Genomic DNA, 243,816 nt, shown 5'->3' with positions numbered 1-243,816 from the left:
TTTGTCCTTAATCCATGAATTTTGGGTGTAATCCGGTACAAGGGTCTCTTGTATTGACCCCTTGTGTTACAAAGCAGTTGATCTATTAACCTCTTTTCATTTGTTAGAGGAAAGGTGGCATATACATACGGATTTTGTGCATAACTCCTGCTTATTAATAGAGGGGAGACATAAGATATGTGCTGCTGGATTGCACCACTGTTTTCTCCAGTGCTCAACACTGTATTGCTTTTGCTTTATAAATCATATTTATTTTACTATTTTTGTAGAAGACTATTAATTTTATTGTATTTTTGAATTTTTAAAGCTTCTTTACTTTTGATATCCCAGATGTGCATATTGTTCAAATGTATGATGTGGAAGGAAAAATACTTTAAAAAGTCCATACTTTTTATTGAGAAGGAAACATTTAGCATTTATATATTTGTTTATGGAAAACACTTGATCCTTAATTCCCTGTTTGCATCTGGTTACTGAAGGCTTCTCCTCAAAGATGCTAGAAAACTTGAATATAACACATTTTGGAAGGCTGACTAACCTTGATTCTGTGTTGTGATGTGCAATATTATTTCTAATGTTTGTATAAAAAGAATAACTGTGTAAACCTTTTTAATGCAAATTTTATTTTTTACCTGCATCTTTTGCAAATTTTATCCACAGTGTCATTTTTTTACTGTTAGAAAAAGAAAATCCCTTTTGTCATTGCAACTATTTTTAAAAATTCAGAAATCTTTGTACTGATATAAATGGTTGTAGTTATTTTGGATAGTGTTTTGTTAACAAAATGAATTTTTTTCATGCATTTTGTTGTCATTTTGAGTTTTGTTTCTTTGCTTTGTTTAAACTGGAAAAAGTATTTGGAATGATTTTTCATATTCTTGTCATTAATATTATTTTGTATTTTTATGTGGAAATGTATAATTTTATGATGCTAATTGCTAAAAGTTAATTTTATGTTGAATTATTTTTGAAGCTGAAATCTTTGTAATATTAAAAGCAACTAGTTTCTAAATTCAAGTTTCTGTAAATAATCACACATGTGGTTTATGGAGTGTTTGAACTGTAATTATAAATTGTTCTTTAATATACAAATTAATATCTTCTGTTAAATTTATTTTGTATTTGTAATGGGATATTAAAATATTTTTATTTTCTGTAGAAAAAAATACATGCTTTTTATGGACATAGGGAAATAATGCACCAACCATCTCCACAGTGCCGTGCCCTTCAGATTGAATTAGGATGTTCAATTTCCAGAATTTCCATCCCCTGTAATTTTTGGTGATGTAAGGTTGGAATTATGGGAATTGATCCAGCAGATCTGAAGGGCACCAGTGGAAGATAGTTGCCCCCAGTGCTGCTGGGACACCTGGATTGAGGTCAGGATAGCATCAAAGCTCCCTTGCAGAGAAGCAAATTTCCCAAGAGTGTAGAGTTGGAGAGGATGCTCCCTTGGCTGCTCACCTTCAACTTAAGACCTTTCCATTCATTTTACTTTTATCTTCCAGGTGTCTAAATCTCCAGTCTGTCTGTCATTCTGGTAATATAACTCTGCAATGGAATAGTTTGCTGCCAACTATTTATATAATAAGTCATTTTAAAATATTTGTAATATTGTTGATTAACTAATAAATTTAAGTTATTAGCATATTTTTCCTCAGAATTCTATTACTTTGTACCTGCATCATTAACAAAAATTAAGAAGCCATTCACTGAAGCTGAATGTCTTCTACACGTTTCATTGCCTTCACATGTAAAAAAATCCTCTCTTATTCCCCTGTATTAGTTAAACATCTGGGAAACCTACTTTGTTTATTAAATGCTTTTTCAACTAATTGTTTCCAATTTTTTCAAGATTAAATCCCTTTTGAATTCATGTTCTGTCCCATGCTTTTGTACTGTTCTGCATATAATGTTGGTATGCAGCTGAGGGTAAATCTACATAATTCAGTTCTAATATTAGTCTAAAGCAGTATTTCTCAATATTAGCCACTTTAAGATATGTGGACTTCAACTCTTAGAATTTCTCAGCCAGTGCTCACCTACCCGCCCCTCCCCATCAGTAAAATGGAGGTCAGATTATCTTATAGGACAGGATCCCTTGAATTGTGTTTGTGTGGGAGATGTTGACTGTAAATGTAGATCTACTACCTTAGCAACTTGTTTAGCAATAGTTCAAAGGCACTGAAAAAAGTCACAACTGATCCTCACAGCATCCTCATATGATTAAAATTTAAGCATTTGGCAACTGGCACATATCTACAACCATTGCAGCATTCTGGGGTCAGTGATTGCTATTTGTGACCTTCTCAGCTGCTTCTGACAAGCAAACTCAATGGGGGACACTAGATTTGCTTAACAACTGCAATAATTTGCTTAACAATTGTGGCAGGTTGTTACAACCAAAGTTGTAAAATCAGGTGCAACTCACTTAACTGCCTTGCTTAGCAATAGAAATTCTGGTCCAAACTGTGGTTGTAAGTCAAGAAATATCCATATGGACATTTTGCATTTCTCTCTTTAAACATTTACCTTGATTCCAGAAAATTCTAATTCCCTTAATATTTACCATTCTTTACCATTCCCTTAATATTTACCATAATGTACTTCTTCTTCATCGTCATCATTAGAAAAAGTAATAGTATTTTCAGCAACTTGTTAGGCAGACATTAGAACAGCCAGTTTGGTCTAGTGGTGAAGGCACCAGGTTAGAAAGCAAGCGACCATGAGTTCTAGTCTTGCCTTAGCCATGAAAGCCAGCTGGGTAATCTTGGCCCAATCACTCTCTCTCTCTCAGCCCAACTCACAAAGTTGTTATTGTGGGGAAAATAAGAGGAGGAAGATGTGTTGGATATGTTTACCACCTTGTATTATTTGTAAAAATAATAAAGATGGAATATAAATAAATATCTGTTTTACATGGGTGACAATTCTGAGCTATGAAAACTAATAAAAAGAAAATAAATAAATCAGTATGTCCACTTATAACATGAAGCCCTCATATATGCAGAATTGCATATAAGCATACATTTACAGTCATTTTTTGAACCCTGCTCCATCTATCAGGATATAGATGGTGGGAAAGGCTATGTTTAAGAGAGGAAATGATTCGCATTCCTTAAATGTTGTAATTAGCAACTGAAAAAATGATCTTGTAATGTAAAGTATAAATAGTCCTCAACTTACAAGCACAATTGAGTCCAACATTTCCATTCCTAAGCAAGACTGCTGTCGAGTTTTGCCCCATTTTATGACCTTTCTTGCCATAGTTGTTAAATGAGTCACAGCAGTTTTTACGTTAGTAACACAGTTAAGTAAACCTGGCTTGCCCATTGACTTTGAGTGTCAGAAGGTCGCAAAAGGTGATCACATGACTCCAGATACACTGCATCTGTTATAAATACCTGCCAGTTGCCAAGTGTCCAAATTTTGATTACATGACCATGGGGATGCTGTAACAGTTGTGTGAAAAATGGTCAAAAGTAACTTATTTCAATCCCAGGGTAACTTTGAAAGGTCAATAAATGAATGGTTGTAAGTTGAGGACTACCTGTTTTCATTTTGCTGATTTATGTTTGTGTTTGATCAATTGTTGCTGAAGTGGGTCTGTTAAAGGTATTTCCTTTGTCTTTGGGGTTTCTTAGGATGGTAGATATTTTTCTGTTTGTGCAGAATGCTGTCTTGATGTTGTGTTTGTTGAGGATCTTGCTGATTCTGTGTGTGGTGCCTTTTATGTATGGGAGGAGGGCTTTGCCATTTTCTTGTTCTCTGTCTTGGATTTTAGTGGGGGTTTCTTTTTGGATTAGTTTGGTAATCTTATTTCTTTGGAATCCATTGGATGTTAGTACATTAGTGAGAGTGTGTAGTTCAGTTTTTAAATGTTGTTCATCAGCTAAGCGTTTGTTCTGGAGATGAGTGTCTTGGCTACGGAGTTGATCTGTGCTGGGTGGTGGTGTGAGAGAGCGTGCAGATAGTGGTTTGTGTGTGTTTTCTTCTGGTAGATGGTGTGTCCTAGGGAGCCATTGGATTTCTTGTAGACTAAGACATCCAGGAAGAGAAGTTGGTTATTAGCTTCTGTTTCCATGGTGAACTGTATTTTAGGGTGTAGGCTGTTGAGGTGTGTGAGGAAGTTGTCCAGTTTTTCTTTCCCATGTGGCCAGATTATGAAGGTGTCGTCTACATATCTGAGCCAGAGTTTGGGTTTGTGATCCGATTTTTCTAGAGCTTGGGTTTCAAAGTGTTCCATGTAGAGGTTTGCAATGACAGATTCCTGGGTATACTCATACTGCAAAAAAACGAACCAAACATGAACACCAGGAAAAATTTAAACTAGAAAAGTTTAATAAATAACCAAGCTTTCGTCGGAAAACTACTGACATCGTCAGAGCTTAATGCTAGTCAATGAGGGAAACTTTTATAGGATTGATTAGTGTTTGCATCTGGCTCCTGGACCTCGTCACTGGTCCTAGCTGATTGGGCTGTGTTTTAGACGTATCCTTAGCGCTAATATCTATACCTTTTCTACTCCCCTTAACTGTATATGTATATGTTCTACTCACCCCCTCGTCACAGGTCCTTGGGTCAGGAGACACTCTTCCCCCCCTTTTTGGTTGATCGTTACCTCCATGTTCTTTCTCCCTTTTTTCTTACTGTTCGTTTCATCCAAGCTCCCGTTGTTATTTCTCACCCCGCTAAACTGCGTGTTGGGTGTCTCCCCCTGCTCTATTTCTTCCGTTCTCCTTCCCCCACCTACGTGGGTGTAATCCATGTGTGTATCATCTCTCCTGGCTTCTACTCTCTTCACCCCTTTCTCGATATTCCCTGCACCCGTGTCATCTCGGGTGTCGCCTTGCAACTCTTGCTGGGATCCATAGTTCCTGCTCAACACTGGGCGTCCGTGCTTGCCTCCCATGGGGGCACCATTGCACCACGCGCATGGATCCACATGCTCTTCATCCGTGGTCCTGCGCCTACACACTGAACGGACTGGTGAAGTAACTTTCTTACTTCTTAGACGCAAGTGAGTTGCCACAGGACTGCCAGCTCCACATCCAAACAGCTCCCCCCCCCAACTCTGTCTCCGTCTCTGCCGCCTCCACGTCCCAGTAGTCCAATCAGCTAGGACTGGTGATGAGGTCCAGGAGCCGGATGCAAACACTAACCAATCCTATAAAAGTTTCCTCCGTTGACTAGCATTAAGCCCTGACGATGTCAGTAGTTTTCTGACAAAAGCTTGGTTATTTATTAAACTTTTCTAGTTTAAATTTTTCCTGGTGTTCATGTTTGGTTCATTTTTTTTGCAGTATGAGTATACCAGGAATCGTATTTTTAATGATATTATTGACAATTATGATAGAGCAGTATTGCTCATAGCTAGAAGATGGGAGAAACTGGCACATCGTATCTCGGCCAATTATCGCAAGCTGGCATTTTTGCACAACTGTATCCGGGAAGGTCTACCCCCCCAAGTCATTGAGAAGAAGACCCATTATTGACTCTGTAGAGTGCTAATAGGCAGTCCACCAGTTCCGTACGTGCACTAATCAAGGATTTGCACAGACGCATAGGCACCCTAAGAGCATGGGTTCAAGATCATCGTGAACAATGTAGCATGGAACTGACAGACCGGCATTTCCGGGCGTTAGACCACCACATTTGGCAAATTACTAAGAAAACAAGCCAACATATGGTGGCAGTATTCCAACGCAAAATGGACATTCTACGGAGGTTGGAAAACCACGACCCTACAGATAAACTGGTATGTAACCTGTCCTCAAAAATATTGACTTGTTCACAATTTACCCTACTACAGCAGGACACAGGATACAATCTTATGGACGCACACGTACTGGATTTTGTGGCAGTGTTAGAGCCCGCTATGTATCATATTGAGGCAGGTGAGGAAGTTAAGAACTCCATTAAACAGCAGGTCACCGGGTTGCTAATGAGCCATAGGCACTGCCAAATGCTGTCCAGGGATGAAATGGAGGCCTTGGAACAGCTTAGGAAGGATGACTCCATTGTTATACTGCTGGTGGAAAAGGGGAGAGTGATGGTGGTTATGGACAGAACGCTTTATGTAGATAAAGCGCTGGAATTACTTAAAGACGAAACAGCATATAGGGTTACAAACAAGGATCCCATGACCACACTCATGTGGATCCCATGACCACATATCAACAAATTACTCAATGGTTTTAAACGTAGTAGGAAGATAGGTGATGACATCCTGAGGAGGATACGCCCTAGTGACTCGGCGTTAGCCAGGTTCTATGGATTATCTAAGATCCATAAGGAAAGCATCCCATTGTCTCATTTAGGGATTCCCCAACCTCAGGCCTGGCTAAGTGGCTTAATAACTGCATTTGCCACCTCGTCAGTGATAGCACCACCACTGTAAAATCGGCAGAGGAGTTCCTAGGCAAGATCAGAACCCTAAGGGTGGAGGAAGATGAGATGATGGTGTCTTTTGACGTTACCTCACTCTTTACCTCCATCCCACAAGATCTGGCGGTTGCGGTTTTAAAAGACCGCCTGGAAAAAGGGGATAAGGGACAACACCAGGACTCTCTAAGCACTGAAGATTTGGTGAGGCTAATAGAGGCGTGCCTAAAGACCTACTTTACCTTCCAGGGTGTCATGTTTGATCAGATTAAAGGAACACCTATGGGGTCTCCTATCTCTAGTGTTATAGCGGAGGCAGTGCTTCAGCAATTAGAACTCGTACCAATGACCCAATATCAACCCAAGTTTTGGGCCCGTTATGTAGACGACACGTTCATAGTCATCAAAAGTTGCCAGAAAACTAACTTTATGGGTATACTAAATTCATAATAACCAGACATCAAATTTACAGTGGAGGAGGAGAATCAGGGTTCTGTTCTGTTCCAGACAGAACAGACTGCTTTCTGTCCAATCCAAACAGATAGATAACTCAGAAGAATAAACATAAAATATTACTTTTATTTCTGGGAATTCTAAACAATAACTCACTGTTATGTAGATACATCCAGAAGTATATTTGCAATATTGGTTTATTTCAAAGGTAAATTGATTTTGGATTTTCCCCTCTTCTCTTCCTGAGCATCACATGTTGGCAAAGGATCTCCAAGCTGTGTGGCTAGGAGACATGAGGCTGGTGAACAAAGGATTCCCATCTGGCTTGTGTCCAGGAAGTCTCCCAATGACCCTTTGAGACTCCTCCCACTGACCCATCAAAATACCTAGCATTTAACCCAATAACTGCCAGATATTCTAACATACTGATACCTGCTCTCTAGTTAGGGTTACATAGAGCTATACGGTCCAGAATACTCCCCGCTTGGAAATTTATATTTCCACTCCTAACTAACTGAAATAGCAAAAACATAGCATCAAGGCATGCAATACTCATTGTTAACTAACTTGTGACTAAATAGGTAAAAACTTGGTATCAAACATGCATAACTATAAGGTAAATATAAAACATGCACAATTATGCAAAAAAGCAAGTGTTACATCAAACCATGCATAAGACAATACATAATTTGAGGTTTGATCTTCTGGTTCAGTCTTCGTCAGCAATGGGACCAAATCGGTGATCAGCCTGGTACAAGAGTCTTTGAGTCATCACCTGACTCATGTGGCTTCACAATCTGGATCTCAGCTGGGCCAACTAGTTCATCAAGTGGGTGGGCCCAGTACGTAAGTCCCATGGGCCAATAGTTCTGGCATGCATGCTTGTCTCTCAGTGAGACAAGATCTTCTTCCTGTAAAGGAAACTGGAACCAAATCTGGAACAGAAAAACCGGAACTGAAAGTTTCTCAGGAACAAAGGGAACTGGATTCACAGGATACTCAGGAACTGAAGAACCTGGAAAAACATGAACAGCTGGATCTGGAACACAGGAATAGCTGGGGCTGAAGAATCAGGATCAGGAAAATCTGGAAACTCAGGAACAGCTGGAGCTGGAAACTCAGGAACAGCTGGGGCTGAAGAATCAGGAGCAACCGCTGGAACTGAAGAATCAAGAACAACAGCTGGAACTAAAGAATCAGGAACAACAGCTGCTACAGAAGACTCAGGATACTCAAGAACCGAAGGGTCTGGAACCACCGGTGGAGTATTGAAGAGGGCTGTTACTGCTGTCATCAGGGTAGTGAGGACTTCATGTGTGGGTGTGGGTGTCTTTAACGACATGGAGTCCATGAAAGTCAGTAAGTCCTTGCAGGCTCCTACAAGGCTAATTCTTGGGATGCTAAGACAAGTGATCAAGATGATCAAAACTATGCCTAATCTCAGGTGCTTCCGCTTAGATAGGGTTTTGAAGCGGATTGGTTGATGCTTACTGGGTGTCTGAGGTTGAAGGTTGGCACTTTGATCTGAAGCTGGAAGTGCATAACGTTTTGGTCTCTGTGGCATCTGTCTATTTGGACAGGCCAAGAACTCAAGACTTTCTAGCCAGATCAATTCTGTTAACTGTGTGACAAGGTTGGGCCACTTCACTTGGTTAACAAGTTCTTATTTGTTGGCACATGTTGCCATTGTTCAGGGCTTAAAGATGTTTCAATCCTTTTCTCTGTTGCTTACATAGACGTAGAGTCTTATCTGAGTCTGGGCTTCAAGCCAAGTTTCCCTTAAGCATAATAAATTGTAGTGCCATAATTCTCCACTGGATGTCATTGTCTTCCAGATTTCCAAATCCAAGCTTATTTTGCAAACTTTCAAATATTTTTTCTAAAAGAAAGTCTCAAAGGTACTTTTAGTCCCCAGATTTCAAAATTATAGTTATATATTAGTTCCAAATTAATCTTGTAGTTTCCTCTGTTTTTCCCCAAAGCAATTAATTCACCACTTTTCTTTTCCTGAGGGAGCAGGGCAATAACTTCCCTTCCCTCTCTCATCGGGGAGGATTCTTTGCTTTGGGCATTCTTTTTTTCCAGGAAAGTAGTGTTAGGACCATAAAAAAAGGATAAAGTCTCACCCAGTTCCATACACATTGCTCAGAAATTGCTAGTTAGTGCTTGTCAGCAGCTTCTGACTGGCCACACGAATGTAGCCAGTCTTTCCCCTGCCAGTTTGGAGGGCTTCCTCAGATCCAGCGGAAGGGCTGCCACCCCTCTATGATCTCCGTCATCTCTTTGGGGTGACTTCTGACCCTTTTTATAGTCCCCAGTGGGGCAAAATCGAACATGGAAGATGGAGCCCCGTCTTCCTGCGCTGTCAGGCCATGACATCAAACTGGAAGTCCCAATGTCTTTTTTTCTTGCCTGGCTGCCAGTATTGTCGTTTCATCAGACTGAGGGCTTTAACAAATCCAAAATGCCCCACAGTTTTTATGCCATGACTTTGATGGAAGATTAGGATCTGCTGGCTTGCAGGCACATACAGTCTGCTCCCCATCCATACCTGTCCATCCCAATATAACAGCTCTTCCCTATGTCACTGGAACCATTCATCCTGTGTTAAAGCAGTCTTTAGTGCCTGGGCCAAATTACCAGCTATTTTGTTCTTTGGGGGCCTTTTGTTGCCTGGTGACAGCTGGTGCCATCATTTGCTTGGCTGGAATGATGGAAGTGACCACCTCCTCCTTTGCACAGTTGTACTGAGGCATCCTAGATAGGGCATCCACCAGGAAGTTTTTTCTTCTGGGCAGATAGTGAAGTGTAAAGTTGAATCAGTTGAAATATTGAGCCCAATGGACTTGTTTAAGGGGCAGTCTCTGGGGTGTTTTCAGCACTTCCAGAGTCTTGTGGTTGGTCCATATTTTGAAAGGGACTTTGCCACCCTGAAGGAATTGTCTCCAGGTGAGCAGCACCCATCAGGCTGCGAATGCCTCCTTTTCTCAGAACACCCAGTACCTCTCTTCAGAGTGCTTTCATGATGTTTAAGCACATGGCTGTAAATCCCCTTTTGAATTCTTTTGAAGAAGGACTACCTCTACCACCACATCACTGGCATCAGCTTGAATTATAAAAGGCTTATCTGGATTGGGTTATTTTAGCATGGGTTCTGCCTCAAAAAGACACTTTAGCTTCTCAAACATGACTTGGCATTCCATGGTCCATTTTACAATTTGGCTTGGCTTGGGCTTGGTGCCCCCTTGGTCTTTAATAGGTTTGTGCAATTTGTGCAAAAGCTGATATGAATTGCCTGTAGAAGTTCGCAAACCTAAGGAAGCTTTATAATTGCTTCCTTGTGTTGGAGGCCTCCTACTCCAGAATGGCACATATATTCTCTGGGTCCATTTCCACACCTTCCTGGGAGAGCCAATACCCCAAATAGTCCAGCTTAGTTTTATGGAACTCATGCTTGGCAAGATTGGCATACAGCTGAGCCTTATGAAGTTTCTTGAGCACCACCTGCACCAACTTCACATGTTGGTGTCAGTATAGACAGTATAGCATCTAAGTACACCAGCATCCCTTTGTGTAGGTGCTCATGCAGAACCTTATTGATTAACAGTTAGGAATGTGGCTGGTCCTCCCTTGCTATGGTTCCATCCAATTGGGGGAAGGGTATGGGGGTCTTCAGTTCTCTCAATCGCATCCCCAGTTTCCCTTCCATGCCAGGGCTAATCAGGCACCTGGTGCACCCAGACTCTGGGAGGGTCTTCAGGAACTCCTTGCATCCCAAGGAAGCCACTGTTATTTCTACCCTGGCGATTATAGGTATGATGGTGTCACTCACCATTAGTTCATCTTCTCCCTCACTATGATTCTCAAGGGCGGCAGTAGCTTCCGAGTCGGAGTCCCCTCACCATTGCTGAAAGATGGGGAGAACTCTATGACTTCCACCTCTTTTTGGCCTCCCTCTTTCAGCTTTGGTGGGACTTTTTCCCTCTTTGGCAGGCCTCAGGGGTGGACAGTCCTGCCCGGTGCCCTTCTTTGCCACAGTGAAACACGTGATAGAACTTCAGCATTCCTTGGAGGGGTGCCCTCTTTCCCCCTTTTTGTAAGCACACCTCTCAGGGTTAAAGTAGCCTCAACGGTCCCTCCCCATGTGCTCCAGGAACTCAGGTAAATCTCTACTTTGCTGGCCAGCAGGTACCACTCTTGAAGGGTTTGGGGAGCCCCCTGGGATAAGCAAGTGTAATAAAGGTCCTTGTTTTAAACCCTCTCATAAGTGGGTTATCAGCAAGCATCGGGGCCATTTTCCTAAGTGTCTGGCAACGGAACTCTTGGATGTACTCTGCCACTCCCTTCCTTGATGCTTCAAATATGGGTTTTTGCTTGCCAGTTCATGAGGAGGTCCTCAAATTGTCTCTGCAAAGCTTGCATGATGAAGCTGCCAAGCTGGGGCACTTTGATGCATGTCAAAGTGCCCCAGCTTGGTAGCTTCATCATTGTGGAGAGCCACCAGCCATTCTGCCACACCTCCATCTAGGGTCAAAACTACACAGTCCAATGCGGATGACATCATCTGGGTACATGGTTCCATAGCACTCCATATAGTGCCAGATTTGGGCTAGAAAGTAGGCCAGCCGCTTTGAGATCCCATTGAACTTAATCATTAGGGGTGGTCGTTGGCGATTTCTCCAACCCAAGGATGGTGCTGGTGCTGGTGGAGCCACTTCCAGAACTACAGGGATAGTGACCACTGGAATGGCTGCTGGGGAGAGCCATTGCTGGGGCACTGGCACAGCAGGTGCTGTGGAGGGCATGGCTGCAAGCCCTAGTGGCACTGCTATGGTTCCTTGTGCTGGAGGGTTCAATACTTCCAGCACCTGAAATCTGTCCCAGCTGTTCCACTGCTGGGCTAGAAATGGCAACTGGGGTTCTCCAGGTGGCAGAATCTTCCCATCATGCCTTCCAGCAGTTTCCCCGCATGATGTTCACCCCTGGGAGAGGTTCTTCAGATCCACCCAAGCATCCAACTCCCCAGAACCATCACCCTTTTGGGCAGTGGTATGTTTACCCAGGCTGTTCCCCTGGTACAATCGTTGGCACCACAGGCCATTTCCCAGCAACCTTCAGGAGAGTGCTGATGGCCTGGCTGGCTTGGTTCCCTTGTGGAGTTCCCGGGGCCTCAAGCTCTACCTTCTCCCCAATCTCCTGCTTCTTTCTTTCCCAGGAACAGACATCATGCTCAACCTCCTTAGTAGAATTTATTCTCTGAGCAGGTCTTTAGTGCAGATTCTGCTTAATGTCATACATTCCACTTAGTTTAGTTAGCAAAGAAAGAGTCCTGGCCTATCGTTTTACTAAGAGTATACTTTACTGAAAGCTAAAATACTTATAGAAGTAGTGAAGCAGAATCTGCCAGTTTGCAGCATAAAAGATACAATTAACTTTCCCTTTCCCACTGGCCATCCCCCTTTTCTCAGTCAATGTCCAATAAGCAGTCTTCCTGTTGTTTTGGTAATGGACCCTCAAGAGGATGGAACACCTTGGACTATAACCTCTTACTTGATAAACAATTTCTATTATAAAGACCACCTATAAGAAGTGAAATAGATGCCCCATACCCAGCTACAAAAGACAAAAAAATATTTTTAACGTTTTGACTCTAAAGTCTTCAACTTAACATATTATCAAGAAAATATGGATGAAGATCAGGAAAAAATCCTTTCCATGTTGAAATCAATACACAAAATTATTCTTTCAGCTTGTGATAAAATAAGAAGCAACACAAAGCAACAATGTTCTAATTTAAATGTACAAACTCAGATCTTGATTACAAGCAAACAATTAACAATGCAGAAAACAAAAGGAAAATTGGAACAAATAAATGCTAAGATAGAGGACCCAACTGACCAACAGACCCAGCCAACTGAAAAATCAGAAAATGGAGTTACAACATTGAAAATGGAAATTTTCACAAATTAAGAAATCAAAATATATTTGAGGAAAAGGAAAAGAACAGATTGAATGGAAGATAAAGCTATTAGGACAATACCAATGGGCTTATTCTTCCCAAAAAACTTCAACTAAATGGTCTTTCTTATTCCAAATAATATATATAAAAATAGAGGGAGAACTATTTGATGAATCAAAGGCACTGACATGGAAGAGTCAGAGTAAGGATGGCAAAGGAAGAAAGCCAGAGTAAGGATGAAGAAAATAATTGCTTTGACTTATTAGAAGGGATATTATATTGCCAATTAGATGGTTGAATACGGTGGAAAATAGATAACTTTTAGAAAGTAGAATAACATTATAATTAAATAGATAAGATGTATAACTTGAATATTAGACTTTGTTATGAAAAGGGGAAAAGGGAGAAGTTGAGATAAGGGAAGCTTTTGGTTACCTGAATATAAAGTACTGGGAAATCATAAATAATAGTGTTATTTTGAATATTGATGGGAAATTAAAGCTTGGGAGAGAAATGAAATAACAGGACATTGTTTGCATACAAAGATACTAACTGCAAATGCAATTAAGATATGTATAGGCTAAAAACCACATCTGGAATATTGCAGCCAATTTTGGTTATAACAAAAAAGATGTTGAGAGTTTGGAAAAAATTCAGAGAAGAGCAACTAAGATGATCAAAGGCCTGGAGATTAAAACATATGAAGAACAGCTGCAGGACTTGGGTTTGGCTAGTCTAAAGAAAAGAAGAAACAGGGGCGACATGACAGCAGTATTCAAGTATTTGAGGTGCTGCCACAAAGACAAGGGGGCCAGGTTGTTCACCAAAGCACCATAGGGCAGGACAAGAAACAATGGTTGGAAACTGATCAAAGACAGAAGCAACCTAGAATTAAGGAGAAATTTCCTGACAGTGAGGACAATTAACCAGTGGAACAGCTTTCCTCCAGAAATCATGGGCACTCCATCACTGGAGGTTTTTAAGAAGAAGCTAGACAGTCACTTGTCTGAAATGGTATAGGTCAGTGATGGCGAACCTTTTAGAGACCAAGTGCCGAAACTGTAACCCAAAACCTACTTATGTATTGCCGGGTGCCAGTGGGCGTGACTGCGGTAGTCATGGTAGACTGGGTGGGCATGGCCCCCTCAATGATGCTCATGGGGAGGAACGCTTGTGGGGGTTGGGGGAGAGCCAGGGGGTTTCTGGCAGGTGGGGTGGTAGGCAGGAGGCTCATCCTGTGGGGTGAGGGGCAAGGCAAGGTGAGGCAGGTGCTGGGGTGGCTGCTGCCTAATACTGTCACCCCCCACGCACAGAGGTCAGTGAGTGCATGGGGGTCAATGGTGTCTGTCAGCAACCACAGCCTGCTAGCCCCTCGACTGGCACACTCTGGGGCTCCATAGCCCACTGCAAATACCAGGCCAGCCCTCCAGCAGCAGGTGGAGTAGGGGAGAAGGGAGGCGTGGGATGCAGACCTATTCCGTCCCATCTGTTTTTGCTTGTGGTTGGAGAGCAGGTTGCTGCTGGTGATCTCCTTGGCCCCCTTGCAGAACTTGCCCTTGGCCCGCAATGGAGCCTGTTCCCCTCGCACACCCAATGCATCTTAGCCCCGCCTCGGACCGCTGCCAGCAACTCGTGCAGGTCCATTAGGCTTCCACCACCTCTTGCCGGCTAGCAAGCTCAAGTAGAGGTGGTAGAGCATGCCCATGTGCAGCAAGGGAAAGCCGGATCTCCATCAGTGCCATAGCCCCCCAGTGTTCTATCCCAGCCTATGGTCGTCCTTGTTAAAGGCAAAGGACAAAACCCCTGTTGAGAAAATAGGCTGGAGACTCAAAAGAAAACAAACTCCTTTTAATATGGGTAACAAACCTGCCAAATAGTCCAGAAAGAAAAGCAACAAAACACAATCCAAATGGAGGAAATTGTCCACACGAAACACAGTGCAAAACAGAAAAGTAGTCACCGGCAATACTAACAGAACATGATCCCATGAATACTTTGCAACGGTTGCCTTCAGCAACCAGCACCGCTCACATCTTCCCTTTTTATAAAGCAGTCCCAAGGCGTGGCTTCTCAGAGCCTTCTCCTCCTCCCCTGGAGTTGTCATATTGACTGCTGCTGATCTGCTCTCACTAATTGCTACGAGCATCAATCTTGTCCATCAGGTGTGAATCCTCCAAGTCTGACTCATTGTCTCCATACAGCTGAGCTTCATCTGTAACACGACTGGAGGGGCCAGGCTCTTCATCAGACCGTGAGTCTTGTAATTCATCAGAGCCTCCCTCTGACCCTGATGGCCCTCCAAATGCCTCCTCCACCTCCTCCTCAGATTCCCGGACTCAGCTGTTGGAAACACAGGCTGGCACGGAATCACAACACTATCCCGCACCGCAGGGTCCTTCCCCCGGGTCTGCGGATCTGGATGCAGTTGGGATGGGAATTGTTCATGAAAGGTGGTCACCAAGGCAGGATCATGAACAGTGGTCGCATCCTCCCAGGTGAACTCCTCCGGTCCGTAGCCTTTCCATTCAATCAGGTACTGGAAGTGACCTTTCACCCAACGGGAGTCCCGAATGCTGGCAACCTTGTACTTGGGAGCACTGTCTCCATCACGTTGTTGCAGTGGGGGAGGTTCGGCTCAGCAAAGTGGACATGCTGGTTGCTCAGGGACCAACAGAGACTGGTGAAAGACCAGATGTACCCACATGGAACGTGGCAGAGTTAAGCGATAGGCAACTGGATTGATGACAGCCTTGATTGGGAATGGTCCTACATATCAGTGGTCTAATTTCTTGGCTGGCCGGGTTGATGGTAGGTTCCTGGTGGACAGCCATACCTGATCTCCCACCATTAGTGGAGGCATATCCTGCCTTGACCGATCAGCAAACCTTTTGTAGTCAGCCTTAGCCTTCTCTAACTGTCGCTGCACCAATCGATGGATTGCCTGTAACTCTGCCATGTAATCATTCGCTATTGGTACTGATGAATCTAGTGGGGAAAGAAGAAAAAAACGGAAGTGATATCCCACATTGGCCAAGAATGGTGTCATCTGCATGGAGGTGTGCTACGAGTTATTGAACGCAAACTCAGCCACCGCCAGATAGTCCACCCAATTGTTCTGCTGCTGATTGACATAGCAGTGCAGATATTGCTCAACGATCCCGATGATCTTCTCAGTCCCTCTGTCAGTTTGAGGACGATGTGCGGACAAGAGGCAGATCTTGAAATCCAATGCCTGCATCAACCCCTGCCAGAAACGGGCTGTGAACTGGGCCCCTCTGTCGAACACGACCCTATCAGGGAGGCCGTGCAGCCGGAACACCTGCTGGATGAACATACGACTGGTGGCGTGGGCAGATGGCAAGCCACGGCATAGGATGAAATGCGCCATCTTGGTCAGCATGTCCACCACCATGAACACCGTTGTGAATCCAGAAGATGGGGGTAAGTCCATCAGGAAGTCCATTGACACAGCCCCCGAGGGTCTTTTAGGTGTCGGCAAGGGCTGCAGTAGTCCGGGCAGGGTCCCCATTGCTGACTTGGCCTGCCTAAATGGGATACAGGACATGACATAGGCCTGGATGTCGTGTCTGACTCAGGGCCACCAGAAGGTACAGGAGACCAAGTTCAGGTTCTTGAACAGGCCAAAATGCCCTGCCGCTGGATCGTCGTGACACTGACTGAGGATGAGTCCCCTGAGCGGCCCTCCTGGAACATAGAGCCAATCACGATAGTGGAGGAGTCCATCCGTGACTGTCCATGGGGAATTGGCCCCACCTCCTCTTTTCACTGAGCCACCCACCCATCCTGCTGCTGGGCCTCCCAAATCCAAGCCCGTATATCTATCGGCTCCCGCACCGCAGCAAAAGACTCGATGGGGAGCACTGTCCCGGGCAGAAGCTTGTCTTCTGCTCGGGAATATTTGGGCTTCCTGGACAGAGCATCCGCTCTTTGGTTGTGACCGCTGGGTATGTACGTTACACAGAAATTGAACCTCGCAAAGAAGAGAGACCACTGGATCTGGCATTGGTTCAATTCCCGAGCGGTCTGCAGGCTTTCCAAATTCTTTTTTTTTTTTTGTAAAAAGTTTTTATTTTCAATTTTACAATACATTACATTCTTAAAAATACTTCAGATAAAAAATAAAACAAATTGATACACAGCACTTTCGATATTGCTCACCCATTTCCCCCCAAATCGCATCCACCCTCTAACCAACTTGCCTCTTTCCCTCTTCTTCCTCTTCCTCACTCACCCCCTCTCCTCCTTCTCCTTAACCTTCCTACTTACTTCTCGCCTTCTTCTATCTTCTTGCTCTGGATACGGTCCAGGGGAAATGCCCGAGCAATTCCTCTCTCCAAATTGAAACATCAATATTGTATACAATAAAACTATTTCTACTTATCTGAGTTACTTAAACTTCAACCCATCCTCCCCCCACCCCCCACCCCCACCCCCTCCCCCCCGGCTTCCCAGAGCAAAGTACAGGATTATACAAACATATTAAACATAATCTATTTAAGTTTACTAATTATACAATAACCAAAACCATACTAACCCTTAACTCTCTTCAAACTTTAACATTATAAGTTTATAAACAAATTCATTACTCATAAAATAAATGAAACTTTGTAGTTCCATACTTCTTCTGAACATATTCTATCCATCTTCTCCATACATTAAAATATCTCTCTTGTGAATGGTCCTTTAAATAAGCAGAAATGTTAGCCATTTCTGCTAAATTAGAAACCTTAAATACCCATTCTTCTAAAGAAGGCAGAGTATCCTTCTTCCAACATTGACCCACCAATAATCTTGCTGCTGTTATTAAATTCAACATTAAGATAGTTTCTTTAGCATCAAAATCCACCAAAATACCCAAAAGAAACAACTGGGGAGTAAACTTAATCTTCCTTTTAAAAACCTTTTGAATGTTCCACCAAATCATAATCTAGAAGGCTTTAATATTTTTACAAGTCCACTAAACATGAAAATAGGTTGCATCCAAGCAACCACATCTCCAACATTTAGGTTGCAGATTCGGGTACATACAAGACAACTTTTTAGGATCCAGATGCTATCTATAAAACATTTTATAAAAAATTTCCCTCAAATTTTGAGCCTGCGTAAATTGAACATTTCTAATCCAAATTACCTCCCATAAGTCCAATGAAATCGGTTCCTGAATATTCTGGGCCCATTTAATCATACAATCTTTTACTAACTCTGTTTCTGAATCCAATTTTATTAACTCATTGTAAATTCTTTTAATATGGGCATGTTTCTCATCCTTAATCTGAATTACCAAATTTTCATCTACTAAAGTAATTCCCACTTTCTTATCTAAAGTCCACCTCTGCACTATTTGCAAATACTGAAACCACGATTGTAAAATATTTTCTTGCCTTAACACATCTGAAGACTTTAATTGCCAATCAGTACTCGACCAAATAAGTAACTCTTTGAACGAAATGTTATCAAAATTCACCCCCTTAGAAACCCCCTGAATTGCTTGTCCAGGAATCCCCCAAATAAGTATTTTATAATTTAACTTATAATAATATTTCTTCCAAACTCGAAGTAGAGCATATCTTAAAATATGTGACTTAAAGACCCAATCTACTTTCTTATCAAAAATTAAATATGCATGCCAACCATATAATAAATCCCACCCTTCAAGAACAAGAATATCTTTATTTGTTAAATTAAGCCAGTCACTTACTAAAGTTAAAGAGGCTGCATCATAATATAATTTCAAATTAGGTGCTTTAAGTCCACCTCTTTCTCGAGCATCTTGTAAAATCTTAAACTTTACCCTTGGTTTCTTCCCACCCCAAATAAATTTATTGATACCCTTCTGCCACTCATCCAAATTAGCATCCTTCTTTAAAATAGGTATCATCTGAAACAAAAAAAGAAACTTTGGTAGGACATTCATCTTTACTACTGAAATTCTCCCCAGTAACGATAGTTGCAATTTTTGCCAATCATTTAAATCTTTTTGAACTTTAACCCGTAAGCGTTCATAATTGTTCTTATACAATTTTCCATTAGATGTTGTAATATATACTCCTAAATACTTAACCTTATTAACTACTTCATAACCTGTTGCTTCAGCTATAAAATCTTTTCCCTTCATACATATTTTTCAATAATATTTTAGTTTTATTCTTATTCACCTTAAAACCAGAGACCTGCCCATACTGTGCTAAAATTTCAACCAAATCTTTGACCAAATCTGTTGGATGGGATAACGTCACAACCAAATCATCAGCAAAAGCTCTCAGCTCTCAGTAATCAATCTTACTTATTTTTATTCCTTTTAATCTAGATGAATCTCGAATTTTAATAAGTAAAATCTCCATTGTTAATACAAATAACAAGGGGGATAAAGGACAACCCTGTCTTGTATCTTTTCCTATTTTAAATACGTCTGTTAATCCCCCATTAATTATAATTTGTGCTGATTGTTGCTGATATATGGCCTTGAGAGCACACAAAAATTTATCTCCAAAATTCATTTCCTCTATGACTTTCAATAGAAATTTCCAATCTAATTGATCAAAAGCTTTCTCAGCATCTATAAATATTAAAGCAGCAGGGATTTGGTTGTTCTTATCCAAATACTCTATTAAATTGACAATTTGTCTTACATTATTTTTCATATATCTTCCCATTATAAATCCAGATTGGTCAGTATGAATCAGTTGTTTCAAAACTTGCATTAATCTATTTGCCAATATCTTTGCAAAAATCTTATAATCTGTATTTAAAAGAGATATAGGCCTGTAATTTCTAGGTTGGGACAGATCCTGGTCTTCCTTTGGAATCAATGATATGAAGGCCATTCTCTAAGATGGAGGTAACTCTGCTCCGGACAAGATAGCATTAAAGTGTTCCTTTAATGGTTCTATCATTTCTTCAGATAGCATCTTATAATAAATTGCTCTTAACCCATCAGTACCTGGAGTCTTACCAACCTTCAATTGTTTAATAGAAGAAATAATCTCTTCAGAGGTAATTAAACCATTAATCCCATCACGTTGGTCACTCGTAAGTCTACGAAAATGTGCTTCCTGTAGATATTTTTCTATATCTAAAGTTTGTATAATTTCGCTAGCATATAACTTTGAATAAAAATCTAAAAAAGACTTTTTAATCAAATTTTGTTGATAGACTTCTTTACCTTTATAAATTATTTTATCTATAATCCTCAATTTCTGTTTCTTATGTAATTGATAAGCCAACCATCTACCAGGTTTATTTGCATTACAAAATGTATTATGTTTCACATACCTCAAATTAGTCGCCATCTGATCCACTAATAACATATTAAATTGCTCCTTCAGCAGAATAATAGAAACCTTTAAATTATTATCCATTGGCTTTGATATTAACATCTTTTCCTTACATTTAATCTCATCCTCAAGATCTTTATGTTTCTGAGTCTGTTTACGTCTATGAGCATTGTTCATAGAAATCAAAATCCCTCTCATATATGCTTTGCTAGAATCCCATACCATTGGCATTGAGGTACCCTTATTCATATTCCAAGCAAAAAATTCCTTTAAATAACCTCTACATCGCTGTATATTCTCTTCATATCTAAATAAGTTCTCGTTCAACCTCCAAGACCTTCTAGTCCTTCCTTCCAATGAAATTTCCAACCATACAGGACTGTGATCTGAAATTATTCTAGGAAATATCTTGATATTCTTCACCCTAGAAAGGAAATCATTAGTAACCAAAAAAAAAAAAATCAATTCTAGAATAAGATTGGTGCCTATCTGAAAAAAAGGTAAAATCTTTTTCCTCAATGTTCCGTTCTCTCCAAATGTCTCTAAGTTCCAAATCATCCTTTAAATCAAAAAAAACTTTAGGAAGTCTTGCATGATTAGAAATTTTAGAAGAACCCTTCTTATCTTTGCTTGAGTCTAAAACACCATTCCAATCTCCCATCATAATAACTGAGTAGTAATCCAAAGAAGTTAATTTCTGGTAAATCATCTTATAAAAATATTTTGTTGTTGATTGGGAGCATATACTCCGACAAGAAGAGTTCTCTTATCATTTATTAATAAATCAATAATAACATATCTTCCTTGTGGATCAGAATCAATTAGCTTTGGTGAAAGCTCCTTTCTCACATAGATAACTATACCTCCTTTTGTCTGCAAAGCAGGAGCTATGAAATGTATCCCCAGCAAATATAAACAAATATTTTTGATCTTTAGAATTAATATGAGTCTCTTGTAAACAAATAATATCATTTCTGTGTTGTTTCAAATAATGAAAGATTTTCTTTCTCTTCTGTGGTGAATTGAGACCATTAACATTCCAGATTAGAAGCTTTGCCATTCTTGGCAGGTTGAAGCCTTTGGAACAAAACCTCTAGATTTACAGTCGATGACCTCTTTGACCTTGCTCCTCCCACTGGCTCCGAAGTAGACTGTGATGAGACTCCATCATCTACCTTTTGTTGTTGTTGTTGCTGTTGTTGTTGTTGTTGTTGTCTTTCTCTGCGTTTATAAGCAGCACATGTAATTCTCTGTTCCCTTGGGTCTTCTGTTATTTGCAAATTCTGTTGCATAGATTCAACCAGTAATTCTTCTCCCAAAAATGGCGTTGAACCTACAGCCAACTGTGCTTCTGCCTTACTCTCATCTTTTTTTGATCTTGGAGATGGTGGTGGACTTCCTTTTAAAATAGTAACATAAAAATCTCTTGCTTTTGAAATTGTATTAAGACGATATTGTGTGCCAACGTAAGTCACCACTATCCCCACAGATATATCCCATCTAAATTGAATTTGTCATTTCTTAAATTCTTCAGCCAAAAAAGCAAAATATTTTCTTTTTCTGAGAATTTTGGAAGGTATTTCCTTTAAAAGTATCACATCCTGAGCTGCAATCTGAAATCTTTGTTTATAGAAGGCTTGTATAATTTCATTACAAAGTGATTTTCTCGCAGAATAGACCACCACATCTCTTGGTAATTTTCTCTGTTTTGCAACCCACGAATTAACTCTGAAAATCTTTTCTATATCTCTCAACATTACTTCAGGATCAAGTTCCAAAATAGAAGCCAGTTCTACTGCAATTTCTTCTTTCAAATTCTCGTGAACATTTTCCTTCAAGCCTCTTATTCTCAAAGCATACTCCATTTCTCTATATTGTGACACTGTAATTTCATTCTGTGCAACATCCACATTATCTTCTATTTTTTCAACTATATCTTGTAATATTTCAACATTTCCAGCCACTTCGTCCACCCGGTCATCAATCTTTTCCACAAGGCCAGCAAGCCCTTGGAGTGCCAACACAATATCTTCCCTGAGCTCATTATTTTTTTGAGCCAGGAGCTCTGCTGATTTTTCCAGTGTCTTATCTAAAACATCTTTTAAATCCTTAAGTGTTAGTGCCTGAGGTGGAGGCGAAGGTGGAGAAAGTTTAGGTTTAGGTTGTTGTACAGTCTGAGTTACTGGACAGGCAGTTGAAGTTTTAGGAAGAGAAGAAGGTCCAGGATGTTTTGAAGCCATTTTTAAAAGAAAAAAAAGAAAGGGTTTTTCTCCCCCCTTCCTTTTCTCAAAAAGTAGTAAAATAAGAATAAAGGAGAAGAAAAAGCAATTCCCCCTTTAAAAGAAAAAAAATTTCTTTAAGTAAACCAAGTCTGTTACGTTGTTAAAACTTTGTTGCCAGTTAGAGATAGTAAATGGAAAGTAAAAAGTGAAAGTTCTCAGACAAAGAAAGTAACAAAGAAGCAGGATTCCTCCGCCATATTTCTTCACTCCTATTGAAATAATAACAGGAGAAGATGTTAATTCACACTGAGTTAGGTTTAAAAAAAATCATCCAATTCTTATCTTCCTAACTGCTCTCTCTGCTTTTAAGTTAACTTACTGTTTTCATTTAAACAGCAGCAGTGGAGGCAGCATCTAGCTTCATTCTCCCGCCGGAGAACAAAGGCATCCAGGAAAACGGAGCAGCATCCAGACTCCGAGGGAGCTCTCACTATTCGTCTCCCAGGGAAAAACTGGGAGACTTGTGAGGCTCTACCTCTATCCAGGCAAGGGCTCACCTTCTCCCTTGCCTCTCCCTTCGCCTGGGAGGAAGGTTTCAAGCCGCAAAACAGCTGATCGGCGCTGTTTTGCCGGCTTTTATGCTTCCCTATTACGGACAGCTGTCAGATAGCCGCCATCGTCACCGGCACAGCCACCGGAAGTCGACCCAGGCTTTCCAAATTCTTATGGTCCGTCCGGACCTCGATTTGATGACACGCCCCTTCCAGATGATGCCTCCATGCCTCGAACACCACTTTAATGGCCAGTAGCTCCTTCTCCCAGATGGTATAGTTGCGCTCCGCCGGATTCAATTTCCGTGAATAGTACACGCAAGGGAAGAGGGCACTGTCAGGCATCATAGCCTGGAGTAACACCGCCCCAGTGGCAATGTCGGAGGCATCCGCCTCCACGACAAACGGCCATTGTGGGTCAGGATGCTTCAGGATGGGCTCCTTCATGAAGGTTTCCTTCAAAGCCTGGAAAACCTGTTGTTCTGGAATGTCCCACTGAAACCGAGTCTTTTTCTGCAGGAGCCGATTAAGGGGGGCTGTCATGGTAGCAAATCCAGGGATGAAAGTCTGATAATAGTTGGCGAACCCAAGAAGTCACTGGACATCCTTCACACGATGTGGGGGTTGCCAACTCTGCAAAGACCCAACCTTACCCGGCTCCATGGCAATAATCTCAGGAGAAATGCGGTGACCCAGGAACTCGATAGTCATCTGGTAGAACTGGCACTTCTCCAGTTTGGCATACAGCCAATGTTCTCAGAACTGCTGCAGGACCTGACGGAGATGCTGATGGTGCACCTCTCATGACAGGGAGTAGATCAGGTTGTCGTCCAATTAGATCACAACAAACTGATCTAACAAGTCCTGGAAAATGTCATTCATAAAATGCTGAAACATAGCGGGGGCATTGGTCAGGCCAAATGGCATCACCGTGTACTTGAAGTGCCCGTACCGAGTACCAAACGCCGTTTTCCGCTCATCACCTGACCGAACTCTGACAAGGTTGTAAGCTCCATGCAAATCCAGTTTCATGAAGATCTTTGCCTCCCAGAGCCGGTCCAAGTGTTCGGGGATGAGTGGCAGCGGGTATTGGTTGCGTACAGTGATGGCATTTAATTTCCTGTAATCACAGCAAAGCTGCAATTCGCCAGACTTCTTCTTGACAAAGACCATGGGTGCAGACATTGGCGAGGACAAAGGCCGAATAAAACCCTGAGCCAAATTCCTGTCCAAAAAGTCCCGCAACGCAGCCAACTCAGGGTCCGACATGGAATACAAATGCCCCACTGGGAGAGGCACGTCAGAGACTAAATCAATGGGGCAGTCATAGGGTCTGTGCAGGGGCAATTGATCTGCCTCAGTCTCGCTGAAGACATCAGCATAATCCGCCAATTCAGAGGGTAAGGAGACCCCCATTGGCCCCTCTACCTGGCCAGCACAGATTTGGCAGGTGTGGTCCATGCACTATAAGCTGGGGAATATGACCAAGTTCTGTGACCAATAAATCTGTGGGTCATGCGCCCGGAGCCACCCCAGTCCCAAGACCACGGGGAAATGCAGGTCTGATGTGATATAGAACTGGATGGCATCCTCATGTGAACTGATGGCCATACATAACGGTTGCGTGGTGGCCTTAATTGGTCCAGACAGGAGCACTCGACCATCAATGGTCTCCACTAACATCGGCGGTTCCACCGGGCATTGGGGAATAACCCATTTGGCCACAAATGCTGCATTCATAAAGTTTGTAGTGGCCCCAGAGTCAATCAACGCATGGACCGGAATCCCCTTGGGCAACCTGCGGAGAATCAGGCGCACCTCCAATATCAGATGCCTTGGGGGTCCGTGGGCAGCATCTGAAGGGTGTTGCTTAGTGTTGCGGGATGCCCGACCCAAAATGCCCTTCAGGTCGGGCGTGGGCCATTTCGCAAAAGAAGAGCAGGTGGCAGTCTCAGGGCAGGCTTGGTCACAGACGCCCTTCATCGCTTCTTGGGGCAGAAAGTGGCCAAATGGTGGTCCACCAGAGGCTCGGGGAGGGAGGGTGCTGAAGTGGGCAGTCAGGCCATTGGCAAGAACAACACGGTTGAGCGGAAAGCAACCTCAGTACAAGTGGGGCAGGTATGGAAAGAAATCCTCGCCCTCCCCAGAAATTGCCTTTCTTTCCTTTTTTTAATAAAGATTTTTATTATTTTTTTCATCAACATATGTTAATTTTTCCAATCAACAAGTTGTCTGGAGTTTGCTATGCTAATACATGTTCAATTCCTAATCCTTCATTCTCTTCTCTAACCAAGAATAAAATAAATTCCAAATTTGATAGTAGTCTGTATCTTCTTTATCTTTCAACCTCATAGTTAATCTGTCCATCTCTGCACATTCCAATATTTTCCTGATTATTTCTTCCTATGATTTATTTATTTATTTATTTATTTATTTATTTATTTGACTTATATACCGCTTTAAGTGCAAGCACTCTCTAAGCGGTGTACACCAGTAAGCAATGTATATATATATTTACATTGCCCCCAACAATCTGGGTTCTCATTTTACCTACCCCGGAAGGATGGAAGGCTGAGTCAACCTTGAGCCGGTGAGATTTGAACCGCTGACCTGCTGAACACAGTCAGCTAAAGTGGCCTGCAGTACTGCACCACCAGATGGATCTGTAGCTGGCTGACAAACTGTACTCAATGAGTGGTCCTCAATGGCACTACATCCACATGGAAAGAAGTAAGCAGTGGGGTACCACAAGGTTCTGTCTTAGGCCCAGTACTCTTCAATATCTTCATCAGTAATTTAGATGAGGGAACTGAAGGGGAACTCATCAAATTTATAGATGACACCAAATTGACAGGAGTAGCCAACACCCCAGAAGACAATTTCAGGAACCAAAAAGATCTTGACAAACTTGAACAACGGGCCCTATCCAACAAAATGAGTTTCAATGTGGAGAAAAGTAAAGTCTTACATTTAGGCAGAAAAAACCAAAGGTACAAGTACAGATTGGGTGAGACCTGGCTTAATAACAATAACTGTGAGAGGGACCTTGGAGTCCTAGTGGACAATCATTTGACTATGAGCCAGCAGTGTGCAGCTGCAACCAAAAAAGCTAATACAATCCTGGGTTGTATAAACAGAGGCACCGCTTTATAAAATCCTACTAAGACCACATCTGGAATATTGCAGCCAATTTTGGTCACCATATCACAAAAAAGATGTTGAGAGTTTGGAAAAAAAGCAGAGAAGAGCAACTAAGATGATCAAAGGCCTGGAGACTAAAATATGTGAAGAACAGCTGTGGGACTTAGGTTTGGCTAGTCTAAAGAAAAGAAGAAATAGAGGAGACATGATAGCAGTATTCCTGTATCTGAGGGGCTGCCACAAGGAAGAGAGGGTCAGGTTGTTCATCAGAGCACCAGAGGGAAGGACAAGAAACAACAGTTGGAAACTGATGAATGACAGAAGCAACCTGGAATTAAGAAGAAACTTCCTGACAGTGAGGACAATCAACCAGTGGAACAGCTTGCCTCCAGAAATTGTGGGCACTCCATGACTGGAGATTTTTAAGAAGAGACTGGACATCCACTTGTCTGAGATGGTATAAGTTCTCCTGCATGAGCAGGAGCTGGACTAGAAGACCTCCAAGGTTCTATTCTATTCTATTCTATTCTATTCTATTCTATTCTATTCTATTCTATTCTATTTGCTTGTTGCTCTGCAAGAAGAAAAGTATACCCAGGCAAGTTTATGCCAGAATATATTAAATGAATCCCCCCCCCCTAGTTTTCCATCCGTGGGAGCACTGTCCTTGGCCTCAAGAAGATATGGATTCTGCCCAGTGAGCTTAAAGGAATAAAGTTCGCCTTGGCTCCTGATATCCCCCTGCTGAAACATTTTACTGCATGTAAGTGTTGTTAAATGTTCCCAATCAATCCCATGCAGCATTCTTTTCAAAGTCAGCTCTCCGCTCAGCACATTAGAAGCAACATAAATAAGCACTGGCTGGTGCTCAGAGTTTGTAATTCAATACCCCTCTCTTTCCTATGGTAAACCTGCATTTGCCATTTCGCCGCTTCTTTCTATTCCCTCCATCCCCCTACGCCCCTCCCTCAAGTCAGCATTAAACTTCCGTTCCGTCTATGTGGACTGATGAAATGTAGGAAATCTGTTTCTGGTGAAAAAAAGAGCTTTCCCAAAGAGAGCACCAAGTATACAGAGATCAGAAGTATGAACAGTGGCAATAGCGCTGCTACAGTTGGGCTGCTCAGGCAAAGAGGACGGGCTATGAGAGGAGGAGAAGAACTTTGAGGCATTGCACGGGCAAAGTGAGTGAGCTTTTTTTTCTTTTGCAGAGCATACTGGCAGGGAGGCAGGTGTGCTAACTCTCCTCTAAAGAAGTAGCTACCGTGGGTGGGTGAGGAGAAGAGGACTCTGGTGGGCCGCTTGAGACAGAGAGAGAGAGAGAGAGAGAGAGAGGGAGGGAGGGAGGGAGGGAGGGAGGGGGGAAGAGGAAGGGAGAGGGGGGGGAGAGGGAGAGAGAGATTAGTGTGCTTGAAATGCAACAAAATATGTGAACCTGCGTGGAAAGAGTATGTTACGTCTGTGTAACATCGAGTCGATCTGTTTTTATCCCAAAACGGGGGGAGGGGAAAGAAGCGTGCAAGGAAAGAAAGAGGCAATTTTACTTCTTTCCATTCCCGTGGAAGTCGAACCTCTCCCCCCCTCCTCTGCTCTCCGTGTCGCATCCTTCTAGATTTGCCACAGTGAGGCGCAGGGCAACCACCAGCTGGGCCACTAGCTGGCCCAGCCCAAGGAAGGTAAGCCACCTGCCCATGCACGCCAGCAACCCTCCCTGCGCCCGTCGGCCTCCCACTTCTTATCCCTGGCCCTCTTTTACTTACATTTAGTAGTTGCTCAGCAGGGAAGGGTGGAAACATCCAGAAACCTCACCTTAGCTGTAGACAACTTGCAGCACCGTTTGCAGACTGGGGCTTTTGGCAGGCTCATCAGGGCAGAGACAGCCTGGACAATTCCTATTGGCTTTTGAAAGCCAATAGAATTAGACTCTGTTCAAGAAAGTCTATTCTATTGGCTTTCGAAAGCAATAGATTCTATTGGCTTTCAAACACCAATAGAATAGAGTCTCTTTTTTTTGTTTTCAGAACTTTATTTAAACTTTATTTAAAGTTAAAAGAAAAGGCTATCATGGTAGTCACTACCATTACAGTACATTCTTTTAAATATATATTTGTTCAAATTTATGCACTGACAGAAGAAAAAAAATCAGAAACAACATTATTCACAAAGAAGAGGTACAAAAATGATTTCAGCAGAACATTTTTTTTTACAATTTGATGTAAGCTAAAAACCGAAACATTGAGGGTCAGAGCTTGGCAAATCTTGACCAGAAGAGAATTTTTCAAGACAGTTGCCAAAACTAGGAACACCTCTGTGTTCATCCTACTCCCTTTCCTTTTTTTTTTGCTTTACAAAGATTCAGATTTAATATATCTTTTTTTTAAATAATTTTTTATTTTTCCAAACTCTCCCCCATACATATACCATAATACTTATCAGATATTAACATACATTCCCTCCACATTCACATACAGATACTTTTAACAAAATGAAATAAATACATACACATAACTTTGGTGTTGCTCGCCCATTTCCCCTTTCACCGTACCCACACTCCTTCTTCTTTACCTTCTTTCTCCCTTTCTTCTCTTCCCTACTTCCCTCTTCTTCCTCTCCTCTCCTTCACCACTCTCCTCCCCTTTCCTCTTCCTCCAACCTTCCTACTTCCTTCTCCCCTCCTTTACTCTTTTCTCTCTCCTCTCCTTTCTTCATCCCTCTTCAGATACAATTCAGGGGTAATGTCCAAGCAACTCCTCTCTCCAAATTTCCCTATCTGTATTATATACAATAAGATTAATACTTCTATTTATCTAACCTTCTTGGTATATACTTCTATAAACATTTATACAGCCTGCAGTTATTCAATATTGTGTCGCCTGGGTCTCCCTCCTTATCTGCTCCTTCTTCTTCCATCTAAATTGATGTTAACTATCTTTTAACTGTATTCTCTTTTCAGCCAATCATAAAAAGTTCCCCAAATTTCATAGTAGTCTGACTCTGTCTTATCTTTAATTGTCATTGTTAGTCTATTCATTTCTGCACATTTCAATATTTTCCCAATCACCTCTCCCTCTGGGGGGGGCTTTCAGTGCTTTCCAATTTTGTGCAAACACAATCCTGGCTGCCGTAATTACATGAATAATTAAATATGTTTTTTCTTTATTGTATTTCTCTGGTAGAATACCCAACAGGAATATTTCTGGTCTTAGTTCTATACGTTGTTGTATCATCTTTTCTATCCATGTTCTAATTATATTCCAATAAGTTTTAGCTTCTACACACGTCCACCACATATGGTAGAATGAACCTGGTATCTGATGACATTTCCAACATTTCATAGACCTGTCCTTAAACACTTTAGCTAATCTTTCAGGAGACATGTGCCATCTGTAAAACATTTTGTACATATTTTCTTTATACGCATTCGCCATTGTCAATTTATAATTTATTTCCCATAATTGCTGCCATCTATCTAATTCAATTGTGTATCCAAAATTCCTTGTCCATTTTATCATTGTCTCTTTCACTTGTTCCTTCTCTAACTCCATATGTAGTAGATAACTATACATTTTTAAATCCATTTTTCTTCTGTTCCTGTGAGTATTTCATCTAACTCTGTTGTCCCCAAATTAACACCATCTATTTTAACATCTTTTTCATATCTAGATTGTATTTGCGTTCTCATATACCAATCCATCTTTATTCCTTGTTCCTCTAACTGTTGTTTGGTTTTCAACTCCCCCATATCTGTTAATAAGTCTTTATATCTTATAATGTTTCCCATGTTAAACATATTGGGGTGTATTAATGCCTCCATAGTTGAGAGCCAATTTGGAATCTTCAAATAATAATTTCTCTTTACTTTCTCCCAGACAACAAATAAAGAATTCCTTATATAGTGTCTCTGGAAATAGTTATGCATTCTGTTTTTTCCATACCATATGAAAGCATGCCATCCTAACTGTAAATCATTTCCCTCTAATGTCAATAATCTTGTATTCCTCAGTAAGATCCATTCTCTCATCCATGATAATGCTGCAGCCTGATAGTACAATTCCCAATTAGGTAGACCAAACCCACCTCTCAATCTTGTATCTTGTAACATTTTTAGTTTAATTCTTGCCTTTTTTCCCTGCCAAATATATTTCAAGATTATTTTATTAAGCCCTTCAAAATATTTCTGGCGAAAAAAAAAAGCTTTCCCAAAGAGAGCACCAAGTATACAGAGATCAGAAGTATGAACAGTGGTAATAGCGCTGCAAAGAGGACGGGCTATGAGAGGAGAAGAACTTTGAGGCACTGCACGGGCAAAGTGAGTGAGCTTTTTTTTCTTTTGCAGAGCGTACTGGCAGGGAGGCAGGTGTGCTAACTCTCCTCTAAAGAAGTAGCTACCGTGGGTGGGTGAGGAGAAGAGGACTCTGGTGGGCCACGTGAGACAGAGAGAGAGAGGGAGGGGGGAGGGAGAGAGGGGGGGAGAGGGAGAGAGAGATTAGTGTGCTTGAAATGCAACAAAATATGTGAACCTGCGTGGAAAGAGTATGTTACGTCTGTGTAACATCGAGTCGATCTGTTTTTATCCCAAAACGGGGGGAGGGGAAAGAAGCGTGCAAGGAAAGAAAGAGGCAATTTTACTTCTTTCCATTCCCGTGGAAGTCGAACCTCTCCCCCCCCCTCCTCTGCTCTCCGTGTCGCATCCTTCTAGATTTGCCGCAGCGAGGCGCAGGGCAACCACCAGCTGGGCCACCAGCTGGCCCAGCCCAAGGAAGGTAAGCCACCTGCCAGGCCCCATGCGTGCCAGCAACCCGCCCTGTGCCCGTCGGCCTCCCACCTCTCACCCCTGGCCCTCTTTTACTTATATTTAGTAGTTGCTCAGCAGGGAAGGTTGGAAACGTCCAGAAACCTCGCCTTAGCTGTAGACAACTTGCAGCATCGTTTGCAGACTGGGGCTTTTAGTAGGCTCAGCAGGGCAGAGACAGCCTGGACAATTCCTATTGGCTTTTGAAAGCCAATAGAATTAGACTCTATTCAAGAGAGTCTATTCTATTGGCTTTCGAAAGCCAATAGATTCTATTGGCTTTTGAACACCAATAGAATAGAGTCTCTTGAATAGAGTCTATTCTATAGGCTATAGATAGAATAAGAGGGAGTAGCACAGCTAAGGAAAAAAATGGCGGACTGCGTTGTTTGGCGACCCCCATGAAATGGTCATTCGACCCCAAATGGGGTTGCGAGCCATAGGTTGAGAACCGCTGCACTAGATCATCAGCAAATGCTTGTAACGTATATGTTTCATCTTTTATTTTCAATCCTTTAATTTCTGTATCCTGTCTTATCCTTCTATTTAGTATTTCCAAAGTAAAGATAAATAATAATGGAGATAATGGACACCCTTGTCTCGTGCCTTTTCTTATCTCAAAGCTCTCAGTAGACTCTCCATTCACTATCACTTTTGCTGTCTGGTTACTATATATTGTTTTTATCATATTTATAAAGTTCTTTCCAAAATCCATTATTTGTAATTGTTGAACCATAAATTGCCAGGAAACATTATCAAATGCTTTTTGGGCATCTAAAAACACTAATGCTAATTGTTTCCCTGGGTGTAATTCATAATATTCTAATACGTCCATTATCACCCTTAAATTATTTTTAATTTGTCTCTTCGGTAAAAAGCTGTTTTGATCTGGATGTATAAACTCAATTAAGTATCTTTTCAGTCTCTCTGCCATTATTGAAGTAAAAATTTTGTAATCCACATTGAGTAATGAAATCAGTCTATAGTTCTTAATATACATCAAGTCTGAATCTTCTTTTGGTATCAAAGTAATATTTGCTTCTATCCATGTATTTGGAAGTTTGGCCTCTAACAATAATCCATTACAAACATCTTTCAGCGGTTTGCTTAATATATGTTGTAGATTTTTATAAAGTTCCACTGGTAGCCTGTCTGGGCCTGGTGTTTTCCCGTTCTTTTGTCGTTTTATAGCCTCTAATATCTCCATCATTGTTATTCTTTCTTCTAACATAGTTTTGAATGTCTCTGGAATCTTTGGCAATTTACTTTCTTCTAAATATTGAGCAATTCTCTCTTTTGCAGCCTCCTCTTTGCCATACAATTCCTTATAATATTTCTTGATTATCTTTTTTATTTCTTCCTTTTTAAATTGTAAACAACCTTTCCCATCTACTAAGTTATGTATTATTCATTCTTCTTTATTCTGTTTTTTGAGCTTATAGGCTAGCCATCTTCCTGACTTGTTGGCATTTTTGAAGAAATTTTGTTTTGCTCTCTTTATTTGTTCCGCCAATTTTTCTGAGTCCAACAAATTCAGCTTATGTTTTATTATTTCCATTTCTCTTTTCAAAGTCTTTTCCTGTGGGTTTTATTTATTTATTTATTTAATTTTATTTATATGCCGCCCAATCCCAAAGGACTCAGGGCGCCGTACAAAATTAAAACAATCATCAACAATAAAACAATAAAATAATACAATCATACAGCATGTCCGATCATATCCCCCCCCCCGGGGACATCAGCCCCAGGCCTGCCGGAATAGGAGAGTTTTAATGGCTTCTTAAAGGCCGGCAGGGTGGGAGTAGTTCGAACCTTGGGGGGGAGTTGATTCCACCAGGTCGGAGCCACCACAGAAAAGGCCCTTCCCCGAGGGCCCGCCAGCCAACGGGACCTGAAGGAGGCCCAATCTATGGGACCTCACCGGTCTCTGGGAGCTGTGCGGCAGTATGCGGTCCTGTAAGTAACCTGGCCCTATGCCATGAAGGGCTTTAAAGGTGATAACCAACACCTTGAATTGTGTCCAGAGACCCACAGAAAGCCAGTGCAGCTCGCAGAGGATAGGTGACATGTGGGCGTACCTTGGCGCGCCCACAATCGCTCTCGCGGCTGCATTCTGAACCAACTGCAGCCTCCGAACGCTCTTCAAGGGTAGCCCCATGTAGAGCGCGTTACAGTAATCCAGTCTTGAGGTGACAAGGGCATGAGTGACCGTGAGTAAAGCCTCCCAGTCCAAATAAGGCCGCAACTGGTGCACCAGGCGAACCTGTGCAAAGGTCCCCCTGGCCACAGCTGATAGATGTTGTTCCAAATTTAGCTGTGAGTCCAGGAGGACACCCAAGTTGCGTGCCTGCGCTGAGGGAGGTAAATTTGCCCCCCCCAGGACTAATGATGGACCATCCAGTTGACCTTTGGGAGGCAAGACCCAGAGCCACTCGATCTTGTCAGGGTTGAGTCTAAGCCTGTTCACCCCCATCCAGACCCTCTCATCTTCCAGGCACTGGTACATCACGTCGACTGCTTAACTGAAAGGACACAGGGTGGAGATATATAATTGGGTATCATCCGCGTACTGATGATACCTCACCCCGTGTCGCCGAATGATCTCACCCAGCGGTTTCATGTAGATGTTAAAAAGGAGGGGGGACAGGACTGAGCCCTGAGGCACCCCATGATTGAGGTGCCTAGGGGTCAATCTCTGTCCGCCTGCCAACAACAACTGCGACCTGTCAGAGAGGAAGGAGGAGAACCACCGCAACACGGTGCCACCCACCCCCACCTCTCTGAGACGACGCAGAAGGATACCATGGTCGATGGTATCGAAAGCCGCTGAGAGGTCAAGAAGCACCAGGATAGAGGAATGACCCCTATCCCGGGCTCGCCAGAGATCATCGGTCAGTGCAACCAAAGCAGTCTCAGTGCTGTAGCCGGGCCTGAAACCAAATTGAAAAGGGTCCAGATAATTAGTTTCATCCAAGGATCGCAAGAGTTGGGACGCCACCACCTTCTCTACAACCTTCCCACAAAGAGGAGGTTGGAGACAGGACGAAAGTTCTTCAAAACAGCTGGGTCCAGGGAAGGCTTCTTGAGGAGGGGCCTCACCACCGCTTCCTTTAAAGGTTGCGGGAAATACCCCTCCATCAAGGAGGCGTTGATTATCACCTGGAGCCAGCCTCGTGTCACCTCCCTACTAGCAGAAACCAGCCAGGAGGGGCACGGGTCCAATAAACAGGTGGCGGCATTCATTGCCCTCACGGCCTTGTCCACTTCATTAGAGGTCACAGGCTCAAACTCGCTCCAGATAACATGACTAAGACCAGCCCCCGGCAACTTGGCTGGCACTGCCCAGTCGGAGTCCAGGTCTCTCTGAATCTGAGCGATTTTGTCCGAAAGAAACTGAACAAACTCCTCAGCTCTCCCCTGCAAGGGTTCCTCTGCCTCCTCCACTTTAAGAAGGGAGTGGGTCACCCTAAACAAGGCGGCCGGGCGAGATTCTGCGGACGCAATAAGTGCGGAAAAGTGAACACGCTTTGCCGCCCTTATTGCCACTAAATAAGTCCTAAGATAGGCTCTTAATAGTGATCGGTCAGATTCAGAGTTACTGGCCCTCCAACGTTGCTCTACTCGTCTCTTGTGGTGCTTCATCTCCCGGAGCTCCTTAGTAAACCAAGGCGCCCTCCGGGGACTACCACCACAGAGAGATCGCAAAGGCGCAATTCAATCCAGGGTCCTAGATGCCACCTCATTCCAGGCTGCAACTAAGGACCCGGACGAATTGTGGACAAGGGAGTCAGGTATTTCCCCAAGCTCCTCCTGGAACCGACCTGGGTCCATTAGGCGCCTGAGGCGGAACCACCTAGTCGGCTCCCTCTCCCTGCGATGGGGGAGTGATGCTCTGAAGTCCAGCCTCAATAGGAAATGATCTGTCCATGACAAGGGCGAGATCTCTATTCCCCTTAATTCCAGATCATCTCTCCATTGCCCCGAAACACAAGGTCGAGTGTGTGACCACCCCCATGAGTCGGATCCTGAATAACCTGGGTCAGGTCCATGGTTGCCATGGAAGCCATGAACTCTTGCGTCGCCTCTGAGCAATCGCCCAGTGATGGTAGGTTAAAGTCCCCCAGTACCATAAGTCTGGGGAACTCCACCACCAACCCGGCTACTGACTCCAGCAATGCAGGCAGGGCTGTTGCAATGCAGCTGGGAGGTAGGTACGTCAGCAGCAAGCCCAACTGAACCCGTGAACCCAACTTCAATAGGAGGGACTCACACCCAACAACCTCCGGGGCAGGAATCCCACGAGGACTCAAGGACTTCTGAGCGATGACTGCCACTCCCCCACCCCTGCCCTGATGTCGAGGCTGATGAAGCACCACAAACCCGTCCAGGCACATCTCTGAGAGGGAAACACCCCCCTCAGGGCCCAGCCAGGTTTCGGTTATACATGCCAGGTCCGCCCCGCTGTCCAATATTAAATCACGGACAAGGGGGGCTTTGTTGACAACGGACCTGGCATTAAGCAACAGCAGCCTACAACTAGGGCCCTGTACTCCCCTGTCACCATTACTACAGGATGAGCCTTTTGAGGGGCCGGAACAAGGAATCGCTCTAATATAGCGAGTCCTCATTCCCCAAAGATGGCCTGCCCCTCGGCTCCCGCCATATCTGCCCATCCCAGTCATAACCGGGATGCTCCGACCTTCTCCCCTCCCTGGAGTACCCCCACCCTCACCAGCCTTCTCCCTTCCTGACCGGACTAGCTTTCCATACAGACCAAGCCCAAGGGTAAGTCCTGCCCCCCCTACTTTTGCTATTGCACTCAGCAGAGGGGGTACCGGGCTCCGCCCCCAACTCCACCATTCTCATACCCCAAACACTCAGTACACATTCACACTCAATTTATATACATAAAAATAAAAATATTCACATTCATACCCCTAAATTGTTGTAATTCTGTCTCTAACTTTCTAAATTCTTCTTTTAATAATAAATATTGCTGTCTTCTCTGTTTGTTTTTCTTTGCCATATACGTTATAGCTATGCCTCTAAAATACGCTTTAGCTGTATCCCATACATTTTGTAGTGATGTGTCTTCTTCTTTATTTTCTTTAAAGAAGAATTCCATTTCTCTTTTGGCCAAATCTATGAATTCTTTATCTTTTAGTATAGATTGATTTAAAATCCATCTTGGTTTTTTTTGTATTCCTTTCCATGTTGCTTTTAAAGGGTTATGATCTGCCCATGTGCCTATTTCTATCTCAATTTCCTGTATATCCATCTTTAATTCAGGAGTCATGCAAATCATGTCAATTCTTGACCAAGATTTATGACTATTTGAGTAAAAGGTATATTGTCAATTTTGAGGATTGGTTTCTCTCCATACATCTTGTATTCCAATTTCTTCTGCCATATCAAAGAATGTCTTGGGTAGTCTTCTTACAGGTTTTCCTGTTTTGCTACTTTTGTAATCCATTGTTCCATCTACTATCACATTAAAGTCTCCTATTAAACAAATATTTTGGTATTCCATTTCTATTAATTTCCTGTGTAATCTTTGATAAAATTGTTCTTGACTATCATTTGGAGCATAAATTGCCACTAACAATATTTGTTTTTGATGCAAATATATTTCAGCCATTACAATTCTTCCTTCTTCATCTGAATATATTAATTTAGAGTCTATTGTCTCTTTAACGTATATTGCCACCCCTCATTTCTTTTGTTGTGCTGATGTATAATAAAGCTTCCCCATTTTTGGGTATTCCAAAAATTTGTAATGTTTTTTTATATGTGTCTCTTGTAAACAGATTATATCTATATTTAATTTCTGAAGTTTCCTAAAAATTTTATTTCTTTTTATTGGGGAATTTAGTCCATTTACGTTTACTGAAAAAATCTCATTTTTTTTTCTCCATTTCCTCTTTCATTACTTGTATTTTGGCCTAGTTGATCTTGTAGTCCTTTGTTCTCTGGCAATTCCTTCTCCTTCACCTGTTTGTTCACTTTTCTCCTGCTGATGTTCTGCTCGTGCCATTGCTCCTTGGGCCGTGCCATTGCTCCTTGGGCCGTCTCTCCCAACAAGAGGATAACTCTTGTTGTTGCTGCAATCCTTCATCCAAAATTACTCTATTTCTGACTTCAAAGTCCTCTGCTTTCCAAATTGAGTCCAGTCGATATCTTGTATTGTTCCAGTTTATTAAAATGCCTTCTGGCATTAGCCATCTGAAATTTATGCCTTTGGCAATCAATTTTGTAGTTAGAAAATGGTAGGGTCTCCGGGTATCCGTCACTCTCCTGGGTATCTGTTTTAGGACCACAATTTCTTTATTTTTATATTGTAAGGGTTCCTCTCTTACTTTTCTCAGTACTTCATCTCTTGTTGATTTCTTCATGAAGCTCACATGTACTTCTCTTGGTAATCTGTTTCTTCTTGCATAGCTTGAACTCATACGGAAAATTTGATCGGTCTCATTCTGAATGTCTACTCGGTCTGTGTTTAAAAGTCCTGCCAACAGCTCAATAATCGCTATTTCTATATTTTCTTCACTGTCTTCAGGAATATTTTGAAACCTCAAGTAATGTTCCACTTCTCTCATTTCTACCATTGCCATAGCCCATTCTAGCTCTTGATTTGTTTGTTCCAGTCCTTCATTCTTTTGCAGTAACATTTCCATCTTTTTGTCAATGTCTTGAGTTTTATTTTCCACTTCCTGGATTTTCTGTTCATTTTTTATAATCTTTTGATTTTGAGCTTCAAATTGTGCCTTTATATCCGTAATTTCTTCGCTTACTTTCTCCAGTTTACTTTGCGTTTCCTCATGGGAAAAAGTTGCTGTAAGGTGTAAGGTTGCTGTGCCCGTCCCCGACTAGATGCCCTCGCCTCTCTCAAGTGTTTTTTTTACTAACCTGCCTTTCAGCTGCATTCCAAAGTTAAAAAGTTTAATGAAACATTTTTTTACCAATAGTCCCACAAACACATGGCGAAGGGTAAGAAGCAAATGGAGAAACAAAATGCAGCTGAAAGGCAGGTTAATAAAAAAAACACTTGGGGGAGACAAAGGCATCTGGGTGAGGGTGTGCCCAGCAACCTTATCCTGCACTGCTTCGGCACGTGTCTGGCAGGGAGAGGGAAGCAACTGGTCTACCACCATGCTAGCACCGCCGCCTTGCTTCTCCATCCCATGCACAGGCCTGCCCCACCCACCCCCACATGGAGTACCCTGCTCCCACTGCTCTGCTCCACCACCCCCCGCACAGAGTCCCCTGCTCCTGTTACCCCATCCCACTACATGGTGCACCCTGCTATCACTTCCCCAACCCCCACATGGAGTACCCTGCTCCCGCTGCTCGCCCCCACCCCACATGGCATCTTCTTTCCAGCTCCAATGTGTCACTTCCTCTGCCACTGTGTGGGACTAAAAATAAAGTTCAATCAATCAATTCCAACTTTACGACTTTTTTTTCCTGCAAGAAGTTGAAATTGATTCATTGATTGAATTTTTTTTTGCACATGGCAGCGGAGGCCGAAAGCAAAAAGGCAATAACATTTTAGTTATACATATCCAGGTCCTGTTTTTAGATTTTATTTAATTCCAGTTATCATATTCCAATTTAGCCTGTTATAACCACTATTTATAATTTGGATAGGTTTAGTTTCCCTCATTTCATTATAAACTAATTCTCATGACTAAAATACAAATATTATTCCAAAATTTAAATTCTTTCTTTATTCACCAATATATTCTATTTCTCATCCTAATAGCTCCTCATATACTAATAACATATCTTTCATTATCACAAATCCATTTCTCTATAATCACTAAAGTTATAATCTAACAAATTATTTTAATTTCCATTATAAATCTGAATCCTAAATATTAAATCAGTCAATATCTCTAAGATCAGTCAAAATCTCTAAAAGAAAAGCTGCTTAACCCTCAAATGAATTTTTAAATCCCATTTTTAAATCTAACTCTGGCTTTCTTTTTATGCCAAGCAGGCTTCCATATCAATGCCCTTAAATCCTCTAGTGTATCTCCCTTGATTCCCATACACAGGGCTTTTTTTCTCATAGAATGCCCAGAATGCACCTTTTTTGGATGGAAACTTGTAGGGTAGGCAAGGCTGGTTGTATGATGTGTGTGAGTTCTGGCACCTTTTTTTTTTTTTTAGAAAAAAAGCACTGCCCACACATATTGTTTGAATCAAGGGAGAACATCCAGTTATCAGTTTTTCAACGAAACTGGCCCCTTTGTAGTTATTAGGTTGTTGCCCTAATAGTTCAAATCTCCATATTTGGTTTAAAATGCTTGTCATCAATCCAGTCTGGTCTTCCTCTTCTTTCTGAGTAAAGCAAAGAGTCATATCCAGTGTTGTAATTGGTGTTTGGTCATCCAAGTTGCCTAAGTTCTCAATATGATATGTCTGTAGATCAGTTCCTATTGCTTTTGGAGTTACAGGTGTTTTAGTTGGTATCAGTATCTGTTTGTCAAGGTTCTTCATAAGTTGTACATACTGTTGGGTAGAATCCTCTTTGATGTTAAATTGTTCCTCTTCTATTATTTTTTGGCTTGTAAGTTGAACAGTTGGGGTCTGGGGTTCAATCTGTAGTTTGATGAAAACATCTTCAGCTTTCACTTGGGATTTTATTAGCTCGGTGGCTTCAAGGATTTTTTGAAGTATAAACTTATAATTAAGTTATGGGTAGATTTCCTCTGTTTCCATGGAGATTAGCGATAGTCTTTTAGTGAAGGCTATGTTTAGTAAAGATCAGCCAATGTCCACCCCACCCTTTCTAAAGCTGTTTTCACCACCCAGCTGTTTCCAAATCTTATCTTTTTTGATAGTATGAAGGGCAAATCAAGAGAGTCAACAGGCCTTACAACTGAAAAAAAAGAGAGAGAAGAAAAAAAATTCAATTGCTGTGCCAGTTTTCACCACAAGATGTCCCCCTTCAACCACAAAATCTTTTCCCAGACCCCAGTTAGTCTTTTATTTGATTAAAAAAGCTGAAAAAGAGGATATTTTCCAAAATAAATGGTTAGAGAAGTAATAAGTCTCAGTTATTAGATCTTTTAAAATTCCAAAGGTATCCGAAGATTAAAAATCCAGTTATTTAGCTATTAAAATTACTTATTCTTTTCTTTCCTTCAATGTTTAAATTCCCAAGTATAGAAAAGCTACTGCATTGAAAGCAGGGGAGAGGTTTGAAAAGGCTTTCACAGGAAGGTAATTAGGGTAACAAAGAGGAAAGGAATGGTCTCACTCAAATCCTCCACGATGTTTCATTGTGCTTAGATGTAAATTTGGCTTTCACCTGGTGCGACTTAATGAGCGGCCATGTTAATGGACGCTCTTTTCTTCTTCGGTCCTGAGGAGCTGCCTCAGATCAAACGGAGGGGCTGCCTCTGTGATCTAATGAGGGTCCTTCCCTCCTCCAGGGCAATTTTCAACCCTTTCCAGGGTCTCCCGAAGAAGGGAAACCAGATGGCGGGGAGAACAGTCTCTCCACCCATCTGCTGGCGCCGCGAACCGGAACCTGAAGCCCTTGCCTGGGGAGATTTTGATGCAGGTTTCTCATGGACGGGACTGAAGGCCTAGGACTGGGGCGACAGCACGCATGCCCACAGAGAGGGCTCTGCATGCCGCCTGTGGCACACGTGCCATAGGTTCGCCACCATGGCCCTATAGCAACACCTTGAAGGAAGAAGTTGAAACAGTTTATGTGAGATTATGAAAGATTATAAAAGTCAAGCACAATACTGTTGAGAAAGAAAAATAAAAGACTCCAGATGAAACTAGCATTGTCACATAAAGAGGTCCTTTTGATGAATTGAAAAAAAGGACAATTTATTAATGTTAGGATGATTGGTCTGTAATTTCCTGGGTCTATGTCCCCCCTCCCTTTTTTTTGAAGATGGGAACTACATTAGCTCTTTTCCAATCCTCTGATAGTTCCTCAGTGCTCCAGGATCTTTGAAAGATATGGTTCAGGTCATGATTTAGATGAAGGGATAAGTGAGAAATTTATCAAATTTAGAACTGGGGGGAATAATCAACACCTTAGAAGTTAGGCTCAAGATTCAGAAGAAGCTCAACAGAGCACTAGCCCTATGCAACAAAATGCAATTCAAGGTTTTATAGTTAGGCAAGAAAAACCAATGCATAGATATACAATAGGTAGTACCTGGCTCAACAACAATAATTGTCATAGTGATCTAGGTATCCTAGTGCACAACCATTTAAATATGAGCCAGCAGTGTGCTGCAGCTGTCACAAAAAGTGAATGCAGCCATAGGCTGCATCAACAGAGGGATAGTATTAATATCACTTGAGGCGCTTTGTTGTTGTTAGTTGTGAAGTCATGTCTGACCCATCGCGACCCCATGGACAACGTTCCTCCAGGTCTTCCTATACTCTACCATCTTCTGGAGTCCATTTAAGCTCACACCTACTACTTCAGTGACTCCATCCAGCCACCTCATTCTCTGTTGTCCCCTTCTTCTATTGCCCTCAATCTAGTACCACTTTATACTGCTCTAATAGATCACATTTGGAATACTGCATCCAGTTTTGGTCACTACATTACAAACAAGATGTTGAGATCTAGAAAGAGTGCAGAGAAGTGCAACAAAGTTGATTAAGAGTCTTGAGGCTAAAACATATGAACAGTTACAGGAACGGGTATATCTAGCCTAATGAAGAGAAGAACTAGAGGTTATATCATAGTAGTTTTTTGATACTTGAGAGACTGGCACAGAGAAGAAGGGTCGACCTACAATATTCTCCAAAGTACCTGCGGGCAGGACAAGTAGTAACAGATGGAAACTTATCAAAGAGAAATCCAACCTAGAATTAATTTGAAATTTCCTGACAGTGAAAACAGTTAATCAATGGAATGGCTTGTCTCTAGAAGTTGTAAGTGCTCCATCAGTGGAGGTTTTTAAGAAGAGACCCAACAGCTATTTGTTTGAATGGTATAGAGTCTCCTGCCTGAGCAGGGGGTTGGACTAGAAGACATCCAATGTCCCTTCCAACTCTGTTATTCTGTTATTCTGTAAATTTCCTTCCTAGGCTGATCCAGCTATCTAATACTCTATTAATCCAGCTGTCTAATAGTAATCTAGTTTTGAAAGCCTTATAGGTTAACAATACAGTTTGCAGTTATGCCTCTTGCCCTCTTTCTAATGAGATTCCTGACTTCTAGCTTGTTAATGGTCATAACCAGTGTGGATTGAGTAATTGTAAGTAAACTTACTAAAAATTGTAAATAAAATGGTAAGTAAATCATTTTTAAATCAATTTCATCCTCCCTAACTACCTGATGCTAGACCATAAGACAGTTTCTTAGTGCAAAATTTTGAAAAATTTAGTACAAAATATTTTCAAATGTCTGATGGGATGCAAATAGCAGATGGGGACGGGGCATTTCCCAGAGAGAAAGGATTAGATTCTTGCACTGTAGAATAGAATAGAATAGAATAGAATAGAATAGAAACTGGAAGGGATCTTGGAGGTCTTCTAGTCCAGCCCCCTGCTCAAGCAGGAGAACCTATACCATTTCAGACAAGTGACTGTCTAGTCTCTTCTTAAAAATCTCCAGTGATTCCAAATTCAGATCAAGGCCCAACCATAGCTGTTGTTTCTTCTAAAATATGAGAACAATTCCAAGCTCAGATTTAATTAAAATTCTTCCTGGTTATCTCACTATATCATCTGCCTTTCTGAGCATGATTGTCTACATATCAATTCATTTCACTCTTTGTAGTAATGTAATTCATTGTCTTCCTCCACACAACAAATCACTATATTGCACTGTACAAATATAGCTGTAAGGACCCACCCCATTTTGCATCTTAAGAAGACAGAACTCTTGGAATATTTCTTCCAACAGGCATCCTTTTTTAAGAGAAAATGATTGCAGGCGTTCTAGACAGGACTTGGGGGCCAAGCCCTATGGTTCAAGGTTTTAAGGGGTTCCCAGCAACCCCACCCCACCCTCCTTCCAGTGACAATCCCAGTGACAATCCCATTTCCACCCCCTTTTTCCTTACTGCCGGCAGAAGGGAGACTTCAGAGGGGAATAGATGAAAGCTGATGGCCCCATTGTTATGTGTAGTCCTTTTGGTGGTATCCATATTCAGTCCCTTTGAAGTTGTACCGAAGGAAGTGAGAGCCATAAAACCCCTTTGTTCACCCCCTTCATCGTATGACAGAATCTAGAGAGGGCAGAAATGGAGTTTTCCATAGTCAATAACTAGAGATTCTGAAAATAGCAATGACAATTGGAAACTCCTAAATTCAGGGGTGTGGGTGTGTGAGGAATGGGTCTATCTATCCCAGAGCATGCATTTGCTAGGAACAATTGCTAATAGCAACTATGTCTATTGCAATTCTATTACTTTACTTCAAAGACCACTTTTCTTGTTTATTGCAAAGCAGCTGCTAGAAAATGATATGTTACACAAAACCCATCATTATATAATGACATAACTATTTGTGTTGGAGGACATTACTTTGCATTATAGATCCCTGATATTTTTAATGTGCCCTATTGAAAAACATTGGAGTAATGGTGCTCAACTAAGGTACAATTAAAGTTACTTACCAAAGAGTCTGCAATCCCAAAAGCCAATTTTGAAGGAAGATCAGTGAAATCATCTCATCGGTCTCCTCCTTGCCTTGTCTCCTGGACAGAGATTTGAGAAGAAAGATTTGAACAAATTCTTCCAGTTGTTGCTCACAACTTGGCATCGAACTAACCATGCCATGGGAAATTTGTAACTGAAATTTCTAACAGTTTTTCCCCATTATAAAAAACATAGAACCAATATGGTTTGCATCCACTCACAATGGGCTCAGTCCAAATTGCCCTAAAAGCAACAATAACTGTAGAGCGTTTTAAAGGGGGCAATGAAGGGAGATAGACTTTGCCAAGCAGAATACTCAAGACATCCTGAGTTTGGCTTGCTGACAACTCTCTTATTCAGGATGGAGGAAAGCACACGGCATCAGTTATTCTTGATCAGATAATGACCAACAGGGAAGATTTAACTGAGAAGTAGAAATGAAAGAAGATGAGAAATATGATTCCACAATTTGCAGTTCTTGATTTTAAGGGAAACTGGAGTGTAGTCAAATACATATCTTGGACTTAAAAAAAATATAAATTATTTTTTTATTAAATTCAAAGCAGTATTAAGTAGGATTTTATGGTAGGAGATGCAATATGCAAATGTACCCCAAATAGGTGGAAAATTATTCTTAAGAAAATATTAAAAATACAGTCTCAGACAATTCTAGTTAATACTTGTTTAAGAATAGAATAGAATAGAATAGAACAGAACAGAGCTGGAAGGGACCTTGGAGGTCTTCTAGTCCAGCTCCCTGCTTAAGCAGGAGGTCCTATATCATCTCAGTCAGATAATTGTCCAGTCTCTTTTTAAAAACTTCCAGTGATGGAGCATCCACGATTTCTGGGAGTAAGCTGTTCCATTGGTTGATTGTCCTCACTGTCAGGAAGTTTCTCCTTAATTCCAGGTTGCTTCTCTCTTTGATCAGCTTCCCACCATTGTTTCTTGTCCTTCCCTTTGGTGCTCTGGTAAACAACCTGCCCCGCTCTGCCTTGTGGCAGCCCCTCAGATACTGGAACACTGCTATCATGTCTCCCTATTTCTTCTTTTCTTTAGATTGGCCAAATCCAAGTTCCGCAGCCATTCTTTGTACATTTTGGTCTCCAGGCCTTTGATCATTTTAGTTGCTCTTCTCTGGATTGTCTCTCAACATCTTTTTTGTGATATGGTGACCAAAATTGATCGCAGTATTCCAGGTGTGGTCTTACTAGGGCTTTGTAAAGTGGTACTAATACTTTGCATGATCTTGATTCTATGCCTCTGTTTATAAAGCCCAAGATTGTATTAGCTTTTTGGGTTGCTGCTGCACACTGCTGGCTCATGGTTAAGTGAACATCCACTAGGATTCCAAGGCCCCTCTCACAGTTACTGCCTCCAAGCAAGGTCTTGCCCAATCTGTATTTGTTCCTTTGGTTTTTCCTGCCTAAGTGTAGGACTTTGCTTTTCTATACATTGAAACTCATTTTGTAAATAGCAATGCACCACAGCTAGTGAGAGAGCCAGGCAGACAGCGAGCAAGCGGGTTGGCAGTGTGTGGGGTGTTGCTATAGGATGGACCATACCTCCAGCAGCAGTGAAAAACACAGAGTGCATCCCACCACACAGCAGCAGCTGCAGCCTCTCACCTGCCCAAGTTGACATGGACCATGGCAGGGCAGTGTCCAGAGTGCCCTTTGCCTGGCCCAGTGCCTCTGATGTGACCATGGTGATACTGACACAACTCATCCCTGCTGTGCAGCCTACACCCTCCCACTGCTGCTGCTACACCAGGTTCCTGGCAGAAGAGACCAGGGATGGCAGAGGCAGCTGGGGCAGGCAGTGGACATGCCGTATTCCAAGTGGAAGAATTTATAGTTTATCTCAGCACTAACAAAACAGTTTAAGGTCATCTTACTGACTTCTTGGATAAATATCACTTAAGTATACACCTTTAATGAAATTCTTCAGGATGCAATCATCAATTAGGTCCCCAACAGACTTGGTCCTGGAGTACCAGAAAAACACTCAGCAAAAAATAACAGATATATGATGCAGTTGAGCCACATTGATAGCTGAACTGCTGAACCAGAGGGTTAATTGTCTAAAGATATCTTGTGCATTTGATGGTCATTGTACAAAGTTTGATAGATTATGCCAAAAGGAGTACTGGTCCTGGGATAGGAAGCAATTGCTGCCCAACCCCCACAGAATGATTTAAGCCAGGAGTGTCAAACTGAATTTCATTGAGGGCTGCATCAGCATTGTGGTTGCCCTCGGAAGGCCGGTGGGTGTGGCCAGGGTGGGTGCGGCCTACTGGGTGGGTGTGGATGGAGTGGGTGTAGCCTACTGGATGGGTATGGCCAGCTCTACATCGTTCACATCAAGGGTGCCTGTGGGTGCCTGGGCAGGAGTGGGACAGATCTGAGGGTCTCTGGCAGAAGGGGGTGGGACCGGGGCAAGCGCCAAGGCATGGTCCATTTCTTCATTCCTCACAAAGGCTGACACCTCCCCAGTATGCACCCAGGGGGCGTGGCTGACACAGCGGGGCTGGTTCCTCGCTGTTTCCAGACAGCTTTGTGGAGCTAAGACTAAATGCATTTCAGCATAGATGGCCACCACAAAATTGTACATTAGCTCCCGGCCAGCAGAGGGTGTTCCCTCACTGTTTCCAGGATGGCTTCGCAGGCCGCATGAAACCACTTTGTGGGCCTCATCTGGCCCCCGGGCCTTGTGTTTGACATGTCTGGTTTAAGCAGTCAGTTTGTATTAGCTAAAACACACACACACACACACACACACACACACACACACACACACACACACACCAGTCTCCCAGACATTTGCATTTGCAGGGACTAGGTGAGGAGGAGCTTTGATCTAAGGCACGGGTGTCAAACTTGCCATGTCACATGACATGTCACGATGTATTACAACTCTTTTTGCATTGCCAGCAATGGGGTAGGCGCGGCTTTGGTATGATGAAACTGGCCCATGGGCCGGCAGTTTGATATCCCTGCTCTAAGATATCACCTGAGCAAATGTTGCCATTCTTTTTCTGGAAAGATAACAATATCAAAGTATGAAGCAAAAAATAATTAATTCAGGTTATCGGGCTCAGAAACAAAGCTACTTCTTCAAAAAAAAAAAAAAGAACCCTCTGATTCCTTAAGTAGATATTAAAGAACTGAGCCAAACAAGGTGTGAGTGGCAGAATATTACAAATCAATAAACCTGTAAAATAGGCTAGGCTGCAAGAGAGGGACTATACTAAAGAGAGTTTTTGTGGCTCAGGGCAGACTAGAATCTGAATCTCTTCAATACCAGTCCAACACCTTAATCACCAAACTGCACTGGGTCTCACTTTGAATCTGTTATGACATTATTTTTAATGCATAGCTGCAGGACAATCAGGGTTTCCCACTACATTTAATTTACAGGCAAAAAAGAGGATAGGCTGGGATTAACCATTAAAAAAAATAAGCATAGTCGCCTCCCAATTGCCCACCCCAACCACGATCACACCAGGTCCGGGCAGAAGAGTCCAGGGATGATGGGGCGACAGAGATCAGGGCAGATGATGGGGAGGCAGTGGCAGCCAAGGCCTGCCTGCCCAGCCGCCCCCACTGTCCTCAGCCTCTTCTGCCCAGAGCCCTATATGGTGGTGGTGCTGGAGTACTGTGTCAAAACTAATTTGCCCTTTCACTGACATTTTCTCCTTCACTCACAGCTTGACTCAAAAGGCAGGGCTGGTGGAATGGAGTGCAAAGGTGGGGGGGATGTTGTTATATCCGCGGGTTAAAAGCATTGCGAGGAAACAAATGGTGTAACAGCAAGTCTCTTTATTGATTACTCCAACACAACAGCAACAACAAAATGGCACGCAGGCCTTTTATAGTGTTCGTGCCAAAGCCAGCATCAGCCAATGAATGCAAGGCTGTTTTCTTCATGCCTTGCGCACATGCATGTCTGGTCCCAGGCAGCCTTGTGGTTTGCCGGGGACCCTTTGCAACATTTCTTTTTTTTTTTTAATTGAAAAGTTTTATACAAGTTTTTTAATACAATATCCCCCCATCCCATCCCACCCCTCCCCCCCAACCCTCCCTCCCTCACTTCCCAGAGCTGATTACAGGGTTAAAAAATAATAATAAAGAGACAAATTCTAACTAAACTTATCCAACTATACAAATAATAAAATCCCTAAAATACTTTAACTCTAATACAAAAAGAAAAAAATTCCAAGCAAAAACATAAATAACAATATAAATAATTTTAACTTTAAACTTTAAATTATTCAAAAACTAAATGATACTTTCTAATCCCATATTTGTTCTGTACAAAATTTATCCATCTTCTCCACACCAAGATGTATCTTTCTTGTGAATGATCCTTCAAATAAGCAGAAATTTTAGCCATTTCTGCTAAATTAGAAACTTTAAGCAACCAATCTTCTATAGTAGGCAAGGAGTCCCTTTGCAACATTTCTGAGCCTGCTGAATGATTCAGCAGGCTCAGGAAATCACCCCTCCCCCCTGGATAAAACAATAGTACCCTTATTGTTATAACAGCACAGGTACATGTGTTCAGTTGACTGTATGTTATTGTGAAGCACAAGATGCCTGCACACAGGCAGAAGCAATCTTACATTTGTAGTTATAAAAAAAACGCAACAAAATAATACACTGGATTGTAACACCCTTCACCTGAGTGTTTATTCTGCAATTGCTTAAGAACTAGCAAGATTCCCTTGGCTTGACAGAAACCTCACATAGTCCTTGAGAGGTTCGGGTGGACCCTTGGCCCGCTGTGATCTTCTTATGGCCGGTGTGTGTGCCTGGCCTGCCAGCTCGCCTGCCAGGCTAGGCAGACCAGGACTTTGGTGCCCCAAAGACCCAGCTGACCCAGCTGCTGACTGGCTGGATCCTCCAAATCCAAGCCAGGGTTCCTTGGGGGGGAGGTGGAATTCCCCAAGTCCAGTGGTGGACTGGAATTCTCGAAGTCCACAATGGACTCCTCTTGGGAGCACTTTCCCTCAAGTCCAAGACCAAGGCCTGAGTGGTGGATGTGCCCCGATAATCCATGGCTCCCGTGTATGTGCCGGAGGTGCCAGAGTCAGGAGCCGCCTCCATGGCAAACCCCCTTTCTGGAGACTCCCTGTCTGGAGCAATAACTGAAGCCTGGGATGACCCCTTTTCTGGAGCAATAGCTGAAACTGGTGGATGTCTGGTTGACCAGAGAGACTGTGGTCCACAATCGTAATTGTGGTCCCCCTCCCTCCCGAGAGCAGAGCCAGGAGCGGAAGTATTGCTGGGAAGCCTCCAGCACAGTTGGTCTATGTGATGTCAGAAGATGCACCCATCGTCCAAGGCCGCTTCGTATGACAGTGGCCCAGAGACCTTGCAGACTACTGCTGTGACCCAGAGATGTCCAGGTCCATAATTCTTTGCCCAGACCGGATTGCCCACCTGAAGTCTCCTAGGTGCCTGCGTCTGTGACACCTGTGAAGCCACCCAGTCTGGGTGCAACCTGTCCAGTTTCATGATGAGGCGGTGACCCCAGTGGAGTTCTGCTGGGCTCTTTTCTGTGGTTGTGCAAGGTGTGGTGCATTGTGAAAGGAGGAAATCAGCTAACCCGTGATGCCAGCTGCCATAAGTGATCCTCTTGAGAGCATCTTTTGTAGTGCGCACCATCCTCTTTGCCTGGCTGTTGGAAGATGGATGAAATGGTGCTGAAGTTGCATGCCGGATCAAGTTGGTCTATAAGAAAGCCTGAAATTCACACGAAGTGAATTGAGGGCCATTATCTGAGACCAGGACATCTGGAAGTCCATGGGAGGCGAAGATTCCTCTCAACACCTGGATGGTCCTAACAGTAGTAGTGGAGGAAACAGGTACAACCTCTAGCCACTTGGAATGGCTGTCAACGAGGACAAGGAAGAATTGTCCCTGAAAGGGCCCAGCGTAATCTGTATGCACCCTTGACCAAGGGGCTTGTGTCTCCTCCCACCTGTGTACAGGGGCCTGAGGCATTTCAGGCCTTGACTGTTGGCACACTTGACACCCATGAACCTGGACCTCCATGTCTTTATCGAGCCCAGGCCATCAGAGATGGCTGCGTGCAAGTACTTTCATCTGGACTATACCCGGATGTCCCTCATGCAGAGAGATCAAGACTCTAGTCCTCAATGAGGCTGGGATGACTACCCTGCTACCCAATAACAGGCACCCTTTGAATGTGGAAAGCTCGTGCTTCATTTGCCAGAAGCTTTGAAACTCAGTATCTGGACATGTGTCAGGCCATCCTGACAACACCCATGTCAGCACGCGTGTAAGCGTGTGATCAGTGGCAGTTTCTGCAGCCATGTCCCTAGCATTGAGGGGAGATTCAGGCAACTCCTGAATAGAGAGAATGTTAGTAGGAGTAGGGTCTGCCTCTATCTGTTTTAGAGATAATCTGCTGAGGCCATCTGCATGGCCCATTTCTTTCCCAGGTTTGTGAATCAGTGTGTAGTAATATGCTGATAAGAAAATTGACCGTCTCAGCATTCTAGGAGATATTATATGAGGGGTTTGCTTGTTTGTGGTAAACAAACCCAGCAGAGGCTTATGGTCCGTATAGACCGTGAAGTGGCAGCCATATAAGAAATCATGAAATTTCTTTATGCCAGCCACTATGGCCAAGGCTTCTCTGTCAATCTGAGCGTAATTGTGTTCTGCAGATGACAGAGTCCTTGAATAGTAAGCCACAAGGACTTGTGTCCCATCAGCCTTCAGGTGGCTAAGTACTGCTCTCACCCCATAAGGGGATGCATCACATGTGATGCACATTGGCAATTGCTCATTGAAATGCATTTGAAGAGAGCAAGGCCTTGACCTCACTGAAACTCCTTTCATGGACCTTAGTCCACTGCAATGGAACCTGTTTATCAAGAGCCAGTGTAACGGCTCAGCCACTGCAGCCTCGTGTGGAAGGAATGCATGATAAAAATTTAGGAGTCCCAGAAAAGCCTGAAGTTCGCTTTTGGACTTGGGACTTGGGGCCTGCTGAATTGCTTGGAGCTTGGATTCAGCAGGGTGAATGCCTTGAGCATCAATTCTGAAGCCTAAGAATTCAGTGGAAGTGACTCCAATTTTACATTTATCTTGTTTCACTTTCAGACCCGCTTGGTGGAAACGAAGCAAGACAGCCCTTAATCTTTCAGCTAAGTTTAGAGATGACTCTCCAACAATGAGGACATCATCGAAGTAGGGACAGACCCCAGGAATACCACGGAGCGTGCGCTCCATTACACTTTGGAAGATGCCAGGGGCTACATTAACCCCAAACTGCAGTCTTTTGACCTTAAAGTCTCCCCGGTGGGTGACAATTGTTTGAGCCACAGCTGTTGCCTCATCAACAGGTAACTGTTGGTAGATCTGTGCCAAATCAAGTTTTGCAAAAATTTGCCCCCGCCCCTTGAGGGAGGCCAGAAAGTGGCTAACCACAGGCACTGGATATGCATGCTATTGCAGTGCTTTATTCAGTGTACATTTATAGTCCGCACAAATTCGGACTTCTCCATTAGCCATTAGAGGCGTTACAATGGGGGTTTCCCATGGACTAGAGTCCACAGGTTCTAAGATGCCTGCTAGAGCAGCTTGCCCAGCTCTGCATCAATTTTGCCTTTGAGAGCAAAAGGCACCCCTCTAGGCTTAATCCTAATGGGTGTAATAGTTGGGTCTAAGCGTAAGGCAATGGGAGGCCCCTTGTATGAACCAAGCTCTGTGCTAAACACATCAGCAAACTCCTTGCAGACTTCTGCAAGGCCTAATGTTTGCAGGCTGTGAAGCCCAGTCACTTCGATCCCAAGGGCCTTGAACCAATCGAGTCCAATGAGACTTATGCAATCACCCCCAACTACCACCACATCTAGTAGGCCTTCAAAAGCCCTATGCTGAACCTTGAGTGTAGCCTCCCCCTTCATGGTAACTCTGGAATTCTGGAAGTCAGTGAGAATTAAGTTTGATAGCCTGAGTTTTACTCAAAGGCCACTACTGCTGCAAATCCTTTTGAAGGTGTCATGAGAAATAATCGATAGAGCGGACCCTGTGTCCAACTCCATTGACAAAGGAACCCCTGCAACTTCACTTCAATGTGAAGCTTTTTTTTATTGAAAAGTTTTATACAATTTTTTTAATACAATACAATATCCCCCCCTACCTCCCCCCCACCCGAATCCTCCCCCCCTCACTTCCCAGAGCTGATTACAGGGTTAAAAATAAACAAACAAATTCTAGCTAAGCTTATCCAACTATACAAATAATAAAATCCCTAGAATACTTTAACTCAAATACAAAAGAAAAATTTCAAACAAAAACATAAATAACAATATCGATAATTCCCACTTTAAGCTTTGTTGTTGTTGTTGTTGTTGTTAACTGCGAAGTCGTATCTGACCCACCGCGACCCCATGGACAATGTTCCTCCAGGTCTTCCTGTCCTCTACCATCTTCTGGAGTCCATTTAAGTTCACACCTACTGCTTCAGTGACTCCATCCAGCCATCTCATTCTCTGTTGTCCCCTTCTTCTATTGCCGTCAATCTTTCCCAGCATTAAGCCCTTCTCCAGTGAGTCCTTCCTTCTCATTAGGTGGCCAAAGTATTTGAGTTTCAACTTCAGGATCTGGCCTTCTAAAGAGCAGTTGGGGTTGATCTCTTCTAGGACTGACCGGTTTGAATGCCTTGCAGTCCAAGGGACTCGCAGGATTCTTCTCCAGCACCATAGTTCAAAGGCCTCAATTCTTTGGCGCTCAGCCTTTCTTATGGTCCAACTTTCACAGCCATACATTGCAACTGGGAAAACCATGGCCTGGACTATACGCACTTTTGTTGGCAGGGTGATGTCTCTGCTTTTTAGTATGCTGTCTAGATTTGCCATAGCTTTCCTCCCAAGGAGCAAGCGTCTTTTAATTTCTTGGCTGCAGTCCCCACCTGAGGTGATCTTGGAGCCCAGAAAAATAAAATCTGTCATTACCTCCATTTCTTCCCCATCTATTTTCCAGGAATTGAGAGGGCCGGATGCCATGATTTTGGTTTTCTTAATGTTGAGTTTCAAGCAACTTTTGCACTCTCCTTCTTCACCCGCATCAAGAGGCTCTTTAGTTCCTCTTCACTTTCTGCCATTAGAGTGGTATCATCTGCATATCTTAGGTTGTTGATATTTCTCACGGCAATCTTAATTCCAACTTTTGATTCATCTAGCCCTGCCTTTCTCATGATGTGCTCTGCATATAAGTTAAATAGGCAGGGCAACAGTATACAGCCTTGCCGGACTCCTTTCCCAATTTTGAACCAATCAGTGGTTCCATGTCCAGTTCTCACTGTTGCTTCTTGACCCGCATATAGATTTCTCAAGAGACAAATAAGATGCTCTGGTACTCCCATTTCTTTAAGAACTTGCCACAATTTGTTGTGATCCACACAATCAAAGGCTTTAGCATAGTCAATGAAGCAGAAGTAGATGTTTTTCTGGAACTCCCTAGCTTTCTCCATGATCCAGCTTATGTTGGCAATTTGATCTCTAGTTCCTCTGCCTCTTCGAAATCCTGCCTGTACTTCTGGTAGTTCTCGATCCACATACTGCTGGAGTCTAGCTTGTAGGATTTTAAGCATAACTTTACTAGCATGTGAAATGAGAGCAATGGTGCGATAGTTTGAACATTCTTTGGCATTGCCTTTCTTTGGAATTGGAATGTAAACTGACCTTTTCCAATCCTGTGGCCACTGTTTAGTTTTCCAAATTTGTTGGCAAATTGAGTGTAGCACTTTTACTGCATCATCTTTTAAGATTTTGAATAGCTCAGCTGGAATACTGTCACCTCCACTAGCTTTGTTGTTGCTCAGATTTTCTAAGGCCCATTTCACTTCACATTCTAGGATGTCTGGTTCGAGGTCAATGACCATCTCATTGTGGTTATCTGGGATGTTAAGCTCATTCTTGTATAGTTCGTCTGTGTAGTTTTGCCATCTCTTCTTAATCTCTTCTGCCTCTGTTAGGTCTCTGCCATTTTGGTCCTTTATCATGCCCATCTTTGCATGAAACGTTCCCTTCATATCTCCAATTTTCTTGAAGAGCTCTCTGGTCCTCCCTATTCTGTTGTTTTCTTCTATTTCTTTGCGCTGTTCATTTAAGAAGGCATTCTTATCTCTTCTAGCTATTCTCTGGAATTCTGCATTCAATTGGGTGTATCTTTCTCTTTCTCCTTTGCCTTTCGCTTCCCTTCTTTCCTCAGCTATTTGCAAAGCTTCCTAAGACAGCCATTTTGCTTTCTTGCATTTCTTTTTCTTTGGGATGGTTTTAGTTGCTACCTCTTGTACAATGTTGCGAACTTCCATCCATAGTTCTTCAGGCACTCTGTCTATCAGATCCAGTTCCTTAAATCTATTTGTCACCTCTACTGTATATTCATCAGGAATATGATTTAGTTCATACCTGAGTGGCCTAGTGCTTTTCCCTACTTTTTTCAATGTAAGCCTAAATTTTGCAACGAGAAGCTCATGATCTGAGCCACAGTCAGCTCCTGGTCTTGTTTTTACTGACTGTATAGAGCTTCTCCATCTTTGGCTGCAGAGTACAGAGTCAATCTGATTTCTATGTTGACCGTCTGGTGATGTCCATGTGTAGAGCCGTCTCTTGGGTTGTTGGAAAAGAGTGTTTGTTATGACCATCGTATTCTCTTGACAAAATTCTATTAGCCTGTGCCCTGCTTCATTTTGTAATCCAAGGCCAAACTTGCCTGTTATTCCGGTTATCTTTTGGCTTCCTACCTTAGCATTCCAATCCCCCATGATGATAAGGACATCATTTTTTGGTGTTAATTCTATAAGGTGCTGTAGGGCTTCATAGAAACGGTCAATTTCATCCTCTTCAGCACCAGTGGTTGGGGCATAGATTTGGACTACTGTGATATTGAATGGTTTGCCTTGGATTCGAATTGAGATCATTCTGTCATTTTAGGGATTGTATCCCAGTATTGCTTTTCCTATTCTTTTATTGACTATGAAGGCTACTCCATTTCTTCTGAGGGATTCTTGCCACAGTAGTATACCTGATGGTCATCTGAGTTAAATTCACCCATTCCTGTCCATTTTTGTTCGCTGATTCCTAAGATGTCGATGTTCAGTCTTGTCATCTCTTTTTTGACTACGTCTAGCTTGCCTTGATTCATGGATCTTACATTCCAGGTTCCTATGGAGAAAAATCTTTTACAGCATCGGACTTTCCTTTCACCACCAGATATATCCACAGCTGAGCGTCCTTTCGGCTTTGGCCCAGTCGCTTCATTCTTTCTGGCGCTACTAGTACTAGCCCTCTACTCTTCCCCAGTAGCATATTGGACACCTTCCAACCTGAGGGGCTCATCTTCCAGCGTCATATCTTTTTGCCTTTTAGTACTGTCCATGGGGTTTTCATGGCAAAGATACTGGAGTGGTTTGCCATTTCCTTCTCCAGTGGATCACATTTTGTCAGAACTCTCTGCTATGACCTGTCCGTCTTGGGTGGCCCTGCACGGCATAGCTTATAGCTTCATTGAGTTAAACAAGCCCCTTCGCCACGACAAGGCAGTAATCCATAAAGGGGACTTTAAGCTATTAAAAAACTAAATAATACTTTCTAATCCCATATTTATTCTGTACAAAATTTATCCATCTTCTCCACACCGAGATGTATCTTTCTTGAGAATGATCCTTCAAATAAGCAGAAATTTTAGCCATTTCTGCTAAATTAGAAACTTTAAGCAACCATTCTTCTATAGTAGGCAAAGAATCTTTCTTCCAATATTGTCCAAACAATAACCTTGCCGCTGTAATAAGATTCAACATTAAAATAGTTTCTTTAACATCACAATCTACAATAATATCTAACAAGAATAATTGTGGTGAAAACTTTATCTTTCTATTAAAAATCTTCTGAATGTTCCACCAAATCTTAATCCAAAAGGCTTTTATGTTTCTACACGTCCACCAAATATGATAATAAGTTGCATCCAAGCATCCATATCTCCAACACTTAGGCTGTAAATTAGGATACATGCGAGACAACTTTTGTGGATCCAAATGCCACCTATAAAACATTTTATAAAAATTTTCTTGTAAATTTTGAGCCTGAGTAAACTTCACATTCCCAACCCAAATTGCCTCCCATGTATCTAATGAAATCGGCTCTTGAAAACTTTGAGCCCATTTTATCATACAATCTTTAACTAATTCCATCTCTGAATCCAATTCCACTAAAACATTATAAACTCTCTTTATATGAGCTCAATTTTGATCTCTAATTTGTTTTATCAAATTCTCATCTTCTAAAGTGAAACCAATTCTTTTGGTCTAAACTCCATCTATCTAACAATTGCCTATATTGAAACCAAGAGTAAACAATATTTTCTTGCCTTAATTCATCTAGCGATTTTAATTGCCAATCCTTCCCTTCCAATTCAAGCAATTGATTATAAGAAATCTTATCCAACTTCACACCTCTCAATATCCCCTCTACTGTGTGTCCAGGAATCCCCCAAATTGGTGTTTTATAATTTAATCTATAATAATATTTCTTCCAGACATGCAATAGAGCAGTTCTTAAAATATGAGACTTAAAAGCCCTATCTACTTTCTTTTTTTATTGAAAGTTTTTTAAATTTTACAAAACAAATCCCCTCCCCAAACCCCCCCACCCTCCCATACCCTCCCCACCTCCCCAAACCTCCCAAACCCTCCCCCAACCTTCCCAGAGCTGAGTACAGGCTTAATTAAAATTTTTCAGAAAAAGAAAAGAAAAACTTAAAACACATATAAATCCTAAACAAATCTAAATACATTAAATTAAATAGGTTATCTTCTCTAAAAAATAATAATTGCAATCATTAAACACATTATAATATACTCTAAACATTTTCTAGTATCATACTTATATTATTATCCATCATTCTGTATAAACTCCCTCCAAAACACAAATTTAAACATTACTTTCTTTGAATATCTATACCTACAATATAAAATCTAATCTCTCCCTCTTTCTTTATCCTAGAACACAAAAATAAACATATAAACCTTCATTATACCATTAAAACTAAATACTCTTTGAATACTTAAACTAAAACTTAAACTTCTTATCTAAGATTTTCATTCAATCTCCATAATCTTCTCTCCTATCAAAAAAAACCTTAAAAGACATATAAATCCTAAACAAATCTAGGTACATTTAATTAAACAAGTTATCTTTTCTTAAAAATAATAATAATAATAATAATAATAAACCCAATCATTAGACACATTATAATATACTCTGAACCTTTTCATATCATACTTATGTTATTATCCATCATTCTTTATAAACTCCCTCCAAAACACAAATTTGAACATTACTTAAAACATTAGAATTCCCTTATACACATTTAAATCTTTACCAATAACAAATTCCATCCACAATAAACACATTCCTTATCAGTCTCTCTTGTCCATAAACCTCAAAAGAAGTGCTTTGAAAACTGCCCTTAAAGCTAACTCCAAAAAGTTTGTAAATCTTGCTTCTCCCACAGACTCAGTACTCTTTGAATACTTAAACTAAGTACTTAAACTTAAACTTCTTATCTAGAATTTTCATTCGATCTCCATCCTTGTCAGTCTCTCTTATCCATAAATCTCGAAAGAAGTGCTTTGAAATCTGCCCTTAAAGGTAGCTCCAAAAAGTTTATAAATCCTGCTTCTCCCACAGACTCAGGAGCCAATACTTGTGAGGCTTCCTTAAACTCCTTCTTCTGTTGCTCTTTTTCTTTACGATTATATGTTGCACGAGTTGTCCTCTGCTCCTTCATCTCGACTTGTTGAGGCCCCTCAAACTGAGATTTCCCATTTTTCATTAATATAGGCTCTTCAGACTGCAATTCTACCCTTAAAGGTTGCTCCAAAAAATTTATAAATCCTACTTCTCCCACAAATTCAGAAACCAATAGTTGTGAGGCTTCCTTAACCTTCTTCTGTTGCTCCTTTTCTTTACAGTTATATGTTGCACAGGTTATCCTCTGCTCCTCCATCTCAACTTGTTGAGGCCCCTCAAACTGAGGTTTCCCAATTTTCATAAGTATAGGCTCTTCAGACTGCAATTCTACCTTCTTTTCTTCCAAAGCTTTAAACTTAATAGATGGCGATGAACATACCCCCAGGACCGAAGTATAAAAGTCTTTTGCTTGAGAAACAGTATTAAGTCTATAACATATCCCCAGGTAATTCACCACCATTCCAATCGGAACATCCCATCTGAACAAGATTCGTCTCTTTTTAAGTTCATCTGCTAAAAAAGCAAACTCCTTTCTTCTTCTTAAAATTTTAGATGGGATCCCCTTTAGAATTATAACATCTTATGAAGCAATTTGAAATCTCTTCTTATAAAAAGCTTGTATAATTTCGTTGCGCAGAGATCTTTTCCCGAAGTAAATTACCACATCTCTTGGCAAATTCTTTTGCACTGCCACCACAGAGTTAACTCTAAATAATTTTTCAATTTCACTAAGTATTTCCTCTTTTTCTTTATTCAAAATCACAGCAAAGTCCTTTGCAACCATCTCTCTCAGATCTCCTTGCACAGACTCTCCCAAACCTCTGATTCTTAAGGCATATTCCATTTGTCTATATTGAAGCATAAGAATCTCATTTTCCATTTCTTTTTCCATGCTTTCAAATTTTCCCTCCATCAATTCCACTTTTTCTGTACCTCTTCTACACGAGAGTTCAGCTTTTCAAGAACAGAGGCAACTCCTTTTAGAGCCAAAACTATCTCTTGCCTCAAAATCTTATTATTTTCCTCTAAAATCTCTTTCATTTCTGCCCTAATTTGAGATATAACATTTCCCATCATATCTTGCAAATCCTTCACAATTATTGGCTGTACCAAGGAAGAGGGTGAAGCTATTGATTTAGGTTGTTGCACTGATGATAACACCGAAGAAGAAACCACCTTAGGAGCTGTAGGAATTACTGGACGCTTTGGAGCCATCTTAAAAAAAATCTTTACTCCTTAAAAATTACAAAAATTAAGCAAAAAAAAAGAGAGATTAAGTCCAAAAAAATTCAAAAAATCCTTCAAAAGGAGATCATTATAACAAAAAAAAATACTGAACGCTTTGGAGCCATCTTAGAAAAATCTTTACTCCTTCTTAAAAGTTACAAAAATTAAACAAAAGAAAAAGAGAGATTAACTCCAAAAAATCAAAAAATCCTTCAAAAGGAGATCATTATAATAAAAAGAAAGGAGTTAAAAAAAGAAAAGGGAAGAAGAAAAAAATAATTAAATAGAAAAAATCCATTCCATTTTTTTAAAAGTACAAAAAGCAAAACAAAGAAGTTAAAGAAAAATAATGCTTCTAAAATCCAAACCCAACATCAAAATCAAATCCACATTCCGTTCCAATCGTTAAAAAAAAGGAAAAGGATAAAAAAAACACCAAAAAGCCTGCCGATCGCCATTCTACCTTCCCCCCCCCCAAAAAACCCGAAAGGCTTGCCGATCGCCATTTTACTTTCCCTTTCAACAAAAGGAAAAAAAAATAAAAAGAGGGAATATAAAAGTAAAAGTAAATCTTTAAACTTAAAATCCAAATAAAATCAAAGAAAGCAAAAGCTAAATCCTCTACTCAGCTCTGTCTGCCTCTAAAAAAAACTCACCAGATCACTTTAATCGCGGAGGTGGTTGCAGCGGCTTGTTTTGTCCCTAGGGACAAAAGCAGCTGGGAAGCGGAGACAGTCTGAACTCCGTGGGAGCACTCCTCTCACCCCCCAAAAAAGCCTTGGGGGTGCATGAGAGTAGCTCTACCACTATTCAAACAACCCTCTTCCCCCCCTTTGCCCGGGAGGGGGATTTTGAACCGCTGAACAGCTGATGGCCGCTGTTCATAGCGATTCAAACACTTATCCAGGAGGACGGCTACAAAGTAGCCGCCATCGCGCGCGCAGATCCACCGGAAGTCCCTACTTTCTTATTATAAATTAAATAAGCATGCCATCCATATAGTAAATCCCATCCCTCCAAAGAAAGTATATTTTGATTTGTTAAATTAATCCAATTACTAATTAATGTTAAAGCCGCAGCATCATAATACAATTTCAAATTAGGCATCTTAAGTCCTCCTCTTTCACGTACATCCTGTATAATCTTAAGCTTAACTCTTGGTTTTTTCCCTGCCCAAATAAATTTATTAATACCCTTCTGCCATTCATCTAAATTAACATCTTTCTTCAAAATAGGTATCATTTGAAACAAAAAAAAAAAATTTGGTAGAACATTCATTTTAACAGCAGAAATTCTCCCTAACAAAGATAATTGTAATTTTTTCCAATCATTTAAATCCTTCTGCACTTTAATCCATAATGTTTCATAATTGTTTTTATACAATTTTGCATTAGAAGCAGTTATATACACCCCCAAATATTTAACCTTTTTTACAATTTCAAAATCTGTCAAACTAACTAACATTTCCTTATCCTTAATAGTCAAATTTTTAGATAATATTTTAGTCTTGTTATTATTAACCTTAAAACCAGAGACTTGCCCATACTGAGTTATAATTTGTAACAAATCTAAAACCGAATGAATCGGTTGAGATAAAGTAATAACCAAATCGTCAGCAAAAGCTCTTAACCTATAATCCTTTTTATTTATCATTATTCCCTTTATTGTAGTTGACTCACGAATTTTTATTAACAAGATTTCTAGTGTTAAAACAAACAATAAAGGAGATAACGGACATCTCTGTCTTGTACCTTTTCCAATTTGAAAAACCTCTGTTAATCCTCCATTAATTATAATTTGAGCCGATTGTTGTTGATAAATGCCCCTAAGGGCTTGCAAAAATTTATCCCCAAAATTCATCTCCTCTACTACTCTTAACAAAAATCGCCAATTTAACTGATCAAAAGCTTTTTCAGAATCTAAAAAAATCAAGGCAGCAGGAATCTGGTTATTTTTATCCAGATATTCAATTAAATTAACAATTTGTCTAACATTATTTTTCATATATCTTCTGGTAATAAAACCAGATTGATCAGTATGAATTACTTGTTTCAAAACAAACATCAATCTATTCGCCAATATTTTAGAAAAAAAATTATAATCTATATTCAAAAGAGATATTGGTCTATAATTTTTAGGTTGAATAAGATATTGATCTTCTTTTGGAATCAGCAATATAAATACCCTTTTCCAAGATGGAGTTATCTCTGCACCCAATAATATACTATTGAAAAGTTCCTTTAATGGTTCTATCATCTCCTCAGATAATGTTTTGTAATAAATTGCTGTCAATCCATCTGTACCAGGTGCTTTGCCAACTTTTAATTGTTTAATAACCATAATAATTTCCTCTGAAGTAATTAAACCATTAATCTCATCTCGTTGATCATTTGTAAGCTTAGGAAAATGAGCTTCTTGTAAATATTTATCTATATCCAAACTCTGTACCTTTTCACCAGTATATAATTTTGTATAAAAATCTAAAAAAGATTTTTTAATCAACTCTTGCTGAGAAACCACTTTACCTTTATAATTTATTCTATCTATAATCCCAAACCTCTGTTTCTTCTGTAATTGATAAGCCAACCACCTACCAGGCTTATTTGCATTATAGAAAGTATTATGTTTCATATAACGTAGGTTGGTTGCAACCTGATCGGCCATTAACATATTAAATTGTTCTTTAAGCATATTTATAGAGGCCTTTAAATTATTATCCAAAGGATTCAAAATTAATGCTCTCTCTTTCAATTTAATCTCCTCTTCCAACTCTTTACGTTTCTGCAATTGTTTATGCCTATAGGCGTTATTCATTTGAATCAAAACTCCTTGCATATAAGCTTTGCTAGCATCCCACACCATCGCCATTGAAATACCCTTATACATATTTAAAGTAAAAAATTCTTTCAAATATTCTCTACATTTCTGTGAATTCACCTCATATCTAAATAAATTCTCATTCAATCTCCAAGATCTTCTATTCCCCTTCTCCGCAAATAATTCCAACCATACAGGACTATGATCCGTCAGTGTCCTTGGAAAAAATTTAACATTCTTAACACTAAAATATAAATCAGTAGTAATTAAAAAAATCAATTCTTGAAAATGATTGATGCCTGTTAGAAAAAAAGGTAAAGTCCCTCTCTTCCACATTTCATTTCCGCCAAATGTCTCTCAATTCCAAGTCATCTTTCAAGTCAAAAAAAGTCTTCGGTAGTTTAGCTTGATTGGAGAGCATGGAAAATCCTTTCTTGTCCTTATTTGTTTCTAAAACACCATTCCAATCTCCCATCAAAATGACAGATTTATAATCCAATGAGATTAATTTTTGATGTAATGACTTATAAAACTGTTTTTGTTGTTGATTAGGAGCATACAAACCCCCTATAAGAAGTTTCTTACCATACAACTCCAATTCAATAAAGACATATCTTCCTTGAGAGGCGCACTGTCTGAAGATATTTCTCTAGTAATGTGGCCAGCATGACATCACAAAGTGCTATTACCTTTCCACCAAAGTGGGAAATTTTTATCTAATCATATTTTCATGCTTTCACACTGTTAGATTGGTAGGATCTGGGGTGAGGATGGGAGCTCGCCCTGTCACATGGTGCTTGGATCTTGAACCTGAGCTGCCGGCTTTCCAGCCAACAAGCCCAACATCTTAACTACAGAGCCACTGCACTGCCCTTTGAATGACTAACCCTCCCACAATAAACAAGAATAGGGGCTGAGAAACCAAACTTCTTCTCACTGGAATTCATAGTCTAAGTCTAGCAACAGAAGTGTTGGCTCTAGTGGCTGAACCTGCTGGTTAGTCAAAAAGAACCAGTGATGCAAGCAGATACTGTTAGTACTACTCTGTTGCATCAGCTCATGAGAAAGTGGCTGGAAATTTTGTATTTTTAGAAGGGGGATTTTGACCCAATTTGATTGATTGTATGCAACAAAATCTTAAGTAGTGATTGATTTGATGAAGACAGTGAGGATAATTAACCAATGGAACAGCTTACCTCCAGAAATCGTGGGCATCCATCACTAGAGTTTTTTAAGAAGAGACTAGACATCACTTGTCTGAGATGGTATAGTTCTCCTGCTTGAGCAGGGGGCTGGACTAGAAGACCTCTATTCTGACTCAAATCTAAAGTGCCTTCTTTTAAATCCAGTCAGATTGTTAACTCAAAAGAAACAATCTTATAATAAACAAAATATATTTTAATGAGAAAGATTACTTGCATTCACACTGTGATCGATACTCCTGGAAAATACATCTTTGTCCATCTTTTAGATCATCCCTTTAGGTAAGAGAATATTGCTCTTCATACCATCTTTATAACGACTCAGGGCCATTGTGTGATCTTCCATGGCCCATGCTTCTTACAGACAAAGAGATTCCCATGTGGCTTGTGTCCAGGAAGTCTCCCAATAGACTCCTCCCACTGACCCATCAACATACCTAGCATTTAACCCAATAACTGCCAGATATTCTAACATACTGATACTTGCTCTCTAAGCCACTCTCTAGATTGTATGCAACAAAATCTTAAGTAGTGATTGATTTGATGAAGACAGTGAGGATAATTAACTAATGGAACAGCTTACCTCCAGAAATCATGGGCATCAATCACTAGAGATTTTTAAGAAAAGACTAGACATCACTTGTCTGAGATGGTATAGTTCTCCTGCTTGAGCAGGGGGCTGGACTAGAAGACCTCCAAGGTCCCTTCCAGCTCTATTCTATTCTAAGGGTATTGAACAGGAACACCATGTCGTTTGCCTATTTTGGTTTTCATTCAAATGCATTCTTTTTCATAAGTGTTTCTCAACTTCAACAGCTTTAAGAAATGTAGATTTCTACTATGCTAGCTGGAGAACTCTAGGAACTGAAGTCCACACATCTTAAAGTTACTGCAAATGAAGGCAAATATATGTGTCCCAGGATCCAATCTGGGTCAGTCACCAGGGTCAGAAGTTACTGTGATTGAGAAACATTGCTTTACCTCAGTGTTTCTTTGCAATTTTTATTGTTACATCCTATTAATGAATTGAAAGCATGCAATGCAAATAAATTAATAATAGTTAATTAATAGATTAATTAACAGTTTGAAAGCATGCAAATGCAACTAGATTAATAGGTAACACTTCAGTGGGAAGGTAACAGCATTCCATGCATCTTTGGCATATAGCCATGCTGGCCACAGGACCACAAAAATTGTCTTAGGACAATGCTGGCTCCCTCGACCAAGAAACAGAAATGAGCACTGTATGAATGAATCGATAGAGAAACTTTTACCTTTTTATTAAATGAATCACATCTGTTGAATTCTGTGAATTACATAGAGCAGGGGCCCCTCTACTAGACCACGGCCTATTGGCCACCAGGCTGCATGAGTGGCTGGCTGGTGCATGAGTGTGTGTGTGCTCACATAGCCCCACTCGTGCAAGCATCACCACGTCACAGGTGTTTGCAGTCCCACTCACGTGAGCATTATGTGTGTTCACAACTCCACTTACGTGAACATCATGTGAGCATCATGCTCACTCATGTGAGCATCATGGCATTTGTGGCCCCACTCATGAAAGTGTTCACCGCCCTACTTGCATGAGCAATGGGTGTTCCTGTGCATGCATGCACATGCATATGTATTCACCCTCCCACAAAACCATCCCATCTTTCCCCTCTTCCCCCGCTCTAGGCTGCCAACCCCAAAAGATGTAGAGCATGCACTTTAATGTATAAATTATGCCAAATTTGAACCAGCAACAGAGTTATCCAGAATGAAAACAAAATGTGAGGATTTTTTGGAAGCTGTAATCTGAGATTCAAAAACTTGATAGGTTCAGTTTAGCTAGAATAGTGGGGGGAGAGGAAGGAATCACACATGCGAACATCCAAAACTGAACTATATCTAAATTCAAAAGTTGTTTTCAGTATATTGCATGCAAAGCTCAAATTTTTCAGTGCTATCACTGGTCCAGATCTAAGTTTGGCAGCCTTGATTAGAATCTGATGAATCTAAGCATCTTGAGAAAAGAAGCATGAGAAAGCTTAACAAAGAACAATCTAGGACAACCCACAGCTGTTCTCCACATGAGCATAAACTGCATTTCTAATTTTCAGCCACCGTTCCATCTGTACAGACTTATCCAAACAGTTCATGTGAGTAGAAAGAGGATGAGGCTGACAGCAGCAGGGAGCTGAATACAAAAAATTATGGGGGCTAATTTCCACTAGAGAATACAAGAAATTATGGGGGTTAATTGCAAACCCCTAGTAAATAAAAACTTTTCTGTTTGCTCTGACTTAAATGTCACAATGGCAGGAATTTTAAATGCCACCTTGATAAAACTTTTGGACACCCCTGGGGCATTTCCTGGTATTATTGATAACTTTGAGATTGTACATCACAGAAAAAGTCTTTATTATAAATTAGAGGTCTGGCTTTCCTAAATACTTGAAATTATGTAATAAAATATCCTAACATTTCGCTATTTTGGAAAAGGTGGGACTCCATTCCAGTCCTGCAAATATTGAATTGTTATAATTTTCAGACAATCCTGTTAATGTCTTCCCCTCCCTGATAACTTTTGGGCCTGTAGATTTGTAGGCTATTTTGAACTTTTTTAAAAATTTAAATTAATTTGGTTAAAAGTTTACTAAAGTTAAATACATTTTGTAAATTTACAGTCCAGTTTTATTTTCTTTGGTTGTTCAAGTTTTAAACATCTTTCCAAGAACACAATCCCCTAAATTATGTTCAATTAAATTTGAAAATAATATCATACTTTGTCTCAAAAGAAACATTAGACAAATTTCTCCTGGTGTAACTAAAGTTCCTCTGATCAATTTATTTTATTTATTAAATTTCTCTGAATCAATCATATTGACTATGGGATCAATAAGGCAGCTGACCTGATCTTCTCACAGGGAAGAAGTGGTCCCCTCCTTAATTCAGAACAATTATCTGATCCATCTTCAGGTGCTCTTTGCATTAAACCCAGTTCCTTCTCACTGGTCTTTAAGTAGATTTTCCTAATAAAATTCTTCTAATATTTGTAGCTGTAGGCATATATCTTCATAGCTTGTCTTCAGCAATTTCTCATTCTGATCCTACAAATTTTGTTGGGTTCTCTTGTAAAATTTTTCATTCATCTGCTTTCTTTAAAAAAGAGGGGAGGGGTATACTTGCTTTATTCTTCCCCCTCTCCTGTCTCCCAAAAATACTCTCATTCTGACCAGCTTAAAACCTTATTTGTTTACCAGTCTCACACTAGGTTCAAACATAACATTCTGAAATATTTTTCCACTGCTTTTATCCCTTCATCCTCCCCCCCCCCAACATCAATGCCAATCTGCATGCCAGAATACAGTAATAATGTGATGGTATCAACATGCAAACACTGTGTGGGAAGAAAAACCAGGTCTGGTTCCAAGCTGGGAGAAAGATGGTGAAAAATAAAATGGAGGCTAGCTGCTTAGGAAAAACAGTTTCTGTTTATTGATGAGCAGAATCAATAACAGCATGTGGTTCTGGGACAGCTGACAAAATGGAATTGAGAGTAGGTGGGTTTTTATACATTCTTTGGAGCTTTGTGTTTGAGATGCCTGTTCCTTGTGAAATGTACTTTGACCTGTGCTTGATTGTGTCTTTTTAGTATTCTAATTATTGTTACATGACTCCCATTGTGGCTGGGAGGTCATGCCCTGTCCTTGGAGCTGGCTGGGGAATGTAGATTTTAAGAATCTTTGTTTTTCTAATCCCATCAGCTCCAGCCTTCTGTGGGAGCTGTGGCTGAAGGTGTTTTTTTTTTTAAAAAAAATAATAGGGTGGCCCAATCTTTCTGAATGAATTATAAAATCTCCATTCCTAAAGATTAGCCTCTTCAGGTTTCTGCTTGAGGAAGGAAGATTGGGGCTGTTTTCTGCCTTTAAGAAGATGTCTCCCCTCTTCTCCTTTAGGGGAAATATAATATTCTGCCTCTTTTAATATCCCCCAAAATATTTCATTCTCTAGGAGTGGTGTGTGTGTGCTTCCCACAACTGTTATAATATAGCAGCCATCCAGGTGCAAATCATAGCATTTGCAGGATGTTTCACATGCATTTCATGATCTCCCTCTGCCCCTTCCCTTTTCCCCATTTTCTCCACAGTATTTCTGGCTGGCGTTGGTCTCCCTCTTCTTCCCTCTCTATCCATTCTAACCTCTGTTAGGAACAAGACTTAGCTATTCAAAATCTCTTGATGCTACTGAATAGTTATTTCTTTGGCACATGGAAGAACAAGGATTCTTATGATCTTTCAGAAAGTGAACTGTAAAAGATGGAGTACTGCTGAACAGTACACCCTACGTGATAATAACAGCTACTATTTTGCACCTCTTACTGTTGAACATCTCAATGAAGCTGCCAGCAGAAGAGGTCTTCTGAAAATTAAGACTTCAGTGCCCCCACCCCATGGTTATGGTCTTAAACTTCTCACGGGAACAAATTTGGATAGGCCATCTCCTGGCACACAGGTATTCTGTAAATTCTGGAGTGATACAGAATCCCTTTACAGTGTGACTATAAAAGCAAATGCCGAAGATGTGCCTTGTTAACATAAGGGATCCATTGATTGTGAAGCCATTTGTTGAAGGATATGGATGCTTTCTGGGCACAGGTTGAAAAAAGTAGTTCTGGTGAGGGTCAGTCTGTCCCATTTAGGATTTTTACCTCGGGCGTCTTCAAAGTTTCAAAACAAAGATGGCAAGTGTGCCAGTTAATTGATTGTTTGCCTCTATATCAATGGAAACTGAAATTAAAAAAACCAACTGTGCATATGTTAAAAGGCGTGACTGTAAGATAAACACAGTCTTACTGGTATTCAGACAATCTCCACATTGCTCTAAGAGATTTCCAGTTCTCTATCTACTGCTGCCTCAAGAGCATGAAGGTGACCATGCTTGATTCAAACCGGCTGAATAATGAAAGCAGAATTACTCTATTAGTATTAAATTTCCCAGCTCAATCAAATATTAGATTTGAGAAAGAGATGTTGAATCATATTCTCCTAGCAAAGAGAATCAGGAAAACCACTTGCTTTGCTGGAGGCCATAATGGGCAGTTTGCCATCCCAGGAATCCCGAGAGCACAGCTGCAGCATAAAGCAGAACTACAAATACTTGGCAGAGGTTCTCAAAAGCCAGCTGGAATTCTCAATTTGGACAGGGCAGATGTCTTCACTTACAATTAAGTCACAAAGGAAGGATGAACTACAGAAACAATATAATTGGATCCCCCAATGCCCCTTTAAAAGTTAAAAGAAAATGGTGGAAACCCACAAAATAGTTCCTTGAACTAAAGCTAGAGAAGTTAGGCAATCCATTCCCTCAGGTCTATAAAACCCGAATCTAGAATATACTCTCTCAGCTCAACCAAGTTTCTTTTACCGTATTCTGACAAAAGCCCAGAAACCAGTTGAGATCTCAAGTCAGAAGAAGTCCTTCCTAAATCTGATCCAAAGTCACATATATGATCCAGCAATTTCATAGGTAGAAGTTTTGATTTAATGGATGTCTCCAACCAGGACTTTCAGCCTGTGTGATGGAGCTTATCCAAAGAGTGGCATAAGCCTGTCCAAACTTTCACTCATTTCATTCCAAAGAATGAAATCCCACAGTTCCATCAAGGTATACTTTATTACTCTTCAATGTCTTAATCTTGTGAGGCTTATGTCTGAAATTTTCCTAGCACTTAACCCTATCAGAGAGCTGATTTCAATAAATGTGAGACATCTTGAGAAGGATTCCATGGATGAGAATCCTCAAGGGGAAAACAACCCAAGAAGCTTGGGAAACTTTATAAAACGAGATTATAAAAGTCCAGTCTAGCACAATTTCAATGAAAAATAAATTAAGAGACCTCAAAGGAAACCGGCATGGCTGAACAAAGAACTCTCTGAAACTGAAAGACAAAAAGGACAAGTATAAAAAGTGGAAAGAGGGGCACATAACTAAACAGAATATCACGAAATAGCCAAAATCTGCAAAGCTGAAGTCAGGAAAGCTACAAAAAGAAACAGTCCAACCTAACAAAAAAGACACTGAAAAATGCAGATTAGGAATGTAATTCAAAATAAGCAAGAAAATAGTAAGAGAACACCTATCCAATCAATCAATCAGAATAGAGCTGGAAGGGACCTTGAAGGTCTTCTAGTCTAACCCCTGCTTAAACAGGAGACCCTATCCCATTTCAGACAAGTGACAGTCCAGTCTCTTCTTAAAAACCTCCAGTGATGAAGTCCACAACATTTGAAGGCAAGCTATTCCACTGCTTAATTGTCCTCGCTGTTAAGAAGTTTCTCCTTAGTTCCAGATTGCTTCTCTCCTTGATTAGTTTCCATCCATTGTTTCTTGTCTTGTCTTCAGGTGCTTTGGTAAATAAGTTGACCCCTTCCTCTTTGTGGCAACCTCTCAAATACCGGAATATTGCTATCATGTCACCCCTAGTCCTTCTTTTCTCTAGACTAGCCATTCCCAAATCCTGCAACTGTTCTTCATACGTTTTAGTCTCCAGGCCTTTAATCATCTTAGTTGTTCTTCTTTGCACTTTTTCCAAAGTCTCAACATCTTTTTTGTAATGTGCTGACCAAAACTGGATGCAGTATTCCAGGTGTGGTCTTACTAAGGCTTTATAAATAAGTATAAAAATACTTCTTGTGATTATGATTCTGTGCCTTTGTTTATAGAACTAAGGATTAATACAAGCTTTTTTGGCTGCTGCTGCACACTGCTAGCTCATATTTAAGTGATTGTCCACTAGGAATCCAAGGTCCCTTTCACAGTTACTGTTTTTGAGCCAGGTTTTGCCTTTGGGTTTTTTCTGCCTTGTTTTTCTCCATATTAAATTTCATGTTGGATAGGGTCCATTGTTCAAATCTGTCAAGATCTTTTTGGATCCTGAGCTTGTTTTCTGGAGTACTGCCTATTCTTGCCAGCTTAGTGTCATCTGTAAATTTGATGAGTTCCTCTTCTATTCCCTCATCTAAGTCATTTATGAAGATATGAAAGAGTATTGGGCCTAGGACGGACTCTGTGGCACCCCATTGCTTACTTCCCCCCATGTAGAGATAGAACCATTAAGGATGACTTATTGAGTATGGTTTGTCAGCCAGTTTCAAATTCATCTGGTGATGATGCTGTCTATCCCACATTTTTCTAGTTTACTGAGAAGTTGGTTGTGGTCTACTTTGCTGAATGCCTTGCTGAAGTCCAAGTATACTATCTCCACAGCATTTTGCTGGTCTACTAATTTGGTCATTTTGTCAAAGAATGAATGGTTTGGCATGATCTGTTTTTAAGAAACCATGCTGGCTTTTAGTTAAAACTTTATTTGTTTCTAGATGTTTGCATATCTGTTTTTTGATTATCTTTTCCAGTATCTTCCCAGGTATTGATGTTAGTGTCAGAATCCAATTATATTTCATCTTTAGTTATCAAATATAGAAAACCCCAATTCTGCCTTCTCTGGATTCTGCCATAAGAGGGAGAGAAGGGGGAGAACGAAGGGGCTTTATGGCCCTCACTTCCTTCAGTATACTTCTAAGGAACTGAATGTGTTTATTGCAACCTCAAAGAGTTTGAATGTGTTTATCATAACAAAGGAGGCTATTTACCTTTCATGTAGTTTATCTGAAGTCTCCATCCAGACGGAAGAAAGGAAGAAAGGGGTGGGATTGTGATGCCTGAAACTATCACTGGAAGGGGGGGTGATTGGGTGGGACTACTGGGGAACCCCTTAAAACCTCGAATGGGAGAGCTTGAACCCCAAGTCCTGTCTAGCACGCCTGCAACCACTTCTTAATAAAGGATTCCTGTTGGAAGAATTATTCCAAGAGTTCTGTCTTCTTAAGATGCAAAGTGGGGTGGGTCCTTACATTAGACAGGACTTGCAAAATTAATCCACCTGGAAGGGAGACCCTTGCCGGGGGATTTTGCAAAAATTTACCATGTCAGACAATGGAGCAAGAGAGGGGGAAAACTCCCTGGAAAGAGAGCCGCTGACCCAGTTGGAACCTTGCCAGATGTTGGGATCCGAGAGGTCAGATTCCTCAGGAGAAGAAGTGGTGGAGAGATGGGACCACAAGCCTCGCTGGTCAATGGGCGTTGGAAAGAAAAGTGAGTGGAGAAAGGAATCAAGAAAGGTGACCCTGAGACGGGAGACCAAGCAACCAGAATGGAAGCAGGAGATGGAGAAATCCCTGCACGCAAGTGAAGAGGGAGGAAGCTGAGCACCGTACTCAGACTCGATCCTAGAGAAAGCTATTGACCTGATGAAGAGAACTCTCAGCTCCATAGGAGAGGAGAATCCTGAGCCCTACAGCCACCCCAGCTCCTGGAGCCGCAAAGGGAGAGACACCGAGGGGGACGTGGAACCTGCAACCCTGGGGACATCTGCTGATCCAGTAGTCCCCACCCCCTACCAGATCACAGATGGCAATCTGGACGGAAGACACTACACCAACAACGGAGGCACTGATCCATTCCAAGATGTCTGCCATCTTGGAAGGGGAGCCAACACGCTTGGGGTTTTTCCTAACCCAAGTCCTCAGCTACATGGAGGAATACGGGCAGGACATCCCCAGCAACAAAGCCCGCATCTGGATCGTGCAATCTGCCCTGGATGGACCGGCTGCAGATTGGGTGGTGAACTTGCATGACTCCAATGCCCCAGAACTCAGTAACTTCAACCGTTTCATGTCCTCTCTGAGAAGACGATTTGAAGACCCCCTGGCTGATCGCAAAGCCCGTGAAAGGATAAAGACGATGAAGCAAGGCAAACGCCCGGTGGCTGAATATACACAAGAATTCCGGGCCATTGCCAGCAAACTGAATTGGCCAGAAGACATCCTCCTTAGCCATTTCAAAGACAGACTAAATTATGATCTATATGACGCTTGCCTGCCCCGAGGGGACCCACACCAACTTGAGGAATGGTACATCTTGGCAGAGGAAGCAGAGATCGACATATTGAAGAGACACCGCCGAGGAAAACAATGGAGCCGCCCCCCACCTGAGCTGACACACGAACCGGTGAAATCATCGGCTACAGCCAACAAGCAAATGGGGTGTTTCAAGTGCGGAAGAGAAGGGCATCGAGCTGTAGAATGCCTCTCCAAAGCCCCCCAGCACAACCCAGACAGATCCCCAACCAACAAATCCAGAAAGTCTTCAGCTAAGCCAAAAGAAACTGCCATGAGAATGATGGAAATTACAGAACCCCCCACTTCTACTCACCAAGGGGAAAAAATTCCAGCCTACACCACAGGGCCGGTGGATGCCTCAGATGACAGCTCGGAGGGCGAACTGGACACATCACACCCATCCTCAAGACAGTGACTATATTAATTCCCCCCATGCCCGAAGCTGTGAAGGTGAAAGCCTTAATAGACTCTGGCTGCACCCGCTGCCTCATTAGCCCAACACTAGTGGGTAATCTGGGCATCCCATCAAGGAGACTGGAACAACCAATCTCATTTGGCCAGTTAGATGGATCCATAGCAGGGGGGGTGCCAGCTACCCTAGCCACTCTACCAATACACCTCTCCCTGGGCAAACATGAAGAGGACATAACGTTTGTGGTGACCCCAGGCATGGAATGCCCAATGATTCTAGGGATGGAATGGTTGAAAAAATGGAACCCCTGGGTAAATTGGAGGACGACAGAAATCAAATTCCCGAAGGGGGACCCTATGGACTTAAAACCCCAAGGGAGGCTACCAGAATCAAGAATAGAAAAAGCATCCATAGGAGAGGAAAAAAGATTAACAGAAATACCAGAGGAATATAGAGACCTTGCTGAAGTTTTCAGTGAGGAGAGGGTGAATGAGCTCCCCGCCCACCGACCCACAGACTGTACCATTGAATTCAAGCCTGGGGCAAAACTCCCGAAGCCCAGATTATACTCCATGAGCCCAAAGGAGAAGGAGGAAATGGAAAGATTCATTAAAAAAAACCTAGAGAGAGATTTCATTGAGCCAGCCAAGCCTAAAGTGGCTGCCCCGGTCCTTTTTAGAGAGAAGAAGGATGGCTCTTTACGTTTATGCGTGGATTATAGGGCCCTGAATACAATCAGTGAAAGCAACCTATACCCGCTGCCCCTCATGAAAGACATGCTGTCACACCTATCGAAAGGGAATTTTTTTTCTAAACTAGACCTAAGGGAAGCTTACTATCACGTGAGAATTAAGGAAGGGGACGAATGGAAGACTGCATTTAACTGCCCCATGGGGTGCTATCAATTCAAAGTCTTGCCATTTGGATTACAAGGGGGCCCTGCAGTCTTTATGCAATTAATCAATGACATTCTAAGGGAGCACCTGTTTAAGGGGGTCCTTGTTTACTTGGACGACATTCTTATCTTTACTGAAACAAAAGAGGAACACGTCAACCTTGTCAGAGCGGTTTTAAAGAAGCTGCGAGCCGCCCACCTATATGCCAAACTCTCAAAATGCGAATTCCACCAGGAAAGGATAGACTACCTAGGTTATCGCATATCCCCCCAGGGCATTGAAATGGACCCAGAGAAGGTCAAAGCAGTATTAGATTGGGCACCACCCCGCACAAGAAAGCAACTACAAAGTTTCCTGGGCTTTGCAAACTTTTACCGCCAATTCATCCCCTCATTTGCCTAGATAGCCTTGCCCCTCACTAACTTACTAAAAACAAAGGGAGCATCCTCAGTAAAACCTAGCCAGCCACTAACATGGACAATGGAGTGCCAAGCAGCATTTGAGAGACTAAAGAGACTTTTTTCTGCCGAACCAGTACTAAGGCACCCAGACATGGACAAGCCCTTCGTAATACAGGCAGATGCAAGTGATGTGGCAGTGGGGGCTGTTCTATTACAAGAAAACAATGAAGGGGTATTGCAACCCTGTGCATATACATCCAAGAAACTCACGGAAACAGAACAGCGCTGGCCCGTATGGGAGAAGGAGGCTTATGGGATACATTGGGCATTACTCACGTGGTGACAGTTCCTGGATGCATGCCTCAATATAACAGCGCACGAACCACAGACTCTAGACCAATAATGGCAGAGTCACAACTGGCAGCACCAGTAACCACATGAGCCGAGGTGGCGCAGCAGTTAGAGTGCAGTACTGCAGGCCACTTTAGCTGACTGTGTTCAGCAGATCAGCGGTTCAAATCTCACCGGCTCAAGGTTGACTCAGCCTTCCATCCTTCTGAGGTAGGTAAAATGAGGACCCAGATTGTTGGGGGCAATGTAAATATATATATACATTGCTTACTGGTGTACACCGCTTAGAGAGTGCTTGCACTTAAAGCGGTATATAAGTCTCATAAATAAATAAATAAATAAATAAATAAATAAATAAATAAACCCAAGCCAAATTAAAACCACAACTGGACAGCCAAACTGGAATTGAATTCAGAAAAAGTTTGGAAACAGATGAATGGTTCCAGAAAAACAAAAATGTATGCACAATGAGAGACGGGTTGCCTTGGGTAGGGGAAAAGTTATATATACCAACAACTCAAAGAGTCACTTTCATGCACCTTTGCCATGACACAAAATCAGCAGGGCATTTTGGATTTGTAAAAACTTTACATTTAATTAAACGGCAATTTTGGTGGCCATCCATGAAAAAGGACATAGAAAGTTATATTGCCAGCTGCCCAACATGTGCATCTGCAAAGAGGTTGCAAGGGAAATCGCCAGGGCTATTACAACCAGTGGCAAATCCCTCAGCCCCCTGGAGGGAAATAGCCATGGATTTTATAGTGGAATTGCCAGAAAGCAATGGGAATACTGTTATCTGGACAGTCACGGACTTGTTTTCCAAACAGGTGCACTTTATCCCTTGCCAAAAGATTCCCACTGCAAAGGCCTTAGCAAAACTTTTCATCCAGCACATTTACAGATTGCACAGGGCACCCCAACGCATCATCTCTGATAGGGGAGTGCAATTTATGTCTGCATTTTGGAAGGAATTTTTATTCTCTTAGGGACCACTCAGGGACTGACATCTAGCCATCACCCTCAGACAGATGGGCAAACGGAACGTTTTCATTCAGTACTTGAGCAATATTTGAGATGTTTTTTAAATTTCCAACAGAGTGATTGGACGGACTTACTTCCTTTTGCAGAAGTTGCCTACAATAATGCAGTCCACTCCAGCACAGGCTACACTCCTTTTCAAATAGCCAACAGTCAAAGTTTCAACCCTATGCCAGAGTTAACCCCAAACGAACCAACGATCCCTTCACTGAAAGAATGGATGGAAAAACTACAAAACACCTGGCCAATAGTTAGAAAAGCACTAGATGAAGCTAGGCAGGCATACAAAGCACAAGCCGATAAAAAAAGGGTTGAGCCTACACCATTCATTATAGGAGAAATGGTGTACTTATCTACAAAATACCTAAAATCCCTACAGCCCTGTAAAAACTGGGACCAAAATATATAGGACCTTTTCCAATTAAAAGAATCATAAATCCAGTAACAGTAGAATTAGAATTACCCAAAAATCTCAGGCAAATACATCCAATTTTTCATTGCAGCTTGCTGAAAAGAGAGCATCAGTCACCTCTACGGCCAAAAATCCCCCCCACCTCCAATCATGGTGGAGGGCGAACAACACTTTGAAATAAAGGAAATCCTTGACTCTAGGAGATATCATGGAGCAACTCAGTACCTAGTTGCCTGGAAACAGCTCCCTCCCTCACAAAACGAGTGGATCCATAAACGTCATGTCAGAGCCCCGGAGCTATTGAAGAAGTTTCACACAGAGTATCCTAACAAGCCTGACTAACTTTTATACCTGTTTTGTTTCTTCCAGGTGGATCTCTCTTATTTTGAGGGGGCCGGATGTCAGAATCCAATTATATTTCATCTTTAGTTATCAAATATAGAAAATCCCAATTCTGCATTCTCTGGATTCTGCCATAAGAGGGAGAGAAGGGGGAGAATGAAGGGGCTTTATGGCCCTCACTTCCTTCAGTATACTTCTAAGGAACTGAATGTGTTTATTGCAACCTCAAAGAGTTTGAATGTGTTTATCATAACAAAGGAGGCTATTTACCTTTCATGTAGTTTATCTGAAGTCTCCATCCAGACGGAAGAAAGGAAGAAAGGGGTGGGATTGTGATGCCTGAAACTATCACTGGAAGGGGGGAGTGATTGGGTGGGACTACTGGGGAACCCCTTAAAACCTCGAATGGGAGAGCTTGAACCCCAAGTCCTGTCTAGCACACCTGCAACCACTTCTTAATAAAGGATTCCTGTTGGAAGAATTATTCCAAGAGTTCTGTCTTCTTAAGATGCAAAGTGGGGTGGGTCCCTACAGTTAGGTTGATTGGTCTGTAGTTTCCTGGATCTGTTCCCCCCCCCGTTTTTTTTAAAGATGGGAACCACATCAGTTCTTTTCCAAATCTCAGGTAATTCCCCAGTTTTCCAGGATTTTGGAAAGATATTGTACAATGGTTCTGAGATAACATCTGCCAGCTCCTTCAGAGCTCTGGATATAAACCATCAGGTCTTGGTGATTTATATTCATCAAGATCAGATAGGTGTTCTTTTATCATTTTCTTGCTTATTTTAATTTTTAATTTCTAGTCTTTTACAATTAGGTTTTTGGTAGGTTGGGCTAAAGTTTCTTTTTGCATGAAGACTGATGTAAAGAATGAATCAAGCAGCTCTACTTTCTCTCTACTGCCTGTTACTTCCTTGCCGTTTTCTCTCTTTAGTGGACCTATTGTTTCCTTGACTTTTTCGTATTATTTATATGTTGAAAGAATTTTTTTTATTAACTTTAACTTTTGTTGCAAGTCTTTGTTCATTCTAAACTTTAGCTTTCCTGACTTCAACTTTACAGGTTTGGGCTATATGCTGGAATTCTGCCTTAGTTATGTATCCTCTTTCCACTTTTTGTACTTGTTCTCTTTAAACTGAAAGATTATTAGAGAGATCTTTGGGCAACCATGCTGGTTTCTTCTTGGATTTCTTGTGATTTTTTTTTAGTGTTATTGTGTTTGACTGGGCTTTTATGATTTTATTTTTCAGTGTTTCCCACACTTCTTGAGTTATTTTCTTCTTTAGGATTTTCATCTATGAAATTTTTCTTAGGCTCTCTCTCAGTTTGTAAAAATCAGCTCTTTTAAAATTTAAGACACTGGCTGTATTATATTCTATTGCTTGTGTTGAATTGAATTCCAATATGACATGGCCACTCTCATCCAAAATTCCGGCAATTTCAACTCCCTCTATCACTTCTCTATTAGTAAGAATTAAGTCCAGTATAGTTTTTCTCTAATTCCCTCCTCTATCATTTAGAATGACAAAGTTGTTAGCTAGGTTGGTTAGGAATTTGTTTGATCTTCAACTCACTGCTGTTAAAATATCCACTCTAGATGAGTTCAAATCACCAGGACTAAATGGATTATACCCCAAAGTTCTGAAGAAATTGGCAGACGTGATTTCAGAACCACTGAACCATATTTTCAAAGATCCTGGAGCAGCTGGGAACTACCAGATGGCTGAAAAAGGGCTAATCTTTCCATCTTCAAAAAAGAGAGAAAAAATGGATCCGGGAAACTATAGACCTATTAGCCTGACATCAATACCTGGGAAAATTCTTGAAAAGATAGTCAAACAATGAATCTGCAAATACTTACAGGCAAACAAAATCATAACCAAAAGCCAACATGAGTTTGTCAAAAGAGATCATGCCAGGCAAATCCGATTGCATTCTTTGACAAAGTAACAAAACTAGTGGAGAAATACTGTGGATATAATTTATTTGGACTTCAGTAAAGCATTTGATAAAATAGACAACAATCTACTATTTGATAAGATAGAAAAATGTGGGATAGACAACATCACCACCATAACTAGTTAACCAACCATATTCAATGCATATTCCTTAATGAAACTGAATCTACATGGAGGGAAGTATGCATTGATGAACCTCAAGGTTGTCTCTTAGGCCCAGTAGTCTTCAATATCTTCATCAATGATATAGATAAGTGGATAGAAGGAGAATTCTTCTTTGCAGCTGACACCAAGCTGGAGGAATAACCAACACTCCAGAAGATAGGCTCAAGGTACAAAAGGATATTGACAGACTTGAACATTGAGCCCCATTTAACAAAATGAAATTCAATGTATGCAAGAAAAATCAAATGCATGAATAGAATAGGTGGTACCTGGCTCAATAGTAGTAACTGCAAGAGGGATCCAGGACTCTTCATAGACAATCACTTAAATATGAATCAGCAGTGTGCTGTAGTTGCCAAAAAAGCCAACATAGTCCTAAGCTACATTAACAGAGGCATAGAATCAAGATCATGGGAAGTGTTAATACCACTTTATAATGCCTTGGTAAGACCACATTTGGAATACCACATCCAGTTTTGGTCTCCACAATATATAAAAGATGTTAAGACTCTAGAAAGAGTGTAGAGAAGAGTGACAAAAATGATTAGGGAACAGGAAGCTAAAAAATACTGCATAAAGAATAGTTGCTGGAATTGGTTATGTCTAAATTAATGAAAAGAAGGACTAGGAGTGACATGATAGCATTGTTCCAATATTTGAGGGGCTGCCAGAAAGAAGAGGGGGTCAATTTATTCTCCAAAGCACCTGAAGGCAGGACAAGAAGCAATGGATGGAAACTAATCAAGGAGAGAAGAAACCTAGAACTAAGGAAAACTTTCCTGAAAGTTAGAACAATTAATCCAAAATTATTATTTTTTATTTTTTTAATAATTTTTATAAAATTATTAATCCAGGATCCAAAAAGATCTTGACAAACTTGAACAATGGGCCCTATCCAACAAAATGAGTTTTAATGTGGAGAAAAGCAAAGTTTTACATTTAGGCAGGAAAAATCAAAGGTATAAGTACAGATTAGGTGAGACCTAGCTCAAAAACAATAACTGTGAGAGGGACCTTGGATTCCTAGTGGATGATCACTTGACTATGAGCCATCAGCAGCCAAAAAACCTAATACAATCCTGGGTTATATAAACAGAAGCATAGAATCAAGATCACATGAAGTATACTACCTCATACTTCATCTACACCAAAATAACAAGACACAAAAACAAGCACAAACAGGCAGAAAAAAGGACAGCAAAATAGGCATAATTACCCAGAACAGAGAAGCTAGAAACAAGACCAACAGCAAAGTACATCCACCAACCAAAAAGATGGACTATTGAACACCAAACTCATGGAACAGGTGACTGATAGTATTATGGTATGAAATACATGTTCCATGTATGCATTGATGCCCAAAGAACACCCAAACTATACATGCATTAGATGCAAATTATGTGAATTACTACAGGAAAAGATTAGGAACTTAGAGGCAACTCTAGCCAAACCCCAACATATGAAAGAAAGCTCCACCCAAACCGAACCAAATAATGAACAAATAATTCCCAGAGGACTTGACCCTACTGATAAACCCTTGGAGGAAGACAAATGGAGGTATGTCACACACAGAAGGAAACACAATACTCAAAGAAAGAAACAGCATACAACAAACAAATCCCTTCCGCCCAATCCTACCCAACCAGAAGCAGCCCCATTAAATTGATTTCTTCCCTTAGATGGAAACACTCAGACCCACAACACACCCCCTCAAAGAAGACATGCATACACCTAGCAAAGAAACAACTTCAAATATCCCTTAAAAAGTCACTTCAAATATCCCTTAAAAAGCCACATCAACAAAACACCTGAGATAAACAGGTGCATCCCCCTCCCCCAAAAAAGAAAGGAGAGTGTTGGTAATAGGAGACTATATCCTCAAAGGAACAGAACCATCCTTCTGCAGACCAGACATATAATCCAGGGAGGTATGCTGTCTCCCTGGAGCAAAAATCAAAGATGTGGCTGAGAATCTAACCAAAATAATTAGGCCCACAGATTACTACCCCCTCCTCCACCACCACATTGGGACAAACAAAACAACAAACAACCTGAGTACAATAGTGAGGGATTACAAAAAACGAGGCAATACAGTTAAGAAGCTAGGAGCACAAGTAGTGTTCTCATCAGTACTCCCAACCATAGGCCAACACCCATTGAGGGAAAAAAGAATTTTAGAAACAAACCATTGGCTAAAGGATTGGTGTCACCAAGAAAACTTTGGTTTCCTAGATCATGGACTGCATTTCTTACATGAAGGACTCTTGACAAGGGATGGGCTACCTCACAAAAACAGACAAAAATGTACTGGGAAAAAGACTGGCCCAACTCATCAGGAGAGCTTTAAACTAAGACTGAAGGGAGAGGGTGACCAATCTCTAAAATCTCTAGAACCCAAAACCAATCACAAATCCCAAGAAAACAAACCAAACAATGAGGTAGGCAGTGATGAAAAAAAAAGAAAAAATCAAACAACAATCAGGAGATACATTAAACACACCCATGGACAGGCTAAAAGCCTTAAATGCTTATACAGTATACCAACGCTCAAAGTTTGGGGAACAAGAAGCAATAGTACACGAGGGAGGGTATGATATAGTTGGCATAAAAGAAACCTGGTGGGACAAAACCCATGAATGGAATGTACTGATGGATGGATACAAATTGTTCAAAAGAAACAAAAAGAGGAGGAGGAGTTGCACTATATGTAAGAGAACACTACATATCTGCAGAAATGCACATGATCAAAGATAAAATCTCTCAAGAATGTATATGGGTTAATATAAAAGAGAAAAAAAGTGACATTACCATAGGTGTATATTACAGGCCACCCAAACAATGAGAAGAAATTGATGAACTCTTTGCCAACCAGTTAACAAATGCATGTACAAAGCATTTCACAGTAGTAATGGGAGACTTCAACTATCCAGATATCAACTGGGAGACAAACTCTGCAGTGAGTGGGAGAGCAAACAAATTCCTAACCAACCTAGCTGACAACTTTATCACCCAAAAAGTGGAGGAGGGAACTAGACGTAAAGCTATACTGGACTTAATCCTTATAGATAAAGAAGAAGTCATAAAGGGAATCAAAATTGCCGGAAACTTGGGTGAAAGTGACCACATCATACTGGAATTTAATATAATGCAAACACTAGCAATAGTAAACAATGCAACCAATGTCTTAAACTTCAAAAAAGCTGACTTTAACAAACTCAGAGAGAACCTAGGAATGATCTCATGGATGAAAATCCTAAAGGGAAAACAACCCAAGAAGCATGGGAAACCCTGAAAAATGCAAGCACAAAAGCCCAGACCAACAAAATTGCCAAACCAATCTCATCTCATTCTTTGATAAAGAGACTAAACTAGTAGACTAGCGATACTCAGTGAACATAGTATACTTGGAATTCAGTAAGGCATTTGACAAGGTAGACCACAACCTACTCCTTAGTAAACTAAGAAAAGGTGGGATAGACATCACTACCACATGGATCTTTAACTGGCTAACAAACCATACTCAATGAATAGTCCTCAATGGCACTACATCCAAATGGAGAGAAGTAACCAGTGGGCTACCACAAGGTTCCATCCTAGGCCCAGTACTCTTCAATATCTTCATCAATGACTTAGATGAGAGAATGAAGGGGAACTTATGAAATTCGCAGATGACACCAAACTAGCAGGAGTAACCAATACCCCAGAAGACAAACACAGAATCCAAAAAGACAGTGTCTGCGGGGTTATTGCTTTCCCTTCCTCTATTTGCTACAATGTAACCTTTTGCTTTGTTTATTGCTTCTGCTTCCTGCACTGTATCTCTCTCTGAACTTTCTTCTCCCTAATCTGTCAGCTAGGAAAAGGGGGGGGGGAGAGAAAAAAATACAACCTCCAGAGCCTGGCTTATTTCTCCATTCTCAAAAGGAAGTGTGAAGAGCTGCTTGAACAGCGCGCTATAACCGGAGCTGGACCGATGTTATCTCCCCTTTCCCACAATGGACTTAACACCTGGGATTGGCCGGCTTGAATCATCTGGATGAACTGTGGGGTGGGGTTTGCTTGGGGACACTTTAAAGTATCGATCTGCAAAGGAATCCCTCAGATGCTGTCTATTATGCCTGCTATCAACTATTTTTAATAAAAGTTCCTGTTGGAGGAAAACGTCTCCAAGAGTTCTGCTTTCTTAAGATGTAGGATTGAAGTGGGTCCTTACATTAGACAGAATCTGCAGTAATAGTCAACCTGAAGGAAGACCCTTACCAGGGGATTTTGCAAAAACTACAATGTCGGACAACGGGGCTGGGAAGGAAGAACCCACCATGAAAGGGGAGCCCTCCCTCCAGCAGGGACCCTGCCAGTTGTCGGGACCTGAGACATCATACTCCTCAGAAGAAGAAGTAGTTGGAAATGCACAACCACAAACCTCGGTGGTCGATGGGCATTGACAAGAAAGATGAGTGGGAAAAAGTGTCGAGGAAAGTGACCCTGCAGCGGGGCAGCCACCAACGTGGATGGAAGCAAAAGATGTAGAAATCCCTGCACCTTAGCGAAGAGGAAGGAGGTCGCATGCAGCACTCGAACTGGATCCTAGAGAAAGATATTGACCTGATGAAAAGAACCCTCGGCTCTCTCATGGAGGATAACCCTGAATCCTGGGGCCACACCAACACTTTGGGCTACAACCGGAGAGAAACTGAGGGGGATACAGAAACTGTAGCCCTGGGGACATCCACGGAGACAGCAGCTACAGTTTCGGCAGCCCCCACTCCCTGCCAACCCGCAGATGGCGATCAGGATGAGAGACAACAGTGTCAGCAGTGAAGGCATTAATCCACCCAAAGATTCCCACCACTGGATGCAAAATTCAGGGGGGAGTCACAAAGCTTGGGGTTCTTCCTAACCCAAGTCCTTAGCTACATGGAAGAATATGGGTGAGAGCTCTATGATTTCAATCACTTCATGTCCTCCTTGAGAAGGCAATTTGAAGACCCCCTGGCTGATTGAAAGGCCCGTGAGAGAATCAAACTGGTGAGGCAGGGCAGACGCCCAGTAGCTGAGTTTACACAAGAATTCTGGGCCATCGCCAACAAGCTAAACTGGCTGGAAGGTATCCTCCTTAGCCATTTCAAAGACGGCCTAAACTATGACCTGTATGATGCCTGCCTGCCTTGTGGGAAACCACACTGACTCAACGAATGGTACGTCCTGGTGGAGGAAGCAGAGATAGACCTACCGAAGAGGCATCGCTGAGAAAAACCATGGGGCCACTCGCTGAGCCAATGCGCGAGCCAGCAAAACCACCAGCTATGGCCAAGAAGTCAACGGGCTGTTTCAAATGTAGGAGAGAGGGGAATCACTCTATAGAATGCTGCTCGAAAGCCACTCAGCACAATCCAGATCGATTACTGGCCAGGAAATTAGGGAAGTCTCCAGGCAAGCCACGAAAACCTGCCATGAGGGCGACCAAGGCTTTTGAGTCCCCACCCCCTGCCAAGCGTGGGAGGGAACTCCAGCCTACACCGCAGGGGCAATGGACACCTCGGACAACAGCTTGGAGGGCAAATCCCTGATAAGTGGACCCATCGCATCCATCCTCAAGACAGTGACTATATTGGCCCCCTCCATGCCTGAAGCTGTCAAAGTGAAAGCCTTAATAGACTTTGGTTGCATCTCCTGCCTCATTAGCCCGATGTTAGTAGGGAACTTGGGCATCCCGGTGAGGAGGCTGAAACAACCAATCTCATTTAGCCAGTTAGATGGGTCCATAGCAGCGGGGATGCCAGCTCCCCTAGCCACTTTACCAGTCCACCTATCTCTGATGAACCACAAGGAAGATATAATGTTTGTAGTGACCCCAGGCATGGAATGCCCAGTGATCCTAGGGCTGGAGTGGCTAAAGAAATGGAACCCCTCGATAAATTGGAGGACGGCAGAACTCAATTTCCCAAAGGGGGATCATGTGAACTTAACCCCCCAAGGAGTCCTACCATACCCAGGAGCAGAGAAAGCATTGGTGGGAGAGGAAAAGGGGCTACCCGAAATACCGGAGGAATACCAAGACCTTGCTGAAGTTTTCAGTGAGGAGCAGGCAGATGAGCTTCCCCCTCACTGACCCACAGATTGTGCAGTAGAATTCAAGCCCAGGGCAAAACTCCTGAAGCCCAGACTATACTCTATGAGCCCTAAAGAGAAGGAGGAAATGGAAAGATTCATAAATAAAAACCTAGAAAGAGGGTTTATCGAACCTGCCAAGCCTAAGGTAGCCACCCCGGTCCTCTTTAGAGAGAAGAAGGATGGCACTTTGCGCTTGTACGTGGACTACTGCACCCTGAATGCAATAATAAAAGTAACCTATACCCCTACCCTTCATGAAGGACAGTTATCTCACCTATCAAAAGGAAGAATTTTCACTAACTAGACTTAAGGGAAGCGTATACGTAAGCATTTACTCATTAGGATTAAGGAAGGGGATGAATGGAAAACCGCATTTAATTGCCCAATGGGATGCTATCAATTCAAAGTTTTGCCATTTGGACTACAAGGCCCCCCCGCAGTATTTATGCAATTAATCAATAAGGTACTAAGGGAGCACCTATTTAAGGGGGTCCTGGTTTATCTAGACGACCTCCTTATCTTCACCAAATCCAAAGAGGAACATGTCAACCTAGTCAGAGCGGTTTTAAAGAAACTGTGAGCTGCCCACCTATATGCCAAATTATCAAAATGCGCATTCCACCAGGAAAGAATAGACTACCTGGGTTATCGCATATCCACACAGGGCATTGAAATGGATCCCAAGAAGGTCAGGCAGTACTAGAATGGGCACCACCTCACACAAGGAAGCAGTTGCAAAGTTTCCTGGGTTTCTCAAACTTTTACCACCAGTTCATCCCTTCATTCACCCAAATAGCCCTGCCTCTCACAAACTTACTAAAAATGAAGGGAGAATCCTCAGTTAAACCCAGCCAGCCACTAAAATGGCATTTGAGAGGTTTAATAGATTCTTTTCCACCAAACCCGTACTGAGGCACCCAGATACAGATAAACCTTTCATAATACAGGCGGACGCAAGCGATGTGGCAGTGGGGGCTGTACTATTACAAGAAAACGACGAAGGGGTATTGCAACCGTGCGCATACACATCCAGGAAACTCACCAAAATGGAACAGTGCTGGCCTGCGTGGGAAAAGGAGGCATATGCTGTGAGATGGTTGTTACTTACATGGCGCCATTTCCTTGAAGGGAATAAAATCCCTTCTCAGGTCTGGATGGACCACAAAAACTTGGAAGCCTTAAACACACACAGGAACCTCACTCCGAAGCAAGTTCACTGGTCCCAGCATTTTCACCAATTCCATTTTATGCACAAATACTTGCCGGGGGAAAGAACTTCCTGGCAGATGCACTGTCTTGCATGCCCCAATATAACAGCATGCGATCCACCAATTCTAAACCACTCATGCCTGAACCACAACTTGCAGTGCCAGTAATCACCAGAGCCCAAGCTAAAATAAAGCTGCAGCTGGATAGCCAAACCGGAATCGAATTCCGGAAAACTTTGGAAACAGATGAATAGTTCCAGAAAAATAGACACATGTGCACAATCAAGGACAGACTGCCATGGGTGGGGGAGAAGTTATATATACCAACCACCAGAGGGTCACTTTCATGCAGCTATGACATGATACAAAATCAGCAGGGCATTTTGGATTTGTAAAAACATTATATTTAATTAAAAGGCAATTTTGGTGGCCATCCATGAAAAAGGACATAGAAAATTATGTGGCCAGCTGCCCAACTTGCGCAGCTGCTAAGAGGTTGCAAGGGAAATCGCCCAGACTGTTACAACCAGTGGCAAATCCCTTAGTCCCCTGGAAAGAAATATCCATGGATTTTATAGTGGAACTACCAGAAAGCAATGGAAACACTGTCATCTGGGTGGTTATGGACCTGTTTTCCAAACAAGTGCACTTTATCCTTTGCCAAAAGATTCCCACCATAAAAACCTTAGCAAAACTATTTGTGCAGCACATCTACAGACTGCATGGAGCACCGCAACGTATCATATCTGATAGGGGAGTGAATTTACATCAGAACTTTGGAAGAAATTTTTATCCCTCTTAGGAACCACTCAGGGACTGTCATCTAGTCATCATTCTCAATGCAATGGACAGGCGGAACATTCGAACTCAGTACTTGAGCAATACTTAAGGTGCTTTATTAATTTCCAGCAAATGAATTGGATGGACCTACTCCCTTTTGCAGAAGTTGCTTACAATAACGCAGTCCACTCCAACACAGGCTACACTCCCTTTCAAGTAGCCACCGGTCAAAGTTTATCCCTATGCCAGAACTGACCCCAAATGACCCCAAATGAACCACTGACCCCAATGAATATCCATTGCTGAAAGAATGGATATCACAATTACAAAACACCTGGCCAATAGTTAGAAAAGCCTTAGACGAAACTAGGCAAGCATACAAAGCACAAGCGGATAAAAAAAGAGTCGAACCTATACCATTCACTGTAGGAGAAATGGTATATTTGTCTACAAAATACCTAAAATACTTACAACCCTGTAAAAAACTGGGGCCAAAATATATAGGACCTTTTTCAATTAAAAGAATCATAAATCCAGTAACAGGAGAACTAGAACTACCCAAAAATCTCAGGCAAATAGACTCAATTTTTCACTTGCTGAAACAGTTGCCCTTATGACCAAAAATCCCTGCCCCACCACCTCCAATCATGGTTGAAGGAGAATAACACTTTGAGATAAAAGAAATCCTAGATTCTAGGAAGTATCATGGGGCAACTCAATACCTAGCAGCATAGAAACACCTTCCCCCCTCACAAAACGAATGGGTCCATCAACGTCATGTCAGAGCACCTAAACTGCTAAAGACGTTTCATACAGAATATCCCAACAAACCAGACTAACCTCTATATCTGTTTTGTTTTCCCTACAGGTGGATCTCTCTTATTTTTAAGGGGGGCAGGATCTCAGAACCCATTCCTACTTCATTTCTACCTATCCCCTCTGACCTAAAAACAAATCTTACCTTCCCCTGGGTTCTGCCATACTTCCAAGGGGGAGGGGTGATGTGAGGTTATTGCTTTCCCTTCCTCTATTTGCTACAATGTAATCTTTTGCTTCGTTTATTGCTTCTATGTTCGTTGCCTGCTATAATGTAACAATTTGCTTCCTGCACTGTATCTCTCTCTGAACTTTCTTCTCCCTAACCCAGTGGTGGTGAACCCATGGCCCGGGTGCCAGAGGCGGCACTCAGAGCCCTCTGTGGGCACGCGCATTGTCGCCCCAGTCCTAGGCCTTCAGCTGGGTTTTATAAAACCTTTTCACTTTAGGCCTCCGCTACCGTGTGCAAAAAAAATGGTTCAATCAATCAGTCAATTTCAGCTTCTCGTGGAAAAAAAGAGCTCTTGCAAAGTTGGAATTGATTGATTGAACTTTTTAGTCCTACCCAGTCTGCTGTAACCACCACAGCCACGCCCACCCAATGGGCCATACCCACCCAATGGGCCACACCCACCCAGCACCTGATGATGCATAAGTGGGTTTTGGGTTGCAGTTTGGGCACTCGGTCTCTAAAAGGATCACCATCACTGCCCTAACCTGTCAGTTAGCAAAAGCGGGGGGGGGGGAATACAACCTCCAGAGCCTGGCTTATTTCTCCGTTCTCAAAAGGAGGTGCGGCTTGAACAGCACACTATGACCGGAGCCGGACCAATGTTATCTCCCCTTTCCCACGATGGACTTAACACCTGGGATTGGCCAGTTTGAACCGTCCGGATGAACTGTGGGGTGGGGTTTGCTTGAGGACACCTTAAAGTATCGATCTGCAAAGGAATCCCTCAGATCCTGTCTATTATGCCTGCCATCAACTACTTTTAATAAAAGTTCCTGTTGGAGGAAACAGTCTCCAAGAATTCTGCTTTCTTAAGATGTGGGATTGAAGTGGGTCCTTACAGAAGACCTCCAAGGTCCCTTCCAGCTCTATTCTATTCTATTCTATTCTATTCTATTCTATTCTATTCTATTCTATTCTATTCTATTCTATTCTATTCTATTCTAATCTAATCTAATCTAATTCTAAACTGATTTAGCCAGCAGTGCTGTGATCCAGAAGGAGTGAAGTTAACTCTCCCATCCAATCTGTTACTATGTTCTCTATTGATATGATCCAATAGAAGTGATTACTATTTCACTTTAAAATTTTAAAGCCACAAAATCTTGGACAGTCATGAATTATTTCCCTTGGCTCAGCTGCACTCACAGTTCCCTTCTACCATAAATGTCCCCCTTGGTCAGAAATATAAGAGTTTCTCTTCTTTTATGTTTTCTTTTCACACACGACAATTTAAACCAGCGGTCTCCAACCTTTCCAGCTTTGTGGACCAGCAGGGGAGGGAGAGGGGATGAGTCCGCGCAAATGGTGGGTGAGCAAGCACATGGACGCAACTCAATTTGCAGCAAGTGACAGGCACGCATGCCCTCTGCTCATACAAATGGAGCTGCCCACTGCTTCCTGGTTCTGAACTGGGCTGTAGCCTGGGGTTTGGGGGCCCCTGATTTAAATAATTAATATGCATAAATATTGTACTGCATTATTGCCCAGAAGATATTATCCTTTTAGATTTGCAATATAATTTAAGATATATCTGCTCAGGAAAAAAACTCTCATGGACTTCAGTGAGATTTATTGTACTTCCTGATATGCTGCAATTTCCTTAGTTTGGAAGCCAAGAGGATTTTCTGCCCCTTTTGCTATGTGTGTGGACCTCTTCTGAAAGCTTTATAACAAAGTTGACAGTTGCTTTAAATTAGAGTCTTTGGCTGCAGTCCAAGACAAAGAGTGGGAGTTCATTTAGCTAAAAAAGAGAATTGCACAACTTGGAAACTGAGCCTGGGGAAGGCTATTATTTGTAAGAACCTTTTTGTTTTTGGAAGGACTTGCATGAGTTTGGCACATCTTTATTTGCTAAAGCTTTTAAAAGTATTTTGCAAATCCAAAGGAAATATATGGTTTTGCTGGAAAATGTGAGTTCAGTGGCTCCAAAGCAAGGTAAGAGGCCGGCGATTTTCTTCTGAAGCTCTTTGAAAAGCGGCTAATGGGAAATGCTAAATGGAATGAACCTTGAAAAAAATACAGGTTTGTGCAAAAGAAGAGATGCTTTAGCAACCCAGTGGATCTCACAGAGATCTACATGCTAAATATCCAAAAATTTAATTCCAAGCAAAACTGAAGTTTGTTAATTATTCAGTTATATAAATGAAGATTTGTAAATGTCTGTTTATTTCAAATGTATGACTGTCATGTTCCATTTCACTAAATCTAGAATGCTTGCTTGTATATTAGCAAATATTTTGCTAGTTATGCAAATGATTGAGAAGAGAGAGGATAAATAGTTCTATTAATTTTCTTTTAAATTTCAAGTTGTTTTCTAGCTAGGATACAAAATAATGAAACTTTAGATAAAGACTAAATGAAATTTAAGGCAACTTATCTTACTTCATTAAAAAGTAGATATGCGATCCTGACTGGTGCAACCTTTATAGATTTAGAAGAAATTCATTGTTTCTCTTTTCTGGAAATAAACTGGTGCTGTGTTATTAATTAAATCCAGTATTTCCAAATTCACTTAAAAGGGTTGCAAAGCACAGATATTCTTTCTAGATTCTTCTCGGTCTAATTTGATGTTTTCTTGGGTGTGTCTGTAGACATTTTCATTATTGAGCCGAATCTGATACTACTGTATTGTTTTAAAAATTAGTTAAATGACTGCTGAAAAGTTCAAAAACTCCTTTGTCATGCTGCCTCAGTGCCGATTTAGGGAAGGGGCTAACACAACTGAGAGAGAGTTGGTAAATGTGCATGAGATTGGAATTAGGAGTGATAGGAAAGGAAAGAAGAGCTGGTAATAGGGTCTGATCAGTAACCCCCCAAATCCTATTTTCTATGATTACTTTATGTAAGGCTAGAAAAACAAATCAGACATTAGAGGAAGAAAAATGCCCAGTCCGGGTGCAATGGTACTAACAATGTATACATTTCACATTTAAAGTTTAACATTTCAACACAATAATTAAAAAATGTTGAGGCTCCAGCAGTGCTCAGTTGTAACTGTGGCTTTGAACAATGGCTTGGGAAATAGTTCTTGGTTTGCTCTCCAAGCCTTCTATCCAGTTTTCCCATGGATGGGAATCCAGTGAATTAGATTCTTGTTTAAGAATTGATTGTACTATCAATTAAATTCCAACCTGATTGCATTTTCCATCATGGACTGCAAGCATTTGGACAAATGCTAGAAGATAAGCAAGAAACATTGAAAGCTGTTGTTCTTGGCTGCCCCCTAGTACTCGTCCAGATTTTTGCATCCCAGCTTTGGAAGATTTGTATATAAATCCCCAGTATATCCTGAAACAGAATATCACAATATTGGATTACTCTGGACAGAATTGTCAGGAGTCTCATTAACAAGATGATGTAACAGCCATGTTCTACAGCAGGGGTGTCAAACTGGCAGCGCACAGGCCGGATGCGTCACCAGGAAACCACGCCCACCCCATTGCTGGCAATGGGAAAAAAGCTCTGATATGTCCCACGACATCACGTGACATCACAAGTTTGACTTGTCTGTTCTACAGGATAATAATAGTATAGATATAATATTGGTGGAGCCTACACACCAATGCAGGGTTTACAATCCTTACCCAAGCAGGAATTTCTCACTTTTAAATTATAAAGAGTGTTAACTTCTCCAGTATTTAGGAAAGGATACTTTATACCCAATTCTTTATATATATTTTATTAGTTTTTATAGGATTAGGGATAAGGTAGAGTCAGGACTGGGGTTGGGATTGAGGTTAGGGTTTTTTCAAATAACATTCTCAATATTTAGCAAACAGCATAATGTCTGGGTTCATGTGTTTTTAAAAAAACAATGAGTAATAGTTAATTATTATAAAAAATATGTTAATTAATTGCTCGATGGTCAAATTGAATGTTTCAATGAACCTGTTAATGAATGGCAGCTGGCATGGCCTCTAGGTGCTCCATAGTTATACGCATTATGAAGATGATGATGATGATGATGATGCAAAACTTGCTACTTAGGTGAGCAAAAAATTCCTTGCAGAATTCTTCTTGCTCAGAAATAATTTTACTGCTTCTTGCAGACACTGCAAGTTTGGTAACTCGCATAGAGTTTTATTAATCCCCAGGTCTGGGAATGCAAATGCCATTCCAAAATACTTAACTCCCACACCTGAAATACTGTATTTCATGGTCAATCCAGATATATATTTGGGCTCATTGTCTTGCTGAAATATCCTCCCTTTTTTCAGCTTCAATTTCTTCTTGTCTGTGGGAAAAGATTCCAAAATCAAGAACAAAATGACTCTTAGTAATGTGGAAGTTTAGACGCTGTTAATTCTGGCAAAGCTGTTACAAAGTGAAAGGTTGTCCAAACTTCTGTACCTGCCATATTAATTATTTTCTTATTTAAAATATGTAAACAACTGCACATGACTAGCAGTAAAGTTGCAAAGAGACATATTTAATGTTGGGCTATGTAGACATTATGTAGCTTCTCTTTACTTAGGGATTCATTAAAACATACCATTTTGACCAGGAATGCATAAACATTTCTATACAATAGTATCTACAAATGTGACTTTAATTCTTGTGAGTTCAATATTTAAAATTTGCTTAAGGTAGTAAGCTGACGATGGACAGAATATGGGTGTAAGGGCCCACTTCAATCCCACATCTTAAGAAAGCAGAACTCTTGGAAACAATTTCTTCCAACAGGAACTTTTATTAAGAGTAGTTGATAGCAGGCATAATAGACAGGATCTGAGGGATTCTTTACAGAGCGATATTTTAAAGGGTCCCTGAGCAAACCCCACCCCACAGTTCATCTGGACGATTCAGACCACCCAATCCCCAGGTATTAAGTCCTCATGGGAAAGGGAAGATAACATCAGTCTGGCTCCATTTGTAATACGATGTTCCACAGCTCTTCACACCTCCTTTTGAGACTGGAGAAATAAGCCAGGTTCTAGATATTTGTATTGCTCCCCCCCCCTTTTCCTAACTGCCAGGTTAGAGAGAAGAAAATTCAGAGAGATGCATAGTGCAGGAGGCAATTTATTACATTGTAATGGGCAGCAGACCCAGCAGGCAATAAACAAAAGGTTATATTGTAGCGAAAAGAGGAAGTGAAAGTCATATCCTGCAGGCATATCCCCCTTCCCTCTTGGGAGTATGGCAGAATCCAGGGGAAGGTGAGATTTGGTTTTAGATCAGAGAAATGAAATATAAATGGATTCTGACATTGGGTTTAACTCAGAGGTGCCCAACCCTTTGGCCATGCAAGCAGCAGGCGAATGTGCATGCATTGCTCACACAAATGGAGCTTCACAGGCTCATGCAAGTGCCTGCCACTTGTGCAAATGGAGCTGTTAGTGTGCACATATGCCACTCACACAAAACCATTTTCTCTCCCCCCCCCCCGCCAGTCTATAAAACCAGAAACATTGGGGACCACTGGTTTAACTGAAATATATATACAGGTATGGAATAGATGGTATCTGGCTCAACAGCAGTAACTGTCAGATGGATCTAGGAGTGCTAGTGGACAACCATTTAAATATAAGCCAACAGTGTGGTGCAGTTGCCAGAAAAACCAAGGCAGTCCTAGACTTCATCAAAGAGGTATAGCATCAAGATCACATGAAGTGTTAGTACTACTTTATACTGCATTAGTAAGATCACACTTGGACCACTGCATACAATTTTGGTCATCAGGATACAAAAAAGATGTTGAGATTCAAAAAAGAGTGCAGAAAAAAGCAACAAAGATGATTAGAGACTGGAGATTAAAACATATGATGAATGGTTGCAGGAACTGGGTATGTCTAGTCTAACAAAGAGAAGGAATAGGGGTGACATGATAGTAGTCTTCCAATATTTGAGAGGCTGTCACAGAGGAGAGGTTGATCTATTCTCCAAAGCACTGGAGGGCAAGGCAAGAAATAACAGATGGAAACTTACCAAAGAGAAAGCCAAACTAGAATTAAGAAGAAATTTTCTGACAGAGGGGGCAATTAATCAGTGGAATGACTTGCCTTTTATTATGTAATAATCTTGGAGCTTTGGGGCATTATTTGTATCAAGATTATTTCATTAAAGGTTAAATATGATTTTGGTTGGATTGTGCCCATTTATTTTATTTTATTTCCTGGAATCCAAGACTTGGAAAAGCTTTTTGAGCCCATCAACTCCAGGCCTCCTGCTCAGTGCAGGAATTTGAATCAGACTATTCAGACTCTGCTTGAATGTATCCAAGAAAGGAGAACCCACTACCTCACTGAGGAGGGGGTTTCACTGTTGGGCTGTCCTCCTGTTAAAAAGATTTTTCCCCTTAACAGTCACTCATAATCTCCTTTCTTGTATTTCAAATACATGATTTGTATCCTGCTCTCTGGAGTGACTTCATAACCCCTTCTTGTTGATTTGGGTTGGTGTTTCTCCACCAAAAGCTAAGGTTTGGCTTTTCTGTGAAAACAAGAATATCAATCCAAATATTTGGCTTCCATTGTTGCAATAGGCTGGCACTTGCCTGCCTAACTGTTCTATCAATACAAAATAAAGTTTTGGGGCCACATGCTTGGTAAGTGAAGATAATTCCAAAGTGGGTATTACTGTTCCCTTCGCAAAGCCCTAAGACTGTGCTGATGAACCTATGGCATGTGGGCCACAGGCGGAACACAGCCCTCTCTGTGGGCACATGTTCTGTTGCCCCAGTCCTAGGCCTTCAGTCCCATCCATGAGCAGCCTGCATCAAAATCTCCCTGGGCAAGTGGCTTTTTAAGCTGGGTTTTATAAAAACTTTTCACTTTCAGCCTCTGCCGCCATGTGCAAAAAAAAAAAGTTCAATCAATCAATTTCAAATTCTTGTGAGAAAAAAAAAGATGTCGCAAAGTTGGAATTGATTGATTGAACTTTATTTTTAATCCCACAGAGCGGCAGAGAAAGTGATGTGTTGGAGCTGGAAAGAAGGTGCCACGTGGGGGTGGGAGTGAGTGACGGGAGCAGGGTGCTCCATGAGGGGGATTAGGGCGGCAGTAGCAAGCTGGTCCGTGTGGGGATGGGGTGGCAGGAGCAGGGTGCTCCGTACCCGGGGGGTAGAGCAGAGCGGCAGAAGCAGGGTGCTCTGTGTGGGGGTGGGGCAGAACCTGTGCATGGGGTGAAGCATTGTGGTGGTGCTAGCATGGTGGTAGACCAGTTGCTTCCCTCCCCATGCCAGATACCTGCTGAAGCTGCGCAGGATAAGTTTGCCAGGCCCGCCCCTGCCCAGATGCCTCACCTCATCCAAGCGTTTTTTTTACTAACTTGCCTTTCAGCTGCATTCCATTTTTCCGTTCGCTTCTTAGCCTTTGCCATGTGTTTGTGGCACTATCGCTAAAAAAAGTTTCATCAGACTTTTTAACTTCTCACGAGATCTTAAGAAGTTAGACAGTCTGATGGAACTTTTTTTTTTAATCAATAGTCCCACAAACACGTGACAAAGGCTGAGAAGCAAATGGAGAAATGGAATGCAGCTGAAAGGCAGATTAGTTAAAAAATGCTTGGAGGAAGTGAGGGCATCTGGGCGGGGGCAGGGGTGGCAACCTTACCCTGCATGGTGGCTGGAGGGTGGGGCGCATGCCTTTCCTGTGCCAGGCCAGTCTCTGCAGCCCTGGAGTGGCCGTGCTGGGTGGCGGTGGGCAGGGTGTTGAGGTGGGGGGTGGCAGGCTGACCAAAGCAGCAGGTGGAGCGCTGGAGGCTCAGGGAGAAAGGGTGCTGAAGTGGGCAGTTGGGCCATTGGCAAGAGTAAAGCGGTTGAGCAGAAAGCGGCCTCAGAACAATTGGGCAAGTAAGGAAATAAATCCTTACTCCCCCCGGAAATTGCCCTTGTTTCCTTACCTGACTCCCAGCCCCGTGCGGTTTCTCCTTTGCGATCTGCCGCTGCCACGTGCAAGGAAACAAAGGAAGTTTTTTTGGGGGGGGGATGTCACTCAATCAATTCCAACTTCTTGTAAAAGGTCACGAAGTTGGAATTGATTGATTGACCTTTTTCCCCCAAAAAAAACTTCCTTTGTTTCCTTGCACATGGCGTGGTGGATCACAAAGGAGAAGCGGCATGGGGCTGGGAGTAAGGTAAGGAAAGAAAGGCAATTTTTGGGGGGAGCAAAGATTTCTTTCCATACCTGCCCCACTTGTTCTAAGGCCGCTTTCTGCTCAACCATGTTGCTCTTGCCAATGGCCCGACCACCCACTTCAGCACCCTCCCTCCCCAAGCCTCCACGCTCTACCTGCTGCTTTGGTGGCTCTGAAGGCAGAGCTGCAAAGTTCTCTTCTTTGTCAGAGAAGAGAACTTCGCAGCTCTGCCTACAGAGCCACCAAAGCTATAGCTGAATGGACAGGTGAGGGGGGAACCTGTCCCACTTGTTCCATGGCTGCTTTCGGCTGAGCCACATTGCAGGGGCATTGGGAGCAATACGCAAAGCGGCAAACAGCCACAATGCCAAGACCGGCCGTTTGCCACCTCCTGCCCAATGCCACAGGTTCCTTACCTGTCCCAGCTAGTTCCATGGCCTCATGGCAGCAGCATTGGGTGTGATGCACAGGGTGGCAAATGGCTGTGGCCAGTGGCAAACAGCCACATCGCACAGGTCCACTAGGCCACCGCCCAGAGCTTCAGGCCCACCCAGCACAAAGGAGGCAAAGCGGTCAGCTAGGAAGCCCCATGTAGATGTGGTAGAGCACACCCAGAGCCAGTAGGCAAAAGGCCACCCCAAGCGGGGAAAGCCAGATCCCCATTGGCATCATGGCTGCCTAGGCCCAGCAAAGATGGGGGGAGGCATCCAATCCTGGGACTGGTGGGTCATGGCTGATTGGGATCCGGCTTTCCACACTTGGGGTAACCTTTGGCTTGCTGGGTGTGGCGTGCTCTACCACCTCTACTTGAGCTTGCTAGCCAGTCATTTCACCTCCTTTGTGCTGGGTGGGCCAGGTGCTCCGGGTGGCGGCGGCAGCCTAATGGACTTACACAAGCTGCTGGCAGCAGCCCGAGGTGGGGCTAAGATGTGTTGGGTGTGCAAGGCTCCATGTGCGGGCCAAGAGCAAGATCTGCGAGGGGGCCAAGGAGATGACCAGCCGCGACCTGCTCTCCAACTGCAAGCAAAAACAGATGGGACAGAATAAGTCTGCATCACACGTTTCCCCTCTCCCTTATTCCACCTGCTGCTGGAGGGCTGGCCCGGTATTTGCAATGGGCTACAGAGCCCTAGAGTGTGCCAGTTGAGGGGCCGGCAGACTGTGGCTGCTGACAGACACCGTCGGCCCCCATGCTCTCGCTGACCTCTGTATGTGGGGGCTGACAGTGTTAAGCAGCAGCTGCCCCAGCGCCTGCCTCACCTTGCCTTGCCCCTCACCCCACAGCACAAGCCTCCTGCCCATCGCCCTACCTGCCAGAAACCCCTGGATCTCCCCCAACCCTGCCCAGTCCCCACAAGCATTCCTTCCCATGAGCAACATCGAGGTGACCATGCCCACCCAGTCTGCCATGACTACCACAGCCACGCCCACCCAATGGGCCATGTCTGCCCAATTGGCTATGCCCGCCCAGTGGGCCACACCCACCCAGCACCTGGGTTGGGTTGCAGTTTGGGCACTCAGTCTCTAAAAGGTTCACCATCACTGCCTTAAGACATCTATTTACTAGAACAAATTGGAGCTGCCAAACCTAATATTTGGGCTGAGAGAGGCAATAAACAAACAGCAGAACAAGAGAAAGTGCTATGCTCAACTCTCACACCCTCAAATGTCAATGCTGTGAAATATTTTATTTATTAACATGTTTCTGGCCACAGAAGAAGCAGCAGTAAATCAATTGTGGAGAGTGGGAGAGGAAATCATCACTGAAAATGAAAGGGCCAACCAAGGGTAAATCAATCAAGTAATCAAAATTCTTTTTTATGGCATGTTCATTTGTAAATTTAACCCAGCACCATTCCAGAGAAAAAGGAATGTTTGTGTGTGAACAGGAGTGCATTTGGAATATTTCAGATGCTTCATTTCTTTGGTTAGAGACCCATAGACACTACACTAAAAGCAGATGAAAGTCTTGGATGAACATAAGGAAAGACCTATCTAGTCCACAATTCTGTGGTGAGATTTTAGAGGATGCCCATGGCAGATACAGAGGATCCCACAGGCACTTCTACCCTATCTCTTGGTTGTAAAATTATAGAACAACCAATTATTAATTTACTATTGCTCATCAGAACTTCAAATCAGGAACAGATGGACTTTTTCTGGATTGCCAAATGGCAAGGGCTGCTGTTTGATTCTTCCACACAACCAGCCATTCCAGAAGGAGACCCTATTCCATTTCAGACAAGTGGCTGTCCAGTCTCTTCTTTAAAATCTCCAGTGATAAAGCACCCACAATCTCTAAAAAGCAAGCTGTTAATTTTCTCACTATTAGGAAGTTCATCCTTATTTCCAGGTTGCTTCTCTCCTTGATTGGTTTCCATCCATTATTTCTTGTCCTGCCCTCTCTGGTGCTTTGGAAAATAAGTTGACCCTCTCTTCTTTGTGGCAGCCCCTCAAATATTGGATTGATGCTATCATATCACCCCTAGTATTTCTTTCCTCTAGACTAGCCATACTCCAACCCTGCAAGCATTCTAAAACAATATGTTTTAGTCTCCAGACTTTTAATAATTTATTGCTCTTCTTTGCACTTTTTCCAAAGTTTCAACATCTTTTTTGTAATGTGGTGACCAAAACTGGATACAGTGTTCCAGGTGTGGTCTTACTAAGATTTTTTTTTTTTATTGAAAATTTTTAAATTTTACAAAACAATACGGTTCCCTTCCCCAACCCCCCCAACCCTCCCATGCCCTCCCCCCGACCTTCCCAGAGCTGAATACAGGCTTAATTAATATTTTTTCAAAAAGTCTTAAAACAAATATAAACCATAAACAAATCTAAATACATTAATTAAACAAATTGTAAACTAGTTAACAATAATATATGTATAAAAAAAACAAAAATACAAGGAAATACGAGAAAATAGGAAGAAAGAAAAAGGAAAAAAGTCTATAAAATATCTTAAATTTTAAGTATAAGTTATTGAAAAGCTAAATAATATTTTTTTATATCCAACTTATATTGTATAAAGTCTATCCATTTTTTCCATACCAAAAAATACTTCTCTTGCGATTGGTCTTTCAAGAAAGCCGAAATCTTTGCCATTTCCGCCAAATAAGAAACTTTAAAAAACCACTCTTGCAAGGTAGGCAAAGATTCCTTCTTCCAGTCTTACTAAGATTTTATAAAGCAGTACTAATATTTCATGTGATTTTGATTCTATGCCTCTCTTTATACACCAAGGATTGTATTAGCTTTTTTGGCTGCTATTATACACATGGCTGGCTCATATTTAAGTGATCATCCACTAGGACTCCAAGGTCCCTCTCACAGTTACTATTCTGACACAAACTTAAAATGATCTCTTTTAAATCCTGTCAGATAGTTAACTCAAAAGAAACGATCTTATAATAAACAAAATATATTTTAATGAGAAAGATTACTTGCGTTCACGTTGAGATTGGTGCTGCTGGAAATACATGTTTGTTCATCTTTTAGATCCTTCCTTTAGGTAAGAAGATATTGCTCTTTATACCATCTTTATAATGACTGAGGCTATTGTATGACCTCCATGGCCCATGCTTGTTACCGACAAAAGGATTCCCATGTGGCTTGTGTCCAGGAAGTCTCCCAAAGACCTTTGGAACTCCTCCCACTGACCCATCCACATACCTAGTATTTAACCCAGTAACTGCCAGACACTCCAACGTAGAGCTGGGCCATAGAGCTATATGGGCCATAGAGCTATATGGGCCAGAACACTCCCCGCTTGGAAATTTATATTTCCACTACTAAAATAGTAAAAACGTAGCATCAAGGCATGCAATACTCATTGTGGTTAACTTGTGACTAAATAGGTAAAAACTTGGTATCAAACATGCATAACTATAAGGTAAACATAAAACATGCACAATTATGAAAAAGGCAAGTGTTACATCAAACAATGCATAAGACAATACATAATTAGAGGTTTAATCTTGTGGTTCAGTCTTCATCAGCAATGGACCAAATCAGTGATCAGCCTGGTACAAGTGTCTTTGAGTCATGACCTGACTCACGTGGCTTCACGATCTGGATCTCAGCTGGGTAAACTAGTTCATCAAGTGGGTGGGCCCAGTGCGCAAGTGCCCTGGGCCAATAGTTCTGGTATGCAGTCTTGTCTCCCAGTGAGACAAGGTCTTCTTCTTCCTGTGAAGGAAGCTGGAACCAAATCTGGAAGAGAAAAAACTGGAACCCAAGCTTCTCAGGAATGAGGGGAACTGGATTCACAGGATACTCAGGAACTGAAAAACCTGGAAAAACATAAACAGCTGGATCTGGAAACTCAGGATTAGGAACATCTGGAAACTCAGGAACAGCCGGAGCTGGAAACTCAGGATCAGGAACATCTGGAAACTCAGGAACAGCCGGAACTGAAGAATCAGGAACAACAGCTGGAACTGAAGAGGTTCAATTGTCTAAACTGGTCTTCCTTAGCAACAGGACTCGGTCAGTGATTAGTCTGGTGTAGAGCTAGTTGCTTGTCGTGATTCCTTAGACAGCATCTTAGGTTCTAGGTGTAAGGCTGCTGGGTGCCTGTCGCTCTTGCACAGGTGGCATTTCACCTTAGCTGTGCAGTCCTTGGCCGTGTGATCCATAGAGTCACAGCATTTGAAACATATCGTATTCTCTTTGAGTAGGGTCTTTCGGTCATCTAGGGATTTCTTCCTAAAGTCTCTGCAATCATTTAGAGAGTGAGAGGACTTGTGTATCGGGCAAGTTAGGCCTTTGGTAGTTGGATGAGGGTTCGAAAGAGCGCTTCTCGGTATTTGTTCGTCTGGAGACTTCTTTGGGGAAGGCGTGATGTCTGTTTTATACACCAAAGGTGTGGTTCTGTCCGTAGCTTGGGAAGAACTTCGGTTGGGGCTGAAGTTGTCATTTGTTGGCTCGAAGTTGCTGGCATTATGATGTAGTTTTGCTTGGTCGGTCACAAATTCAGCGAGTGTACAGCGAAGGCGGGTGGTGCGTCAGGGTCTTGGTTCCTGTGGGTTTCTGATATTTTGGCCCATTGGTCCCTTAACTGCTTTGGTATTTTTCTAACTATGATCCTTTGCTTCTCAAACTGATCGAGGCAGGTAAGTTTCGGCATGTTGGGTTGCTCGCGAACTGAATGTAGCATCGAGAGCGTGTCTGCGAATTCCAACATCTGGGTGTGATCATTGATATTGATGTTAGGGAAGGTGTAAATGCAATCCAAGAGCGACTTTTCTGTCAGTTCATGTCCGCCATACCGCTCGTCGAGCCTTTCCCAGGCTTTGAGAAGGGCGGTAGCTGGGTTGCCTAGGTGGGCTAGTTGAATGTTCTCTACTAATTGTGTGGAAGCCGGTCCCAGCCATGTTTTCATGTGTCCGAGCTCTTCGCTCGATGTTATAGCTTCATCTTGGATGGCGGTTTGGAACGTGAGCTTCCACAATACGTAGTCCTTTCCCGGTTTATCGGGAAATTTGTGTACACCCTTGGATGCCAGATCTAGTTTGCTTCTGTAAAGTCTCATAGGGGTGTAACCGGGTGGCGATGGTACCTCGCTTCCAGGAGTAGGGGCGTGTGCCATGTTTGGCTGGTAATTTCCTTCAGCATATTGGTGGCTGGGTGTATTTTGCCATGTGATGTGCAAAGGACCTTGTTGGCTTGGTTTGAACTCTGCTGCACTGGCGCTGAGCTGAGGGAGCCCAGGCTCCTGCTTGCTTATGTGTTGGAAGGTCTGTGTTTCTGGTAGAGTGTAGCTAGCTCCCTGATAGGCTGTCAGAGCTGATGCTCGAGGCTGTCCTCTGTAGTCAGGATTGGTGGCAGTTCCTTGGGGCGCTGCCTCCTGTTGGTGCAGCAGGGACTCTAGTGACTCTAGTGTGGCTCTAACTCTTTCAACCTCGTCCCTGAGTGTCAGCTGGTTCTGCTGTAGGGCCGTTGGTGCTACAGGTGGATCCATCCGATTGCCATTAGTGGTATGGTTTGGCGGGTTCTGTGGGGTAATAATGGTGGAAAGATCTTGTGGCACTCCCCGCTGTGCAGTCATTGCCATTGCTGGTAATCCCATCAGGTTTCGATGTGGCAGCAACGGCGGGGGGATCTTGTGACCTAGGTGTCGTGACATCAACTCTGCGGTTGACCAGCGAATCAGGTCGGTGAGATTCCTCTGTTCGTCTACTCGGTCTTGGGGTGCTTGTGGCTGGCTGTGGTGCTCTCATCTGTGCATTCTGGAGTGCGCTTTGTTTGTCCACATAGGCCTGTACACGGCTGTGAGAACTTTCCCTTCCTAGACTTTCCAAATTGGGCGTTGACATGGCATCTTCTAACTCTCTCTGCAGGATCGCTTCTATTGCGGCTGCCTCTTTTGCTCTCTGTTGTCGCTGGAAAATCTCAAAGTTGGCCTGAGCTTTGGCCAAGTCTTCTCTATGTAGCTTGTCATCTACTGCTGCTTCTGCAGCAACGTTGGCCATTGCGGTGTTGATCCGTGCTTCCCTGAGACGGGTGGCAATACTCTCTGCTCCTGAGGCTCGAGATGCATGGCTCTGGCGAGAAGATACCTTTGAATGGCAGGAGGGTCCTGTGATATGCGAGTGTTGGGACACACTGGAGTGTGCCTTGGACATGTGGCGAAAAGATGAGGCCTTTCCAGACACATGGGATGGATCTGCATGTGACCATTGTGATGGTGCATGTGAATAGCGGGAAACTTTGGACTCAGCTCTGTTGACCCGTCTGCCTTTCTGGTGAGGTTCGGGCTGTGGGGAACCATGTGAGCTCACTAGATGCTTCTTACGTTCCTCGTTTATTAGCCTGAGGCTTTGCATCTCGCTGTCGACTCTTAGGTCTCTTAACTGTTCTTGAATGTCCTTGAGTTGATGTTCAGAGTCCATCCATTGCACGTAGGCGTCTTCCTTATTTCCTTCCACTGCGTGTGCCCGTTCTGGGGAGAGTTCCTCCTTCTGTTCATGGTAGAGTTTGTATAATCTCTCCCAGCTTCGCTCATGGCGCCTGTGGATGATGTGCCATTTCTCCATCAGATGTGAATGCATGGCGTCTGTGAGCTTTCTGCGTTGTCTAAGATCGTATTGACCCTGAGACATTATTGGCTTTGTTGAGGCTTGAGTTTCAACCTCTGCGTACTGGTCAAGGTTGGCTGTTTGCAGCATCTCTCCTTGATTGACTGGTTGGGGTGTCTCAACTAGGCTGGTTAATTGAACCCCTTTGTCCAAATCAATAAGACACTCCTCCATGGTTAGGGTAGGTTCCGTGTCCTTCTCAGCTATTTTGAAGAGAATTTGAATAACTTCTCTCTTTGACCACTAGGGGTCGCTACTTGTAGATCAGCTTCTGAGGTGCTGTCTGTGGGTGGAGATGCCACTGGGTGCGTTCTCCTGTGTTTGTGGGTACTTCAGTGCAGTTCACCCTTTCACCACTGGGGGTCCCTTGCTGTGGGTGAGCTACCAGGGTGCGCTGGCTTCGAGGTTCACCCTTTGTCCACTAGAGGGGCTTCTCTGGGTGCGGTTAAAGGCTTGCGTGTAGAGCTTCCTTTAACCACTAGGGGGCGTCTGGAGAAAGGCTAGCCAAATTCTTCCTATTGCCACGTTACAGCTACTGAGCCACTGAGAGAATGTAGAGGTACAAACTCCCACCTGGCGTGTTGCAGGCTGGAACTCCAGGTCATCAGCTGTGATAATAGGCGAAGGCAATTGGCTCTTGCTTCCTTTCTCTCAAGATGGGACAGCTTAGCCTTCAGCTTGAGTGAGTGAGTGAGTACTTTTGGTAAGTTCACTCTGTGCCCTCTAGAGGGTGTTAAAAAGACTAGCCAAATTCTTCCTATTACCATGTTACTGCTAGTGAGCCACTGAGAGAATGTAGAGGTACAAACTCCCACCTGGCGAGTTGCAGGCTGGAACTCCGGGTCATCAGCTGTGATAATAAACAAAGAGACTTGGCTTTGATTTCTTCTGCCTAAGTTCCCTCAAGCTGGAACAGCTGAGTGCTCAGCTTGGGTGAGTGAGTGAATGCTTCTGGTAAGATCACTCTGTGCCCTCTGGGGGGTGTTGGTAACTTGGGATAACTTTAAGTAGCTTGCACTTTAACTAACAGATTTGCTCTGTTGTGTGCTGAATTAATTGTGGCTGTTGTGACTCAGCTAGAAAAAAAAATTGCATGACCACCAGGGGGTGCTTCTGCGATGATTCCTCCTTATAACATTGGCTGAAATTCCGAGCATACCTAGGGCTGTCACTATGGCAACAGATGAGTTTATTGAAAGGCAATAAACCTTGCTTTTGTCTGAACTTTAGAGGCAGTCATTAAACAGTTCTTTGTTTCAGGCTGTGTGATTCACTGGCAAAGAGGGGAGGGGGAAAAGCCCAAGCTCCTTTTGGTGTTAAAATTCAAACTTTTCATGCAAGGAACAAAGGTGTAGATTTTTGTTTTTCTTTCTCCCCGCTATAAACATTAATTTGAGAACAGGTCCAAAGTAATTTTGAATCAGATACAAGGCACTTTTCACTTTGAAGGTTAGCTAGCAAGCGAATTGGCATAACAAAACTTCTGAATCACTCCTTGAAAGCTGTCTTTTACACAAACATGCTGGCTTTGCTTTGCAGGCTTTTAAAGGCATCAAGAGAATCTTTACTTCCTTGAAGGTTAATGTAGAGAAAGGGCTAACCAATTTGATTCTCTTTCTTCAAACTGTTGCAGCTTTGAGAGAAGAATTAATCTTTGCCAATTTACTATTTGCTTTCAAAAGATGGCACAAATTATGAGTATATCTTCTTACTATTCTGACACAAACTTAAAATGATCTCTTTTAAATCCTGTCAGATAGTTAACTCAAAAGAAACGATCTTATAATAAACAAAATATATTTTAATGAGAAAGATTACTTGCGTTCACGTTGAGATTGGTGCTGCTGGAAATACATGTTTGTTCATCTTTTAGATCCTTCCTTTAGGTAAGAAGATATTGCTCTTTATACCATCTTTATAATGACTGAGGCTATTGTATGACCTCCATGGCCCATGCTTGTTACCGACAAAAGGATTCCCATGTGGCTTGTACCAGGAAGTCTCCCAAAGACCTTTGGAACTCCTCCCACTGACCCATCCACATACCTAGCATTTAACCCAGTAACTGCCAGACACTCCAACGTAGAGCTGGGCCATAGAGCTATATGGGCCATAGAGCTATATGGGTCAGAACAGTTACTGTTTTTGAGCCAGGTTTTGCCTTATCTGTACTTGTACCTTTGGTTTTGCCTAAGTGTAACAGCTTGCTTTTCTGCATATTAAATTTCATGTTATTGGATAGGGCTCATTATTCAAGTGGTGTGATCCTTTTGGATCCTGAATGTAAGGATCTGCCTCCGTGTCAGAACCACTTTTCTCTGGGGGGGGGGGAAGATCCATCTCATCTCTTTCCTAATTCTTTTTTTTATAACTTTTTATTGATTTTCTAATGTTACAATTATATCTTTGAAAAGCAACGTGGCGACTGAGTTACAATAATTCAATTACATACAAATGTTATTAGTACAAGTTTCCAACTATTTTGGCCAATATTTCCTTTCTTATTCCCTTAATATGTACTGTCTCTTATTTGAATTTGTATACTTCTTATTCTATCAATCAGATACATAATAACTTTCTTACATTTATCAATAATTTTTAGTTTATATATGTCTTAATTGTTTTAACATTCCATTTTTTAGACCATCAATAACCTAGTAAATTTTCCCAGCTTTAATTTCCCATTAATATCTAAGTTTAACATTTAATATTTATCATTTCCAAGTTTTAAATGACCCCAATTCCCTTTGTCACAGTTCCCTCCGACATCTGGTGTTCAGGATATATATCTTATCTATCTCAATTCTATATCAACAAATTGATAATGCAATATAATATTCTTATTTTCTTATAATTTCCAAATATCTTAAATTCAGTAACCAAAATTTCTTCCCATTTCAGCATTTAATACATCATCTCTCTTCTTCTTTATATCAACTTTCTCATATGTAAGCTAATAGTTTTCATTCTTACCACTACATCAAAACATGTTTAATTACATTTCATCAATCTTAACATATATATGTCTTAATCACCTTTATCTAACCTTTATAAGCAACTCAATATTCAAATTTAACTGTTAACATTTATACTTCTAGGTTTTAAATAGCCAAAAGTTTTCTTTATCGTCACTTCATAACAATATCTTGTATTCAAAATACACATCTTATCTACTTGAATATATTCTATTTTAAATCTCATAAATAGGTCAACACCCCGTTCTTCTTCAGTCTTATTCTAGCTTTTTTTCTTTGCCAGATCATCTTCCATGTCCGTGCTTCTGAGTCATCGAACAGTTCTTCTTGTATTATTATATGTGTTGTGTGGTGTTGAGAAAACCATCCAGTCACCATTTTTTTGAGAAGGCTAGCAGGTCTGGCAAATCTAAGAGGTTGTCTCTTTATTTCCCCCTCTTGACGTTGTTGTCCTGAACTATTTATCTTTTCTTCCATCTGTTCCTCTTCTTGATCTTCAGGTTCCTTCTGATTTATATAGCAGGTTTTTTCCTCCATCCATATTGTCAGAGTTTTTCTGAGTTTTCCATTGTCTGTACTTGTTGGGCAGTTAAATCTTCTGTCATAATATTTAATGGTTCCACTTTTTTTGTTGTGTTCTGTATAGTTGGTTTTTTAGTTGTAATCAAAATTTGAGTTTGCATATCTGAACTGCTTTCTCGTTTTTTTCTGAAAGCTCTCATTTCATCACCAGCTGTAAGAAGAGTTTGATAAATTGCTTTCAATGTAGCAAAAATTTGTTCCTGGTTTTCCTCCATAAGAAAAGTCTGTTCCTGATCCTCTTCCATAGTGATGAGTTAAATTAGAAGCTTTTACAGGTTTTTTCCAGTAATTAAAAAGCACAGCTAAGTCTCTCACAGCTGGTATTCAAGGTTGCATGAATCTTATCATGTTTTCTGGATTGTCAGCCAAATCTCTTTTAGAAAATAACAAATTCCAATTTCAGGTTTAGCCAAAAGATGTCAAACCATTGTTTAAAGATTTCCTTTGAGTCTCAAAGTTATTTTAATCCTTTCAGTTTTCCTTCTAATTTTATGAGGAAAAACTCAGATCCTCAATAAAAATAGAAAGTAAAAAATAGATAATAGAAAATCTTTTAGTCCACAAACTTTAGGAAATAAAATTCCAATTGGGATCCAATTATTTTTTCAACATTTTAAAATTCCCCTGGATATTCCATCACTGCTGTTTCTGGAGGGAGGGCTAAAATCCCCCTTCCCTCTCCACAGGGGGGAAAGTACTTTAGCAGCTTACGTAGGTAGAAAAAGGTAATTGTAATTTAAGAGAGGTAGATCTCACCCAGTCTCTTCCACGCTGCTTTAATGTTGCCTGATGGTGAGTGTGACTTCGGCTGTCCACAGCCTAGTGACTGGCCATATTGCTATGGCCGGTCTTTTGTCCGCCAGATTGGAGGGAACTCCAGCTCTAATGGGAGAGCTACCGCTCTCCCACAATCCAGCAAAAGCCCCTCCTTGCTGGTTGCCTCTACAGGGTGACTATTTGACCCTTTTAGGGCCCCGCAGCAATGCAAAACTGGATGAGGGAGCCAGAGCTCATCTCCCAAGCGTCCATGGCAGCCACGTCGGCAAACCGGAAGTCTCTTTCCTAATTCTTTCTTTCTGAGGGTTCTGCCATTCTCCTGAAGAGGAGGGGGAGGCTCTGTGGTATGTTACTCTACTTTGCTACAAGGTATCCTTTCTGCTGTTCCTGTATGCTGACTCTTTGAACTATCTCTCCCTTGATGTTACCTTGGAGATAGAAAGGAATGTGCCTGTGGACATCTGGCTTATCTCTTGCTGCAGAAGGGAAGGTTCAAAGACCCAACAACATCTTCACAAGCATGAGAAAGGACCCTGTTATCAGCTCCTTTTCCACAGAGAACTTAACACCTGGGGATTGGCCCATTCAAACTGACCTGATAAACTATTGGGGTGGGGTTTTGCTTGGGACTCTTTTCACCTATTGAACTGAGCAGGAAACCCTCAGATCCTGCCTATCATGCCTGCTATCAGCTTCTCCTAATAAAAGTTCCTTTTGGAAAGAAACTGTTCCAAGACTCCTGCTTTCTTGGGATGAGGTTTTGAAGTGGGCCCTGACATTAGGCAGGATCTGCAGTAATAGCCCAGAAAGAAGACCCTTACCAGAGGACTAAGCAAATTATGTTGGATTTCAGAAAGGAAAAGGAAGAACCTGCCATGGGGGGGGGAGATCTCCCACCTACCAGACCCCGGCTGATACAATTCTCAATCCTCGAGCTCATCAAACAAGGTAGTGGTCGTGGAATGTTGCCACAAGCCCAGGTAGTTGATGGGTATTGGGAAGAAGGAGGATTGGGAGAAGAAATGCAGGAAAGTGACACTGAGATGTGGCAGTCACTAATTGGGTTGGAAAGTTGAGATGGAGAGGTCAGTTCGCCTTAGTGAAGATGAGGACAACTGGCCACCCCATTCCAGCCAGTTCTTGGAGCAAGCTATCAACATGCTGAGAGTCGCCTTTGACTCTATGAAGGAGGAGAAAGCCGACCCGTGCTAGGGCACCATCAACCCAGGCTCAGTTGAAGGAATGGATGAAAGGGGGGGTTGAACCAGCAGTCCCAGGCCCTTCTACCAGCACCACAGAAGCAGCAGCCATCACTACAGCCACCGCCACCACCAGACAAGTCGCGCCAGCCAACGGAGATGGACACAGACACAGATGGAAGATGTCTATCTGAAATTTCCCGCTGCTGGGAATAAATTATTGCAGGGAGCCATGCCATCTGTGATTTTTCCTGACCCAGGTATTGAACTACATGGAGGAATACAGTTGTTACAGACTGGGGCCAAATACGGATTGTGCAAGTCGCCTTAGATGGCACCGCAGTGGACTGGGTACAGGATCTCTACAACGCCGATGCCCCACAACTGCAGAATTTCAATCAGTTCAAGGTAGCCCTCAGACGCAGATTTGAAGACCCCTTGGCTGATTGGAAAATGTGAGAATGTATCAAAACCGTAGTGGAGGGAAGAATTGCAGTGATTAAAATGAATGTCCTGCCAAAATTTCTCTTTTTATTTCAAATGTTACCTATTTTAAAGAATGAGGTTAATTTAAATGAATGGCAGAAAGGTATTAACAAATTTATTTGGGCAGGGAAAAAACCAAGGGTAAAGCTTAAAATTATGCAAGACTTCCGTGAGAGAGGTGGACTCAAGGTACCGAATCTGAAATTATATTATGATGCTGTGGCTTTAACACTAATTAGTGATTGGGTTAATTTAACAAATGTAGAAATACTCCATTTGGAGGGTTGGGATTTACTTTTTGGATGGCATGCCTATCTAATTTTTAATAAAAAAGTGGACCGGGTTTTTAAATCTCATATTATAAGGATTTCTTTACTTCGGGTTTGGAGGAAATATTATAAAAGTGATTTTAAAATACCATTATGGGCTATACCTTGGCATGCGATAGAGGGGATAAGGAGAGGAGTTAAGATGGATAGGGTTTCTTATACACAACTACTTAGATGGGATGGTCAAAATTGGCAGTTAAAATCTTTGGAAGATTTAGTATATGAAAATATTACCTATTCATGGTTTCAGTATAGACAAATAGTGGATAGATGGAAGATGGATCGTAATACGGGCTTGCTTAGAGAAGATGAAAATCTTTTTAAACAAGTAAAAGATCAAAGGCGAACCCATATTAAGAGAATTTATGGGGTTCTAGTAGAACTGGATTCAGAATCAGAACTAATCAAAGATTGTATGATTAAATGGGCACAAAATTTTGGTGAACCAGTTCTACTGGATACCTGGGAAACTATCTGGGTGAGGAATGTTAAATTTACACAAGCCCAGAACTTAAGGGAGAATTTTTACAAAATGTTTTATAGATGGCACCTTGATCCACAAAAAATGTCTCTTATGTATCCTGACCTACAGCCTAAATGTTGGAGATGTGGTTGTTTGGATGCTACTTATTATCATATTTGGTGGTCGTGTAAAAATATAAAAGTCTTTTGGATTAAGATATGGTGGAATATTCAAAGAATTTTTAGAAAGAGGGTAAAATTTACCCCACAATTGTTTTTGTTAGGTATTGTTACTGATTGTGATGCTAAGGAAGTTATATTGATGTTAAATTTGATTACGGCCGCTAGGCTGTTAGTAGGGCAATATTGGAAGAATATTAGTAGGGCAATATTGGAATCTTTGCCTACCTTGCAAGAGTGGTTTTTTAAAGTTTCTTATTTGGCGGAAATGGCAAAGATTTCGGTTTTCTTAAAGGAGCAATCGCAAGAGAAATTCTTTGCGGTATGGGAAAAATGGATAAATTTTATACAATATAAATTGGATATAAAAATATCATTTAGCTTTTTAATAACTTGTATATAAACTTTAATATTTTATAGATTGTACTTTTTTATATATCTCTTTTCTTCTTTCTCTTTTTTTTATTATCTCTTTTTTTAAGTACTTTTTCTTTTTAATACTTATGCTTTTTTCTTACATATATTTTATTGTTAATTACTTTATAAGTTGTTTATGTAAGGTATTTAGATATATTTATGATTTATACTTTTTCAATTTTTTTAAGATTCTTAAAAATTTTAATTAAGCCTATATTCAGCTCTGGGAAGGTCGGGGGGGATGGAGAGGGAGGGTTGGGGTGGGTGGGTTAGGGTTGTTTTTTTGTTTTTTGCTTTTTGTAAAAATATTTAAAAATTTTCAAAAAAAAAAAAAACCGTAGTGAAATATACCCAAGTTCTGAGCCATGGCCAGGAAGTTGAACTGGCTGAAAGATATATTGATCGAACATTTCAAGGATGGCCTGAACTACGACCTGTACAATGCCTGCATCCATCAAGGGGACCTGGACTGACTCCAAGAATGGTATGTTCTAGCTGAGGAAGCAGAGACTGATGAGGCCAAAAGACAATGACGTGGAGGGAGATCTTGGGGGAACTCACCAGCAGAGCAACCCCATGAACCAACAAAGCAAGCACCAGCCACCCAGAGAATGATAGGATGCTTCAAATGCAGGAAGGAAGGACATTGCACCACTGAGTGCTGCTCATGCACTCCCATCCATAAACCTGACTGAGCCCCGGCCGGGAATCCCGGAAAGACCCTGATAAAGCTGAAGGAGATGGCAATGAAAAGTGTGGAGGTTGCTGAGTTCCCCACCCCATCCAAACAAGGGAAGGGAACTCCGACACCACCAAGAGAGACAACTCTGAGGATGAACCCCTCATAAGTAGACCATTGCGCCCCTCACCAGAACTGTAGAACTGTTTAGCCCCAGAATGCCAGAGAGGGTGGCACTCAGAGCATTAATAGACTCTGGCTGCACTCGTTGCTTCATAAGCCCAACGTTAGTGGGGAACTTAGGAATGCCGGTGAGTAGGCTGAAGAAATTGATCTCATTTTGTCAATTAGATGGGTCCATTGCAGGGGGGACATCAGCCACACTTGCCACACTGCCCATCCAGCTCACCATAGGGGATCACAAAGAGACTATAACTGTAAGGACCCACTTCAATCCCACATCTTCAGAAAGCAGAACTCTTGGAAACAATTTCTTCCAACAGGAACTTTTATTAAGAGTAGTTGATAGCAGGCATAATAGACAGGATCTGAGGGATTCCCTTACAGATCAATATTTTAAAGTGTCCCTAAGCAAACCCTGCCCCACAGTTCATCCGGCCAGTTTAGACCGGCAAATCCCCAGGTGTTAAATCCATCGATGGGAAAGGAAAGATAACATCAGTCCAGCTCCGTTTGTGCACGATCATTCCACAGCTCTTCACACCTCATTTTGAGGATGGAGAAATAAACCAGGTCCCGGAGGTTTGTATCTCTCCGCCCCTTTTTCCTAGCTGCCCAGTTAGGGAGGAGAAGTTCAGAGGGATGCATAGTATACGAGGCAATTTGTTACATTATAATGGGTAGCAGACATGAAGGCGAATAAACAAAAGGTTACATTGTAGTGAATAGAGGAAGTGAAAGCAATAAACATGCATGCATATCCCCCCTCCCCCTTGGAAGTATGGTAGAATCCAGGGAAAGGTGAAAATTGGTTTTAGATCAGAGGGGATAGATAGAAAGGAAATATAACTGGATTCTGACATCCTGCCCCCCTTAAAAATAAGAGAGATCCACCTGTAGAGAAAACAAAACAGGTATAAAAGTTAGTCTGGTTTGTTGGGATATTCTGTATGAAACTTCTTTAGCAGTTTCAGAGCTCTGACATGACATTTATGGACCAATAAATGGAGGGAAGGTGTTTCCATGCTACTAGGTATTGAGTTGCCCAATAATAGTTCCTAGAGTCTAGGATTTCCTTTATCTCGAAATGTTGTTCTCCTTCAACCGTGATTGGAGTTGGTGATTGGGGGGGAATTTTTGGCTGTAAGGGTGACTGTTGTTCTCTTTTCAGCAAGCTGCAGTGAAAAATTGGGTATATTTGCCTGAGATTTTTGGGTAGTTTTAATTCTACTGTTACTGGATTTATGATTCTTTTAATTGGAAAAGGTCCTATATATTTTGGCCCCAGTTTTTTACAGGGTTGTAAGTATTTTAGGTATTTTGTAGACAAATATACCATTTCTCCTACAGTATAGGTTCAACTCTTTTTTTACCCGCTTGTGCTTTGTATGCTTGCCTAGTTTCGTCTAAGGCTTTTCTAACTATTGGCCAGGTGTTTTGTAATTGTGCTATCCATTCTTTCAGTGATGGGATTGCTGGTTCATTTGGGATTAGTTCTGGCATAGGGTTGAAACTTTGACTGGTGGCTATTTGAAAAGGAGCGTAGCCCGTGCTGGAGTGGACTGCGTTATTGTAAGCAACTTCTGCAAAAGGGAGTAGGTCTGTCCAAGTCATTTCCTGGAAATTAATAAAGCATCTTAAGTATTGCTCAAGTACTGAGTTCAAGTGTTCTGATTGGTCGTTACACTGAGGATTATGACTAGATGACAGTCCCTGAGTGGTTCCTAAGAGGGATAAAAATTCCTTCCAAAATGCTGACGTAAATTGCACTCCCCTATCAGATATGGTGCATTGGGGTGCCCCATGCAGTCTGTAAATGTGCTGCACAAAATGTTTCGCTAAGTTTTTTGTGGTGGGAATCTTTTGACAAGGGATAAAGTGCACCTGTTTGGAAAACAAGCCCATAACCATCAGATGACAGTGTTTCCATTGCTTTCTGGTAATTCCACTATAAAATCCATGGCTATTTCCTTCTAGGGAGCTGAGGGATTCACCACTGGTTGTAACAGTCTGGGCGATTTCTCTTGCAACCTCTTAGCAGTTGCACACATTGGGCAGCTGGCTACATAACTTTCTATGTCCTTTTTCATGGGTGGCCACCAAAATTGCCTTTTAATTAAATGTAATGTTTTTACAAATCCAAAATGGCCTGCTGATTTTGTGTCATGGCCTAGCTGCATGAACATGACCCTCTGGGTGACTGGTATATATAACTTTTCCCTCACCCATGGAAACTCTGTTTCCAAAGTTTTCCGGAATTCGATTCCGGTTTGGCTATCCAGCTGCAGCTTTATTTTAGCTTGGGCTCTGGTGGTTCTGGCACTGCGAGTTGTGGGTCCGGCATAAGTGGTTTAGAATTGGTGGCTCGCATGCTGTTATATTGGGGCATGAGAGACAGTGCATCTGCAGGAAGTTTCCCCCCCCCCCAGCAAGTGCTTGAGTGTGAAATTGAATTGGTGAAAATGCTGGGACCAGCAAGCTTGCTTGGCAGTGAGGTTCCTGGGTGTTTTCAAGGCTTCCAGATTTTTGTGTTCTATTCATACCTGAAAAGGGATTTTATTTCCTTCAAGGAACTGGCGCCACGTAAATAATGACCAACACACCCCGTATACCTCTTTTTCCCACACGGGCCAGCGCTGTTCCATTTTGGTTAGTTTCTTGGATGTATATGCGCAGGGTTGCAATACCCCTTCATCATTTTCTTGTAATAATACAGCCCCCACTGCCACATCACTTGCATCTGCCTGTATTATGAAGGATTTATCTGTGACTGGATGCCTCAGTACACGTTCGGCAGAAAAAAGTCTCTTTAATCTCTTAAATGCCGGTTGGCATTGCATTGTCCATTTTAGTGGCTGGCTAGGTTTCACTGAGGATTCTCCCTTCATTTTTAGTAAGTTCGTGAGGGGCAGGGCTATTTGGGCAAATGAGGGGATGAATTGGCGGTAAAAGTTTGCGAAACCCAGGAAACTTTGCAACTGCTTCCTTGTGCGAGGTGGTGCCCATTCTAGTACTGCTCTGGCCTTCTTGGGGTCCATTTCAGTGCCCTGTGGGGATATGCGATAACCCAGGTAGTCTATTCTTTCCTGGTGGAATTCGCATTTCAATAATTTGGCATATAGTGGGCAACTCGCAGTTTCTTTAAAATTACTCTGACTAGGTTGATATGTTCCTCTTTGGATTTGGTGAAAATAAGGATGTCATCTAAATAAACCAGTACACCCTTAAATAGGTGCTCCCTTAGTACCTCGTTGATTAATTGCATAAATACTGCGGGGGGTCCTTGTAGTCCAAATGGCAAAACTTTGAATTGGTAGCATCCCATTGGGCAATTAAATGCGGTTTTCCATTCATCCTCTTCCTTACTTCTAATGCGGTAATACGTTTCCCTTAGATCTAGTTTAGTGAAAATTCTTCCTTTCGAGAGGTGGGATACATGTCCTTCATGAGCGGTAGGGGGTATAGGTTGCTTTCACTGATTGCATTCAATAGGCGGTAGTCTACACACAAGCGTAAAGAGCCGTCCTTCTCTCTAAAGAGGACCGGGGCAGCCGCTTTAGGCTTGGCAGGTTCAATGAATCCCCTTTCTAGGTTTTTATTTATGAATCTTTCCATTTCCTCCTTCTCCTTTGGGCTCATGGAGTATAATCTGGCCTTTGGGAGTTTTGCTCCAGGCTTGAATTCTATGGCACAGTCCATGGGTCAGTGGGGGAGAAGCTCATCTGCCCTCTCCTTGCTGAAAGCTTCAGCAAGATCTCTATATTCCTCTGATATTTCTGGTAGCCCCTTTTTCCGTTCTTAATTTTGGTAGGTCCCCTTGGGGTTTTAAGTCCATAGGGTTCCCTTTTGGGAAATTGATTTCTGCCATCCTCCAATTTACCCAGGGGTTCCATTTCTTTAACCATTCCAGCCCTAGGATCATTGGGCATTCCATGCCTGTGGTCATTACACATGTTATGTCTTCCTCATGGTTCCCCAGGGATAGGTGGACTGATAAAGTGTCTAGGGTGGCTGGCACCCCCTGCTATGGACCCATCTAACTAGCCAAATGAGATTGGTTGTTTCAGCCTCCGCACCGGAATGCCCAAGTTCCCCACTAGCATCAGGCTAATGAGGCAATGGGTGTAGCCAGAGTCTATTAAGGCTTTCACTTTGACAGCTTCGGGCATGGAGGGAGCTAATATAGTCACTGTCTTGAGGATGGGTCCACTTACCAGGGGTTCACTCTCTGAGCTGTCGTCCAAGGTGTCCGCTGGCCCTGCAGTGTAGGTCGGAGTTCCCTCCTCCCATTTGGCAGGGGTTGGCGACTCCACAGCAACTATCACCCTCATGGTGGGTTCATTTGGCTTGGCTGGGAACTTTCCTGATTTCTTGGACGTTGATCGGTCTGAGTTGCACTGAGGGGTTTTCGAGCAGCATTCTACGGTGCAATGCCCATTGATTTCTTGGCTGTAGCCGGTGGTTTTGCTGGATCGCGCGTCGGCTCAGGAGGCGAGCAGCCTCATGGTTTTCCTAGGCAGTGCCTCTTCAGTAGGTCGATCTCTGCTTCCTCTGCCAGGATGTACCATTCATCGAATTGATGTAGGTCCCCTCAAGGCCGGCAAGTATCATAGCAAGTAATTTAGGCTGTCTGTGAAATGGCTAAGGAGGATGTCTTCCGGCCAGTTCAGCTTGCTGGCACTGGTCCGGAATTCTTGTGTATATTTGGCTCCCGGGCGTCTGCCTTGCCTCACCATTTTGATTCTCTCACAAGCTTTGCAATCAACCAGGGGGTCATCGAATCACCTTCTCAGAGAGGACATGAAACAGTTGAAGTCGTTGAGCTTTGGGGGATTGGACTCATGCAGGTTCACCATCCAGTCTGTAGCTGGTCCACCCAGAGCGGATTGCACGATACAGATATGGGCTTTGTCGCTGGGGATGTCCCATCCATATTCTTCCATGTAGCTGAGGACTTGGGTTAGGAAGACCCCCAAGCATGATGGCTCCCCCCCCCCTGAATTTCGAATCCAGCAGCGGGAATCTCTGAATGGATTGGTGTCTTCGCCATCGGTGGTATTGTCTTCCATCTGCGGGTCGGCGGGGAGTGGGGGCTGCTGAGGTGGTAGCTGCTGGTTCAGCGGATGTTCCCAGGGCTACAGGTTCTGATTCTCCCTCAGTGTCTCTCCAGCTGCAGTTCCAGGTGCTAGTGTGGCCACAGGACTCAGATTTCTCCTCCCCTAGAGAGCTGAGGGTTCTTTTCATCAGGTCAATAGCTTTCTCTAGGATCCAGTTCTAGTGTTGTGCACAACTTCCTTCCTTTTCGCTAACATGCAGGGATTTCTCCATCTCCTGCTTCCATTTGGGTTGGTGGTTGCCCTGTCTCAGGGTCACCTTTCTTGATCTCTTTTCCCACTTGTCATTCTTTCCAATGCCCATTGACCACTGAGGTTTGTGGTTGTGCATCTCCACCACCTCTTCTTCTGAGGAGTATGACATTTCAGATCTTGACAACTGGCAGGATCCCAGTTGGAGGGAAGGCTCCCATTCCATGGGGTTTTCTTCCTTCCCTGTCTCGTCATCCGACATGGTAATTTTTGCAAAGTCCTCCAGTAAGGTTCTTCCTTCCAAGTTGACTATTACTGCAGATCCTGTCTAATGTAAGGACCCACTTCAATCCCACATCTTAAGAAAGCAGAACTCTTGGAAACAATTTCTTCCAACAGGAACTTTTATTAAGAGTAATTGATAGCAGGGCATAATAGACAGGATCTGAGGGATTCCCTTACAGATTGATATTTTAAAGTGTCCCTAAGCAAACCCCACCCCATAGTTTATTTGTCCGATTCAGACCAGCAAATCCCCAGGTGTTAAGTCCATCAATGGGAAAGGAAAGATAACATCAGTCCAGTTCTGTTTGTGCACGATCATTCCACAGCTCTTCACACCTCATTTTGAGGACAGAGAAATAAATCAGGTCCCAGATGTTTGCATCTCTCCCCCCCTTTTTCCTAGCTGCCCGGTTAGGGAGGAGAAGTTCAGAGGGATGCATAGTATATGAGGCAATTTGTTACATTGTAATGGGTAGCAGACATGAAGGTGAATGAACAAAAGGTTATGCTATAGTGAATAGAGGAAGTGAAAGCAATAAACCCGCATGAATATCCCCCCTCCCCCTTGGGAGTATGGGAGAATCCAGGGAAAGATGAGAATTGGTTTTAGATCAGAGGGGATAGATAGAAAGGAAATATAACTGGATTCTGACAATAACATTTGTAGTTACTCCTGTCATGGAGTGCCCCCTTATTCTGGGCATGGCATGGCTAGCCAAATGGAACCTGCAGGTGGACTGGGGGCTGGGAGAACTCAAATTCCTAGACGGAAATACCAAAAGAACCCCAAGCTCAGCCCTGAAACAGGGGAAGTCCCTTCAAAAGAACAGCGGCGGGGGGAGGAGTTACAAGACATCCCAGAGGACTACAGGGACTTACCTGAAGTGTTCAGCTTGGAGAAATCTGATGAATTGCCCTCCCCCGCTGGCCCATGGACTGCTCAATCGAGATCCTCCCAGGGGCGAAATTACCCAAGCCAAAACTATATTCCATTAGCCCACAGGAGCTTGAGGAAATGCAAAAGTTCATAGAAAAAAATCTGGAAAGGGGTTTCATCCAGCTGGCGAAACCCAAGACCGCAGCTCCAGTTTTATTCCAAGAAAAGAAAGATGTCACTCTTTGCCTCTGCGTGTACTATAGATCTCTGAACGCAGTGAGCGAGAGTAATCTATACCCTCTTCCTCTCATGAAGGACATGCTAGCACACCTATCGAAAGGAAAAATCTTTTCGAAACTGGACTTGAGAGAGGCGTATTACCAGATTAGAATTAAAGAAGGAGTTGAGTGGAAAACTGCGTTCAATTGCCCCTTAGGGTGTTACCAATTCAGGGTTTTATCCTTTGGCCTTCAAGGGCCACCCGCAGTATTCATGCATTTAATCAATGACATGCTCTGAGAGCACCTATATAAGGGGATGCTTGTTTACCTGGACGGTATCGTGATATTCACTGAAACAAAAGAGAAACATGTAAAGCTAGTCAGAACCATGCTTTAAAAACTCCAGGCAGGAAAAAATTGACTACCTGAGGTATTACATGTCGCCAAGTGGCATAGAAATGAACCCTGAAAAAGTCTGAGCTGTACTAGAATGGGCTCCACTCTGCACCAGGAAGCAATTGCAAAGTTTCCTTGGATTTGCTAACTTTTACCGGCAACTCAAACCCTCCTTTGCACAGATCACACTACCAATTACTAACTTGTTAAAGACAAAAGGGGAGGGAAACCCCAAACCGAGTCAGCCATTGAAATGGACAGGAGAATGTCAAACCACATTTGAAAGGTTAAAAAGACTATTTTCTTCAGAACCAATTCTAAGGCACCCTGACACCGAAAAACCTTTTGTAATTCAGGCTGATGCTAGTGATGTGGCTGTGGGGGCAGTAATATTACAAGAGAATGACGAAGGGAAATTGCAGCCTTGCACATACACATCAAGGAAACTCATAGAGATAGAACAAAGGTGGATAGTTTGGGAGAAGGAGGCTTATGTAGTTTGATGGGCACTTCTGACCTGGCAGCACTTCTTGGAAGGGAACAAAATTCCTTTTCAAGTATGGACCGACCACAAAAACCTGGAAGCACTAAAAACACCCAGGAAACTGATCTCTAAGCAAGTGAGATGGTTGCAATATTTCCACTGGTTTAATTTCACTCTAAAGCACTTGCCAGGGAAAAAAAATTCCTAGTGCATTATCCAGACTGCCCCAGTACAATAGCCATCAAACAGAAATAACAGACACACTTATGCCAACAAAGCAACTAGCAGCACAAGTCAGAAAGGAATGTTAGAAAGGAATGTGCCTCCAGATATCTGGCTTATCTCTCACTGCAGAAGGGAAGGTTCAATGACCCAACAACATCTTCACAATCATGGGAAAATATCCCGTTATCAGCTCCTTTCCCACAGCAAACTTAATACCTGGGGATTGGCCCATTCAAACTGACCGAATGAATTATTGGGGTGGGGTTTTGCTTGGGACTCTTTTCACCTATTGATATGAGCAGGAAACCCTCAGATCCTGCCTATCATGCCTGCTATCAGTTTCTCCTAATAAAAATTCCTTTTGGAATGAAACTGTTCCAAGAGTCCTGCTTTCTTGGGATGAGGTTTTGAAGTGGGCCCTGACACTCCGTTTCTCTACCAAGAAAGCAACACTCTTGAAACTGGCATCATTTTGAAAGGAACTTTTATTGGCAGGTACAGAAAGCAGGAAAGCTAAGCAGGATCTGAGGACATCTTGCCCAAATCAATAGGTTAAACCCACAAAACAATAACCTTACCCCAACTGTCCATCCAGTTGGTTCAAACAGGCCAATCCACAGGTGACATCAAGCCGTGGGAAAGCAACTGATAAGGTGCCCTCTCAAGGTTGTTAGGTCTTCTCTAGTTCCTCCATGCATGCTGAGATAAGGCAGATGGCCCCAAGGCATTCCTTTCACACCCCATCAAGGATACATGCACTACAAGCCCCCGGCTACTCCTCTCTCCCCATAGAAGAATGGCAGAACCCAAATCACCTAACCCCAGAGAATATGCATGATTAATAGTTGAGGATTCTGACACGCCGCCCCCCTAAAAAAATAAGAAGTACACCTGGAGATAGAGAAAATAACAAAGAGGGAAAGAGTTGAAACAACAATGTTAGTCAGGTTTATCCGGGTAACAGACATGGATTTATTTTAGCAGTATGGGAGCCCTGACATGCTTTTTATGCACCCACACATTTTGTGACAGTGGGAGGTCTTTCCATGCCACCAAGTATTGGGTTGACCCATGATGTTACCTGGAGTCTAATATCTTCCCTTCCACCATAATGGGTTGGAGGGGAGCTTCTGCTGGCCTTTGAGTCCTTTATGGGTCTTGGATATGTTTCTTATATCTCCTACCTTGTAACTGAGTTTTCCATCCTTCCCATCACTCTCTACCTCATTATGTTTTTCTTTTTTTCTTTCTTTTTTCTTTTTACTCCCTACCTCCTTATATGACTGGTTATCTAGCGGGTTTTGCTTGGAATTAGGTTCTAAAGATTGTGAAAATCCACCCCTCAATTTTAGTTTAAAGCCCTTCTGATAAGATGAGCCAATCATTTTCTGAATATTTTATTTATTTATTTTAATGGGTTATTGCTTCAAACATTTGTGAGCTGCCAATACAACCTCCATTTTAGCATATTCATGTAGAAAGTAAGATTTCTTATTTTCAGAAGACATTTTCTAATCAGAAAATATTTTCATTTATGCAGTTCAAATACTTATCACTTGCAGAATTATAATTCAGGAATTACTTACCCTTTGACTACATAAACTAGTCTCAAGTTGTCCAAATTAGAAAGAGTTAGAGAAAGATGTTGTTTCTTACCAAAAGAAGAAAAACAATTTTCAATGTGATATATTGGAATAAATAGCACAATATGAATTATTTTAAGAGGGACTCATCCTCTCTTTCAAGTTCAACATTTTTCAAAACAATATTGCACTTGTACAATATTATTAACATTAGTTGCTCTTTCCAGAAAGCAGCTGTAGACACAGGTTGACATTGGCCTGAGTAGCTGCTTCAAAGTAGACAAGTTCCACATAGGGTCTCCATGATTCTGCTGATTCCAATGTCTGGGTGAGCTCTTCAGGTTTTCCTTTAAGGTTTTTGGAGATGCCTTTGGGACCAAAAACAAATGAGCAATCTGATACAGTGATGAGAGTAAGGAGGTTTATTAAAAATAAAAATATGTAGTTTCCTACATGGTGGGATTATGCAATTTGAAGAAAACCAGACTATAGAGATTGTGAAACACATGCAAACAAAGATGCCATTTTAAAAAGACAAACAGTGACAGGATATTCCCCTTGGCAATCCTTCAGTGAGATTTTGCTTTTGATTGCTTTTATTTACCAAAATCTCCAAATGTTTTGCATCATCCAGTTACAGCTCAGTGTGATAATCTGTTTTGACCATAAAAGTCTTTAATATGGCTGGGACTGAAACCCAGGATTTGACCAAATAGCCAACTTTCACTGACCAAAAGCTATCTGATATTTGCTTACTTTCATCACCCAGTTCACTTCATTCTTCTAAATTAAATCAGATGGAGAGAAATTCTTTATTTATTTATATATATTAAATGTTTATGGCTGATTAACTCATAATGTCTCTGAATAGTGTACAGTATTTAAACAGTCAGAAACATTAATGGTATAATTAGGTAGAAATTTCCAAGAGTATCAAGCCAATCTCTAAAACAACTACCCCATTAAATGTGCTGGGTACTTAACCAGATTATAATTATTTGCTGTTTCTTGTGCTGCCTTTTTGGTACTTGGCAACATTTTCTAGATGACATATTCCCAGTTAATAGGGGGGAAAAGAGGGGGGCATTGCCTGAAGATTCATATATCATGGTTCTGACAGATGAAACTCTTCAAAGAACTCTGAGGCATTGTTTACCTTAAAGAATCTTTATTTGAGCAGCATAGCATTGGCACATGCATAAGCGAAGCCAAAATCTGGATTCCCCTCCCCTTAGCACATAGTATCAAAACACAATTCCCTCCTCTAATTAGCAGTCATAAATCACATTCTGGGCAGCAGAGGTCATACACCCAGCCTGGCCCTCAAGCACCCACAGCACCAAGCCCAGCCCCACTACCCAAGGGGGTGCCCAGCTGCACTTACCTCCTCCTCAAGGCTGCTGCTGCTGTGCTTGCTCTCCTTAGCCAGGTTGCTCATGGTGGGTATGAGGGCAAAGTCAGAGGGAGGCCCATTCCCTATCCATGGGAGGAGATCTGGCTTTGTATCCAAAGCTTCCTTAGCAATATGATGGGAGACCCCAGGATAGGCCAGGAGGAGGGGACAAGGGGATGGTGAAAGGGTAGCAGGGCAGGATTAAGGCAGGACTTCCCTCAGACCCTCCCTCTCCTTCCTTCCTTCCTTCCTTCCTTCCTTCCTTCCTTCCTTCCTTCCTTCCTTCCTTCCTTCCTTCCATCCATCCTTCCTTCCTAAGAACAGAGTGGTGGGAAAATATTTGAGATGAGGGAGGGAGAAAAACAGGCAAGAAACGCTGCTGGGGAGGTGTCACCCTTCGTGAGGAATGAAGAAATGCACCATCACCTGGAAGTGGTCAACACATGGCCCTCGCCTACTTACATATCTGGCTTGGTGGGCTTTGGGGGAGGGGACACCATGAGCAACATGAGAGTCGATGTTACCTGCCCAATGCTGTCCAGCCCCCAGCCTGCCTGGTTTCAGCAGGCAGTGAGGCACTCTCCTCACAGCGCCGAGAGTCTGAGCCAGGCAGCACGAATCTGAAAAGAAGCGTGATGCTACCCAGCCCCCAGCCTGCCTGGTTTCGGCAGGCAGCGGGGCGATCTCCTCACAGCGCCGAGAGACTGAGCCGGGCAGTACGAAGCTCGTCAGCTTTGCATCTTGCTGCCTGCTGAAATCAGGCAGGCTGGGGGCTGAGCGGCGACGTGCTTCTTTTTGGATTTGCGCCATCTGGCTCAACCTCTTGGTGCTGTGAGGACAGCATCCCACTGCCTGCTGAAACCCCTCCACCATCAAGTCGGATGTGTGAAGTAGGCAAGGGCCATTTGCTGGCCACTTCCAGGTGAGGTGCATTTCTTCATTCCTCACAAAGGGTGACACCTCCCCAGTGCACACCCAGGGGGCGGGGCCAACACAGCAGGTGCTGGTTCCTTGCAGTTTCCAGACGGCCTTGTGGAGCTAAGACTGAATGCGTTTCAGCATAGATGGTCACTACAAAGTTGTACATTGGCTTCCGGGCAGCCTGGGCTGGGGCCAAGGCAGCAGGGGCCATTCCCTCAATGTTTCCAGGATGGCTTCGCAGGCCACATGAAACCACGTCAAGGGCCTCATCTGGCCTCCAGGCCTTGTGTTTGACATGTCTGTTCTAGATTGAGATGCAGGGTGGTTAAGCAGTGAAGGTACTGGACTAGGAGTGGGCAGATCCAGATTTGAGACTCCACTTAACCATAGAATGCTTTTGAGTCAGACATTATCTCTTGACCAACCTTCCTCACAAAATTATTACTGTGGGGAAAAACTGGAAGAAGATGCATTATCAGTGCCACTTTGAGTTCCTGAATGAAAGACAGGATATAGTAAAAATAAATAAATATCATGAAACCCAGCAGGGGCATCTGTAAAGTATGATTTAAAAGGTCAAGATGGTGGCCACCATGAAGGGGTCAAAGCCTCAGTTCTTAACTAAAAAAAAAATCTGGAAACCTGATTTTCATATTTCTAGTTTCCAAAGGGCATATGGCACAGTTTCAGTTGCTCATGTAGGAAGTGGCTGTTTTATTGAAGGAAAAGATTTTTTTTTTCCTACGCAGGAGTGCTAAATGCTTTATGTTAAAAACATTTTAAATGATATTGCAAAATAATCAGTGCCTGAAGATTTAGAGTATTTTGCTTTCACGCTGTGCTTTCGTTTATAAGATGCTAGTATGCTAAAAAAAGCAAGTTCTCTTTTTAATCAGATTCAATGCATTTAATTCTAGCATTCCTCAATCTAAGACAGAACCTTATGGTACCCCACAGCTTCCTTCCTTCCATGTATATATAGTATCAGTAAGGACTACTTGTTGAGTATGATTTGTCAGCCAGTTACAAATCTATCTATCTAGTGGTGCTGTTTATCTCACATTTTTCTAGCTTACCAAGAAGTAGGTTGTGGTCTACTTTGTCAAATGTCTTGCTGAAGTCTAAATATACTATGTCCACAGCATTTTGCTAGTTTACTAGTTTAATCCATCAGAGCCCAGTGATTTATATTCATCAAAGTCAAACAGGTATTCTCTTACTATTTTCTTACTTATTTTAATTTTTATTTCTAGTCTGTTTTTTATATGTAGTTATGTTTTTGGTAGGTTGGGCTATAGTTTCTTTTTTCATGAAGACTGATGCAAAGAATCAATTAAACAGCTCTGCTTTCTCTCTACAGCCTGTTACTTTCTTGCCATCTTCTTTCTTTCGTAGTCCAGCTGTTTCCTTGACTTTTTTCTTATTATTCATATGTTGAAAGACATTTTTTTAATTATCTTTGACTTCTTTTGCAAGTCTTTGTTCATTCTGAGTCTTTGTTTTCCTGACTTCACCTTTGCAGATTCAGGCTATCTCCTGATATTCTGCCTTAGTTATGTATCCCTCTTTCCATTTTTTGTACTTTCCTTTTTGTCTTTCAGTTTATCAGAGAGATCTTTGTGCAACCATGCTCTAGCTGGCAGAGACCTTTATCATGCCCAGGATCCAACTTATTCCTAAAGAATACCAGGATCTAGCTGATGTGTTCAGTGAGAAGGAATGTGACGTGCCCCCCCCCCTCACCGAGCTACTGACTATGCGATAGAAATATTGCAGGGAGCTAAACTCCCAAAGCCAAAGATGTATTCCCTGACCCCAGATAGATGAACAAACTACGGGAATACATTGATAAAAACCTGGCTAGGCATTTCATCCAACCAGCAAAATCATATGTAACTGCCCCTGTGCTGTTCAAAGAGAAAAAAAGATGGGACTCTGAGATTGTGTGTGGATTTCAAAGGTTTAAATGCAGTTAGCATGGAGAACATGGACCCCGTCCCTCTGATGAATGACATGTTAGCTCATCTGGCTAAAGGGAAGATCTTCACTAAACTGTGGAATCTGCGGGAGACTTACTACCGAGTAAGAATTAAGAAGGGAGATGAATGGAAAACTGCCTTTAATTGCCCACTGGGAAGTTTCCAGTCCAAAGTGATGCCTTTTGATCTCCAGGGGGCTCCTGCAGTTCTCCTGTAGTTGATAACTGAAGTGCTACAGGACCAGCTATACAAGGCGATATTAGTTTATCTTGATGACATCCTCATATTTACAGAAAGGATGGAGGAACATGTAAAGCAAGGTACTTAAGAAACTATTGAAAATAAACCTTTATGCCAAACTATCTAAATGTGAATTCCATCAAACAAGCCTTGACTACCTGGGGTACTGAATCTTGAATGATGGTGTTGAAATGGACCCAGGAAAGGTCAAAGTCATTCTGGAATGGCAGCTGCCTCAAACTTGCAAGCAGCTACAGAGTTTTTTTGGATTCGCTAACTTCTACTGGCAATTCATCCTTTCCTTTGCGTCAATAGCCTTGCTGATTACCGAACGCTTGAAAATAGGCAGAGGGGGGTAAAAACCCATCCTAATCAACCTTTAAAGTGGACTGTAGAATGGCAAGCCACATTTGAAGAACTCAAAAGGTTGTTCATGGGAGAGCCAATCCTCAAACATCCCAATCTCGAGGAACAGTTCATCACTCAAGCAGATGTTAGTGATGTTGCAGTGGGCGCAGTTCTCTTTCAGAAAAATAACAAGGGGAGTTGCAACCATGCACATACACCTCCAAGAAACTCACCACCAAAGAATGACATTGGGCTGTATGGGAGAAGGAGGCCTTTGCTGTGTGATGGGCGTTGCTAACCTGGCATCACTTCCTAGAGGGGAGTAAGATACCGTTTGAAGTGTGGAAACCTTGAAGCACTCAAGATGATGGGAATGGCGGCGGCGATGCAGGCAATGGCGAGAATGGCAAAGGCAATGCAGGCAATGGCAGAGGCAGGAATGACGGGAATGGCGGTGACATGGCAGGAATGGCGGTGACACAGGCAATGGTGGTGGTGGAGGCAGTGATGGCGGGAATGACGGTGGCAATGCAGGCAATGGAGATGGCGGGAATGGCAGCAGCAATGGCAGGAATGGCGGTAGCGATGCAGGCAATGGTGGTAGTGGAGGCGGGAATGGCAAGAATGATGGCGGTGCCAGCAACGATCCGTCCATTGTCAGCCCAGCCAGCCATGTAGCAGAGAAGGGGGGTGACCGTGTGTCTGGAGCTGCCTCAGTTGCTTACTGGCCTCAGCTGGCCCCAACGAGGCAGCATTCGCAGATTTGCTGCCCAGCCTCATAGTAGCAGCGAGGGGTGGGCATGCACCAAAGTGTGAAAAATGGTCTTAAGTCACTTTTTAAAGTGCCATTGTCATTTCAAAAAGTCACTAAGCAAACTGTTGTAAGGCTAGGACTACTGTACTTTATCACCTTTTTCCTTTTGGTGGGGGTTATCAAGTTTTTGACACCTTGCTAGGTGACTGGAAAAGCCCTGAGTTAGAGTACTCAGATTGTAGCTGCTTTCTTGCAGGTATGTGGAATGGCATGGGACCCACAGGTTTTGCAAAGTTAAGTGAGGAAGTTGGTTACAGCTTATTAGGAAAGATAAAATAGACAACCAAGAATCCAATTATATTTCATCACTAGTTATCAACTATAGAAAACCCCATTTCTGCCTTCCCTGGATTCTGCCATACGATGAAGGGAAGGGGGTGAACAAAGGGGCTTTATGGCCCTCACTTCCTTCAGTACACTTCAAAGAGAGGACTAACCATAAGAATGGGGCTATTACCTTTCATGTAGTTCTCTCTGAAGTCTCCATCCAGCCGGCAGTAAGGAAAAGGGGGTGGGAGTGTAATGCCTGAGACTGTCACTGGAAGAAGGGGGTGATTGGGTGGGGCTACTGGGGAACCCCTTAAAATCTTGAATGGGAGAGCTTGGACCCCAAGTCCTGTAGAATGCCTGCAACCATTTTCTCTTAATAAAGGATGCCTGTTGGAAGAATTATTCCAAGAGTTCTGTCTTCTTAAGATGCAAAGTAGGGTGGGTCCTTACAATTGACCATTCTTCATCCAGATTTTATATCAGTTGCATCTGCTAATACAGGTGTTCTGCTTCAGATTTCTGTTATTTTCAGTATCTGATAAAACAAATGAGTACTTTTCCAACAACCTGTAAAATCCAAGACACTGTTATTGGGACGTGTTTTTGGGAGGGGAGTGAGTGGGGGATTGCCTCATTTTGCTCTTTTAAAGAGAATGCGCCCCCACACCCCTCTGCATTGCCAGAAGCCTTGCGCCATTGCTGTTTGCCTGCTGCACTCCCCCAGCTCCTCTCTTTCCCTTCCTTTGAAACAAACAACCCCCCCGATCCTCCCATTCCTGCCTTCTGAATTAAAACGAGAGAAAGCCAAGCTTTTTCTTTTGTGATCTTTATATATTTAAACTGCAGCTAGAAGGAAGTGGGGAAGAAAACCATTGCAAGACACTCTTCTGTTTTAACTTTTTTTCCTTGTTGCTTTTTGGAGTTTTCATCCTACTTTCGTGAGAAGGCAGCATTTGGGAGGGGGTGTAGCTTCCCCCTTTCCCCCCCAAGCCATCAGCTGAGCAAGATGCCCGCCTGCACATGCTCTTCCCCCTGTCCAAGGCTTTTGTTGTTGTGAGCATTTCTGTTGAGGAATGGCAGGGGGGCTGTTTAGTTTTAGTCCCCACCCATCTACTGAGTGGTTACATCAGGTTTTGGTCTCTTCTGTCATGCTTTGAGGTTACCCATGAAGCATGTTTGTTTTGGAGGGGATCCCCACTCCAGTTGCTAAGCTTGCTTAAACCCTCTTCCTCTGCCTCCTCCTCCTCACCGGAGCCCCCTTTTGTCTGCAACCAGCCCCAGCCCCTGCCTTGCCCCGGCAATGGCACCCCTGCCCAGTCCCCTACCTCGCCTCGCCTCACCCTGCAGGACAAGCCTCCTGCCCATTGCCCCACCTTCCAGAGACCCCTCTGGATTTCTCCCAACCCTGGCCAATCCCCACAGGCATCCCTCCCCAGGAGCAACATCAAGGTGGCCACGCCCCCCTGGCCATACCCACCTAGTCTGCCATGACCACCATAGTCACACCCACATGGTGGGCCACGGCCACCTAGTGATACATAAGTGGGTTTTGGGTTGCAGTTTGGGCACTAGGTCTCTAAAAGGTTCGCCATCACTGCCATAGATCATGTGTTATGTTGTTAATGAATCTTGGACAGATGAATAAATTGTGCCCTCAAAAGGTTTTATTTGATATTTCTTTATGCTATAAATCATGTTAACAATCTTAATTACATATGTTATTAGTTATAAATCTCTTTTCATTTTTATTTTACATTATTTGTATGTTATGTTATGTTATGTGGATGCAGCATAATTCCCCTGAATGTGCATTATACTTTTGTCTCGCTTTAACTAGTTTCTTCCTAGCGAGGAAATAGAGCTGGTTTTAATCTTTAATATAGTTTGTGTATCTTATGCAAAAAAGAATAAAAATTATTGGCCTGTTGCTTTTTTCTTTTGTCTTTTCAATGAAACCTGGGGGGAGGGAGAAAGTTTGTCTCTTCTGTGGTGGTAGATCAGCTTGTACATTTTTTTGTAATTATTTATGCAGCTGCATTTTCAGTATGAGAATCTTTTCTCCCACCTAGAATGGGATGCAGTATTCTAGCCAAAAATCAATCAACACAGAATAAAGTGGAAATCTCTCAATACTGATATGATATTTCTATTGATGCAGCTCAGAACTGCATTTGTTTTTTCTACAGCAGCATCACATGTTGGTTCATCAAGATCTCTGATCCTTTTTCATGTACTACTGCCCTGTATCATCTCCACTTCTATATTATACTTTTGATTTTTCCCACCAAAATTTCTTTTGTAAAAGAAAAACTCCAACAACAATCAGGAGATACAGGAAACATACTCACAGAAAGGCATAAAAGCCTTAAATGCTTATATACAAATGCTCAAAGCTTGGGGAACAAACAGGGCGAACTAGAAGCAAGAGTACATGAGGGTGGATATGACATAGTTGGCATAACAGAAACCTGGTGGGACAAAACCCATGAATGGAATGTACTGATTGATGAATACAAATTGTTCAAAAGAAATAGAGAACACTACATATCTGCAGAAATGCACATGATCAAAGATAAAATCTCTCAAGAATGTATATGGGTTACTATAAAAGAGAAAAAAAGTGACATTGCCATAGGTGTATATTAGAGGCCACCCAACCAATCAGAAGAAATAGATGAACTCTTTGCCAACCAGTTAACAAACATATGTAGGAAGCATACCACAGTAGTAATGGGAGATTCAACTATCCAGATATCAACTGAGAGATCTGCAGCAAGTGGGAGATCAAACAGATTGTTAACCAACCTAGCCAACAACTTTATCATCCAAAAGGTAGAGGAGGGAACTAGACGTAAAGGACCTAATCCTTACTAATCAAGAAGAAGTGATAGAGGGAGTTGAAGTTGCCAGAACCTTGGGTGAAAGTGACCACGTTATGCTGAAATTCAATATAATGCAAACACAAACAATAGAAAATAATCCAATCAGAGACTTAAACTTCAAAAGAGCTAATTTTAACAAACTCAGAGAGAACTAGGAAAATTCCATAGACAAAAATCCTAAACGGGAAAACAACTCAAGAAGTGTGGAAAACTCTGAGAAGTATGATCATTGGTGCAATACCACTGAAAAAAAGAAACAAGAAATCCAAGAGGAAACCAGCATGGCTGCACAAAGATCTCTCTGACAAAAGACAAAAAGGAAAAGTACAAAAAATGGAAAGAGGGACACATAACAAAGGCTGATTATCAGCAGACAGCCAGAACATGCAAAGGTGAAGTCAGGAAAGCAAAGGCTCAGAATGAACAAAGACTTGCAGCAGAAATCAAGGACAATAAAAAAAGTTTCTTTCAAAATATTAATAACAAAAAAAGTCAAGGAAACTGTAGGTCCACTAAAGGAAGAAGATGATAAGGAAGTGTAGCGTTACCTCCTCAGAGGCTGCAAAAAAAAAAAAAAAAAAAACAGGCCCTCCCAGCCTCAGCCCCCTTTGTCAAGCCCTGCAGTAGTGTTCTCTAGGGGTTGATAAGATCTGTCTTCCAGCCGGAGCTCATGCAGAATTAGTAGGTAGCAGGCTCTTGTCATCAAGGAGGGGCTTTCAGGAACGAAAATAACCAGTCACGATAGTCAATGCTATGATGATATCCAACAGCCCAAGCAGGTATAGCAGCAGGAATAAAAGATTCCTCAGTGATCGTTCAGAGTCAAGTGGCATGGAGAGAAAACCCCGGCTCCAGACGGTAGTAGAAACAACAACAGTCAATGTGCTGTAGCAGTAGCTTGTCCCCCAGGGCAACTCCCCCACAATGTCTTAGAACCTGTAGCAGCAGTGATAGTCACAGTCCAAATAGTTTCCAGGCTTCGCAGCAACAGTAGCCACCACCAGTCTCTCCTCTCTTTCTGTTGCTCTCCTTCAATCAGGTTTCAGCGTCAAAACTCTCCCCCCTCCTTTATCTTTATTGTTAAAATCTGAGGCTAGGAGTCTCTGCCAACTCCTCTCCACACAATCTCTCTTGCCTCCATTTGAGATATCCTCCTCACGAAGGAAGTCATAAAACTCCACTCTCTCTCCCCCTCTAGCCTCTGTTTAAAATATCCTCCTTACGAAGAAAACAAATAAAACTTCCAGTCCCTTTACCTTCACCTGATGAACTGCAACTGGCCACCCCCGTCTCTCCTCTCCTTCTCTTTTCTATCTTTTCCTCCAGCCACGCCAGCCACACTCAAAGCCAGCAGCAGCTGTCCCAATCTCTCCCTTCCCAACCAAACTCCTGCAAACACTCTCAGACAGCTTCGCTACAGAAGTAACAGGCAGTAGGGAGAAATCAGAGCTGCTTAACTGATTCTTTGCATCAGTCTTCACACAAAAAGAAATTACAGCCCAACAAGTGCACCATAAACAAGGCACTACAGCAAATGCTTAGCCTGTACCAGTAGTGAGCCACATCCTCGCTTCACTCCAGGGAGGCCGAATCTCCGCTAGGTTAGATCTCGCCCAGGCTTACCAGCAGCTACTGGTAGACAACGCTACTGCAGAAGCACAAACAATCGTCACACACAGAGGTGCATTCTGTCTTAGCTCATTTCAATGAAAACCTACCAGTAACACTAGCCTGTGATGCTTTGCCATATGGCATTGGGGCAGTACTAAGCCACAGGATGCCAGATGATAGAGAGGCCCCCATCACATACAATTCTAGAACGTTATCATCAGCTGAAAGAAACTATGCTCAGATAGACAAGGAAGCCCTCGCCATAGTGGCTGGCATTACAGACCACAAACCTCTGCTTGGTCTCTTCACAGCAGACAAACAGACACTGCAGATCCTGTCACTGCGAATGCTACAATGGTCCATTTTAATGGCTGCATACTCGTACCGGCTACTCCACAAACCAGGTAAAGAAATGGGCCACGCTGATGATCTCAGCTGACTCTCAGCCGACTGCCTCTACCATAGACTGATTTGGACCCAGCCCCAGCTTGTTGTATCCTGGTGATCCAGGACCTGCCTGAAGCACCCTTACATGCAGGGGACATTGCAGCTGAAACCACCACGGACAGAACACTTAGCCGCGTTCTCAATTGGGTGTTAAGAGGATGGCCAGAGACCCGACCAGGCCCTGAGTTCCATCACTATGCTTCTCAGAAAAATGAACTGTTGGCCCACAAGGGATGTGTGCTATGGGGCAGCAGGGTCATCATTCCACCCAGTCTTCATTCCAGGGTGCTGGATTCCTTACACGAGGGGCACCCAGGAATTGTTCGAATGAAGGGTCTAGCCAGGAGCTACTTGTGGTGGCCAGGCCTGGACAAGGACATTGAGAATCAAGTAAGGAGTTTCCAGGCCTGCCAAGAAACCCAACCGGAGATGCCACAAGCACCAGTACACCGCTGGGAGACTACGCATGCCCCATGGTCTCATGTGCACATTGACTTTGTGGGCTCCTTCCAAGGGCAGGTGTTCATAATTGTAATAGACAGTTATTCCAAGTGGTTGGAAGTGGCACCGGTCTCATTGATGACAACAACCAGGGTCATCCAAGAGTTGCACCACTGTTCGCCACACTTGGTCTGCCAGATGCAATCATGTCCGACAATGGGGCACAATTCACGGCAGAAGAGTTTCAATCTTTCATCAACGCCAACATGATTTGGCATGTAACATCCGCTCCATTCCACCCCGCGATCAACGGTCAGGCCAAACTAATGTTCAGGACCACAAAGGAGGTGCTCAAGCGGATGACGACTGAGGACTAGAATCACCACCTGGCGAACTTCCTCTTGTGTCAACACACAACTTCCAATATAGCAACAGGTTGCAGTCCAGCAGAGCTGAGGTGGGGCCGCTGGCTCACCACGAAGCTCAACTGACTTCACCCAGACAGAGTAGCAGGAACTTACAGCTGGGTGAATTGGTCTGGGCCAGGAACTATGGAAGTGGGGCACCTTGGGTGGCAGCTAGGGTAACTAAGATAACGGGGCCCTTGTCATACGAGGTTATTCTGGAAAATGATTGTATGGTCAGATGCCACGTTGATCAGTTACAGCAGGAGTGTCAAACTGCTGGCCTGTTGGCTGGATGTGTCATCCAGAAGCCACATCCACCCCATTGCCAGCAATGGCAAAACCATCCCAGTACGTTGCGTGATGTCACATGACATCGTGAGTTTGACATGTCTGAGTTATGGCGTTGGCAGACTGGACCAGTCATGGGTGAGGATCCCAAGGTTTTATCAGATACACAAGAGAATTGTTTTCCTCCCAGTTTGCCTACATCACCCATGGCTGCCTCCAGGGAAATGGAGGTACAAAGGGCCGTAGAGCCGCTGCCATTCATGGGCGACCTAAACGGCCATCACGACTCTGTTCAACTGGAGATGGACAATACTCCACTTGAACAGGACTCCCCAATAACATTGCAGCAGTCCACCAGGATCCACGGCCCCCCCCAGCCTATCTCAAAGACTATGAATATTGAACAGACTGAGGATGATAACTATCCTAGGGGAAAGGGATGTTATGTATTGAATATATATAAAGTTGTGTTAATCCCTGCTAAAGTGAAACTAACTTAACTCCAACTGCTTGTGAAGCTAAAATGAAACTAACCTTTAGATGACCCTGACTTTTAACTCCATCTGTTTCTCCATCTTTGAACATTCATATTTGGGCGGGTTTTTCAAATATTGTGTTTGGTTAAGGCCCTGTGGGCTCAGAGTATAAACTACAGGCAATTGCCTGCAGTTCTCCAGTTCTAGTTTGAATCAATAAATAACACTGTAACTATGCTGGTCCATTCCTTGCCTACTGAAGCCCACTACACAATAGGCCCTGTCCAACAAAATGAGTTTTAATATGGAGAAAAGCAAAGTTTTACATTTAGACAGGAAAAATCTTCAAAACCTCATCCCAAGAAAGCAGGATTCTTGGAATTGTTTCATTCCAAAAGGAACTTTTATTAGGAGAAGCTGATAGCAGGCACAGAAGGCAGGATCTGAGGGTTTCCTGCTCAGATCAATAAGTTAAAAGAGTCCCAAGCAAACCCCACCCCAATAGTTCATCCAGTCAGTTTAAATGAGTCAATCCCCAGGTATTAAGTCTGCTGTGGGAATGGAGTTGATAACAGGATCCATTCCCACGCTTGTGAAGATGTTGTTGGGTCTTCGCATCTTCCCTTCCACAGCTAGAGATAAGCCAGATGGCCAGAGGCACATTCTTTTCTCACTCCAGGTTGATGACAAGGGAGAGACAGTTCAAAGAGTAAGTAGGTAGAAACAGCGGGAAGGATATATTGTAGCAAAGCAGAAAGCATACCATAGAGCTTTCCCCCCTCACCCTCAGGAGAATGGCAGAACCCACAGAAAGAAATGGAAAGAATTGAAATAGATTCCTCCCCCCAGGAAAGGAATGGGTTCTGACAGGTTTAAGTACAGATTAGGCGAGACCTGGCTCAAAAACAGCAAGTATGAGAGGGACTTTGGAGTCCTAGAGGACACTCACTTGATTATGAGTCAGCAGTGTGCAGTAGCAGTCAAAAAAGCTAATTGAATCTTGGGTTGTATAAACAGAGGCATAGAATCAAGATCACGCAAAGTATTAGTACCGCTTTATAAAACCCTAGTAAGACCATACTTGGAATACTGCAACCAATTCTGGTCACCATACTACAAAAAAGATGTTGAGACCTTGGAAAATTTTCAGAAAAGAGCAACTAAAATGATCAAAGGCCTGGAGACTAAAACATAAGAAGAACGGCTGCAGGACTTGGGTTTGGCTAGTCTAAAAAAAAGAAGAAAAAGATGTGACATGATAGCTGTATTCCAGTATTTGAAGGACTGCCACAAAGAAGAGGATGCCAAACTATTCTCCAAAGCACCAGAAGGCAAGACAAGAAACAATGGTTGGAAACTGACCAAAGAGAGAAGCAACCTAGAATTAAGAAGAAACTTCCTAATAGTGAGGACAATTAACCAGTGGAACAGCTTGCCTTCAGAAATTGTGGGTGCTCCATCACTCGAGACTTTTAAGAAGAGACTAGATAGTCATTTGTCTGAAATGGTATAGGTTCTCCTGCTTGTGCAGGGGGCTAGACTAGAAGACCTCCTAAGGTCCCTTCCAACTCTATTCTATTCTGTTCTGTTCTATAGTTCATTCTGCTGGTTTCTATCCTTGGTTCTAGGTTGGTACTGTCCAGTAAAGTCTTTGCTAGTCTGCCCTTTTTGGTTCATCTGCAAATTTGATACTAATATTTTATTTCCTCTCATCCAAATCATTTATAAGTATTTTGAACAATGTGGGCTTATAATGGAGTTCCGTGTTATTGTGTTCAGCATTTCCTTCTGAAGCTATTAACATGTCCTCATTCAGTAGAAGTGTTTAACCAGCTCATATCCCTGTAACAGTAGTACAATCCAGCCCACATCTTGCCATCTTTGGTGGAATCTCAAGGTTTGTGGAATTATTTGCTGACATCCTTCGGCAACAGTTCTAGAGCTTTCTCAATCCTAGTCATTTAGCATGTGGTATACAAATTGAATATGTGTAACTAGAAGGGTGATTGAATCTGCTGTCCAAGAGTGACCATGCACCACTCTCTTAATTCCAAAGTCTCATCTTTTGGTAAGGGACACCAATGTATCTGCCCCAAGGTGCTATTGGGGGGAGAGCATCCAAATATGCTACTTTGAAGGGCCTCCTGTGAGCTGGGATTAATAAAGGATAAAGCTATTGGGAAAGTGTAAAAAGGGACTGTATGAGCTCTTTGTACTAAAATGTACCAAAAGTGTTGGCTCTCTCTTGTAAATCAGGATCTAAAATTATCTGCTTCAGCTCTCTCCAGCCTAACATGGATACAGATTTGGGGTGAGTACACAATGAGCCTCATTTCTTCCTAGAACATTGTGATCTTTCAGGACAGGTTGGGTTTGAAAGTCATTTCCATAAATTTATTTAAGCCAGTACTTCAACCAGGAGAGACGTAATTGAGAGAATGTAATCCAGTTCTCCAGTGCTCCATCGCTAGAGGTATTCAAGAAGAGACAGGACAGCCATTTGTCTGGAATGGTATAGGGTCTCCTGCTTGAGCAGGAGGTTGGACTAGAAAACTTCCAAGGTCTCTTCCAACTTTGTTATTCTATATTCAATATTCTATCATTGAGCTTTGACTGAGATGCAAATAAGTTCTAACTGGAGAAATGCATTAGCTGTAAAGCAGGAAGCTTGAAGTGAGGATCTCAGAAATTTAGATTGTTCATCATCTAAGGCACAGATGTCCCAGAAAGTGCAATGTTGTGCACCATATAATGAAACACCTAGCATTTGCTTTAAAATGTCTAATTGCTCCAGGCACATAGTTGTTAGCTTTATATCTTAAATATCTAATGATTGCATTAGTGGTTTGGTATGATTTATTCTTGAGAAATTCCCAATGTCTTCTCCAAAACAAACTATTATTTTGTAAATCCTTACAAACTGTTTGCTTAATAATCATTTCCAATATCAGTGCTACACTTACCTTGTCTATTGTTTTTCATATCGTCTTTTCCTCCTTTGCCTTGCCTTCAACTCTTTGGAGGAGTTGTCAGATGTAAATATTGCATCCTCCTCCTTTCATACATCCAGATCTGCTCTGTAAAACTCCTCCATCAAAACAAATGCATAAAAAATAGTTAGAATTAAAACCTCTGATTCAGAATGTTGCTAAACGTCATGATTAATATGGGTTAGTATGCCAATTTTTCAAGACCAGAATGCTTGGCTACACTTATCTTCCCAGCTGAATAGTAAGCATTCCATAGGTCCCAAAGCACTAGACTGCAAATTAATGATTGGCTTTATTCATGAGGAAATTGCTGGTGATTGCTGGAAAAATATCTCTCTGTGCTTGACTTCTTTGTTTAGTAAATATTTTCTCATTCTTTGGCTAACTGATCACAGAAAGTTTGTTTTGTCCTTCATCTTCTTATCCCTACATTGCTTTTTTATTTTTAGTTTATTTCAAGTATGAAAAGAGGCATTGACTATATAATAATAGCATTCTGTGAAGAGGTATTGATTATCTAATAGCATTCTGTCTCAGACAATTGCCAAGCACCCTTTCAATATCACAAGAAAGAACAATTTGCTACGTTTTTCTATGAAGAATTAAGGATGAGAAAAGCAGAAAGATGAATGTCATTCTTCTTACAGTGCTTCTCTCCATTAATTCATTCTCCTTCATATATTTACAAGCATAATTTTCATGCAAACATTTTAGTGTTTTTTAATTTTTCTACTATTATTCCTGTACTGATACACCTTCTGACTTACAAGTCACATATTATCAATTTTCCATTCTATAATGTTTTTGTATGTTTTTTGTGTATTTTTTTTTCTTGGTAGGCATCTTATCTGGACAGATGCCCTGCAAATGTTGTAAACAATGAATCTAGAAAGATAACTATCTTCTGGCTTGTATATAAATTAGGGAAGGACACATTTTCTAGTCTCTTTTGTTACACTGCATGCTGAAGAATACTTAACCTATCCTTAGATATTTTAATGTAATTTGCTTCAATTTAAGTACTGTAATCTATTAGTCCAATTACATGTGTATTATATGTTATTGTAGTTATTTATTATATTTCACAAGTAATTAAAAAAAACTGTCAGCTGTTCTACTAGCAAATTCAACATTGAGGAAACTCTACAGCTTTGAGATGCCATAAAAGATAAACTTTATTGAATATACATCTTGGTATTGAAGAAGCAAAATTAACTCTTAAGTTTCCACTGGGAAAATCAGGTTAGTTAACAGTAGCTTTCCATAACCCCACCCACCAAGCGTTCACATTTCTTTGGTTTGTTATGAGAACGGTCCACTTCTCCATCAGATATCTGCTTTTGTGACCTTGGTTCTCATGGTCTATAGATAGTTTCTTAAAAATCCCATTTGTCCCAAGCTTCCCCTCCCCTCTGTTTCTATGGCAAGATGAGTAGTGGCAGAGGTTAGCAAGCATTTTAGCAATTCAATCTTATAAAAACTTTAGATGAATAAGATGGTAAAAATGAAGAGAGATGCATGAAGCTTTATATAATCTTATAGATGAGATAAAGGGCCAGTGAAATTTAATGGTTAACAAGTTAGAAAAGTTCAAATTCATCTTTAGGTATGAGAACTCACTTAGTGACTTTGGGCCAGTCTGTCTGTTTCAGCCAATCTTCTTCACATAATTGTTAGGTAGAAATCTGTAGCGAGAGAAAAGATTTATGCTTCTCTGAGCTTTGGAGAAAGGCAAGATATAAACTGAACAAGCAAGGAAAGGATCCATCAGTATTTACTTTATTTACTGAAAAGATTTTGTTGGAAGTAAAATCCAGTCTGATTCCAAGCCAGGAGAAAGATGCAGGAAAAATTAATTTGGAAGCAAGGTACAATTGGAAAGGAGGTCTCCATTTATTTAGGAATCAGGAGTGAAGTGTCACAGCAATCGATTCTGGGACACTGACAACCTGGTCTGGTGAGTGGATGGACTTTTATATTATTTTAGGGTTGTGTGATTGAGATTTCTGGACTTCTTGAGCAATAAATTCAAGTGTGTGTCTTTGGTTATTCTAATTGTGGTGGCTTGGTTTCTATTATGGTTGGGAGGTCATGCAGGGGAATGCAAATTTGAGTGGAATTGTCCTTATATGCTTTATATGCTTTATTACTTTTCAACTCTTGGTGCTAACTGTAGCCAGCAGAGCTTTGCCTATGAATAGGCTGCAGATGGCAATGCTTTTGTTCATGAATGGAGCTGTCGAGCTATTAAATTTCCATTTATAGAAAGCTTCCACTTTTAGGAATACAAGTTTTCCATTGACAGGCACTTTGGCTTATTGTGAAAACTGCTCTGGGTGATCTCCTATTAGTGGGAGGATGCAAGTCAGATCTTACAGTGCAGCCCTGATGCTAAAAAAGCTGGCCACTTCAGGTTCCTTAAAATGTTGTACCTAACTGAATGACAATTCTGGTGGCCTGGGATGAAAAAGGACATAAGAGAGCTATGTAAAAAGTTGTGTTGTGTGTGCTTCCATGAAACGAATGACAGGAAAGAGTCCAGGATTTCTGCAGCAAGTGGCTAAACCAACCCGATCATGGGAAGAAATAGCTATGGACTTCAAAGTCGAACTTCCAGAAAGTGGAAGGAATACTGTAATCTGTAATACTGTAATGGACCTGTTTTTCAAGCATGTCCATTTCATACTTGCTCAAGCCTCCCATCAGCCCAGAGACCGGCTAAGATGTTCCTGCAGCACATCTACCAGTTGCATGGAGTACCAAAACAGATTATCTCGGACCAAGGAGTCCAATTTACAGTAAAATTTTGGCATGAATTTATAAAGCTGATAGGGTCCTGTCAGAGTCTCAGCTTGGCATTTCATCCAAGTATGAACGGGACTGCAGACTGAGCTAACACTATGATAGAGCAGTACCTGTATTGCTATGTCAGCAATCTAATTGGGCGGAACTCCTGCCATTCACTGAAGTGACATATAATAATTTGGTACATAGTAGCACAGGATTCATTCCTTTTAAAATAGTGATAGGGATGGAATTTGTGCCCATGCTGGAATACCCACAAGAATACCTTGGTCATCCTAACTGATTGGGTAGGCTCCCTCTAAAAAAAAACATGAGAAAATGTAAAAAAAAGCTGTAACAAAAGTGACTGAGAGTTGGAAGAAACAGGCAGACAAGAAGCAAACTCCCCAAGGGAAGTTCCATCTAGGAGATAAAATGAATCTATCCACGAAATACCTCAAACTGAGACTGCCATGCAAAGAACTAGGTCCCAATTACATAGACCCTTTCCCAATTGTGAGAGTCATTAACCCAGTTACTTAGAACTAAAGCTTCCCAGAATATTGGGTAAAGTGCACCCAGTATTCCATTGTAGTTTATTAAAGGCTGCCCAAGCATGTAGATTAAGACCAGTGGAAAAAGATGCCCTGGGCCCACTAATAGTGGGAGGTGAAAAGAATTATGAGATTAAACAAATCTTAGATTCCAGGCTCTACAAGGGGAAACTACAATATCTGGTGCAATAGAGAGGTTACCCAATTACAGAAGCAAAGTGGATCAAAGTCCACAATATTAGAGCAGATCGCTTAATAAATAGATTCCATGCAAAATACCCTCAAAAGCCAGGGTCCTCCTCAGAGAGGAGATGACGAAATTATATGCCATTAATATGTGTTTACTATTTTTCAAGTACCTTCTACATTTTAGGGGGGGGTCCACCTGTCAAGTTCAAATCGTGTGTATGATGTTGCCACAATTATTGTTTCTCAGTTTGCCAACACACTGGGGGAAGGGGAGAAGAGAAGGAATGCAGGCTCCAGACAACACAAAGTCAACCTGTGTGAACCAAGGATGTTTCAGCATATGTTTGCAAACATACAGAGACACTTTCTCATAACAATATCTTGACACTCGATTGCACCATATGACCTGCACTAATAGGGGAAGGGAGAATTCTATATTTTAACTATATTGGAATGTGTGGGAAATAGCCAGAGCTGGTTTTGCTTCATTTGTGCCAAAATGATGTACTCAGTAGAGTTTTGCATTAAAAGTTCAGATTGTCTCAATGCTCGGTTGAATTCATTAGTCGGAACCTTGACACAGGAATGATATGTCTATAGAAGTTTGTGAAACCTAGGAAGCTCTGCAGTTGTTTCAGGGTGCATGGTGCTCCCCACTCAACTACTGTTCATTTTTCTGCATCCATCTCCACCCCTTCATGAGAGATATGGTACCCTAAGTAGTCTAGCTTAGTTTTGTGAAACTTGCACTTAGAGCTTCACATATAGTTGTGCAGCAAGAAGTTTTTCTAGGACAGCCCTCACCAGCTTCATGTGTTTATCCATGGTTTCTGTGTAAATTAAAATGCCATCTAAATAAATCAGGACTCCCTTGAACAAGTGTTCATATGGTATGATTTTGCCATCTGAATGAATCCCCAGGCTAGGTTCTTATTGATAAAAGTCCTGAGCTCTTCCAATTCCCTTGCTGTCATCAAATACAGTTTGGGTTCTGGTAGCTTAGCCCCAGGCAAGATTTCAATAGCAGTCTATGGGGCAATGAGGATGGAGTATTTCTGATTCCCTCTCACTAAAAACTTCCTCTAGTCCCCAGTATTCTTTTGGAATCAGGCAGACCATTTCACCTCCTTTGTGGGCTGGCAGAGCACTAATTCCTTTCTTCTCCTTAATGAGGGGGGCCAGTTTGCACAGATCCACTTTCACTGCAGCTTTCTCACTGAGGCTTTTCCTAGTGATTTTAAAGATCATTTTCACCCAATATAACATGGGGTTCCACTTCTCCAGCCAAGCAAGACTCAAGATCATAAGTCTGTCCATGCCAAGAGCTACAATAAAACTACTAGCTTCTACACAGGCCCGCATTTTCATCTCTACAGGTTCACTAATGAAAGTGGTGGGACCTTCCCCTGCTAGAGAGCCATCTAACTAAGTGAAAACTATTGGCAACTTGAGTTTGTAGAGGCTTATTCCAAGCCTCTCCACTAGGTTGGGGCTAACTAGACATTGGATGCACCTGGAATCTAGCAAGGTTGTTAGTATGCCCTTTTCCCCCAAGGAAGCTACCATCAGCTCTATTTTCACTATCATTAGTTTCATATTTCCATTTACCAGTGGCTCATCATTCCTGCTACTGTCACTTTTTCTGGTCAGCCTCGGGTCCTTGGTTTGAGATGGTGGGGAGAACTCTATGACCTCAATCCCTTTATATGCCACTTCCTTGGGCTTGGATATAATCCTGCTCCTCTTCAGTGAAGCATTTGGGGTAGCCCCCACTGATCATAGGTAAAGGCAGTCAATGGCTCTATGGCCTTCTTTGCCACACTGAAAACATCCCGTTAGGTCTTGTCTAGGGCTGAGACCTCTCCTGCTCGCTTTTGGAGGGGGGAGTCTCTTCTCTTTGGAATTCTGAAGTATTGTGGTTCCCTCCCTGGGGTGATCATGAAAGAGGGCTAGGTCTTCACTTTGCCAGCCAGGACGTACCAATCTCGGAGTGTACTTGATGACTCTTGGGATAAGCAGGTGTAAAGCACCTTGTGATTCAGGCTCAGACAGAAGTACGGGAGTAATATTTCTTGGGATCAACCCAAGGGTTTTCTGGCTATCCCCCTGAACTCTTGGACATAGGTTGTGATGGATTCCTCCCTTGCCTGATAGTTCTGATCCAATCTGCCAGTGGGTCCTAGAACAGTTGTCTTAGGGCCATCATGAAAGCATCATGTTGTGTAACTTTTCAGCATCTTCATTGTGCAGTGACATGACCAAATTGACAGCCTCAAATTCTAGAGCCCTAGTGACACAGACTGGCCTCATCACCTGGGAGGTCCAGTCTGTACTCTTCCATGAAACCCCAGACCTGGGTAAGGAAGAATCCCAATTGCTTCATCTCTCCATTGAACACAGTGAGCCCAGGTGGCCAATGTCGACTCTGGCCACTGGGACAGCCTGTACAGGCAGTGCTGCTGGGATCAGTAATGCTGGGACAGGCTGAGCAGCAGGCAGCCATAGTTCCCAATCGGGTGCTTGGTCAGGCAGTTCCAGGGGGTCATGAAACATAAGTTCCACTCTGAACAGATCAACTGCTTGCTCAACTACTATGGTTTGGAAATCCTCTCAGCCAGCGTCATTTCAAATGGTACCTCTGGATGGTGTACTTTGGGTCCAGACTCTCATGTTAGTGTCACTTTCACTGGGGCTCCTCCAGCTTCCCAACTTCCAGGGATCATCAGGGTTGGCCTCTCGGCAGGGATGGTTCCCTCCATCTCTTAAGGGATGATGTTGGCTTCCACTCTGATATCTTCAGCCAAGTGTCAGGGTGAGCCTGGTTGCACCAAATCCAACTCTGGCTGGGACAGAGTTCTGGTTCCTCTTCCAGTTTGGGGATCTGCAGTCTCACTGCAGTGCCTTCTCTACATTCCATCTCCTCCTGTGCACCATTGGAAAAAGGGATGGTTGCATAATCCCCACAGTAGGTTAATTCTCCAGATGGATTGAAAATGCAGTTCTGGGTTAATGTCAGCCCTATATCAACTTGCACTTTAAATAAGAATAATCCTTGACTCTATTTGATGGAAAAGGCACAGGTTATTAAAAGTCAAGCAGAATACAATAAAAAAGCCAGAACTGGAGTTCACGTACCAAAACTCCAAGTAAAAACTTTTGCTTGCTTAGGCATTCCCCATTGCTGTTTTCCCTACTGTCCAATCAATTTTGAATAAGATGTTTTGGAAATGGCTACTCTGATTGTATAATGCCTTTCAGCTGCATTCTTTTAATCATGGAGCAACATTGGGATGCATTTTGGCCAGGCACTCTCACTCTTAGCTTTCACTTTCTCACCTAGGCACTTCCCCTGCCCCCAGGCTTCATGGCAGACTGGAACTGAAATGATTGCAGAAAGCAGACATGAGGTGGCAGTTCTGACATTACCATTCTGGAAGATAGGGTCTTGACAGACTTGAACACTGGACTCTATTGAACAAAATGTAATTCAATGTGGATAAAAGTAAGGTTTTACACTTAGCCCCCAAAAAACAATTGTACATATATAAATTAGGTGAAATGTGACTATTGAATAGCTGTGAAAAAAGATCTTGGAATTCTAGTGGACAATCATTTAAATATGAGTTAACAGTGTGTGGCAGCAGCCAAAAAGGCCAATGCAATCCTAGGCTGCATTAATAAAGGATAGAATCAAGATCATATGATCTTGATCATATGAGGGCAATGAAGGCCGCCACCTGTTTATTGGACCCGTGCCCCTCCTGGCTGGTTTCTGCCAGTAGGGAGGTGACACGAGGCTGGCTCCAGGCGATAATCAATGCCTCCTTGATGGAGGGGTCTTTCCCGCAACCTTTAAAGGAAGCGGTGGTGAGGCCCCTCCTCCAGAAGCCTTCCCTGGACCCAGCTGTTTTGAAGAACTTTCGTCCCGTTTCCAACCTCCCCTTTGTGGGGAAGGTTGTAGAGAAGGTGGTGGCGTCCCAACTCTTGCGATCCTTGGATGAAACTAATTATCTGGACCCTTTTCAATCTGGTTTCAGGCCCGGCTACAGCACTGAGACTGCTTTGGTCGCACTGACTGATGACCTCTGGCGAGCCCGGGATAGGGGTTATTCCTCTATCCTGGTGCTTCTTGACCTCTCAGCGGCTTTCGATACCATCGACCATGGTATCCTTCTGCGCCACCTCGGAGAGGTGGGGGTGGGCGGCACCATATTGCGGTGGTTCTCCTCCTACCTCTCTGACAGGTCGCAGTCGGTGTTGGCGGGCGGACAGAGATCGACCCCTAGGCGCCTCGATCATGGGGTGCCTCAGGGCTCGGTCCTGTCCCCCCTCCTTTTTAACATCTACATGAAACCACTGGGTGAGATCATTCGGCGACATGGGGTGAGGTATCATCAGTACATGGATGATACCCAATTATATATCTCCACCCCGTGTCCTTTCAGTGAAGCAGTCGACGTGATGTGCCGGTGCCTGGAAGATGTGAGGGTCTGGATGGGGTGAACAGGCTTAGACTCAACCCTGACAAGACCGAGTGGCTCTGGGTCTTGCCTCCCAAAGGCCAACTGGATGGTCCATCATTAGTCCTGGGGGGGGCAAATTTACCTCCCTCAGTGCAGGCACGCAACTTGGGTGTCCTCCTGGACTCACAGCTAAATTTGGAACAACATCTATCAGCTGTGGCCAGGGGGACCTTTGCACAGGTTCGCCTAGTGCACCAGTTGCGGCCTTATTTGGACCGGGAGGCTTTACTCACAGTCACTCATGCCCTTGTCACCTCAAGACTGGATTACTGTAACGCGCTCTACATGGGGCTACCCTTGAAGGGTGTTCGGAGGCTGCAGTTGGTTCAGAACGCAGCCGCGGGAGCGATTGTGGGCGCGCCAAGATACGCCCACGTGTCACCTATCCTCCGTGAGCTGCACTGGCTTCCTGTGGGTCTCCAGACGCAATTCAAGGTTTTGGTTATCACCTTTAAAGCCCTTCATGGCATAGGGCCAGGTTACTTACAGGACCGCATTCTGCCGCACAGTTCCCAGAGACCGGTGAGGTCCCATAGATTGGGCCTCCTTCAGGTCCGGTCGGCCAGACAATGTCAGCTGGCGGGCCCTCGGGGAAGGGCCTTTTCTGTGGTGGCTCCAACCTGGTGGAATCAACTTCCCCCTGAGGTTCGAACTACTCCCACCCTGCCGGCCTTTAAGAAAGCCGTTAAAACTCTCCTGTTCCGGCAGGCCTGGGGCTGATGTCTCCGGGGGGGGGGCGGGATATGATCGGACTCGCGGTATGACTGTATTATTTTATTGTTTTATGATTGTTTTAATCTCTGTACGCCACCCTGAGTCCTTTGGGATTGGGCGGCATATAAATAAAATTAAATACAAATACAAATAGTATTAGTACCACTTTATAAGTTGTTGGTAAGACTATACTTGGCATATTGCATCCAGTCACCACAATGTTAAAAAGATGTTGAGACGCTTGAAAGAGTGAGAAGAGTGACAAGGATAATTAGGAGACTGGAGGCTAAAGCTTATGAAGAACAGTTGCAGGAATTGGATATGTCTAGTCTAGTGTAAAGAAAGACTAGGGGAAACATGATAGCAGTATTCCAATATATGAAGGACTACCACAAAGATTTTCCAAAGCACCAGAAGGCAAGACAAGAAACAATGGATGGAAACTAAGCAACCTAGAACTAAGGTTATTCTTTTAGGTAATTAAAGTTTTGGTATACAGCTAAGTACCATGACTTGCTTTCCTACCAGTTTCTGCTATGGGCTAGTGGTTGGGAAAATGTCATGCTATTTATAAAAGCAGAGAAAATCAGGCTTGGCAAATTTATAAGTGTGAAATGGACAATGATGGAAAGTAACTGGAATAATAAGACTGGTCTGTAAAATCAAATAGAAAACAGGCAGATTGGTAAATATACAGATGAGGAATCTGACAGCTTATCTTTTGGGTTGGTAGTGATTAAAGAAAATGGTGAGTAGGAAATATTTGTCAACACTGCTAATATTGGATATTCTTGCTTTGACAAAATATGCAGATCTGTCTGGTATTTTTAGAGTTAACTTAGATGATGCTGGGAGGGGAGGAGAAAGAATGTATATAGGGAGTAAACAAGATAAGGATTACCGGGCTACAGAAGGAAGTCAATCTTTGCCCTTCAGGCTGATTGGAGAACATGATTTATGACTGCAAAATAGAGGAGGGGAATAGGCTGGAATGTTATGTGCAGGGGAGGAGAATTCAGATCTTGGCATCCCTCCATGCTGTGCCGACACTCTGTTACACAAAATAAAGATTTTTTAGGAAAACAATGGCTGGAAGGTCTTTGAAGTGTTTCATTAGTCGGAACCATGACAATATTATTTTTTAACTTTAATGTGCAGAAATATTTATTCATGCATGCTGCAGGTAGAATACTGGAGTGTAAAAAAATAACTTTTTGTGGTAGTGATAAGCACTACTAATTGTGAGGCTGTTCGTCACCAAAACCATAAGGACTTTCTAGCAGTCATGCTCACCTTACAGACAGAAATGCTTATGCTTCACTATATTCAAATCTCTATTAAGAAGCAATTGCATTTTTGAAGACTAGAGAGGTAGATCTTGCCCATGTTTACATTCAGTATGATCTCTCCTTGTCTTCATAGTTCATGTACTTTGTCAGTTGAATTCCAGATTAAGTTAGATAACTCACAAATGCTCTACATTCTTAGTTAGGGACACCCAATTTTCCTCTGGGGCTGTCTCTCTCTTGTGTCTATGATTCACATGGTAAATGCCACCATGTAATACTGCAATGGCTTGTTTGTGTATTATTGCAGAACTATACATTCAGTACTGATCCAAGGTATAATATTTGGGGGCAATGGGCAGAATAGCTGAGAGAATCTCTCATTTAGACCAAGAGAGCCAGAAAGGCTGTGTTCTTCAGCAAGAAATACAGGGTGTCTAATCTAGTCTGCATTCTTCTGCCGTTAGGGTGGACCAGTGATCAAGTATGTGAGAATTTCAGAAAGGGGAACCAGGAAATTACTTATCAAGTTCAAGCATTACAGAAATGTTGGTGCCAATGTTTGAGAGGGGGAGGGGGGAGGCTCCGCCAAACACAACATCTGCAGACATTATAATCCTGAGGCTCCAGCTGTTCAGAACTGTTTCAAGCATGTAAGTAAAAAAAGAACTTTATTTATTTAAATCATATTTTCCCTTTATTCTTCCACACCCTGAAAACTTTCATTTTCCAAAGGGACCTGTTGAGATTATTCATTTACTTTCTTGAGAATGTGTGGCCATGCTAGATAGGAGTATTTTCCATGTGAATCTGCTATCCTGTTCCTTAACCAGACATTTCTCTGCAATGCACTGCATTTTTCACTCCGCATTTCACCTTGCAAGAAAAAAAAAGGATTGTTTGTTTTATCATATGTACCATTTCTTTGCAGATGGTGATGCTGTCAGGAAACTGGAATTTAGTATGGCATATATCAAACTTCCTCCTTTTTTCCTTTCTTTCTTTCTTTCTTTCTTTCTTTCTTTCTTTCTTTCTTTCTTTCTTTCTTTCTTTCTTTCTCTCCACTCTCATCTTTCTCTCTTTTCAATAACTAGATTTAAAACAAATATAATATTTTTAAGAATAGAGAAGGCATCTTGATAACAATATTTCTCCTATAATAAAAAGATACAGTTGTTTCTTTTCTCTTTTTTTACATAACTGTACTGAGATGGAATTGAGAAAATCCAAAGATTCTGACATATTTGCCCTGTTATGTATTTGTTAGACAATCAGGGTTTTTTCCTTGTTTGTGGCAGTCAGTTTTCTTCACAATTTAATTAAACTAGTTGGTTAGACATAATCCACATGGAATTCATTGAATATGTGAGATTAAACCAATATGAGAAATTGAGCCGATGATATTATTTCAGATGCAGAGGCACCAATGGGGGAATTCAAAATTTCATGTTCTGTTGGGTTCAATGTGATGGCTCTTTCAATAGCCCTTGGACATTTTCCTCCTATTTGCTCTCAAAATCCTCTTACGTATGCAGGAGACTTTTACCAGAGAGTTGATCACTCTGTTTAACGTCACAATCTACTGTAAACAGTTGATTCAGAGCTGATATAGTCAGTTGCTTGATTTTTTATCAGGTACTTAATTTCTTTGATTATGAATAGAAGAAAAGAAGGATATGTAGATATACAGCATCCTGGGAACATACCACCGCATTGTAGCTAAACCATTTATTTTCATTTGTTTCTTAGATTTATACCTACTTTGTATAAACTTTTATGAATAATATTTATGCATTACTCTTTACTCAACATTTCAACTGGCCAGCATTTATTCTGCTTTTCTTAGGGGCCATTGTTTTCAATCTCTTTTCTAATAATTAAAAAAATCTCTACAGTCATTTCTATGGCATCTTCCTATAGTATGCTAGGCAGCTTACCTAGTTTTTTTCTACAATGACCAAATATTAATATTGTGATCATATGCAGCTTTACGCAGATATATTTTGCTCTTTGTTCATCATGACTTGCTTTCCTGGAATGTGCAGAAGGTTATAATCCTAAACTTCCTTTTAGATACCAAAAATTTTGATTCCTGCTAGCTATGCTGCCCCACTCACTCACATACGCATATAATTGAACTTTAGAGAGTTTATTAATATTCCCCAGCAATTCCCTTTACCAAAACTTGAACTGTCCCAATTAAGTCCAGCCACAAGCAGGCCAAGATTAGTCCACAGAGCAATGGCCTAATAGTCCACCAAGTAATTGAAAGTTGCTCAAACAAAATAATTCCACCAGGCAAAACTTAAATCCACACACAGGAGAGCTCATGTGGCAAGAAAAGTTCAGAGTCTCCAAAGCACAATTCCAAACACCGTGTCAATCCAGAGTGAAGCAAGAATCACAATGATCAAACAAACAGTTAGAAAACTGTTAAGTCCTCGAGTCAATGATGAAAGAAGAGCACACATTCTGAAGGTAACAACAGCTTTTATTCTTCTTAGCTAACTCCGACACAACTCAGAGGCTCGCAGGCCTCTCTGACTCTAAATAGAATCCCCGGGCAAAAAAGGTTACAAAGAGCATGCACGCTTCGTGCCTTGCGCATGCGCGCAGGTTGGCGCCACTCAGTCTGGTCCCGGGCAGCTTGCAACAGCCCGGGACCGTTGCAATGCCCCAAGTCTGCTTTTGCAGGCTCAGGACACAACACCCCTTCCCCCCGGATGAAACTTAATTAACCTATATATAGATAGGTATACGTGACCTCACAAAGGGACGTGGTGTGCTATCCCTTATGGAACTGCACATACTGTTACAGCTACTAATAGCTGCTCTATACATGGTGCAGTGCTATTGTTTCGGGAATTGAGTGTCCACTACCCACAATTCCAATTCCCTAAACAGTAGGCACCTTCCTCATTTCCCTTGGCTTGACAGCAACTTCACATACTCTTCAAGGTGTTTGGGAGGTCTTCTAACCCTCTGTGACCTCCTTAGAGTTTGAGAACACCCTTGACCTTCCTGTGTATTTGTTGCAGCAGAGTTTTCCCCTCTTTGTTGCCCTGGTGGTCCCCGTGACCTATGTTCTGATGCCTGGTCTGCTTGCTTGCCCACTGAGCTTGACAGACTTTGCTCCAAATTGTACCTGGTTGATCTGCCTAAGTGTAGGCTATCGGGGCCCTCTAGGTCCCACCCAGTGTTTTGATATTCTGTGGTATTCTCCAGGTCCAAAATGGACCTATTATAGGAACGCATTCCTTCACTCCCAAGCCCAGTAGCTGGGTTGTCTGGGGTCTCTGCTGTGCTCCAGTGTTCAGTTGCCCCCCATTCAGTGCTGGAGGTACCAGAATCAGGATTTGCCTCTCTGACTACCCCCATGTATCCTGACTTCCTTTTGGAAGCAATTGCAGCATTTGGCCATCTAGTTTGTTTGGTTGCCAGTTCTCTGGAATGATTTGGGTTGTTTGGATACTTCCAGTTATTCTCCCTGTCTGGAGTGCTGTGATAGGGTTGTGAATATTGAGAGTGCCCTCTGAGTGACTCCCTGGCTGGAGTAAGTACTGGTGCATGTATTATTCCTGGATCCCCTGAATTCCTGTTAGGTGCACTTGCAGAACCTTGGAAGAGACCTTCCTCTGCCACTCCATTTGCCCCTGACTGCTGACAGTGCCCTTCCCTTTGCACACACTGGTCCCCCTCCCCCCTGGAGAAAACCCAGAAGTTGAAGAGGAAGAGTCCAGTCTCATACGCAGCTGATTGATATGCTGTTGGCCATTGTCCAGAGAAACCTCGTAGGACAAGGGACCAGTGACCTTGCAGACCACAGCCAGAACCCACAGGTGACTGGGCCCATAGTTCCGGGTCCATACCGGGGCACCCACTTGCAAACACCTTGGTGCCGTTGGTTGCGAAACCCGAGGGGCCACCCTGTCTGGATGCAGTCTGTCAAGTTTGGCAATCAGTCTGAGCCCCCAAAGAAGTTCTGCCGGGCTCTTCCCAGTGGAAGTAGAAGGTGTGGTGCGGTAAGCAAGAAGAAAATCTGCCAACCTGTGATGCCAGTCACCATAAACGAGTTTCTTGAGAGAATCCTTGGTGATGCGAACCATCCGTTCTGCCATACCGTTGGTGGAAGGGTGGAAGGGCGCCGAAGTCGCATGACGAATCATGTTGGCCTGCAGAAAAGCCTGAAACTCGGAAGAAGTGAATTGAGGACCGTTATCTGAAACCAGAACATCTGGAAGGCCATGTGCAGCAAAAATTCCTCTTAATACTTGAATGGTCTTGGCAATGGTAGTGGAGGAAACAGGAACAACCTCAAGCCACTTTGAATGGCTATCAACAAGGACCAAGAAGAATTGCCCCTGAAAGGGCCCATCGTAATTTACATGCACTCTAGACCAAGGTGATTGTGTTTCCTCCCACCTATGCACAGGGTCCTGAGGCATTTCTGGCCGTGAACGCTGGCACAAATGGCATCCGTGCACCTGGGCCTCTATATCCTTGTCTAACCCAGGCCACCATAAATGGCTGCGCACAAGTGCTTTCATCCTGACAATGCCAGGATGGCCCTCATATAAAGAGACCAAGATCTTAGATCTCAATGAGGTGGGAATAACTACTCTGCTGCCCCACAACAGACAATCCTGAAAAGTGGGTAACTCATGCTTCTTGAGCCAAAAGCTTTGGAATTCCATACCTGGACAACTCTCAGGCCATCCATACAAAACCCATGAAAGTACACGAGCAAGCGTTAGATCTGTGGCCGATTCTGCAGCCACATCCCTAGCATCCAGGGGAGACTCAGCCAACGCCTGAATGGAGAGAATATTGATGGCAGGAGCAGGGTCTGCTTCCACTAGCTTCAGAGGTAACCTACTTAGGCCATCAGCATGGCCCATTTTCTTACCAGGTTTGTGAATCAGTGTATAATCATAAGCTGATAAAAAAAATAGATCACCTCAGCATTCTGGGAGAAATAATCTGGGGGGTTTGTTTGTCAGTAGTAAACAACCCCAGCAGGGGCTTATGGTCAGTGTAAACCGTGAAATGCCTGCCATATAAAAAATCATGGAATTTTTTAATTCCAGCTACAATGGCCAAAGCTTCCCTGTCTATTTGAGCGTAATTATGCTCAGCAGAGGATAAGGTTCTGGAGTAATATGCAACAGGAACCTGAGTTCCATCAGCCTTCAAATGGCTGAGTACAGCTCCCACCCCATAAGGGGATGCATCACAAGTGATGCAGACAGGTAGGTTTTCATTGAAATGTGCAAGCACATCATTGGATGTAAGCAAGGCCTTGACCTCATTGAAGCTTTTTTCATGTACTTGGGACCATTGCCAAACTGCCTGCTTGTCTAAAAGCCTATGCAGCGGTTCTGCTACATCAGCCTTGTTAGGTAGGAGAGCGTTGTAAAAATTCAAGAGACCTAGGAATGCTTGTAACTCAGCTTTAGACTTAGGCCTAGGGGCCTGCTGTATGGCTTTTAATTTAGAATCAGCAGGGTGAATACCTCTGGCATCTATTCTGAATCCCAGAAAATCAGTAGAAGTGACTCCTATCTTACATTTATCTTTTTTGAGTTTTAGGCCTGTTCTGCTGAAACGAAGCAAAACAGCCCCCAGTCTCTCAGCTAAGTTCTGAGTAGATTCTCCAGCAATCAGGACATCATCAAAATAGAAGCAAACCCCAGGAATACCTCTTAGTGTGTTCTCCATGACACTTTGGAATATTCCAGGAGTTACATTTACTCCAAATTGTAGTCTCTTGACTTTGAATGCACCTCTGTGAGTTACAATAATCAGCGCTTCAGCAGCAGCTTCATCAACAGGTAACTGTTGATATGCTTGTGCCAGATCTAGCTTTGCAAAAACACGCCCCCCTTTGAGGGAAGCCAAAATATGGCTGACTACAGGTACAGGATATGCATGCTGTTGCAATGCCTTGTTTAATGTGCATTTGTAGTCTGCACATATACGAATGTCCCCATTAGCCTTGAGAGGCGTAACTATGGGGGTTTCCCAAGGACTGGAATCAACAGTTTCTAAAATACCTTTCTGGATCAATTTATCAGTTCAGCATCATTTTTTCCCTTAAGTGCAAAAGATACTCTCCTTGCTTTAACCCTAATGGGTGTGATAGCAGGGTCAAGTTTCAATGAAACTGGAGGCACCTTGTAAGATCCAAGTTGTGGACTAAAGACATCTGCAAACTCCTTGCAGACCTCTGCTAGACCTAACGTTTGCAAATTGTATAACCCTATAACTTGGATACCCAGGGCCTCAAACCAATCGAGTCCAATAAGACTCGTTCGTTCACCCCCAACAACCAATACATCCAATGGACCTTCAAAATCCTTATACTGTACTGTAGGGGTGACCTCCCCCTTTACACACCTTGGAATTTTGGAAGTCTGTTAATATTATATTGGATGGCCTAAGTTTGGCCTGGAACCCACTGCTGTTACAAATCTTCCTAAATGTATGAATGGAGATAATTGAAAGAGCAGACCCAGTGTCCAGCTCCATAATCAAGGGAACTCCTTGCAACCTCAACTTAAGTGACAGTTTCTTTTTAAGTGGCTTGTGTGTGCATGTTCTACAAATACTCCTGCATGATGCACAGAAACCCACCCTGTTTTGGCTGGGAACCATGGTATCTTTCAGACGCAATTCTTCTTGAGGTTGTGCCTTCTGGCGACCCAGGCAAACAGATGCTATGCGGCCTTTCCTGCCACATGCTCTACAAATTGCAGAACGGAACCTGCAGTCAGCTCTCTTGTGTCGACCTCCATACCTGAAGCATTTGGCCGTAGCTGGAGCCTTTCCTTTGCCTTCCTTCTGTTTCCCTTCCTTGAATGGATAAAGATGATCCACCTCATCTTCAGGATCTTCTTCCGAGCCTTCTTGGACTCCCTCATGGTGCACGGATGCTGCTTCTGGATTGTTCCTGATGGGCCGCATGTCCTTGACTGCCCCTCCTGCTGCCTCCTCCACTGTGACCACTCTCAAGGCATCTTGGAATGAAATATCTTCCTTTGCAAAAAGTCTCTGTTGCAAGTCTCTGTTTCTTAAACTGCATACAAAACGGTCTCTCAGCCTTTCTTCTAAATCTTTAAAGTCACAGGGCTTGGCTGCTTTTCGCAAAGCTGCAATGTACTCTTTGGCTGATTCACCTGCTCTTTGATCCCACTGTTCAAACATGTGTCTCCACGCAATGACAGACAACTTGGGCTGAAAATGTTCTTTCAATAACTTCTTTAAATCTGTATATGTGACAGACTCTAGAGGAGCAGGGGCTGCCAAATTTTCTGCAATTTCAAACACATCTTGACCACAGACACACAGCAAAGTGGTGGCCTTCAAGCCATCTTCTCTAACTTGATTCACTCTAAAGTAATTTTCTACTCTAGTGACATAAGACTCCCATCTTTCTGGGTGAGTAATGTCGAACTCAGACAACCGCCCTATTTTCACCATCCTTGCTTCTACATCTAGGAAGGGGTCTATCAGCCAGCTTACCTCCAGCGACACTGTACTGGCAGGCCAGATGCTGAGTTTAATGCTGTCTTCCTTCTCAAGGACTCCTTGGGTAAGTCTTACAAGTCTTCTTCTTTTATCTTGCAAGCCATCCCACCTTCGTCACCAGTGTTAAGTCCTCGAGTCAATGGCGAAAGAAGAGCATACATTCTAAAGGTAACAACAGCTTTTATTCTTCTTAGCTCACTCCGACACAACTCAGAGGCTCGCAGGCCTCTCTGACTCTAAATAGAATCCCTGGGCAAAAAAGGTTACAAAGAGGATGCGCACTTTGCGCCTTGCGCATGCGTGGAGGCTGGCACCACTCAGTCTGGTCCCGGGCAGCTTGCAACAGCCTGGGACCGTTGCAACGTCCCCAGCCTGCTTTTGCAGGCTCGGGACACAACAAAAACCAACATGTTCTTAGCAACTCCTCCATCTGTCCGCTGTGATAAATAGTCAGCTTTGCAGTGCAGCCTATCAAAACAGGCGGGGTTTCTCCTCTCAAGTAGTCTGGCTGACCTCCACTGCTCTTGCCTTTTTTCTGCTCTGTGTGTTCTTGGATCAGATGCAGAAGGCAGTTTCTCCTCCTCTTCACTAGCCATCTGCCACTGCAAACTTTCCCCAGCTGAAGCCTCCTCCAAATCTTGGACAGTTATTCAGAGCCATTAATCAACCCAGTTCCTGATGTGCCAGGAATGGGCTCAACCTCCCCTGATCTGACATCTGAGGAGAAATCTTGGGAGTCACCCAAGAGAGACATCACACTAGCTCCCCCAGCATGGCTTATCCTCCGGGTCAGGTTTCCATGGATATGGCAGTGGAACCAACTTCACAGCATTGGCATTTTCCCTCAACATGTCCTCAGTGTCAATCGTCCGACTAGCAAATTCAACATTGAAATTCCAAAGCTTTGAGATGCTATAAAAGATAAACATTATTGAATACACATCTTGGTACTAAAGAAGTAAAATCAGCTCTAAGTTTCCTGCATGAAAATCTGGTTAGTTAACAATAGCTTTCCATAATCCCCATCCACCACATTTTCGTGTGACCCAATCATATTTCTTTGGTTTGTTACGAGAACGGTCCACTTCTCCATGAGATACCTGCTTTTTTATTCTTATTATTAGTTTTATTCATTTATAACATAAAATGTAAAAATATAAAAGCAAATAGTAGGGGACACCAGTAGAAAAAGGGAAAACAAAAAAGGTGTAAAAAAGCAGAGGGGAAGAAACAAAAGGCATTGAATTCTGACTCACTCTGTTGCAGTAAAATCAGACATTAAAATCAAATCTCAACTTTTACATTTCTATAGTAGTATGAACTAACCATTTCTGTATCAGCAAATCAGTCTAATCAGTAAAACCCAAAATCATGATATCATTTTTTTCTACCTCAAGCACAAGTAAAAACAAAAGTACTTATGTTCTTTTATCGGCACAGTCAGTTTGGCCATCTTTGCTAATTCCATCAGCTTTTGTAACCATTTGTCCATGGAAGGAATCGAGGCATCCTTCCACTTTTGTGCATAGAGCAGTCTTGCTGCCATCATCATATATAAAATCAAAGTTCCACATTTTTTTCCAGATCTCTTTCCATTAGGCCCAGAAGGAAAGTTTCTGATTTAATCTTTATGTTCAATTTAAGAATTTTCTCCATTAATATATGAATCCTACTCCAATATTTCTTTGCCTTATCACATGTCCACCATAAATGATAAAAAGTCCCTCCTTTACATTTACATTTCCAACATTCATTTGAAATACCTTTATACATTCTAGATAACTTATCTGGGTTAAATATCAGCGATACATCACTTTGTAAAAATTTTCTTTTAGGTTATAATTTAATATGAATTTTAAGCCTTTTATCCACATATTCTCCCATTGTTCAAACATCACATTATACCCCAAATTCCTTGCCCACTGGATCATACAGTGTTTTACATGTTCATTTTCCAAATTCAATTTTAATAACGTTTATAGACCTTGGCAATTATATGATCATCACTACCACATAATAGGATTTCCAATTCATTTTAGCAAATTCAAAACCATGGTCTTTTTTGTCTAGTTTAATTTTTTTCTTCATTTGTTAATATGTAAACCAGTGACAAGTGTGACCTTCTAATTGTAATTCTTCCCTAGACTTGAGGATGACTTCACCACTATTTCTTTTCTAAAAAAAGTTTCGGGGGGGGGACACCCAAAGAGGCAACCTTATAAAGAACTTTGTTCTATATTTATTCCAAACTCTTAATATGGCATATCTAATAAAATGATTATTAAAATCAACATTTACTTCTGGAGGTTCACCCACTCTTTTAACCAAACCAAACAGCATGCATCAAAATACAATTTCAAATCTGGTAAACCCAGACCCCCTTTTTCCTTGGCATCTTTCAATAACTTATATTCGATTTTTGGTTTCTTTCCTTGCCATATGAATTTAGAGATATCCCTCTGCTTGTCATGGTTCCGACAGATGAAACTCTTCAAAAGAACTTTGAGGAATTGTTTACCTTAAAGAATCTTTTATTCGAGAAACAAAGTATCAGTGCTACATAGTTAAAGCCAAAAACTGAATTCTCCTCCCCTGGGCACAATTCACTCCTCCAATTAACAGTCATAAATCAATTAGCTTGAAGCACGGGCTTTCTCCCCAGCTCTCTAGCCTGCCAAATCTTTATCAACTCTGGGTGCAATAACCTTGGATCCCCACAGCTGAGTTATTATTGTTATGACTAACTGGACTCTGTTAGAGAATTTTAATTTCTCTATTGGTGAAAAAAATAAATCAGAAGCTCTCACAGTTGGCTGCATTTAGCTGATTCAAAATAACTTCTTTATATTCATATAAAAATATTTACAATACCATACATTCTTCTTTACAGCAACATAGCTCAATTGAAGACTTCTTACAGAGAGATACAGAGACAGACCTGAGACTGGAAATCCAGCTTCTAACTCAATACCTTTTTGCACATACTCAGTAGCACTTTCTTCACATTGGCTGACTGAGTTACCACATGACTCTTTCTGCTCATGAATATTCCAACAGACTCTCATCCACATTCCCTCCTCAAAGCATCAACTAATTCTAAAACTGAAAGAGAAAAATGGCTGCATTTCCATCTGTTGTCAAAGCAAGAACATCTGATGTTAGCAGCATTGAAATCTGGCCCCCCTTACAAAAAGGAGAAATCCTGTAATGCAAACAAAAGCACAGATTAGGAGTTACCTCTTGGTTTGTTAGGGTGTTTCTTATAGAATCTATTAATGAGTCTGTCAGCTTTTAGATCACTAGATTTGACCCAGGTGGCCTCAGACAACGAATATCCCTTCCATTGCACTAAATACTGCAATTTCCCTTTAAAAATTCTTGAATCAAATGATAATTCCTGTTTCAAAATATTCCAATTCAATTAGACAAGAAATTTTTCAAGGAGCTGAATAAATTAACCTTAGAATTTGTGTGGTCCTGTAAGAAGGCAAGAATAAAATTAAAGGCACTACAGGATGCCAAAGAGAGGGGAGGTTTAGGTTTCCCAGATTGGGAGCTATATTACCAAGCAGCAGCCCTAACATGGATTAGAGACTGGATAACTTTAGAAAATAAAAAATGTTTACATTTAGAGGGTTATGACCTCCAGCAGGGCTGGCATGCTCACATATGGATGAGGCAAAGCAGAAACCACCAATATTTTTTAAGACATAAGGTCCGGCAAGAATTAATAAAAAGCTGGGATATAGTTAAACATCAATTTTACACAAAGATCCTGGCTTGGCTATCACCATTGGAGGCAGTCACATACCCCAATTTGTACATGATAGACAAAGCTATTATATATAAAGACATCTTGACAGAAGAAGGTTATTTAAAACAAAAACAAGAGTTAAAACAACAAGGAATAGACATGGAGTGGTGGTCTTATCTCCAGATACAAGCAAGATACATGAAGGATAAGCAAAAATGGAGAATTAACAGACAAGATACAGGGTTAGATAAAATACTGCTAGGCCCGGAGAAAAAACAAATAAAGAATATTTATAAACACCTGTTGGAACATAAGCTATATGAGGAGCAGGTTAAAGAAACAATGGTGACATGGGCAATAGATCTAGGATATAATATAAATATGGATCAATGGCAGCAAGTATGGGAGCGAAATAACAAAATCACAGTGGCGACATCATATAAAGAACACCTGTATAAGATGGTTTACAGATGGCATCTCCCTCCGGCCAGATTAGCCAAAATGTATAACGGATATTCATCTATGTGTTGGAAATGTAAAAAAGAAAAGGGTACCTTTTTTCATGTATGGTAGACATGTAGAGAAGTACAGGTGTACTGGCGTACGGTCTGGGATTAGGCAATAGAAATGACTAGCAAAACATTCAGTACAAACCGGAGACATTACTATTAGGAATACTACAGAAAAATGTAAATAAAGAGGACACATATTTAATTATCCATGTGGTCACAGCAGCAAGGATATTATTTGCTCAAAAGTGGAAAGCAATGGAAATACCGAGTGGGGAAGCACTAATAAAGAAAATTATGTATTGCGCAGAACTAGATAGGATAACTAAAAGATTAAAAAATCAGGAAGAAACAGAATTTTATCAAATATGGAATAAATTTTATAGATGGAGGGAAAAAATGGAGTAAAGAGATAAATTGAGATAGAGACTAGAAATGTATAGTTGTATATAAGTATATTATATGTAATTAATGTACAATATGGACTGAGATGTCAGTCAAAGACGATTTACCATGTTCAGTGTTTTTAATCTTTTTTTCTTTGTACTTAATAAAAAAATTTAAAAAAAAATTCTTGAATCAAGAATACGCTTTACTTCATAGTGAGTCTGTCCTGCCACTACGAGAGGTCCAGGTGCCTTCTTAGGATGAGGTCTTAAGGTGGAATCCCGAAAAGGTTTCAACAGGCTACAATTGAAAATAGCGTGAACTTTCCCTAAGAACCTGGGAAGTTTTAATTCTACTGTGACCGGATTAATGATCTTTACAATGGGGAAGGGTCCTAAGTACTTCGGTCCTAACTTCTTACTAGGTAACTTAAGCCATAAATATTTAGTCGACATATAAACCTTTTCCCTAACTTGAAATGTCCTTTGAGGAGCCCTTTTTCTATTGGCCTGTTTTTTGTATTTCTCAGAAGCCTTTTTCAAAGCAGTTTTCATGGTTTTCCAGACCTCCTTCCACCCCCTCACCCACTGATCAAGAGTCTGGGAAGTGGAGGGTTCTTGGGGATATTCAGGTATTAGGCTGAATTCCTTTCATGTGGTCACTTTAAAAGGCGTGAAGCCAGTGCTGCTGTAAACAGAGTTATTGTAAGCCACCTCTGCAAAAGGGAGAAGGTCAGTCCAGTTTATTTGTTGATAATCCACATAGCATCAGATATATTGCTCCACCATTGAGTTTGCAGATTCAGCCACCCCACTGGTAGATGGGTGAAAAGCTGATGATAGTCCTTGAGCTGAGCCAATTAGTTTGAGAAAACTCCTCCAAAAACTAGCTGTAAACTTCACCCACCTGTCAGAGATTATTTGTTTTGGTGCACTATGCAGTCTATAGATGTGTTTCAGGAACATCTTGGTTAGTCGTTGGGCGGACGGGAGTCCTTTGCAAGCAATAAAGTGAGCCTGCTTTGAAAACAGATCTATCACAGTCCAGATGACCATATTTTCCATACTTTCAGGTAGATCTACTATAAAATCCATAGCAATTTCTTCCCAAGGTTGAGAAGGGTCTGCCCCCAGTTGCAACAACCTACGGGTTTCCCCAGAATTCTTTTCATGGTGGCACATACAGCACAACTCCAGACATAGTTTTCCACATCCCATTTCAATCCCAGCCACCAGAATTGCTGGTGGATGAAGTGTAGAGTTTTCAAATATCCAAAGTGCCCAGGCTGTTTTACGTCATGGTTGTGTCAGAGAGCATTAAGGTGGAGGGTCTTTGGCAAGTATAGCTTTCCCCCTTGTAAGCCAAACCATCCATGCATGTTAGGGAGGTTTGATTGTCCTTGAACCATTGGTCAGTGAGGAGCTCTTGCTTTATTTTCATTGCCCCTGGGTTATCAGGGTTTGGGGCTTTTGAAGGTGGGACTCTGTGTGGCGTGAGTTGAGGAATAGTTTGTGGATTGGAGATAATTGCCTCATTAATTTCTTTGCACTGGCTCTTGTACTGGAGCAGTCTGGATAAAGCATCAGCTAAGAAGTTTTTTCTTCCCGGTATGTACTTTAGGGTGAAATTAAAACAGTTAAAGTACTGCGCCCATTGTACTTGTTTCAGGGACAATTTGCAGGGAGTTTTCAATGCTTCTAGGTTTTTGTTATTGGTCCATACCTGGAAAGGCACCTTGCTCCCTTTTAGATAGTCTCTCCAGTTTAATAGAGCCCTTCGGATCACAAAGGCTTCCTTTTCCCACACAGCCTACCTCCTCTCGCACTCAGTGAATTTTTTTCGAGGTGTAGGTGCAGGGTTGTAGGGTCTCACTCTGGTTCTTTTGCAGTAGCACAGCTCCGATGGTCATGTCACTGACATCAGCTTGAATTACAAAGGGCTTCCCCGAGCAGGGATGCTTTAAGATGGGTTCAACCGCAAATAGTCTTTTTAAGTTCTCAAAAGTGGTCTGACAGTTCATAGTCCATGCTAGTGGTTGGCCAGAGCATGGCTTTCCTCCCTCTTTGCCTGTTTTTAGTAATTCCGTAAGGGGTAGGGCAATCTTGGCAAAAGAGGGGATGAATTGATCCTAGAAGTTGGTGAATCCTAAGAAGCTCTGGAGCTGTTTGCGAGCCACTCAATTACGGCTTTTACTTTGGTCAGGTCCATTTCAATGCCCTTGCTCAAAATTCTGTAGCCAAGATAATCTAGCCAGGTCTGGTGAAACTCACACTTTGATAGTTTGACATAAAGTTTGGCATTCAACAGTTTCTTTAACACTTCTCTCACTAGGTTTACGTGGTTAGTCATATTCATGCTGTATATCAGGATGTCATCAAGATGCACCAGAACCCCTTTGTATAAATGGTCATGTAGGACCTGATTAATCAACTGCATGAAGACAGCTGGAGCCCCCTGTAGTCCAAATGGCATGACTTTAAATTGATAGCTCCCCACAGGACAGTTAAAAGCAGTCTTCCACTAATCTCCCTCCTTTATCCTCACCCTGTAATATGCCTCTCTCCGGTCCAACTTAGTGAAGACACTCCCCTTTGCCAGATGGGTTAGTAAGTCCTTCAGGAGGGGGAGGGGGTATTTATTTTGCACGCTCACTGCATTCAGACCTTTATAATCCACAGAAACAAAGTGACACATCTTTTTTTTTCTTTAAATAACACTGGGGCTCCCACAGCAGACTTGGCCCATTCGATAAATCCCCTTGCTAGGTTTTTGTCCACATATTGCTGCATCTCCTCCATCTCAAGGGGGGACATAACGTACATTCTCGGTCATGGGAGTTTGGCTCCCAGTAACAGTTCAACAGAGCAATCATTGAATCAGTGGGGAGGCAGGGTGTCGCATTCTTTCTCACTAAATGCCTCCGCTAGGTCCCAGTACTCACTGGGGATGAGTGGCTTGCCTGGTTGAGACCAGGCAGCCATGTGCACTAGCTCATTGGGTGGGCTAAGTTCTCCTATAATGTCCATCAAGTTAAGGGAGGGGCTTGGGTCCTACAGGTAACCTCACAGTCCTCATTCCCTTCTCCCACCAGATAAATGGCTTCTGTTTGTCTAACTAGGCTAGCCCTAGGATCACAGCCTCAGTCATTTTCAGAGCCACCATGAAACGAATGAACTCCCAGTGCTCACCTATTTCTAAGCATAGGGGTTCAGTCAATTGTGTAACTAAAGTTCCTCCCATTAGGGAGCCATTGGCTTGCTCAAACCTCACAGATTTGGAGAGCAGCCTTGCTCGTATGCCCATTTTCAGGTCAAGTGACAAACTAATAACACACTGGGAGCATCCAGAGTCCACTAGTACTTTCAAATCTACCTGTGCCCCCGTCTTAGGGATTATGAGTTTGGCAGATAGTGAGAAAGGTGGGATGTGTTGACTCAACATCGGGTCGTTCTCTCTGTCGTAGGAGGGTAGAGTGGTGGCAGGTCCAGCTTGGGTCTCAGCATTCTCCTGAATGGGGGATGTGACTTGGGCAATGGGTTCATGCGCGATCCAGTTGGATTTCTCTTTCATTGGCTGCTGGGCTGGTTTCTTTCTCACTGAAGGTCCCGGTCTATTCTGCTGCTAAGGGTAAGAGACTGGGCAACTCACTGCTCAATGTCCCTGTTGTCCACATCTGAAACACTTGATTGGTGGGCCTGCAGGTGGCCTGGGATTTTCTTTCTTTTTTTATTTAAAAGTATTATAAATTTATTACAATATAAACCCCCCACCCCCACTTCCCAGAGCTGATTACAGGGTAAAAAATAAAATAAACAAACACAATCTGACTAACATAACCCAACTATACTGTCAATCAAAACCATAACACACTTTAACTCCTTCTCAAAACAAATATTAACAAATTATGTCAAAAATAATAAGATAATTAAAACTAATAATTATCTAAAATCTACTCAAAAGCGAGATAATACTTTTCAATTTCATATTTCTTCTGAATGTAATCAATCCATCTTGTCCAAACCATAATATATTTTTCTTGTGAATGATCCTTCAAATAGGCAGAGATTTTCGCCATTTCTGCTAAATTAGAGACTTTAAGTATCCATTCTTCCAGAGTAGGCAATACATTTTTCTTCCAATATTGCCCCACCAATAATCTTGCAGCTGTTATAAGGTTCAACATCAAATTAGTTTCTTTAACATCAAAATCTACAATAATACCCAACAAAAATAATTGCGGAGTAAACTTTATCTTTCTCTTAAAAATCTTTTGAATATTCCACCAAATCTTAATCCCAAAAGCTTTAATATCTTTACAAGTCCACCAAATATGAAAATAGGTTGCATCTAAATTTCCACATCTCCAACATTTGGGCTGTAAATTCGGATACATGCGAGACAACTTTTGGGGATCCAAATGCCATCTATAAAACATTTTATAAAAATTTTCTCTTAAATTTTGCGCTTGAGTAAATTTTACATTTCTAACCCAAATTGTCTCCCATGTATCCAATAAAATCAGCTCTTGAATATTTTGCGCCCATTTGATCATACAGTCTTTAACTAACTCTGTTTCAGAATCCAATTCTATTAAAACATTATAAATTCTTTTTATATGAGCTCGACTTTGATCCTTAATCTGTTTTACCAAATTCACATCCTCTAAATTCACATCTTTTGATCTATACTCCATCTCGCAACAATTGGTTATAATAAAACCAAGAATATACAATATTTTCTTGCTTCAACTAGTTAAAGACTTTAATTGCCAATGCTGCCCAACCAAACTAAGTAATTCCTTATAAGAAATCTTATCCAAATTTACTCCCCTAGATACTCCCTCTATCACGTGTCCTGGAGCCCCCCAGATTGAGATTTTATAATTTAACCTATAATAATATTTCTTCCAGACACGCAACAAGGCACTTCTCAAAATATGGGTTTTTAAAACCTAATCAACTTTTTTATCATAAATTAAATACGCATGCCATCCATATAATAAATCCCATCCCTCAAGAGAAAGAATATTTTTATTTGTTAAATTGAGCCAATCACTAATAAGCGTTAAAGCCACCGCATCATAATACAATTTTAAATTAGGTGCCTTCAATCCTCCTCTTTCCCGTGTATCCTGTATAATTTTAAATTTAACTCTCAGCTTTTTCCCTGCCCAAATAAATTTATTAATTCCATTCTGCCATTCTTCCAGATTAGCATCTTTTTTCAAAATAGGTATCATCTGAAATAAAAAAAGAAACTTTGGAAGTATATTCATTTTAACTGCCGAAATTCTCCCCAACAAAGATAATTGTAATTTTTTCCAATCATTTAAATCTTTTTGCACTTTTACCCATAATGTTTCATAATTATTTTTATACAATTTAGCATTAGAAGCTGTTAAATGAACTCTTAAATATTTAACCTTTTTACTATTTCAAAACCTGTTAATCTAACAATAATATCTTTTTCCTTCATAGACATATTTTTCGATAATATTTTAGTCTTACTATTATTTACCTTAAAACCTGAAACCTTCCCATACTGAGTTAAAATTTCAACCAAATCCCTAACTGACTCTGTCGGTTGAGATAATGTCACAACCAAATCATCAGCAAAAGCTCTCAACCTATAATCATTCTTATTTATTTTTATTCCCTTTATTCTAGGTGACTCCCGAATTTTAATAAGTAAAATCTCCATTGTTAAAACAAATAACAATGGGGATAAAGGACATCCCTGTCTTTTACCCTTCTCAAGTTTAAATGCTTCTGTTAAACCCCCATTAACTATAATTTGTGCAAATTGTTGTTGATATATCGCCTTAAGGGCAACTAAAAATTTATCCCCAAAATTCATTTCCTCTACTACTCTAAATAAAAATTGCCAATCTAATTGATCAAAAGATTTCTCAGCATCTAAAAAAATCAAAGCAGCAGGGATTTGATTATTCTTATCCAAATACTCAGTTAGATTAACAATTTGTCTAACATTATATTTCATATATCTTCCAGATATAAATCCAGATTGGTCACTATGAACCAATTGCTTCAAAACTCGCATTAATCTATTTGCCAATATTTTTGAAAAAAATTTATAATCTGTGTTCAAAAGAGATATAGGCCTATAATTTTTGGGCTGGGTCAAGTCTTGATCCTCCTTTGGAATCAATAATATAAAAGCATTTCTCCATGATGGAGGTACCTCTGCTCCCAACAGAATATTATTCAAAAGTTCTTTCAGTGGTTCTATCATTTCTTTAGATAACATTTTATAATAAATTGCTGTTAATCCATCTGTACCTGGAGCCTTACCAACTTTCAATTGTTTAATTGCCCAAATAATCTCATCCGAAGTAATTAAACCATTAATCTCATCTCTTTGATCAGTAGTAAGTTTAGGAAAATGTGATTCCTGTAAATACTTTTCTATATCTGAAACTTGTATATTTTCACTAGCATATAACTTTGAATAAAAATCTAAAAAACTCCTTTTAATCAAATTTTGTTGACCTTTATAATTTATTTTTTCTATAATCCTTGATTTCTGTTTCTTTCGTAATTGGTAAGCCAACACCTACCAGATTTGTTTGCATTACAAAATGTGTTATGTTGCATATACCTCAAATTAATAGCAATCTGATCAGCTATTAACATATTAAATTGGACTTCCGGTGGCATTTGCCATGTTGATGGAGACTTTTTTCTTAGCCGCTCGTCTCGGGATTGTGTAAAAACTGGCAGACAGCGACGATCAGCTGTTTTGCGGCTCGGAACTCTCTTCCCAGGCAAAGGGAAGAAAGTGAGTCTTTTTCCAGATATAAGTTGAGCTCCTCTTGTCTCCCAGAGATTATTTTTGGGGAGACAAAAGGTGAGAGCTCCTTCGGAGTCTGGATCAACTCCGCATCCCAAGACGCCTTTGTTCTCCGAAGGAGAACAAAGCCAGACGCTGCTTCCACATCTGCTACATAAGAAGAACTGTAAGTAAATTTTAAAGCAGACGGAGCGGTTCAGGAGGATCAGAACTGTGTTGAATTCCAACTTTAACTCATGAAGAAATATTGTCTTCTCCAGCTACTACTTTTGTGATTGGAGTGAAAGGAAAAATGGCGGAGGAATTTTGTTTCTTTGTTTGAAGACTTTCACTTTTACTGGGCAACAAAGTTTCAACAATTTAATAGACTTTGCTTATTTAAAGAGTTTCTTTTTTTCTTTTTTTTGAGGGGGGGATTGTTTTTATTACCCCTTTATTTTATTTTACTATAAGAAGTGGCTTTTTTTTCTTTCTTCATCTCTTTCTTTTCTTAAAATGGCTTCAAAAAGCCCTGGAATTTATTTTCTGCCTAAAGCTGCAATTTTCTCTCCAGTAACACAGACTATACAACAAACTAAGCCTAAGTCTCCACCACCCTCCCCCCCACCTCCAGCACTCACACTTAAAGATATACAGAATGTGGTTCAGGATTCTTTGGAAAAAGCTGTACAAAAGATTAGGTTTGAGACAGCAGAGCTTCTGGAGCAGAAAAATCATCAGATGAGGGAAGATATTCTGCTGGCTCTTCAGGGGCTTGCAGCCCATGTAGAAAGGCTGGATGATAGGGTGGATGAGGTGGCTGGAAATGTTGAAAGATTGGAACTCTTTTCTAGGGTGAAGAATGCCAAGATATTCCCAAGAATATTATCAGACCATAGTCCTGTATGGATAGAGTTATCTACTGAAGATGGGAATAGAAGGACTTGGAGATTGAATGAAAATTTATTTAGACACGAGGGGAATTTACAGAGATGTAGAGATTATTTAAAGGATTTTTTCTTTTGAATATGCAGAAGGGTACCTCGATGCCAATGGTATGGGACACCAGTATATATGAGAGGGGTCTTGATTTATATGAATAATATGCATAGACGTAAACAGATGCAGAAACGTAAAGAGTTGGAAGCAGAGATTAAATTTAAGGAAAAGGCTCTTACATTAAATCCACTGGATAATAATTTGAAGGCTTCTATTAGTTTGCTCGTGGCCTGGGATTTTCAGTAGCCTCAGTGGTTGGAGGCTTTCGGGGGGTGGCTATCATTTGGGTTGACTCGGCTTCTTGTGGGGGTGGCTTATTATAGCGGCTGAGCTGAATGTCTAGACTTACTGCTGCCTGGTACCATTCTTTCAGCTGATCAGGGACTGCTCGAAAGATATAGGCCTGGGAGAGGTGGTCGTCTAGTCCCTCCTTGAAGTGATGGACTAGGGATTGCTAGGGCCACCTCTCTATTCAGCCAGCTATTTTGTGAAACTTTCATACGTATTCCAGTGCAGGCCTGCTGGCTTGTTTTATTTTGTGGACTTGTTTCTCTGCTTTGAGGGCAATGGATGGGTCCTCAAACCTTGCTCTCAGTCCTAGGAGGAAGAGATGGGGGTCCTCCAATTTGGGTGCTTGTTCGTAATATAAATTGTTCAGCCACTCGGATGCTTCCCCTTCCAAGCTGGATGCAACCACGTCAACCATAGTGACTGCATTTGGATAGAAGTGGGCAGAGCGGTTCAAGTGAGAGTGCACCTGATTGAGGAATAAGATCAGCTTCTCTGGGCCCCCATCGATGGTTGCTCTAAGAGGTGGCACCATTAGTGATTGCTGGCCTCCCCACTGTGGATGTTGCACCTCCAACTGTTGCTGGCTCCCCTATGGCGGCTGCCGCATCCCCAGTTGCTGCAAGCCTCCCAGTGGTTGTTGCATGCTCGGGGGCTGTTGCCAGCCCGATGGCTGTTGCTGCATTGCCGGTGGCTGTGGCATCCCCAATTACTGTACAGCCCCCACCAGTCTCAGCGGCTGCTGTAATGGCACCCCCAGTAGCTGCAGGCCTCCCAGTGATTGCTGTATGGGCAGGGGCTGCTGCGATCCCCACTGCTGCTGGCCTGCGGAGGGTTGTGGTATCCCCAGTTGCTGTAGGCCCCCCTGTGGCACTGGAGGTAGTTTTTGCTGGATTCCTATCAGCTGCATGCCCCTCAGTGTTTGCTGCACATTGGGAGGTGGCAGCCAGCCCCACTGCTGCTGCTGTACTCCCAGTGGTTGCTGACCCCCTTGCGGCTGCATCATCCCTGGTTGTTGCAAGGCCCCCATCTGCTGCTGCACATTTGGGGGTTGTGGTCACTCCCAGATTGGCTGCTGCACTGTCAGCAACTGCTGGCCTCCCAGCTGTTGAGGCTGCGACATCCCCCGTTGCTTATGGGTCCCGGGCTGGGTGGCTGGTGAGTGCGTCGATCTGGGGTTTGGCTGTCCCAGTGATGGCTCAGGCTCTTATCTCATCGTCATCGATCTGGGATTTGGAGGGGCAACGATTGGAGCTGTCTCTCCCTGCGGGGCTGTAGGCCATGGTAGGTGGCTTTGAGGATAGAGAGAGCTGCCTGATCTGCGCAGGTGGGACTGGGGGTTCCCCTTGGCAGGAGTTAGTGGCTGTCTCACCGATCATCATGATCACTCGCATATGTGGAATGGGAAGGTTGTTCTCCACTTTTCATCTCTAGCTCCTCAAATCTTTCCACCAACTTCTCCTTTGTGGACAGATACTTCCATTCACCCGAGTCTTCAGCAGTAGTCGATTTTGTGGTTCTCCACCAGTCATGATGTGCTGGAATCCCCTCTTTGCAGCTCAACCTTGTCTGCCTTTGAAGCACTTGATTGTGGCAAAGCTGTCTCAAGGTGTCTAGAGTCTCTACTGGGTAAGGTCCATTCCAACGACCATATTAGCTGTCCTTGTGGCTTGGGCCTCTCATCCACATCCCCCTCCCAGCATCAACTAACTCTAAATGTGAAAGAGAAAAATGGCTGCATTTCCATCTGTTGTCAAAGCAAGAACATCCAATGTTAGCAGCGGTGACACTGCCACTGTTTAAATGGAATATCTATTGCAAGTATTAGTATTATCTGGAATAGAAATAACATCTTTGGTAAAACATTCATTTTAATTACTGAAATTCTGCCCAGTAATGATAAATGTAGTTTGCCCCATCTTTGTAATCCATTTTTATATCATTCCAAAGAGGTACACAATTATTTTGAAACAATTTTGTGTTTGTGTTTGTCAACATAACCCCCAAATATTTTACCCTTTTGTCAACCTTGAAATCAGACCTTTTACTCAATATATCACCATCTTGGGAGGACATATTCTTGATCAACTTTGTTATTTTCTGTTTATTGATTTTAAAACCTGCTAGAACCTCAAACTCATTTAATTTCCTCAACATTTATTGCATCTTATTTTTGGGGTCCTGTAGGAATATAACCAAGTCGGCAGCAAATGCCCTCAATTTGTAAACTTCTTTCTTGATATTTAAACCCATTATTCTCTCATCTTGCCTAATAGTTTAATCTCATCTTCAAGATCTTTACGTTTCTGGGTCTGTTTACGTCTGTGAGCATTGTTCATAGAAATCAAAACCCCTCTCATATATGCTTTACAAGAGTCCCATACCATTGGCATCGAAGTACTCTTATTCATATTCCAAGCAAAAAAAATCCTTTAAATAACCTTTACATTGCTGTATATTCTCTTCATATCTAAATAAATTCTCATTCAACCTCCAAGTCCTTCTAGTTCTTTCTTCTGATGAAATTTCCAACCATACCAGACTATGGTCTGAAATTATTCTAGGAAATATCTTGATATTCTTCACCCTAGAAAGGAAATCACTAGTAACCAAGAAAAAATCAATTCTAGAATAAGATTGGTGTCTATCCAGAAAAAAAAGTAAAGTCTTTTTCCTCAGTATTCCGTTCTCTCCAAATATCTCTTAAGTTCCAAATCATCCTTTAAGTCAAAAAATTTTTTAGGAAGTCTTGCATGGTTAGAAACTTTAAAAGGACCCTTATTATCTTTACTTGAGTCTAAAACACCATTCCAATCTCCCATCAAATTAACTGACTTATAATCCAAAGAAGTTAATTTCTGGTGAATCAACTTATAAAAATATTTTTGTTGTTGATTGGGAGCATATAAACCAACCAAAAGAGTTCTCCTATCATTTATTAGTAAATCAATAATAACATATTTTCCTTGTAAGTCAAAATCAATTAACCTCAGTGAAAGCTCCTTTTTCACATAGATAACTACTCCTCCTTTTTTCTGCAAAGCAGGAGCTATAAAATGTAACCCCAGCCAGGGATTAAACAAATATTTTTGATCTTTAGAAATAATATGAGTCTCTTGTAAACAAATAATATCATTTCTGTGTTGTTTCAAATAATGAAAGATTTTCTTTCTCTTCTGTGGAGAGTTAAGGCCATTAACATTCCAGGTTAGAAGCTTTACCATCCTTGGCAGGATGAAGCCTTTGGAACAAAGCCTCTAGATTTACAATCGATGATCTCTTTGGCCTTGCTCCTCCCACCGGCTCCGAAATAGACTGTGGTAAACTTCCATCATCTGCCTTTTGTTGTTGTTACTGTTGTTGTTGCTGTTGTTGTTGTTGTTGTTGTTGTCTTTCTCTACATTTATAATTCTCTGTTCCCTTGGGTCTTCTGTTATTTGCAAATTCTGTTGCATAGCTTCAACCAACAATTCTTCTCCCAAAGATGGCATTGAACCTACAGACAACTGTGCTACTGCCTTGCTCTCATCTTTCTTTAATCTTGGAGATGGTGGTGAACTTGCTTTTAAAATAGTAACATAAAAATCTCTTGCTTTTGAAACTGTATTAAGACGGTATCATGTACCAGTGTAAGTCACCACTATCCCCACAGGTATATCCCATCTAAATTGAATTTGTCGCTTCTTGAGTTCTTCAGCCAAAAAAGCAAAGTCTTTTCTTTTTCTAAAAATTTTAGAAGGTATTTCCTTTAAAACTATCACATCATGAGCTGCAATCTGAAATCTTTGTTTATGGAAGGCCTGTATAATTTCATTATGGAGTGATTTTCTCAGAAAATAGACCACCACATTTCTTGGTAATTTCCTCTGTTTTGCAACCCACAAATTAACTCTAAAAATCTTTTCAATATCTTTCAACATTTCTTCAGAATCAATTTCCAAAATAGAGGCCAGTTCTACTGCAATTTCTTCTCTCAAATTCTCCTTAATATTTTCCTTCAGGCCCCTTATTCTCAAAGCATGTTCCATTTCTCTGTATTGTGACATTACAATATCATTCTGTGTGGCATCCACATTTTCTTCTATTTTTTCTAATCTATCTTGTAATATTTCAACATTACCAACCACTTCATCCACCCCATCGTCAATCTTTTCCACAAGGCCAGCAAGCCCTTGGAGTGCCAAAACAATATCTTTCCTGAGCTCATTACTTTCTTGAGCCAAAAGCTCTGCTGTTTTTTCTAGTGATTTTTCCAAAGTCTTATCTAAGGCATCTTGTAAGTCCTGAAGTGTAAGTACCTGAGGTGGAGGTGAAGATGGAGAAGGTTTAGGTTTGCGTTGTTGTACAGTCTGAGTTACTGGAGAGGCGGTTGAAGATTTAGAAAGAGAAGAAAATCCAGGAAGTTTTGAAGCCATTTTTTTTAAAAAGGGAGGGGTTTCCCCCCTTTCCTTTTTCAAAAAATAATAATATAAAAACAAAGGAGAAGAAAAAAACAATTCCCCCTTAAAAAGGGGGGAATAAGAATTTTTCCCCTTTAAAATAAACCAAATCTAAAACTTTATTGCCAGTTTAAAAATAGAAAGTAAAAAATGGAAAGTAAAAGTTCTCAAACAAAGAAGATGACAAAGAAGGAGGATTCCTCAGCCATATTTCTTCACTCCAGTTAGAATAGTAACAGGAGTAGATGTTAATTCTAAATGAGTTAGGTTTAAAGTAAAATCATCAATTGTTCTCTTCCTGATAGCTCTGTCTGCTTTTGAGTTAACTTACAGTTCCCATCAGATAGCAGCAGTGGAGGCAGCATCTAGCTTCATTCTCTCTTCGGAGAACAAAGGCATCCAAGGAAACGGAGAAACACCCAGACTCCAAGGAAGCTCTCACTTCACCTCCCAGAAAAAAAAAAAACTGGGAAAGCTGTGAGGCTTTACTTCTATCCAGGCAAAAGCTCACCTCCCTCCCTTCGCCTGGGAGGGAAGTTTCAAGCCGCAAAACAGCTGTTTGTTGCTGTTTTTACAGCTTTTACGATTTCCCCAGACGGACAGCTGTAAAACAGTGGCCATCGGCACTGACACAACCACAGGAAGTCCCTTATTCTCTCATCTTGCCTAATGTCTCTATTTAAAACTTCTAGCACCAAAATAAATAACGAGGGAGATAAGGGGCATCCTTGTCTTGTACCTTTTTGAATGTCACATGGATTTGTTAAATCACCATTAATAACAATTTTTGCTTGCTATGATGTGTAAATAGCTTTAACTCCTTGAATAAAGCTCTCTCCAAAGTCCATTTCTCTCAGGACGTTAAACATAAAAGTCCAATTTAAATTATCAAAGCCTTTTCTGCATCTAGGAATATTAAACCTGCCTGTTTCTCATTGTGGTATTGTAAATATTCAATGATATACAGAATAGTCCTCATGTTATCCCTTAACTGTCTTTTTGGCAGAAAGCCAGATTGGTCTTCATGAATACCTGTAAAATCTTCTTTAGTCTTTCTGCCAAAATTGCAGTAAAGAGTTTATAGTCATTGTTCAGTAGTGAAATTGGTCTAATTCTTTGTCTTTGTAGGATCTTGATCCTCCTTCAGTAATAACACAATTGTTATGGTTTCGCTAATGAAACATTTCAAAGAATTTCCAGGCATTTATTTTCCTAAAAGTCTTTTATTGTTACAAAATGTCAGCACAGGCACAACGGAGGGATGCTAGGATCTAAGTTCTCTTTCTCTGAGCAGTTAAATTATCAGCATGTTCCCTCCCTAAATTAGACGTCATATATCACATTATCCAATTAGTGTGAAGGTCATAAGCTTTCTTCCTCTTTCTTTCCTGGGCTTTACCCCAATGCCCCTTTTGCTCTTTTTCTCTTTCACATGAAACCTTTTGACCAATCTGTCAGCTTTCACTTCACTTGATTTCACCCAGGTGGCTTCAGACAACGGGTATCCCTTCCATTGCACTAGGTACTGCAATTTCCCTCTAAAGATTCTAGAGTCAAGAATATGTTTCACTTCATAGTGGGTCTGTCCTGCGACTATGAGGGGCCCAGGTGCCTTGTTCGGACGAGGTCTTAAAGTGGAGCCCCGATAAGGCTTCAACAAGCTACAATGGAAAACTGGGTGAATTTTCCCTAAAAGTCTAGGGAGTTTTAGTTCTACTATGACCGGGTTGATGATCCTTACTATGGGGAAAGGCCCCAAGAATTTTGGTCCCAATTTCTTGCTGGGCAATTTGAGGCGTAGATATTTAGTTGACAGATAGACCTTTTCCCCAGCTTGGAATGTTCTTTGAGGAGCCCTCTTTTTATCAGCCTGCTTTTTATAGGTTTCAAAAGTCTTTTTTAAAGCAGTTTTTGTTTTTCTCCAAACTTCTTCCCACCCCCTCAAGTGTCTGGAAAGTGGAGGGCAACTGAGGATATTCAGGTATTGGGTTAAATTCTTTCCCTGTGGCTACTTTGAAAGGCGTTTAGCTGGTGCTGCTGTGCACAGAATTATTGTACGCCACCTCCGCAAAAGGGAGGAGATCAGTCCAGTTCGTCTGTTTGTAAGAAACGTAACATCTAAGATATTGCTCTACCATTTTGTTAGCGGCTTCTGCAGCCCCATTGGTGGCGGATGAACCTTGAGATGATCCAATTAATTTAAGAAAACTTCTCCAAACCTTCGCTGTGAACTGCACCTCCCTGTCCGAAATTATTTGCTTAGGGGTGCCATGCAGCCGATACGTATGTTTCAGGAACAATTTGGTCAGTCGTTGGGCAGATGGGAGTCCTTTGCAGGCGATGAAATGAGCCTGCTTCGAGAACAGGTCTATTACAGTCCAGATGACAATATTTCCACTACTTTCAGGTAGGTCTACTATAAAGTCCATAGCTATTTCTTCCCATGGTTGAGAAGGGTCTCCCACGGGTTGCAGTAACCCAGGGATTTTCCCCGGGATTCTTTTCATTGTGGCACATACAGTACAACTTTTTACATAGTTTTCCCACAACCTCTTTAGGCCCCGGCCACCAAAATTGCCGGCAGGTGAGGTGTAGGGTTTTCAAATATCGAAAGTGTCCAGCCTGTTTTACATCGTGGCTGTGTTTGAGAGCAGTAAGATGGAGCGCTTCTGGTAAATATAGCTTCCCCCCTTTTGTAAGCCAAGCCACCCCGGAACGTTTGGGAGGCTTGATTATCTTTGAACTATTGGTCAGTGAGGAGCTCTCTTTTTATTATCTTCACCCCAGGGTCATTAGGATTGGGGACCCTGCAAGGTGTGAGTTGACTGGCAGTTTGTGGATTGGGAATAATTGCCTCATTTAGCGCTTCTTGTTCACTTTTGTATTGGGGTAACTGGGATAACGCATCAGCTAGGAAGTTCTTTCCTCCTGATATGTACTTTAGAGTGAAGTTGAAGTGGTTAAAGTACTGTGCCCACCGTATTTGCTTTGGGGACAATTTGCGGGGAGTTTTCAGTGTGTCTAGATTTTTGTGATCTGTCCATACCTCAAATAGCACCTTGCTACCTTCTAGATAGTGTCACCAGTTTAATAGCGCCCATCTAATCACAAAGGCCTCTTTCTCCCAGATTGCCCATCTACGCTCGCTCTCAGTAAATTTCTTAGAGGTGTAGGTGCAGGGTTGCAGGATCCCATTTTTGTTCTTTTGCAGTAACACAGCTCCAACTGCCACATTGCTGGCATCGGCATGCCAGCCGATGCCAGCAAAGGGTTCCCCTGGGCAGGGGTGCTTTAGAACCGGTTCAGCAGCAAATAGTCTCTTTAAATTCTCAAAAGCTGTTTGACAGCTCATTGTCCATGCTAGTGGTTGGCCCAGTCATGGCTTCCCTCCTCCTTTGCCTGTTTTGAATAGTTCTGTAAGAGGTAGGGCAATCTTGGCAAAAGAGGGGATGAATTGATGATAAAAGTTGGCAAAACCCAGAAAGCTCTGGACTGTTTGAGAGTCCTTGGGGGCTGCCATTCAATTATAGTTTTCACCTTGGCTGGATCCATTTCAATACCCTCATTGGAAATTCTGTAGCCAAGATAGTCTAATCGGGTTTGGTGAAATTCACATTTCGACAATTTGGCATAAAGTTTGGCATTCAAAAGTTTCTTTAACACTTCTCTCACCAGCTTTATGTGATCAGTCATATTCGTGCTGTATATCAGGATACACCAAAACCCCTTTGTACAAGTGATCATGTAGGACCTCATTAATCAACTGCATAAATACCGCTGGAGCCCCCTGTAGTCCAAATGGCTTGACTTTGAACTGATAGCTCCCCATAGGACAGTTGAAGGCAGTTTTCCACTTGTCCCCTCTTTTATTCTCACCTGGTAATATGCCTCTCTCAGGTCTAATTTAGTGAAGACACTCCCCTTAGCCAGATGGGTTAATAAATCCTTTAGGAGGGGGAGGGGGTATTTATTTTCCACACTCACAGCGTTGAGACCCTTATAGTCTACGCAAAGACGAAGAGACCCATCTTTTTTCTCTTTGAACAACACAGGGGCTCCCATGGAAGATTTGGCCCATTCGATAAACCCCCTCGCTAGGTTTTTGTTCACGTATTGCTGCATCTCCTCCATTTCAAGGGGGGACATGGCATACATTCTCGGTCGTGGGAGTTTGGCTCCGAGCACCAGTTCAATGGAGCAGTCATTGGGTCTATGAGGGGGGTAGGGCATCACATTCCTTTTCACTAAATGCCTCCGCCAGGTCCCAGTATTCCTTGGGAATGACTGGTTTGCCTGGAGATGGTGAGGCGGCCATGTGCGCTCACTCATTGGGTGGCCTAAGATGCCCAGCGATATCTGTTGAATCAATGGGGGGATTAGGCCCTATAGGTAGTCTCACAGTTCTCATTCCTTTCTCCCACCAGATAAATGGCTTCCATTTGTCTAACCAGGCTAGTCTTAGGATCACCACCTGAGTCATTTTCGGAGCCACCAGGAAGTGAATAAACTCCCAGTGTGCACCTATTTCTAGGCGTAAAGGCTTGGTTAATTGTGTGACAAGAGTCTCTCCCATCAGGGAGCCATTGGCTTCCTCAAACCTCACCAGTTTGGAAAGCTGTTTTGCCTGTATGCCCATTTTCATGGCAAACGCCAGACTAATAATGCAGTGGGTGCATCCTGAATCAAATAGTACATTTAAGTCCATTTGTGCCCCAGACTTAGGGATTATAAGTTTGGTAGCCAGTGAAAAAGGCAGGATTTGTTGACTCACCATCGAGTCATTTTCTCCTTCATCGTCGCTGTCAAAGAAGAGTAGAGCAGGGGTGGGTCCACCTGGAGTCCCAGCGTCCTCCTGTGTGTGGGGTGTAACCCGGGCGACAGGTTCCTGCATGAGGCAGTTGGTTTTTTCTCTCGTTAGCCGCTGAGCAGGTTTCTTTTGCATTGCTGGTTCTGGTCTGCTCTGCAGTCGGGGGTAGGGGGACTGGACAGGTGGCCACTCAATGTCCTCCTTGTCCACACCAGAAACACTCAAAGGAAGGGCATGTAGATGGCCTGGGTCTCTCAGCCCTTGCAATAGTTGAAGGCTTTTGTGGGGATGATTGCTGTCTGGATAGCTCTGGTTGCTGCTTGGGTTCATGTGGGGGAGGCTTCTTATAGCGAGAGAGCTTAACATCTAGCTTCACAGCTGTCTGGTACCACTCCTATAGCCGATCAGGTACTTCTCGATAGATGCAGGCCTGAGAGAGGTGATTGTCTAATCCCTCAGTGAAGTAATGGATGACCACCCCTCTATTCGACCTGCTATCTTGCGGAATTCTTGCACATACTCCAGGGAGGCCTTCTGGCTTGTTTTATTTTGTGAATTTGTCCTACTGCTTTGAGGCCAATGGATGGGTCCTCAAATCGTTCTCTCAGTCTTAAGAGAAAGAGGTGGGATCTTCCAATTCAGGGGCTTGCTCTCTATATAGATTGTTCAGCCATTCAGATGCTTCTCCCTCCAGGTTGGATGCAATGACATCAACCATGGCCCCTGGTTCTGGATAGAGATAGGCCCAGCGATTCAAGTGAGAATGCACTTGGTTGAGGAAAAAAATCAGTCTCTCTGGGTCCCCATCGAAGGTTGCTATGAAAGGGGGTGCCAACACAGGCTACTGTAGTCCCCACTGGGGCTGTTGTGGCTGGCCCCACCCTGGTTGTAGATTTGCCTCCAGGGGTTGCACGTTTGGGGGCTGTGGCCAATCTCCTCACTTCTGGCCCCATCCTGGCTGCAGATTTGTCTTCAGGGGTTGCACGTTTGAGGGCTGTGGCCAATCTCCTCACTGCCCACCCCCCTTCTGCTCTATATTAACCCCATAAATACCAGACAGTTCTGCATATTGTCAAAAGCAAGAATATACAATATTTGCATCGTTGACAACAATATTGCCTTCCTTCCATGTTTGGGGTATCCTTCCCTCCTGAAGTATATCATTCATTATGTCTTTTAGTTGCTATAGAAATTCCTCCTTGAAGAACTTATAGTATTGACTTGTAAAGCCATTTGGTCCTAGAGCTTTACCTGGACCTGTCTTAATGTTTTAGGGAGTTCAAGTTCTACTGTGACTGGGTTAATGATGCCTTTAATAGGGAATGGTCCCACAATTTTGGCCCTAACTTCTTTGAGGGCTGCAGAGACTGCAGAAACCCAGTAGAGAATCATGGCAGAGCTGTATGAACTTTAATCTCTGGGTTGTGGACAGCAGTAGATTGACCTGTTTAGCTTTCGTACTGTTGTACTGTGGCATCCATGTGTTCTGTCCCAGCCTTTGTATGTCCTTGGTACTTCACAGGACAATCCCTCTTTTAACAGTAGGCTGGAAAAAACCAATCCTTTTATTTGATATACAGTTCTGATAATTTTCCCACAAACCAAAAGCAACAGAACACTTTTCCAACGGATAGTTTGTTCAAAAGCAAAAACTGAGCACGAGTCAAAACAAGAAATAATTCACAGGGAAAACAACAGACCATGATCCATGGACACTGAAGTTCTTTGCAAACGGTTGCGTCCAGCAACCAGCCCTGCCCACACTTTCCCTTTTGTTATGCAACCCTCAAGGCATGGCTTCTCACTGCTTCCTCCTTGTTGGAATATTCATGAGCAGGAAGAGTCATGTGGTAACTCAATCAGCCAATGTGAAGAAAGTGCTACTGAGTCTGTGCAAACGGGTATTGAGTTAGGAGCTGGATTTCCAGTCTCAGGTTTGTCTCTGTATCTCTCTGTAAGAAGACTTCAATTGTGCTACGTTGCTGTAAAGAAGAATGTATGGTATTGTAAATATTTTGAAATAAATATAAAGAAGTTATTTTAAATCAGCTAAATGCAGTCAACTGTGAGAGATTCTGATTTATTTTCACCAACAGAGAAATTAAAATTCTCTAACAGGTCATGGGCCCAGAGATTACTAAGGACTGCATTGTAATTTAAAGCTGGAAGAAATTGCCTGTGTTTAGAAAGTATAAGAACAAGGCAGAATTAGCAGAATGGCTACAATGGAATTTAAGGAAAGCTCTGTGCCTCGTTTGGGCCAGAAGAATTACATTGTGTGGGCTGCTAAAATGGAATGTTTGCTCAAAGCTAAAGAGCTGTGGTATATTGTAGAAAATCCACCACAAGTGTTTGCAGCTGCTGATCAGAAGAGTCATGATCAAGCAATGGCTTATCTCATCTTGAATTTAGATGATGAACAATTTTTAAATGTTGCAAATTTAAAGACTGCAAAGGAGATTTGGTTGAAGTTAAAAGCTGTGTATGTGAATGTTGCTGCGAGCAATATAGTGCAATTGTCAAGAAAACTTTAAAGGGCCTGTTTGCAACCAGGTGAATCTGTGGAACAGCATTTAAATAAAATGCAAAGTTTATTTTTAGACTTAGAACAATGTGGGATTAAATTCCTTGAGTCCCAGAAGGTTTTATTGGTGTTGAACAGTTTAGATAAAACCTGGGACACAGTTTCTTCGATATTTGAGTGTAAAGAAGAACAAGACTTAAATTTTGAGACTTTAAAGCAATGCTGGCTGTGGAATTTTGGGAGTTGAAATCCACATGCTTTAAAATTTTCAAGGTTGAGAAACACTGATTTAAAGGCATGTTTGCTTGATGAAGAAGAAAAGCAACATTTTAGGAACAGCCATGAGGAGGTGAAATTCCTGAGGAAGGGGTCCAGACTGCAAGTCTCCGGAGAAGAAACAAGCATATGGGACCATGTTGCATCAAAAGAGAGATTTTGCAAGCACAGAACTCAGCAAGAAAAGAATTGCTACATTTGTGGAGCAAACACACATCTGAAAAGGAACGGTTTGCAGAGGAACAATTTGCAGCAAAGGACATTTGTGCAAGCAAAAAAGACTGATTTCCAAAAGGAACATTTTGGTGTTGCAAAAATTTGTTATAGCAACAACAGAGACAAGTGGCTAATAGATAGTGGGGCAAGTCAAACAATTGTTAATGACTCTGAATTATTTTGCAGGTTTGTTCCAGTAGCACAAGAAGCTGTGGCTTTGGCAAATGTCCAGAAAGCAAAAGTCATTGGAAAAGGCGATGTAAAAATTCCATATTTAGAATCAAAGTTTACCAATGTGCTTTGTGTATCTGAGATGGAACATAATTTGTTAAGTGTGTCTAATTTAGACAAACAAGGTTTTGAGAACATTTTTGTAAATGGGAAGTGTCTCATCAAAAGGAATGGGAATATTTGTGCAGAAGGCATAAAGGAACATAATCTATATGTATTGCAGGGATAAAAGGTTCAATGTTCCCATATATTTAAGAATGTTGCAGAGCATGATTCATGTGTTAATCTTCTACGTAGAAGACTTGGCCATGCAAGCTTTAAAGTTTTGCAGCAAATGCAAGATTTTGTAGAAGGGCTAAATTTGAAGGGATGCAAGACATATTTGGACTGTGCAATATGCAAAGCATCGAAGTCAAAGGCATTCCCAGTTAGTAAATATAGCACAAGACAAACAAAAAGAGTTCTAGAGCTGATCCATGCAGATCTGGTGGGACCTATGCAAGCCAGTTTGGGAGGAACAAAATATGCACTGGTAATTGTTGGTGATTATAGTAGGTATTCGTTTTGCTACTTGCTTAGAGGTAAGACAGAGGTGCTACAACAATTCAAACAGGGTGTTTAAGCACTGGCTCTGTGGAGAAAAGCCTTTTTAATTTTTCAAATGCCACCTGGCATTCTATATTCCATTTCAGTGGCTGGCTAGGTTTTGACTTGTCCTCCCTCTTTGTTTTTAGCAAGTTAGTAATGGGGAGTGCGATCTGAGCAAAGGAGCAGATGAACTGCCAATAGAAGTTAACAAAGCCCAGGAAACTTTTCAGCTGCCTCCAAGTGCATGGCAGGGCCCATTCCAGAACAGCTCACACCTTTTCTGGGTCCATTTCCATCCCCGCGTGAGAAATCCGGTAGCCCAAATAGTCAATCTTTTCTTTGTGAAACTCACATTTCGAAAGTTTAGCATTCAGTTTGGCTGCGCGAAGCTTATTTAAAACTGCTTTGACTAATGTAACATGCTGGGCTCTCATTTTTGTGTAGATTAAGGTATTGACCAAGTACACCAACACCCCCTTGTACAAATGCTCACGGAGGACCTCGTTACTCAGCTGCACTTCCTATAGCCCAAATGGGAGTATTTTGAACTGGAAACATCCCAAGGAACAGTTAAACGCAATCTTCCATTTATCCCCCTCCTTGATTCTAACCCAGTAGTATGCTTCTCACAGATCTAGTTTGGAAAAAAAATCTTTTCCTTTGAGAGATGGACCAGCATGTTTTCATGAGTGGCAAGGGGTAGACATTGTTCATGCACACCTCGTTCAAGCATTTATAATCTATGCAGAGGCGAAGAAACCCATCTTTCTTCTCACAGAATAGCACTAGGATGGCCATTTTTGGTCTTGCCGGTTGAATGAAACCACATGCCAAATTCTTATTTATGAACTTGCACTGCTCCTCTAACTCTTGGGGGGGGTCATCGAATAGAGCTTGGGCTTTTGCAGCTAAGCTCCAGGGACAATCTTAATGGCACAGTCTATGAAATGGTGAGGGGGCAATTCATCGGATCCCTTTTCGCTAAAAATCTCATCCAGGTCCTGGTACTCCCTGGGTGTGCTTCCTGATTTCTGATCATTGACTCCTGCCACCACTTTGGGTTTGCGCTTCGCTCTGGTACCACGGTGGCTATTGGGTGAGTGGGGTTTCCCTTTTGGGAATCTCAATTCTCCTGTCCCCCAGTTCACCCATGGGTTCCACTTTTTTAACCATGCTAGTCCTAAAATTAGAGGCCATTCCATGCTGGGGGTCCCCAGTGTGATTCCCCCATCATCAGTTTTACTGGCCTTGTGGTGAGGGTGGCCTGGATGCCCTCTACAATGGACCCATCTAACTGGCCAAACAAAATAGGCTTCTTCAGTTTCCTCACAAGGATTCCCAGATTCCCCACTAAGGTTGGGCTTATTAAACATCTGCTGCAGCTCAAGTCTACTAAAGCCTTCAGGGCTACCTTCTCCTCCATCCCTGGGATCAGCAGTTCTATGGGCCTGGTAAGTGCAATGGGTCCATTTACCAAGGGCTTATCACTGTCAGATATCTCTGGTCCCTTCTCTAGTGGGGTCGGAGTTCTCCCTCCCAGTTTTCCAGAGGGTTGGAACTCCATGATTTTTTATCGCCATCTCCCTGGGGCATTCTGGGTTTTTTTACAGGCTCCCCCCCCCCCAGGCCAATCTTCTTTTCTCACCCGAGTCTTTGAATGACACTCTGCAGCTTGAGGGCCCTCTTTACCAGATTTAAAGCAGGCAGTTGAGTGCAGTGCCACTGTGGGGGCTTTTGTCACCTCTCACTTCCTCTCTGGCAGGGAGCGATGTTGATTTTGAGCTTGATTGATCTCTGCTTCCTCAGCTAAGATGCACCAGTCATGAAGGCGGGCAGGGTCTCCTTGGGAAATACAAGCATGGTAGAGAGTGTCATTCAGCCTATCTTTGAAACAACTCACCAGGATATCCTCTGGACAGTTGAGACAGCAAGCCACATCTCAGAACTCTTCTGTGTACTTGGCCACTCGGTGACGGCCCTGCCTAACAGTCTTAATGCAATCCCTGGCCTTCTGATGGGTCGAGGGATCTTTCAAAGCTTTCAAAGCTTTCAAAGTTTCAAAGCTCGGGAGTGTCGGCATTGTGTAGGGTGTCTGTAAGGACCCATCCCACTTTGCATCTTAAGAAGACAGAACTCTTGGAATATTTCTTCCAACAGGCATTCTTTATTAAGAGAAAATGGTTGCAGGTGTTCTAGACAGGACCTGGGGCCCAAGCCCTATAGTTCTCCCCAGTTTCTTCCTTGTCTGCCAAGCCAGAGGAGTCAGAGAGCTATCACTTGGGCAAGCCTCTGACATACTTGAGGCCATAGCCCTTCCAATCCAGGAAATATTGAAGATATCCCGGTGAATACCAGAATCTACAATGTGTACTACCTCATATTCTGGCTCTCCCTGCACTAACACCAGCTCCTGCATGGGATCCAACCAGCTGGTGAGGATTGACCAGTGCAACAAACACAAGCAAAGACTGGTGAAATACTGAGTGTATGTGCTTTCAGGCAGGCAGGATCAGACGGTACACCACTGGGTTGGTGACCACTTCCACAGAGAATGGGCCTAGGAAGTGGTGGTCGAGTTTGCATGATAGTTGCATCATGGGTACGTGCCGGATGGAGAGTGTTGTTGGCTAGCAGTTGCTCCATAATGTCCAAGAAACAGGGCTTTTCTACTGGGGAAAATGGGCTGCGAACAAACTGTGCTGCCCCACTCAGCACAGTTTGGTTTAGTGGTTTAGTGAGTTTATTAATATTTCCCAGCAAAATTCAGAACTGTTCCAATTAAGCCCAGCCACAAGCAGGCCAAGATTAGTCCACAGAGCAATGGCCTAAATGGTCCACCAAGCAACTGAAAGTTGCTCAAACAAAATAACTCCACCAGGCAAAACTTAAATCCATACACAAGAGAGCTCAGGTGGCAAGAAAAGTTCAGAGTCTCCAAGGCACAATTCCAAACACCATATCAATCCAGAATGAAGCAGGAATCACAACGATCAAACAAACAGCTAGAAAACCAACATGTTGTTCTCAGCAACTCCTCCAGCTGTCTGTTGTGATAAATAGTCAGCTTTGCGGTGCAGCCCATCAAGATGGGCCGGCTTTTCTCCACTCAAGTAGTCTGGCTGACATCCTCTGCTTCTGCCTTTTCTCTGCTCTGTGTGATGTTGGATCAGGTGCAGAAGGCAGTTCCTCCTCCTCTTTGCTGGCTGTCTGCAACTGTAAACTTTCTCCAGCTGAAGCCTCCTCCAAATGTTGGATGGCCATTCAGAGCCATCAATCAACCCAGTTCCTGACATGCCAAGAATGGGCTCAACCTCCCGAGCTGATATCTGAGAAGGAATCTGGGGAGTCGCCCAAGGGAGACATCACACTAGCCCCTAATCATGTGACCAAAAATGTACTTATGATATGGTCCACCTCATTCAGTCTGATTTTCCTTCTCACCATTTGTGGAAGGTTACAAAATGGATTTTTCACCAGGTATAAATTTTTGAAAAAATTAACTTTGAAAATTTTGAACCTTCAACATTATCCTTCTATTTGAGTAGACAAGAATCTGTATTTTAATGTTTGAGTTGGATGGGGAGGAGGAGGAGGAGGAGGAGGAGGAGGAGGAGGAGGAGGAGGAGGAGGAGGAGGAGGAACTCATGGTTATTTCTAATGTTTCATTGATCCATCACAGATATACATTCTACAGAATAAAGCTCTTGGGTATTCTTCTTATCTCTTTGGTCAAACAGATGTCCTTTGGTCTGCAGATACTAGTTTCTTTTCATTTCTTCCTAGTCCTCCAATACTTTGCTCATATATTTTGTGTGTGTGCAGGAATGTGCTGGATAGTATTGTTAGATTTCTTCCACGAAAAGAAGACTTTCTCTGACTGGAGTATGATGTCATTTCCTGGCTACAGAGCTAGCCAGGCTCTCCAACAAGCCAATTGAAACAACCTCTTTGTGCATTGTTTCTTAATAACTTCACTGTACATATGTATGTATGTAATAATGTAAACACAGTGCAAAAGAAACAGACCCTCTGCTAAGTGGGACAAAATGCTAGCAAGAAAAAAAATGTGTCTCCTATTGCAAAAAATAAAAATAAAAAATGCAACACTATCTTACAATGTTCTCTAAATTTACAGTTATCTATTTTTTTACCTTGTCCACATGTATAGCTCTAAGTAACAATTCCCACAAAGTCCATCTGTTGTGTCACCACACAGAGAAATATGAAGAAGCATACAGTCACACACAGGAGAAAAGCAGTGGTAAGTTTCTCCATTGAGAATGTGTGTTTGCAGAGGTTTCCTCCGAAAACCAGATTTCTCATCATTTTAGTCCAAAGATTTCAAAATGGTACCAATTGGGCAATCATATTTAGGAAGGAGAATTTTTATTCTAGGCATGGTTTTGCCTAACAAACACTGATGTACTACAGATTGAATTGAAGCTACAAGACTAGAATTAATTCTAGTTCATATCAGACCAAAACATTTGTTTGTTAGGATTTGTAAAAATAATTTTAAATGGACTCCTTAGTAAGCCAATTGACTTGTTGAAGTACCAGGTGAAATTCAGTTGCCAGACATAAAAAAATAAAAAATAAAATAAAGAAAGGAAGGAAGTGTTCTTCAGTAAATCCTCTAAAGAATGGTGAAATATCATTTTCAGGTATACATTGCCAAATTTCATATCATTTTACAATGCATTAGTTTAAATTCCATTGCTTAGTAAATGACTAATGAGCAATAGATCATGCTTCAAAATAAAGAGACTGGGTTACTGCTTAAAAGGCAGGGAGGTCTGCAGATATGGTAAAAAAAGTCAATATAGCTGCAATTAAACCTCCATGTGCTTTTTATATATGTGACTGCCCAGAGGAATATATAGGAATATATCTAGACCTGGCAAAATATCTGGATGATGAACTGCCCATTCCAGAGGAATACTGCAACCTTGCTGAGGTGTTCAACAAGAGGGAGTCAGATGGGCTGCTGCCTCACCATCCAATGGACTGCACCACTGAAATTATGCTGGGGGCTAAACTGCTGAAACCAAAGATGTATTCCATGACACCCAGAGAGATGAAGGGGCTTAGGGGATTCATAGAGAAGAACTTAGCTGGGGGCTTCATCCAGCCAGCCTAATCAATAGTAACCGCCTTTATGCTCTTCAGAGAAAAGAAAGATGGATTCCTGAGGATATGTGGGGATACATGCCATTTGCATGGAGACATGCAAATAAAGGACATATTGGGTTATTTGTCCAAGGGGAAGATTTTCACCAAGTTGGATTTGAGGGAATCATACTACCAAGTATGAATTAAGGAAGGAGAAGAGTGGAAGACTGCATTCAACAACACTTTGGGCTGCAAGGGACACCCACCATGTTCATACAACTAATAAACAAAGTCCTACACAAACACCTATATAAAGGGGTGCTGGTGGACTTGAATGATATTTTAATCTATACTGATACCATGGAAGAGCATATAAAGCTAGTGAGGGCTATTCTAGAGAATCTCAGTTGTAAAGACCTGCACCTTATAAAAAAGCAATTTTGTTGGCCAAGGATGAAGAAGAACATAGAATCCTATGTTGCAAGTTGCCATGTATGTGCATCTATGAAGCTTTTGCCAGGGAAAACCTCTGGATTGCTGCAACCTGTAGCCAACCTGTTAGAGAATTTTAATTTTTCTATTGGTGAAAAAATAAATCAGAAGCTCTCACAGTTGACTGCATTTAGCTGATTCAAAATAACTTCTTTATATTCATATAAAAATATTTACAATACCATACATTCTTCTTTACAGCAACATAGCACAAATTGAAGACTTCTTACAGAGAGATACAGAGACAAACCTGAGACTGAAAATTCAGCTTCTAACTCAATACCCTTTTGCACAGACTCAGTAGCACTTTCTTCGCATTGGCTGACTGAGTTACCACATGACTCTTCCTGCTCATGAATATTCCAACACTCCTCCCTTCATGACAGGAAGAGACATCAGACCTATTAACTTAATACATTCTTTAATCGTGAAAAACCTTGTGCCACTAACCTGGCCTTATATTGTACATCATTATTTGGCAATACCTTTTTCTTATATACCCACTTACAACACACAGCTTTGGTTCCCTGTGGCAAAGTCACTGATTTAAATTTTCATGGTCTCCCATGGATTTCATCTCTTTATCCATGGCCTCCTTCCATCTTTCTTCTTCAGCTTTTGGTAATGACAACACTTCTTTATAACTTCTTGGCTCATACCACACATTGCAAACCTTTACCTTGGTGGCAGAATACCTGTCAGGCGGAATTCCTTTATTACATCGCTCTGACCTACGTGGGATTAACTGCTCCTGTGTCTCAAGTCTATCTGGCTTCATGTCTTGTTCAGCCTCTCCTCCTTGAACATTGACATCTTCAATAATCATTTTTTTATCATTAGATGAGTTATTGTCATTAAATAGATCACCATCATTAAGTGAGACATACGCAGAATTTGCATTAATTATGTCCCAATTTTGTTCTGCAAAATTAGCAGACCTTGAAATTATCATTCTTTTACTTCCATCGCTAAAGTGATATCCTTTTGACTCTGATTCATAGCCCACAAACCTGAGCTTTCTTGCCTTTTGCTGTCCCTTTCTTCTGATTGCTTTCAGAATATGTACCCATGCAGTACTTCCAAAAATTCTCAAATGTGCCAGTGATGGCTTTCTCCCTTATAGAGTGGCATATGGAGTATTATTAATGGAGGAATTCCACAGCCTGTTAACTATATAATTTGCAGTCTATATGGCTTCTCCCCAATATGACCTGCTCATACCAGAATCCTCTAATAATGAATCTTTCATTGTTTGCAAAATACCATTCCTACTTTCAGCTACACCGTTCTCTGCTGCTGTGTAAGGATTTGTACGTCTGTGTCTTATCCCCAACTGCCCCAACCATTGTTGGAATTTAGTTGACATAAATTCAGTACCTCTGCCAGTTTGCAACTGACACACTTGTTGTCTATATCTTCTCTCTACAAAACTTACCTACTGTTTGAATTGTTGTAGCACCTCTGTCTTTGCTCTAAGCAAGTAGCAAAAACTATACCTGCTATAATCCTCAACAATTACCAGTGCATATTTTGCTCCTCCCAAACTGGCTTGCATAGGTCCCACCAGATCTGCATGGACCAGCTCTAGAACTCTTTTTGTTTGTCTTGTGCTGCATTTACTAAATGGGAATGCCTTTGACTTTGATGCTTTGCATACTGCACAGTCCAAATATGTTTTGCATCCCTTCAAATTTTGCCCTTCTGCAAACTCTTGCATTTGCTGCAAAACTTTAAAGCTTGCATGGCCAAGTCTTCTACGCAGAAGATGAACACATGAAACATGCTCTGCAACATTCTTAAATATATGGGAACATTCAACCTTTTGTCCCTGTAATACATATAGATTATCTTCCTTTATGCCTTCTGCACAAATATTCCCATTCCTTTTGATGAGACACTTCCCATTTACAAAAATGTTCTCAAAGCCTTGTTTGTCTAAATTAGACACACTTAACAAATTATGTTCCATCTCAGGTAAACAAAGCACATTGGTAAACTTTGATTCCAAATATGGAATTTTTACATTGCCTTTTCCAATGACTTTTGCTTTCTGGCCATTTGCCAAAGCCACAGCTTCAGGTGCTACTGGAACAAACCTGCAAAATAATTCAGAGTCATTAACAATTGTTTGACTTGCCCCACTATCTATTAGCCACTTGTCTCTGTTGTTGCTATAGCAAACTTTTGCAACACCAAAATGTTCCTTTTGCAAATCAGTCCTTTTTGGTTGCACAAATGTCCTTTGTTGCAAATTGTTCCTTTGCAAACAGTTTCTTTTCAGATGGTTGTTTGCTCCACAAATGTAGCAATTCTTTTCTTGCTTAGCTCTCTGCCTGCAAAATGTTTCTCCTTCGGAGACTTGATTCTAAAATGGTGCTTTATTTCTTCATTAAGCAAACATGCCTTTAAAGCTTCAAAATTTAATTCTTGCTCTTCTTTACACTCAAATATGGCAGAAACTGTGTCCCAGGTTTTATCTAAACTGTTCAATACCAATAAAACCTTCTGGGACTCAGGGAATTTAATCCCACATTGTTCTAAATCCAAAAATAAACTTTGCATTTTATTTAAATGCTGTTCCACAGATTCACCTGGTTGCAAACAGGCCCTGTAAAGTTTTCTTGACAATTGCACTGTATTGCATGCAGAAACATCCACGTGCACAGTTCTCAACTTCAATCAAATCTCCTTTCAGTCTTTAAATTTGCAACATTTAGAAATTGTTCATCATCTAAATTCAAGATGAGATACGCCATTGCTTGATCATGACTCTTCTGATCAGCAGCTACAAATACTTGTGGTGGATTTTCTACAATATACCACAGCTCTTTAGCTTTTAGCAAACATTCCATTTTTGCAGCCCACACAATGTAATTCTTCTGGCCCAAACGAGGCACACAGCTTTCCTTAAATTCCATTGCAGCCATACTGCTAATTCTGCCTTGTTCTTATACTTTCTAAACACAGGCAATTTCTTCCAGCTTTAAATTACAATGCAGTCCTTAGTAAGCTCTGGGCCCATGACCTGTTAGAGAATTTTAATTTCTCTATTGGTGAAAAAATAAATCAGAAGCTCTCACAGTTGACTGCATTTAGCTGATTCAGAATAACTTCTTTATATTCATATAAAACTATTTACAATACCATACATTCTTCTTTACAGCAACATAGCACAAATTGAAGTCTTCTTACAGAGAGATACAGAGACAAACCTGAGACTGAAAATTCAGCTTCTAACTCAATACCCTTTTGCACAGACTCAGTAGCACTTTCTTCACATTGGCTGACTGAGTTACCACATGACTCTTCCTGCTCATGAATATTCCAACACAACCCAATCCTGCCATAGGAGGAGATAGCCATGGATTTCATAGTCAAGTTGCCAGAGAGTACAAAGGAACAGTATAATATGGACTGTTGTTGACCTGTTCTCCAAGCAGGCACATTTCATACCATGCCTAAAGCTGCCCTCAGCCTGGCACTTAGCGAAAAATTTGTGCAGCACGTTTATAGACTGCATGGAGTCCCAAAGAAAATTATCTTGGACCATAGGGTGTAGTTTACTGCAAAGTTCTGGTGGGAGTTTGTGAGCCTAATAGGGCCTAGCTCCTCTTTTCATCCCAGTACTAATGGGGTGGCAGAATGAGCAATCTCAGTAGTGGAGCAAAACCTAAGATATTATGTAAATTATCAGTAGACTGGGCTAAGCTGCTGCTGTTTGCTGAGGTGACCTACAATAACTCGGTGCATAACAGCACGGGACTTAACCTTTTTAAGGTTTCAGTTCATAGCCATGCCAGAGCTTCCCCCTGGGACCACAACTTCTGCAACACTGGTGGAATGGATTGGCTCTCTGACAGGCACATTGGTTACCATGGCAAGGCACAAGAGGCCCAGAAAAAGCAAGCTGACTGCAAGAGAACCCCTCAAAGGGAGTTGAGGGTGAGAAATTAAGTGCACTTGTCCACCAAGTATTTAAACCTAAGACAGCCTTGTAATGAAGCTAGGTCCTAAGTGTTAAGTCCTTCGTTCATGGGTGAATGATGAATACACATTGTGCATTTAACAGTTCTTTATTCGTCTAACAACACCCAACAACACAAATGGCACTCTCTTTTTATCCGTCCGGAGACCCGGACAATGGCAACAAGTAGCAGAGCGTTTTCGCACCCTGCGCATGCGCACAATGCTGGCACCGCTCAGTCTGGTCCCGGGCAGCTTATGGAATGCCCGGGACCAATGTAACGTCTCGAGCCTGCTTTTGCAGGCTCAAGACACAACACCCCTCCCCCCTAGATCTCTGCCCACATACATGTACATCATGCATTGGGAGAGTGTTATATAGTTCCACAAATCAAATGCACGGAATGTGGAATATTCGAGGCTACCCTTAGGCAAAACCCCCTTCAACTCTGTTAGGGAATAAATGTATCTGAAATAAAAAAAATAATACAAAATAATCTGCCCATTATTCAAGGCCCTTATGAGTAGCCCCCTTGGAACTTGACAGCAACTTCACAAATTCTCTAAGATGTTTGGGTGGGCACTTGGCCTGCTGCGACCTCCTAGGGCCAGGAGAGATTGCTTGGCCCACCTGCTCACCTACCAGGCTAGGTAGGCCAAGGCATTGCTGCCCTAAATTCCCAGGTGACCCTGGTGCAGTTGCCTGGCCTACCTGCTCGCCTACCAGGCTCAGCAGGCCAGGACTTTGCTGCCCCAAATACCCAGTTGACCCACCCATCTGCTGGCTGGCTGGACCCTCTAAGTCCAAGCCAGTATAACTCGGAGAGGTGGCATTCCTCAGGTCCACAATGGAACCTTCTTGGGACCACTGTCCCTCAAACCCCAGGCCAGCAGATGGAGATTGCTGGGTAGTGGAAGTGCCTCAATACTCTGTAGCCCCCAAGCATGTGCCCAAGGTGTCAGAGTCAAGAGTCGCCCTCATGGCAACCCCCTTTGCTGTTGATCTCCTTTTGGGACCAATTGTGGAATTTTGCAAGTGTTCCTGTTGGCATTCTTTTTCTCTTGTAGTTTGTGGGTTGTGTGGATACCCCCGGTCAGTCTCCCTGTCTGGAGCACTATCTGACATATATGAATACTGTGGATACCCCCAGTGTAACTCCCTGTCTGGAGTAATTATGGATGTAATTATCCATTGAATTCCTGTTCAGAGCACTTGCAGAACCTTGGGATGAAGTAGCCTCAGTGTTGGCTAGTGAAGGCCTGTTGGGCTGGTGAAACTGAGCCTCAGAATGCATGTTATGGTCCTCCTCCCCCCACCAGAGCAGAGTCAGGAGTGGAAGGGTGAGAGTCTAGTCTCCAACGCAGTTGGTCTATGTGTCTGCGAAGAACACGGCCGTCTCCCAAGGCAACTTCATATGACAATGGCCCAGAGACCTTGCAGACCACAGCTGTGACCCAGAGATGACCAGGCCCATAGTTTTGTGTCCATACCGGATCACATACTTGGACTCCCCTAGGTGCCTGCAGTTGTGACACCTGTGAAGCCACCCAGTCAGGGTGCAACCTGCCCAGTTTAGTGATGAGACGGCAACTCCAGCGGAATTCAGCAGGGCTCTTCCCTGTAGCAGTGCATGGTGTGGTGTGGTGTGCAAGAAGGAAATCTGCTAACCTGTGATGCCAGTTACCGTAAGTCAGTTTCTTGAGGACATCTTTGGTGGTGCGCACCATTCTTTCAGCCAGTCTGTTGGAGGATGGGTAGAAAGGAGCCGATGTTGCATGCCGGATCAGATTGGCCTGAAAAAAAGCCTGAAACTCAGAAGAGGTAAATTGAGGGCCGTTATCTGAAACCAGAACATCTGGAAGACCGTGTGATGCAAAAATTCCTCTCAACACCTGGATGGTCCTGGCAGTAGTAGTGGAGGAAACAGGAACAACCTCTAGCCACTTGGAATGGCTATCAACAACAACCAGGAAGAATTGCCCCTGAAAGGGCCCAGCATAATCTATATGCACCTAGACCATGGGGTTTGAGTTTCCTCCCACCTATGTACTGGGGCCTGAGGCATCTCAGGCCGGGACTGTTGGCACAATTGGCACCCATGCACCTAGGCCTCGATATCTTTATCGAGCCCAGGCCACCAAAGATGGCTGTGTGCAAGCACTTTCATCCTGACTATACCAGGATGTCCCTCATGCAGACAGATCAAGATTCTAGACCTCAATGAGGCTGGGATCACTACCCTGCTTCCCCATAATAGGCATCCCTTGAAAGTGGAAAACTCATGCTTTTTGTGCCAGAAACTTTGGAACTCAGTATCTGGGCACTTGTCAGGCCATCCTGACAACACCCATGTCAGTACGCGTGTAAACGTGTGATCAGTGGCAGTTTCTGCAGCCACATCCCTAGCATTGAGGAGAGACTCAGGCAACTCCTGAATGGACAGAATATTGACGGCTGGAGCAAGATCAGGCTCCAATTGGTTCAAGGGCAGTCTGCTCAGGCCATCGGCATGACCCATTTCTTTTCCTGGTTTGTGAACCAATGTATAGTCATACCCTGACAGGAAAATGGACCATCTCAGCATACGAGGAGAAATGATATATGGGGTCTGTTTGTTAGTGGTAAACAACCCCACCAGAGGCTTATGGTCAGTATAGACCGTGAAATGGCGGCCTTGCCTGCCACACACTCTGCAAATGGCGGAGCGGAACCTGCAGTCAGCTCGCTTGTGGCGTCCTCCACACCTGAAGCATTGAAGAGCTGCTGGGGCCTTGTCTGAACATTCCTTCTGTCTCCTTTCAGCTGGCTGGTGAAGCCTATCCACCTCTTCTTCAGGATCTGCTTCCAATCCTTCTCGAGCGTCCTCTTGATGGACGGTGGCTGCCTCTGGAGGGCACCTGATGGGCCGCAAAATTTTTACTGCCCCGCCTGCTGCTTCCTCAGCTGTCACCTCTCATAAAGCATCTTGGAAAGAGACATCTTCTTTTGCAAAAATCTTCTGCTGTAAGTCTCTGTTCCTTAACCTGCATACAAAGCGATCTCACAGCCTCTCTTCCAGATCCTTGAACTCACATGGTCTGGCTGTTCACCTTAAGGCTGCAATAAAATCCTTAGCAGATTCACCTGCCCTCTGGTCCCTCTGTTCAAACATGTGTCTCCGAGCAATAACAGACAACTTGGGCTGGAAGTGTTCCTTCAGCAGTTTCTTCAAGTCAATATACGTTACTGACTCCAGAGGTGCCGAGGCCACCAGATTCTCTGCAATTTCCAAAGCTTCCTGCCCACAGACACACAACAGAATTGCAGCCTTCAAGCCATCTTCTCTAATCTGGTTTACTCTGAAGTAATTCTCCACCCTTGCAACATAGGATTCCCATCTCTCTGGGTGTGAGACATCAAAGTCAGATAAACGACCAATCTTTGCCATCCTGTAGTTTACAACCTTCACCACTCGCTCCTCTGCAACTTCTGTTGGGGAAAGGGTCTTTCAGCCGAGCTCACCCTCCAGCGATGCTATAATGGCAGGCTGGGAGGCGGATTCCAATGCCGTTTTCCCCTCTTCAGGACTTCTTGGGTAAGTCTTTAAAGCTTTCTTTTCTTCAGCTTGTAAAGCATCCCACCCTCGTCGCCAGTATTAAGTCCTTCATTCGTGGGCGAATGATGAATACACATTGTGCATTTAACAGTTCTTTATTCATCTAACAACACCCAACAACACAAATGGCACGCAGGCCTCTCTTTTTATCTGTCCGGAGACCCGGACAATGGCAACAAGTAGCAGAGCATTTTTGTGCCCTGCGCATGTGCACAAGGCTGGCACCGCTCAGTCTGGTCCCGGGCAGCCAATGCCTTGTGCATGCACACAATGCTGGCACCACTCAGTCTGGTCCCGGGCAGCTTTTGGAATGCCCGGAACCAATGCAAAGTCCCGAGCCTGCTTTTGCAGGCTCAGGACACAACACTAAGTATATAGGCCCTTTCTCTATTGTGTGGATTATAAACCTGGTGACAGTGGAGCTACAGATGCCGAGAAGTCTTAGGCGGGTCCACCCAGTGTTTCATTGCAGTCTGCTAAAGTCTGTTCAAGATTCCAAATTAAGGTCAGTTGGAGGAACACCTCCACCTCCAATCCTTATAAAAGGGGAGGAACGCTATGAGTTTAAGGACGTCTTGGACTCTAGGAACCACCGGGGGAAATTGCAGTATCTTGTGCAGTGGAAGGGCTTCCCATAGCAGATGCACAATGGATGGTGGCAAAGGACATTAAAGCAACTAGAGTAATAAAGAAGTTCCATGTCAAGTACCCTACATGACCAAAGTAAAAAAGTGTTTTGTAAATGATAAATTGTGTCAGAATCCAATCATATTTCATCTTTAATTATCAAATATAGAAACTCCCAATTCTGCCTTCTCTGGATTCTGCCATCAGAGGGAGAGAAGGGGGAGAACAAAGGGGCTTTATGGCCCTCACTTCCTTCAGTACACTTCAAAGAGCTGAATGCTGAATGTGTGTTTATTGTAACATCAAAGCATTAGCACTAGAGGACCTTATCATAACAAAGCAGGGTACTTGCCTTTCATGTAGTTACCTGAAGTCTCCATTCAGACGGAAGAAAGAAGAAAGGGGGTGGAATTGTGATACTTGAAACTATCACTGGAAGGGGGGTTGATTGGGTGGGACTACTGGGGAACCCCTTAAAACCTTGAATGGAGAGCTTGAACCCCAAGTCCTGTCTAGCATGCCTGCAACCATTTTCTCTTAATAAAGGATTCCTGTTGGAAGAATTATTCCAAGAGTTCTGTCTTCTTAAGATGCAAAGTGGGGTGGGTCTTTTGGGGTTTATGCTTTTGTATATTTGTGTTCATTCCAGATATATCATTTTCTTGGGGGGGTTGTCATCTGACATCTGACAGCTTCCAATTCACGCTCATCTCAGCATTTTCTCTACTGTATGTTCAACCAAGACAGATACAGTATTGCCTTTCCCTTGCCTCCATAGCAGTTTGATAATCTCTTTACTGAACTACATTTTGTGATCTTTGTGCTGGTACTTTTATAGCAAACCTTATTGGAGTCCCCAACATTTATGTTTCATCTGGAAAAGCTTTACAAACAGAAGGATCATGTATCACTAATCCACTAAGTAGCTACTAAGTTGAAAAGTATCCATTTATTTTTTAATCAATCTTTCTATGTCATAAAAATGGAAACATATATTTGTAGACAAATTTAGAGAAAGGTCTAGATTTACAAAAAATGTATAAAACTGCATATTATTATCACACAATCAGTGAATAGACAAGGCATAAAGTGTCCTGAAAACATTTAATTGCACACTTTAAAGGTTTAGAAGTTGAATGAACTATTGAAGTGGAAGTCCTGGTGTGTGAGAGAAAACACAGAGTTAAAGGAAATAAAAAAAGATAGAGTACCGTATATGCCGGCGTATTAGGCGACCCGGCGTATAAGACGACCCCCATCTTTATAGCCGGGCCGCATTCCTAGAACGTCGTCTTATACGCCAGAAACTACCAGTATTTCCGGCGTATAAGACGACTCGGCGTATAAGACGATCCCTGTCTTTGGCACCGATTTCAGCGCTCGCGGAAGTCGCCTTATACGCCGGCATTTATGGTATATCAATTCCAATTTTCTTAAAATGATGGTTTGGAGAACTCCCTGAATGTCCATGGAAATGTTGTAATGTGAAGGAGATATGATGAGGAAATGTGCCTTGGAATGTGAATTCAGTCTATGGAATTGAGTGAAATGTACAAAATGAAAGAACGGAAATTCTAACTTGAACTCAAAACAAGCAACATCTTTATGAGTCAACAGTAGAAAAGGAAAAAATTTTTTGCAGATGAATAATCCATGGCAACATCCCCATTCATAGCTTCCCTTGGAAGCCAAAGGTCTTGATTGCCTACAGTCATGTCCTGAGAGAGGTCAGAGAAGATGTTGGAAGAAGAGGAGAAAGAATGATCTATGAAGCTAACTTACACAGCAGCCAGCCAAATTGCCAGCCAGTGCTGCATATACTGACAAATGAGTAGAAAAATGTTATTACCAAATTGCCAGATTGCATAATTTAGTTTTAAGACTATTTTAAGAGAGGTAGGCTTCAGGAGGCCTAATATAACTGGCTCAAATATGTGTAAAGTCAGGTTGTGACATCCATTTGTAAGAGTGATAACCCAGATCTCTTATCAAGTAAGATTTCATATGGAGACTATGAAAATTGCTGAGATTTTGGCACCGTTGCCTTTGCCCAGATCTGGATTGCTTTGATGAAACTTGATATATATTTTAAAGATATGACAGAATACCGAGATGTGTTCATAAGCACATTGATAACCTCCTTCAACATCAAATCTCCTCATGAGTTCAAGTAAATATTGAAAAGCACTGGCACCCTGAAGGACAATAATAACCATAACAACTCTCTTTTTTTAAAAATATGTTTTATTAATTTTTTAACATAATCACCTTAATATTCAGTAAAGTGTATGTTGTCTGGGTTTACATTTAAGAAATATTCACTAACAGTTGATTTCTATAATCTATAATCCACATAATAACTTTACTTGATTTTCTCTTTTTCCCATAATGTTCTCCTTTACCAACTTTAAGTTAATACAATTTTTGTTGTTTTAATGAATGATGATTGAGTATACAGGTATAGTATAGGGGGTACCTTGCTCAACAGTAGTAACTGTGAGAGGGATCTCAGAGTCCTAGTAGACAATCACTTAAATATGAGCCAGCAGTGTGCTGCAGCTGCCAAAAAAGCCAACACAGTGCTGGGCTGCATTAACAGAGGGATAGAATCAAGATCACGTGAAGTATTAATATCACTTTACAATGTCTTTGTAAGGCCACACTTGGAATACTGCATCCAGTTTTGATCACCACGATGTAAAAAAGATGCTGAGACTCTAGAAAGAGTACAGAGAAGAGCAACAAAGATGATTAGGGGACTGGAGGCTAAAACATATAAGGAACGGTTGCTGGAATTGGGTATGTCTAGCTTAACAAAGAGAAGGACGAGGGGGGACATGATAGCAGTGTTCCAATATCTCAGGGGCTGCCACAAAGAAGAGGGAGTCAAGCTATTCTCCAAGGTGCCTGAAGGTAGGACGAGAAGCAACGGATAGAAACTGATCAAGGAAAGAAGCAACTTAGAACTAAGGAGAAACTTCCTGACAGTTAGAACAATTAACCAATGGAACAACCTGCCTCCAGAAGCAGTGAATGCTCCAACACTGGAAGGTTTTAAGAAGAGACTGGACAGCCATTTGTCTGAAATGGTGTAGGGTTCCTGCCTGAGCAGGGGGTTGGACTCGATGACCTCCAAGGTCCCTTCCAACTTTATTATTTTTATTGTTGTTGTTGTTGTTGTTATAAAGGTTTTCTAATATTTCTAGAGATAATAATCACACCAATATAATATTCCTTTTCTATTTAGTCATTCTGGTTGTCTCATCATAAATCCTGTTTGCAGTTCTTGTTTACATTTGTTTTCCCCACAATGTTCAAAACATTCTTTTTTTTATCAGTATCAAAATAATATATTTTTATTATTGTCTTTGACCAGCTTTTGCACTAAAAAGAGTACAGTAAAAACAGAAATAGTTTGAAATAATGATTTGTTATTTGGAAGCTACTACTGGTCCAGAGTGCAGCAGCATGGGTAATTTTGGGGCCCCCAAGAAGATTTTCTCAAAATTAATTACATTTAAATATTTAAGTCTATTTTTTCTCATGTAAGCCACCCTAATACTTTTACCTTTCTTAAGGAATAAATAAGATTTAAAAAGCAAAAAGAAGAATAAGAATAAAAAATAAATAAAAAGATAGTATGCTACTTAAAATCCCTATTTCCTATAAGCTAATACATATTTATTTCCAAAAAAAATTCATTCTTTTTTGCCATAATTAAAAATATATTTAATCTTTAAATATTCCATTTAATAAATCTAGTCATCTAGTCTTTTAACTCTTATTCAAAACATTTTTAATCCATTGTAATTTTCTTAAAGTCAATCACCTTTAGATATCTAAAACATTTCCTTTATATAAGCTATTCCAACTCTTTTATATTACTCATATCAAGAAATAAAATAAAGAAGAAGAAGAAAAAGAAAGTACTATGTTACCTGAGGGGCTCTTCCCTCTGAAAGTCAAATTCACATCCAAAATTTTTCTATTTCTTTAACCATATTCAAACAGGTGTTTCTCTTTTAAATATTCTCTCTGATAGGCCTCATTGTCTATTTTCTTAATTTTCACTTTAGCCTTTTTCTTTTGCCCAGTGTCTTTCTTAATCAATATGTTCTGCTGAGTCAGAGAATCTTTCCATATTCTTATAGGTATTACTGTAGATATAAAAGGTAAGTCAAGTACAATATCTTTGTGAGAGGCATTTGCCCATTCATTTTTGTTGAAAATCTTTTTCTTTCTTTTTCTCTCTGCTTCTCTTATCATTTTTTGTCTCTCCAGTTCTAGTGTTTTTCCTGGCATCTCTGCAGTTCATTTTGTCCAATCTTTTTTCTTATCCTCAAATTTGTTTTGTGGTGTTAAAGTATAAGTTGTCTTTTCCAAATCCAGTATTTCTTGTAATTTTTTCCACTTGGGTTAAATCATACTTCCTTGTTTTGTTAGGTTCCATCTTTAAGTCTCTATCCTCAAATTTGTATTCAATTGTCTGTTGTATCTGTTCCTTCTGTGTTGTTGTTTCCTGGGATTTTTTTGTTGTAAAGTGAAATTGGAGATGAATTGGTTTATATTTTCAAAGTTATTTTGGATTTCTTTGTGGTTTGAAATCATTGTTATTTGAATTAGTTGCAACATATCATATGTCTCCTCTTGAAAAATATTTATTTTTTCTTGATAAGTTCTTTCTATAAATCTCTGATTTTCCATGATGACCAAGAATCCAATTTTTTTTTTCTTTGCAAATAGCTTTGGGGTCAGAGTTAAATACTTGTAATCCAGAAAGTTAAAAAAAAATTTTTTTTGTTCCCTGAAGTTTATAAGTCTCACTTTGTTTGCAGCCCAGATTGTTATCTTTTTTGTCACAGCTGTTCTCTATTAGTAGAGCTTAGATGGTCACAATTAGAGGTTAGTTTTTTACAGATTTTGCCAAGTCCTGTGTCAAGGTTCCAACTAATGAAACACTTCAAAGAACTTCCAGGCATTGTTTATCCTAAAAAGTCTTTATTCGTGTAACAGAAAGTTGGCACGCCATGAATGGGATGCCAAGATCTGAAATGTCCCCTGAGCAGTTATTTTGCTAGCATTTTCCCTCCCTTATTTTGCTATCATAAATCACGTTTTCCAATCAGCCCGAAGGGCAAAGGTTCACTTCCGTTCTGCAGCCCGCGTATTTCTTATCTTAATTACTCCCTACATACATTCTTTCTCCTCCCCTCCCAGCATCATCTAAGTTAACTCTAAAAATACCAGACAGTTCTGCATATTTTGTCAAAGCAAGAATATCCAATATTAGCAGCATTGACATCCCCCCCTCACAAAAAGGATAGGTCCTGTATGTAAACAAAAGCATATGTCAGGGATTATCTCTTGGTTTGTTGGGGTTTTTCTCATGAAACTTTTTGATGAGTCGGTCAGCCTTCACATCGCTAGATTTCACCCAAGTAGCTTCGGACAACGAGTACCCCTTCCATTGTACTAGGTACTACAATTTCCCTTTAAAAATTCTAGAATCAAGAATATGTTTCACTTCATAGTGAGTCTTACCTGCTATTACGAGGGGCCGGGGGCCTTCTTAGGGGGAGATCTTAAAGTGGAGCCCCAACAAGGTTTTAACAAGCTGCAATGGAAGGGAGTTTTAATCCTACTGTGATGGGGTTGATGGTCTCAATTTCTTGCTGGGCAATTTGAGGCATAAATATTTAGCTGATAAGATAAACCTTTTCCCCAACTTGGAATGTTCTTTGGGGAGCCCTCTTTTTATCAGCCTTTTTTTATAGGTCTCAGAAGTCTTTTTTAATACAGTTTTCGTGTTTCTCCAAACTTCTTCCCACCCCCTCACCCACTGATCAAGTGTCTGGGAGGCGGAGGACACCTGAGGATATTCAGGTATTGGGCTGAACTCCTTTCCTGTGGCCACTCTGATGGGCCGGTGCTGCTGTGAACGGAATTATTGTATGCCACCTCCACGAAAGGGAGGAGGTCAGTCCATTTTGTCTGTTGGTAGGAAATGTAGCATCTGAGATATTGCTCCACCATTTTGTTAGCAGATTCTGCAGCCCCATTGGTGGATTGGTGGATGAAAAGCAGATGATAGGCCTTGAGATGATCCAATTAATTTAAGAAAACTCCTCCAAACCTTTACTGTGAACTGCACCCCCCCCTGTCTGAAATTATTCACTTAGGGGCACCCTGCAGCTGGTAGATATGTTTCAGGAACAATTTGGTCAGTCATGGGGCAGATGGGAGTCCTTTGCATACAATGAAATGAGCCTGCTTCGAGAACAGGTCTATCACCGTCCAGATGACAGTATTTCCTCTACTTTCAGGTAGGTCTACTATAAAGTCCATAGCTATTTCTTCCCATGGTTGAGAAGGGTCTGCCACTGGCTGCAGTAATCCAGGGGTTTTCCCTTGGATTCTTTTCATTGTGGCACATACAGTACAACATTTTACATAGTTTTCCACATCCCGTTTCAGCTCCAGCCACCAAAATTGCCAGTGGATGAGATGTAGAGTTTTTAGATATCCGAAGTGTCCAGCCTGTTTTACATCATGGTTGTGTTTGAAAGCATTACAATGGAGGGCTTCAGGCAAATATAGTTTCCCCCTTTGTAAGCCAAGCCATCTCTGCATGTTAGGGAGGTTTGATTATCTTTGAACCATTGATCTTATTTTATTTTCTTTACCCCAGGGTCATCAGGATTAGGGACTCTGCGAGGCGTGAGTTGAGCAGCAGTTTGTGGATTGGAGATAATTGCCTCATTAACCTCTTCATGTTCAGTTTTGTACTGGAGTAATCAGGATAGCGCATCAGCTAGGAAGTTTTTCCTTTCCGGTATGTATTTTAGAGTGAAGTTGAAGCAGTTAAAGTACTGTGCCCACCGCACTTGCTTTGGGGACAATTTGCGGAGAGTTTTAAGTGCTTCTAGATTTTTGTGATCTGTCCATACTTCAAATGTGTTGGAATATTCATGAACAGGAAGAGTTATGTGGTAACTCAGTCAGCCAATGAGAAGAAAGGGCTACTGAGTCTGTGCAAAAAGCTTATTGAGTATTGAGTTAGGAGCTGGATTTCCAGTCTCAAGTTTTGTCTCTGATCTGTCTCTGTAAGAAATCTTCATTAAGCTATGTTGCTGTAAAGAAGAATGGTATTGTAAATATTTTTATATAAATATAAAGTTATTTGAATCAGCTAAATTCAGTCAACTGTGAGAGCTTCTGATTTATTTTTCACCAATAGAGAAATTAAAATTCTCTAACAGGTCATGGGCCCAGAGCTTACTAAGGACTGCATTGTAATTTAAAGCTGGAAGAAATTGTCTGTGTTTAGAAAGTTTAAGAACAAGGCAGAATTAGCAGAATGACTGCAATGGAATTTGAGGAAAACTCTCTGCCTCGTTTGGGCCAGAAGAATTACATTGTGTGGGCTGCAAAAATGGAATGTTTGCTGAAAGCAAAAGAGCTGTGGTATATTGTTGAAAATCCACCACAAGTATTTGCAGCTGCTGATCAGAAAAGCCATGATCAAGCAATGGCTTATCTCATCCTGAATTTAGATGATGAACAATTTCTAAATGTTGCAAATTTAAAGACTGCAAAGGAGATTTGGTTGAAATTGAGAGCTGTGCACGTGAATGTTTCTGCTTGCAACATAGTGCAATTGTCAAGAAATCTTTACAGAGCCTGTTTGAAACCAGGTGAATCTGTGGAACAGCATTTAAATAAAATGCAAAGTTTATTTTTGGATTTAGAACAATGTGGGATTAAATTCCCTGAGTCCTAGAAGGTTTTATTAGTATTGAACAGTTTAGATAAAACCTGGGACACAGTTTCTGCAATATTTGAGTGCAAAGAAGAGCAAGACTTAAAGTTTGAGGCTTTAAAGGCATGTTTGCTTAATGAAGAGGAAAAATGCCATTTTAGAAGCAGCCAGGAGGAGGAGAAATTCCTGAGGAGGGGGTCCAGACTGCAAGTCTCCAGAGGAGAAGAAAAAATAGATTGGACCCGGACCAAATTGCAACAAAGGAGGGATTTTGCAAGCAGAGAGCTGCTCAGCGGGAAAAGACTTGCTACAATTTGCAGAAAAAGACATTTGTGCAAGGAAAAAGGACTGCTTTCCAAAAGCAACTTTTTGGTGTTGCAAAAGTTTGCAATAGCAACAACAGAGACAAGTGGCTAATAGATAGTGAGGCAAGTCAAACAATTGTTAATGACTCTGAATTATTTTGCAGGTTTGTTCCAGTAGCACCAGAAGCTGTGGCTTTGGCAAATGGCCAGAAAGCAAAAGTCATTGGAAGAGGTGATGTAAAAATTCCATATTTGGAATCAAAGTTTACCAATGTGCTTTGTTTACCTGAGATGGAACATAATTTGTTAAGTGTGTCTAATTTAGACAAACAAGGTTTTGAGGTCATTTTTGTAAATGGGAAATGTCTCATCAAAAGGAATGGGGATATTTGTGCAGAAGGCATAAAGGAAGATAATCCTTTGCAGGGACAAAAAGTTCAATGTTCCCATATATTTAATGTTGCAGAGCATGTTTCATGTGTTCATCTTCTACGTAGAAGACTTGGCCATGCAAGCTTTAAAGTTTTGCAGCAAATGCAAGAGTTTGCAGAAGGGCAAAATTTGAAGGGATGCAAAACATATTTGGACTGTGCAGTATGCAAAGCATCAAAGTCAAAGGCATTCCCAGTTAGTAAATGTAGCACAAGACAAACAAAAAGAGTTCTAGAGCTGGTCCATGCAGATCTGGTGGGACCTATGCAAGCCAGTTTGGGAGGAGCAAAATATGCACTGGTAATTGTTGAGGATTATAGCAGGTATTCGTTTTGCTACTTGCTTAGAGCAAAGACAGAGGTGTTACAACAATTCAAACAGTGGGTAAGTTTTGTAGAGAGAAGATACAGACAACAAGTGTGTCAGTTGCAAACTGGCAGAGGTACTGAATTTATGTCAACTAAATTCCAACAATGGTTGGGGCAGTTGGGGATAAGACATAGACGTACAAATTCTGAGAATGGTGTAGCTGAAAGAAGGAATGGTGTTTTGCAAACAATGAAAGATTCATTATTGGAGGATTCTGGTTTGAGCAGGTCATATCGGGGAGAAGGCATATTGACTGCTAATTATATAGTTAACAGGCTTTGGAGTTCCTCCATTAATAATACTCCATATTCTATATGGGAGAAAGCCATCACTGGCACATTTGAAAATTTTTGGAAGTACTGCATGGGTACATATTCCGAAAGTAATCAGAAGAAAGAGACAGCAAAAGGCAAAAAAGCTCAGGTTTGTGGGCTATGAGCCAGGGTCAAAAGGATATCGCTTTAGCGATGGAAGTAAGAGAATTATAATTTCAAGGTCTGCTAATTTTGCAGAACAAAATTGGGACAGAATTAATGCAAATTCTGGGTATGTCTCACTTAATGACGGTGATCTATTTAATGACAATAACTCATCTAATGATAAAAAATGATTATTGAAGATGTCAATGTTCAGGGAGGAGAGGCTGAACAAGACATGAAACCAGAAAGACTTGAGACACAGGAGCAGTTAATACCACGTAGGTCAGAGCGATGTAATAAAGGAATTCCGCCTGACAGGTATTCTGCCAGCAAGGTAAAGGTTTGCAATGTGTGGTATGAGCCAAGAAGTTATAAAGAGGTGTTGGCATTACCAAAAGCTGAACAAGAAAAATGGAAGGAGGCCATGGATAAAGAGATGAAATCCATGGGAGACCATGAAGTATTTAAATCAGTGACTTTGCCACAGGGAACCAAAGCTGTGGGTTGTAAATGGGTATATAAGAAAAAGGTATTGCCAAATAATGATATACAGTATAAGGCCAGGTTAGTGGCACAAGGTTTTTCACAATTAAAGAATGTGCACTATGATGAAGTATTTGCGCCAACTGTGAAAAGTGAGAGTATAAGATTAGCACTGGCGTTGGCAGCGGCATATAAGCATAAAATCTGGCACTTTGATATCACAACTGCATTCCTCAATGCTGAGTTAGAGGAAGAAATTTATATGATCCAAGCACCAGGATATGAAATTGCAAAACCTAACATGGTATATAAATTAAACAAGGCTATTTATGGGCTGAAGCAGTCAGCCAGAAACTGGAATATCTGTTTAGATACTGCTTTAAAGGATCTTGGATTTAAAAGTTGCAAAGCTGATAATTGTATATATACTGGACAGTTACAAGGAGGGAATTGTCTACTGTTATCATTTGTGGATGATCTTTGCTTCATCGCAAAGGATGCATCACAAGTCAAGGAATTTGCTGATAAATTAGGAAAGAAATTTGAATTAAAGAATTTGGGAGAAATAAAAAATTATCTCGGTGTAGAGATACAGAAAAATGAAAAAGGTGGTTATATTCTCAGTCAAAGGAGAAAAATTGAGCAGTTATTGGAGAAATATAATATGAAAGATTGCAATACTGCTCCCACACCCATGAGTGCGGATTTTTATAATAGTTTAAGTGCGGACAAAGGTGAAACCTGTGATCAAGAGATATATCACTCAGCAATAGGGAGTTTGTTATATCTTTCACAGTGGTCCAGACCAGACATAGCTTGCGCAGTAAGCATTTTGAGTCGTTTTACTGCTGCACCTACAAAGTTACATTGGATGGGTGTAAAAAGGGTTCTCAGATATTTAAAGGGAACTATAAATTTGGATCTTCAAATACAGATTACTGAGGAATTGAAATTAAAGTGTTATGTCGATAGTGACTATGCAAATGACATAAACACAAGGAAATCAAATTCTGGGATTATAATATTGTTTGGAGGGACTCTGATTGGATGGAAGTCCAGAAAACAAACAACTGTTGCTATTTCAACAGCGGAAGCAGAGTTTATTGCTTTATCTGAATTGTGTTCTGAAGTTACATGGTATGTACAGTTGTTGCAAGATTTAAATATTAATGTAAAAGAATCTGTAAAGGTATTTGAAGACAATGCTGCCTGTATAAAAATGGCAACTGGTGACAGGGTGAAGAACAGAAGTAAACATGTAGACATTAAGTATTGTAATGTCAGGGAAGCTGTAAAAGGAAAATTGATTAGTTTACATCATTGTTCTTCTGAAGATAATTTGGCAGACATGATGACTAAACCATTGGGTGGTATTCACTATGGAAAATGTGTTAAGTCAATAGGTCAGATGTCTCTTCCTGTCACGAAGGGAGGAGTGTTGGAATATTCATGAACAGGAAGAGTCATGTGGTAACTCAGCCAGCCAATGAGAAGAAAGGGCTACTGAGTCTGTGCAAAAAGCTTATTGAGTATTGAGTTAGGAGCTGGATTTCCAGTCTCAAGTTTTGTCTCTGATCTGTCTCTGTAAGAAATCTTCATTAAGCTATGTTGCTGTAAAGAAGAATGGTATTGTAAATATTTTTATATAAATATAAAGTTATTTGAATCAGCTAAATGCAGTCAACTGTGAGAGCTTCTGATTTATTTTTCACCAATAGAGAAATTAAAATTCTCTAACAAAATGGCACCTTGCTCCCTTCTAGATAGTGTCGCCAGTTTAACAGCCCCCACGTATTGCGAAGGCCTCCTTCTCCCAGATTGCTCATCTCCTCTCTCTTTCAGTAAAATTTTTAGAGGTGTAGGCGCAGGGTTGTAGAACTCCACTTTTGTTCTTTTGCAGTAATACAGCTCCGACTGCCACGTCGCTGGCATCAGCTTGGATTAAAAAGGGTTCCCCTGGGCAGGGGTGCTTTAGGACCGGTTCAGCAACAAATAGTCTTTTTAAATTCTCAAAAGCTGTTTGACAGTTCATAGTCCCTGTAAGTGGATGGCCTGGTCATGGCTTCCCTCCTCCTTTGCCTGTTTTGAGTAGTTCTGTAAGGGGTAGGGCAATCTTGGCAAAGGATGGATGAATTGATGATAGAAGTTGGCAAAACCTAAAAAGCTCTGAAGCTGTTTGTGAGTCTTTGGGGGCTGCCATAGTTCTCACTTTGGCTGGATCCATTTTAATGCCCTCATTGGAAATTCTGTAGCCAAGATAATCTAATCGGGTCTGGTGAAATTCACATTTTGACAATTTGGCATAAAGCTTGGCATTCAATAGTTTCCTTAACATTTCTCTCACCAGTTTTATGTGATCAGTCATATTCGTGCTGTATATCAGGATGTCATCAAGATTAATGTAGGACCTCATTAATCAACTGCATGAATATGGCTGGGGGCCCCTGTAGTCCAAATGGCATGACTTTGAATTGATAGCTCCCCATGGGGCAGTTGAAGCAGTTTTCCACTTGTCTCCCTCTTTTATTCTCACCCGGTAATATACCTCTCTCAGTTCTAATTTAGTGAAGACACTCCCCTTAGCCAGATGGGTTAATAAGTCCTTTAGGAGGGGGAGGAGGTATTTGTTTTCCACACTCACAGCATTGAGACCCTTATAGTCTACACAGAGATGAAGAGACCCATCTTTTTTTCTTTGACCAACACACGGGCTCCCACAGTAGATTTGGCCCATTCAATGACCGCCTCGCTATGTTTTTGTTCACGTATTGCTGCATCTCCTCCATTTCGAGGGGGGACATAGCATACATTCTCGGTTGTGGGAGTTTGGCTCCTGGCACCAGTTTGATAGAGCAGTCATTGGGTCTGTGAGGGGGCAAGGCATCACATTCTTTTTCACTAAATGCCTCTGCTAGGAGGCATTCACTGAGGATGAGTGGTTCACCTGGTGGCAGTGTGGCAGCCAGGTACGCTCGCTCATTTGGGGGCTTAAAGTACCCTACAACGTCGGTTGAATCAGTGGGAGGTTTAGGCCATATAGGTAGTGTTGGAATATTCATGAACAGGAAGAGTCATGTGGTAACTCAGTCAGCCAATGGGAAGAAAGTGCTACTGAGTCTGTGCAAAAGATGATTGAGTTAGTAGCTGGATTTCCAGTCTCAAGGTTTTGTCTCTGGTCTGTCTCTGTAAGAAATCTTCAATTAAGCTATGTTGCTGTAAAGAAGAATGATATTGTAAATATTTTTATATAAATATAAAGTTATTTGAATCAGCTAAATGCAGTCAACTGTGAGAGATTCTGATTTATTTTTCACCAATAGAGAAATTAAAATTCTCTAACAGGTTATGGGCCCAGAGCTTACTAAGGACTGCATTGTAATTTAAAGCTGGAAGAAATTGCCTGTGTTTAGAAAGTTTAAGAACAAGGCAGAATTAGCAGAATGGGTGCAATGGAAATTAAGGAAAGCTGTGTGCCTCGTTTAGGCCAGAAGAATTACATTGTGTGGGCTGCAAAAATGGAATGTTTGCTAAAAGCAAAAGAGCTGTGGTATATTGTTGAAAATCCACCACAAGTATTTGCAGCTGCTGATCAGAAAAGCCATGATCAAGCTATGGCTTATCTTATCTTGAATTTAGATGATGATCAATTTCTAAATGTTGCAAATTTAAAGACTACAAAGGAGATTTGGTTGAAATTGAGAGCTGTGCACATGAATGTTTCTGCTTGCAACATAGTGCAATTGTCAAGAAAACTTTACAGAGCCTGTTTGCAACCAGGTGAATCTGTGGAACAGCATTTAAATAAAATGCAAAGTTTATTTTTGGACTTAGAACAACGTGGGATTAAATTCCCTGAGTCCCAGAAGGTTTTATTGGTGTTGAACAGTTTAGATAAAACCTGGGACACAGTTTCTGCAATATTTGAGTGCAAAGAAGAGCAAGACTTAAAGTTTGAGGCTTTAAAGGCATGTTTGCTTAATGAAGAGGAAAAACGCCATTTTAGAAGCAGCCATGAGGAGGAGAAATTCCTGAGGAGGGGGTCCAGACTGCAAGTCTCCAGAGGAGAAGAAACAAGCAGATCAGACCCGGACCAAATTGCAACAAAGAAGAGATTTTGCAAGCAGAGAGCTGCTCAGCGGGAAAAGACTTGCTACAATTTGCAGAAAAAGACATTTGTGCAAGGAAAGAGGACTGCTTTCCAAAAGCAACTTTTTGGTGTTGCAAAAGTTTGCAATAGCAACAACAGAGACAAGTGGCTAATAGATAGTGGGGCAAGTCAAACAATTGTTAATGACTCTGAATTATTTTGCAGGTTTGTTCCAGTAGCACCAGAAGCTGTGGCTTTGGCAAATGGCCAGAAAGCAAAAGTCATTGGAAAAGATGATGTAAAAATTCCATATTTGGAATCAAAGTTTACCAATGTGCTTTGTGTACCTGAGATGGAACATAATTTGTTAAGTGTGTCTAATTTAGACAAACAAGGTTTTGAGGTCATTTTTGTAAATGGGAAATGTCTCATCAAAAGGACTGGGAATATTTGTGCAGAAGGCATAAAGGAAGATAATCTATATGTATTGCAGGGACAAAAGGTTCAATGTTCCCATATATTTAAGAATGTTGCAGAGCATGATTCATGTGTTCATCTTCTACATAGAAGACTTGGCCATGCAAGCTTTAAAGTTTTGCAGCAAATGCAAGATTTTGCAGAAGGGCTAAATTTGAAGGGATGCAAAACATATTTGGACTGTGCAGTATGCAAAGCATCAAAGTCAAAGGCATTCCCAGTTAGTAAATGTAGCACAAGACAAACAAAAAGAGTTCTAGAGCTGGTCCATGCAGATCTGGTGGGACCTATGCAAGCCAGTTTGGGAGGAGCAAAATATGCACTGGTAATTGTTGAGGATTATAGCAGGTATTCGTTTTGCTACTTGCTTAGAGCAAAGACAGAGGTGCTACAACAATTCAAACAGTGGGTAAGTTTTGTAGAGAGAAGGTACAGACAACAAGTGTGTCAGTTGCAAACTGACAGAGGTACTGAATTTATATCAACTAAATTCCAACAATGGTTGGGGCAGTTGGGGATAAGACATAGACGTACAAATTCTGAGAATGGTGTAGCTGAAAGAACGAATGGTGTTTCATTGTTAGAGGATTCTGGTATGAGCAGGTCATATTGGGGAGAAGCCATATTGACTGCCAATTATATAGTTAACAGGTTGTGGAGTTCCTCCATTAATAATACTCCATATGCCATTCTATATGGGAGAAAGCCATCACTGGCACATTTGAGAATTTTTGGAAGTACTGCATGGGTACATATTCTGAAAGCAATCAGAAGAAAGGGACAGCAAAAGGCAAGAAAGCTCAGGTTTGTGGGCTATGAACCAGAGGCAAAAGGATATCACTTTAGCGATGGAAGTAAAAGAATTATAATTTCAAGGTCTGCTAATTTTGCAGAACAAAATTGGGACAGAATTAATGCAAATTCTGAGTATGTCTCACTTAATGACGGTGATCTGTTTAGTGACAATAACTCATCTAATGATAAAAAAATAATTGAAGATGTCAATGTTCAGGGAGGAGAGTCTGAACAATACATGAAGCCAGAAAGACTTGAGACACAGGAGCAGTTAATACCACGTAGGTCAGAGCGATGTAATAAAGGAATTCCACCTGACAGGTATTCTGCCAGCAAGGTGAAGGTTTGCAATGTGTGGTATGAGCCAAGAAGTTATAAAGAGGTGTTGGCATTACCAAAAGCTGAAGAAGAAAGATGGAAGGAGGCCATGGATAAAGAGATGAAATCCATGGGAGACCATGAAGTATTTAAATCAGTGACTTTGCCACAGGGAACCAAAGCTGTGGGTTGTAAATGGGTATATAAGAAAAAGGTATTGCCAAATAATGATATACAGTATAAGGCCAGGTTAGTGGCACAAGGTTTTTCACAAGTAAAGAATGTGCACTATGATCAAGTATTTGCGCCAACTGTGAAAAGGGAGAGTATAAGATTAGCACTGGCATTGGCAGCGACATGTAAGCATAAAATCTGGCACTTTGATATCACAACTGCATTCCTCAATGCTGAGTTAGAGGAAGAAATTTATATGATCCAAGCACCAGGATATGAAATTGCAAAACCTAACATCGTATATAAATTAAACAAGGCTATTTATGGGCTGAAGCAGTCAGCCAGAAACTGGAATATCTGTTTAGGTACTGCTTTAAAGGATCTTGGATTTAAAAGTTGCAAAGCTGATAACCTTATATATACTGGACAGTTACAAGGAGGGAATTGTCTCCTGTTATCATTTGTGGATGATCTTTGCTTCATCGCAAAGGATGCATCACAAGTCAAAGAATTTGCTGATAAATTAGGAAAGAAATTTGAATTAAAGAATTTGGAAGAAATAAAAAATTATCTTGGTGTAGAGATACAGAAAAATGAAAAAGGTGGTTATATTCTCAGTCAAAGGAGAAAAATTGAGCAGTTATTGGAGAAATATAACATGAAGGATTGCAATACTGCTCCCACACCCATGAGTGTAGATTTTTATAATAGTTTAAGTGCGGACAAAGGTGAAACCTGTGATCAAGAGATATATCACTCAGCAATAGGGAGTTTGTTATATCTATCACAGTGGTCCAGACCAGACATAGCTTGCGCAGTAAGCATTTTGAGCCGTTTTACTGCTGCACCTACAAAATTACATTGGATGGGTGTAAAAAGGGTTCTCAGATATTTAAAGGGAACTATAAATTTGGATCTTCAAATACAGATTACTGAGGAATTGAAATTAAATTGTTATGTCGATAGTGACTATGCAAATGACATAAACACAAGGAAATCAAATTCTGGGATTATAATATTGTTTGGAGGGACTCTGATTGGATGGAAGTCCAGAAAACAAACAACTATTGCTATTTCAACAGCGGAAGCAGAGTTTATTGCTTTATCTGAATTGTGTTCTGAAGTTACATGGTATGTACAGTTGTTGCAAGATTTAAATATTAATGTAAAAGAATCTGTAAAGGTATTTGAAGACAATGCTGCCTGTATAAAAATGGCAACTGGTGACAGGGTGAAGAACAGAAGTAAACATGTAGACATTAAGTATTGTAATGTCAGGGAAGCTGTAAAAGGAAAATTGATTAGTTTACATCATTGTTCTTCTGAAGATAATTTGGCAGACATGATGACTAAACCATTGGGTGGTATTCACTATGGAAAATGTGTTAAGTCAATAGGTCTGATGTCTCTTCCTGTCACGAAGGGAGGAGTGTTGGAATATTCATGAACAGGAAGAGTCATGTGGTAACTCAGTCAGCCAATGGGAAGAAAGTGCTACTGAGTCTGTGCAAAAGGTTATTGAGTTAGTAGCTGGAGTTTTTCCTTTCCGGTATGTATTTTAGAGTGAAGTTGAAGCAGTTAAAGTACTGTGCCCACCGCACTTGCTTTGGGGACAATTTGCGGAGAGTTTTAAGTGCTTCTAGATTTTTGTGATCTGTCCATACTTCAAATGTGTTGGAATATTCATGAACAGGAAGAGTCATGTGGTAACTCAGTCAGCCAATGAGAAGAAAGGGCTACTGAGTCTGTGCAAAAAGCTTATTGAGTATTGAGTTAGGAGCTGGATTTCCAGTCTCAGATTTTGTCTCTGATCTGTCTCTGTAAGAAATCTTCATTAAGCTATGTTGCTGTAAAGAAGAATGGTATTGTAAATATTTTTATATAAATATAAAGTTATTTGAATCAGCTAAATGCAGTCAACTGTGAGAGCTTCTGATTTATTTTTCACCAATAGAGAAATTAAAATTCTCTAACAGGTAGTCACACAGTTCTCATTCCTTTCTCCCACCAGATAAATGGCTTCCATTTGTCCAACCAGGCTAGCCTAGGATCACAGCTTCAGTCATTTTTGGAGCCACCAGGAAGCGAATAAACTCCCAGTGCTCACCTATTTCTAGGCATAGAGACTCAGTTAATTGCATGACAAGAGTCCCTCCCATCAGGGAGCCATCAGCTTGCTCAAACCTCACGGGCTTGGAGAGCAGTTTTGCTTGAATGCCCAATTTCATGGCAAATGGCAAGCTAATGATGCAATGGGAGCATCCAGAATCGATTAGCACATTTAAGTCTATTTGTGCCCCCGACTTAGGGATTATAAGTTTGGCGGGCAGTGAAAAAAGCTGGACGTGTCGACTCACCATTGGGTCATTCTGTCCTTCATCATCGCTGTCAAAGGAGGGTAGAGCAGGGGCAGGTCCACCTGGAGTCCCGGCATCCTCCTGTGTGTGGGGGGGTGTAATCTGGGCAACAGGTTCCTGCATGACCCAGTTGGATTTTTCTCTCATTAGCTGCTGGGCAGGTTTCCTTCTTGCCACTGGTTCCGGTGTGCTTTGTAGACAGGGGTAGGAGACTGGACAGTTTGCTGCTCAATGTCCCTCCTGTCCACACCGGGAACACTTAATTGACGGGCCTGCAGGTGGCCTGCATCTTTTAGCCATCGCAGTAGTTGGAGGTTTTCGTGGGGGTGATTGCTGTTCGGATTGCTCTGATTGCTGCTCGGATTCAGGTGGGGGAGGCTTCTTATAGCTGGCGAGCTGAACGTCCAGCTTCACTGCTGCCTAGTACCATTCTTGCAGCTGATCAGGTACTGCTCGATAGAAGCAGGTCTGAGAGAGGTGATCATCTAATCCAGATATGTCAAACACAAGGCCCGGGGGCCAGATGCGGCCCACGATGTGGTTTCATGTGGCCCGCAAAGCCATCCTGGAAACAGTGAGGGAACGGCCCCCACTGTCTTGGCCCTGGCCCAGACCAGCCAGGAGCCAATGTACAATTTTGTGGTGGCCATCTATGCATTCAGTCTTAGCTCCACAAGGCCATCTGGAAACAGCAAGGGACCGGCCACTGCCACGTCAGCCCTGCCCCCTGGGTGCATGCTGGAGAGGTGTCACCCTTTGTGAGGAATGAAGAAATGCACCATCGCCTGGAAGTGACCAGCAAATGGCTCTCACCTACTTCACATATCCAGCTTGATGGGCTCCAGGGGAGGGGTTGCAGCAGGCTGTTCTAGTGGACTATGCCTTGGTACTTGCCCTGGTCCCATCCCCTTCTGCCAGAGACCCTCAGATCTGTCCCACTCCTGCCCAGGCCCCCATAGGCACCCTTGATGCAAATGATGTAGATCTGGCCACGCCCACCCAGTAAGCCACACCCACTCCAGCCATGCCCACCCAGTAGGCCATGCCACCCAGTAAGCCACACCTACCTCCCCCCCCGAGGACAACCACAATGCTGATGCGGCCCTCAATGAAATTGAGTTTGACACCCCTGGTTTAATCCTTCAATGAAGTTATGAATTAGGGATTGCTCAGGCCACCCCTCTATTCGCCCTGCTATCTTGCAAAACTCTTGCATGTACTCCAGGGCAGGCCTGCTGGCTTGTTTTATTTTGTGGATTTGTTCTCTTGCCTTGAGGCCAATGGATGGGTCCTCAAATCTTTCTCTCGGCCCTAGGAGAAAGAAGTGGGGTCCTCCAATTCTGGGGCTTGCTCATTATATAAATTGTTCAGCCATTTGGATACTTCTTCCTCTAGGCTGGATGCAATCACATCAACCATGGCACCGGGGATGGGCCCAGCAGTTCAAATAAGATGGGCCCAGCAGTTCAAATAAGAGCGCACTTGGTTGAGGAAAAAAAATCAGCTTCTCAAAGGTTGCTCTGAAAGGTGGTGCAATTATAGGCTGTTGCTGCTGGCCCCACCCTGGCTGCTGATTTATTCCCAGGGGTTGCACATTCGGGGACTGTAGCCAATCTCCTTGCTGTGGTCGTTCTCCCACCAGCTGCTGATCTCCTGGCTTCTGCACCACCCCAAGCTGTTGCAAGGCCTCTAGTAGCTGTGGCAAGCTCAGAGATTGCTGACCGTTCATGTGTGGGGGTTCCCAAATCTCTCATTGATGCAGGGACCCCAGCCTGGGGTTCTCTCTCTCTGTGGGGCTGGAGGGCCTGCCAGAGGACTCCCTGGGCTGGAGGGCTGTCTGGTCTGTAGACAGGATTTTCCACTCACCCAAATTCTCAGTGGCAGACAATCTGTTAGTTCTCCACCTTTCTGCTTTTGAAGTCTTTGAGGGTGGCAAGGCAGTCTCCAGGCATCTGGAGTCTCCACTGGGCTGGTTCCAGCCTGACGACAAAACAGGCTCTCCTAGCTGCTTGGGGTTTTCCTCCAGCTGGGAATTCTGCCAAAGCTCTTCCTCCCCAGCATCTTGGCTGTCATTCCCCCCCCCCCCCCCGGGGTAGCAGCTGATGCCAGGCTGTCTGCTTCAGGCAATTTCCCATTCTTAATCTTTAAAATCTGTTTCTGAATCTTTACCAGCTTCTCTCAAACCTAGAGACAGCAGGGGGAGATCAGGACACCAGATGTGTTGAAAAGTTTGCAAATCTTGGCATGATGTCAAGGTTCCAACTAATGAAACACTTCAAAGAACTTCCAGGCATTGTTTATCCTAAAATGTCTTTATTCATGTAACAGAATGTCGGCACGCCATGAATGGGATGCTAAGATCTGAAATCTCCTCCCCTGAGCAGTTATTTTGCTAGCATTTACCCTCCCTTATTTTGCTGTCATAAATCACGGTCTCCAATCAGCCCGAAGGGCAAAGGTTCACTTCCGTTCTGCAGCCCGCTTATTTCTTATCTTAATTACTCCCTACACACATTCTTTCTCCTCCCCTCCCAGTATCATCTAAAAATACCAGACAGTTCTGCATATTTTGTCAAAGCAAGAATATCCCATATTAGCAGAGTTGACATCTTGCATGAAAGCCATAGCTGTCGTAGTCTTCATCCATCACTAGATGTCAGCATTGGTTTATTTTTCAAATTTTCATAATGAACAAATTGCCTTTAAAATGAGAATCTTAACCATTCAGTAACTTCAAACTTATTCAGATTTAGGTTTTATAGTCATTTCATTTCATTTCAATACATTTTGGTCCTCCATAAAAGGTTTAATTTGCTGCTTTCATTAGTAAAAAGATGAGGGGGAAAAACCGCTCCTTCACTTTCGGAGGTTTTTTGCTTCTTGGGATTTTTTTTCCCTTCAGAATAAGTAGGATAGAGAAAATTGATGTTCTTACCCAGATTCAAACACACTGTTTACAATCAGCTTAAAATGGTGCTTTTGACTTTGGTTGCTTGTAGCTTGGGCTAGACTCTGAAGTTAGGCTAGCCTTTCTCCTGTTGGTTTCTGCAAGGCTTCTCCTGGACCGATCAGGTCGACCGCCATTTCTCCAAGGTCCCCAGGACTTCCTTCCTTCTTTGCCACCTTTGCCGCCTCTTTGGGGCAGCTTTTGTCTTCTGGCTCTCTTAACAGGAAGAAACTCAGCCAAAGGGCATGGACTCCTGAACTCCTTGACTGCTGCGCTGCTGCGCAGGACCGGAAGTCAATAACCATAATAACTTTCATCAGCAACTTAGTCTAAGATCTACTCAAGAAACTGGAACAGTCACATCTTATTTTTCTAGATCTCTCAGGTGAGGAATGGAAAGGCTGGTATGATAGGAGGTTTTATAGCAGCTGAAAGAATCTCTACCAAAAGACTTCTCACCATCACAGAAAAGGTGCTTTTAATAATCCCCGTTGCTTTGCCTTTTCATTCATCTTTAATTTAGGGTCATAATATTTCTTTTGATGCCTCAAAATTAAATGGAGGGAAAAAAATCAGACCTAGATCAGTTGTACCATTTCCAAGATATGGCTCCAGACATGAACAAATTATCTATAAGGGTAACTCTTGTGTGTTTTTCCAGTGGCACTTACTGGGACAAGGCTCAGGTTAAAGAAATAGGTAAGAAGCAGAATAAACGATGCAAGATTTCCTCTTTTTTTGAGAAATCTAAGAAATTAAGTTTGACTTTCTCTGCCAATGTTTCCAGTCAACACCCTACCTTCTAGTCTCACAGAATGAAAACTGAAAATTCAGCAGACTTTTAGATCTTTTTCCTGCTATGAACCAAATAGACGGAGTCCGGATCAGGCAGAGACTGATGTGTTTATCTTTATTTCTTTCTGTGACTACCAGGTCAGGGATCTGAACCATACATGGATTGGAACTCCAGTTTAGAGGACTTTCCAGTCCCTATATCTTCTCATGGAAAAACTCATCCTGTCAGTCCTGCCCCAACTTGGTCTCTTAAGTAAGAACAACCCTGTACTCTATTTGGTGTGAAAGCTTTACTTTACTAAAGGCCAAGTGAATTACAGTATAGCAAAGCCAGAACTGAGGTTCATGCACCAAACTTTTCCAGTTAACTTTTCCCCTTTTGTCCCTTCTCCTTGTTGTTGTCCCCTCATTGTCCAATCATATTCAAATAAAATGTTTTGGAACAGTCTCTTCAACTGTAGAGTAAGTGGTGTGGAGATGCATGCTTTTTTCAGCTGTCTGACTTTGAAGTTGTGTCTCTAGAAGGTAAAATGAGTTGTTAGCTTCCCCCCTTCCCATCCAGCTCCCTCCCCCATAGTTCATAGTAAACTGGCAGCTAGCAAATGTGACACGAAGGCAGGAGATGGCAGTTCTGACAGATCCCTTGAAAGAGGAGCAAACTTTGAATTATTCTTCAAGTACATTTAAATAGCAGCCTCTCTAACCACAAGTACTTCCAAAAAAAGGTTCTATTTGTTCAACCTGTGTGAATCAGCCCAGATTTAATTTGAATTCAAGATTCAAGACTCGACTTGTAATCTGAGATGTGAGAACAAACCAATTTAATTTATTTTGAGGATTGATCAGAAGAAATTGAAAAAAAAATATGCAGACAATGGCTTCTGGAGTTTTTCTCTACCATTTCCCAGAGTGTCCATTGGAGGATAGCTTTCCCACCTAGCCCAAGCTGGATCTGATCCATTTTCAAACCTGATCTTACTTTTTGCCAGTTTCTTCTACAACACCAAGATGGTCCTGTTTTATGTTGTTGTTTTCCTTTTACCAGAAAAGTATCTTGTTGATGCAGAGAATCCTGAACCTACTAGTTATCAATTTCCCTTCCTGTAGCATAATTTCTAGTCCTTGGATTATCTACATTGATCTTTTTTGAAAGAAAATCAGATTTAAACATGGGATCTGACTAATGCAGAATAAATAATGGAAGTATCACTTTATTCCTGAAATTGGAACTTGTGTTGATTCAGCCTAAATTTTATATATTCAGTTTTTAGCACCACATGCCACTGATTCATATTAAGATTGCATTTTTCTAATCTAAAACCATTTTCATGAGTAATGTAATGAGTGAAATGTTACTATTCAATAACAGTGCATTCAGTATTTTCAAAATGAAACATTTTGCATTTGTCTCCATTCAGTTTTATTCTGCTACTTTCAGCCTTTTCTCTAACCTCTTGAAATTATTTTAAAGTTTACTTTGTCTTTTAGAATGTTACAGTTTATGTCATTGGTAAATATGATAAATTCATCTTTTCATCCATCCCATATTTCAAGTTGTTTGAGGAATCACTCTTTAGAACAGTGGTTCTCAACCTTTTTATACTGGCGACCCCGGTCATAAGGACGTGGCGCGCATGTGCGGCATGGTGCGCATGCGCGGCGGTGCCCCATGCACGGCGCGCATGCACGGCACGGCGCACATGCGCGATGGCGCCAGCTGAGGAAAAAATGGCAGATCACGTTGTTTGGCGACCCCCGTGAAATGGTCATTTGACCCCAAATGGGGTCACGACCCAAAGGTTGAGAACCGCTGCTTTAGAAGATGGGGTGAGCATTTTCTTTTCTTTTTTTTAATCAGTTCTCCAATATTGCTCAAAGGTAATGCATAAAGGTTTAGCCAGACCATTCACTACTTTCATTCATGTTAAATTATTATGTACAATTACATAAGAACCACAGACAGCCTAAGATCAAAAGTATTAATGAGGAGTAGGTGGATGAAAATGAATGCCTCTTTCTGCGATTCAATTTCATTTCTGGTATATCGGGCCAATGAGAATACAAATATATAATATAATAGGCATGAAAAAGATGTTAAGGCTCTAGAAAGAGTGCAGAGAAGAGCAACAAAGATGATAAGGGGTCTAAAGGCTAAACTATATGACAAACTGTTAAAGAATTTTAATTTCTCTATTGGTGAAAAAATAAATCAGAAGCTCTCACAGTTGACTGCATTCAGCTATTCAAAATAACTTCTTTATATTCATATAAAAATATTTACAATACCATACCATTTTCTTTATAGCAACATAGCTCAATTGAAGACTTCTTACAGAGAGATACAGAGACAGATCTGAGACTGAAAATTCAGCTCCTAACTCAATACCTTTTGCACAGACTCAGTAGCTCTTTCTTCACATTGGCTGACTGAGTTACCACATGACTCTTCCTGCTCATGAATATTCCAACATTCCTCCCTTCATGACAGGAAGAGACATCAGACCTATTGACTTAACACATTCACCATAGTGAACACTACCCAATGGTTTAGTCATCATGTCTACCAAATTATCCTCAGAAGAACAATGATGTAAACTAATCAATTTTCCTTTTACAGCTTCCCTGACATTACAATGCTTAATGTCTACATGTTTACTTCTGTTCTTCACCCTGTCACCAGTTGCCATTTTAATACAGGCAGCATTGTCTTCAAATACCTTTACAGATTCTTACATTAATATTTAAATCTTGCAACAACATCATTATTTGGCAATACCTTTTTCTTATATACCCACTTACAACCCACAGCTTTGGTTCCCTGTGGCAAAGCCATTGATTTAAATACTTCATGGTCTCCCATAGATTTCATCTCTTTATCCATGGCCTCCTTCCATCTTTCTTCTTCAGCTTTTGGTAATGCCAACACCTCTTTATAACTTCTTGGCTCATACCACACATTGCAAACCTTTATCTTGCTGGCAGAATACCTGTCAGGCGGAATTCCTTTATTACATCGCTCTGACCTACGTGGGATTAACTGCTCCTGTGTCTCAATTCTTTCTCGTTTCATGTCTTGTTCAGCCTCTCCTCCCTGAACATTGACATCTTCAATAATCATTTTTTATCATTAGATGAGTTGTCGTTAAATATATCACCGTCATTAAGTGAGACATACCCAGAATTTGCATTAATTCTGTCCCAATTTTGTTCTGCAAAATTAGCAGAACTTGAAATTATCATTCTTTTACTTCCATCACTAAAGTGATATCCTTTTGACCCTGGCTCATAGCCCACAAACCTGAGCTTTCTTGCCTTTTGCTGTCCCTTTCTTCTGATTGCTTTTAGAATATGTACCCATGCAGTACTTCCAAAAATTCTCAAATGTGCCAGTGATGGCTTTCTCCCATATAGAATGGCATATGGAACTCCACAGTCTGTTAACTATATAATTTGCAGTCAATATGGCTTCTCCCCAATATGACCTGCTCATACTAGAATCCTCTAATAATGAATCTTTCATTTTTTGCAAAACACCATTCCTTCTTTCAGCTACACCGTTCTCTGCTGCTGTGTAAGGATTTGTCTGTGTCTTATCCCCAACTGCCCCAACCATTGTTGGAATTTAGTTGATATAAATTCAGTACCTCTGCCAGTTTGCAACTGACACACTTGTTGTCTGTACCTTCTCTCTACAAAACTTACCTACTGTTTGAATTGTTGTAGCACCTCTGTCTTTGCTCTAAGCAAGTAGCAAAAACTATACCTGCTATAATCATCAACAATTACCAGTGCATATTTTGCTCCTCCCAAACTGGCTTGCATAGGTCCCACCAGATCTGCATGGACCAGCTCTAGAACTCTTTTTGTTTGTCTTGTGCTACATTTACTAACTGGGAATGCCTTTGACTTTGATGCTTTGCATACTGCACAGTCCAAATATGTTTTGCATCCCTTCAAATTTAGCCCTTCTGCAAACTCCTGCATTTGCTGCAAAACTTTAAAGCTTGCATGGCCAAGTCTTCTACGTAGAAGATGAACACATGAAACATGCTCTGCAACATTAAATATATGGGAACATTGAACTTTTTGTCCCTGCAAAGGATTATCTTCCTTTATACCTTCTGCACAAATATTCCCATTCCTTTTGATGAGACATTTCCCATTTACAAAAATGACCTCAAAACCTTGTTTGTCTAAATTAGACACACTTAACAAATTATGTTCCATCTCAGGTAAACAAAGCACATCGGTAAACTTTGATTCCAAATATGGAATTTTTACATTGCCTCTTCCAATGACTTTTGCTTTCTGGCCATTTGCCAAAGCCACAGCTTCAGCTGCTACTGGAACAAACCTGCAAAATAATTCAGAGTCATTAACAATTGTTTGACTTGCCCCACTATCTATTAGCCACTTGTCTCTGTTGTTGCTATAGCAAACTTTTGCAACACCAAAATGTTCCTTTTGCAAATCAGTCCTTTTTGGTTGCACAAATGTCCTTTGCTGCAAATTGTTCCTTTGCAAACAGTTCCTTTTCAGATGGTTGTTTGCTCCACAAATATAGCAATTCTTTTCTTGCTTAGCTCTCTGCCTGAAAAATGTTTCTTCTTTGGAGACTTGCAGTCTGGACCCCCTCCTCAGGAATTTCACCTCCTCGTGGCTGCTTCTAAAATGTTGCTTTTCTTGTTCATTAAGCAAACATGCCTTTAAAGCCTCAAAATTTAAGTCTTGCTCTTCTTTACACTCAAATATTGCAGAAACTGTGTCCCAGGTTTTATCTAAGCTGTTCAACACCAATAAAACCTTCTGGGACTCAGGGAATTTAATCCCACGTTGTTCTAAGTCCAAAAGGAGGCACACAGCTTTCCTTAAATTCTATTGTAGCCATTCTGCTAATTCTGTCTTGTTCTTATACTTTCTAAACACAGGCAATTTCTTCCAGCTTTAAATTACAATGCAGTCCTTAGTAAGCTCTGGGCCCATAACCTGTTAGAGAATTTTAATTTCTCTATTGGTGAAAAAATAAATCAGAAGCTCTCACAGTTGACTGCATTTAGCTCATTCAAAATAACTTCTTTATATTCATATAAAAATATTTACAATACCATACATTCTTTTTTACAGCAACATAGCTCAATTGAAGACTTCTTACAGAGAGATACAGAGATAGACCTGAGACTGAAAATTCAGCTCCTAACTCAATGCCTTTTGTACAGTTCTTCACATTGGCTGACTGAGTTACCACATGGCTCTTCCTGCTCATAAATATTCCAATATGAACACTTGAGGGAACTAGATATATGTAGAGCAGACATGTCAAACACAAGGCCCACGGGCTGGAAGCAGCCTGCAAAGTAGTTTCATGTGGCCCACAAAGCCATCCTGGAAACAGTGAGGGAATGGCCCCAGCTGCCTTGGCCCTGGCCAATGTACAATTTTGTGATGGCTATCTATGCTGAAATGCATTCAGTCTTAGCTCCACAAGGCAGTCTAGAAGCAGCGAGGAAACAGCCCCTGCCACGTTGCCCCCGCCTCCTGATGCATGCTGGAGAGGTGTCACCCTTTGTGAGGAATGAAGAAATGCATCATTGCCTGGAAGTGGCCAGCAAATGGCCTTTGCCTACTTCACATATCCGGTTTGATGGGCTCCAGGGGAGGGGTTTTGGCAGGCAGTGGGGCACTCTCCTCACAGTGCCGAGAGGCTGAGCCAGGTGGCACAAATCCACAAAGAAGCGCGACACCTCCCAGGCCCTAGTCTACTTGGTTTCAGCAGGGAGTAGACTAGGGCGTCTAGTCTCCTCACAGCGTCAAGAGCTGAGCCAGGTTATTTATATAATAACATATAACAATAATATAACCATTAAATTACCTCAATATTATAACCAATATTCAATTCATTAGCAATAAAGACCAGGTTTTACAGTCAATCCCTTAATAGTTATAAATATTATTGTATTCAACAAGGTGACATTTTTCTATCTTATCGAGTAGTAGGTTGTGATAAAACTGATGCAATGAATGAGTTAAGCAGCTCTGCTTTCTCCCTGCTGCCTGTTACTTCCTTACCATCTTCTCTTACTCTTACCTACTGTTTCCTTGACTGTTTCCTGTTATTTATATGTGGAAAGAATTATTTTTTATTATCTTTAAATTTTGTTGCAAGTCTTTGTTCATTCTAAACCTTAGCTTTCCTAACTTTATCTTTGCATATTTGGGCTATATGCTGGTATTCTGCCTTGATTATGTATCCCTCTTTCTTTTTGTACTTGTCCTTTTTCTCTTTCAGTTTATCAGAGAGATCTTTGGGCAACCATGCTGATTTCTTCTTGTTTTTTTTCTTTTTCAATGGTATTGTGCTGAACTGGGCCTTTATCATCATATTTTTCAGAATTTCCCACACTTCTTCAATTGTTTTCCCCTTTAGGATTTTCATCCATGAAATTTTTCTTAGGCTGTCTCTAAGTTTATTAAAATCAGCTCTTTTAAATTTTAAGACACTGGCTTATGTTCTATTGCTTGTGTTGAATTGAATTCCAATGTGATATGGCCACTCTCATCCAAAGTTCCAGCAATTTCAACTCCCTCTATCACTTCTCTATTAGTAAGAATTAGATCTAGTATAATTTTTTTTCTAATTCTCTCCTCTACCTTATGGATGGGAAAGTTGTTAGCTAGGTTGGTTAGGAATTTGTTTGATCTCCAACTCGCTGCTGTTAAAATATCCACTCTAGATGAGTTTAAATCACCAGGACTAAATGGATTATACCCCAAAGTTCTGAAGAAATTGGCAGACGTGATTTCAGAACCAGTGAAGCATATCTTTCAAAGATCCTGGAGCAGCTAGGAACTACCAGATGGCTGGAAAAGGGCTGATCTTCCCATCTTCAAAAAAGAGGGGGAAAATGGATCCAGGAAACTATAGATCTATCATACCCTGGGAAGATTCTTGAAAAGTTAACCAAGCAATGAATCTGCAAACACTTACAGGCAAACAAAATCATAACCAAAAGCCAACATGAGTTTGTCAAAAGAGATCATGCCAGACAAATTTTATTTGCATTCTTTGACAAAGTGACAAAATTAGTGGATCAGAGAAATGGACTTGGACTTCAATAAGACCTTTGATAAAGTAGACAACAATCTACTCTTTGATAAGATAGAAAATGTGGGATAGACAACATCACTGTTGAAGAGACGTGCAAGCTTTAGGGATGAGTCTGTGTTGTCCATCCCAAAGTGCATAGATAAATGTCTATGGAGATTCTCAGTCATCAGGTCATGGTTGTCCCAAAGGTGCTTTTTCAGGAGGCAACTGGACTTTCTTGTTTTTCTTTGAAGACATTGGAATGGACACTGTTTGAATGGTGAGGGAGTATGAATAGATTTCCAGAAAACATTGCAGACTACTGGAACAATTTGCGCTTCAGTTTGAGATGCAGGCAACATGGACTCATCCTCAAAGCCTGCACCTGTCTTCAACAATGAAGGCACACAGGACAGAAATCATCCTGCAACCAACAAGGCTCCACACACATTTGCACTACTCAGGTGATCCTGAGGACACAGATAAACCTCCAAATGGCCTCAACAACTCTCTAAAACAAAGGTCCCCAATATTTTGGGCACCAGGGACCGGTTCTGTGGAGAGAGGTTTTTCTGCGGACCAGAGGGTGCATGATTTTGTGTGCTGCCTGTATCCCGCGGGTTGGGCTTTGCTTGTTTGTGCAGACCAGTTGCTGGCATGCTGCGGCCTGATACTGGTCGACGGCCTGGGGGTTGGGGACCCATGCTCTAAAAGAATGCAAATGACCGGCTGTCTACAAGGAATATAAATCCTACCATTCCTCACTATCTAGACAGAGTTGAAGAAGCTTCTTGGATGAGAAGTGAAATGTCTTCAAAGAAAAACAAGAAAGTCCAATTGCCTCCTGAAAAAGCACTTTGGGAGAAGAAATAAAAACAATCCAACCACATAGCATCATCCACAAAACCAGGCACACAGCCAATGAGGCTTTGGCAGACTGTTCTGCCTGTTGAGGCCAAGTAAAACTGAGCATACATTGCATAACTACAGAAGAGACTTTGGAGAAGGCAAGCAGAGGCTAGCTAGAGGGTTGGTTGGAGATGATGTTCCAAGGCAGCACAGTAGAAGTTAGGAGTAGGTGATAATATTCCAGGAAGAGGGACATTTGTCTCCATTTCCAGTAGCAAATCAATGGATCCATCTTGTCCAGAAACAAAATTCTTCTTCTCTTGGACCACTCCACAACTTAAAGATTTCTCTCAAGTTTTAAAGAGATGAACAGCAACTGATTTAGCAACTGCCTTGTTTAGTGACTGTTCACAGCTACAACAGAGATGAAAAAGTATCTTTATGATATTTATATTTATATTTATAACCTTTGCAGGTCCATAAAGCAAAGAAAGCTGAAGTAAGATCATTAGCACAACTGTAGTTTCACTTAGTAATCACTACAATTAATGACCAGGTTGCCAATCCCAGTTTTAGTTGCTGAATAAGGACTTCTTGTACAATAAAACTAAGAGTGAAACACATACTTAAAACATACTATGTACAACATATGTATAGACCACGCGCCTATATATACATAGCAAATAAATATTAAATACTGTCCATCTTGAATATAAGATGTATGACAGGGAAAAATAGATTCCAAAATCAGTGTAGGAGTTAGTAACTTTGGATTCACATTTCTAAATTACACCAATGTATTACATTGTGAGATTTACTTTCAAAATTATGTTTTTGAGAAATGCTCAGGAGGATAATAATAATAATAATAATAATAATAATAATAATAATAATAAAGATTACTACAAATACTTGGGTATCCTTCAAGCTGACAACATCAAGCACCCTGAAGTCAAGAAAAAGATTAGAGGTGAATACATCAAGAGAGTGAAGAAGATCTTAAAGTCCAAACTCAATGGAGGAAATAACATAAAGGCAATCAACACCTGGGCAATTCCAGTCATTAGGTACACAGCTGGAATAGTGGACTGGACTCAAGCAGAACTAAAAGCAATGGATAGGAAGACCAGAAAAATAATGACAATAAATCATGCCCTTCATCCACGCAGTGTCATTGACAGACTTTATCTACCAAGGCAAATAGGTGGGCGTGGAATGCTACAAGTACATCAGATGGTTGAAGAAGAAAAAATGGCTTTGGAAGAATATCTGAAGAACAATGATGAAGATGCACTGAAATTAGTATATCAGGAAGGCTTACTGACTACTGGAGAGACCAAACTGGCCTACAAGAAAGACCAAATGAAGAACAGAATAGAGGCATGGGAAGACAAAGCACTACATGGCCAATACATTAAAAAAATAGCTGGGAAAGCAGATAATAACAAGACCTGGCAATGGCTAAGAGCAGGAAAATTGAAGAAAGAGACCGAGGGACTAATTCTGGCTGCACAAGACCAAGCCTTAAGGACAAATGCATATAAAGTCAAAATTGAGAAGACAGCAACAGACAGTAAGTGCCGCCTATGCAAAGAAGCTGAAGAAACAGTGGACCACTTGGTAAGCTGTTGCAAGAAGATTGCACAGACTGATTACAAGCAGCGGCATGACAAAGTAGCAACAATGGTGCATTGGAAGATCTGCAAAAAATATCATTTGCCTGTAAGCAAAAACTGGTGGGATCATAAAATAGAGAAAGTCATAGAAAATGATAAAATTAAACTGCTCTGGGACTTCAGAATTCAAACAGACAAGCACCTGCAACATAACACCCCAGACTTAACAATTGTCGATAAGAAAGACAAAAAAGTCTGGATAGTGGACGTGGCAGTGCCTGGAGACAGCAGAATAGACGAGAAAGAACTGGAGAAGATAACAAAATACAAAGACCTACAAATAGAAATAGAAAGACTGTGGCAAAAGCAAGCAAGGGTAGTACCAATAGTAATAGGCTCCTTGGGTGCAATCCCAAAACAACTGGAGCACCACTTGAACACCATTGGCATTGACAAATTCGCTATTAGTCAATTGCAAAAGGCGACCTTACTAGGAACTGCTTCCATCCTGCGACGATACCTGTAATACCATCAAACATCCACATCTGCCTATCCCAGGTCCTGGATAAGGACTCGATAGGTAGACAAAATGCCAAATCCAGTCTAAACATCTGGCTGACTGTGCGATGATCCATAATAATAATAATAATAATAAAGTTGGAAGGGACCTTGGAGGTCATCTAGTCCAACCCTCTGCTCAGGCAGGAAACCCTATACCATTTTGGACAATGGCTGTCCAGTCTCTTCTTAAAAACTTCCAGTGTTGAAGCATTTACCGCTTCTGGAGGCAGGTTGTTCCACTGGTTAATTGTTCTAACTGTCAGGAAGTTTCTCCTTTGTTTTAGGTTGCTTCTCTCCTTGATTAGTTGCCATCCGTTGCATTTGTTGAAGTATTGAATATTTACAGCTCCGAATATATTTATTTATTCCTTTTTATATTGCTCTTTACATATCATTTCCATATGTAGAATTTTACAACCAACAGCAATGACTGCCATAAACTACTTTTTTTCTACAAATTACTGGACTTGAGTAGTACTTGCAAGAGTGGATATTTAATGTAAGTTTATAAATAATTTCTTATGTGAAAAGTACTTAAAAAAACTTTAGATTACCAAAAACAGTATATTGCCCAAGCTGATGACTAAAATTGTATTTTAGGAAAATTTCATACAAGTGTATATAATTAGTTTTTTAAAAATATTATATTCAGTTATATTATCCTACACATACTGTATATTGCTTAAGAATTATTTTCTTCCGCATGCAGAAGTTGTGGGAAAGATGTATCAATGAAATCTTATTTAGTAAGAAGAAATAAATTACTTGTAGATCATTTTACTCCATTCACTCAGACTTTCTTTTACAAACAGAAAGAAACATCTTGAAGATATTGTAATGTCAACATTTAAGATATAAACGGAAAACTGTGCTTTTGGCAAGTGATTATGGGTGCCCACAGAGTAGTAAAAAAACAAAAAAACAAGATGACATGTTTAATTAAGCTCTGCCCTTTTTATGCCCATTGCAACATATGGTACACTTATAAAACAATTGAAGCTTTGATTATACTCTCACAGCTTCCATATTAACTTTTTATCATGTCTAGTGGGAGGCTTCTGAAATATTATGCTGTATATTGATCTTAACACTTAATTTAAATAAGATGGGTTTTACTGTTCTCACATCAGCATTCTTTTTTTCCAGTGCCAGAGATGTTTGTGCTGCTCTGTATAATAGGTTTTGCTTTCTGTATCAATGGTCAACCTCTCCAAAGCCAGTTTAAAGGAGAAAACTACTCCACAAAATATGTTTGTAGTATACCTGGGTTACCTGGCCCCCCAGGCCCTCCTGGAAACCATGGCTCACCTGGACCACATGGCCGGATTGGAATCCCAGGACGAGATGGCCGAGAAGGCAAGAAGGGAGAAAAGGGTGAGAAAGGAAATGCAGGTACTGAATATTCAAACCTTTAAAAAAATATCAAATTATCAAAACAGTCTTCAAACTATGGCCTTCAGTTTTTCTAAACTTTGAACTGAGCAATAAATCTATCTACAGTTAGTGCAGCCAATTGGCTACAAAATAAGAGCAGTAAGTCTATCTACAGTTACTGTAGCCAAGTGGCTAAAAAATAATAATCAGGACAGTCCTGTTTTAAAGTTGACATGCCCCCTTTCAGATTTATTCATAATCCCCATAGAAGAGTTGAAATGTAATCCACCCACTTGAAAGCCATCAAATCAGTGCTAAAAATTCATTTTAAATCTTGACACATCTTGTTCTCAAGGTAAATTCCACTTTTACAATATGGACATAATATTGACCTTGATAGAATAACTGTGGTGGTAAGGGCAGTGGACATGAAGATTTCTATGCTTTTAATAATGAAGTTCCTATTTATAATTTCAGTCAACCAGAAACTGGATTCTTTTTATTTATTAAAAGTATATGTTGCCCATCTCCTCAATGATGCTGTGGGGCTTAAATTTTTTAAAACTATGCAAACAAACAGGAACCAAAATACCAACAGTACAGGGATGAGATCTTCTTACCTTGTCAACCACTTACAGTGGTAAGTGTCCCCACCAGGGCCCCAAACCAACCAGCAAAACCAAGTTTTAATGCCCTTCTGGAAGCGGGGGGCATTATGGTGGTGGGGCAGTTCTCACCTACAGTTGTAGAGAGTTCCATAGGGTCAGGGCTACAGCAGAAAAGGCTCTTCTCCTTGGTCCACATGCCAGAATTCTTTGGCAGATAGGATCCATAGCACACCTCTTCTACTGGTGGGAGTGGGGTGGGCAAATCCCATTGGGGTAAGATAGCTTTTCAGATGTCCTGGATCTATACCATATAGATTTAAAAGGTAATAACCAGCATCTTGAATTGGATCCAGAAGCTAAATGTAATCAATGAAGTTTGGACAATTATAAGTGCCATCCCAGGGGTCTCCAGAACTGTGTGCATCACTGCATTTTGCACCAGCTGTAACTTCTGAATAGTCTTCAAGGGTACCCAATGTAGAGCATGTTGCAGCAATCCAACCAAGAGATGACTAGGCATGAGTGTAGGGCCTCACAATCGAGGTAAGGGCTCAACTGGCAGACATTCTTGAAGTGCTATCTAGTGTTTGTAGATACTAAAGAAGTTTGGAAAAGAAAAGAAAAGAAAAGAAAAGAAAGAAAGAAAGAAAGAAAGAAAGAAAGAAAGAAAGAAAGAAAGAAAGAAAGAAATCTTCTCTCACTTTGGTGTTAGCTAAAGAGAATGGCTAAAGAACGTAGGATTGTAAGCCGTATCCTGATGAATTGGCCCCCTAACCCATTTAAGAAAATGGAGAAAAACGAAGGAAATCTGTCTCAAAGATGCTTTTTCACGAGGCAACTGGACTTCCTTGTTTTTCTTTGAAGAAGTTTCTGAAGAAGCTGAAGAAGCTTCTTGGATGAGAAGCAAAACATCTTCAAAGAAAAACAAGAAAGTCCTGTTGCCTCATGAAAAAACATCTTTGGGATAACTATGATCTGGATGACTGAGAATTTCCATAGACACAAAGGAAATCTGGTTTCTTTAGAGACTCTCTGAAAGCTGCCTGAGATCATTTAATGTGATCATTGATGAATCCTCTGCAGCTAATTAGGACTTATTCCAATATTCTTTAGTGACACATCTCTATGGCAAGAAGAAAGTCTTAAGTGTATTATTATCTTATTTAAAGGGAGGGGGTCTAACTTCATAATCAGATGTAAAGACAATGGAAGTGCCAAAATCAATAAAAGATGGAATCTGCAAAGGAAAAATATATTTTGGCTGTTTAAATATCTCCTTATTCTGAAATATTTTGTAAAGTCTTGGGTCCAAAAGCAGTAGAACTCAAGCAACCCTGGAAAATTCAAGTAATTTGTTAATAGCAGTATATAATTCTCATTCAGTGAAATTAAATAAATCAGTTCATGCAGATCCAAATACTCTCATATATCCAGATTTCAATTTCGATCACTTTAAGAATTTTCATGCTAATGTTTGCATTCATTTAATTAAAGTTTGGGTAACACAAAATGTTAATAGGATTAAATGCATACTTTAAGTAGTAATAACACAAATCTAAAACTGCTGATGGTGAATGGGGGGAATTTCCCCCTTCATAGAAATTTAGAGGAAGGAAGGAACCCTATTCTTTGAGCTATGATTAAAAACATATGCATAAAGCATAAAAAGAAATAAAAGGCAATAAGTCAAATAAATTATGAATTAAGAAAAGGAAAAAGAAACACAGGAAAGCCTTGATTCAAAACCCATAAAAGTGGAGTGGGATGTATATTAAACCCAAATGTGCAATAAATCCATAAATAATATATTTATGTAATTTGTGTTAATGTATATCATTGTGCAACTATGGCATTTGCATCAGTTTACCCAATTTATAGTAACTTCATTAACAGAAGATGCAAATTTCTCTCAATTTATACTTAAACAATGGACTCATCAATTGATAAAACTTAATGCTAGTAAAAATTTATGTCCTAGCCAACCAGCCTTCAACTATATCCATCTACCACATCACAAATTGTTTTTGTACTTTAAATTTATTATTTCTGTCTTTTCTGATATATAGCCATTTTCACTTCTTTCTACATACTCTATTACCTTTCCAGCATAATTTATGCAGTTAAAAATGTCTCCATTTCCCATTCTTCAGTAACTATCAAAGTTCACTTGGTCTTGTTTTCTGCCATTTATATAGAATTTTTAACAATTCATTCCATTTTCTCTGGCAAAAACAATTAACATAACCTTTGATGCAGCAGTTTTCATATCCATGCTCCTCAAATCACCCAGCAGTTACTAAAAATTATTCAGATTCAGATTCTCAGTCAACAACTTTGTCTACATACAAAATTACATGCACATTGACATTCCTAAACAGCTCACAATTCTAATATTCTGCAAGCATTTATTTTACATAAATAATAGCAACCAACTAAACATCACATAACTTTGTTCAATGCTGAACTATTTGCTAAGCATTTGATGATTTCCAGATAGTCTTCTCATAGAAGAATAACAGAGTTGGAAGGGACCTTGGGGGTCTTCTAGTTAATCCCCCTGTTTAAGCAGGGTATGCTAAGTTTACATCATATACAACTATTACCAATAACCTTACTATATCATATGCATACAAAATGTTCCATAATGGAAGTCTGTTTACTTTACCATATGCTTTTATACTTTTTATAAATCAACATTTGTACAATACAGCTTTCCACATTTATATCCTTTGTCCATCATCATTTTCTACATTTTGCTCATTGTCATCTTTTGTAGCCTCTCAAATCAAACTTTTGCTACAAACTTTTTCAGAAATATTTAATTAAACAAATGTCCTTTTAATTTTTGCATTCATTTTTCTACCAATCTTTAGATAATGATGCAGTCTTCACAACATATTAGAACAATTACACAGGCATTCCAAAAGCTATTTTCGTAGTTCTTCAGTTAAACCATCTCCTCCTGCAGCTTTATCATTTTTCAACATTTTCATAAACATTTATTACATCCTGTTTATCTTTGTTTACTTAGGCACTAATGTTTATAGCATTACAATTACAATTATCTTTCCCATATAAATCTTTTTAATACTCCTTCTATCATTCTCTGATTTGTTTCACTCAAATAATTATCATTCATTTCTTCCAATAGAAGGTCCCTTTTTAGATCCTTTCACCCATTTCCAAAATGTTATTTCATTTCCAACAATATCTCTCTGCATTTTATCCTTCTCTCTTAATAGTTGTTAACCATTCTTGTTCTCTTTGACAACATTATTTGCAAGTATCTTTTTAATATATACATTATATAATATTATTTTATTCTAATTTTTGGAGCAATCATTCTCTTACATGCATTTTTATCATTCACAGTCTCTTTCGTATTATTATTCCAACCAAACAATTTTGGAATTTAACTTTTTTCAATCTATTCCAGTGGTTCTCAACCTTTTTAATGCCGCGACCCCCAACCGGTCGTAAGTCGAGGACTACTCAACCGGTCGTAAGTCGAGGACTACTCAACTGGTGCAGCACCGTTTGCAGAATGGGACTTTTGGCGGGCTCAGCAGGGCAGAGACAGCCTGGACAATTCCTATTGGCTTTTGAAAGCCAATAGAATTAGACTCTATTCAAGAGAGTCTATTCTATTGGCTTTCAAAAGCCAATAGAATAAAAGGGAGTAGCACAGCTAAGGAAAAGGGGGAAAAAATGGCAGACTGCGTTGTTTGGCAACCCCCGTGAAATGGTCGTTCGACCCCAAATGGGGTCCTGACCCACAGGTTGAGAACCACTGATCTATTCAAAGCAACCTCTATGTCTTCTTAATCTTCACTAACAAGTCATTCATTCTATTGAGAAGTGAAACTAACTTCCAATACTTTTTCATATAGGACTTGTCATTCCATGTGCACTCCAGGTTCATTCTCATTTTCATTCTCATCTTTTCCTTCCATATCTATTTTCCAACAATCCACTGTTAACATTACCAAATAATGGTCTGTCCCACATTCAGCGTCCTTCATCGTTCTTTTATCCTTCATTGTCAGTTTTTCATCATAAACAGGAAACTCAATTGTGCTTATTTATTCTTGTTATCTATAACAGATGTTTAAAAGCAGAAAAAGCCAGAAAAAGAGTAAGAAAAAAGCCAACAAAAAAGAAATAAAAAGTTTGCAAGCACTATAAGGTTAAATATGGTTTTTAAATTGATTTGTTAGGGGTGCCTAAAAATAGAATAGAACAGAACAGAATAGAAGCTGGAAGGGATCTTGGAGGCCTTCTAGTCCAGCCTCTGCTCAAACAGGAGAACCTGTGCCATCTCGGACAAGTGACTGTCTAGCCTCTTCTTAAAAATCTCCAGTGATGGAGCGTCCACGATTTCTGGAGGCAAGCTGTTCCACTGGTCAATTGTCCTCACTGTCAGAAAGTTTCTCCTTAATTCCAGGTTGCTTCTCTCTTTGATCAGTTTCCAACCATTGTTTCTTGTTCTGTCCTCTGGTGCTTTGGTGAATAACGTGACCCCCTCTTCTTGATGGCAGCCCCTCAAATACTGGAATACTGCTTTCATGTCTCCCCTATTTCATCTATAGGTAGTCCTTGCTTATTTTTTTTATAACAAGTTTTTATTGATTTTCCAGTTTTACATTTAAGTATTTAGAAAGCAGCATGGTGATTGGGTAGTCAATAGTACAATGACAAAATCTTTAGTACATATCTCAGATTACATCATCAAAAAATTCCTTCTCTATTTCCCTTAACATTTGCTATATCATATTTAAGCTAGTAAATTTGTAATTATAACAAGCTCAGTTAAAACATTTATCATTATATTTTTGCTTATACATATCTATGTCCTGTGTTTAAATTTTACCTAATTTTTAATTACAGTATTCCAATTTAACCTTTAATATCTATAGTATTTAGATTTCGGGTAACCCAAATTTCCTTTATTTCACTACATAAAAATTATAATATCTAAAATACACCTATTACTTACTTAAATATATTCTTATTTTATTTCATAGACATTTTCTATTTCTCATTCTAGTACGTCACCACTTACTAACAGAGTATCCTTTATTATCTCAAATCCATTGTCTATGTTATCTGGGCTAAACAATAATTCGAAGCTATTTCCTAATAGTTAATTTTCATTTCCCTTACAAATCTAAATCTCAATATTAGGCCAATTAATCCCTTATTTTTTATCATTTTCCAAAAATAGTAAAACTAATAATCATATTTCCCTTCATCTCAAAATCTCCCTTTAGCCCATTAGTTGAGACTTTAGGATCCTCTCTAATAAATCAAAAGACCCCATTTTTAAAATCTAACTCTAGCTTTCTTTTTATGCCAACCAGGCTTCCATACCAATGCCTTTAGATCATCAGATAGATCTCCCTTCATTCTTGTGCATGTTAGTTGAATCAAAGGAGACCATCTAGTTATCAATTTTCCAGAGGAATTGGCCCATTTATGGTCATTAAGTTGTCGTCCTGGTGGCCCAGATCCCCATATTTGCTCTAGTATATTTGTCTTCAATTCCATCTGGTCTTCTTCCTCAGGTTTCATCTGGTGTAAGTAGAAAGTCATATCCGATTTTATGGTTGTTGTTTGATTGTCTAGGTTTTCAGTAGGCTGTACTTGTTGATCTTTAGCACCCTTGATCTTGGTATTACTTTCTTCCGCTTGTTGTTTTTTGGGTTGTAGATTCTTTAGTTGCAATCAGGGTTTGGTTGTCTAGATTTTCAGTACATTGTACTTGTTGTTCTTTAAAGTCCTCCGTATTGGTATTAATTTCTTCTGCTTCTATTGTATTTTGAATTGTAAGTTCTTTGGTTGCAATCAGGGTTTTGCTTTGTAGGTCTTGCTTTGTCTTTAAGTCTAGCTTTAATTATCTCAGTAGCTTCAAGAATTTTTTCAAGTATAAGTTTGTAATTAGCTGAAATTTGTTGCTGGTCCTCCTCCATTTCTGATATGGTTATAAATGGTCTTTTAGTGAAGGCTATTTATTAAGCGAGAGTCAGTGAATATTCACCTCCACAGTCCTAAAAAGCAATTTCACCACCCAGCTATTATCTCAGCTTTTAATCTCTTTTAGATAATACCAAGGACAGATCTGGGCTATGAGCAGGTCTTTTTGTCAAGAATATTCACTTGCTGTACCAGGTTTCGCCACAAGATGTCCTCAATAGCATTTAAAATCTTTTTCAAATCCCAAGCTAGGTTTTTGTCCAATTTAAGTTCTTTTTCATCTTTTTTACGAGTAGATAGAGTAGCAAATCCCCGTGAAAGTAGGAACTTTTTGGGTCCCTGGATATCAAATAGATGCATATCCAATTATTTAGTTGTTCTTTGCAAGGCTTTATGTCCCGGAGGTAGACAAATGCCGCCATTTTAGAGGGTGAGAGGAAAACATTCCCTTCCCTCTCTCCTCACAGGGGGAAGCAATTAAGAAGCTTTTTTTGTAAAAAAAATTTATTTTCAATTTTGCATTACATCATAAAAAATACTTCAGATAAAGAGTAAAATAAATTTATACACATAACTTTTGGTATTGCTCACCCATTTCCCCCCAAACCGCATCCACCCTCTAACCTCTTCTCTCACTTCCCTCTTTCCCTCTTCTTCTTCACTCTCCCCCTCTCCTCCTTCTCCTCAACCTTCCTACTTACTTCTCCCCTTCCTCTATCTTCACAATTAAGAAGCTTTTTTTACAGGAAGATACTTGGGGTTCAAAGAAGGTAAGATCTCACCCAATTCCTCCGCGGTGTTTTCGAAGTGCTTGTTAGTAATTTGGCCTTGGCTGGTAGCAGCTTAGTGATGGGCCATGTTAATGGCCGATCTTTTCCCTGTCAGTTCAAAGAGTTGCCCGGGATTAAACAAGAGGGCTGCCGCCTTTCTGCGATCGGTCGGGAGTCCTCTTCCGATTTCCGACCCTTTTCAGGGTCCCCCGGTGGGAGAAAAATGGACAGCGGAGGAAGCGATCACCCCACACATCCACCAGCGCCGAAATCATAAACCGGTAGTCTTTGCTTATTGATGATAATCAGTGTCAGAAATGCCATTGTCATAAAGTGTACTGTCATGTGACTGCACCCAATTACAATGGCAGTTGCAAAAAATCAGTTGCCATCATTAGGCAAATCTCACATGATTATAGTGTTCCATGATCATGAGACCATAATTTGTAAAATTCTGCTGGCCTCCCCATTGACTTTGCATGTCAGAAATTGGCAGTAAAGATGGCAAATGATTATCACGTGACTGTGGAATACTGCAATGTTACAGTTGCAAGCAGGTCACCAAGTGCCCAAATTGCAATCAAGTGCCTGTGAGGATTCTGCAATGGTGACAACTATAACAAGGGTGTCAAACTGCCGGCCTGCAGGCCAGATGCATCAAGTGGAAGCCGCGCCCACCCCAGCTCTGGCAAAGGGGAAAAAAGTCGTGATACGTTGTGACACATGACGTGGTGAGTTTGACACCCCTGAACCACAAGGATCCATTTTAATTCCCCATCATTTAACACCATCATAACTTTGAATGGTTGCTGAATAAGTGGTAGCTCAATGAGAACTACATGTACTCCACAAATTACATCCTACCATTGCAATCACACAAGCTACTTCTTTTTCCTTCTTAAATGCTTTTCATCAGTACATACTCTTTTCTCTTTACTTATCTCATAGTCACCATCTTCCATATGCTGTGGGTCCTCACAAGATGGGTATTATAGGTTTTGGCCTCCTCTGTCTATTATAGCTTTCATCAGTCAAGACTTCCACACAATGCCTTCAGTAAGAGAGAGAAGGTGTACCTAGGTTGCACTGGTCCTAGTGGAACCAAATGCATCATTCCCTGCCAAAGAGAATTATTACCTTGTCTTTTTTTTTTTTTTGAAAAATTTTTAAAAACTTTTACAAAAACAGAAAAAAAACCAATGACAACTACAATAAGACCAAAAAAAAAACAAAATAAAACAATACAACCCTCCCCCAACCCCTCCCAAATCACCCCCTCCCTCCCCCCCGAGCTTCCCAGAGCAGAATATAGGCTTAATTAAAAGAAATTAACAAAATTATAAGATAATTAAGAACAAAATATATATGAATAAAGAATTATAAACCTTAAAAAGAAAAAATATTTTTAAAAAAAAGCAAAGCAAAGAAAAAAAAGTAGAGTTTTTATACAAGTTATAAAAAAACTAAATGGTATTTTTTCATATCCAATTTAAATTGTATAAAATTTATCCATTTTTCCCATACAGCAAAAAATTTCTCTTGCATTTGCTCTTTTAAGAAAGCCGAAATCTTTGCCATTTCCGCCAAATAAGATACTTTAAAAAAACCACTCTTGCGAAGTACCTTGTCTTTAATAATACTTTATAACATAATGGTATGATTAAAATGATTTCCTTTCTCTTAGGTTTAAGAGGAAAGATGGGTCCTGCAGGACAAACTGGAGACAAAGGAGACCAAGGGCAGCCTGGCAAAAGAGGGCCTACAGGATTAGTAGGAAATAAAGGTGACATAGGACCTCTTGGTCCAGCAGGACCAAATGGGGAGAAAGGTGAAAGAGGAAAAACAGGTCCACCGGGAATTTGTAAATGTGGACAAATCATACTGAGATCAGCTTTCTCTGTTGGTATTACTACAAGTTACCCAGAAGAAAGATTGCCAATCATATTTAACAAAGTTCTTTTTAATGAAGGGGGACATTATAATCCTTCAACAGGAAAATTCATTTGTGCCATCCCAGGGATTTATTATTTCTCCTATGACATTACACTGGCAAATAAACATCTTGCCATTGGCCTAGTTCATAATGGAAAGTTCCGGATAAAAACATTTGATGCTAACACAGGAAACCACGATGTGGCATCTGGGTCAACTGTTATTTACCTTCAACCTGAGGATGAGGTGTGGCTTGAAATCTTCTACACTGACCAAAATGGTCTCTTTTCTGATCCCACATGGGCAGACAGTTTGTTTTCAGGATTTCTCTTATATGTAGATACAGATTACCTTGATGCTCTGTCAGATGAAGATGACCTGTGATGGAGATGGCTACATACATCTAAATGAACAAAAGGCAGTGGACAGAATCTGCCCATCTATTTTTATAAGCCAATGCTTTTGTCTGGAATTTTGTTTTTGTTGTCAAAGGTCCCAAAGTAAAAGACTTATTTTCAAATAATAGAAACTTTCTTGATTGTCTGCTTCTTTTTAAATTCCAAGAAAAAAACACCCAGGTTTTATACTATGTAAACACATTTAAACATAATATTTTAGACAATAGATATTGAGTAATGACATGGTTCTTGTAAATGACAGGAGTTACTTTGGTTGTTGAATAATGATTATTATAAAAACATAAAGGTTTTATTTTTTAAAAAAGAGGTAAGTCTGGGGTAATAAGACATGCTATTACAACTACTTTTTTGAATGATTTCACTCCAATCATAATAGAGAAAAATGAATAGACCAATTTCTGTAGACTTTTAAATCAAACAATTGATTAATCCAATTCTGTATTAGCAATTCTAGAATTGGTGACTACCTCTGGAAACTTCCATATTTCTTCTCCCCTCCATGATAACTACATTCTTTGTGGGAAAGAATTATATAACTATAAAAACAGAAAACAGAATAACGGAGTTGGAAGAAGAGACCTTGGAAGTCATCTAGTCCAACCCCTGCTCAAGCAGGACATCCTTTCAGACAAGTGGCTGTCCAGTCTCTTCTTAAAAGTCTTCCAGAACTTCTGAAGACAAGCCATTCTGCTGCTCAAAGAGTGAATTAGAATCGATGTACTTCTTTGGGGATTTGATCCATTTAGCACCATTTTACTTTGAAGACTTTTTTGGAATAAATTCTTAGATAATCAACATTTCTCTTGCGATGAAACACAATTCTCTTCCCCCATAACTATTTTTAAAAATTAAGTAGTAGACTTTTCTTTCTCAAGAGCTATATTAAAATCTATGTAATTTTTCTCTGAAAATGAAATGTTACCTTCATAAATATCATTCTGAACAGTCCAAATCATCATAATCAATCATCATCGTCGTCTCACTTGATTATGTGTCTTTCTTGGTTAATTACAACTCAATATTCTTATTTGTTTCTAATCATTTTTTATTACCCTGTACTTATATTCATTGTGTAAATAATTAATATAATTAGTTGCAATATAATTAGTATTTTAATCCAGGTTCCACTCTAAGTAAAAAAATACCATTTAGCTTTGCTCTATTTTAAATATTGGAATCTTACTAAAATAATTGAAAAATGTGAAGTTTTCTTTCAATATACTTTGACTGGATCATCACCACTATCATCATGGAAAAACAATTTTATTGCCATATACACCATACAATTATTCTTGCACTGGAAGTGCAGATAAGCAGCTTGGGGTCAGATGCAGCCCTGATGTGCCTGCCTATGGACAATTATAACTTGCTTTTATGAGAGATTCCCTTGAAAATAATCCAGAAGCAGATACAGAGCATCCTAGTTAGATTGTTCTTGGCTCAGCCATTTTGAGGCTGTTGTTCTTGTTTACAGGATAGGAATAAGATCCCTCAAGAATTTGTTTCCATTTAGGTCCACCTGGTCATTTCATTCTGCAGGGGATGCCTTGCTGTCTGTAGCTGTCAATATTCATGGGCATTCCCATTATGGCACCCACTATGTAGACCAAATTCCTTTGAAGACCATGGAAGATTCCTAGCAGCATAAATTAAAACTCTGTTTGCTCAGGCAAGTCCTAGATTCCCCATATATTATTTTGCAAACTACGTAAGTCAACTTTTTATTAATTGTTGGACTAACAGTATCATATTTATCCATTTGCACTTATTGTATATAATGATAATTTTAATAGGAACTAGAATTTTTATCATGTGATGGTTGAATGCATACAACCAATTTATTATCTTCTATTCAGGAGATCCAGATAGTAGAGATACTGAGGGAATTATCTGTGTAATGAAATATTCACTCTCTTGGGCCTTTGGCTTCTCATCTTGTGAGGCATTTTTGTGATCTAAGTTACAAAGAAAAAAAAATGGTTCCATGCTGGAGAACAGCAATTTGAATTAGAATACTTCCTACAGAGAACCTGTTCCATGCTGGCTTCTTTTTGAGAAGCTTTCGTATGTCCACTAGTCATAGCTTGGTTTGCATGTTCATTGGTAGTCAAACTAAAAAAGCAAGTTCTATTACCCTTTCTTCTTTTTAGTAGTTTCTGAATTTTAGAAAACTTCATGAATTCTTTGCAACAAGAGATTGCATTGCTGAGTGCAAATGAACTCCCACATATTCTCAATGCTTCAAAACATTTTTAACATGTTCACTTTGATGTAATTGAATAAGTAGGCAAAATCATTTATTTATATTCCACCTTTATTATTTTTACAAATAACTCAAGGCAGCGAACATTGGCAACATACCTTCCTCTCCCTATTTGCTTCACAACAACATATGAGTTGGGCTAAGAGAGAGTCCCTGGGCCAAGGGCACTCACCTGGTTTTCATGGCTAAGGTATGATTAGAACTCACAGTCTCCTGGTTTCTAGCCTGGCGGTTTAACAACTAGACGAAATTGGCTCTCATCAATATTTAATGTTACACTATTAAACTGGCTCTCATCAATATTTAATGTTACTATTAAACAAATACAAGGAACTTGCTTGTGTAGCTCTGCATTGTCTATACCAGTATTTAACAGAATAGCGGAATTGGAAGGCACCTTGGCGGTTTTCTAATTCAACCCCCTGCTCAAGCAGGAGACTCTATACTATTTCAGACAAATGGCTGTCCAATCTTTTCTTTAAAACCTCAGATGATGGAGCATCCACAACTTCTGGAGACAAGCTGTTCCCCTGGTTAATTGTTCTCATTTCTGAACCTTGGCAACTTTAAGATGTCAGCTTCCAGAATTTCCCAGCCATGCTAGGAGTTAAATCAATGCATTAAAGTTGCTGAGATTGAGAAACACTTCTCTCTGCAATTATTCGTGCAAGTTTCAGATTTCCTTAGTCCTGGGCAGAAATGTGAGGTCTTAACCTACATTTCTGACAAAAAATAAGGCAGAGTTCCTGAGCCAGTGTGTGAGTTGGGAGTTGAAGTCCATAAGTCATAAAAGAGCCAAGGTTGCCTACCCCTGATCTAGAACATCCAGTTCACTTTTACAAATTTCTAATGAAGGAAATACAGTACTTCAAGGCCAGTAAATAAGTATTTACTAGGAAAGCCATTTGTCTGTTATGTTTTACCAGCTGGACTATATTTGGTCTATATTAATTAGTAAATGCATCTTTCCATTGGAATACTTTATAATTTCAAGGAACAATTATTACTTAAGAGTTTAAAATTCAATGTGAACATATTCAAGGAAAACACTCATTTCAGCTCCAACAAATGACATATTAAGTTTTTGAAGCTTCTTTTGTACAACTTTTATTACATTAATATAATATACTATTATATTCCAAGTACTTCAGGGATAGAAGTCTATGGCACTTTTATTCCTCTTTTTGTTCCTTTTTTATTTGCCACTAACTGGGTTGTCCATGGGTGTGTATTGTCAACAAAGCTAAGATGGTAGCTGCAATAACACAATTTGAAATCTTGCACCTTTTTCTGTGAATTGTCCTTCTACCAGTCATATTTATATAAAAATTTAATTCAGAAAAACCAAGTTTTCCATCAGAAATCTAGTTCAATGATCTTTATTACTTTATTTATATAACCATTGGATTATAAGCACAAAAAATTAGACAGTGCTTACATCCTACTGATTGGATGGAAATCCAGTGTACCAAGTATGGATCATTTTAAATCAAGATGTATAAATCAAAATCTAACATAATTTCCATCAAGCCTTTCCAAACAGGGGGCCTTACATGTCAAAGTCCCCAAATTCTCAAACAGCATGAAGGTACCTTGGTTAGAGAAAAGTTATTAAATATTATTTCAATACCAGCACCCAGTTCCTGGAAGAATTAATCTTAGTAAATAGTAATAGTAAACCTATTACCTAACTAAAAGATTTTATACTATCTTCTATCCATGTTAACTAAAACAAAAAACTATATCAAGATTCTGACAGAGACAAATAAAGCAGAACTCTGAGGCTTGCAAGTCCTCAAAGAACATGTTTATTGATACAAAGTATCAATGATGCAGGCTTGAAGTAAGTCGTGATCTAGCCCTTGTTTGAAGTAATTGACTAGTGATCATTCAGGCCACTGCCCCAACCAGTTAACAACTTTCCTGAATTCATGGACATATTCCTTTGCAGGGTGACCTCTTTGCCTCAGGCGGTGGATTTTTTTTCTCGGCCATCAGGACTTGGGACTCATCTTCAAACTGATGCCTCAGTTGCTCCATGAATAGATTAATGTTCAATTCAGGAGCCCCCTCATCATGGAGGTTGGTCACCCAGTCAGCAGCCTCCCCCCTCCAAATTTGCCACCATAGCATTCACCAGGTAGGCATAAGTGTAGCAATCCAAATGAGCTCTTCGGCTTGGAAGAGGTCCACTAAGGCTGTAATTCTTTCCTACAGTACCAATTTCCCAGGTGGGATCAACCTGGTTTTCGGCCGAGCCCCTGCCAGTAACACCTCCTTGGTGGCTGGAGCACCAGCCTGCGCTCTGATAGCTTGAGTCCCGTTGCTGCTAGCAACAGTTTCAACTTCATCTAGAGTTTTCACCAGGTCTTTACCACTCTCCCAAAAGTGAGTGGGTAGGCGGCCGGGACCCAGCACCCCAGGAGACAAAGTTTTTAGAGACTTGGTTTAATGTCAAGACAGAGACAAATAAAGCAGAACTCTGAGGCTTGCAATTTCTCAAAGAACATGTTTATTAATACAAAGTATCAGCACTTCAAAAGTGAAACCATGTCTGAAGAGATGCATAACAATTCCCCAATACAAAATTAAGAAATCCCACTGCTAAAGCTATTCAAGCAACTACGTTTCCCCATACAGCTTGTTGGTGAGCTTCTCATGAAATGCCCAGCCCACAGTCTTGGGAGCAGCCAATGACCTTGGTTCCCATGAGAGAAAGTCCAAGAGAGAAAGTCTGTTTTGTCTAGCCCAACACCTGGCAACCCCCTCCCTGCGTGCTATGTGTCAACTAGAAATGAGAAGGAAAAAATGTCTGCAGCCATGCTCATACTAAAGTTGACAAACTATTCATCTGTTAGATTTACATTCCTGCTTTCCTTTACGAGTGCTTCAGTTGTTACCCCAATAACCTTTTGAGGCTGGCTGGGCTGAGAGAGATTGATTCAAAGCATGGAATATTTTCATGGATGAAAGTGGACTCGACCTTGAGTATTCCCAGTCTAGCAACATTTTCACTACTAGGCATACCAGCTGTGAGGTAACTGGGCATATAAAGGTTTTGAATTGGCATTGAAAGACTACAATGGTAATCCACTCAAAAGAGGTGGTAATTGCTTCAGTATTTCTCAACCTTAGCAACTTTAAGATGAGTGGACTTCAACTCCCAGAATTGTTCAGTCAGCACGGAATTCTGGGGGTTGAAGTCCCACACATCATAAAGTTGCTGAGGTTGAGAATTACTGTTCTAGAGGATTAGGCAGTATAAAGATAAGGAAGATGACCTTGAAAGAACAATGCAAGGACTATTAAAGGGTGTGAAGCATTTTTAAAGTTCAGAACAACCAGCTAATATTTAGAAGCACTTTAGGCAAGCATCTTCCTGATTCACTGAACCATAAAGGGGGGGAGCAGCATGGTTGATTTTATGGCATGGTTTATTTGATAGTGATGACAGACGCTACAGCTGTAGATATTTACTCTAACCAGGGTAAAAAAAACTGGTCGTAGCTTCCATTTAGCCAAAACTGGCAAGAGACATTCTGGGAAACTGAGGTCAAGCCTAGAGTACAATGCTGGAACAAGGAATACCATTCAATGGGCTGCACACCAAAGACCAGACATAAATATCCATTGAGTTACTTGACTTGAGTTACTTGAGTTACTTCCTCAACCTATTGTCTTTTACAGCTAATTTCCATGGTTTAACTCATCTGATTCAAAGTTAGGGAGAAATAGAATGGGGTATCATCTGCAGATTGATCACTCATCGTGGTTAGATGGAGGAAAAGAACACACAAGGACTATATATAATAGGATGTGCCTGTTTTGGCATCTGCAACTTGCTGTATTCCAATCTCAAACATGAATAGCCATTGTAAGAAACTACTAAAGCTACCATCTAGGTTTACATGGATTGCTTACAATAAGAACAGCAATAGTCCCAAATTAGACAAATTAAAACTGCAGAAGAAATACAAAGAAATAATACATATAAAATAAAATAGAAAAAGACTACCATCTTCAATAGAAAAAGATGGTAAAGAGCCAATGAGATAGTGGAGCAGGGAAGAGAGCCAGCCAGGGAGAGGAGAGCTTACTGTGAACCAGAGACTTCCGATTTGCCACGTAGCCACTATGGACAGCTGGGAGACTTGCTCTCTCTCTTCCCCGTTCAGTTTTATATCACTGGGAGCCCTTGAAAGGGTCCAAAAGTCAGCCTGAAAAGGCGACCAGCAAGGAGGGGCTCTCACTGGATTGCGGGAGAGCAGCAACTCTCCTGTTAGAGCTGGCAATCCCTTCAAACTGGCGAATGAAAGGACTGGCCATAGAAATATGGCTCGTCCCCAAGCTTCAGACAGCTGAAGTCACACTTTCCACCAGGCAACCTTAAAGCAGCGCGGAAAAGACTGGGTGAGATTTACCAATTTTACACCCTAATTACTTTCTGTACTTGCATAAGCTGCTAAGCATTTTCCCTCCTGTGGTGAGGGAAGGAAGATTTTAGCCTTCCTTCTAGAAAGAGTGGTGACCGACTACCCAGGGGAGTTTTTAAAACATTGAAAAAATAATTTGATCCTAATTGGAATTTTAAAGCTTGTGGACTGAAAGATTTTACTCTTTATTTTTTTACTATCTATCTCTGTTGAAAATTTGGGTTTTTCCTTAAAAACAAGAAGAAAAACTAAAAAGATTAAAGATTAAAAAATTCTGGGACTCAAAGTTCAAAAGGTAGAGGCAACACCATGTGGTCAAACTTGGTATCTCAATCTGTTATTCTTCAGGGGCTTGGCTGACAGCCCAGAAAACAGATAAGACATATGTAACCTTGAACATTTTGAAACAACAGCTGTGAAAAGCTCTATGGTGCTTCTTATTCAGAAAAAAACACCTTTTCTTTCTTTTGGATTTCCTAATTGTAAAGCCTCTAGTCTAAAATACCAGTATGGAAGAAGATCAGGAACAGAATTTCCATAAGGATAAAGATCAATAAATTATTTTAATGTTGAAAACAATTATTCAAACTCTCATCACAGCCAATGAAGAATTAAGAGGCTATAGAAAAGAACAAAAAAGCAGCCCAGATATGAAAGTCCAAATTTTGACCACAACTAAAGAACCATCTATACAAAATACAATAGAAAAAGTGGAACATTTAAATACCATGACAGAAGAATTAACTGCTCAACAAACACTGAAATTTGAAAATCCAGAAAAGACAACGATAACATGAAAAAGGAAAACATTTCTTATGTAAATCAGAAGGAATTGGAGGATCCAGAAAAAGAACAGTTGGAAGAGAAGTTAAACAATTCAGAACAACCACGTCGATACAGAAAAATAAAGAGACGACCTGCCAGAATTATTACTCCTCTCAAAAAAAATGGTGACCGGATGGTTGTCAATGCCAAATAACATATATGACAATACAAGAAGGTTGGTTTGATGACCCAAAAACAAGGACATGGAAGATGACTTGACAAAGAAAAAAAGCTAGAATAAAACTGAAGAAGAATGGAGTTTTGACTGTCTTATGAAAATTTAAAATAGAATATATTTAAATAGATAAGACATATATGTTGAATATAAGACATTGCTATGAATTGAGATAAAGAAAAAATTTTGGCCATTAAAACTTAGTAGCATAAATACTAATAACTAGATTTGAATATTATTTGTGTATAAAGAAGGAAATTTGTGTATAAAGGTCATATAAAGGTGAATAGGATATAGATAAGCTAAAAACTTATTGATGAAAGTAATAAAAGAACTATATGAAAAATTAAAAACAAAAATTATTAGTTCAAATATGAGATAGTAGATACAAAGAGGAAGAGAGAGGAAGTATTAAATATTGAAATAAAAAGAAATTTTGATCACTAATTTAAGAAATTCGAAATTAGCAGAAAATAAGGATATTATATTGTATTATTAATTTGGCGATATAGAGGGTGAGAAGTTAAATACATAAGACGTGTATTCTGAATATTAGATTTTGTGAGGAATGGTGATAGAGGAATTGGGAGTGCTTAAAATTTTGGGAATGATAAATATCAAACGTTAAATTTAAATATTAGTGAAAATTAAAATTGGAAAAATTTATTAGGTCATAGATTGTCTAAAAGATTGTATATTAAAACAATTAGAATATATATAAACTAAAAACTAGGGATATGTTTAAGAAAGTTATGTTTTATGTGACTGATAGAATAAGAATTGTTTTAATTTACATATGGACAGTATATATTAAGGGGAAGAGAGAGGAAATGTTTATGGTAGTAATTTGAAATCTGTACTAATGATATCTGTACGTAATTGAATTATTATAACTCAGCCGCCACGTTGCTTCTCAAATATGTGAATGTTATATTAGAAAATCAATAAAATTGCAAATCGGGAAGAGGAGAGCTTACTGTGAACCATTCAGGCAGCCCTGTTTACTGAAGGAAGCAGAACACCGGCGTGACAGACCGGCAAACGGGAGCCATGTGGCTGCGGAGCTGTTGGTGGTGGTGATGGAATGCTGCAGCATAGTAGACCAGGTGCTATGGACAGCAGTAGACCAGGGACTCCGAATGGCACTAGACCGGGGACTTTGAACAAAAGCAGACCAGTAGACCAGGGACTGCGAATGGCAGCA

General features: G+C 41.4%; 1 protein-coding gene across 9 annotated transcripts; it reads left to right on the top strand.

Annotated features, from left to right (window-relative positions):
- Positions 1–88,308: 88,308 nt before the first annotated feature.
- On the top strand, positions 88,309–235,026 carry C1QTNF7 (C1q and TNF related 7). Of its 9 annotated transcripts, none has more exons than XM_039343488.1 (5): positions 88,333–88,469; positions 198,702–198,845; positions 224,248–224,339; positions 224,987–225,232; positions 234,250–235,026. In XM_039343488.1, exons 4-5 carry the CDS (start codon positions 224,995–224,997, stop codon positions 234,879–234,881), a joined length of 870 nt encoding a protein of 289 aa, XP_039199422.1. In that variant the 5' UTR covers positions 88,333–88,469; positions 198,702–198,845; positions 224,248–224,339; positions 224,987–224,994; the 3' UTR covers positions 234,882–235,026. The 9 variants fall into 9 exon arrangements, with proteins under 9 accessions (XP_039199417.1, XP_039199422.1, XP_039199419.1 ...); XM_039343485.1 differs by lacking the exon at positions 224,248–224,339 and adding an exon at positions 200,242–200,309; XM_039343487.1 differs by lacking the exons at positions 88,333–88,469; positions 224,248–224,339 and adding exons at positions 88,479–88,556; positions 200,242–200,309.
- The last annotated feature ends 8,790 nt before the right edge of the window (positions 235,027–243,816 follow it).

The sequence above is a fragment of the Crotalus tigris genome, unplaced genomic scaffold (assembly GCF_016545835.1).
Source record: "Crotalus tigris isolate CLP2741 ecotype Arizona unplaced genomic scaffold, ASM1654583v1 scf7180000017855.1216408, whole genome shotgun sequence".
NCBI classification, from domain to species: domain Eukaryota; kingdom Metazoa; phylum Chordata; class Lepidosauria; order Squamata; family Viperidae; genus Crotalus; species Crotalus tigris.
Note: the sequence above shows the minus strand (reverse complement) of the source record. Positions and strands in the feature narration are given on the sequence as shown.

What these genes read in the sequence shown, in the direction of transcription:
- C1QTNF7 (XM_039343483.1), top strand. Translation starts at nt 88,427, where the DNA reads ATGGTTTTGCTGGAAAATGTGAGTTCAGTGGCTCCAAAGCAAG. An exon ending in TTCAGTGGCTCCAAAGCAAG is followed by an intron (nt 88,470 to 224,986) that starts GTAAGAGGCCGG and finishes CTTTTTTTCCAG; the next exon opens with TGCCAGAGATGTTTGTGCTG. An exon ending in GGGTGAGAAAGGAAATGCAG is followed by an intron (nt 225,233 to 234,249) that starts GTACTGAATATT and finishes CCTTTCTCTTAG; the next exon opens with GTTTAAGAGGAAAGATGGGT.